This window comes from Phyllostomus discolor, chromosome 8 (genome assembly GCF_004126475.2).
Source record: "Phyllostomus discolor isolate MPI-MPIP mPhyDis1 chromosome 8, mPhyDis1.pri.v3, whole genome shotgun sequence".
In the NCBI taxonomy this organism is placed as follows: domain Eukaryota; kingdom Metazoa; phylum Chordata; class Mammalia; order Chiroptera; family Phyllostomidae; genus Phyllostomus; species Phyllostomus discolor.
The window spans coordinates 107,944,063-108,194,897 of NC_040910.2; the positions used below are offsets into that span (position 1 = coordinate 107,944,063).

Below are 250,835 nucleotides of genomic sequence, written 5' to 3' on the forward strand. Positions count from 1 at the left end.
CTTAGAAAAAATACATAAACAGATTAATAGTGTTTCAAATTGTTCTGGGTACTATGAGAGAGAGAGACAGGCGGCAGAGAAAACATAAGTTCTCAAGGAAACAAGAGGAAATGAGCTCCATGTCTGCAACTTGAAGGGTGAGGTAGGACAAATCACGTCACTAGGTCCACTTCCTAAAATCAAAACTGAGACCTGACATAACCATCAGGACAATATGGGCCAACAACCCTTGTCGCCCCTACCCTATTTCTAGTTTGTGCCTGAGTTAAAAGAACGTCTTCCACTTAACAGAGTGCTTCTCAAGTTTTTGTTTTATTTTCTTCTTTTTAGAGAGAGGGAAAGGAGAAGGAAGGAGGGAGGGGGGAGAGACAGACAGACAGACAGACAGACATCGATTTGCTGTTTCACCGCTTATTTACGCACTCGGTTGGTTGGTATATGCGCCCTGACCAGGGATGGAACCCACGACCTTGACATACGGGGACAATGTTCCAACCAACCGAGCGACCCAGCCAAATATAAACACCCTAAAGGTGTTTATCGTGTTTACTTTTATCATCTTCAATATTTCAACTCGCACAATTTTTTTTTCAGCATTATCTGGGGACAAAACGTTGCGTTTTTCTGAAATACCACATCCCCAAATGGGACTGCCAAAGTAAATGGCTTGTTCTGTGCAGATCAAAGCGAACTCTGTTGAAGAGTTACATTAACAGCCAAAAGCTTCACCCCCACTGCAGCCCGGGACCCACGACAGACGTCCCTCGGAAGAGGGTTTCCCAACACCACCCAACTCGACAAACGGGCATAGGTCTATTATTCTCCGGCAGGTTCCAAAGGGTTCTAGGAGTTGGGGAGGCCCAAGGGGCAAAAATAAAATGTCGGCACCAGGTGGGCAGCAGACACGTTTACAATCATAAAACAGTTGCTGCACAATTTTTCAAATCTTTCCACCACTTCCCTCGCTCGTCTCATCCAGCTAAAACCGCATTCCGGCTCCTCCGATGCTCCGCCCTTTTGCTGCCCTACTAGCCAATCCTGGGGCCGGTGCTTGCGGGTCCGGGCCAATCCTGAGCCCGTTTGCTCTGAGCGGGAAGGCTCAAAAGCTGCGAGAGAACGAGGGCGCTAACCGCCCCCTCCCGGCCCTGTCTCTGGGGGGTGGAGGGTAACAGGTTCAGGGGGCGGCTGCCCATTGGCTGGGTAGCGGGCCAATGAGGGGGTGCGAGGCGGGGGGCGGGTCTCACAGGAGGGGGCTAGCCGGGGCCGGCTGGTGCCGGGTCGCGAGCCGGGGTGGGCGATGTAACGGCCTCTGCCCCAGACCGCCCTCCCCGCTCCGACCCCCCCACCCACAGACCCGCTCCAGGCAGCGCCGGGGGCGGTGGTGGCGGCAGCAGCGGGTGCGGGCTGAGGGAGCCGGGCCTCGACGCCCCCCCTCGCCCCGGGGCCCCAGGAGCCGTGCCGAGTCCCGGAGGGGCTGGGGGGCCCATGGAGGTGAGAGGCGGGCCCCGCGGGCGGCCCCCTCAGCCCCCAGGCCGCGGGGAGGGACCCGAGGTGACCGGTGGGGACGGTCAGGGGCTGGGTGGCGGCCAGACGTGGAGGACGGCGGCGGGGAGGGGCGGCTGAGGGGCGGCCGGGGGCGCGGAGCCCCGACGGGACGGGCCGGGCGGGGGCTGGCGGCGTGGCTGAGGGGACGGGGGTGGCCGGTGGCGGGAGGCGGCCGCCCCGCTGCGGGCTTCGCGTCGGGCCGCGGCGGCGGCGGCGGGCCCGCGGGCGGCGGGGGCTGAGGGAATCCCGGGGGAACGCGCGCGCGGGGGGGCCCCCGCGTGGGTGTCGTCGGCGGGGCTTCGCCCTCAGGCGAGGCGAACGGCGGCGAGGGGCCGCCCGGGCTTCGCCCTGCGTGACGCCCCCGCCGCGTTTCCTGTCCCCTGCGTGCAGCCCAAGGTGGCGTTCCGCGGAGCTGCGAGCCGCTGCCTGAACCTGTGCGCCGACGCGGGCGGCCGACTAACGGATGTGTTCAACGGCGTGATGCTGCCCGGCGCCGCGGCCTTCTACGACTGCTGCAAACCGCAGGTGCTCCACGGCGGCGCCGCCGGGGCCGGGGCCGGGGCCGGGGCGGGGGCGGGCCGGGGGGCGGGGGGCGCCGGACGGGACCCGACGGGACGGTCGCCACGGCGCCTCCACGCCGCCCGCCCCGCGGGGTCCGCGCTGCGCTCCGGAGCCGCTCAGGGACGAGACGGGGCTCCGGGCAGGAGTAACGCCCGCGGGAGGGTGGTCGGTGGGGAACCGCGCGGGTGTCATAATTTATAGTCTTACCTAGTTTTTGTATAGTTTTAATCTGAACATTTTACCTAAAGTGCCCTGTGGTGTGCTCGACGCGATGTGCTGGTGGGTTTGTAATAAAAGCGTTTGTAATTTCAAAAGGGGGCGTTATTTGTGCCGCACCGTGTGTGTGTGTGTGTGTGTGTGTGTGTGTGTATTTTTAACTGATTCTTGTTTTCATCTTGTCTTCAATGATGTTGGAAATGTAAGAACATCCACACACACTTAGTGGCCTCAAATATTTTGTTTTTCCTTTAAACATGTAAGTCTGTACAAACATACTCTTGAGAATTTAAAGGTGAAATTATTCTCTGGCTTGAACGATGCCTTATGTTACGTGCTACCTTTTACCTCACCTAAAATATTTAATTTTGTTAGTCATGTTAGTCATGTTAGTCATTAAATTAGTCTTAAGGTAATGTAAGTTACTTTCATTTAAAATTATTTAAGCAGGACATCAGTGTTGATATTGTTGTATTTTTGATATAATAATATCCTGAAGTAAATTATTTAATCCCCACCACAGCCTCATAACATATTACGCTCACTGTGCTGACTGAGAGAGTGAGGCTGAAACTGAAGTTATGGAACAGGGAGCTTGATTTGTGCCCCAAATGACACAGCCCACGGGGAACCCAGGTCTCCTCACTGCCAAGACCAGCATTCCACCACTCTCTCTGATGTTTCCGTCCCTGCTAAAATTTGGATTTATTTTCAGTTGTTTTAAGTATGTCAAGGATATAAGTAGTCCGTTTTGCAATTAACCCAGGTCTAATTAATATGCCAACCCCAATCATTTGCATATTTAATGTCTGTAAATGTTTTAAGTGAAAAGGATCCAGAAATTTAAAGTATAATTATGTCTGAATCCACCACATTACTTTAATTGCTTATTTTATCCTGGAATATAAAATTTAAATCAATTTTTTAAAAAGACCTAATTTTCTAATACTCAAAACTTATTTAAAAATGTGAAGTAAAAATGAAAAAATAAGTAAATAAAATAAATAATACAAATGTGAAGTATACTTGAAAGTATATTCCCAAAATATATTTCGTTTCCAGTATCCTTTACCTTGTTTGATATTACATAATCTGAAAATGCTCCTTTTGTTTAAGCAATTGTTTTAAAAAGATGAACAATTGTTGATGTCAATTTGGATACTTCACATCTAAAAGAGAGTTAAGGTAGGCCTATAATAAAAACTTCAGAACTAAAAGAATAAAATTATGAAGGTCCTAAAGACAAAAGTCTTTATAAAAGTTACAAACATCTGGAAAGGTTGTTTTTAGTGGTACTCTTAGCAAATATTCTTCTGCGGGTTCTATTCTCTTTGGGTTCACAGGCAGCACTCAGTCCACTGAGCCACACCAGCCAGGGCTAATTTTCATATTTTATTGGTGTAGCATAAGCTCAGTATTGTATGTTTAAAATGTTTTACAATTATGTCTATGAATAAGAACAAAAATTGAGGAATACTTTGATTTAACTATGTCTTCTGTTTTGATTAAGAGAATAAAAGTAATTAGAAATTTTTTTAGCTAAGATTATATTCTCTATTTGTAAGTACAGGGTGGAGCAAAAGTAGGTTTACGGTTGTTTGCATGGAAAGTAATACAATAATAAATTGTAATACTACAAAAATAAACTGTGCTTAGTGTACTTACAACTGTAAACCTACTTTTGCTCCATGTTGTATACAAAAACACTTGTACAGTATTGTATCTGGATACTTGTAGTCATTACATCTCAGGTTTTAGTAGTTCCTTATTTGAAGAGTTAAAAATTCTGAACCTACACTTGCAGACTTCTTTAAAGAAGCATTTTCTAGAATAAAACACATCTAAATGTTTAATCTTTAATATTTATTAAATTCACTCTACTATTTCAAGTATTTCAAATTATTTTCACTGCTCCTCAGTCCTTTTTGCAAGGAGACAGGATTTTAAGTCATTAAAATCTTAAAATTCAAACTGTTTACCTTATTTAGTCAAAGTTCATTGTAGAAATGTTCACCAGAAAAAGAAAATTAACTGGTATTTTTCTTCTAATTATAATAATACCTTTTTTTCAGATTTTATTTATTTATTTTTTAGAGTGAGGAGAAGGAAGGGAGGAGAGGGAAAGAAACACCTATGTAACAGAGAAACACTGATCTGACCAGGGACTGAACCTGCAATCCAGGCATGCGCCCTGACTGGGAATCAAACTGGCGACCTTGCACTTTGTGGAACGATGCCAACCACCTAAGCCACACCAGTCAGGGCTAATTGTAGTAAAACCTTTAAAATGTCTGAAGAGACCATAATATTTTTATATCATCTCATTCTTATATTTCTTGAAAGTGGAAACAAGACTGAAAATTAAAGATACTGTTTGAAAAAGCCCTAGAATAAGAGTTAGAAGGCCTTCCGTTGGGTTTTAGTTTTGTCACCTGTGGGCTCAGTAACTTGTGGCCTTAGTTTTCTCATTTTTAAAATAGAATACCCAGTCCTGACCCATGTGGCTTAGCTGGTTAGGTATTGACCTGCAAAGCAAAAGGTCACAGGTTCAATTCCTGGTTAGGGCACATGCCTGGGTTGCAGGTTTGGTCCCCATTTGGGGCACGTAGGTGAAGCAGCTGATTGATGTTTCTTTCTCACATTGATTTTTCTCTCCTTCTCTCCCTCCCTTCTCTCTCAAAATAAATAAAATCTTTTAAAAAATAAAATAGAATATGTCACAAGATTAACTAAATACAATAATGTATTGAAATTTGTTTGAAACTACATAAATGTACATTCACTTTTTAAAAAAACAGATTCAGGGCATTAAGACTGAGTTTTGCAAATGTTTTATGAAAAATAACATTGCTAGTGTTCACATTACGTTCATCTGTTCAAAAAAATGAAAGCTGCAATAATGGTAGGTGTTTTTACTAGTTATAAGCAATAACTACTCCCAGGGGTTAGGTTAGATCTGCCAAATGCTTATTTTTGTAAAAAAAAAAATTATTGGAATGCAGCCACATCCATTTGTTTACATATCATCTATCTATGGTTTCTATAGGGACCCTAATAGTCAGCAAACCCTAGTATTTATTATCTGACCCTTTACAGAAAAAATATGCTAATCCCTAGTGTAAGGTAAGCTTAAATGGCTGTCTACATTTGATTTTGTCTCCCAAATGTTATGCATGTTATTTCCTCCCATTTCTTATGACCCCACTAATATTCTATAATAAATGTAGTTTTGATGTATCTGATCCACGAGCATTTCTTTAAAATTGCAGAGTGAAGACAATGTTGACCTAAGGCAGACCTATACTCCACTTTCTTCATCAACAGAATATGCAAGTTCTGTAGATTCTTCACTTTTCTATGCACCATGGTCTACTTATGGAGATGATGTTAAGCAGCCTTCTAATTCTCAGATTAATGTAAAGAACAGGTAAATTAATAAATTATATTTCTCAAGCTAAATGAAGTGTTAAGTTTGATTACACGGTAACCCAGTCGTATTAATTAGCTCTCTGTTCCTTATGTCAGCATTTTAATTTAATTCTGTTTTTAATTTTTGTTATGGCATAATTTTATGTTTACAATGTTTTTAGGAAACCCTAAATTTGGCATATGTATATAATTATATATAATTTTTAGCTTAGTACTGTTTTTTATTCATTAGAGACACCTTTAATGAGTAAATCTTAAGTTCCTGTTAGGAAAGATATATATGAGTTACAACTTTTAGATCTCTTTCTTCATTCAATTCTAAATTTTCAGTAATTTTTTCCTTCACCAAGTACACAATAAACATGATTTGTAAGATACTTTTAATTATTATTTTTCTGTGCAATTCTACAAGTAAGGGACTACTCTATACCAGATTCTCTCCTAGTGGAAATATTAGCATTAACATGGCAAATACTATCCCTGCCTTTATACATTTTACAATACTAATGATGATGACAACCTGCCAGGCACTGCAAGTATAGTAAAGTTGAAAAGAGGTAGTGTCCCAGGTTCGATTCCCAGCCAGGGTACATGCCTGGGTTGCAGGCCATAACCCCCAGCAACCGCACATTGATGTTTCTCTCTCTCTCTCTCTCTCTCTCTCTCTCTCTCTTCCTCTCTTCCCTCTCTAAAAATAAATAAATAAAATCTTTTTTAAAAAAAAGAGGTAAGATATTATGGAAGCCTATTACAAAGAAAAGCCTAGGGAGTGACATCTACCTTTATTTTAATTATATGTAAGGGAGCATTTGATAGAAGTTGATACATCTTTAGTTTAGGAAGAAAATAATTATTTAAAAAATCTTATTAAAAATTGTTAAAATTTGTGGTAAATTCTCTATAAAACAGCGATTTTATTAGAAAGATTATGTAATATATATTTCTATTAAAAAATTAAAAAATATTTTTTAACTTGTAGCTGTTCATTGAAAAAAACAAGGTTTTCCAGGTCCTGGCCAGATAGCTCAGTTGGTTAGGGCATCGTCCCCATACCCCAAGGTTGTGAGTTTTATCCCCTGTCAGGGCACATATAAGAATCAACCAAAGAATGCATAATTAAATAGAAAACAAATCAGTGTTTTTCTCTCTCTCTCTCCTCTCTAAATCAATAAATTTTTTTAAAGACTTTATAAAAATGTATAATGAAAAGCAGAAGTCCACCTTAAACCTGCTTTCCCACCTCCCAATAACAACTACTAACAGTTTAGTATATATAACAGCATATATACTAATATATAAAAACTTTATATTGAATATTTACGAAATAACATGATGTAGTGGGAAAAGACCATTTGTTTAGCAAGTAAAATTTTGGCAAATCATATATCCTTGCAAAATACAAGTTTCTTTTTTTTAAAGATTTATTTATTTTCAGAGAGAGGGAAAGGGAGGGAGAAGAGAGGAAGAGAAACATGTGTGGGAGAAGTATCAGTTGGTTGCCTCTCACATGTTCCCAACTGGGGACCTGGCCCACAACCCAGGCATGTGCCCTGACTAGGAATCGAACCAGCAGCCTTTTGGTTTGCAGGCCAGTGCTCAATCCACTGAGCCACACAAGCCAGGCACAAGTTTCTTAATATCTCAAATGATCAATCATTCAGCAGCTTAATATCTCAACTTGCCCATTCTATGTTATGAAGATCAATGAAATGTTTGAATGTTATGCAAATGTAAGGTACTTTTTATTTCTAAAATGTCCTAACACTATTAAAAGTTAAAAACAACATATGAGAAAACAAGAAGTTATAATTTAAAACAACATGTTAGTTCTAGGAACAAATTACCCAAACTCCATAGGAGGTAGAAAGGCACAAATTTTCCATCTCCTTATCATTTTTACATTTTGTATTATTTAGACAGTGTTAGTCACCAGGTTGAATATCAGGTACATGGAAATCCAGTCACCTTTTTGGCAAGGATTTAGAGAGCCCCTAGGTCTATTACATTTAAGGGGCAACTGCAGTATTGCTGGGGTATCTAGGATGATCACATCACATTTTACTTTCTAATCCAACAGTTAGTATAAAGAGACACAAAAATAGAACAACAGGTTCATATGATTTTCAAATCAAAAATCTGAGCAAGTGTTGATGGAAGGATGTAAAATGGGACTGGACTTCCTTTCAGGAGCAGCCATGGTACCAAGCATCATAGGTCAGAGATTTATATTTTGGTCACCTATAATAAATAGCATGTGTTTTGGAGAAATAAAAGGTAAGCATACATTGTGAACTAGACGTAGGACTTGAAATGAAGGAAAAATGTTTACGTAGCATAGACAATAAGCTAAAGTGAAAATTATTGAGTTCCTGTTCCCTTTTTATTTGAAATTATGGTGTATATTTAATCCAAATATTTTGTAGAAAACAATGGTAGCATAAGTCTGGAAACAGAAATCATTATGTTGTCTTTCAGTGTGAGTAAAATAACTTACATGTGATATTCATTTATTTTTAGGATTCAGACAGAAAGAAATGACTATGGCAGTGAAACAGACTTATATGGACTTGTATCTAACATTTTGGAAGAACAAGATAAGTCCCAGTCATATTTTGCTGATGGGTTAGTATATCATATAAGTTTCATAGTATATAGTAAGCTTTTAAATTCACATACAGAATGGGGTAAAAGTAGGTTTATAGTTATGAGTACACGAAGTTTATTCTTGTTATTATTTATTATTGTATTATTTTCCATACAAACAGCTGTAACCCTACTTTTGCCTCACCCTGTATACTAAGTTACCCTATTCATTAACTTTTATTTTTACTTAATAGAGGATCATCTGACAGTAGACATCTTAATTCAAATACTTGTTTTTAGGAGCCTAGATTTTGTTGAGGTCTATGCATATAGTTGAAAGTTTCACTCTAAGATTTATTTTTTTAAAAAGATTTTATTTATTTATTTTTAGAGAGTGAGGAAGGAAGAGAGGGAGAGAAACATCAATGTGTGGCTGCCTCTTGCATGCTCCTCACTGAGGGGGGGACTTGGCCTACAACCACCCAGGCATTTGCCCCAACTGGGAATCAAACCAGCAAACCCCTCGCTGAATCCACTGAGCCACACCAGCCAAGCTCTAGGGTTTAATTTGCTGTTAAGATCTTTCAATTGGAAAATTATTCTTTCATAATTTTGAGCTATTTCCTTTGAGTTCATAAGCTAAAATTTGGTGTAAAGAATATAAATTACAAGGAGGTTTTATACATATATCCCAAAGAATAAAACTGTAACTTCTGCTATGCAGAAATCCATGTGGATTTTATTCATTTGGTAAAAAACCATTTAAATGTACATTAATTGTTTTATTTGTGTGTGAAATCCATATTACCCAAATGTTCTATTTCATAAATAGGGAAGTATGCAGCACACATGTAACCAATGAAAAATATTTTAATTTCAGTAACAGTTTCAGCAAGACATCTTTTTCATTGAAAAAATTGTGGTCAACACCACTTGTATTATGTAGTGACTAATTAAAGGAAAAACTGACTTTGTTTTCTGCTTACTATAGATAAAATATTTATGTAAGACCATGTAGTCATCAGCCTCAGACCTTATTATTTAATGCCTCTTGGGAAAGTATAGTGAAGACATATTAAGATTAAAATACATATTTTATAGCATATATCACATTTCAAGCAATAGAGAATTTTTTTAATGTAATGGTAGCTTATAAGGCAAAGTTGGAAAGGATTAGAAAATGGTGAGGTGGGGCAAGATAAATGTTCTTGAAAACTTTTCCTACCTTCCCCACTGAGAATATAAAGTCTTAAAACCTAAATTGTAATTAAATATATTTACTTGTTCTAGGACCTGCTCCTCCAATTTAAAGTCAGTTTGGCCAATGAACACAAGATTTGCAGATCACCATGACCTGTTAACAGAAACCAAAAGGCCAGTAGATACAGCCATCTCTCAGCAAGCTTTTTATAGTGGTGAATCTGTGTCAGCAGTGGAAAAGCCATACCTGCATAATAGTAATTTCACGCCACAACAAAAAATAGATGAACTTTATCATGGATTTACTGGTTTAGACCTTGAAGACCAATGGATGTACTCCTCTCGAAATGATCATTCTAATTGTTACAATGTTCAGACAAATGATACAGCTAAAACAACATTCCAAGAATATCCATTTATCAAAAACTGTTTTACACCACAAGCTGGCCTGTCTGACATCATGAAAGAATCGGGACTTGATACTTACCCTTATGGAAGAGAGAAAATGTGTGTTAAAAGTCTTGAAGCACCATTACAGCAAAAAAGGGCAGAGATATTTCTTTCCCAGTTTAATAGATACAATGAAAATGCAGACTATTGTAGATACCCAGAATATGCTCATGCTAATAAGGCTAAGCTTAATAAGTGTTCAAATTTCAGTGTCCAAGATGGTAAAAAATTAGCCAGTGGCACACCTGAACCACCAACTGTAGAAGCAGACACCTACACAAAGTTATTTCAGGTTAAACCAGCAAATCAGAAAAAAATGGAAGAGAAAATACCTGACCAGCAGAATTTCACATTTCCAAAAACTACACCACATCTGACAGAAAAACAGTTTGTGAAGGAAGCAGCATTCACTGCTGATTTTGGCTTAAAATCAGAATATGGACTAAAACCTCATACAGTTTGTCCAGCTAATAATGATTTTGCTAACGTCACAGAAAAGCAACAGTTCGCTAAAGTTGACCCCTCAAATTCCGAATATTTTAAAACAGTGAATTTATTATCAAACTCAGCAACATCTTCAGGAGGTATCAACTTAAATAGGCCAAATTGGATGAATGTCCACACAAAAAATAACACTTCTATTCCTTATCGAAATCAAGGTAACTTGATGAAATTAAGTCATTTAAGTGCAGCTTCAAAAGGTTCTAACCATTCTTCAGATTTCCCCCAACTATCATCCACAAATTTAACTCCAAATGGCAATTTGTTTCAGAAGTATTGCCAAGAGAACCCTTCAGCATTTTCTAGTTTTGATTTCAATTATAATGGTGCAGAAAGAATTCAATCTGTCAATCACATGGAAGGACTGACAAAGACTGTGGAAGAAAATCTCTTTGAATTTGTTACCGATAAAAAAATAAAGCAGCCAAACGGATTTTGCGATAACTATTCAGCTCAGCAGTATGGGATCATTGAGAATGTAAACAAACATAATTTTCAAGCTAAGCCCCAGAGTGGACATTATGATCCTGAGGAGGTTCCAAAGCATTTAGATGGCTTACCTCAAAATACATACCAAGATCTGTTGGAGGCACAGAGTCATTTTAATAGCCACAGACAGGGGAGTGGAGACAACAATATTAATAGTCGTGCGAATCGCACACAGGCGTCATGCTTTTCTAATTATATGATGGGAGATTTAAGGCATAATCAGAGTTTTCAACAACTTGGTTCAAATGGGTTTCCCCTAAGGTCTACCCACCCATTTGGCCATTCAGTTGTTCCACTGTTGGATTCTTATGATTTGTTTTCTTATGATGACTTAAGCCATTTATACCCTTATTTTAATGATATGATGTATGGTGATAATTCCTTTTCTGGTTTTGTGCCAACTTTTGGATTTCAAAGACCAATTAAAACTCGTAGTGGACCAGCCAGTGAACTTCATATTCGTCTAGAAGAGTGCTATGAACAATGGAGAGCATTAGAAAAGGAGAGAAAAAAGGTAACACAAAGCTATCCATTTAAGAGTGACTTAGTATATCCCCTCTGCCTATCCTCATTTTGTTCACCTTAGTGTATTTTGAGTACCTGCCTTATTTCAAAGTTAATTCTTCTCTAATGGACAGTATTTGTTAAGTCCATGACTATAAGGAGTTAATTAGGTGACTTAAAGACTATAAAAGCTTGGGGTTTGGTGGGTAGGGATGGGTGGATGGGCCGGGATGGGAGTAAAAGAACTGTACTTGAACAATTAAAATAAAATTTAAAAAAAATTAAACTTGGGGTTAAAAAATTGTGGTACTTATGTAAAGTTTATTTTGCCAGTGAAGTAGACTTTTCCCTTAACAGGTTAAAAGTTAATTTCTTTGACTTTTTAAAGTATTAAACTGTGGAGTGCTCAGGTATTTTATTTGCATTAAGTATGACAGAAAAATACTATGGTTTGTATTTGCTGCCTTTTGATACCAAAACAATTATTATTTAAAGGAGTAATTTTTAATTTATTGCTTAGGCCTAAGAGAAATATTACAGTTGAATCATATTTGGAAAAATATGATTATATAATTGTATTTTTTACAGACTGAATTGGCCCTTGCCAAAAATTACCCAGGAAAAAAAGTGTCCAGTACTAACAATACTCCAATTCCAAGGCTGACTTCCAACCCATCTAGAGTTGATCGCTTAATTGTGGATGAACTTCGAGAACAAGCCAGAGTAAGCTGTAAAAAATTCCAATAGTGGACTTTTAAATTGCCCAACAGATTTTTTTTATCTTCACCTGAGGACATTATTATTTTTTTTCATTGCTTTTAGAGAGGAAAGGAGGGAGGGAGGGAGAGAGAAAACATATGGTAACACTCTGACCAGGGACTGAAGCAGCAGCTTTTCAGTTTAATGAACGAAGTTCCAACCAACTGAGCCGCACTGGCCAGTGCTAAATTTTTAAAACATTTCAGCAAGTTAGAATTCTAAAGGATTTTTAAGTCACATTTATGTATAACACTCTGAAGTATATATTCTTTTCCATGTTTGGTCCTAGAGCTATGATTCATATTTAGGAAAGAGAAAATGGCCCCATTCAATTACCTTAAAAATAGGTTTAGTAATTTAATAGGTTCCTGTTCAAACCCAAATTGGCTTTGGAGCTAATCCTCAATAGAAAAAATTTTTTTCAAAGCAAAAACCATTTTGAGTATTATTTATAGGGAAAGTCCCATTTCCTAGTCACAGACTTTGTTTTCTAGCTTGACGAGCAAGTCGTGCTTGCGTTATGCAGGATGGTAAATTAATAGGGAATTATAAATATTTCACTTTCTTAACACTGCACTGTTAAGTTACTCAACAAAAAGTATATGCAGCAGTATATTAAATATTGACAAACTGAAGTATGTAGGTAAGCATAATCTTATGAAATAGCTGTGTTTTGGGAAAGTAGTATATCACCGCAAATAAAATGCACAGATCCCTGACCGGTGTAGCTCAGTGGCTGAGTGCTGGCTTGTGAATACAGGGGTCTCCAATTTGATTCCCATTCTGGGGTGCATGCCTGGGTTGCAGGCCAGGTCCCCAGTGGAAGGCGATCACACATTAAAGGAAAAAAAGTGTACAGAATACTGATGTTAAGTCCTTTTGTAATTTAATAAATGATTATTCCTATTATCTCTCTTGTAATTTCAGGATTTTCTAACCAGCTTTAATAGAGTATGGTACATTTTTTTCTTTTTTGACCTTCCTCTCTTAAAAAGTTAGAATTTTCCAAGTAAAATTTGATGAGGATTCCTGAGAAAAAGCATGCAGTGAAATAGGTTGCTTCTATGATTGAATAAAAGCCATTTTAGGAATTAGACAAATCAACATAAGAGTAAGAGTCTATTTTATTGAATATCATCAGTTCCATACTTTTACCATGTTGTTTTTAAAATACAGATATGAATTATTTCAGGGGAAAAGATTTATTTTACCTAGCTTTCAGCCTTGGTCAGTTGAGATTCTTTTATCAAATTTGTACAATGGAATTTATCAATGGTGTAGTCAGATACAGACATGGATTACAGCTAGATGTTGTTAATAAAAACTTCAGGTTTTATTATGTTTTCTTAAAACTATTCCAAGTTAAAATTCCTTTTTCTCAGTTGTACACTTCTCAGCAATAAATCAAAGGATTGCAAGCTGAGTATTAAGAAATACACTTTACCAGCTTTGGAATGTGTCACATTAAATTAGAAGGTTATTTTTATAGCTGTCATAATAACTTTATATTTAGCGACATTAGATCAATAATACACAAAGGGCAAAAGTATTTTCACATGTACTCTTTTCTAGTTTGCTAGTTTATAGAATTCTGAAAAGAACTCTTTTAAAAAGTCTATTAAGCCCTGGCTGGTGTGGCTCAGTGGATTGAGCACTGGTCTGTAAACTGAAAGGTTGCCAGTTCAATCTCCAGTCAGGGGCACATGCCTGGGTTGTGGGGTTTGTAAGAGTCAACTGATTGATGTATTTCTCACTAATCTTTTTCTCTCTCCCTTCCCCTGTCTCTAAAAATAAATAAATAAAATCTTTTTTTTTAAGTTTATTAAAAAATCACCAGTGCAGCCCTGGCCACATGGCTGAGTTGGTTGGAGTGTCATCCCATACACTAAAAGATTAATGGTTAGATGCTGGTCAGGGCACATACCTAGGGTGCAGGTTCCATCCCCAGTTGGGGCACGTGTTGGGAGGCAACCGATCACGACAATTTTCTCTCCCCCAACCCATTTGTCTCTCTCTAAAATCAATAAGCATATCCGTGGTTGTTTCTCACTCACACCCATGTTTCTCTCTCTCCTTCTCTCTCCCTTAAATAAGTGGAATTTATTTATTTAAAAATATATTTACTCTTACATGTTTCAACTTCACTCACATTCAAAGTACTCTCCATTTGATGCAATACACCTATCAACGTTTTTTCCACTGCTCCAACCAGTTTTTGAACTTGTCAATTTTGATGACTTTTAGTGCTTCTGCTTTTTGTTTCACTTCTTCCACATTGGCAAAACGTTTCCTTTCAAGATTGGGTGAATAGGGAGGGTGGGACACGGGGGTCATCCCATTTTTTGGTCAGAAACTGCTGAACACTCAGCGTGGTGTGGGCAGGTGCACTGGTAAATCACCCCTCATAAAATGGGCAAACACGTTGAAAGAGTCTTCAGATAAATTCTCTGAAACGGAATGCAGTCTCTCACAATTCCAGCTGGTACACTGATACAGGTGGGTTCCTAGAGCACTAACCTAACCAGGAAAGCCTGTACTACAAGGGGCCTGCCCTCCCAAAGATAATTGTGTTTTTTTTCTTTCTGGGACCCCCCCTTCCACCTGATAGCTCAGTTGGTTAGAGAGAGCATCATCCCAATATGCCAAGGTTGCAGATTCAATCTGTCAGGGCACCTACAAGAAGCAACCAGTGAATGCATGAGTAAGTGAAAACAACAAAACTGATGTTTCTCTATTGCTACTTTCTCAAAAAAAAAAAAGAAAGGTACAATAGACTGACTTTCTATTTGCCCCTAACATGGTGTCAGGACACAATAAGCATTCAATTATTTGACTATTACTGCTTTCTACTTCATTGAAGATTTGTTTTTACGTAAATTGATGACAGGCAATGTGGTTACAAGCCTTATCAAATTTTAAAATCTTTCCCTCAGGTTGTAACTTTACTAGGCAAAATGGAACGGCTTCGAAGCTCTCCCCTTCATGCCAATATCTCTACCGCTCTTGATAGACACTTGGAATCCATTCACATTGTACAGTCACGCAGAAAGGATGAAATTGTTAATGCTTCAAATCGGCAAAAGCAAGGAGTTCCTAGATGCCAGGATGACAGAGGTACAAATATTAATGTGTATTTTTTAAATTTAATTTTTAGAGGGGAAGGGAGGAAGAAAGAGGGATAGCAACATCAATGTAAGAAACATCAGTTGGCTGCCTTCCATACTGGCTGCCTTCCCTATGTACCTCCATCTGGGGACCAAACCCGAAAACCAGGCATGTGCCCTGACCAGGAATTGAACTGGTGGCCCCTCATTTGCAGAATGACAGACACCCAACCAACTGAGCCACACAGGTCAGGTCTGCATATCCTTTTCATAAGGCAGTGAGTTAGTTTGAATGTTAATAAAATCAGATTCTAAAATTGAAAGGTTGGATTTCTAAGATTTACACTTTATCTAGAGAATAAATTGGTAAATGATGCCCACATAATCTACTCCAAAAGTACCTTGCTCTGTTTAATTATAATTCTATCAAAGTCTATGTTCTACCCAAAGCATAGAATATGGGTCAGAAATATAGTGTCAGTACTGTACTTTTAAATGTTAAGAACTTTGATTAGCTCAGTCAATACCTATCCTTCTTTTATAAAAATGTTTGATCATTTAGCAGCACAGCACTGGGCTCTAAGAGTTAAGGAAAATTTTAACGGTGTTTAATGCCAACTATTTCCTTTACAGATGTTTTTGCCCTTGCTTCAGCAATTAAAGAGATGTGCGTGGCTACTCGGAAGGCTCGCACTACTCTGTGGTGTGCACTGCAGATGACCTTGCCAAAAACAGCCAATACAGCTGGCCAAACAGATGTGGAAAAAGCTTTACAAGATATAGTCAACTATGAAGATAAAGTCCGCGAAAGCATAAATAGTAGCAATCCAATGAATCAGAGAGGTGATGCAAACAAACATTAAGAAAATGCCAGCAGAAAGAAAAAGCTGATAAGTAAATGTATCAAGACATGCTCAACAATTTTAATGAACTTGTCAAACTTGAAAATTCCAATGCATTTTCTTTCAGATTTAGAGTTAATACCTTAATGAAGTCTAACTTCTATTTAAAAATCTATTTAGAATGAATCAGATATAGTTTAAAGTGAACTCAGTTTAAGTTGCCTACTCTGGGAGTTGAGTAGTCAAAGATGAGTTTAAGTAAATTAAATATTTCCTAACAGCCAAGTATTGCTTAAACCCATTCTGCAGTGCAGGTAAATGCAAATGTGAAATTCTTCTAGAAGATGTTTCATTTAGGTCTGCCTTAGTAAGTATAATTCCAAATAATGAATCTAAATGACTGTGACCCAATTATGGCTACAGTCTAGTAACCAAGACAAGTTTTGATTGTGATATAAAAGTGTTTTCCTCACAAAACTGGATAATACCTAGGAAACAAAGGAAAACAAGAATGAACCCAATATTCATGTAAAATTTTAATATTTAAAACACTACCATATTTATAATTTGAAATTTTAGTGCCTAAGTTTGAGGAGGGAAATGCATCTGATTCTCCTAAATTAGTGATAAAAGTGCCAGTATAAAAACCATGCAAGTTACTGAATATAAAACCTGTTCAAATCATTTGTGTATATTCTTAAAATTTAATTATACTATCAATTATTAAATACTTCCAATTTTAAAGTATTTAAATTGAATTGAAACAAAACATTTCCTTTATCTGGATCTTTTAGATTTGATGCACAGTAACTAAAATAATGACTATTGTCTTAATACCCTTAGTTGGCTGCCTTTTATGAGGGTATCACGAAGTTTTAAAATGTATTTTTTAAGGTTAATCTTTAGTTTAGTTTGCAATTGGTTAGTGTATATTTTGTGTAGTTGTGTTCATTAGTTAGCTTCTGTATTTTTTTTAAAAAGTGCTCTTGAAAGCTAGGCTTTTTCTGTTTCTCATCACTTAATATCTTTGTATGGAACCCAAGTAATTTATTCATTAATATGAAATGTTGATATTATGTGACTCAGATCTTGGGTTTTTACATTTCTAGCATGAGTTAAACTATGATATAATGTACTTATGAAATTTAATTGAACTATCCTTGACTATAAACACTGATGTTTTAAATGTTGGTGTTTTTCCTAGTTTTAGAAATCCTGGTATAAAAAACGAGTGTAATCACACCACATAAATTTTCTTTAGATGATGTGCGGAAGAAACTGATTGAGAATTCAGGAGTAACTGTGGGGAGAAACATTTTGATCACTGATATGCCTTAGAACTACCAAATGAATTACATTGAAGGTAGTCAAATAAAATTGATCACCCCACCAGTCACTGCATAGAAAGTGGTTAAGTTTGACATAAGACATGTTGGATGTTATAAAAAACAAATATTGTACTAATTTAGTCTCTCAAAGCAAAATAAATTATTTTGTTGAAAATACCTGGTTTTGTTTTTTACATTTGTCAGGAAACCAATCAAATTTCATTTAACTGATAAAAACTGGTGCTAAGTTTTAAATTTCATTACTATTAATACATAATAATGTTGGTAGATAAACCAGGGCCATTCAGGTATCTTTGGACATAAACTTCCTCCTTCAAAAATGAAACTTTGCTCTGCCTTTATGCTAATCCAGGCAAGCTAGGGTAAAAATTCTGGGGAAGCTTTTACATGACAGTGGTCAGAAATGAAACATTAGTCCATTAACAAAAACCAAACACAAAACTTCTTTGAAATTTTGTGTGTCACCCTGTAGATAATTCTGCAATTAGTTGGTTGCCCCTTTCTATGGAGTATGCTCTAATGGATGGTTTCTTCTGTATTGCACTTCTGAATTACAACCTATGGAAACAATATAAACTTAACACCACACAAGACTTGCAGTGAAACTGGTAAAACTAATGCTCCCATCATTTCTAATCCAAAATAATTTGGCCTACTCAATTTTTAATTAAAAAGCATTTTATATAAAGGGGGTTGAAAACTACCTTGAATTATGTCAGTGTTCTTCCCATTTCAATAATCTGTTACTATAAATTTTAGGTTGAGAATTAATGTTATATCTGAAATCCCAAATCTGTCTTGAAGTGTCAATCATACCATACATGATATAGTTGTTCAAAAATTTCCCTTTGCAATACTGCACATTTTAGATATAAAGGATTTAGTAGCACCCAAGTTAAGTGAATAACCTTACTCAAAGCCAAATTAGCTGATTCTTTTTTTCTGTTTAAACATTAATTCAAGTGTATACTTAACATACATAATAGAGTCCCAGAAGAAAAAATTGACTGTTAGAGCAGATTAAAACAAGTAGCCTTGAGGGGGGCCATCGTTATAACCCAAATCTGCTTCAGAGACTCAAATCAAGGTGAGAATAAACCAAAAATCCAAAATAAGGATTTTACTAAATTAAAAGACTCATATGCTATCTGTAGACAGACTGTTGCTACAGCCACATAAAGCTCTAAGACTCCAATGGTACTTCAATGGACTTCAAAGCCAATTTACTGAATTTCCAAAAAACAAGGTGATCTTTCTAATACCCAACCTCACAGAAAGGAAAACTGAGGCAGACAATTCATGGATTTCAGGGAGAAGTTCTACTGGTAGAAGAGATTATTCGGGCTAAGCAAAACAAAGCATCAAGTAAAATTCAACACATTGCTAAGTGACTATCCACACCAAATCCATTTCCATGGGTAGCTGGAAGGAATCAAAATAAACCAGAAGACACTGATTTAAATAAAGTTTATTTCTTAAAAAGGTGGTTTTTAAAATTTTGCCAATGCCACAGTTATAGGAGTGTACAGAGGTAACACATTTTATCCTTAACCATGCTACTTTTTACCTTCTGCACAAAGGTTAAAACTTTTGTTCATCTCCGTGGTATAAAACAGAGGTCAGCAAACTTTCTCTTCAGAGGGCCGGGTACTAAATATTTTAGGCTTTACAAGCCACATAAGGTCTCTGGGTCACGATCTTTAACAATCCATTAAAAACGTAAAAGCCATTGTTCACTTGTACCGTACAAAAACGGACTGGGCCAAATTTGTCTTGCAGGCAGTAATTTGCTGACCGCTGGTATAAAATAGCTACTTTGTCTTGTCAGAGAAATTGCTCTCTTCGGGCTTCTTGACAGTCTGCTACCTGAAGAAGAGAAAGGCCTTATTTAAAAACTGAATGTAGCTTGTAACAAAGGTAGAAATGGAGAGTTCCTGCTCACTTTGGACTCTCGCAAGCCAATTTCCCACTCACTCATTCAATTAATTTGTTGAGCACCTACTATGTACACTCTTAAATACCTTTGTGTGAGCAGAGATTTCCAGTGTTTCTTCCTTAGAAGGTGGTTCCTCCACTTTCTCTAAACCTGTAATTATCAGGTCTTCATACTCAAACGTTTTCGGGCAAACCAGGATTAAAATCTCTACTAGCAATCAAGAGGAATCTAACAATGATATCCTTGCACACGATACTGATACATCCTTCTTAAAATCACAACCTAGATGAGGAAAAATGTAACTACCTCTACTTTAAAAAAGATACTTCCTTTCCTCCCATAGGCTGCACACTTTTTTAAAAAAAAGTTCTCAAATCTAGAATATCCCTCAAATAATCCCTTCTCTTTTTTCCTAGTTTGCTGCCATGTAACATATCTGGATCCCGGCAGGGCTCCTCATTAGCTTTCTGTTTGAGTCTGAAAACAATACATTTAGAGGTGAAGAGTACTTCCGGAGCAATTTATACTCCCACATTTCATCTCAGGGAAGGAGTGGTCAGTCACGAGTCCGTTCCTTCAGAATACTCCAGCTGTTTCTCCAAGGTGAGGGCAGACTTGAAAGTGGCCAAAAGCAGCGCAGGACTTCGGCACTAAAATACAAACGTCGCCCCCATTCCAGGTCTTTGGTACAGGTATCAACGACAACTACCCGATTACCCACACGACAGAGACATGGCACATTTTGTGATCAGCAGTGTTTGTGATTTTCCTTGTAATCACGTAAACAAAAGGGGAAACCCCTGGGGGAACCCCTTCGCAGTGTTCTCTCATTTCTCTTAAACACACGCGTGCACCACCAGCTCTCCCTCCGACCGTCAGTTCACGAGGAGACAGAGAGGAGTTGATGGTTATCGCTTTCGCTCCCCTCTTTGTGTCCTTTTCTTTTCCTTTTCCTTGCGCTCCTGCTTGGCTAGTTTGTCCCTCTCCCTCTGCAGCTTGTCCTGTTCCTTCTTCCTTTGGGACTCATCCCGAAGCAAGTCCCGCTCCAATTTGCGGGCATTGAGGACGTCTTCCACGTTGGTGTTCCGGAACAGAACTACAAGGAGTTAAGGAGTTAGGGTCGGGCTAAGTCACACAGGGCCGGCTACCGCTCGCTCTCTCCGTTCTCGCTGTCCTTTCTCTCCAGGCTGAGTATCTATTCCTAATTTTAAAAAGAATTCTTACGTTCATCTTTGGTCTAACGGGAAATCCTAAAACTACCATTACACGTTAATGTGTAATGGTAGAATAAATCTCGGAATAAAAATCTCATTCACACCTATCTAATTAGTTAATAAAAATAAAATTTCATTCTAGAATAAGTGTTTCTATCATTCAATGGCAGAATATTGTTGGAGTATCCACCCTAGTTTTAGTGGACAGAGTATTCATACAAATGGCAAAATTTTTAGGTGCTTGGCACTGGTAAAATGCTTGAAAGAGTAAAATAAATTGTTTAATCTTACTATATCAATTTGTTTTTCTAGACCACTAAAGCTTTAGTGAAACCATGTTCTAGTAACAACAAACTCTGAATTTATCAAATAGTAAATTTAGACAGAAAATACCCAGCCAAAAACTTTACCCCCCATTTCTTCTTATGACTTTGAAAACATAACCTGTTCCTACCCCACGAGCTCCTCTCCACCCTTAAAGCACAGCTTTCTGTGGCTTCCGTGCTTTCAAATGTCCTCCTGAAATAAGCCCCTCCCCCAGTAAGCCACCGTATTTCTCACCTTTATGAAGGGAGATTTCTAAATCCACTTTTTCTGGGAAGCTTCTCCTACGTGATTCTGTTGGTAGGGGCTTTCCTCAGCACCTATGTTTCAATCTGTCCATGCAGGGGTGGGCAAATGTAGGTTTACAGTTGTAATACAAATAATACAATAATAAATAATACAAGGATAAACTGTTTTGTATACTCACAACTGTAAACCTACTTTTGCCCACCCCTGCATTGTGAGCTTCGAAGTACTCTGTGTTCTCCTTCCAACAAATTGTAAGGTCTGGGAGGACAAAGAACAAGGCTTCAGTGCTATTGCAACTGCGTCCGCGGTGCTGGGAACCCCGGAGCTGCACGCAGAAAGCACGGATCTTTATTTTCCCTTCGAAACCCCTCCTCTAAGCTAACCCCTTTACAGTACACGTTAGCGTGTCTTCCCTGGGGAAAGCTCTGGCGCGGCTGACCACTTAGGGCTGTCCTCAACATGGGGCTCGCAGTGCTGGCCGGACAGGAGTCCGCGAGGCAAAAGGAGCCCACGGCAACGACAGCGACATGAAAACTGAGCCTCGAGAGGATTGTGCAGGGAAGCACAGGAGGACGGACACAGAGAAGGATACGTTTGTCAGAGCCAATGTTCATCGTGGTGGCACCTGAGTCACCCTTCTCATCCGCTTCGGTAAGCGATGTTAAGGAAAGCTGGATGGAAAGCAAAGTTGGCGCATCCAAACCCAACATCGGAAAACGGTCGATTAACGGGCGGGTAGGAGAGGCACAGTGAACAGGAAGACACTGTCAGGGACGCGGCGGCACACCCAGGCGAGTCATCCTCAGGAGTCTCAACTCGGGCGAGAGTGTTCAGAGGTTCCGTGAGATCCCCACCCCTTGGGGGCTACAATGAACCTGAAGCTGGTCCCGGGGAACTGCCAGGGGGGTGGTGAGGACCTCGAAAACAGCGGTTTAAGAAGGGAGGGTCCTGGAACACCCTGGGCACTTGTCAGACACGCACAGGCCCGGGCCCCATCCCGGATGCACGGAACCAGGGACTCTGGGAACCGGGGCCCAGCAGTCTGTGCTCTAACAAGGCGCCCAGAGAGTGACTGCTGAAAACACTCTTTTCTAGCCCAAGAAATGAGATTTCCTGATGGGAACCATAGCTCTGCCAACCCCGGCAAGAAAAACCACGAGGAAAACCTGCAAGAGAAGTTGGTCCGAAAGAGCCCAAGCATGCTTTTCTGAACTCCCCCGACAGCTGACATCTCTGGTGTGATGCCCAGTCCGTCCAACGGGGCGCAGTCAACTGAGCGTTTCCTAAACCAATGCCACAGTCGCGAGGACCCAACCTGCTCCCACCGGCAACATTTTCTGTCTAACCCAGGCCCCACTCAAGTGCCAGATTCATCCTGGTGTTATTTGGGGGTTCAGTCTCACTTTTAATTATGTGGTCCATGGAATATTTTTTTTAAAAGACTCAAACGAAACGGCTCCAAATTTGGGAATCCTTCCCCCGAACATATCCAGGTTCTAATCCCGGTTTTGCCACTGGTTATATGAATGTTTCTAATCACCGATTCATCTCGTAGTGTCTCAAGTTCCTTGTAAACTGGGACAGGATACAGAGATGCACGATACGCGACACAGTGCTGCACTAAAAGGTAAAGAACCACAGCTGCGTCTTATTTTCTAAAAACGCAACACACATGGTCCATTATTGAGGCACTGTTTGTTTCACACGGAAGTTTTCGGGAACATTCTTGATCACGTGTTGACAAATGTAAGTCCAGTACCAACTACTCCAACGGAATTCCTCACACCCCCAGAGCACTGCCATTTCAGAGCACATTAAGCTACGCCGGGGGAGTGGCGACTCCCCCAAGCTCGCCGTAAACCAGCCGATGCTTCTGGCTTGAGCCCCCGGAAACGGAGCGGAGGCTCTGAAAAGGATATTCCTCTTCATCTGTCACGTCGGCATACTGGGCCAGGAGGGCCGCTTTTCTCTGCTTCTCCTCTTCGGACACCAACCTGGGCTTCACCACAATCTGCGCCTGTTTCTCAATGAGGGTGGCAATGGCCTGCACTTCGTCTGGGCGGCGGTGGAAGGGGAGAGAGGGACAACAAGGCTGTATGTGAGGAAAAGCAAGCGCTCGGGACGGCTCGCCCACCCCGGAGCAGAGGCCACGGCATCCGCAGACTCCTCGGAGCCCTGGGCTTCAGAGGGGGTGCCAATGGCAAAGGCAAGGGCAGGCCACGTGGGCCGGGCTCTAGGCCTCATATTCGTCTTCACTCAGAGCAGCCCTGCTTTTACATGTTTTACGCATTGAAGTTCCGCTGCTTTCAAAAAGAGGGGTTGAAAAGCACTGCATTAGAACTGCAGAAAATTAAGCCTCCGAACGTACAACTTTCTCCCCTCTCAACCCAGAAAGCTAAGAAGGGCTCTAGAATCCACTTACATTGGTCCCTTTAGTGTTGATCATTATGCCAGGGGACATTCTTAGATTATTTATTTAAGATTTTATTTATTTATTTTTAGAAAGGGGAAGGGAAGGAGAGAGGGAGAGGAACATCAATGTGTGGTTGCCTCTTAGTAACCCCCTACCGGGAACTTGGCCCGCAACCCAGGCATGTGCCCTGGCCAGGAATGGAATTGGCGACCCTCTGGTTCATGGGCCAGCACTCAATGCACTGAGCCACACCAGCCAGGGCAAAATTCTTAGATTATTTTAAAATAAAACCAGCTATTGAGTTCTCCATTCTCAAACAAAAAGGCAATAGTGTCAAGTAGTGGTTCTCATGTCTGGCTACATATTTAGAATCATCTGGGGTAGGGTTTTTTTTTCCCAATTTCTGTTAGGCTATGTTTATTGACTTTAAAGAGAGAGGAAAGGACAGAAAGAGAGAGAAAAACATTGATCAGTTGCCTCCTGAATGCACCCTGACCAGGGATCGAACCCGCAACCTTTTGCGATATGGGATGATGCTCCAACTAACCGAGTCACCTGGGCCTTACCAATACCTGGGCCTCAACCCCAAAGATGTTTATATAACTGGCCCATGATGTAGTCCAGGCACTAACATTTTTAAAAGTAAATCAAATGATGCTAAAATGGACTCTATTTTAAGTCTGGCTTTAGTGAGTTGAGTTTTCTGCATCCCAGTGGTGAGTATATTCACTTACTTCTCTCTCATTTTAAAGGGTGAAGGGTTTAGTTGACCAAAGTAAAAAACCAATCACAATTTGTGTTATGAAATGAGAGCATAAAAAAAGCAGAAGGTGAGAAAGGACAGTTAACCCTAAACCTGCGATACAAGTCTACAAAGGGCAGTGGAAAGCGCATGAAAAAGAAAAAAGCAAAACCCACAATGGAGATAACTGTGGCCAGCTGAAGTGAAAGAGCCAAAAGGAAAAGGGAATCAACATTGAGTTAAAAAGTTAAAGCTGCTGGGTGTCTGCCAGCTTAAATCGTTTTAGGGAAAATGAACATTCAACAACGAAAACCAAAAACCCCCCGACAGCTGCACAGGAAAGGTTACTGGAAAAGGCAACGGAGGTTCAGCATCAGAACTCCAACTCTACCTTCTCTTTTCACTTTGGTGACCACATTCTGAGTTTCTGTCCATCGTTCCACAATCTCCTTGCAGATGTTAAGAAGGGAATCTTCTTCCTGGTTGGGAAAGTAGACCAATTACTTACTTTCCTGGAGAACCCTCAACGTGCACAAAGCCTTGTGCGGTGGGCGTGGGCAGCGATGAGAAGAAACCACAAGGAGGGTTGGGACAGTGTATGTTCCTCTTCTGGGGCTCTGGACACAGAAGTAATCCTGTGTGTGAGTCCCAGGATCCACACCTGCTAGGTCAAGGGCACCTACTCCATCCTGCCAAGATCCAGGGGAAAGAATTCCCGCCACCTCAGAGCCATTTTCCTCATCCTTTTGGAGCAAAAACCTGTTGCCTAAGTCAAGAACCCTTCTCCTCTGGGAAATCTCCTCTGGCCAATACACTCTACTCAGTGCGTCTCCTAAGGTTTATCACTTTCATGCCAAGAGACTGTTAACAGTCTAACTCAAATTCATGCCTGTGTTCAGCAACAGACATAGGGTTCCAAATGACGACACCATGCAGAAAACAGGTCAAGGAGTTGGTACCACCGGGGACCTAAGTTACTTCAACTTCTTTTTCAGAGTCTTTAGAAACTTCCCAGCTGAAAACAAAAACTAGCTTAAATTTCTGGCCCCCTACTCTTTCCCTCTACATCCTACAATGCCAGGGTCCAAGGGAAAAAAATCTGTTCCACTGGGTTGTTCCCACTGAACTTACGAGCTGCATCACAAGCTGTGGTAAGGCTTTCCCAAATATAGGTCAATCTCACCAGAGCCTGCTGGGGGGACCCTTGCCAGGAGGTCCTGCGACAGCTGCACTAGTGTTACATTTCAACCACGTGCCCAATGGATACACTACCCTTTCACCACGTAACTATTAGTGCAAATGAGGGCAGCAAAAAGGCGCAGGAAAAGGGGACAATTTGGTGACTTACGACTTAAACGCAGATTAAAGTACACATTTCTGAATTCTCGAATCTGGCTCTAGGAGGCTAAGTGCTAAGTTTATCTTCCTTCTTAAAAACTCTGATTTCTTATTTCTACTCCTACTCGACCCCCTTACACACACACACACACACACACACACACACAACAATGATTACTCCATTTCTAAATACTTATAAAGGGAAGAGCACAGTATTAGGTTCAGTTCTGCCCAGGCATGAAAAAACGTGTAGGGCGAGCTTCTACCTCCAAACTAGGAACGGACAGGCTTTTGTCATGGGACAGTCTGGGCACTGCCTCCTAAAGGACACAGACATCCCAGAGCACTTGATTCCCCCCTCTGAACACTGTCAACGGATGGGGATGAAACTGGTCGTTTGACCTTTATGATAGAATTCTCATTTAGACATTTCAGCGCCATCCACAGGCATCCGCGAGAGCCTCTTCCCCAAGAATAAGCGAAAGCCATTCCTCTCCATGCAACCTACGAACCTTTCTGGTTCCCCTTCCCCACGGCCCAGAGCTCAGAAGGGTATTCCTCTCCCAGCTGATACCACTAATCCTCTGGGACGCTGAGAAGGGGAACGGGGGTACAAAGTATTGACAGGAGCTGGCAAGAGGCTAAAGACATGAGTTCGGGCTTCTCACCAGGAAAGCAGAGAGAATACCCTGCAGAGCGTCCAGTTTCTCTTCTTCCTCCTCCTCCTGCAGAACACCCAGAATGTAGGCACCATAAACAGCTCGGTCGACTCCCAGCGCCTCCAACCGTCCATCTAGCCACGAGCCAAAGCCGCTGCCCTCGCCATCGCCTTCGCTGGAGGAAGGTGCATCCACTTCACTGGGCGCCGCCATCTTGGGGTCAGGGTCCTGCCAGCCCCGAGGGCGCCTACCGCAGTGCCTGACGGGCCGCGCCGCGGACCCACTGCGCAAGCTCAGAGAGGAAACTCACGCCCCGGCGCGGCGGACGTAGAACCCCGAAGACCTACGGCGACTTTCCAGGTGCTTTATACCTGCTGAGTTGAGCGCGTCTTGACGTCCGCTCGGTCACGTGGTCTCTCAGAATCCTGGCAGACCTTGTTTACAGTTGGGAAAGTTCAGAGAGCTTCAGCGACTTGGCCAAAGTCACGCGCCAAATGACTAAACAGGACTGGAACTCAACCTCGATCCTAGCAGTTCCGCCCCCGTCACTGAGCTGCCCTTCAGTGCACAGCCCGCACAGCTTTCAAGTGGGAACCTGTTGACTGTGCCTGGAGTACCCACTCGCCTTTCTGAGCTCCTTCCCTAACAGTACTCCAGTTTCAGGAAACTTTCCTTGATTCTCTGCCATCTGTGTTAAGACCACTTCATGTGTTGCGATTGCTTCTCTGCACTTAGCGTGATGTGTTTAACGCACGGCCCCACGCACAGTAGTAAGTGCTCAGTAAGTGAACAGGCAACCTCAAGTCATTCATTTTCAGTCACTCAACATTACACAGGAATATCTTTGAGAGCTGTCTTTATCCTTTGCCAGACACTGTACTAAGAGTGCTAAGAGTTTATACTCTGCTAAGAGTTTTTGATGCATTATCTCTTGTCATCTTTCCAACAACCCTGTAAGGAGATGCTTTTATTGTCCACCTGCCTACTGAATAAGGAACCTGAGGGACAATCGCACAACAGGGAACCTCACCAGAGGCAGGAGCTCGGGGATAGCAGCCAGAGCCTCTGCTAATTGCAAAACACCTGGATCTGGGCTGAAATGAATCACCCAAGCACTTGGGTTGGCTGTCCCTGAGCGACAGAGGAGGCTGGCAGGTCACTGGCGTGACTCCTTCATTCTCTAGGTATTTATTGATTATCCACAGCAGCTCATTGCCCTTAGGTACTGAAAAGACAAAAATAAGTATCACAGAATCTCTGCCCTCAAAGCTTCTGTTCAGTCCAGAACAGACATGTTTAAACTAACAATGACAATATAGTGAGATAAGTGTGTTAATGGAGCCTTTTCTACTGGAGGTTGCAGCAGGATACTTAGAAGCTGACGAAGATAAATTTGCCTCTGGGAGTGGGGTTGGAGGCTGTGAAAGTGAGGGACCCAGAAAGGCTTCCTGTTGGAGATGGGAGATGATGCTTACACTTTTTTGAAGAACAGGGAAGAGTTCTTTAAGCTGAAAGGCTGGAAGAGAATGGAAGCAGACCAGATGCCGGGAGCTGCGTGCAAAGGTTTTTCAGGGGGCCTCCGGAGACTCATAGTATCGTTGTAAAAATAGTTTTAACCTCAAGGAACCTTCTGAGAAGGCCGAGCCACATTTCGAGAACATTCAGCTAAATGATGACACAGTAACAAATGAAGCCAAAATCTGAGTAGCTTACAGGGTTTTTGTGTCGCTCATGCTACAGATCCACCGTGAGCTGCCAATGGTTGTGTTCCACGTCATCTTCAGTAAGGACCCGAGGTTGACAGGGCAGCCTCCAGCTAGGACATTGCCAGTCAGTGCGATAAGGGAAAAGAACTCGGTAAACCATCCTGACTTTTGAAACTTGTGTTTGGAAGTCACGTGTCATTTTTTTTTCATCAGCCAAAGCAAGTCACAAAGCCAAGCTTTAGTTCATCAGGGCTGAGATGTATAATGTTTTGCAGGGAGAGGCCCCACTGGAAGAAATACCAAGTATCTCCAACCAATAAACAGCCAAGAGAGAAAGCGGAGCGGAAAATGAAGGGGGTTGGGAAGGATTTACAGAGTAATATTGCCCTCCTAGGGCCACCGTAGTTCAATCTTGCAGCTACTATTATGTTGTTTTAGGGGCGGAGCCGAGAGGAAATTTAAACCGAAGCCGCGGCCGAGAGCGTTTGGAAAGTGAGTCTCTAGTTACAGAGGAGCTCCTGGGGCTCGGGATTCCTAAGGAGCTCATGGAGTCCGCGGATGCAATACGGCGGCTTTGAGGAAGGACTACGGAGACCAAGAAAAGAGCCTAGGATCTGGGGGAGCAGGGAAAAGGGTACGAATGCCGGGAAGGGGAGAAGGGGTAAGAAGGAAAGCAGAGAGGGGTCTAAGAGTTTAAGAGAGGATAACGGGGTCGGGAAGTGGACACAGGTATCGGGGAGCGAATAGATGCAGAAGCTGGGGACGGTAGAGGGACCAGGAGGAGTCACAGGAGTCGAGGGGACAGAGATCTGAAGGGGATGGAGGGACTAAGGACAATTGCCTGGAAGGTGGCGCGGAAGTCGAGATGGGGTACGGCTAGGGATGGAGTTGAGTCTTAGCTGTACTTGGTAGCCGCGTTGGGGATTGTGCAGGATTTGGGAGGCGGCGGGGAGAGGATGGTGGGAGGTCGGAGGCTAGTGAAGGTGATTCAGCTGTTTTGTCCTTTTTCAGGCGACGATTGCCCTGAGCTGGAGAGTTCAATGGCTGAGAGTGGTCTCCGGGCTCCGGACCCTGGTAGGTAGCGGGTCAGAACTAGGGATGGGAGGTGCAAGTTGCTACTCCTGCCCCAGAGCCTCTTGGGATGAGACGCCGAGAAATGTTAGCCCTGTTGGGGTTTTCTGGTTGTTAGTGGGTTTGTGTGTGAGTGTGGCGCGTGTTGATGGATGTCATGGATCATTTAGGAATTTGCGGTAGAGGTTCGAACAAGAGCTTTCAGTCTGATATTACGAATAAGATTGCCAAACAGATGGGAAGTCAGGGCTGTGTAACTGTATTAACTTTATGTTCATGGTTATATTTATTGTAAATTATTAAGTTTATGGATAGACACCCCCCCACCCAATTATATTAGAATTTTAGCACCTAGTTACTTCCCTCAGCGCTGTCCTCCCCTGACTTCTAGTATCTTCTAGATTTAGTCCTGAAATGCTCCAGACACGGTAATTGGTTGTTGCCTTTCAGAGAGTAAAATACTTGGCTGAGTTACTCGCTCTTCTTGCTGGTGTCTTGATGCTTTCTTCTGGATGCATCGCTCTTGTTTCTGGAGAACTTTCTCCAAGAGTGTTTTCGAAAGGGAGCTTTATGTGACAAACTTTCTGAGGCTTATTAAGATTCTTGAGTCAAAGTGTTTTTCCCTTAACACACTGAAAAATAACAGTAGTTCCTTCACACAAAAAGTAGATGCTGTTTAAAATTTTGTTTCCTTCACTTCAGCAAAACCACAAATTAAGTTCTTATAATAATGAAGATGTTCACATATTTTGTTTTCCCATTCGCCTCAGTGATCTGAGGACACGCTGCACCGGCCGGCTGTGTGTGGCGGCGGAACACTCGCAGTGCAGCCCGTCCAAGTTAAGATGGGCTGTGCGTGTGACTACACACTGATTCTAAGGCTTAATATGGAAGAAAGTGTAAACTATTTCACTAGTACTTCTTATAGTGATTCTATTTTGAAGTAATATTTTTTTAAGATTTTATTTATTTATTTTTAGAGAGGGAAGGGAGGGAGGGAGGGAGAGAGGGAGGGGGAGGGGGGAAGAGGGAGAGAGGGAGAGAGGGAGAGGGAGAGGGAAACATCAATGTGCGGTTGCTGGGGGTTATGGCCTGCAACCCAGGAATGTACCCTGGCTGGGAATCGAACCTGGGACACTTTGGTTCCCAGCCCGCGCTCAATCCACTGAGCTATGCCAGCCAGGGCTTTTGAAGTAATATTTTTAATGTGTTAAGTAAAATATATTATTAGAAGTAGTTTCATCTGTTTCTGATTTTGGGGGTTTTGTTTTTACTTTTTTTTTTTAAAGATTTTATTTATTTTTAGAGAGGGAAGGGAGGGAGAAAGAGAGAGAGAGAGAGAAACATCAATGTGAGGTTGCTGGGGGTTGTGGCGCACAATCCAGGCATGTGCCCTGACTGGGAATCGAACCTGCGATGCTTTGGTTCGCAGCCCACACTCAATCCACTGAGCTACGCCATCCAGGGCTGTTTTTACTTTTTAATGTGACTAGTAGAAAATTTAAAATTGCTGACGTGGCTCCTATTTGTGACTCATTTTATTAGCACTAATCGAAAGGATTATAAGATCAAATACATTATATTCAGTGTATACGAAGTATTAATATAGCATCATTAACATGTAATTTAATTAAATGTAAAATGTTTAATTGTGGAGATAGTTTTCCTGGGTTTTGAAGACCCGTTCCATCTTCTTTGAGCTTCCAGTGCACTGTGCAAAGTCTGACATTGTAAATGTTTCTAGCCTCCCCCACCCCCCACCCCCAACCCCACCCCACCCCAAAACACCGCAGGGCCAGACTGCTCTGTGGGAACCACCGGCCCCCATTGGGCATGACTGCTCTCCAGCAACAATATTATTAATGATAATGTTAGCAATATTAGTGCTCCTATTGTTATATTATTTCCTATCATTTTTGCTTCCAAATTAGTCATCATTATTATTGTTTTATACAATGATTATTTATATTTATACACACTTTCTACCAATTTGTTTAGCATTTCAGTCCCTCCTCTGGGTTAAGTTTCCTTCTTTCCAGTGTTCGCCTCTTCAGAGTCCTTCAGTAGTAACCGGTTGGCCATGAATTGTCTAGGGTATCGTCTGCTTTAAAAATGTCTTCATTTTACCCTCAATCTTGAATAATCCCTTAGTCAAGTCTAAAATTCTAAGCTGACATTTTTTCTTGCATTTTAAATAATTTAATAAAATGGAAGTATTTGCTAATTTCAATCCTTGGCGTCTCTATCTGGTCATCCGTTTTGGAGTTCTCAGGGGTCTCATTCTGCCGTCTCTTCCTTCCGCCGACTCTCATCCACGGCGGTTTGTTTCCTCCATGCGTCTTGTGGCGTGGGCGTGGGAGCTAATATCTGCCGATGCTTTATCAGAGGAAAGGCTGGGGCCCGTGGTCGGGGCTGTCTGTCTTCTAGAGCAGTTTTGCCTGTGATTCTCTGAGGTATGCCGAGTGCGACGAGCTGGGGTTCCTTTTCCCATTGATCTCTGTTCCGTGGCGGTGGCGGCGGCGGCGGTGGGTTCTCGGACCACATAAGTGGCGTGAATGTGAACTCCAGACTCCCGGGAGGCCTGTGGTTCCGAGTTCGCAGGAAGACTTGCCTCCTCCAGAGCCCAGGCTACGATGCACAGTGGTGTCCCCTCGGTCAGACGGATCGTTTTCTGGTTTATCTTTCCTCTAGATTCATGCAAGAGTCCTCCAGCCTTTTCTTGACCCACTGCTCCTATTTTTATGTTTCTAGGATCCTTCCTTGTCTTTCTGAGGGTGTTTGTTATGCTTTAAAATTATTGTTTCTGTCCAGTCCCTTACTTATGGCAGATAAATAACCTATATGAGAGGAAGCATCTTGCTTTCTTCAAGTGCATATTTTCTTCTCAGCTAATGTTCCCTCGAGACTATTAGTTGCTCTGATGGATACTGTCTGTGCTCCTGGAAGGAAGACACAGACGCTCAGGCCCTAACTTACGCCCCTCCATTGAGTTTAGGGACTGGGGGGTGGAGAGAAGGGGAAAACCACCCCAAGGCAGGAACACTGGTCTTGAATTCCTGTTTGTGCGCCCGGGCCCGTCCAGGCGGACCGCGCAGAGGCCGTGGGTGAAGGCGGCCGGACTTACAGGCCGCTGTCTTCCCGCAGACTGCTCACTCCGTTCCTCTTTGTTGTTGTCTTCCAGGGGCGCGGCGGCTAAGAGCGGCCAGTTGTCTGGGAAGATGCCGGAAGAGCCCACTAGACGCTGGGAGGCGGCGGCCCTTTTCCGGAAAGTCCTTTTACTTGGATCTGCCCGCTGGCAAGAACCTGCAGTTTCTGACCGGGGCCATCCAGCACCTGGGCGGGGTACGTGACCCGCGTCTCTCCTGCCACACCGCGCGCCTTCGCGGGTGGTAGGGCAGGAGCCGGACAGGGGTCACACCTGTGTCCTCCAGGTGTCCTCGGTGGTATCGCTGCCCTTTTCCAAAGCAATTTCGAGTGTGAACCGTATTTTAAAACACAGGTAGTTTTTTTTTTTTCTAATTAGAAAAATAATATCTGTTTATTCTAGAAATTTTAGAGAGCATGGAACTGCTGCAAGTGACAACCATCATTTTAATGTTTTTATTTTTGTCTGGACTCTTCTCTCTTCTTTCTTTTTGTTTTCTTTTTTTTTTCTAAATATTTTATTTATTTTTTTTTTATTTTTACTTTTTTTAAGGTTTTATTTATTTATTGAGAGGGGAAGGGAGGGAGAGAGGAAGAGAAACATCAATGTGTGGTTGCCTCTTGTGTGCCCCCTACTGGGGATCTGGCCTGCAACTAGCCATGTGCCCTGACTAAGAATCAAAACTGTGACCGTTTGGTTCTCAGCCTGCGCTCAGTCCACTGAGCTACACCAGCCAGGGCTATTTATTTATTTTTAGAGAGAGGGGAAGGGAGGGAGAAAGAGAGAGAAACATCAATGTGTGGATGCCTCTTGCACGCCCCCTACCGGGGACCTGGCCTACAACCCAGGCCTGTGCCCTGACTGGGAATTGACCCAGAGACCCCTTGGTTCACAGGCGGGCACGGCACTCAATCCACTGAGTCACACCAGCCAGGGCTGTTTTCTTTCACAGCTTTGTGGAGATACAATTCACACATTTAAAATGAACAATTCGGCACTAGCTGAGTGGCTCAGTTGGTTAGAGAGTCATCCTGATATGCCACGGTTTCAGGTTCGATCCCTGTCAGGGCACGTGCAAGAATCACCCAATAAATGCATCAGTGGGTAGAACAACAAATCAATGTTTCTCTCTCTCCTCCTCTGTCTCTAAAATCAATAAATAAAAGTTTAAAATAAAATGAAGTGAACAGTTCAATGATTTTGAGTATGTTCACAGAGATGTCCAAGTGTGATTACACAGTCAATGTTAGAGCATTTTCATTACCCCCCAGAAAGCAACTCGGACCCATGTCAGTCAGTCATTCTGGGTAAAGCATTCACCGTGTTTGAGTCCTTGAAAATATTTTTAAAGCGGTGTGTGTCATATGGCACTTCTAGTGAGGGTTGGTCTGGGCATCTCTTGTGGTTAGGAAATAGGTTAGGAAATAGGACGCTAGTGCCCAGCCCAGAGGAGGGGGGTCCCTGGGAAGCCGCTTGAGGCGGCTCAGGGTGCAGAAGCCCCCTTGCAGTCAGACAAACAAGAACCCCGGGGTGCAGAGACCCAGCCGTGGGGACCGGCCGAATGGCGGTCTGACACCCAGACTGGCCCCAAGATGCATTGGAACTTTTAGTTTTTTCTGTCCTTTAGCCTTTGCTGTATAAAAATCCACCACAGAATTGGGACTTAAGTCAAGCTGTTTCTCATGATTCTCTGGATTGGCTGGGGGGGCTTCCCTCACAGCCGCGTTTTGCTGGAGGGTCCTCTGGGCCGGGAGGACCAAGCTGACCTCGCTCTCAAATCTGGGGGATCTCCTACGTTCTGTGCGAACCTCCTGAACGCGCAGGGTCTGTGTGTACGCTGTCACGCGTGTACCCCGTGGTCTCAGGGCGGCTTCCCAGAGGCGAAAGGAGAAGCCGCAGGGCCTCTGGGGGCCTAGGCTGTAGGACTCAACACGCATTATTTTCGCCGTCCTGTTGCACAGACGGAACTGCATTCAAGGGGATGGAAGATTAGGTCTCCACCTCCTCACGGAGGAACAGCAGAGACATTGCCGATGAGTAGGTGTGCTGGGATGGGGGGGCATGCAGCCGTGAGACCACCTACCAGATTCACAGAGGACCGTCCCCACCCCACTCCCACGGCCTCTAGCATCTGCTTTCGCCACATTACAGGAGGTAGACAGAGGTACTCCTTTAAGCCACAACTTTAAAGATTCCTTTTAAATTGTGGTAAAATGTATGTAGCGTGAAATAGGCCGTTTGAACCATCGTTAAGTGTGCAGGTCACTGGCGTTAATTCCATTCACACTGTGGGGTGGCCATGAACATGTTTGTTTCCAGGACTTCTGTCCCCCAAAACAGAAACTCCATCGCCATCGAGCGATCGCGGCCCACGGCCCTGCCCTGCAGTCCCTGTGTCTCTGTGAGCCGGCCGACTCCGGACGCTGCAGGGCTGTGGGGTCACTGCCATTGTCCTTGGGTTTGCAGCTCGTTTCACTGAGCGCGTTTTTCAGGTTCGTCCACGTCGCAGCACGCAGTAAAACTTTGTTTGTTTTTGTGGCCGAATTGTATCCCATTATACAGACACACCACGTTTTGCTTACCTGTTTTTCTGCTGGTGGACACTCGGGGGGGGGTCCACGTTTTGGCTGTGGTGAATAATGCTGCATGCGGTGAGCGTCGGGGCACAGGTGTCTGTTCAGGTCCCTGTTTTTCACGCTTTTGGGGACATACACTTCAGTGCCAGGTGCCTCATCCAGTCACACGTGAGAGACGTCGTGCATCCTTATTTCCGGTGGTGTGCTCGGGCTGGCTAGGACCGGCTCACGGGAGCCAACTGTTGGCATCTGTTTCCAAGTCCACATTCGGTGACATCATGCTGGTGGCTTGAAATCAGCCGTCATGGGAGTCTTTACCCCACAGACGCCAGCAAATGCCACACAGCAGGGATTCGGCCCCCTCGCCCCCAACCCCAGAGAGTCCATCATTAAACGTTTGCCAGCTCACCACCGCTTGTTTCCGTCTTTTCCTCTTCCCACAAACGTGCATTGAGGGCCGCTGTGCCTCGGGCACTGTGCCGGGCGCGTGGGACACAAAGGGGAGCCAGACCCTCTCAGCGCCCGTGAGGGGCTCGCAGGCAAGGGAGCAGATAGCTCTGCGGCTGAGTCATCGCCAAGACCCTCTTTGGTTTCATAGTTTAGGCGCCTTGTAATAGCGTAGCCAGGGTCGCAGATGCGGGGTCTGGATGTCTCAGTGTATCTTCCCAGAAAAACCGTGGCTTCGCTCAGCTGCCCTTTCACCCTCTCCGGTCCCTTCAGTGTGCTCTGGCTCCGCGCAGACCCAAGCTGGTCAGATAAGGCAAAGCCTGTGGCCTTCTGCTGGGTCGGAGCGGCAGCCCTGGAGACAAGACCTGCGTTCACATATGTATGAACCCTATTATGTTTCAGGGTGATGTCTGCTCGGGGGCCCAGTGCAGAACTGCATTTGGTCTATTTAAAGACATTGATTCTGGAACTCTTGGCAGCCGAGATCTCCTTCTCCAGCCTCTTGGTATCGATGATTCTTCATCTGCCTTTTGGTGCTCAGCCACCCCTGTGGTCTGGTTTCAGGTAATTGAGGGCTTTCTGAGCAAAGAAGTGAGTTACATCGTGTCCGGCCGCCGGGAGGCCAAGGCAGAAAGCCGTGGGACGAGGCGCAGAGGCTGCTCCAGCCCCGGTGAGGTCGCCGGGGACGCGCCGTCCAGGGCCGGTACGCCGACCAGCCACACCGGGCCTCCACGGAAACCCACGGACTCGGTGAGAATCCCTTGGGGCAGGAAGGGTGCCTTCCCTGCACCAAGGAAGTGAGCCTCAAGCCGCCCTTCGAGGCGGCTCTGGTTTTAGTTTCATCTGGTTTCATTTCTTGTCAGAGTTCAGGGGCTGGAAGTATTTTTTCCCAGCTCCGGGTTTAAACATCTCACGGCGTGCTTCCCCCACGCAGTTCCTTTCATGATGCTCTGTCCCTCTGCGTGGGCCTGCAGAGTCAGAGGTGCAGAAACAGCAGGAGGGTCCTGTGTAAACCAGACAGGGCTCGTGGCATTGGCCTAGACGTACCTGCTGGGGGGTGCAGAGACTCACAAAGGGAGGTCTTAGAACATCTGTAACCCTTTGACCTCTGGTGAATTCAGAATGCCCTTCTCCACCGGGGCGCAGGCCGCAGCGACCTGCGGGTGACCTGAACTTGGGTGTGGCTTCACCTTTACCTCTGAAGGGCTCTGTAGGCTCCCATTGCAGCCGCTCCTGGGCTGTCCTTGCTCCCTGCTCTCCGAGACCTGACACCATCCTGGCCCACCCCGCTGTGAATACCTGTTTGTGCACAGGTGGTCTGCAAGCAGGCCTCATTGCTCCCCCCTTCCTGGCAGGTGCCGCTGAGCCGGGGCCAGGAGCTGCTGCAGAAGGCCATCAGAAACCAGGTGAGCTGCGGGTGCTGAGGGTCTTTGGAAGTACAAGGGACCCCCCAAACACCGCCGGGAGCTGTGCAGGTCCACTTCAACATGGACTTTTTTTTCAATAAATAACCTGTCCTGTTTTTGACTCACGGTTGGGAACCCATGGATGTGGAGAGCTGGCTATATTCATTGATCTATGCCATCTTTTTTTTTGTTTTAATTTTTAAAAAGGTTTTATTTATTTATTTTTAGAGAGCGGGAAGAGGAGGGAGGGTAAGAGTGAGAAACATCCATGTGCTAGAGAAACAGCCATCGGCTGCCTCTCGCACGTCCCCCACCAGGGACCTGGCCCACAACCCAGGCATGTGCCCTGACTGGGAATCGAGCCGGCGACCTTCCGGCCTGCAGGCTGGCGCTCAGTCCTCAGAGCCACACCGGCCAGGGCTGGTCTGTGCCACCTCATATAGGGACGTGAGCGTCTGCAGATGCTGGTATCCACAGGAGGTCCTGGAGAAGCTCCCTCATGGGTACCGAGGAACCACCAAGTTTTTGTAGAGCCAGAAGTCACCTGCGGATTTTCAACCGCACAGGGGTCGGCACCCCGAACCCCCGTGTTGTTCAGGGCCGGCTGCACTGACATAACACACAGCCGGTGAGGTGTATGGTCATTTCTGTCTCACGAATGAGGAGGCGGGCTTTGGAAGTTCAGTCACTTGTCCAGAGTCACCCAGGGCGTCAGTGGTAGGGCGAGGGCTTGACTCCCTGAGGTCTCCTCCCCAGGGCCTCGCGAGGGATCCTGGGGGGATGCTGTGGGACACGTCCGCTCCGCCCAAAGCCAGACTCTATGAGTCTTTCAAAGGTAGCCGTTCATCCCTTGTGTGAGAACCCGGAACCATTCAGGTTCAGCGGCAGGAGGAGGAACTGAGGCGATCCCGTGAGAGGACCCATTAAAGTGGCATCAAGCCCCAGCTGGTGTGGCTCAGTGGATTGAGCGTGGGCCTGCAAAGCAAAGGGTCGCCGGTTCGATTCCCAGTCAGGGCACATGTCTGGGTTGCAGGCCTGGTCCCCAACTGGGGTGAGAGCAACCACACATGGATGTTTCTCTCCCTCTCTTTCCCCTTCCCTTCCCCTCTCTCTAAAAATAAATAAAAACTAAAAAAAAAAAAAATAAAGTGGCCTCAAGACGGGTCCATTGGCTGTGATGAGGGAGGCGGGTGCCCGCAGGGCGGGAGCAGTCCGCGGCGGCATGGCTTCCTGCCGGGTGACGGTGACCGTCACTGGTGTTCACCACGCGCGGCGTGCTCAGAGCCTTCCTCCCGGAGGCCCTCCCGGCAGGCGGCTCTCGTACGAGCAGGTGGTCCTTCCGGGCACACGGCGGCCAGGACAGAGGGTACGGGTAGACCAGCAGTCCGTCCCCTCCGGATGTGGCCAGCCCACGTGGAGCATAGGGTCTTCCCGAGGGTTGGGGTAGACTCCCTCCGTGTGGGTGCCCCAGAGCTCCCAGAAGCCAGGACAGCCTGCCCGCTGGGTGTTCGGGCCTTGTGGGTGCCTCACGCTCCCCCCCGGCTCTGCTGCTTCTTTCCAGGGGAGCAGCAGCAGCAGCGTCCTGACCAACGCCCGCTCCTGGGGAGTGAGGATCCTGCGCGTGGACGGTACCGTTTCTGCCCGGGGCCCCCGTGGCGGGGGGAGGGAGAGCTGGTGCCTGACTGGGAATGCGCCCTTTTAGACGGGCAGTAGTGCGGGAGCTTGCTGGAGGCGGGCGCACGCGGTGGCCGTGCAGACCCCTGAAGGTGGGAGGGGTGCAGACCAGCACTCGGGGCAGCGGAGCGCGTGTGCCGGAAGGCGCTGTCCTGTCTAACGCATGCGCAGCCGCGCTCCTCAGGCGAGTGCGATGATCTCGTTGTGTAAATTAGGAAATTCCCCTCGTATCCATAACCACGTACCGGGCATTCACTCTGTTCTGGGACTTACCCCGGGTGATTCCCACTGCGGTCCTCTGCCTGTCGTACAGCGAGGGGACTGCGCCTCAGGGTGATTAAGTAAATTGTCCAGTCTCCCCGGGAGTGAGGAGCGTGACCCACATTCCAGCCTAGTTGGGCCCAACCAAACTCCATGTGAATTCTTTTCTATAGGGCTGCCTCACACGACTGCCACCTTTTTGCAGGCTGTGATAAATTTACACTGGAACAGCTGCCCCGGATAGGCCGCCGGTGAACGGCCCCCATACCTAGCTCCGCTTCCCGTTGGGTTTTCTCTGATCCTGGAGGGTGGCGGGTCCAGATCCGGTCTCGGATCTGCCAGGGGGACAGAGAACGGTGCATGGGAAGGTCCTCGTCGGGGAGGCGGGGGCTCCGTCGTCACCAGAAAGTTGGCTATTTCTGACTCGATCCAGTTCCCCGCCCTCCTGCGTGTTAGAGAAGCCGCAGCATTCACGGCCCCCGCTGGGGCTTCCCCGCCAAGGGTGCATCTGAGTAACTCTGGTGGCTGGGTCGCCCCCACGGAAGCACCTTCTCAGAAGGGCATGCAAGCCCTTCGTGAGCCAAAGCTACTCTGTGCTCAGGAGTCGTGTTCAGCGCCACCACAGAGCAGGAAGCCAGCTCAGGCCCTTTTCCAGGGATGCAGGACCCTGCCGCTTATTCGATTACCAGCAGGTGCAGAGGTGACGCACAGCCAGAAGGTGGCAGGCAAGGTTGGTGTGATCCAACGTGCCGTGCCTGGCGAGAGCCTTAGCGCCCCAGCCCCAGGCCGGGGCTGCGCCCGGGAAGTGAGGAGCGGGAGCCTTGAGCCCCAGCCCTCCGGTTTCTCCGCAGAAATGATGATGTGCGTGCAGCAGCTGTCATTGGATGTCTTGCGGCTGAAGACACGAGGGCCAGAGAAGCCCGAGGTAGGTCGTCCCGCCGAACCGAAGGGAAGCGGGCGGTTTGCAGACTGTGAAGTCTGTGGCAACGTTAGTAAATCTACGCACCACCCAAGCCTCCTGTTCCCGGCCGTCCTGGAACAAGTAAGTAAGAGAAGTGCAGCCTCTCAGTGAGCTCGTCCCTGGGCCTGCCCTCCCCTCCCGGTGCCACCTGCCATCTCCGAGGTGCGCCGAGGCATGCACTGCCACCCGGGCTGTGGACCGTCCCGGCCTGGATGAAACGTACATGTCCGTGGCCAGTGCCACGGGGACTGCCGTCCTTGGGATGTCTCTTGGCCCGGAAATGAGCCTGCAGAGTGAGGGGTGGGGCCTGCGGTGGGGGGGCGGGGTTTGAAATAGCTGCCGTATTCCAGATCCTGGTCTGGCTTTTCCTTCCGTTGCTGGAGTTAGTTAGCACTGCGCGTGTCGCCGCGAGAGGAGCCCGTGCTGATTTAAAGCCACGGTGCTCTCGCCCGGCCAGAGTCCGAGGAAGGGCCAAGCCCTGCGGGGTCCTCGCAGGAGCAGGACGCGGAGCGGCAGCAAACCGCCTGACGGCGCACTGGGCCTCAGCACCCCTCCCCAACACCCTCTAGTGCAGGGGTCTTTGGGGCTTTGCTGCTACAGCTGCTGCTAAATAGGTTTGCACTGTCACGATTAGAAAAGGTGCACGGTGACAGTCCCTCCGCCCCAGCCTCGGTTCCCCAGCCGCCGAGCTCCCTCCCTGAGATGAGCAGAGGGAGCGCGTCCTCAGGCAGCCTTCCAGGACTGCACGCACTCACAGCAGACGGTGTGAAAATTCCCCCTTTCGTGCACATGCGCGGTATCACTGCTTGACTTGGTTCACTTGATGATCTCTTCTCTAGATCCTTGGGGGTCTTCTGGAGTGAGTTCTGGGTACAGTGCCCGATATGCTCGGGGATGTCGGGGGCGTCTTTTGGGGGGTCTTTGCCCCGGAGCATGGCCTGGGGGAGGATCTGGGAGTTGTGGTTCACCGGCTCCTTCGTCTTGCCCCATCCTCCACCTCTGCTAAGGTCTTAATTCTTTCCATTTAGTTTTTAATACCAGCTTTGTTTGACCTTGGCCTACATGTTGGTTTTGACCAACAGTCGGGGTCCATGGGGTAGGGCACAGGGAAGCAAAAGGCGCTGCCCTCCCTGCTGTCCCGCACCCTGACCTGGAACGGCCTTGTGCCCCGACAGCCTCATATTGACCAGCTGCCCTTCCGGGAGCACCCGCTGTGTCAGGCCTGCGAGCTGCCCCCACCCACGGGTGCCACCTCCGAGCAGGTGGCGCAAGCTCCTTGCATCACAGGCGGCGAAGCGCCACTTCCCACCCACCCGGGCCCCTGGGGCTCTGTAGCTCTGGCCGCTGCTCCGGCCGCCCTCCCTCCACAGTCAGCCTGAGACTCACACACACAACGCTCACCCCTCGCTGCGTCCCCGGGGAGGCGGAGGGAGCCTCTGTGCTCAGGTCAGCTCTAGCTCGGGGCCGGCCGCCACCGGGAAGCAAAGTGGGGCAGACTCACAGCGGCGCGGCTCACCGGCCCGCTTCCCCGACCCCCCTGGCTCCCTCGCATCCTTAACCTATTTTCCCTTTCCATTTAGGGAACACGTCCAGCCGAGTCAAGAACGCGGAGAGGTCAGTGTGGTACCTTTTCTTCACCTAATTGCCATCCCTCCCTTCCTAAACGCTTCCCCGAGACTCCCTCTGTGCCAGCATCTGCTCGCTTTTCTGCGGCAGGAAGCAGGGCCAGGTTGTGTGATCCCGTCGTCGTGTTCCCAGGGCCTGGGCTCTGGGGAGGACAGTGGCGGGAGAGGGGCGGCCCTGGGCGAGTCTAGAGCTGCTGGGCCGGGGCTTCTGCGCACAGCCAGCACCCCAGGTGGCCCCGCTGGCTCCTGCGTCCTCAGGCCGTTCCTGGCCACCGACTGAAGTCCCGCATCCGTTTCCCTGTGACTCAGGAGCAGTTTGGAGTGGGCAGCGGAACAGCTGCCTACCACTTTGGGAAATGCCAGGCTCCCCGAAACTGACAAACAGGCAGATTGACAGGCCCGGCTCCCGGCTCCTCTTGGACGGCAGGAGAGTCTCTCCCCCTGGAGCTTCTCCCAAAGATGCTCTTTAGGTGGCATTTATCCCTGCACCAGCGGGAGCCAAGAAAAGTCACTTGGCACCGCCCGTGTTCGAAATGCAAGGAAACCTATGGGGGACTTGATTTAATGACTGTCTCAGTTAATTAGACAAAGGATGGCCCCAAAAAGTAATTAATGGGAGCTGCCTGTGTGCGAGAAGAAAGTCTGCTTTTTTTTTTTTTCCCCCGCTTGGGTCCTGATGACTCCCTTGAACGGGCCCAGAGCTGTGAGATGCCAGCCTCTTTGGAGACAGTGGCTGTCACTTCTGCCCAGGCCTGCAGCCCCTTTGGTGGGACCTCTGGCCACCATGGGAGGGTAGAAATGGTTCTTAAGGCCTAACCGATTTTGTACCCTGTGCCAGTAACTCTTTAGGGGACGAATCTCTTGATTAATTGACTCCAAGTTTGTCCTCCCAGAACCCCTTTGCCCTATTTTTTTGGGGGGGGGGGCACCAGATTTCACCTTGGATATTTTTTTACCATCCTTCTGCTAAGATCTCTAAACACCCTTTAGCTCTCTCCCTCTCTGCTCCACCCCCGTCCAAACAAAACAAAACAAACCCAGGGTCCTTGTGGAAAATTCTGCCCGGGCCCCTCAGCATTCTGAGACACCAGGAGTCAAGGTCTGGGAAGGAGCTCGTAGCCGAGACCAGCAGGGGCGGGGCTCCTTCCGCTCAGCGCCGTTTCTGCCCGTCAGTGGACAGCCTCCAGCGCCCGCGTGCAGGAGGGGCCCCGGCCCTAGGACCCCAGGCACCATGCAGCCTCTCCCCGCAACGGCGGAACCCTTTCTGGGTGACTTACCTCTGCCAAGCGCGCACCTGGGGACCGCGTGCGTCCCAGCTCTGAGAAGCTCTTAGGCCTTGGCAGGGCCTTGCCGCTCTGAGCGTTTCCCGGGTATGCCGTGCGGGCCCCGCGCCGCGCAGACGGGGAGCTGACAGTGCACGCTTCCTTTCCAGTGGCCAGACTGAAGGCACCGTTCCTCAAAATCGAAGACGAGAGCCGGTGAGTGGGGCCTCCTCCCTCTCCTCTCACCCCCACGGAGGAGAGGTCCTAAGCTGATGTGGGGTTCTGGAGCCCTCCAGCCCCGTAGCTTTGTTTCCCCAGAAGCTGCTTTCTCCCCCCGTGCTGGAGAAGCCTCGCACAGACCGGGAGGAGGCGCCCCTGAGGGCGGCGTGGCCTGCCTGGCACTGCCCGGGCCACGAGTCGGAGGCTGACGATCCCAGGTGTGATCGCCTCCCGTTAGCGCTCTGCTCTGATGAGCCCGTGAAGCCCCCGTGCGGGCTCGTTCTCGCCCCACGCTCGCTCCTCGCGGTGCGCTGCCAGGTGCTGTCGAGCCGCTGCTGGACCCGGAGCGGAGCCAGCGCAGCGGTCTTGGCTGCAGTGAGAGTGCTGGAGTGCTGCCGGGGCCCCCTTGCGCCCGGGGAAGCCCTCCTGTTGTGCCGGGCAGAACCCCCCCTCCGTACGTGTCCTCGTGGCAGCCCTCGGTGGGAAAGAGGCCACCCCCTTCCTTGTGAGGAGACTGAGGTCAGAGAAATTAGGAACTCGCACCTGCCGCCTCACTAAGGAAGCTTAGCCGGGGCTGGAACCCAGGTGCGGTCACCGTCCCGCCTGGCGCCCTCTCCGCTGTGCCCCGCGCACCCTTCGATCTGGAGCAGCAGGGAGGCCGTGCCTATGATCCCCTGGTGAGCTCTTAGCCACCTGGGTCACCACCGACTCTCCAGTGCGCACCAGATCAAAAGGCCACGTGAATCTATAATTATCTCAAAAGGTTTTTGAAAAGAGAAAAGGCCCCTGTGTACCCAGCAGGGAGCCCGGGGACCGGAGTGTTCTGGCCCCACGCCCTCACACGGGGCAGCCTAAGGACCCAGCCCCATGAGCCCGGCATTCTGCCCGCCCTCCAGGTGGCCCCGAGTTGCCTTCTCGGTCCCTGCACACAGTACAGAGTTGGCTTTGGTGGCCCAGAAATGAGCGTCAAGAGCACAGGGATGGCGACCAGGTGCTGCCCCCTCTAGTTCCGGTGGGATGGAGCACGAGTCCATCCTTCGCAGCCTCCTTCCATCCAGATAAATACACGCAGGCGTGACGCATGCGCACAGCGCGGCCGAGCGAGCCCGCCCGTGCCTCCAGGGCTCCCCCTGCAGGCGGCAGGCACAGGTGACGCCACTGTTACCGGAGCAGGGCACGCGTACTTGTGTGCCCGTAGCGTGAGAGGCAACAGAAGAGATTCGAGTGGCACTGGGGTTTCCGGTGATCTTTTTGCGCTGTGCCTTCCAAGCCTGATAGCCTTACCGCCCTCAACATTCCAGCCTCCTAAGCAGAAACAAAGAAACACTGAAGAGAAAGAAATGGGGTACCGGGGCTGTGGAGGGCACCCCGTTCTGTTCAGGGAGCCAAGAAATTTGTTAACTCATTCCTGAGGCCACAGGGCTCTCGCCGAGCCACCCAGGAACCCATGGCCCGCACCTTGGCCCGCCCCCCCCCACCCCACCCAGCTGGAGCACAGGCCATGGCACCAAACGCGGGGGGGGGGGGGGGGGGGGGGAGCCCACAGTGACATCACAGGGTGTGCCGAGTGTCTGCACATCCTCAGACCTGGCTCCGAGCTGACACATGAGCAAGCTGGGACCCACTACCCACCCCGCTCCGTCCGGGTCCAACTCTGCAGAGCCCTCACCGCGCGCCCTCCTCTGTTCAGGAGCCTTGGCTTGGGAGGGCTCCAGGGCGCACAGGAGCAGCCCTGGGCAAACTGGTGCTTCTCATGGAGCAGGACAAGCATTGCTCTGGTTTAAACGCCCTTCCATTTAGACTCCGCGAGGCTGGAGTCCTCAGAGGTCGTTTCAGGGTCAAGAAACAACATGGAAGTGTTGGGGGAACTAGATCAGGAGTCGGGAGATGGGGCTTCTGGTCTGGCCTCGGCCACAGACTGGCCGTGAGCCCTTGGGTGAGTTCCAGAACCCTTTAGGGCTTTCTTGACCCGTGTTTCAGTCTGCTCGGGGTGGTTTCAGGGCTCGGGCGAAGCAGTGAGTCCAAACAGGCTTGAGGAGCCCCAGAGAGCTTAAGTATGAGTTTCACCTCGTAGGGCTGATGGGAGTTTTGTGTCCGAACCCGGAAGGTGTGTGGGCGAGAGTCCACTGTCAGGGTTGGAACTCGAGGGGGTTGGGCTGGCCCCCCCTTCCTCCTCCTCTTCCTTCTGCACAATAGTCAAAGTGGAAGTTTTCTGTGTTTCAGGAAGTTTCGTCCTTTCCACCATCAGTTTAAATCCTTTCCAGAAATTTCTTTTCTGGGACCCAAAGACGCAAGTCCCTTTGAGGCCCCGACGACCCCGGGCAGCTCACACCGCACCAGGTGGGTCTTTCTGGTCCCTGCGTAAGAAGGGCTGGTCACAGGCCCGAGTCCTTGCCCCAGGGGCCTGCTGGTCGGATCGGGGATGGCCATGTGTCATCTCCGTATGCGAAGTCTGTTCTGGGAACTTAGCCCAGAGAAGAGGGGAGGAGTGTTCATCCGTTTCGTTTGCTGTTCTCCGTTCGCACTGAAGAATTTGACCCTTGTCCAGAGGACAGTCTTGTTTCTGGAACTCGGATTTATAGACCACGTTCAGCAGAGTCCCCTGGGGTCCCATTAAAAATGCAGGGCCCGGGCCAGGTGGCTCGGCTGGGGCCTCACCCACACGTACACCGAAAGGTTGCAGGTCCAGTCAGTCCCCTGCTGGGGCGCCCACAGGAGGCGGCCGATGCAAGTTTCTCTCTCACACTGATGTTTCTCTCCCATCGGCGTTTCTCTTTCTCCTTTATTCTCTCTTCAAGATCAATAGACATCCTTGGGTGAGGATTTTTCTTTAAATGCCAGTTCCTGGACCCCACGTCACAGGTACAGCATCACGGTCTCTGATGATGGAGCCCCAGAAGCTGCAGCTGCCCGAGCTCCCTGGGTGGCTCATGCACAGCGGCACTTGAGGCCTTCGGGCTAAAGACAGGGAGTAACTAAGGGGCAGGGGACCTTAGTTATCCGGGTGCCGTGTGGCCCGAAGTGGCTCGTGGGCTTGCTGGCGTTCCCACTCTGCAGACGTGTGACATGGGAACCTTCACTCACCCAAGTGCAGAAGGAACGCGGCTCAGCTGAGGGGCCAGACGCCTTCGCGGGCCCTTTCTAAGCTCCGGACCACACGGTTAGTTCACAGACCAGGAGCACAGGGCAGCGCAGACCCGGCCGGCGAGATTCCCGGCGGGTCCCCCTGGCAGAGGGTCAGGAAGTAGCGCGAATGGAAGGAAAACCAGCAGGGGGCGTGGCAACAGGGGGAGGGAAGGAAGGGGAGGATGAGAGAGATGGCCAGGGGTCCGCAGACTCGGGCTGCAGGCAGAGCTGCGCCTTGGATGGCCTAGGAGTCGCACAGGGGCCCCAGGGGGTAAGGGGAAGGTGGGGACGCAGTGAAGCCGGGGTGTCTGCATGAGAGGAGAATAGAGGATGTTGGCCAGGGTTCCGTGTGCGTGTATAATCAGTGGCAGGAGATGTTTAATTTTTTAACTTAAAAGTTATCACTTTGCCTCAAAATTCAAGCATTACAAAAGGGTTAAAGCCTCCCACGCCCGCCCTCTCATCTCCAGGCCACAGGCCTCCGTCCAGAGAGGGTTTCTGTGTCCCGAGCCCCGTCTTCTCACACAGAGAGAGCGCCGTGCGATCGGCCGGGCTGGGCCCTGCTCTCGCCGCTCACTGTATCTCAGATCCCTTTCCTGTTGGTACCTAGGAGCGTCCTGACGCCCTTGCGTGGCTGCAGGGCACTTGGTGGCATGGATTTCCCATATTCACCCAGTCTCCTACTGATGGATGGTGGAGATTATTTTCAGTCTTTTGTTGTTACAAAGAAAGCTGCAGTGAATAGTCTTGTTCAAGTGTGTTTGCGGAATAAATTCCTAAAAGTGAAAATACTGGGTCAAAGGGTGCCTGCATTTCTAATTTGGCAGCCAAATGGCTTTTCACGGAGGCAACGCCAGCAAACACCAGCCCACCCCCACCCCCGGGGTCCTGCTGAGAGCTGTGGGGCTCGCTGGCCTCGGCCGGCCTGCTAGACGGAAAGCCCTCTCTTGGTGTAATTGGCATCTTCGTTCTCTCTCACCGCGAACGAGGTTCCGGCTGCGTTGTCTGGTCATCTGAGTTTCTCCGTGCACCTCCTTTCTGCTCGTCATTCACCTGTTTCTCTCTTCAGGTGTCGGTCCCTTTCCTGGGGGCTCGTAAGGGGCCCGTCATGCAGGAGGGGATGAGCCTCTCTCTGTGTGTGTAGTTGTATATACCACCGCCCCCACCGCCATTGGTGGTTTCTCTTTTAACTTTGCTTGTTTTCTGTGAGGCGTACGTTTTAAAAAGCTGTGTGTAGTTTTCCCGTTTGGGGGGCGTTTTGTGCCCCACTTAGAAAGCAGACTGTGTTGGATGCGTTGAGTTTGCTTGGACGACCCAGGGGCCACGGTCCGCAGGCTGTTTGAAGTCCGGGACTGCAACTCAAATGAGGAGTCAGGTCTGAGAGAGAGATTCGCAAGTCCTCGGTGACGGTGACAGGGCAGCTCTGCAGGGGACACCTGAGCTTGGGGGAGGGGACAAGTGAGGTGGAGGGGGTCCAGGGAGGCACAGTCCCCCCACTGCTGTTGAGGCCTTTTCCCGTTCCTGGAACAGGTCAGACGAAGGTGGGTGTGGGTAGGAGCGCAGGGCTGGGACTGCCCTTCCAAGGAGTCCGGCCGCCACCCACTGCCACGCGTTCTCGCCTGTGGTTCGAGGTGTGTGGGCGGGGAAAGGACGGAGCTGGGACAGGGTGTCCGCGTGGGACGTCCCGTCTTGTTGCCTCTCCTGCGCCCTTGGACACGTGGTGCCGGGTGTGGGGGGGCCTGCCTGTGCCCGCCCAGCTCCGTGGGGGTTTCGGTCCGTCCCCTCCCCGGCCTGAGCTCCAGGCCCTAGAGCAGCAGTTCCGCTCGGAGGGCCCCAACAGTGACCGCTTTCTCCCACCCTGTTTTCCGCCCAGAGAGCCCAAGGGCCAGGAGGCAGGCCGGTGGCCCGCCGCCCGCGCCGCACGCAGGAGGAGGAAGGGGTACTGCGAGTGCTGCCGCCAGGCCTTCGAGGAGCTCCACGGGGTGAGCCCCTCCCGCCGAGCGCTCGCTGGGACTGCCCCAGAGGGCCTTTCCCTCGCAGGCTCTCCCTGGCGCCCTGCGCGGGCCTTGTCTAACGTCCTGTGCCCCCTCTCGCCCGGGCAGCATCTCCAGAGTGCCCAGCACCGGGGCTTTGCCCGGGAAGCCCACCCGTACGCAGAAGTCGATCGCATCATCGCCCACCTCAGCCACAGCTTCGTGGACATCCCCTTCCAGGCCAGCCTCCGCAGGTGAGCGCCGGGGCACCGCCCTGCCCAGGGTGGTGGGCGTGGCCACGCCTCCCTCCTCGCTGCCGCCCTCTCTAAGGGGGGGGGCGGGGCGGGGGCCCTTAGGTCCACCAGCACGAACTAGGCTGTGACATTTTTCTCACCTTTCTTTCCCGTCACCTTATATTTTGTTCACTTTAGAGATGTGGGGGGCGGGGCGGGGGCCTCCACTTGTGGCTTTAGCCAATTGGAACTGGACCCCGAGTGGGGCGCCCCTCCCTTCCTGACACTTGGGCGTGGCCACGGTTGTGGGGGCGGAGACAACCTTCCGCCCATTGTACTTACTCCTTGGTCCCGTGTCCGGTCATTGCTGCCTGTCTGGCCTTCCAGAAGTGTGCAGGGGGGGCTCCTGGGTCCCTTCCAGGCGGGGGAAGAGCCAGGTCTTTCTGCCCCTCTGGAAGTCGCCCCTGGGAAGCAGGGTTGTGGGTGCGTCGGTGGAATTCCAGGGCTCTGAGCTTCCATCAAGGCGCTGTGGCTTCACCTCTCGCCCGGTCTCCGCCGCGGGTCCCGCTTCCCCAGCCCAGCGTGGGCCGCCCGGCCCCGCTGCTTCCTCCGGCCGCCCAAGGGCACAGCCTCCTCCATGCAGTTATCAAATGGAACAGCCTCTAACCTGTCCCCCTGGCCAGCCCTGACCGCAGGCCGCAGAGCCGAGAGGCGCTGACGGCACTGGCCCCCGCCGCGGGGTCGGACCCGAAGAGCAGGCGTTTCATGGGGCCCCGGAGGCGGCGGGTCTCCTCAGCACCCGACGACCCGCAAGGGCAGCACCATGCGTGTCCCCGGGCCCACGCCGCCCTCTGCCCGGCCCAGCACACTCCCGGCTCCCTGTCTGCTTTGCGGTGGAGCCCTGCGGCCCAAAGGGTGTTTCTGTCCCCACAGGCAGCCAGGCTCCCCAGCTTCGGATCGTGACCTCCTGTGTCCTGAGACGCTGTCTCCCAGCCCGCCCGCCTGTGGCGGGGCAACATCTCCCAGGACAAGGGAGGAAGAGGACCACCAGGCCCCAGGCAGCCCGGGACAGGACGGGGTGGTGGGCCGCGCGAAGGCACCAGCTGACTGTGTGGGGGCTGGTGCGGGGCCTGGACCAGCAGCAAGCGGCCGAGACCTGGGGGCGTCGGCTGACACCACCGTGGACTCCCCAGGGACACTGGTGTCCGGGAGCCCGACTTGCCAGTGCCTTCCGACCAGCTGCGGTTTCGAGGACCTCTCCTCTGGCTCGGACCCAGCGCCTGTTGGCCACAAGCGGAAGGCTCAGTCCCCCGGTGGCAATGCCAAGAAGCGGCCAGGGGTCTCCTGGCCACAGGCCTTTGCCCCGAGAGCACTCAGCCCCTGTGGCACCTGGACAACCGATGGCAGGCAGCTCTTCTCCCTTCCCCTTCCAGGCCAGGAGTCCAGCCCTCTGGCCTCCGTCCTGCCTTTGTGCCCCCCACAGACCAGCCTTTCCCTCCCAGACTCCTTTTCCTGGCAGCGCACAGACAGGCCGGCCGAGCCCTGGGCCACACCGGCCCCCTGGCCTGGGGGAGGGTGCTCCCCGGGTTCTGAAGATTCTGAGTGCACAGCCCCTAGCCCTGTCTCTCAGCAGACTGACCGGCCTCCCAGCTGCTCTGCAGCTGCAGGCCAGCTGGCAGCCCACCTGCACTCAGCTGCTGCGGGCACGTAGCCCCCGGGGGGCCTGCAGAGAGCCAGGCTACCCCTCTCCCCAGCCCTCTGCCAGCCGGTGGGGGAGCCAGCCTCTCCCGGCCCCCTGCCTCCCCATCGCCCGGCACCAGCAGCAAACTGCTCTCGTGCGTCACTCAGGGCACGAAGCTCTTCTTGGGGCCAGAGCTCTGGCTGGAGGGCCAGGTGTGGAGATACCAGTTATACCTGGCCCAGTGCTGCACACCAAAGGCCAGGGCGGAACAGACACAGAGGAGGTGAGGCGCAGCACCCCAGGGCCTCTCCAGCATAGCCAGAAGGAGCCTGAGGCCAGGCCTTTGAAGTTCAAGTGAACAGCTGTGGCCACGGCCAAGCTCTGGGCTGGCCAGACCCGGTCCTCCCGCCCACCCGGGCTTCAGGTGAGACCCAGGGAGCGTGGGCGTAGGGACCGCCCTCTCCTACCCCTGCCTCCAGCCGAGTTCCTGGCTGGGCAGGGATCTGCGATGGGCTTGTCCAGCCATGGCCAGCCGCCTGCTTGCCAGGAGGCAGAGGCAAGCTTGGCACAGGAAGTGATTACAGAGAAGCTGGAGCCGCGGGAACCCTGGCCTGGCTTCCTGTCCCTCCGCAGGCACTTGCCTCTCTGCAGAGCCCAGGGTTGGTTAGCGCTCCCCACCCCCACCCCAGCCTCCTTTCGCACAAGCATGTGGCTCTCCCCTGCCTTCTGCGATGCCTGTGTGCGTCCCCTCCCCCAGCCCCCCACGCTGCGCACACAGATCCTTGGGAACATATGAAGCAGAGGAGGGGCTCGGTGGCTGCACTCACAGGGCTCCCTCCCCCCGCACTCAGTGGGCGCCCAGCACTGACCTTGCCCCTGAGCCCAAGATGTGGCCAGGTCCCCGTCTGGGGACAGGCCCCTCTCTGCTCTTCCCTGCATCTGGGCCGCCCACCTGGGGCTCTGTTCCAGGGTCAGCAGCTCCCCAGCCAACTCCTCCATCATCCTCTTCGCTCCCCCCTCCCTCCCTCCCTCCCTCCCTGAGGACCTCCCCCCATTTCCCTCCGCCGAGCCATTAATCCGGAGACAGAGATGGGTTTGCTATCGATTCTTGAGCCACTTTTTTTTCTTTATTACATTTTGTACTGTGGTTCTTCTCACCCTTCCCTGCCTCTGTGTGTTTGTCTCTTTAAATGTGGAAGCCACCAGAAAGGCTGGTGCTATTCTGTTCCCGTTTTGGAGGCAGAAAGGGGGGCCTGGCTGCGGGTGAGGACCTGAGCTGTTAGTTTGGAAATAGAGCAACTGTGCGCACAGCCCTCGCGGAGGTCGTGTTTGGCCTTTTTATGCTATTCCTGTTAAACTTCGCAATTAATCTTGCTTCGGGAACTGTAAATAAATTTGTTAATAACAAATAGCAAAGAGATGGGGCTGGGAAACAGAGGGCCAGGCCTTCCCCTGCCCCCCCCCCCGGTGACCCAAGGCCGCGCTGAGGGCCCAGAGGACATGGATGGAACAGCTGTCCAGCAGGACAGAACCTCCTGCGAGCGAGGGAACCTGTGTGGGTGCACCCCACCCGGAGGCCTGGCCCCTGAGGGCTGAGGGCAGCTGGGGCTGCATCTGTCCAGTCTCGGAGCACTCGCCTGGCGCTGCCATCCGCGGAGCGGTCTGCCGTGGAGGACGCGCTCACCACCCACTGCCTGGGAAGCGCCTTTGCCCTTATTCAGACCCCGAGGAGGGCCCTGTCCCCTCCCCCAGGGCCCAGACAGTGGCTTCCTTCTGGTCCCTGGTGTGACACATGGGGATGCCTCATCCCCAGGGCCTTCCCCACAATGCTGCTCTGGATGAGACGTTGCCCCACCTCTGTCTCAGACCTCATCTCCCATGCCCTTGCGTGCCGCCAACTCCGACCCACGCCAGGTTCTGACACCCTGGTCGCCATCTGCCCAGGACCTCACATGCAACTCTGTGGCCTTCCCCTCCCATCTCAATGATTTTGACCTTGAACGTCGTATCTCAGCCAGGTCTCAATTCCAGCCTCCAGGACACAAATTTAGAGGGGACCCAGGGCAGAGGGGTGCTACTTGACATACTGGGCCCCTCGGTGGCTCCTTGACATGAGGACTGTCCTTGTACTCCCTCATTCTCAGCCAATGACCTTGACCCAGACTCAGCAAGCACCGCCTCACCCTGCTCTCAGTCCCTCTCCCACACCCAACTCAGAGGAAGCAGTGTCCTTCCCCCTCCCCCCAGCCAGGCTGCACCTGTGCGAGCCAGCCCACCCCGGGCACTCGGGCCAGCCCTGCCGACCTCAGGGTCACCACCCCAGCCCTGCCGACCTCAGGGTCGCCACCCTGTCTTCGCTCTGCCGACAGCTCCAGCCTGGAAGACGCTCGCATCGATCCGGGAGCTTGAGGAATGCTCCCTCCTGTCCTCGGCTGCGTCTTGGTCTGTGGCCACGGCCTCCTCATTCTGCACGGCCTTCCCCCCACACCTCCATCGTGGAAACTGCCGGGCTTGGCCATCCCAGGGTCCCTGGCTAACCTGCTCGTTTCCAAAGTCAGGTTCCTCTTCTCCTTTCCTACCTCCTTGAAACCTGGCTCCCACTCCCAGTGGCCCCAGATCAGCCTGGTCCCCCTTGTCCTTACCAAGTGCACGTGCTCGTGCGGCAGGGGCCTGAGGTGGCCGCCCCAGGTCGCTCCCAGGGCTCTAATGAGCCCCCCCCCCCCCCCCCCCCCCCCCCCCCGCCTTCATTGCTTCCCCAGAGGAGGGTCTGGGCCCCTCAGCCCCCACCCCCCACCCCCCACCCCCCACCCCCCACCGGACCCTGGCTCTTTCACTTCTCCGAGTTTGACCTGGATCGGTGGCTCCACCCCCGGCCTCCTGCTGAGTCCTCATCTTCACCAGTGCTGGCAGGAAGGCGGGAGATCTGGCCACCACCCCAACCCACACTGGGACTCCGGGCCAGTCCCTTCACCACTCTGAGCCTCGGTTTCCCTGCCTAAGTGAGGGGCTTGGGCAAGATGACCCCAAAGGTCCTTCTTCCCAATAATAACATGCCGTGACCTCCCACAAAGTCCCTGTGCCCTTCCTGTCCCACTGTCACCACCAGCCAGCTACCGAGGACCTCACGCCTGGTCTGAGACTGGCTCCCGCTCCATCACGTCCTTCCCGCAGTCTCCAGCTCCCGCCCCTTCAGCCGCTCCAAGCAGTCCCAGGTCCCCCCATCACGCTCCCTGCTGACTGTCCTCCCTGTACACACACCCGGCTCCCTGGTGGTCTGTGCCGTGCCCCCCCGCCGTGCCCCCTTCAGCCAGGCTGACCCCTTTGTCTCTGGCCACCATGAGTCCTGCTGCCGGTCCCTGACCTGGAATGCCCCTGGACAAGAACAAGAATGCCCACTCTTCGGGTTTATGTCCCATAGTCTCCATGAACCCTGCAGTGCAAGCCTTTGGGCCGGAGAGGCCTGAGTTCAAATCTGAGCCCTGCCACTTTGTGATCCCAGGCAAACCCCTGAAACTCGGTTGTCTCGCCTCGGTTCCGCACCAACCCAGCCCGAACCCCGGGCAGGACCCTGGGGGGAAAGACAGACTGAGAGGCAGGAAGAACTGGGGGGACGGCAGGCCCCAGGCCTCCTGGTGGCAGGAACTCCTCGGGGGGACTGGGGACCAGAGCCTAACGGCTCCCTCAGCAGCAGTGACCCTGCAGGTGACAGCATGACAGAAACAGGGGCCACCAGCCTCTACATAGAGTTCTCGGGCCTCTTCTTGGGGGAAACAAGCAGGGGGGTCAGAGGGGCCAAAGGAGCCCCCTGTCACAGTGGGGTTGGGGGGATTCCCCCCAGGGACCCCTGGTTTGGGGAGAGGCAGTCCCCACAGCCCCCAACCTCAGGAGGGAAGGTGGGTGAAGGAATCGGGCTTCCAGCTTGGGGGGCTCGTGCAGCTTGGAGCAGGGGTGACGTGGAAGCCAAGATGGGGGCCTGGGGTGGGGGGGGGGGGTGGCCGGAGGAGGGCCAAGATGCCTGGTTGGGCCTGCTCAGAACTGGGGAGCCTGGGAGCCCAGGAAAATAAGCAGCTCTTGGGGGCCATGGGCCACAAGATTGAGCCTCCCCCAGAGCCGGCCCAGAATGCCACCAGAGGAAAGTCACTCTGGGGGGTCCACGAAGGTCTCCCCAACAAGGAGCCCGAGGAGCCAGGGCCACGGAAGTGGTAGGAACGTGCCTCGGCCTTGGAGGCCCAGAGCACAGTGGGCTTGCTGTGTGGCCCTGGGCCTATGGGAGGAGGGCACCTGGACTGTCCCAGGCCCAGGGGCCTCCTCTGTGAAGTGACAACTCCACCTATCCCTCTGGGAGGCACATGGGGTCAGGGCTCAGTGGCCTGGCCCTGGAACAAGGCACACCCCTCGCCCTGGCGGTGTATGCGCAGGGAGGGGGTGGGCTCAATGGACCAGTCTCCTCTAGGTCCAAGACAGAAGGCAGAGGCAGGGACGGGGGTGGCCAGAGAGGAAGAGACCCTGGAGTGTGAAACTCTCACTGACCAGCTGGCTGTGTGACCTTGGGGAGCTAGAGCGGCCTCTCAGAGCCTCAGTTTCCCCACCTGTAAAACGAGAAGCGCGATCTCTCCCTCCTGGGTGATTGTGGATTACCAGGGAATGTCACACAGTAGGTCCTCGTCCCTGAGAGCTCCCTTATCCCTAAAAGGTTTCCAAGAAGTTTCCAGAGCGAAGGGACAATGGGCTCAGCCTTGCTGGGCATCTGGGTCTGAAGTGGCAGGTGGTTGGAAGGGGGACGTCACCGTTCCCAGCTCTGATGTCAGCGTCACCTGGGCCTAAAATAGGGCGGAGGCGGCACCACCAGCTGCAGGCAGCCTCCCCGTTCCTGGTGGTGGAGGCCCTGGGTTCCCAGAGTAGAGGACCCTGGAAGGGGTTCCCTTCCTCTGCTCCTGTTCCTCAGTGACCTGTGTCTCCCAGGGTGCGTTCAAGGAGTCTCCGGCTTTGGGTACAAGGTCGGGGTGGGGGCCTTCCCAGTGGTGCCCGCTCTCTGCCACCTCCCCACCCCATCTCCGGTCTCTGGATCCTGGGGTCCCTTGCAGGGATCAGAGATCCAAGCCCCTAGTCTGGGCATCCATGCTGCCCGGGGACCCGGTAGCTGGGCTGCGGTGCAGGGGCAGCTCCAGAGGCAGCTGGGAGGCAGGTGGTTTGCGGGCAGGGCAACCTGTTCGGCCCACAGAGGGAAATCTAGGGGGCTCCACAGGTATCCGCTGCTCCTCAAAGATTTGGGCTGACGGGGGAGGGGCAGAAATGGAGCATGCTGACACCGCGTACCTGACCCGGCTAGTTAACGTTATGTTCAGGGGAGAGGACTGCAATGCCCTGGTGAGGGACCAAGGCGCCCAGAGAGGGGAGGCCACGCCGTCCTGGTGGCTCCGTGACCGCAAGCCCTGCATCCCTGCTCTGGAGGCGGCGGCAGCTGCGGCCAGGTAGAGCCCGTGGGACGGAAAGGGAACTGGCCCTGGGGGGGTATGGGAGGGCTCCGCAGTGCCCTGCTCTGCAAGGAGGTGGAGAGATCCCACAGGCGCCCGGCGGGATTTTAGCCAAATGAGCCTCTGCCCTCAGTCCAGTCCCTGACTTTCCTGGCTCCAAAAGCCTTCGGTTAACAGAGGATTAGCGGGGTTCCCCGGCTATGTCCGCGGGAAGCCGCCTCCTGGGTACAACGCGCTAGGGGTGAACCTGGTCCGGGGCAGCCACGCCCCCGCACCTCGATCCCGCGGGTGCCCAGACTGGCAGTCACCGGGTCAGAGCTCGGGGGTCCCTGTGTGCCCTGCTTCCCTGCCCCCTACAACTCCGCTGGACCCCCGAGCAAGGGGTGGCCGAGGAGGGGGCCACGGGATGGGGACCGGGCGCGACCGGCCCGCACCTGCCGAGGAAGGCCGAGGAGGTGCGAGAAGGCCGGCCCCGGGGCGGTGCCTCTTTTGTCCTCCCGTCTCGGCGGCCCGGGCCCAGCCCGGCTGGGGAGGCCCCGGGGGGCGGGGGCGGGCCCTCGGCTCACGTGCTCGCCGCTCCGCTCTTAACCCGGCCCGCCGCCCCGCCGGGATGGCCGCGGCCGGAGCGCGCTGAGCCGGGCGCCCTCCCCGCCGCCGCCGCCGCCGCCAGCCTCGCCCCGCGCCGGGCCGGCGCCCCCGCCCGCGGCTCCGCAGCCCGCGCCCCCGCCCGCGTCCCGCCTCCGCCCGCGCCGAGCCGCTCAGCCGCAGCCCCCGGACCCGGAGGATTATGAACGAGCCATGAGGCGGCTGCGGCGCTGGGCGGTCGCGGCGCTGCTGCTGCTGCTGCCGCTGCTCCCCGCGCCCGGTGAGTGACCCCCGCCCGCCCGCAGCCCCTTCCCCGCCCCCGCCCCGGGGTTTTGCGGCGGTTTCTGCTGCAGCCACATTTTCCTGCAGTGCTCGGGGTGACAGCCGGTCTAGGGTGCAGGAGGGTGGGGGCGGGGGAGGAGGGAGGGTGCGGACACCCACCTGTCCCCATCTGGCCCGCCGCACCTCGGCCATCCCCCTGCCGCTGGCCGGCGGACTCTGCAGGTCTCTGCGGTTTGGGGGGGCAGTCGTGACAGTTGGGCAGGAGTGAAGCAAGCTCCCGGCCCCCTCCCCATCCCATCGGACGCTTCCCCCTGCAAGGCACCGTCTCTTTCCCCTCAAAACCCCCAGGGCCCCAAGAGCCGCGCCAGAGTGGGGGGTGGGAGTGCCCATTCCATTCCCAAGTCTCCAGCCCAACGGTGGGCACCTGCCTACAGCTATGGCCTTGTCTTCCCAGGTCTTGGGACCCGGGGTCCTGCTGGAGCCCTGCGTTGGAGGGTCTCACCCCAGCTGTGGGGCCCGGAGGCCCCTGAGGTCACAGAGCCCAGCCGTCTGGTCGGGGAGAGCTCCGGGGGAGAGGTCCGAAAGCAGCAGCTGGACACCAGGGTCCGCCAGGAGCCCCCCCGGGGCCCGGTGAGTGGAGCTCGGTGGGGAGGCCAGGGGGCTGGAGCAGGCCTCCGAGGAGCCCGTGGCAGGCCAGGGGCAGCCAGGGTCTGGGCACCTCCCGGGCAGCTGGCTCCCGGTGCTTCCCCTTTTGTACCATGGGCTACCCAGTGGGTGCTGGAGCCCACCGGTGGGAGCACCCACCTGCCCTGCCCAGGGCCCCTGCATCATCGCGGGGATCCCCTGCCCTCAGCAGGCTGAAACGCCCAAGGCTCAGTCCAGTCTCCGTCAGCCTTCTGCCGGCCCCCACTCCCGTCCTGCCAAAGCCGTGGTTTTACCCGAGACAGGGCTGGGGTAGGGCAGTGAGGGGAGGGAGAAGCGGCTGAGCGCCCAGCCAGGGGCTAGGGTCCCTGGGTCCCTGCCACAGCCACCCACAGTGGGCCTTTGTGGAACAGCTCAGTGCTTGCTCCTGCCTCAGTTTCCCCCTTGCACTGATCAGCTTGTTCTGCTTCCTGTCCCCGCTGAGGATGGGGCCTTGGGAAAAGGTTCCAGGCCCCCAGTGTACCCACAAATGCCACCACCCCTGTCCCTTTCAGGTGCCAGGCCCCTCCCACCTCCCAGAGGAAGGTTGGGAATGAAGGAGATTAATTGCAATTAATAATTAATTAATATCATGTGAATAATAATCACCCAGATGGAATATTCATTCAGCACGCCTCAGCTCTCCAGGAGCTGGAAGTTGAAAGTTAGCCAGGCCAACGGGGGCGGCGCAGGGCGGGATGGGGAGGGCCTGGCAGGGGGAGGTGGGAGGCGCGGAGCAGGGACTGGGAGGAGGAGGCTGGGAAGTTTGGGCCGGGGAGGACTTGGAGCGGTGGGGGGTCCTGGGCTGGGCAGAGGAGGGAAGGAGGGAAACAGAGGCCAGCGCTGTGGACATCTGTCAGACTGGCATCTGGCCCTGCCTAATGTACTTGGTTAAAAGCCCTGGGGGGGGGCAGGGGCTGTGGTGGGGGGGGGGACTCGGGAAATGGGATGGAGCAGGAAGGCAGCATGCATAATAGATGGACCGTCACTCAGGGCAGTGCAGGGGGAGGGGAGGCTAATGGTCCTGAGCAGGCAGGCCTGGGGGCGGTGCGGGCGGAGGGAACCGTGCGGAGGCTGCTCAGCACCTGCCCAGGCTGCCTGGGAGATGGGAGGTGGGCACTGGGGATGGTCCCAGGGCCAGGCAGGAGGTGTCCTGGTCTGGTCGGGTGTGGTGCCCGTTAGTCTGACTCTCTTCCCTACTGTCCCCCTTCCTGTGAACTGTGCACCCCAAGGCTGCGTTGGCTGGGAGTTGACTTTGGGGCCTGACTGCCAGGACCCCTGTCTGGTGCGTTAGGGGGTGTCCAGTAGGATGGTGGAGCCGTGCTGCCGATGGGGTCAGAGGCCAGAGGGCAGGGGGTGCCAAGGGCCAGGCAAGAAGGAAAGGTGGGCGCCCTTTCATTGTAGCCCACCTGAAAGGGGGCTGCTCTGGGGTGCGGTGGTGCCTGGGGCAGTGCGGTGGGAGCTGCGTGGGTGCAGCTGGGCTGGGTGGGCTGACCCCCCACAGAGGAGGGGGAGTCTTGTTTGGTGTCGTTCTGCTGGGTGAGTGGGTGGCACGTGTGCGTGTGATGAGTGTGAGTGACCGAGTCCGAATGTGCCAGAGGGGGTGTCTGAGGAGGTGGGGGCGGAGGGGTCCGTGGGTCTGTGAGGCGGTGGTCCCCTCCAGGGTGGGGGTCTCTCCGGGATTGAGCCTCCCCGGTTACTCCACTGCAGCCCCCCCCCCCCCGGGACTCACTCATAGGCTGGCCTTATCCGCACCTCAGTTTCCCCTCAGGTGGGATTCCCACAACTCTGTAAAGCAGGGGACTTTCGTGTGCCCATTTTGCAGGTGAGCAGACTGTGGCTCAGAGAAGTTAAGTAACTCTCTCAAAGTCAGGTCAGACCTTAAGCAGGGGAATCACTGTTTCCAAGACCAGGTTCTTCCCGCTGCCTCCAGGGACTCTGGATTCTGGGGCAGGGGGCAGGTCCCCAGCCTCACCCAGTGCGAGGTGGAAGGGCAAGGGAGACAGAAAGGCGTGTCCAGAATGTTCCCCCGACCAGGGGACCAGAAGGAGACGGTGCCACCCTCTACCTCCCCTTGGCCCTTCTCCCTGGGGCGCTGCGGGCTCACACCCTCAGGGCTGACGGCGGAGACAGCACAGACGATGCCCCCCGCCCCCCGCCTTGGCGCTGCGGGGCTTTGTCTGAAGTTATTGCTCTGGTGTAGGACCTCGAGCCAAGCCAGGCGGTGGGTCAGCCGCAGGACGCCCCTCTGCTGTGGGCCACGCGGCGAGGCCGGGGCACATGCTGACTGGCGGGGCGGCATGGTGAGGCCCGGGGGTGTTGGCCCGCTCTGGCCTTGGGCCGGTCAGGGCGCCCTTCTGAGCCCGTCCTAAAATCAGGATGATGATAACCATCTCAGGCCACCCACTGCCAGGAGGTGGTGACACGGAAGGGCTCGGCCCATGAGGACCCCTGGCCCTTGTGAGAGGGGGACCGAGAGGGAAGGCGGCCAGGGAGGAGAAGACGCCGGAGAGGCGACAGTGCGCTGGGGGACCCGCTGGGGCAGGCGCTGCTCCGCCTCTCCGTGTGTGAGTTCATTTCACGCTCATCACAGCCGCAGCAGGTGGGGCTGCTGCTGCTCCCGTTTCACAGGTGGGGAAACAGGCACAGAGAGGGGAAGCAACTGCCCCAGGCCACACAGCACTTAAGTAGCAGAGCGAAGAGTGATACCCGGAGAAGCATCCTCAACCAGGCCCAGGAGACAGACCCTCAGCTGAGCAGGCTAGGGGCGGGGACCTCGGCCACTGGGCTGAGCTCCTGGGAGAGCCGCCCAGACCGGCACTCCCTGGAGACGCGACCCTGGAAGCCCCCTGTTGAAGACGTGCGCTTGTGTCTTCATCCTGCAGAGGGGTGGGGACACTTGGGTGAGACTCGGTCCCCAACCCTTGCAAGATGGCAGTCGGGGCAGGGAGCCACAGGCTCTTTGCCGGGAACCCTAGTACCCCACTAGGGCCAAGGCCATGCTGTGGTCTCTACAGCCAAGGTCACGGCGCTGTCCCGAGACTGGAGGCAGGAGGGTGTCCTAGGAGGGGCCGATGGCTGGGCGCCAGGGCCAGGGCTTGCGCTGGGCTCAGCTGGGGTGGGCGAGGGCTGTGAGCCCAGCCCTGCCGTGAGGCGGGGCAGAGGGAGAGCGCGTGCCCGAGGCCGAAACCCTTCTGTGTGAAAGTCCGTGTGTGCGGCTTTGCGGCGGGACAGCCTCAGGGGGTCCCAGCTCCACTGCTTCTGGAGGAGGAGTGGCCTGGGCAAGCCTTGGGTGCCTCCGAACCCCACCTTCCCCACCCGTAAAATGGGGATAATAGCATCTCCGCTCTGCCGGCTGCTGTGAGGGCCAGAGGAACGGACGGGCGCACAGATGCCTCACCTGGGGCCTGGCGAGAGCAGGTGTTCGGCGTGTGTGAGGCCCGCACCCCCACCTGACTGGGGGGCCAGGTGCCCGAGTGAGGGCCGGTGTCAGAAACAGGAGCCAGGGTGTCCGGGGGTTACCTGTCAGGCTCTGGGCGGAGTTCAGCGGGGCCACGGGGGCAGGAGTCTTGCTTCCCCAGCCAGACCCCATCCAGCCTGTGGCCTTGACCTTCGTGAGCACCCCTGCTGGCAGCCTGGAGGGAACCAGCTGCCCAGCGTCAGTCTGCAGAGGGACTCATGACCCGATCAAAAGTGTGACCGCCCTCAAAAACTGAACTCAAATCCAGTATCAGAAATTCAGCCACAGCCCAGGCCGGGTAGCTCAGCTGGTTAGAGCGCTGTCCCGATACACCGGGCTTGTGGGTTCGAGCCCCGGTCAGGCAGGGCCCACAGAAGAATCAACAAATGAGCCGCATCAGTAAGCGGAACAACCAGTCAGTTTCTCTTTCTGTCCGTCTCTCCTCCCCTCTCTCTTTAAAACCAATAAAGAAGGAGTGACAGCAGGAAAAAAAGAGAAAGCAGAAATCCATCTAGTTCTTCTCTCTGGGACCCCCAGCACCCTGACAGTGAGCGGGGGCCTCACTGCACCTTGGGGGGCGTAGCTGCCGTTCTCCCAGGTGGGCTTCTCCGGTGACTCCCCACCTGCCGCCTCCCAGCTCACGCGGTTCGCCCGGGTCCTCAAAGCCCTGTTCAGCTGGACCGCTGGACCGCTTATACACTTTCTCCCTCCCGTTTGTTATTATCACTAATCCTTGCGAGAATAACACATTAGAAAGGGCTGTCATGTAATCCTCGCAACAACCCTAGGTCACAGATGGGGAAACTGAGGCTCGGAGAGCTTGAGCAGCTCACTGAGGCCTTCGGACGCCTCTGCTTTCAACACGAGCATGGAGCCCGGGCAGCGAAAAGGCCAGTGTAGCCGGGTTCTGGGAGACCCGCCCGTGGCTGCCCGCAGGAGAAGCAGAATCAGGGTGTGGGGAACAGGCTGGTGGCCGGGCATGGGGGGGCCGCAGCCCCTGCGGGTTGGCAGGTGGGGGGGCAGGCTTTACGGAAGAGGGTGGGGAGGCGGAGGCCCTGGCAGGAGATGGAGGCCCGGAGGAAGGGTTCAGGGTGACTCTCTGGGGACGGCGCCTGGGTGTTTGGGTTGTCTAGGGCACTGGGGACCCTCAGCGCCTCTGTCTCCCTCTCCCCAGGGCTGGTTCTGTCGGTCTGGGGTGGGGCCTGGCCTCTGTGTTTGTTCCCTTAGAACTTCAGCAGGACCTCTGCCCCCGTCCCTCTGCGCCCTGTATCTGGTGAGGTCGGACACAGGACGCCGAGAGGTGCCTGGGGAGGGGATGAGCCAGCGACAGGGACGCCTCGGGGAGGGCGTGGTCCCTCCAGCCAGGTGGCCGCAGCGGCCGTGGGAGATGCCGACTGCAGCCCACGAGGGAGGCGTGGCGCTGCCCCTCCCCACATGGCCCTGGGCCGGTCACCTCCAAGTGTCTGTCCCCGCGCCTCCGCCTGGCACTGGTAAAATGAGCGCCAGACGTCTCAGGCAGGGCGAGATCAAATGAGCCGGGGGCACGTGAAGGCCGGATGGCCCGGGAACAGGAGAGCGAGGAGCAAGAGCAGGGCACGGGGTCGGGGCCCAGCCGGCCAGTCGCCAGCTGCGCTGAGCTGGGTGCGGAGGAGGGCGGGTGACAGGGGACGGGAGGGGCTCCCAAGGGACGGGCTGAGAGGTAATGGGAGAAGTCAGGGGCAGGTCAGGGGCAGGAACAGTTTGGCTTTGCTGAAACCTGGGCCTGGAGCTCGGCCGGGGAGTCTCAGGACCCTGGTGCCCACAGGAGCCCCCTGCCCAGGTACTGGGAGTGGCACATAGAGATCCTGGGGACTGAGGCGGGCCTGCCTGGTCCTTCCCATCCTTCAGACAGGGGACATTCCCCTCTGTGCCCTCCCCCCCCCACCGTCCTCCTACTTGGGCCTGGCCGGGCAAACCCCCCCAGCGATTTTGTCTTCCTCCGCTTCCTCCTACCACCTCTGGTGGGGGCAGGCAGCGATGAGGCCAGAGAGGACCTGGTGTTCGCCCCCCATCCGTTTGGGCCTCCCTCAGAGGGGAGAGGCTGGATGGGTGAGCTCACTCCCTTCCGAGTGGAGAAGACCCTGCCAGTGCCAGGGCCAGCCAGGCCAGAACTCCCCAGGCCCCGGACGACCCCCGCCCCATGCACCAGCCTCACCGCCTTGCACCTGGGCTCAGCTTGTCGTTTCCCCGGGACAGTCTGCGGCGCCAGCGAGGTTGCTGGGCCATCCCTGCGGCCGCCCGGCCTGGGAGGGAAACCAGGGCAAGGAGCCTGGACAGGCGGCTCCTCCGGGTGGCCAGCGTGGGGGCGGGTTCAAGGTTTGCCACTGGGGGGTGGGAAGAGCAAGCAGGATCCGACCTGAGAGTGGGGAGCACAGAGGTGGGCGAGGCAGAGAGCTCAAACCCAGCAGGAATGGAGGGGAGCGGGATGGTCCAGGCCAGTGGGGAGCAGGGGGAAGCAGAGACTTGTCCCTGACGTTCTGTTGCAAGCCTGATCCGTGCTCTAGGGGCTGAGCACGGAGCTCGGAACCTCCATCCGCCTGGGGGGTTGGAGGGGGTGGCGAGTCAGTGTTCTCGAGGCGCGGAGGGCTGCTGACCCAGGCTCGGGCCCTTTGCCCCTCTCCTGGGGCCTCGCAGGGACACCTGGCCATTTCCACCTTCCCTCACCTTTGGGGGAGGAAGGCCCTGGAAGCTAATCTGCTAGGCTTGAATCCCAGCTCTTCCACTTCTTAGCTGTGTGGCCTCGGGCAGGTTCGTAGCTCTGTGCCTCAGTTTCCCATCTGTCTACAAGGATCACAGCAGCAGCCACCCCACTAGGTTGTTGTGAAGGTCAATGTGACGAACCTGTGAAGCGTGAGAGCAGTGCCGGGCCCGTACAAGCGCTCGGGGGAAACCCAGGTGGCGCTGAGGAAGCCGGCAAGCACAGGGCTGTGGGATCCCGTGACCTCGGGTCTCCCTTCCTCTCTGCCACCTGCTCCCCCCAAAGGAAAGGCACAGACTCTTGCATCCGTACGGCCCAGCAGCGGGACCCTCACGGAGGGGCCTGGATTCCGTCTTCTCAAACGGAGTGAAAGACGCTCCAGTGCCTGCCAGGCCGTTGCCGACCTTTTGCAGGAGTGGAGGCTTGGGGTGGGGATGTGGTTGCCGAGAAGGACAACACCCCCTTGACCCAAACTCTCCTGCCCCTTCTTCTCTTGGGTGGCTTTCCCCAGAGGTGCGCTAGCTTCAGGTCCGGAGTCCCTATGTCCCCCGCACAGCAGCTGGGTGCCCAGGCCGTGGAGGGCGGCCATCTTGCTCAGCCCGGTGCGTTGTCATGACAACTCGGAGCCTCCCAGCCCCACTGCAAAGGCCCCCTCTGAAAAATTTATCAGGAAAACTTCCGTGTTTAAAAATTAACCACAGGATTGAAATATTAAAGATGAGCTACTTTGGGCGAGGCAGAGGGCAATGGACTTGGGGATAGAGGAGCCAAGTTCTTTCATCCTGACCAGATGTCATCTGCCCATCACCCCGGCTCCCAGGCCCCCGTCAACTCCAGCCCACCCCACCCCTGTCTGCTGAGTCTGGGGTCTCCTCCTCCCGTGGAGGCTGGGGCCTCAGGGAAGGGGGGGAGGGAGACAGGGAGGAAGGCCCCTACTTGGCAGGTTCCCAGGGTCACGCTGCACCCAGCCCCTGTCTACCCCTTTCCCCTGATGCCTCTGAGGGCCTCCCTGCAGCCCACCTGAGGGTGCGCTGGCCCTGCCTGCAGCGGGAGGGCCTGGCCTGAGCAGTGGGCAGGCCAAGCTGCCCCCCTCCATCCTGGAGGCTCCCGGAGGCCGCCCCAGAGGGGGTGGTGGGCTGGCATCTGCCCCCTGCGCTGCTCACCGTGCCCGCACCCAGAGGGCAGAGCGGGCTGTGCCCCGGTGGGCGCACTCCTGCCCCTACTCCCGGGAAAGGAACAGGGTCTCGCACGAAGCATCTTCCCCGCTAATCCATGGTCCTCACAGCAGCTGGACTGTGCCCTCCCTCCCTTCCCCGGGCTACTCTCTGTTCTGGGGTTCCCCGATTCCCCAGGTCCCACCTTCAGGCTTCCCCAGGTTGACTGACCCTCCCTCTGCCCTCTCCCCACCCCCAGCCCGTCCACCTGGCCCAGGTGAGTTTCGTCATCCCAGCCTTCAACTCCAACTTCACTCTGGACCTGGAGCTGAACCAGTGAGTGTGGCCTTGAGCCCGGAGGGAAGGGCGGCTAGCGGTGGGCGAGGCAGGGCCTGGGCTGGGCTGCTGGGGGAGGGGGGGACTGCAGGGGCGGGGGGGGGGGGGGCAGAGGGTCTGCCTCTCGGCCCAGGGGACCCAAGCGTGACCCAGTCCCACGACTGGCCCGTCCTGCTGCTGCCCGCTCTGTTTCAGTCACCTCCTGTCCTCGAAGTACGTGGAGCGCCATTTCAGCCGGGAGGGGACCACACAGCACAGCACCGTGAGTGCCCCTGGGAGGGGCCCGGGAGGTGGGGCCTGGGGTGTCCCTTACACTTGGGGTGGGCCTGCCCTGCAGGACCCTCCCTCTCTCCCCACCTCGGAGGGTTTGGGGGTCGGAGTTGGAGCGGCATGTCAGAGAGGGTGCGGTGCCCTGAGCTCCCTTGTCCACCTCCAGGGCCCTGACCCCAGCCAGCTCCCTGCTGGGCACGGAGGCAGCCAAGCACCGTGACCGCTCCTCTGGGAGGGGGCAGTCGGGGAAACACCCTCTCACTCAGCAGAAGACCCTGGGCATCCCTGGCCGCCTGGGACAGCAGGGTCCCAGCCCTAGAGGCCCAGCGGCCCAGCAAGGATGAATGAGTGTCTATAAATAGCCGCACCCCTCCCCCAGGCTGTTCAGTAACTGGAGCACAAGTAATTCTGCAGGAAGCAGGGGGAGGGGCTGCCGGTCCCCTGCGACCCAGGAGCGGGGGCCAGGAGGACACACAGCGCGTGTCCAGGGGCGGTCGGCGGAGGCAGTGGTGTCTGTGAACACATTGCCTGTGACGCTGTGTGTGCGTGTTGGGGGTGCGTCCGCAGCATTCATCTAATTAAGTGAGATCATCCGTGGTTAAGTGCTTAGAACAGTGCACAACACATAGTAGGTGCTACATGAATGCTAGTTATTCTTCTCAGAGGAGTCTGGGGCCCCTGCATCAGCCCCAACAAATGGCTAAGAACCGCTGATGGAGTCCAACTTCTTGCCTTCGGAGGTGAGGGGAAGGAGGCCGGCGGAGGGCCAGGAGATGGCCCCGGGGTGAGACCGCGGGCTGGGGGCACGCCCCCGCGTAGAGCCCGGCTGTAGAGACCCCGGGCGCGCCCAGGACCGCAGCCCCCGCGCTCGGGCACCTCCAGCGGCCCGCATCCGTCTTCCCGCCTCCACGCCAGCGCAGGGGGCACGCCCACTTATATTCCGCTCCTCCAGGGGGCTGGAGACCACTGCTACTACCAGGGGAAGCTCCGAGGGAACCCCCGCTCCTTTGCCGCTCTCTCCACCTGCCAGGGGCTGCAGTGAGTATGGGCGGGGCTGGGCAGCCTGAAAAAGCCTCGGACCCCGGGGCCTGGGTACGGTGGGGAGCCGCGCCTCTCTCTCCGCAGCGGGGTCTTCTCCGATGGGGACTTCACCTACATCGTGGAGCCCAGGGAGATGGCTGAGCCTCGGGAAGCCCCCCAGGTGAGCCCCCACTGTTCCCTCTGACAGTGCCATCACAGTCGTCCGGGTGGCTGTCCCCGCCCCCTCCTTCTGCCTTGGTAACCTCAGCCTCACTGCCCTCAGTGACCCCAGCTCTGGTTCCCTCCCCCTGTGCCCCCCAGCTCCCGTGTCCCCCAGGTGACCTCCCCCTGGGCTCCAGTGTCCTTGGCTCCTGTCCCCCAGGGTGCCCCCAGGTCTTGACCCCGGAATCTGAGCATCTGGGAGATCGGATCCGACATGGGAGCTCTGGCCAGTTCTGGGTCACTCCGAGGTGGGGTTGGGAACGGGCTGGGGAGGTCTCCCACCCCCCACCTGGGCTCGGTGCAGACCTGTCAGCCATGCAAGAACTACGTTTTCCTCGTTGCAGGGACCCCTTCCCCACCTCGTTTACCGGACCTCTCTGCTCCCAGCCCCCGCCAGATGCAGGGAACCAGGTAAACGAGGAAGAGCAGGGCTGGGGAGGGGCCTGGCTGTGCCTCCCCTCACCTGTCCCTCCCTCCAGACTGCCTGTTCGCTGCCCCTGCCCGCTCTGCTCCTCCGAACCGGCCGAGGCTGAGAAGGAAAAGGCAGGTACGGGGCCCGCACAGACCTCGGGCTGCAGGGACCTCAGGCTGTGGTCCAGAGCAGGAGGACACCCCTGCCCCTGGCTAGGGCAAAGGAGAGCTCAGGCTGATGTGGCTGGGGACCGGGGAACCATCTCTGGGAGGAAGCCCCCCACCCCGCTCTCTAATGCCAGTGTCCACACATGTCCCCGTGGTGGGCTAACAGGGGCTGCCTGCCCTTATTAAACCCAGGATGGGGACGGGTATCCCCACCAGTAGGGTCTGGCATTCTCCCTGGCTGGAGTCCAGCCCCCTAAGTCTGTGCATGGCTTGACCATGACACCAGGCACGGAGGGGACTGATTCCAGGTGCCCACCCCCTGCCAGGTCCGCCGGGGCCACCCCACGGTGCACAGTGAGACCAAGTATGTGGAGCTGATCGTGATCAATGACCACCAGCTGGTAAGTGCCCTGGGGCTGGGGTGACTCCGGGAGGCGGGGCCGGAGGCAGCCACACCCCCAACCCACTCTTCCTGCAGTTTGAGCAGATGCGGCAGTCGGTGGTCCTCACCAGCAACTTTGCCAAGTCTGTGGTGAACCTGGCAGATGTGGTGAGCAAGCCTCCCCCTCCTGTTCCCTGTCGCCCCACACTCCCCGCCTGGCTGCGCACATCCTTGGGGTGACCCCCCCACTTCCTGGAGGCACAGACCGGAGCCCGTCTCCCACCCTATCCCCCCACACCCACTCCCACCCTCCAGCTTTCTCCCCACCTTCTCCCGTCTGGGCTCAGATGTACAAGGAGCAGCTCAATACCCGGATAGTGCTTGTTGCCATGGAAACGTGGGCAGATGGGGACAAGATCCAGGTGCAGGATGACCTCCTGGAGACCCTGGCCCGGCTCATGGTCTATAGGCGGGAAGGCCTGCCTGAGCCCAGCGATGCCACCCACCTCTTCTCGTGAGTCCCCTACCCCACGCGTCCCGCCAGCCTGTGCTGGTGGCCGCGGTGCTCAGGGGTCCGGAGCACCTGCTCTGCACCAGGTGCCCTCGCAGGGTTCAGGGCTGGTGGGGCTCGTCTTGCACCTGCCCCAGCCACTTGCGACAAGCTGGGCATCCTCCCCTGTGTCTTAGGCTGATGCCCCTTTTCCCCACCTCCGGTCCCCTGTGCCTTCAGCTCTGCCCATCACCTCCGCCTCGCTCCCTCTTCCCTTTTCCGACTGCCCCAGCACCCCTTCCTGGCAGGACAAAAAGTCCAACAGTAGGTCCCTGCAATTAGAGATGATCTAGTAGGGACCTCTTATGTGGTTTGCAGGCAAACAAACCCAAAGAGGGGAAGGGGCTGGCCTGAGATCACACAGGCTGACATGAAGTGGGGGCTCCTTCCTACTCACCTCCCCAAGGAAGGACTCCGGTAGGGGAGGCTCCTCATCTCCCTGGGGAGGGGAGCCACCATGGGTAGGGCAGGAGGTTTTCCTGATAGCCCTCTCCCCGTCCAGGGGCAGGACTTTCCAGAGCACCAGCAGCGGGGCTGCCTACGTGGGAGGCATCTGCTCCCTGTCCAGGGGCGGGGGCGTGAATGAGGTGAGCAGTGTGGGGACACAGCTGGGGTGGGGGTGGGGGGAGGGGCTCCTCAGAGCACCAGCCCTGTGCCTTTTGGAGGGATGTAGACATCCTTGTGCTCTGTCTTCCTCACCCCAAGTACGACAACATGGGTGCCATGGCGGTGACCCTGGCCCAGACGCTGGGGCAGAACCTGGGCATGATGTGGAACAAACACCGGAGCTCAGCAGGTATCCGCGGTGATCCCACGTGGCCCCGCAACCAGCCTAGACCCACACCCAGCAGCTCCAGGAGGGAAGAGGGTGTCCGTGGGGGCGGGGGGCAGTCGCCCATCCTCTCTTACGTACACCTGGCTCACCTCTCAGGGGACTGCAAGTGTCCGGACAGCTGGCTGGGCTGCATCATGGAGGACACGGGGTGAGTTTGGGCAGACAAACCAGAGGACAGCCTTGTGCAAGGAGAGTCCAAGAGTGAGTACTGGTGACAGGCTGGACCTGGTGGCCTCAAGAGGTCCAGCTGTCGGAACCACTCAGGATTCCAAGAAACCCCGTTTTCTGCAGTACACTGACTGCGCAGGGAGACCCAGATTCCTCCGCTCAGCACCAAAACTGAGCAGGCTGTAGTGCACATTGCCGCCGCTGGGCGCCGCCAAAGCCTCGTTTGGAGGCACCTTTGCTCTTGGTCACTCCAACCTCTCGCTCCCGGAGTCCTGAGGTTGCAGAAAAGGGACAGGAGCGACCTCCCCCGCCCACTCAGGCGGGAGGATCGTTGTGCAGTCTCCGAACACATAGATCCTCAGCCTCCCCCAGAGGGTGAGCGAGTCCCCGGTGCGGCCTATCCTCAATCTTTAGAAGGGACCTAGAAAGTGGGCTGGCGGGGAGGGCGCGGCTGGGGCCCAGCGGCATCGCCTCCTTATCCCTGCCCAGGTTCTACCTGCCCCGCAAGTTCTCGCGCTGCAGCATCGACGAGTACAATCAGTTTCTGCAGGAGGGCGGCGGGAGCTGCCTCTTCAACAAGCCCCTCAAGGTACCAGCCCAAGGGCGGGTAACGTGGGAACGAGGCTTGGGTCGCGACCCGGTCAGACTCCCGACACCCCTTCCCCGTCCAGCTCCTGGACCCCCCTGAGTGTGGAAACGGCTTCGTGGAGGCGGGGGAGGAGTGCGACTGCGGCTCTGTGCAGGTGAGCTACCAGCGCCGGGTGCGAGGCCAGGGACGCGGGGGTGGGTGAGGGGGCGGGCCTACGTGGGAGGGTCCGGGCTCCCCCGCCTCCCTCCCCGTCTCGCCGCGTCTCTCAGGAGTGCAACCGAGCGGGCGGGAACTGCTGCAAGAAATGCACCCTGACTCACGACGCCATGTGCAGCGACGGGCTGTGCTGTCGCCGTTGCAAGGTGAGGGGGAGGAACCTAGGTGCTGACCATCTGATAAAGAGCGGGGTTTGGAAAGGAGCAGCAGCTGGAGCCAGAGCAAATTTGGAGGGGCGGGGCTTGGCGCGAAAGCACCAATGGGGGAGGAAAGGGCGGGACGTGCGGGGCCTATTGAGGGCGGGGCCGGGAGGAGCGGGGCGGGGCACCTGCGGGGAAGCGGTGGGCGGGGCGGAACAGTGAGCGAGCCGGGGGGCGCGGCCGAGGGGACCGGAGAGCGCCGGGTCCGAGGTCCCTGGCTGAGCCCTGAAATGCATCCTTTCCTCAGTACGAACCGCGGGGTGTGTCCTGTCGAGAGGCCGTGAACGAGTGCGACATCGCGGAGACCTGCACCGGCGACTCAAGTCAGGTCCGTCCCGCCTGGCCGCTCTGCAGAACCCCGGGCGGGGCAACCCCCGTCCCTACCGTTTTGGCTGTGCTGGGTGACCACTGTTCTTAGCGCCCCTCCGCTCTGCTGCCGGCGTCGCTGCCGCTGACTAGCCCGTTTCCTCACCTGAGAAAGGGGTTGTTCGTGCCTCCTGGCTCTGCTCCTTCACTCTTGTTTGTAGTCTCGTCGGTGTTCCCAGCACCTGGCATGGTCCCGGTGCGTGCTAGGAATGGGAGAAGATGATAATAGTTAACATCTTTCAAGTCCTTCTTACGTGCCAGGCATTTAATTTTCCCAGCCCTGTGAAGTCAGTGCCAGTGCAGGGAGGCTGGAGAGAGAGGCTTTGGGCCTGGCGGACCTGTGTGGTCCGAGTTCCAAGGCAGGTCTTTGCTCCTGACATGGAGGAGCCCTGAACGCTAGCCCCCACTTGGGGGGCGTTAGGCCACCCCTTCTTCCCTCCTTGGGGCCAGCCTCACGTCTCAGGGCCGGGGCCACTCTGCTCAGCCTGCCCCTCTCTCTGCAGTGCCCCCCAAACCTGCATAAGCTGGATGGCTACTACTGTGATCAGGAGCAGGTATGGCTGTGTTGGGGGCGCCCCCCTCTTCTGGCTCAGTGCAGTGTGTGGTCTCCACCCTGACCACTGGTGTGCCGGTCCCTTTTGTGCCTTAGGGCCGCTGCTATGGGGGTCGCTGCAAAACCCGGGACCGGCAGTGCCAAGCCCTTTGGGGCCATGGTGAGTCTGGCTGGGAGTGGAAGAAGGGGCTCTGGAGGACCCGGAATCTACCATCTGGGGAGGGGGCAGGTTCTGGCTAAATGTGCAGCTCTCCAGCCTCTCAGGGACCCAGCGGGCCTGGGGGTCAGCCGGAATGCTGGAGGTGCAGGCTTAAGGTCCTGGGGTGGGGTCTGGGGTGACGCCTCACATCACCTTTCTACAGCGGCTGCCGATCGCTTCTGCTACGAGAAGCTGAACGTGGAGGGGACAGAGCGTGGGAACTGCGGGCGCAAGGGGTCGGGTTGGATCCAGTGCAATAAGCAGTGAGTGCCAAGGCTCCTGGTTGAGCCTCCCCAGCCCTGGGGTCTGGGTTTTTGTTTTTGTTTTTGTTTTTTCGGAGATGGAGCTGTAATTTCTTCTAGGATGTGCCTGTGAGTCTCAATGGGAGAATATGTAAAAAAAAAAATTCAGAGTGTGAGGAGAAGGCAAATTCAAGTTTACTAGTTGGGTCAGAGGTCAGACTCAGGGCCCACTGTCTCCATTCCGCCCCAACAGGGACGTGCTCTGTGGCTTCCTCCTCTGTGTCAATATCTCTGGAGCTCCTCGGCTGGGGGACCTGGGAGGGGACATCAGCAGCGTCACATTCTACCACCAGGGCAAGGAGCTGGACTGCAGGTGTTGGCTGGGACCATGGCGGGGGAAGGGGAGGTGGCAACTGTGATGGGGTGGGGGGCATGGGCGGAGGCTGGCTTTGCCGTCTTCCCAGGGGTGGCCACGTGCAGCTGGCCGACGGCTCAGACCTGAGCTACGTGGAGGATGGCACGGCCTGTGGGCCCAACATGCTGTGCCTGGACCATCGCTGCCTGCCAGCCTCCGCCTTCAACTTCAGCACCTGCCCTGGCAGCGGGGAGCGCCGCATCTGCTCCCACCACGGGGTGGGTGCCTGGAGCCCAGGGATGGCGGGAGGGGCTTACAAGAGGGGCCAGAGCCCTGCTTACCTTGACCGTCCCCGCCCCTCCCCCCACCACCTCCAGGTCTGCAGCAACGAAGGGAAGTGCATCTGTCAGCCAGACTGGACGGGCAAAGACTGTGGCATCCACAACCCCCTGCCCACGTCTCCGCCCACCGGGGAGACGGAGAAGTACAAGGGTGAGGCCGCTGCTGCCTGGGGAGGGGGTCTGTCTTCTTGCCTCGCCCTGCCTGTCCCAGCCAACCAAGCCCCGCCCTCCTCCCCAGGTCCCAGTGGCACCAACATCATCATCGGCTCCATTGCCGGGGCCGTCCTGGTTGCAGCCATCGTCCTGGGCGGCACGGGCTGGGGATTTAAGTAAGAGGCACTCACGCCATGCCCCCTCCTCCCCCCACCACCCGTGTCCTGGGGCTTCTCAGAACCAGGCCGTTGGAGCTGAGGGGCTTTTCTGAGAGGTTAGCTAAATCGCAGCTCGCAGGTCACGGGCCAGGCCAGCCATGCCACGGACCTTGTTTCAACAATTTTTTAAAAGATTTTATTTATTTATTTTTAGAGGGGGAATGGGAGGGAGATAGAGAGAGAGAGAGAAACATCAATGTGCAGTTGCTGGGTGTCATGGCCTGCAACCCAGACATGTACCCTGACTGGGAATTGAACCTGCGACGCTTTGGTTTGCAGCCTGCGCTCGATCCACTGAGCTATGCCGGCCAGGGCCTGTTTTAACATTTTTTAAAAATTACTTGCTTACACTTTAAAAACCCAGAAACTTTACATTAACAATGCTGATTTCCTGCGTCTCGTAAAGTGAGACAGCTGGGCTCCGTGGTGCCTCATTATGATCCAGACAGAGGGGGGTGAGCAGGGCGGTTTGCCCTCTCTAGCCCCACCCAGCCCGTGGTGCTCCCGGTGCCCAAGTCTCCAGCTCTGGAGTTGGTCTAAACCCTCGGTGTGCTAAGGAGGGACCCAAGGCCCCGGGTCACACAGTGAGTTAGCTACAGAGTCCCAGGTATCTGTCCCTGGGCCTGGCATCCGTGTCCAGACCCAGGGCCCCTGGTCCGTCTCTGGGGCAAGGGGTCTCACAGGAGCTCGCGGCCCCTCCCGGAGAGCAGGTCACAAATGGTTTCTTGTTCTCTCTCTGCCCACCCTCTCCTTGGCTCCTGAAGAAACATCAGGCGAGGAAGGTATGACCCGACCCAGCAGGGGGCAGTATGACGCCTGCCACCTCATCCCTCCCACTGTCCGTCTCCATCTCATTTGTCATCTCGCATTCTGTGGATGGGACCCAAGGGCTGGCTCCCCTGCACCGCGGTGCTGATGTCGCTACAGGGGTGGGAGGATCCACTCCCGGAGGGAAGTCCTCAGCCACTGCCTCTGGCCCACCCATCCGCTCAGGCCGTGGTCTGTTTGATCCCGTCCCTCCTACACCCACATCAGTCCTGGCCCTCCCCGGGCCCCCCAGCCCCCTCCCCCACCCCGGGGAAGGGAGCCTCCCTCTGCATCCTATTTGTTTTGTCTGTCACGCCCCTGCTGTCTGACCTTCCACCAGCTCCCCTCCCTGGCCAGCCTGTGACTGGCTGTCTCCAGGGCGCCGCAGTCACCTGGGGCCCATCTTGGAGGGGTCTTCCTCTGGGCCCTGCCTCGTGTGCTGCCCCGATGCCCCTTCTCCCTTCCAGGTCTGGAGGGGCCTAAGCGCCACACCCCTCCCTCCAAGCCTGGCACCCACGTCTCAGCCCGGCACCGGGAAGCTGCCCCCGCCCAGCCGTGGAGGGAGGCACCATTGCACTGTCTTCCAGGCCCAAGCCTTCCCACTCCCGGCCCCACAGGGGTTTGGGTGGGGGCTGCGGCCCTGCCCTTCACACCACCAGGGTGGACCAGGCCTGGGGCATCTCCCTCACGGGCCCCCACCCGACCTCACGCGGCTTTGGCCTTGCACACCAACTCTCTTCTGTGTGAATGTAGCGTCCATCATCACAGTGGTGGGGGGAGGGGGGAGGGGTGCCCCCGGGGGCGTGGCCTAGAGGGGCTCTTCCTCGAAACCAGCAGCTGGGACAGGGTTCCGGCTCTCTGGGCCTTCGGGAGAGGGGGCTGAGATCAAACTTTTTAAAAAAACTGAATCTTAACCTATGAATGTAACTCTGGGGGTGCCGGGCCCGGCAGTCTGGGATGTTTTGGCCATTCGTGGGCGGGGCTGGAGGAACGGAGGCGTGGCCCTCCCCTGGGAGGACTACACCTGGATGGAAGCTTCTCTCGGAACACTGACGCCCCCAGCTGGGCGGGGCCGCGCCCTCCCGGCCCTGCTGAGGCCCGGGAGCAGCGTGAGCGCGGATCCAAACCAAAGCTGCCTGCTCCGCGCCGAGCCCGGATTACGGGCGCGGTGACCCCACGTCCCAGATTGTCTTCAATTCAAAGTGACCATCCTGCCGTCCCTGCCAGGACGCATGCATTTGGGGGCCTAGAAAATGCAGCCCCTTAAATAAAGTGGCACCTCCCCCCTTTCAAGAAGGGCGATTCTGGGGCCGACTCAGGGTTTAGGTGCCCCCTGGCGCGGCCTAGCGGTCCCAGGCTGGGCCACCTTTTCCTGGGAGGACTTTCCCACGTAGGGGAGGCCTGAGGTGGCCCAGTGCCTGGAGGGTCAGGAGTTCTGCCTGTGATGTGCATGAGGAGGTAGGAAAAGGCGGGTCTCATGGGTGGTCTTCAGCTTCTAGAAAAGTCCTCAAGGCCCCGTCAAACCCACTCCGCCCCTTACCCCCACCCCAGGGCCGAGTAGCAAGTTTACAGTTGTTTCCCCCTCGTGTCCGCGGGTCCCCGCTGCAGCGGAGGCCGAGGGACGGGTGGAGGCCGGGCGCACTTCCTCAGTCCTCCGGCAAACAGCCCTGCCCGCGGCCTTCCCCCGATCCCCGACCCCTGCTCGGGACAGGGGGCTCTGGCTCCTTGACTGCTGAAGACCAGCTGGCAGGGGCACGATGGGGGTCTAGCTACCTATGGATGAAAGCCACAAACGGAGCCCCCTCCCTGGGGACCCCCACCCATACTCAGCAGGGATTTCTGAATACCCCAGGGGCTTCTGAGTGGCCTGTGTTAGTCCCCCTGCTCCTGGGACAACTTCGAGGAGGAATCATGGAGGAGGAGGCTCCCCGTTTATCTGCACCCCCCCTCAGGGCAAACTGGGGACTGCAACCCATTGACACCCTCTAGGGTGACTGGATATGCTACAGTGGGGTCCTCAGGACTGAGCTTCAGCTGGCACTGCCCTAGCGAGGGGGTGGGTGGAGTACCCCTCTGGCCAGCCCTGCTCCACCAGCACCCTGAGCTGGGGCAGGGGCAGGAGGGCGAGGGCTGGGTTTTGAACTATCGCTGTGATACCTTAAGGCACCCTCCGAGGGTGCACACGTGCGCACAGGTGGCGACGCGTCTGGCACAAGCATTTGGATCCACACCTCTGCACAAGTGTGAATACCTCTGCACACACGGACGTGGCTGTGTGTGCACACGTGGGGTGGGGTGGGGTATGGAGAACTTAAGATGTCACGTGACCAGTCCACGTGGCTCCCAGCCACCCGTGTCCTCCTGCCCAGACCCTGGCAGTGCCCGGGGGCAACTGGAGGCTGCACCGGCCTGGGCCTGGAACTGGCTCCATATTGCATCCTGTACATATGTCATCGAGGCTCGGGGTGGGGAGGCAGGGACAGACCATCAATTAAAGATCAAGTCTGGGGGCTCACGCCAGCCTGTGCCTCTCCTTTCTGTCAGTGGCCGCACTGTGATAGGGCAGGGGGACGCTTCCGTGTCCTCCCTGGCCCTGGAAGGTGCGTGGTGATGGATGATGATGGGCAAGGGGGGGAGGGTGGGCCCTGAAGGCAGGAAGTGAGCCCCTGGGTGCTGGGAGGCTCAGAGGCAGGGCGGAGTTTTCCATTCACAGCCAGGAAACAGACGCGGGCTGGGTGGAGGGTCTGGCTCTTCTGCTTCCTCCCCTCTCCCAACGAAGATCACTGCCCTCCGGGTTCAAAGCAGAGCGGAGGGAGGGGGAGCGCATTGGAAAGCGTCTAACCCCAGGCAGGAAACTCCACTTCCCTTTTATGGCTGAAGCGGGAGAGGCCTGTGCTCACCTAAACCCCCGAATCTGGTCCTCATGGCAGAGCCCTCTTGGGCCCCTGGGAGTTTGTTCTCGCCCCACCACCTCGGCTGTCTGCTGCGGCCCCTGCGAGGCCGAGAGCCCCCCCACCCACTGGGGCCCTGTCTGAGCCAGATAGGTATGATTCTTTCTTATTTCAATTTTTTTGAGTGGCTGACAAGCTCACTTTTGAGTTTTGCACAGTACACACTGGAAATAGCAATGTGCAAGCAGTGCTGAGGTGGGCAGAAGCCCAGCACCCCGCCACGTCCAGGTCACCGCAGGGCAGGACCGGCCAGGCCAGGCTGGCTCCCCAGTCGCTGAGGCAGGACCCTGCCAGGTGTGACGATGGGCAGCCAGTGTCGCTGGTCACTGCTGCCCTGCAGGGCCAGGCTGTGATGGGACAGCACTGGAGCCCCAACCGACCTCAGGACTCCTTTCCACCCCCAGCATGGAAGCGCCCTAGAGGGCTGGCTGGGAACTCCTGGGTTCACGGAGGGCCGCCCACAGGGAGTCACTGCCGCGTGGCTGTGGATCAGCTCCACTGGTCCTGAACCTCAGGGCCACACAGCATCCCTGTCACTTGCAGAACCTGGCCCCACTGAGACTGCTGGGTGTGACACCAGTGACCATCATCAGGACAGGGTCCTTCCAAAGGGAAGTCCGAGTCCACGCGAGCCCCTCGGGCCTCTCCTGCCACAGCACTGACACACCCAGCTCCGGCCGTGCGCCCCACTGCCCGGGTGGGGACAGGCCCGCTGCGGGCGTCCTGGCACCTGCAGGCCTGGGGCTGCTCCAGCACTCTCCACGCTCAGCACACGCTCACGGCAGACTTGAGAGCACCCAGCAGAGAAGGCAGGCCCGGCGCTCAGGCCCGGCACTGCGCCAGGCGCGCCCCCACCTCTTGGAGTGGCCTCCAATGGGGCCTCGCCGTCCCCACTCCCTTAGTGGCCTTATTCCAGTGGCAGAAATGCATGGAAAACCAAATCTGTCACTGCCCTTAAAGTCCCCAGAGGCTGGTCCTGGAGGCTTCAGTCACACCTGCCCTCAGCTTGGCACCCGGGATCAGCTGTTTATAAGGGGACAAGGTGCCCTCAGTCCACCCCCGGAAGCCTGTCCCAGCCACACCGCCCCACCTGGCACCCCGACACACACAGGGGAAAAGGGTTCCCTCCCAGAGGTCACCCGGTCCAACCCGACCCCTCTCACGTGGAGGGCAGCGAAGCCTTCTCCATGTCTCTGTGTCCTTTCTCTCTCTGCCCCACCCCCAGGTGTCTGCTGGGTGCAGAGAGGCAGACTGTCCTGCAGGGGCGCCCTGCCCCCCAGCTCGGCACGCGCCGTCTGACCGGGCATGGCCTCTCCCTGGCCGGACAGAGCAGGGTCACCGAGGGGCCGGGGTGGTGGTGCTGTCCAGGAGCAGACAGACATGTACCGGTCTTATCTTTTCCTCCAGACCACTTTGGGCCGGGGGCCGTGTGGCTCTGGGAGTCCTGCTAGCTCCAGGGGGAGACAAGTGAGAGAGGCGAGGACAGGGAATGAGGGACGGAAGGGTGGGGAGGAGATACCAGGAGCAAGAAATAGCAGCGGCGGGCAAGGCGCTGGGGAGAGTGAGCCACTGGGAGCTCCGGGGTCACAGCCACGTCCCCCATGGCCAGGACCGCACTTCAAGTGCCCATGGCCACGTGCAGCTGGTGGCTGCCGTATCGGAGAGCGAGGTCAAGACGGCAACGATGCTGTTAAGTGGCAACCCTTAAACCCGAGACACGGAAACGGGGCAGAAGAAAGGAAACAAACTCCAGCAAAAAAGCACTTGGATCCGCTACAGCGGACAAGACTGGCTAAAGGCAGAGGGGATCTGCGTGCAGGTTTCTGGAGGGTCAGCGAGGAGCTAGGATGGCTCGGGCGGTCACCACACTCACTCTCCACGTCAGTCGGCGTTGTGACTCGAGCTATCGCCATCGTGTCCCTGAGGGTCCTAAGATGTGGTTCCAGCCTGGAGGCCACTCTTGGAGGCGACTCCGGGGACGCGCACTGGCGGTCCTCGGGAAGGGCAGAGGTGCTCCGAGGGCCCGCGGCCGCCTGCACCTTTGGGAGGGAAGCGTCTCCCGGCTTCGTGAGGTCGAGCCCACGGAGTCATGGGTAACGACATCCCCCAGGCAGAGCCCTGGCGAGAGCCTTCCACCCGGTCCCACTCTGCATCCCGGGTCAGCTGTTTATAAGGGGACACGGTGCCCTCAGTCCACCCCCGGCACACTGACACATCGCTGTGCTTGACCACCCTTTGCCCTCTGTGCAAAGCTCTTCATGCCGTCTGTCTGACCGTGCACAGAGACCCGCCCCCCGGGTGAAGGGACAAGGCAGCAGTGTCCAGGATACTCACTGGCTCCGTGCTGTCTCAGGGACAGCCCGGGCCGCTGGGCTCCACTGTGGAGTCCCCGCTGCCTTCCCTTTTTTTTTTCTAAATTAACTTGAGAGAGACATCGATTCGTTGATCCATTCATTTATGCATTCATTGTTTTCTGCACGTGCTTTGAACGGGGATAGAACCCACAACCTTGAGGTGTTGAGATGACACTGGATTCAACGGAGCTGCCCAGCCAGGGCCCCGCTGACTTCTTGGGCAATGCTTCGGTTGGGCTCTGAAGTCCTAGCTGCCCCGCCTCCACCCCGGCCCCTCGTGCACAGTCCTGGCCTCCAGCCACCTGAACCCCTGCCCACTTGGCAGCCTACAGCCGCCCTGACAAGTGTCTAACCAGCTGCCAATCTCTATTCTCCTCAGGAACCGTCTGCTTCTCCCTGGCAGCTGTAGTGCCCACTTGGGTTTAAAAATAAACTCACTGTCTGCCTTTCTCCAGCCTGACCCCGTAACTCCCCCCCGGGTCGAGCCTGACCCTGGCTGCCTCTGAAAATAAGATGCCACCGTCACTCCAGAGGCCACTGCCGGGAACGTATCCCCGCATTTCCACTGAGGACAGCCTGTCGGGAGCTCATCCCAGGGAACTTTGTTTTGTCACGAGGCACCGGTCACCTCTGTAACCTGAGGGTCAGTCCTCGGTGGAGGATTTAAGCCCAGGAGTGGGGCAGTGGGAGGCGGGGCCTGTCTTAGGGAGAGAGAGAGGCTCCCAGGGTCACCCAGACTGATGTCATTACAAAATCGTAGTCTCCAACCCTAACTCACAGCAACCCCGTTGCTCATAGCAACGGTGCAGGCGCACCTGCCACCTGCATCTACCTGGTGGGCGTGCCTCCTGCTCCTGCCATTTAAGTCTGCCTCCACCCAGACACCCAGACACCCAGACACCCAGACACCCCTCCGACATCACACGCAGTCTGAAACTCTACTGTTAAGGCCACACTGGGCCCCGCCTTCATTCTCACCGTGCTCTTGGGTCCTCCTCCCGACTCTGTCCACCTTCTGAGGACATCATCTTGCCACTCACCAGTCCCCTCCCCTGCTACCTTCACCTTCCCATAACCCAAGGCCTTTCCAGCCTTAAACACAAACACAAACACCACCCTCTGGCCAGCAGCCCACAGGTCTTTACAGCCACCTTTCTTGGTAGAATCGCCTGCTCCCTCCATTGCATCCCATCCCGCATCCCGTTCGTGGAGCGAACGCCCAGGATGGCCCCCTCCAAAGCCACCTGCTTTTCCTCCGCATCCCCTGGTTCCTGGTCAGCCCCGCTCCTCCTGGAGCTCCTGTCCAGTCCCCCCTCAAGCCTGGAGCTCTGGCTCACCCGTCTGACCCCCACTTGGCCTCCGGGTCACTCCAGGCCCATCTTCCCCTTTTGGTCCCAACCTTGGGAAAGTCATTCAGTTCCTTGAAGGCTCTCGTCCTTGGACCTCCCGCCCATTTACGAGTTCACCCCGCACTTTATCTGGCCAACATCCTCGAGGGCTCGATGTCTGTCGCTTTGTTCCAGAGAGCCAGCCTGGAGGACTCTCCAACCCCATAGGCTGCGACAGCACCAGGAAGGGGGGCCGAGGCTGCCTTTTCCAGGGTCGTGTTCCCAGCCAGTCGTCTGGCGCCTGCGACGTTCGTGGTGCTTCATACACGCTTGTTGGAGGGACAGGGGCAGTGCCAGCCGCCGACTCAAGCAGGCTGAACGGGTGTGTGCTGTGCTGGGGGAGTGAAACGGAACGTTAAAACCGCACCTGAAAATCCAGACTGGCCCACAGCTGTTCCTTGTGCCTAAGGTGGAAGCCGGAATCCGAGTGATATTCTGGGTGTGGGCGCGGAAGCTTCATTTGGGACACACCCCGTGTCCCGCGGCCCAGCAGGAGTCACGGGCTTGGTGCGGGAAGGAAGGAACGGAGACGGCACGCTTCCAGCACCAGGCACCCCCGCCGCTGAGGCCGTGGAACGCAGGGCCCCTGGTCACGGCGAGCTTCCCACGGCCCGGCACGGACCAAAACCAGCCGCGTGGGCGATCCTCAGGCTCGCCAAATGCGCCAGGGCCATAACCAGCGCCTTCACCGGTAAGGAAAGCCAGCCTCACAGGACGCGTCTCCTTGAACTACGTTGCTTCTAACACTCATCTGCCACTTTTATGTAAAGGTCGTTTTTGCAACTAGATGTCACCTGGGGTCTTGCTTTCTATGGGTTTGCATCTTCTGCGGAGCCTTGCCGTAGAACCTTTGCGCAGGACCATCCAACGCGCCCTAACCACCGAACACGGGTGAGGGCGCCCACGCACCGCCGGTCCCGCGGCCCAGAGAGGAGAGGGCAGAGCTCGGAGACAGAACAGGCCTGCTGCTCCCAACACGAGAGCCAGCCACCCTTCAAAGGACTTTTATGGGTTCTTCCCTTTTCAGAGTATTTCATAAATGTCAACTATTTATAGTGTTTATTTACTGAAATACGTGCCCAGAATCCCGGGCACTTACGAAAGAATAAGAGGTAAAGAGACAGTCCTGATGATCAGTGTTGCTGAAAGCGGGTGGAGACCAGACCCCTGTTTACCCAGACGGGACTGCAGAATCCAAGAGAAGGTCCTAAGAAAGTATCAACTTCTCATTTGGTTCCTCCTGCAAAGCCCCCAGTCCATGTGGCTTCTGTGGAAATGCCTACAATGATGGGAACCACACTAGCTCAAAAAGCAACAGATCCATCAGAAAACTTAAAACCGTAACCAAGCCCCACCTCCCGACAGGTCCTCGAGCAGGTGTGTGACGACCACCGCTATTTCTCAGAGCGAGTCTTCGCTTGCTCGGCTGCACGGGCCCTCACAAACCATTCCCCTTGGAGGTGCCCGAGCCTACCCACGTTCCTCCTAAATCACGCCGCCCAGACACCGGGAGGACAGCCCGTATGCCGAGCCCTGCACAGCGGGAGCCCAGCACCTTCCCCAGTGAGGAAACCTTGTTTCTATGGGAACAAAACTGCGCTTTGATCAGACCTCATCAGGAATGTGTATTTCGTTGGCCTTCCTCTTGCCATGATTTGGCTTAAATGTATAGATATTAAATCTGAGAATATTTTTTGAAAGCTAGGTTTAACGTAGTTTTTAGTTTTTAGGAAGGCGCCAAACCTACACGTCAATCCTTGTTCAGAGCATTTATTACATGAAAATACTAGCTATGACCACCAAGGCGAGACTGCCTAAGACCCACCATTAAGCATCTGCATGGTCTTTTCCTTTTGTATGTGAGGCAGATTCACTTCTGTGCAGCGAGCTCTCTTGTTCTCTCAGGAATGTGAGGCCGTGGCGAGGCCACCGTGTTACCAGCAGCTGGAAGCGTGACACTGAAGGTGTCTAACAGCTGTGCCGTCTGCTAAAGTGGTCACTGAAGTGATCATTACGAAGCAAAAGTGGTGGCAGGAAGACCACCCCAAGATGCAGTAAGTGAAAAACAGGGTGTAGGAGTGTTTATAGAGTGAGCTGTGATAGAATCCACAGAAATGAGTGTCGCAGGTTCGATTCCCAGTCAGGGCACATGCCTGGGTTGCAGGCCATGGCCCCCAGCAACTGCACATTGATGTTTCTCTCTCTCTCTCTCTTTCTCCCTCGCTTCCCTCTCTAAAAATAAAAAAATAAAAAAATAAAATCTTTAAAAAAAATAGGAGAATCATTTAAAAAAAAAAAAGAATCCACAGAAATGGACCGACCGTTACACTTGGGGAGAAAAATTGTTGGGAAGGGGTATTTACTTTTTATCCACTTAATATATATCAGTGGTTTTAGTTCTTAAGATGTGCATGTGTATTCCTTTTTAAAGTATCAACGAGAATTATCTAAGTGTGGAAGTTGCAGACCATTTTTATTTCCTGCTTACTCTTCTGGGTTTAACAATGAATACATGCATGTGTGCTTTTAAGGAGACAACGGTAACAATGACTTTCTAGGGACCGGGCAATTGTTGATGTAGTTTGTTTTCTATTTCCTGAGTTATCCAGGTTTTTTATAAGGAGCATGTAATAATACCTTTATACCCAGAAAAAGTCATTAAAATAAAATAGGCAAAAAAAACACAAAAACCCAAAACCAAACCCAGCAGGCAGTGGTAACTGTGTTTACAAAGAGGCACCAGAGTCATTGACTTACATTCTGAAAAAGGGCACATTTGTTGCCCATAAACTATGCCCCATAAAGTTAAGAACTTAGAAAAAGCTTTAGAGCGCTTACATTTCATTGTTTGTGGTCTGTGTTATAATGGATCAGCTGTGCTCATGGAAAGTTATTTCATGTGCACTAGCAGTAGGCATTCCCATCAAGCCTCTGCGTTTCCTGAGAACAATTAAGTTTAAGTAAGTTCTCTCCTTTTGGTGCCTCTGATTTTGGATTTGGGGTCCTGCAGCCTGCTATTACTAAAGATAACTGTAATTCTGTTACATAAATGCTTTGCTAAGCAAAACCAGACACCGATATGCTTGTATGTACATACATACTTCTAAAAATAAATGTTAAACAGTGATTACCTCTGAGGAATAGAAATAGGAATATGAGGATTTTCACTTTTTTTTAAAGATTTTATTTATTTTTTTAGAGAGGGAAGGGAGGGAGAAAGAGAGAGAGAGAGAGAAACATCAATGTGAGGTTGCTGGGGGCCATGGCCTGCAACCCAGGCATGTACCCTGACTGGGAATCAAACCTGTGACACTTTGGTTCGCAGCCCGCGCTCGATCCACTGAGCTATGCCAGCCAGGGCTGGATTTTCACTTTTTAATATCCTTTAGTATTGACAAAAATTCTTTATTTTGTTTTAGTAAGTTTATACAAGTTCATTGTGCTAAACAAAACTTACCCTTTTAATGATGTTTAGGTGTTCAGTTCAATAGTGTTATCTTCACATTTATATTACAGATTTCCAGAACTTTTCCATCTTGCAAAACAGAAACTCTACATCCATCAACAACTCCTTTCCCTAGCTCCCGGCAATCACCATTCTACTCTCCGTTCTATGATTTTTCACGATGGTAAATATCGTGTGTAAGTGGAACCCTGCAGCCTTTGTCCTTTTGTGACTGGCCTGTTTCATTTAGTGCAATGTCCTCCAGACTCGTCCCTGGGACAGGCCTTTCTTCGTAAGGCCGAATACAGCCCACTGTATGTATGTAATCTATCTTCTTTATCCACTCACCTGCCCGCGGACAGGTGAACTGCTTCCACTTCTTCTTGGCTACGGTGTATTCCCTGTGCTGTAATACACACAGGTGTGGAAACGCCTCCGTGAGATTCTGCGTTGGGTCATTTTGGATACATACCCAGAAGTGGAACTGATAGATTAATAAGATTTTTAGAAAGTAGTTTGGCTGCTCACCTGAGTTTGGGCTGGCAGGGCTATTAAATGGCTACTGATGAAATTACAGAACCAGAGAACTGCCACAGACAGGGCAGACCGAAAGGCATTCCTCCTTGCACGACTTCTTACTCTTCTTGCAGCAACACAGAGACGCTGCATGTAGTTTCTGCTCATCGTTTTCCTCGTAACCGACCGAAGCCTCTTCCCTCCTCTGTCACAAGGACTCCAGACACAGGTCCGAGTTGAACCAACTGTTTATTTGCTAAAATAAACAACCGGGTAGGGTTGCCGATGTTAGCAAATACAAGTGCAGGAGGCTCAGTTAAATTTGAGTTTTGGATAAACAACGTATTTCCAAAATATCAGTATGCTCCATGCAATATATAACAAGTATTCCCTGGCATTCCAGTTTAATCAGGCGGTCTGTGTCTTATCTGGCAACCCCAAGTCAAGGGCTGTGGGCCCCTGCCCAGGACATCTATTCCAGGCCAGCCTAGGTGGACCTGTTCACAGCCTCCTCCAGCAGTGCCTAGCTGTGCTGCCGTATTTCTCATGCCCCCTCACTGCCCAGAAGCAGCCCCCAACCCCGCCCTGACGCATACCCTTAGCTTGCATCTACCCTTCCTTCTCCCTGCAATTCCCCAGGATCTCAGCCCCCTCCTCAGAAGGGCTGGCCCAAATGGCCACTCACTACCTAAGGGCAATAAGTCCCCACCCCACACTGTCTTTTAAATCAACAAGCCTCAGAAGCACACCACTGGGACGGAAGGGCACCATTACAAGCGGGTGGATCTATAACCATCACGGGCTCCAGCGCTGCAGACCCTTGCTCCATCATTTCCCTCTCTGAACGTGAAGTAAGCAATCCACTGGCAACTGGCACTTACCCTGTCCCCAGGGCTTTTTGCCATTAAAAGCGTCTTAAGAAGCCCAATCCCCGTGCAGACCACTCTGCGGTCACAGCCTGTCACCACTCTCAGCAGCACCTGGGGCCAGGTCTAACGGGTCTCTGCCTGCTGGGCAGACAGCGCAGCTGCAGCAGGCTTCAAAAAAAAAAGGGGGGGGGCGGGGGGACGACAAGCCAAAAGAGCTCCCTGTCAGTGTTCTTCAATGTCCCCAGTGGAAAGATACATTTTCACTTCCACAGGACTACACACACTAAAAATAAAACCAGAGAGAGCTACCCAGCTCTGTGTCAGTTTTCCCCACGGTCAGGTCCCATTCGGGTCACTGGTTCTGCTCGAGAACCGGTGATGAACAGTCGCTCCGTTCCGCTGTGCCCGGAGCTGCAGGCTGCCGGCCAGCCCGTGCCCTCTGCGCGGGGCCGCGGGCGGAGCAGACAGGGTGCTGGGGGAGGCGCAGCCCCGGGTGCAGGAGAAACCCGGTCAGCTCCTCCTCGGGGCGCCGGCCGGCAGTGGGCTTCCTCTTCTCTGACAGCATGTCAAGGGCAGGGCAAGGAAATGCGGCGACGCTTGCTCAGGACTGAGAGGGCAGGAGAGGAGACCAGCTGACAGCCAACTCTGTCATCATGTCATCATCTCTTTTCCCGATTCTGAGTCACTTCCCAGTTCCTCAAACGAGACATTTCTAAGGAATGACACGGACACGTTCACGTACAAGGTGTGTGGTTCCTTTTGCATGGGCTCAGTCTCGGTCATAAACCGGACGTCCTGACCCTCCCGAAGTCCTGGGGACTCCAGGCAGCCACCAGTCATCCCGAGCCAGCAGAGAGGGTGACATCCCTGCGCCACGTCAGTCTAGCCCCACTGGAAACACAGGAAATCGCCACCTCCCGGCCTTTTATTCCGGCTCACGTTTCCTGTGATTCCCAAACCGTAACCTACGGAAGAATGACCGAGAGAGAACATTTGGGCGGTACGCTTGCTCGCTACCTTCCGGTGATGCTTACTCAACTAGACACTAAAAAAGGGTGCATTTCACTGCATGTAAATTATAATAAAAACTTTTTAAAAAATCACCTAGAGAACTCGTTAGCTCTGACTATGTAGGCCTGAGATGGGCCCAATGAACCTACATTGTGATGGGCACTCCCTGCTGTTCCTTACACGGGGGGTCCAGCGGTCTCCTTCAGAGAAAATGCCGTGGGACCAGCGAGGCCCACCCAGCAGAGACCCACCTCGCCCTCCACGGGAAAGCCGCACGAACAGGTGCACCTGCACCCTCGTCTCAGAGAGAGCAGAGGACGCTGGACTGAGCCACTGGGCAATGGCTGCGCACACCTGGACTCTGCTCTGAGCTCCGCTTCAACCTCCAGTTCTGCACGCCGCCCCCCCCGCGCCCCGTGCAACAGGCTTCCGGTCTAATGCAAGCTGGCAAACCCTGTACTGTTCATTAACGTAAGCCATTAAAACATAGAAATACTGTTTGAAATTCTATGTAGCAAAGAAAACATTTTATCTTTGATGCCAACACCTACTCGAGGTATTGATAATCCGTTTTGATGGCAAATCTGACCAAGAGTGCACTTTTAGAACTAGCAGTGGTGTAACTGCTCCCACAGCTTTCAAGCAGCTCAGTTTACTACCAAATATGGATGGCTACCCGGCTTACCACCCGTGCTGAGCTGCTGAGGGTGGGCCCTCTGCGTGACCTTCAGTCCGCTGTTCCGGCCTGGGGGAACAGGGGGAACCGTTGCAGTAAATGTGACCCTTTCCCACACCCGTCTCTGCTCAGAAGGTAGATGAGAGTGACCAAGACTGGCCTATGGCAGTGGGGAGCACCCCTCCCGGAAGGCACTCCTCTCGAGAACCAAAGGGAGCCAGACCCGGGTGTGTTACCAGTTTCTGTGCTTAGGCCTCAGACACCCCCTCCTCCCGAGAAGGCCACTGACCCTCTCCAGATCATGATGCCATAAATACACGGACCCACTGGGCCACAGCAACCCCAGAATTCTAACCCAGCTGTGAAAAAAAAGGCATCTTGTCCTAGCTGGTGTGGCTCAGTGGATGGAATGCCAGCCTGTAAAACCAAAAGATCACCGGTTCGATTCCCAGTCAGGGTGCATTTCTGGGTTGTGGGCCAGGTGCCTGGTTGGGGGTGTTGGAGAGGCAATGGATCTATGTTTCTCTCCCTCTTTCTTTGTCCCTCCCTTCCCCACTCTCTAAAAATAAATAAAATCTTACCAAAAAAAAGGATTCTCAAGCTCAAACCTCTACTCAGTTTTCCTGCTCATACATTTGCAGCGACATCAACTTACAGGTGAATGAACGTACAGGAACAGGGTTTTGTTTCAGGTTTTCTGGGTAAACCACTAAGGTCTTGGATACCATTTTATACAAAGAATAGGGTAATATCCTCAATGTGACATTCCCTGGCAACGGAGTTTTCAAGCTTGGGAAAAGATGCACGGACCACAGATGAATCTTCTAAACTGTATTTGGAACTGACAAAAACATTTGGAACTGACAGAAGAAATCTTTCTGGAGACAAAGCCCTGAGCACAGAGTCTGTCTCCAGCCACAGCGTTCAACATCAACTGTACAGACAAAAGTAGCGACGAGGGATCTTTGGCACTGGAAGAGGTAACCCTTAGCTGCTCATACAACACCCAAACTGTACAGCAGGTATTAGATTGATTGCTGGTTAATAGTTGAATTTCACATTTAAATTACCTTAAAACGTTGGAAGGCCTAGCTAAGTTTTTTGGTATCAATATCCTAACCACACGTAACACTTAGCACCCAAAGCAGAGACTTCTGTAAGAGATTTAAAGAAAACATAACAAGAGTACAATAAAGAGAAAGATTTCCAATCTTGAAAGCATGTAGCCAAGTGTTTTTGTTGATTGGGCAAGCCCACGCTGAAATGCACAACTCTTACTGCTGTAATTTCTGCAGAGATTTTGCACAGGGGGAGGACTTTCTTCTGTCTGAACTCCTGGATTTTGGAATACTATGGATCGCACAAAACCCAAACTGATCCGACATGGTCATTCAAAACCACAACTGCATTGGTGACAACGTATAAAATCTTCTAAATGCTCTATGATGTGTGGCCAGAATGAGTGACAAACATGTAATTCAACTTAATGATGCTAATATCTGATGGTGACTGTGAACCGTTCCAGGTTCATGATCTGTAGGTGAGTTGCAATTTTGTTCCCAAACTCTGAACAGTATAGGTGCAGGACTTTACTATTTTCAGGTGTTAAAGCTCTTCATGAGATTACATGATTTTATTTTTTTTAAAGATTTTATTTTTAGAGGGGAAGGAAGGAAGAAAGAGGGAGGAAAACATCAATGTGCGGTTGCCTCTTGCACACCCCACACTGGAGACCTGGCCTGCAACCCAGGCATGTGCCCTGACTGGGAATCGACCCTGCGACCCTTTGATTCGCAGGCCGATGCTCAATCCACTGAGCCACACCAGCCAGGGCTACATGATTTTATAAAGACAAAATTAGTCTAATACCGGGACCTTTCTATTAAAATGAACAGCAACAGTTTATCTTCGACTTCAGGTACTTTTCTTCAGGAAAGACCTTCCCTTTAGAAAAAGGCATTTCTTGAATTAAGTTCAAGTATAACATATTTGCCTTTTACTGAATGCTGCCTGGCCAAAAGTTATCCTGAACTGCATGTTATTTTTAGAAGTGTCCTGTCCCTTAGAGGAGACAGAAAGCACAGAGACAGATACTCATAAGCTTAAGGATAAAGCACAGGTATGGCCAATAGGAGTAACATTTAACTCCCTTCTCGGTACAAACCGCTCAGAGCAAGTGGGTTGCTCTGAACCATCACGGACCCCTGTGACCATGAGCACTGAAGGACACCTCGCTACCAACCATCCCAGTTCTTCCACCTTCGTTTTCCGAAGCTCCAAGCTCAAGACAAACGACCAGCAGTAGTTCGTGTTTTAATACCTTTTACCACGGGCCCGGTCTCACTGCTTCCTACCACTTCTGAGAGGTAAGTGGCTCCCGAGGCCTGGAAAAGTAAACTGCCTGACTTCATACCAAGAAGAAATGACAGAATTAAGGTACCTAATGATGTTTCTTTTCCCCCCTTTAAAGATACAGGTGTCCTTCTAAACGACATGTACGAGTTCTGATATTCAGAAACATTTTAGAAGGCGAAGTTCATTTTTATCAAAATAATCTATAGACAGAAATGATTCATCAAGGAAAATCCCCAGAAAAGCTGACTTCAAATGAAGCAACATACTTGTGGTTTTAAAGGAAATATCGAAACAGGCAAAACTAAGTCACTGAGCAAACTCCAAGCCACAAAACGTACATTTCTTTAGGAGGAAATGTTATCTAATTTTCCCCTGAAATTTGAACTAAAAAAAAAAAAAAAAAAAAAGGTCTGCTCATTTTACAACTTTCTCTGAATAACAGATTTTAAGGAAGAGGAGCAAAGCACACACCACAGCTAAATAAACCCACCAGCGCACTAAAGTGTATAAACACGGTATCAGCGCCCTGGTTCTAGTGTGTGAAGAACTGAACACTCGGCTTCTGGTCAGAGACGTAAATGCCACATGACACAGCACGGCTGTCTTACACAGCAACTCACAGCAATAGGATTTTGACAGGAAAAAAAAAATTGCTGGGAGGCTTTTTATCCAAGTATCTGCCAGTTCCAGAACAAAAGCTGGAATATTTTTTATAGATTCAATGTAGACCCAATCAAAGGGTTAAGCTAGACACTGACAAGGCCATTTTCTTTTTAAAATATTTTATTTCTTTTCAGAGAGAGAGGAAGAGATAGAGAAAGAGAGGGAGAGAGAGAAACATCGATGTGTGGTTGCCTCTCATATGCCCCCTACTAGGGACCCGGCCTACAACCCAGGCATGTGCCCTGACCGGGAATCAAACCTGTGACCCTTTGGTTCACAGGCCGGTGCTCAATCCACTGAGCTACACCAGCCAGGGCTGACAGGGCCATTTTCTTAATATAGGTTCACAGATGTCATTAGGTGAAAATCTGGCAGACTCTCACGTTCCAAGGCTGAAGGAAATATACTAAGAAAGCAGTGAGAATTGCAAAACCCATGTCACAGTGAAAACTTCAGTGAGAGAATAAGAAGATTTTTGAATGTGTGTGCACTTGTGACGTGATTTAGGACATCTTTCCACGGACTCTCAGAAGGTGAACAATCATCCGGACACCAAGGACAACACTGGCATCAGAACCCGCCGAGGCGGAACGCCAGGGGCACTGCGTGTGAAACCGAGGGGACGCTTCTGGCGCCGAGCGTCTGCCTGGAATTTCTGCCGCACTCCCTCCTTCTCCACCACTCCCAAGTCCCCACCTTGCCCCAGGCAAAGCCACACTGGCCGCCTCCAGGCTCTGACGACATGGATGTGAGTGTATGTGCATTTCCTGTCTTTCCATGAACAAATCTGCTTGAAGCTCTAGTGACATAAGAACTAACAGGCAGTTCTTTAGCTTAGCTAGGCCTCCATGTTTAAAATCTTGCCTGTATTCTTAGAATTGTGTAATTTCTTTTTTTTTTTGTGGGAGATTTTTTTTTAAAGATTTTATTTATTTTTAGAGAGGGAAGGAGGGGGGGAGAGAGAGAGAGAAGAGGGAGAGAAACATCAATGTGCGGTTGCTGGGGGTTCTGGCCTGCAACCCAGGAATGTACCCTGGCTGGGAATCGAACCTGGGACACTTTGGTTCCCAGCCCGAGCTCAATCCACTGAGCTACGCCAGCCAGGGCTAGAATTGTGTAATTTCTTTATTCAACGTTTGGTTTGAAGGAAACAGTGTATATCTGTTAATTATGCAGGATACATACAAACTTCCCAAAATTTCCCCTGCAGTCTCATCTGAGCTTAGTTTTTTGCTTAGTTTAGAGATGCTGAGGAACTTCTCTAGGTCAAAATTGACAGATTAAAAAAAAAAGCAACAGCAGCAAAATAAAGGTAAACGCATGGCTAGAAAAATAAGCTTAAATTTTCCTGAGTTTCTTTTGTTTGAAGGTGGGAGTGAGAGAAACGCAATGGAGAACAACAAAGAAACGAAGAAAAACAACTCCACAAAGGTGCTGTTCTACGATTCTCCTAGATAATGGACAACTGGCGCTTTAAAATTAAGACAGAACGAAAAAGTATTTTTGGAATTTCCAAGTCAGAAGAGGCCTGAGATAGTTCCCACTGGAAAAGAGTGGGACGCCCAGAATGAACGCTCCCTGGGGAGGCAGGAGCCCCGCCCCCTCGGCCCCTACCAAGCTCTGCCCGGCAGCGGCTCATAAACTGCAAGACAAATGATGTGAGCGTGGAGGGCAGGGCTCTCCGACACAATACAGGATTAAAAAAGGCAATAAAATATCGCAAAGTGTGAGTGTTATTGAACATTAATGTTTGTCACTGACAAAGAGATATGCTTACGAATATATTTGTGAGGAATAAACACTGAAATTCTCTTTAGGTCTATTTATAGGAAAAAAAAAAATCCCTGGTCTGACTGGTCTTCCAGGCAGAAACCTACATTGGCAGAAGTATGAAAATTGTAACAATCCCATAGTCAATTATAAAAAAGAAGGAATTTGAACTCAAGCCTTCTGCCACACACAGCACAAGAAGCTCTGGGCATTCTTAGCTTACGAGGAAATGTTTGTATTTCTTTTTTTTTTAAAAGATTTTATTTATTTATTTATTTATTTATTTATTTATTTATTTATTTATTTATTTAGAGAGGGAAGGGAGAAAGAAAGAGAGAGAGAGAGAGAGAGAGAGAAACATCAATGTGCAGTTGCTGGGGACCGTGGCCTGCAACCCAGGTATGTGGCCTGACTGGGAATCGAACCTGCGACACTTTGGTTCGCAGCCTGCGCTCAATCCACTGAGCTACGCCAGCCAGGGCTGAAATGTTTGTATTTCTAACGTCAACATATAAAGGAAATACCATCGCCAGTTTCTTAAGAAACTAGAGAGACGCAGGTTTCTTCCAGATAGAGATTTAAGGCAGATCAAGCAGGTCCACGACTAAACATCCTATCATGGCTCTTTCCAAGCGCGGCTTTGCTTTGTGATAGAGGAATCTTAGTAATTCTCAACAAGGTCTCCACAGTGCTAGAGCACTTACATCATACACACACCATCAAAACAGGTACTGGCGATGCTTGATATTTAAGGGAAATCCTCAGTGAAGAATTTGTCTCCTTTGAAAATACAAACAGGTTTTCAAAGACCCGATACAACTCTGGGCACGTGAATGAGATGCAAAGATTCCTCAGGTAAAGAAGGCAAGGTCTCAAGCCCCTACTGTGGAGTTACTTTCTGAGGCTGGAAACGGAGTTTCTCCTCCTCACGTATTTGAAACCACCCCTGCAACACAAGAGGCACTTTCATCAGGTGTCGCATCTGCTAAAGCTTGAAACCCAGAGTAGAATTTGTTGAACAAAGTAAGAACACTGGCCTAATAGGCATTACCTTGGGACTTTTTTCCCCTTTAATATAAAAGTATAACTACAGTGGTCCAATGTACACGTACAAAAAAAAGTTCTCATACTAAAAAAAAAAAAAATACCGTAATACTGTACATACAAAAACCGTTCAACAAGAATGATTTAAATATATCTGTTCCTTTCCGGATCTGGAAGACACAAAGGTGAGGTTCTGTCACCGTGTTATTGCCGGAACACGCCTGGAGCACGCGCCCAGGAGCACTGTGCTTCCCTTCTTTTTCCCCCGGCCCAGCCCTGCCTTCAGGGTCCCCTGAGCTCACGCCACAAGCCAACAGCATCCCTGAAGATGACCAGAGCCAAATGTTTACTCAATGGAAGTCATTATTCAGTGAGCCGCTGCTTACTATCAACTGTGAAAAGCACAAGTTTCAAGCCCAGCCAAGATTAAATCCAGACGGAGGTCTTCCCATTCCCTGATTTGCTACTTGCGCTGCTTTTGTTGGACCCGGCTTTAGACCCCGCTTTGGCTTTTTTTTCCCGGGCAACGTGGGGGTTGTTTTGGTGGCTGTAGGCCTGGATCGCGAGGTCCAAGCGTTCCTGAGCCATTCTGATCTCCCGCTGCAGGGTCTCCAGGTCAGCCGGGAGGTGCTCCTCATGGCTGCCGTACTGTTGTTCCTGGGCGATGTTGGCTTTGTTTTGCTTGTAGGCGATCTTCGCGTTGGACAGTTCAGTGTACTGGATCTGATCCGGTTTGACAGCGATGTTATAGCCAGGGGGAGCAGATGGCGTATTCCAAGTGAAAGGATAATTATAAACACCCGGGTCTTCCAGTTCCCTCCTTTTACTGTTTAGTGAGTCTCGGATTGTCCCAAATCCCAAATGGAGCATCTCCCAAATGTTAAGCAACAGGCAAAGGCCTGTAACACCGTACATTATCAGAAGGAAGATGGTCTTTTCAGTGGGTCTGGAGATAAAGCAGTCTATCTTGTGAGGGCAAGGGATTCTGCTGCACACGTAGGACGGGTGGACTTGGAAGCCATAGAGAAAATACTGCCCTATCAGAAAGCCCACCTCAAACACGGTCCTCGCCAGCAGCTGCAGCACGTAGATCTTCATGAGGCCGTCCTCCCGGATTCGCCGCCGGCCGTCATGCTTGGGTTTAGGCTGGTTCTGCTCTTTATTTTCCTTCTCACTTTCTAACTCCATTTCCGGGTACATCATGGGATCCTCTTCGTGGTCCTCTTCTGTCTCTTCCAGAGCCCGGTGCTGCTTCCAACGCATCGCGTAGGGCTTGCTCCGGGCTGCCTTCTTGTCCGCTTCCCCATGCTCCATCTTGGCGATCTTATGAATGGCGTAGCCCAGGTACATCACCGAGGGCGTGGCCACCAGGATGATCTGGAACACCCAGAAGCGCACGTGGGAGAGAGGCGCGAAGGCGTCGTAGCAGACGTTCTCGCAGCCCGGCTGCTCCGTGTTGCACACGAACTTGCTTTGCTCGTCGTAGTAGATGGACTCCCCGCCCACGGCTGTGAGGACGATCCGGAAGACGATCAGGACGGTGAGCCAGATCTTCCCCACGAACGTGGAGTGGTTGTGGATCTCCTCGAGCAGGCGGGTCAGGAAGCTCCAGCTCATGGTGACGGAACTGGCGCGCCCTGATAAACGTGGAAAGATACCAAAGGAAACATCAACGAATATGAAGATTTTAACAATTAAATGTTTTACTGATCTCTCTAGGAACTTTTTTTCTGCATACTTGAAATCTAACTTCAAGGCTCATGCTAGAATGATTGTGAAAATAAATAGCGTCTCACTTTACTACCCTTGGGTAGGACAATTCACCTCAGTCCATTAGCACTTGTCTGGGCGACCAAATTAGAAAGTCGAGTTTGCTCTGATGTTCACCCTAGTTTAAAAGGTAAAACTGTAGCTATCACTTTAGATATATTTTTCAGACACAGTATACTGGATTCTTTATACAAACAATTATTTGATAATGCCTTCAAAACTTTGTGAGACAGATAAAAAATAGGAAAATATTTGGTCCAGCCTCAGCAGGTGTGGCTCAGTGGACTGAGTGCCAGCCTGCTAACCAAAGGGTCACCAGTTCGATTCCCAGTCAGGCAGACTGGGCATGCCTGGGACTTCCCAGTCAGGGCACATCCTGGGTTGCAGGCCAGGTCCCCAGTGTGGGGTTCACAAAAGGCAACCACACACTGATACTTCTTCTTCCCTCTTTCACTCTTCCTTCCTCCCACTCTAAAAATAAATAAAATCTCAAAAAAAAAAAAGAAAGAAAAAGAAAAAAAAGTAAGTAAATAGTCCAATCATGATAAGACTACCACATAATGGAGACACTTAGGCTAGACTCCACTGTGAAGAAGTACCTTATTAGGAAACTTAAATTTTAGACTTAGTGACAAAGTATTAAAAATAATTAAAAAGGTCCTGACTGGTGTGGCTCAGTGGATTGGGGTGTTGCCCCACAAACCAAAAGGTTGCCCATTCAATTCCCAGTCAGGGCACACACCTGGGTTTTGGGTCAGGTCTTCAATTCGGAGCATGCGAGAAGCAACTACACATTGATGTTTCTTCCCCACCCCTCTAAAAATAAATAAAATATTTAAAAATAATAAAAAAGGCCCTGGCCAAGTGGCTTAGTTGTCTGGAGCACTGTCCCATACACCAAAAGGTCAAGGGTTCAATCCCCATGCGGGGTGTGTACAGGGGGCAACTGATCGAGGATGTTTCTCTCTCACATTGTTTCTCTCTCTAAAAATCAATAAAAACATATCCTCAAGTGAGGACTTAAAAAAAAAGCGCCCTGGCCAGGTACCTCAGTTGGTTAGAGAATTATCCCAATACACAAAGGTTGAAGGTTTGATCCCCGGTCAGGGCACATACAAGAATCAATCAATAAATACACAAATAAGTGGAACAACAAACTAATGTCTGCCTCTTTCTCGCCCCTTTCTCTCTCTAAAAACACTCAATTAACAAAATAATAATTTAAAAGATTCTGTATTACATTTAGAGTGAATGTTAAAAAATATCTGCAAATTGAACTGTGAGGACACTAAATCCAATCAACAGGCAAATACATTTAAAATAGCACATTTTGAAGGATAGTTTTATTCTGAGGTTCTCAGAACTATGTCCAGAATCCTGGTAAAAACCATCTAAATAAGGCAGCTTTTACAAAATCCCTAATGTCACCCGTGACATTAAGGACACCTAGCTTTTCTCCTTTCTCCCAATTTGCTTCTGCAGATTGTAGGCGGTTATCAGCACCATCAAAGAAGTTTAAACACACTTTACCTGTTGTCCGGAACTTCTGCTATCCAAAATTCTCTTACAGAAATGATGTCTTGCTTACAACTTTTCCAGATTCCCTCTGGAAAGGGGGGAAAAAAAAAGAGACAGCATAAGCTTCCTCCCACAGAAAACAATGGATCACTAACATGTCATTTTCAGGAAGAAACAAAGTTTTCTGTGTACCACAGAAATCAATCAGCATGAGACAGAAACAGGCTTGAGCTTGAATATCACTGTCTTCTCCCCCCGGACACATGTGGCGGGAGGAACTTCACAGCAGAGACCCAAAGAATCTTAAGACACTGTAGTCTAAGACAATATGACAGGAAGATGAGTCACTCATGAAAATCGAAGCAGATGAACTCATGCATCTATAGGAAAAAGCCAAAGCGGAAAAAATGTCAACAAATTTAAACTGGGTCACCAAAGGCCTTGCGAAAGGGCTCACCCCATGCACTCTGTTCCCGCTCTGTCCCTGGAGCAGCCAACACTTCTTGCTGGGGAGTGAGCGGCCAACAAGGAGCAGGCTGTTGAGTTAAAACACCCAACAGCTGCTTCTCAGTCACTGGGACACCCATGTCCCACAGGAGGTAGGAGGTGATTCCATGTTCAACTGCTCACAGAAAGAAAACAGCTGCATCTGTATTGTAGTAAAAAAAACAAAAAAAAACAAAAAAAAAACACCTCAGCCCTGGCTGGCGTGGCCCAGTGGATTGAGTGCCAGCCTACGAACCAAAGGGTCACCGGTTCAATTCCCAGTCAGGGCACAGGCCTAGGCTGCGGGCCGGCTCTCCAGCAGGGGATGCTCGAGAGGCAACCACACATTGATGTTTCTCTTCCCTCTTTTTCTCTCCCTTCACCTCTCTAAAAATACATTTTTAAAAAATTTTTTTAAAAAAAATCCAAGACAGCCCTGGCTGGCGTAGCTCAGTGGATTGAGCTCGGGCTGGGAACCAAAGTGTCCCAGGTTCGATTCCCAGCCAGGGTACATGCCTGGGTTGCAGGCCATAACCCCTAGCAACCGCACACTGATGTTTCTCTCTCTCTCTCTCTCCCCTTCCTCTCTAAAAATAAATAAATAAAATCTTTAAAAAAAAAAAAAAATCCAAGACAAATTATTGCTCATTATCAAGTTCTGCCAGTTTTGCAAAGCTATGGCCAAGATCCACCATTCGATGCTGACTTTGTTCATTTATTAACTTAATAAAATTTAAACAATTCCTAAGTGTTATATGCTCACAGTAATGTAAAAATATTTTGGGTGGGGCAAGGGGAAGGAAAAAACCCAAAACAATGTTCAAAAGGCCAATGGAAAAAAAAAACAGAAAGAAAGAAGTGCAGCACCTACATCACGTGTCAAGACTCACAAACCATCCTGACCACACAGATTTCATCACGGGACTTCAGCCACCCCCATCTGCGGCCCGCTGTCCGGCTGAGCTCCCCACTCCCCACTCACTGACTACACACACGTTACACACCACGAAACAAGGTGTAACATGCAACCATTAAATGGTGATCGTAAATCAGGCTTCCCTTTCGAAACCCCATCATTCTTCTGACAGTCCCAAGTTCAGACTGAGCTTTGCCCCACACGCCACATCTACGGCACTTCCCGAGCCTGCAACTCGATTCGCTCCAGAGCGCCATGGAAGTGCGACCATCACCTGCCTAGAAAAGTCATCTATCTCTGTACCTCCATCCATACCACAGATATCTTTTAAAATAATTATTGCTATGCAAGAATTTCTCAACGGTCCAGCATCTCATTTGTGGGGAGGAGAAATGGGCAACAAGCCCTTCAAGGCTTATGCACGTTATAAAGTAGCCATTTAAACACATCCAAAAACACACACCATGTACCGGTTATGCTGTAAGCCTGGAAAGTGCTAACCCCTAGAGCCTGGTTTTCCACGGGCACTCCTGAGAGCCGCAGCACCCTCCATCCGTATCTGGGGCACAAAGGATGTGTTCTGGAACTCAGCGCCAGCATAAAACAGGGGATGGACAACTTTCTTTCTAAGATAACCATGGACTTCCTAAACTCAGCGGCATGGCCACCGCTGCTTCTCTCTCCTGAGCAATCAGTGGGTTTTCCTTTCACACTCTTCTTTTTTCCCTCTTTGCAAGCATTGAGAGAATGGCTTACACATCACAGAGTGTATTTCCAACAGGATGGTGGGGGAGAATGGGGCAGTGAAAAGAAGAGGATGCAAGGGAGGGGGGGATTGAGAATGGTGGGTTCTGGAATTAATATTTCTAAGCAGAACTTGTCACTGCCAAGTGTGGTCTCTGTGTTCTTGCTCCACTAATGCACCAAACTTTTTTTTTGGCACTCGGCTATCAGAAGCCTTATGATTCAGGACATATTTTTCCCTGGCTTCCAAACAAACTTGGTAATAGAGCAGGGAGAGAAGAATGTGCGATTAACCTGTAAGTGGCTCTTATGAAAAAAACTAGAAACCAGTTCCATACTCCATCCATGAACAGAAAATGACGTGGGAACATGTGACAGGTGCTGGCCAGAGATGGGGGAATGAATGCCACACACCCCACTATTTAGGAACACCCCAACTGATTTATGTGTACTTTTATACTTAAAATTTTCTTGAATATATCCTTTAAGCTTTGACTGAATTTATCTACAAATTCTAGTTAAGTGACATTATTAAGTCCAAGAAATGCAAACCTGCATGGTTCTTGTATTGTACTGTTAGCTGACTTTCTAAGAGGGTCCTAGCCATTGACAATGCCTGGCAACATATTATTACGATTTCACTTCAAACTCATCAGCAGTCTGATATACTACTAGTATTTCAAAATTATGTCAATTTGTATTTTTTTTTAAAAAGAGGTATTTATTTTTTAGAGAGAGGGGAAGGGAGGGAGAGAGAGGAAGAGAACATCGATGTGCAAGAGGAACACGGGTCAACCGCCTCTCACACGCCCGCAGCCAGGTACCTGGCCCACGACGCAGGCCTGTGCCCTGACCAGGAACCGAAATGGTTTGTGGGACCACGCCCAACCCACTAAGCCACACCAGCCGGGGTTCCATTTGTTATGTTTTTAATACAAGAGGATACACATCCTCCATATTTCCCCCTCACCGTGGACTAGGTTCTATCCCTTTGCTCATTTATCTGCACAATGTAATCTTAATATAATAAAGACATTAACCATTTGACATTTAATATAAACACCTCATTTTATTGTCTTCCTTCAGATTTTATTATTTTTATATAGTCATATCAATTTCTTGAATAAGTTTAACATGGGGAAAGTTACTCTTTCAAGAATAGCTTTTAAAAATCTTTATCATAAATATATATTTTTTTAATTTAAATTTTCAATTGCAGTTTACATCCAATATTATATTAGTTTCAGGGGTACGGTATGGTTGTTAGACAGTTCTATAAAGTGATCTCCCTGATAATTTAAGTAGGATGGCTTTTTAAGTAAGGAATACTGCAATTCATTGTAGCCCATAATTCAAACGGACTCTCTCTCTCTCTCTCACACGCGCGCACACACACACACACAAACACACACAACAAATATTGGAGAAAATCGTGTTTCCTTAAATAACATTTACTGGACAGAAATCAAATGTGTTACTTTTTGTCAATTTTCCTAACAACTAAATTTACAAATCTTGTTTGTCTTGAACTAGAAAACAAAATTAAAAGTTAGTTGGCAGTGGGGAGGGGGTCTGGGGGAGGGTACAGGGACTGAGCGAAAAAGAAAGAGCTCACGGACATGGAGGACAGCGTGCAGAGTGCTGAGGGGAGGGAGCGCAGAGGAGAGTGCGGCGGGATAAATGGGGATGGGCGGACACTTGACCTGGGGGGGTGAGATACAGTGTGCAGATGAGGTGTTGCAGAACTGTGTGCCTGAAACCTGTATTTTTTTTTAAGATTTTATTTATTTTTAGAGAGATGGGAAGGGAGGGAGAAAGAGAGGGAGAGAAACACTGGTGTGTGACAGATACATCGATGGGTTGCCTCTCACGCACTCCCTACTGGGGACTTGGCCTGCAACCCAGGCACGTGCCCCGACTCGGAATCAAACCGGAGACCCTTTGGTTCGCGCAGGCTGGCACTCGATCCTCTGAGCCACACCAGCCAGGGCTGAAATCTCTGTAATTTTGCTAGCCAGTGTTACCTCAGTAAATTCAATTTTAAAAAGGGGGGGATTAGCTGGCATCAACATGGTGATAAATTATGTAATCCCCTCCCAAATTCCTTATATCTGAGGAGTTTTCTATCAGTTACGCTCTAACAGGACCAGGTCAAAGTCACTGCATTTTTCTGTAAAACGGAACTCACTGGATTTTGAAGATTAAGTGTACATTATTTGGATTCTCTCAGGAGGTAGATTATATAATTAGGTCGATTTTTAAATTAAAGACATGAGGTCCAGAAAGCTTATAAAATTTGCCTAAGGTTATCCCATTATTAAGTGATTAAGCCAGAATCTGAAATGAGCCAGTCTTGCTCCAGGATCTGGGCTCTGGACCACTAGTAAGGAATTACATTACAGATGGAACCATGTATCGGTTCCAGATGAACACAGAAGAGGGGCCTCATGCCTTTTTTGGGATAAAAACTAAATGACAAAATAAGCTTGCAAAGATCAAAGGGAGAAATTTCAGAGTTTAAGGTCTTATCATGCAAAATTAGAGTTGGAAAAACAAACCACTCAAAACCAAACACTGTAGAACTCCAAGGTTTCCTGGTAGCCAGGAGGGAAGAATAAAAGTAGAAAAATGGCATCTTGAGGCAAAAATGACTCAGTGAAGAAGAATAACTCATTTAGCACCGGGAACAGGGACCAGAGCACTCTGTGAACGCAGTTCAGGGGACGCCGAGGCTGGGATGTCAGTGCTCGTTAGCAGGGGGATGCGGATGGTGCACACACGAGGCGCCCAGAGCTCTGCCCGGCCCCCAGGCAGACTCCGCTGTTCCCCTTATGCCAATGCTGCTGCCGCTTCGAAAGACGTAGGAAAGCTAGAAGTCATCCTCAGCAAGCCAGCACTACAAGAAACGTTGAAAGAAGTATTTCAGGCAGAAGAAAAGTGACATCAGATGGAAATGTTAATCCATACAAATGAATAAAAAACAACGTAACTAGAAAAGACATGATATATTCTTATTTTAAAATATTTCCTGAAAGATAACTGGCCGTTTAAAGAAAAAAAAGGTGACAGTTTGTGGGGTTCAGATCCCATTTTTAATGTATACTTCTTGGAGGCAGAGGTAAAAGCGTGAACCAGCACCACAGAGGCCGAGGGTGAGGAAGTGGAAATATACCGCGGTCATCGCACTGCACAAGGAGTGGTCTATGCTCTCACACAGCCTGGTGAGATGAACACAGTAAGCCCTAAATCAACCACTAAATTAACAAAACAATGGCACAGCTACTACACTAACAAAGAGGGTAACATGGAATCATAGAAACAGACGAGGCAAAGACAAAGCAAACAGGAAGATGGCGAACTTAAACCCAACCACATCGACAACCACATTACCTGTAAATGGTCTGAACACTCCAATTAAGAGGCAGATATTGAGCCCTGGCTGGCGTAGCTCAGTGGATTGAGCGCGGGCTGGGAACCAAAGTGTCCCAGGTTCGATTCCTAGCCAGGGCACATGTCTGGGTCGCAAGCCATAACCCCCAGCAACCGCACATTGATCTGTCTCTGCCTCTCTCTCTCTCTCATCAGAAACCCTGCTGTCTATCAGACACCCACTTGACTGTAAATATAGAGCCAGAAAGAGAATAAAAGCAAAAATGAGGAAAGATGTAACATGCTAACAATAATCAAAAGAGAGCTGGAGGCCCTGGCTGGTGTGGCTCAGTAGACTGAGCACCGGCCTGTGAACCAAAGGGTCACAGGTTTGATTCCCAGTCAGGGCACAAGCCTGGATTGCAGGCCAGGCCCCCAGTGGGGGTTGAGTGAGAGGCAACACCACATTGATGTTTCTTTCCCTCTGTAATAGGAAGGAAGGAAGGAAGGAGGAATAACTGTATTATTATCAGACAGAACTGATTTTAGAGCAAGGAATATTACCTGAAATAAAGAAGGTCCTTTTATTATGATAACTCTTCAACAGGACATAAAATTCCTAAATGTTTATATACATATTAACAGAGCTTCAAAAGAGATTAAGCAAAAACTGATTGAACTAAGAGAATAGACAAACCCACAATTAACTACTGGAAATTTCAATACCCCTCACGCAATAATGCATAGAATAGAGAAAAAACAGTAAACATATAAAAGACAAACAATCTTATCAACTTCTTCAAGTAAACTGACCTTTACAGTGCACTCCACCCAAGAGCAGAACTCAGTTTTTTCAAGGATACAGAGAACACTTACTGAGCTACACTATATTCTGGGCCAAGTCTTTTATATTTAAAATGATTCAGATCATACAAAATATGTGCTTTGATTACAATGGAATTAAATTTAAAAATCATAAAATTTAGCGATCTTCCCTTAGGCTTTCTTATCACGGAAAAAAGTCATCTCCATATGGATCTCCTTATGGAACGTGTCCCCAAGAGAACCCATCTTCTTCTCTGCTGTCCCACCCCCAAACCTGCCTCCTATTAATTAACATCATCAATCAACAGCACTGGCTCTTTAAAGAAGGCAATCCCTACTTTCCCTATAAACAGACAATGAAAATGAGCACTACGTCGGGTGCTCATTTATTTTAATCCTCACAAAAGCTTATCTTTTAAATGAGAAACAGGCTCAGAAAAGTTAAGTAACTTGGTCCAAGTCAGAGCTGCTGGCACAGGTTGGTCCACCAGGTTGAACTCCAATGTCTTCTGTTTTTGCTCTGCTACATTCCCTTAACTCAAAGGCCCACAAGCCCGCAACCTGCATGCATGAAGGCTTCACGATGCTCTTACACACACACATTGTGTGCATCTGAATCTGGGTATCTGTCATGTCTGAGGAACTGAAAACTAACTAAGTGACTAATCATCGATGACGAGTGGAGAGTCAACTATGATACATCCTCCTGATGCAACAGTACACGTACCATGCCAACACGCCTTCATCCCAAACTACCCCGCCACTGATAACTTCTACACCGCTAAATTCAACGGTCAATTCTCCTGGTTAACCTTTTAGGCCATATTTAATACAACTAATTACTCCTTCCTCCTTGAAACACTTCTTTTTTTCACTCGGCCTCCCTGATACTATACTCTCTGTTGGCTGTTACTGATCCGTTTCTATTTCAGTCTCATTCATCCTTTTCTGAACTTAGAAATACACACATTGACTTTTATCCTAGTTTACCTACCTTCCTTTTCAGTGTTCTTTGCTGGTTCCTCCACCAGAATTCCAGCTGTAAAAGATATCCCATTTACTCCAACATTTCCCTTGAACTTCAGACCTAAAATTCAACTGCGACTCTATCTTCTCTTGGATGTTTGTTAGGCATCTGAAATTAGCACACCCCAAAGCAACCCTCCCACCCTCCGAAGACCTGGATCTTCAGCAGGCCCAATCTCAGTAAGTGGTTCCGCCACTTAATGCAGTTTCTCCGAGCAGCCCTTGGAGTCAGACTCACTCCTTGGCCAAACTACCAGCAACTCCTGTTCGCTCTGTGTTCCAAATACACCCACAGTCCAACCACCTCTCAGCACCTCCACCGCTACCGTCCGGATCCGGGCCACCTTGCCCTCTAACCAAGATTAATGGAAAAGCAGTAATCTAACCAGTCCTCTAGGTTATATCTCCTCCTTCTCAAGTCTATTATCCTCCAACAAGCAACCAGTGTAAAGCTTCTAGAAAGTTAAGTCAGATCATGTCCCTTTTCTGCTCAAACCTTTCTGGGAATAAAACCTAAAATCTTTCTTCCCACAATCTATCTACAATGCCCTTTATCATACAGCCACCAGTGGCTTTCTGGTCTCATCTCCTTCCCTTCTCCCTCTTGCATCCTCCCTCTTCTTCTGACCATACCACCTACGCTATGCTTTTACACCAGGATATCTGCACGTGCTATTTTCACTGCTTTGAGTACTTTTTTTTCCTCCATGTACTGGCAGGACTCTCTCCTCCATTCAAGCCTCTGCTCAAAAGTCACTTTCTTATTGAGATTTTCGCCAAGCTCACTTCCCTCTAAATTAACATATGTCATTATCTAGGTGCTCACTCAGCTTAACATTTCTTTATAGCACACTTAACCCTCACATATATAATTTTTATTTTATGACTTTCTTTATAGAACATAAGACCTTTGAGGACAGTTTTGTTTTTGTATCCCCAGTATCTAAAACCACAGCCTGACAAATGGTGGTAGGTTTTCAAGAGTATTTGTTCAATAAATAAATTCAAAAGTTTAGAAAAAAATGTTCATGACCTATTAACTAATATAGGATACAAAACAGAATTATCCTAATTTTGTGAAAATAAAACTTACACATTTAAGAACCCTACCAGAAAAACAAAAAGTTTAAAAAAAAAAACCCTTAAAGGCTATAAACCAATACTGACTCTCCTTTCTCCCTTCTTAGCTGATCTCCTACATCTCCTGCCAACAGAATCCTCTCCCTAAATGATCAGTGTTACTCCTTTGCCTCTAGTGCAGAAAGCAAGAAAGCAAGCAAGCAAGCAAGCAAGCCAGCCACTAGTGGGACGTGAATCTTCAAAGCAGTGGGGCAAAAATGGACTTTTTAATTAAGTGTTTTTGAGCAACAGGATAACTAGCTGGAAAAAAAAAGGATAAAAGGGGAGCCCTGACCAGTGTGGCTCAGTTAGTTGGTTATACCATTGTCCCATAAAACAAAGGTCACAGGTTCAATTCTGGGGTCAGGGCACATGCCTAGATTGCGGGTTTGGTCCCTGTTTGGGGTCCGCATATGAGAGGCAACCAATCAATGTTTCTACCTCACATCACTGTTTCTCTCCCTCTCTCCAAAATCAATAAACATGTCCTTGGGTGAGGATAAAAAAAAGATAAAAGGAGAATTCATATCTCACATTAGATATCTGGATAATCCCCATATAAACTATTTAAACATAGAAACTAAAACCATAAAATTATTAGAACAAAACATAGCTGACATCTGCTATAACTCTGGAAATGGGAGGAAAAAATAAATCTGAGTACCAAAAAAGTGTCTCTGTGGTTAAAACAAAAAATATATCATAAGTAATTATTGAAAAATAATGGATTGGAGGGAAGGTTTTTGATAATTATTTTACAGGCAAAGAACTAATCCCCCAAATAGAAAGAATAAAAAAACCCACAAAAACAAAAAAACTAGCCGTGGCTGGTGTGGCTCAGTGGACTGAGTGCCAGCCTGCAAACTGAAAGGTTGCTGGTTCGATTCCCAGTTAGGGCACGTGCCTGGGTTGTGGGCCAGGTCCCCAACTGGGGCCGTGCGAGAGGCAACCGACTGATGTATCTATCACACATCAATGTTTCTCCCCTCTTTCTAAAAATAAATAAGTAAAATCTTTAGACATAAAAAGTTCTAGAATTAGACAGCGGTGACAGTCACACAACCTTGTAAAATATACTACATACCACTGAATTATACGCTTTAAAAAGATAAATTTTAATTGTGAATTATATCTCAATAATAAAACAAACTACTATGAGATACAAGGCTCTCCAATCACACTGGCAAAAACCTGTGAGCTGGGGAGGCTGTGGAGAAACAAACACTCTCACACAATGCTAACGGAGTGGTTCCAGCTCTGATGGCAATCTGGTACCAGCTCACAAAACTACAAATGCATCTGTCCCCGGACCTAGCAGGCCCGCTTTTGGGACTAATCACACGATAGCACTGTCTCTAGGAACAACACAAGCGTCCCCATCGAAGGAATGGCTAAATGCACTATCATCTACTTAAACAGAATTTCATATGGCAGTAAAAAAAAAAAAAGAGGAACATTCTAAGATACTCAAAACACTTAAGTGGTAAAAATAGGAAGGTATGTAAATGTATATGGTTATGTGCCTTTTATATAAGGAGGAAAAAGTCTGTAGTTTTGCACGGACTTCTATAACAAGGATACATTTAAAAAATGAAAGCAAGTAATGGAGGTGACTAAGGAGGATGGGGTAGGACCAAGACTTGATTACGTATCTTTTTACATTGTCATTTTTTTAAATCAAATGAATATATTATCTTTTCAAAGAAAATACCCCTAAAGACATTCCATGCCCCATAAAGTCTGCTTGAAATTTATAAAAACTCTGCCCTGGCTGGTGTGGCTCAGTGGACTGAGTGCTGGCCTGCAAACCAAAGGGTCACCAGTTCAATTCCCAGTCAGGGCACGTGCCTGGGTTTTGGGCCAGGTCCTCAGCAGCAGCTTGAGAGAGGCAACCACACACTGATGTCGCTCTCCCTCTCTTTCTCCCTCCTTTCCCCTCTCTAAAAGTAATAGAATCTTAAAAAAAAGAAAAAAGAAAGAAATTTGTAAAAACTCTTTTTGTGCCCTGACTGGTGTAGCTCAGTTGTCTGGGCCCTGTCTCACAGACAAAAAGGTCACAAGTTCAATTCCTGGGTTGCGGGGCCAGGTCCCTGGTTTGAGGTATTTGAAAGGCAACCAAGTGATCTTTCTCTCTCACATCAATGTTTCTCTTCCTCTCTTTCCCATTCTCTAAAAAATAAATAACATCTAAAAAAAAATCCTTTTGTGCCCAGCCAGCATGGCTCAGTTGGTTGGAGCATTGTCCCATAAACTAAAAGATCATGGGTTCAATTCCTGGTGAGGGCACACCTCCAGGCTGCGGATTCCATCCCCCATGGGGTGCACACAAGAGGCAACTGATTAATGTTTCTCTCTCACACTGATGTTTCTCTCCCTCTCTCTCTTTCCCACTCCCCCCCACTAAAATCAGTAAGCGTGTCCTCAGTGAGATTTTAAAAAAAGATTTTATTTACTTATTTTTCTAGAGAGGGAAAGAGAGGGTGACAGAAAGGGAAAGAAACACCAATGTGTGGTTGCCTCTCATGCACCCCCTACTGGCGACTTGGTCCACAACCCAGGCACGTGCCCTGACTGTGAATCAAACTGGTGACCCTTTGCTTCACAGTCTGGTGCTCAATCCACTAAGCCACACCAGCCAGGGCCTTGGTGAGAATTTTTTTAAAAAATCCTTTTGTGAACTTTTTAAAATTAATATAACTTAAATTTTATTTATAAAAAAATATTTTATTAAAAATGTTCGTCTTTGGCCCTGGCTGGCGTATCTTAGTTGGATTGAGCTCAGGCTGCGAACCAGGCATCGCAGGTTCGATTCCCAGCCAGAGCACATGCCTAGGTTGCAGGCCATGGCCCCCAGCAGCTGCACATTGACGTTTCTCTCTACTTCCCTTCCCTCTCTAAAAATAAATAAATAAAATCTTAAAAAAAATGTTCATCTTCACTTTACTTCAAAATTTAAAAAATGTATTTACATCAATTTACACATACATTTTCACACATGCAATTGCTGTTTCCCTCCATTCACTGCAGCTCCCCTGCACGTCCTGACGGTTTGCTCCCTCACTTCATTCATGCGTCTGCTCAGATGTCACCTCCTGCAGTGAGCCTTCCCTGCCACCTCCCTGCCACCCACCCACAATGCTGTCCCTCCATCACTCTGCACCCTTACCCTGCCTTTTGCTTTAAGAGCACTTAACATTACTGAACACATTTTTTACTTGTTAATGTGTCCATTATCTGTCACCCAATAAAATTTAAGCAAGGACTTTGTTCCTGAATCCCTGGCACTCAGAACAACTATTCACTGAGTGGTTTAATACATTTGAATCTCTGCTCATTGATTTTTTCCTACTTTAAATCATCTTTCCACTACTTCCTACCTGGGAAAACTTTCATCCTTTAAAATCGAGCCCAAAGGTCAGCTCAAGTGTCCCTGACCTCCTCAATTAATCTCCTCCCCAGAAAGTCCATAGTAATGCTTCATTCCACCAATATCAGGCCTTCCTTGACAGAATCAAGGTTAGTGGCACTGGTTTCTCCTGCTGGGATACGAGTTCCATGTTTTTCAGGATTCTCTGAGCCCCTAGCACTCAGCGTGCTGCCCAGGACACAGCACAGCACTCAGTGAGTGTGCGCTATATTGCACAGCAGACCTGAGTGAATCTGTAGGGAGTCAAAAATACAAAACATGCATGTTCACTAATACTTCATACTTTAGGACAAAGTACAACGAACAGGATAAAAGTACAAAATGTGAAAATGCTCAGAGAAGGGAAAGAGACGAATTCCTATGAATTAAAAAAGCACAAGCTGTCAATGACACCTCCACAAAGCTGGGGGGAGTACAAGCTTACTGCAGAAGACATGTGGGTCTCTGATGCATGGGCATGGCTTCTGCAGGCAGAGCGGGGGCGGGGAGAAGCAAGGCAGACGGAGAAAATGGGATGAGGAAAAGCTGCACAGGAAGGCTCTCAGACTGGGACATGATGGAGGGTACTGGGCAGTAGTTGAAGAGAAGGCTGAACAGGGGAGCCAGGGACCAGTTTGCAGAGAGCCTTAGCACGCCATGGGACCTCAAATTAAAGTATGTAACACATGGACAAAACCAAAGGGGAGCGTGGAAGCAAGGGAGGGAGGTGGGTTTGGCCAGGGGGAAAATGCAGACAATTGTAATTGAACAACAATAAAATAATTTTAAAAAATAAAATAAAAAATAAAGCATGTAAAGTGATGGTGAGTAGATCTTCCTCAGATGTGCTCCACAGACCACGTTCATCAGAATTACCCAGAATGCATGCTGAATGCCAATTCCCAGGTCCTACTCACCCAGCTCCCACCCCGCAGGCCGCTGAACCAGAATTTAACCCACATGTGATTAGACGCTACAGCTGTTTATAATGATTTGCTAGAATAGTTATAACTTTGTACACATCCCTAAGTATAGATTTAGGAAAAATTCCTAAAGGATTGCTGGGTCAAGTTATATGAATTGTGAAAAAAAATTGTATGTGTTAAGAAAAGGCTGACTATTTATCCATCATCTCTAAAAATTCTAAGCCTGTGGATATGTATTACCAATTACCCCTCCAAACAGCTATGAACTGTTTATATCTCCACCATCAGAGGATGAGTATGGAGATTTCCTCACTTCCACGCCAATGGCTTTAATATATTTTTTAAGAAACAAAGCTTGGGATAATCTGAATTTAAATTCTAAGAAATTTTAGACTATTACTGATCATTAGGAAAATATTTAAACTCTAAGAAGTTTTAGACTATGACTAATCATTAGGAAAATGCCAAAAAAAATACAAAACAAAACAAAACCCACATTAATATTTTAAAAAGAACAAAGAAAATAAATGCTGACAAAATTATCAAAAAAATTGGAATCCCTGCTGTGCATTGCTGGTGGGAATGTAAAATGGTGCAGCCACTGTAGAAAATGGTATGGTTACAATTTCCTCAAAATATCAAATATAGACTTAGCATATGGTCCAGCAGTTCTACTTCTGGATATATACCTGAAAGAAACAAAAGCAGGGACACAACATATATTCACACACCCATGCTCACAGCAACATTACTCACAACAGCTAAAAGACCGAAGTAACTTTTCAATCTTTTGTCCAGTGCCAGATGAACAGATAAATGTGGTATACACCTATGAGGTCTGTGCAGAAACAGTCCAGCCATCGTTAATGTAACAGTTTGTGTGACATCGATGTAACCTGGCAGCCAAGGAGAGTGGACTGGAATGCACATGTGTGAACAATGATGACTTCACTGTACTAGCTGGTGGGGGCGGTGGACACCATTGAGTGAGCATGTGAACTGTGTGGCTGTCACATTCAAGATGACCAAGTATGGCAATGAAAATGCATCAAATTTTGCATTAAGCTTGAACATTCCTCCAAAGAAACAATCTGGATGAGTCAGAAGCCTGCAGCTATGGGCCACTGGTGACTGGCAGCTTCATCACATGCCCACTCATGCATTACATCTCATGCAGAGATTTTCTGGTGAAACACCAAATCACCCAGGTGACTCAGCCCCCCTATAGCCCAGATTTGGTGCCCTGTGACTTCTAGCTTTAGTTCCGAAAACTAAAATCACCTTGGAAAGAGAAGAGATTTCAGATCTTCGATGAGATTCAGGAAAATCCAGCAGGGCAGGGGTTGGCGACTAGGAGAACTGTGTGAGGTGCCCACTTTGAAGGGAACTGAGGTGTCATTGTTCTATGTACAGTGTTTCTTGTTTCTTCAATGAATGTCTCTATTTTTCATATTACATGGCTGGATACCTTCTGGACAGACCTCATACAATGGATTATTACTCAGCCTTTTAAGGAAGAAAATGCTGGCACATGCTTCAACATGGGTGAATCTTGAAGTGAAGACATTATGCTAACTGAAAGCAGGTAATAATAAATATATGATTCCACCCACACGAAGCTCGGAGGAAGGGGGAGTTAGTGTTTAATGGGCAGTTTCAGTTGGGAGGATAAAAAAGCTCTGGAGACCAATGGTGGTGACGGCTGCACAACAACGTAATGTACTTGGTGCCAGTAAACTAAATACTTGAAAATGGTAAATTTTGTTATGTGTATTTTACCACAATAAAAAAGTTTTAGGCTAAAATTCATTCATGCAATTAGTATTTACCTCCCATTAAGAAGGCTGCAATCTAGAAGTTTGTAAGAAATTTTACTTTATAAAAACAACAGTTGTATTCCAGAGGTATTCAATGTCCAATTATACGTGGTATGCAACGGAAGACTAGAGAAAGGTAACTGAATTCATCTGTTAAACACATGTTATACTGTAGTGACCCTACAGGGAAATACTTTACTTTCCAGTTTATCTGATTCATTTTTTCCAATCCAGAAATACTGCTTTCACACACGTGTTTGGAAAAGTCTAACAGACTCATGTAAATAACAAAAAACAAAATAAAACAACAAAAACACCCTCTCCAACGGTTTCAGATCAACAACTAAAAAACCCAGAACTTGCCTCCCATCACATTTTAAAGCCCACTAAACTATAATAATCAGGAAATTAAAAATTTCAAAATAAGTAGTGCTATTCCAAATGTTTTGCAAATGCAACAATCAAATCCAAATGGGTCAGATCCAAGTTTAAAGTTCCTTCTAATTAAAAAAACAACAACAAACCTAAAACCTACAACAGGCAGACCATATATTTAAACCATATTTTAAAATCTTGATTTCTCTTATTAAAGAAAATCCAGGATGAACTAAATTAAGCTTCCAAAAGAGTGGTCCCTAATCTTGAGTTCTGTGAAACCGCCAGAGCAGGCACTGAAGTAGGAGCCAGAAGATTCCGAACAGGGGCTTCGGGACTAAGTCATGCCCATTTCTCATTTGGGAAATAACCTGCAGGGGTGTCCAACCCGCAGCCCGTGGGCCAGATACAGCCCAGGGCGGCCATGAATGTGGCCCGACACAAAACCATAAATTTACTTAGAAATTATGAGATTTTTTGTTTTTGTTGGTGTTTGTGTATTTAATGTGTGGCCCAAGACAACTCTTCTTCCAGGGTGGCCCAGAGACGCCAAAAGGTTGGCCACCCCTCAATCGTATTAGATGATTTCTAAGGTCCCTTCTATTAACATTTGATGAAAATCACTTCCTGCAGAGTATGATTCATCAGACAACCAACAGATTTTGTGCAAATAGGCAACGTAACGGCAGTGAAATTAAATAACAGTAAGACATCAAATTTTCAAGAAGGCATTTCCCAGTCATCCCAGAAAAGCAGCAGTCAGACTAAAAAGTCTCAATAGTGACTTCCCACGATTCCAAAGTACTAACTCCCTGGACCTCCCAGATCATGAGCTGAGCAATCGCTAAGAATGGTGCTAGTGACTCACTCTCCTGAATAAGACTGCTTTATGTGCAGAGACAAGGAATCAATTAAAGGGTTTACAATGAAGTTTTGTTTAACTGGAACATTTTAAGTGGAAGTTAATTCTGCATGAGCGATAATAGATGTTTAATAACTAGCTAGTGACAATTTCTAAGCAAAGCATTATGGCAGCTAACTAGCAAACAGTAATTTATGTATTACAAACACAAAAACAACTTGTTTTTCCAAAGAGCTCTTGGCTATGGACAATATTTGAGAAACACAAAATATACTTCATTGTGAATCAAATATAAAACCTAGTGGAAAGAAAGTAGTTTGAAATCTGGGCTCTATTAAACAAAAAGGAAACAGAATATGGTATATTGTGGGTTGAAGTGCCAATTTGTGCTGGCAAAAAGCCATTCCGTTTGAACACAAGCACCACCAGAAACCAGCTGGGGAAGCGTGGGGAACCTGGGATACTGCGTTCACTCACAACGCAGCACCAGCGGCGCTGTGCTCATGCGCAAGAACAGTGCCGGCACACCTGTCCAACCCTAAGCCTAGGCCCAACCGACCGTCCGAACACTCATCAGTGTAGGAAAGCAAGTACACTAAGACAATATAAGACAAATGTATAATAATGCCGGTATGACGAGGCTCACGCTACAAAACTTGCACCGAACGCTGTCACACACGGGTAGCAGGGGTGGTCTGCTGTAATCTTTCTGGAAGGCACTGTGGTCACAGTTACCAAGGACCTCGGGACGTTTATATGCTTTGAAAGTAATTCCTCATCTAGTAATTCATCCCAAATAAATGCCCCCCAAAATAGTTGTACATAATTTATTATATAACCTGTATAATTAAGTTGTACAACAATTACAAATCTTGTTTTGGAACAGAGATCACAAAATTCGGGTGACATCCATAATTATTAATAATGTCCATAATTATGTAGAGACAAAAGGCAGATTAGTGGCTGCCTAGAGATGTGGGGGGGTGGAGGGATAGGGAATGATTCCTAATGGGTATTAAATCTCTTTTTGGGGTAACAAAAATATTCTAAAATTAGATTGTAGTGATGGCTTCGTAACACTGTGGATATACCAGAAACATTGAACTGTCTTCTTTAAATAAACAGGTGACCTGTATGGTAGGAATTAAATCTCAATAAAGCTGTTTAAGACATCTGTAAAACGTCCAGACAGCAGTGAGGTAATGCAAGTAACTGAAACAGGAAAACGGGGCCTGGAGGACACAAGCACCAACTAAAGGACGGGGGCGGCGGGGGCACTGCTTAGGGGCTGCAGCTTAGGGACTACAGCTGTGGGAGTCACCATACCGTCATAGCTTTCAAAAGAAGTCTTCAATCTGGACTTTTATGTGAAGTGTGACTTTTTTTTTTGGCAAATTTTTTGCCAAAGTCTAAAATATGTACAGAGCCCTGGCCACATAGCTCATTTGGTTAGAACGTTGTCCTAATCAAACGCAAAGGTTGCAGGTTTGACCCTAGGGCAGGGCACATAAAACAGGCAACTAATGAGTGCATAAATGAGCAGAACAACCACGTCCCCCTCCCCATCAATCAATAAAATTTAATTTTTAAATTAAAACAAATTATTTATTATCTGTTTTATTTTTAGACAGAGGGGAAGGGAGGGAGAAAGAGAGGGAGAGAAACCTCAATGTGTGGTTGCCTCTTATGCACCCTCCAGCAGGGACCTGGCCTGCAACCCAGGCATGTGCCCTGACTGGGAATCAAACCACGGACCCTGTGGTTGGCAGGCTGGTGCTCAATCCACTGAGCCATACTAGTCAGGGAGGAATGGCTTTTTTAAATCCTCACCTGGGGACATGCCTGTGGATTTTAAAGGGAGAAAGGAAGGAAGGGAGAGGGAGGCAGGGAGGAGGGGGAGGGAGGGAGAAGGGAGCTAGAGGGAGGGGGAGAGAAAGATGAGAAACATGGATCAGTTGGTTGCCTCTTGCACCCACCACAATTTGGGACCGAACCCTCGGCCCCTTGGTGAATGGGTCGATGATGCTCTAATCAACTGAGCCATACCTGTCAGGTCTAAAATAAAACTAAAAAAATAAAATAAAATACCAGAAATGTACACAAATCTAAATGTACAGTTCAATGAATTTTCACAAGCTGAACACGCCCATGCAACCAGCACTGAAACCAAGAACAAAATACCACCGGCCATCCAGAGCCACAATCATGCCCTTTAGACCCAAAAGACACCACCACCCACACTTCTAACAGCACAGACTAGTTCAGCCCAGGGCTAGACTTTCCTGACAATGCTTTGTTGTGGGAGACTGTCCTACGTACTGCAGGTTGTTCTGCAGCAACCCTGGTCTCTTCCAGTTGTGACAACCAAACATGTATCCCGACATTGCCAAATGTCCCTGGGGAACAACATTACACCCCACTGGCACCCACTGATACATACAACCTGTATTTGAACTTTATATAAATGGAATCATACAGAACAGACTCTCTTATACTGGAATCATAAAGAATGTACAATTTTGTGTCTGACTTCTTTTGTTCAACATTGACTGAGTCACCATCTCCGTTACATTTAGTTCTGCTCTGTTCATTTGCTTTATTGTACTGCCATTCTGTGAATATATCACAATTTATCCATTCACTATCGACTGGCATTTGAGCAGTTTCCAGTTTGGGGCAATTATGAATAATGCGACTATGAACATTCCACATATGCCTTCTGGTGAACATATGCATGCATTTCTGCTGTATACCTAAAGGCAGAATTGCTAGCAACAGGGTGTGCTGTCTCAGCTTGAGCAGATTAGTACTTTTCCAAAGGGGGTTGTATCAACTTATACTCCTACCTTTAATTTTCATGTTGACAACTAATAGAAAAAATGCATTTTAATAACACTGAGCTGAAGACCTTACTGGCTGAATAAAACCTGCCAACTTCTAACTCATTTTAAAAGAATAGTGTGTTACATGGAAAAATGCTTATTGTAGTAAAAAGACAAAAACAAGCAAGCAAACAATAAAATTTTGTGCCTGAGTAGAAATACACCAATATTAACCAACAATGGCTTACGGGCAATTTCTCTGTTACTTGCTTTTCAGTATATTCTACAATGCAATAACTCTGTAATAATGGAGTTGGCAAAGCTTTACTGTGCAGCAAAAGCCCCGAGAGAAATGTAAAAGTAGGTCAGGGTACAAATTTCATAATGTTTGCATACATTTCTAAAGACCTAAGTAAGTAATGGATACATCACGAAAAAGTGTTAACTGTCTCACAGAACCTTTGGTACAGTTACTGCACACACCCCCGCCCCCGCGTGAGGGAGGCCAAGAGACAACTTCCCTATACAATTTCCAGATTAAAGTACAGATGGTGAGTCTAGAGGGTAATTCTTAATTTGTAAGGACACAGCCAAAAGACCGCGCTCTTGACACGATGTCTCATGCAGCAGCTCAGTGTCACAGTGCTGCTCGCCTCATTTCTTAGAGACTCACTGTAACACGGTCCAAAAGCAACGCAGAAAACTGATATACCCAGTATTTCCTTCAAATAGATAACTGTTCCCATCACTACCTGCTGGTCAGCAGGTGTTTGACATTCAGTATTTTGGAAAGAGTTACCTTTATTTTATAAACTGGTTATTAAAACAGCCACCAGAAACTTCCGATTCTCCACTACAAGTGAGTTCTAGTAAACGTTTCCCGGACATGTGAAAATGTTACAAAACTCATACTCCTTCCCTAACCACTCCACTTCCTTTTCTCTCCTTCGTATCAAGGACTCTTCTGTTGGCATAGGAATATGTGGTTCCTTCAAATTTCTCACTGAACTAGTAACTACAATTAACTCATAATCAAAATAAATCTATTCAGTAGAATGCTTTGCAAGCTATAAATTTTCCTCCCAGGACTTATTTCAAATCATAAATACACTTTCCCATCTTCTTTTCTAAGTTCAAGTAGAATAGGGTACACATGCACCAAAAGAACTGAGACACTCCCCCCAACTCCTAATCATTTTCCCAAACTCACAGGAAACCTTTCCTTCGAAGCGAATCTGAGAAGGGCACGTGCCTGCGCTGCCCCACCTGTAACACAAAGGTGTCACAGGGAGCGACGTGAACCTGGACTACTGGGCTGGAATGGGAGGTCAAAGCAAGCTACTTGATTTAGACGCCTCAACAGCAAACTCCCTTTCAGAAAGCACTACATTGCCACTCTCACTAAAACGTTTCCTATATAAATCTAAACAGGCTAGTCTATCTGGTCTTTTGAAAAGAGAATCCAAGAACTAACATCTCTGACATTATAAGCTTAAAAACTCCTCTATTAAGGAAAAAAACACCTTTACCATCCAAATCTTCCACAAACAGACTTAGTTTCAAAGGTTCACACGCTATTAGTTGTAAAAGAAACATTAGAGACTGCCCAGGCTAGTAGTCCCCAACTTTTAGAGCCTAAGAACCTTTATGTAAATTGCAAAAGACTTCTGGAACCCTATATAATAGCAGTTATATGTTTAACTCACAAAGATAAAACTCTACCATAAACTGGTAAAGTTTTAAAATAAATCTATAGTTTATCATAAACTACATATACGTTTGAAAAGGTCACACACATTAGTAAGAAATTACTTATAGCTCATAGATAAAACCTGCGTGGATTTTAAAGTTACCTTTCAACTACTCGGCCGCAGTGGCTCACTGTCTGTGACCAGTGTGAGACTGACATCCCTATTCTACTGAAGAGCATATCGGACACCATGACTATTTCCCTTCAACTAATTTGCTGCAGAGCCTAGAATACAACCTAAAGACCTAATGATATTTTTGCTATACTGTGTGTATTCAGGGTTTTATTATAAGACCACACAGAAAGTCACTGAAGAAGTTGGCAGTGATGTACAAGCAATATAAATACAACTGAAGAAAAGAAAAATAATAGACGAAATACTCAAGAAGGAGCCTAACAAGAAATGCACAAAATTTAAACGAAGAATACTTAAAAACAGCACCAAAGAACACAAAAGACTTAAAATGCCTGTTCTTGGATACAGCAGTCATCGCAAGGTATTAGTTCTCCCTAAATTCATCTACAATGTAATGCAATCTTGGTTTCTCAAAATGCCAGTAGGATTTCTTTGGAATCAGACAAACTGATTCTAAATTGAATGTGAAAAAACAAATACTAAGAATGGTTGGAAATTTTCTGAAAGAGTAACAAGGTCATACAATCTCCTCTGCATGTATCATAAAAGCTATACAAATTATAAAAGGTGGAACTGGCAAAAGGTTTACAGATCCATGGAATGGAACAGAAAAGAAAGTCCCGAAGATCCAAATATATCCGGGAACTTCACATAATGATAAAGATGGCATTGCAAACCAATGGAAAAAAGATGGAATATTCAATAAGTGATATTGAACTACTACTATGGGTAGCCATCTGGGAAAAATTAAAAATAAAGTTGGAGCCCTGACCAGTGTGGCTCAGTGGGTTGAGTGCCGGCCTGTGATTCCCAGTCAGGGCACACGCCTGGGTCTTGGGCCAGGTCCCCACTTGGGGGCGTGCTAGAGGCAACCAATCGATCTATCAATCACACATCAATGTTTCTCCCTCCCTTCCCCCCTCTCTAAAATAAAAAATAAATAAAATCTAAAAAGCACCCTAAAATAGGGTACAATGAAGAAGGTCTAGGTTTGGAGCCAAGATCAAAAGCTCAGTCTGGGCAACTCAATTCAAAGCACCGAGTATGTAAGGTGGAGATGATGGACAGACAGCCGGGGAAAATTGGGGAGCATTCCAAATACATGTGGTACCTGAAGCCACAGCACAGATAAGACTAGAGTGGGAAAGAGAGGAAGACTCAGAACCAAGACTTCAGGAAGAACAATGAAAGAGCTATCAGAAGAGCAGCACGTTGGAGAAGCCTGAGGGACACCCAGAGCACAAGGAGGGAAATTAGAACCCAGAAGAACAGAGTACTTCAGGGAGGACATTTTTGAAACTAAATAAACATCCACCCTTGATGCACAATTAGGAAACAAAGGTCCAAGAATGAATCAAAGAGAATTCCCTAAAAACAGACAGAGTCCGGATCTACTTCTACTCTGAACGTTCCTGAAAGAAAGAACTCAGGTAAGTAACACTAAATTCAGTCGAAATGGATAAATCCTACAAAAATGTAGATAAAAAATACATCTTTGTTTAGAGATTAGAAGATACGGACAGGGATGTGTGAACTGTATTCCATTTTGTAGAGAGAAAACATCAATACTTTGAAATCCTACAGTTTTTTTAATCTCAAAGATGTTAGATTATTTCCAGGTTGCTAAACCTTTTTTTTTTAAGATTTTATTTATTTATTTTTAGAGAGGGAAGAGAGGAAGATAGAGAGAGAGAAACATCAACATGCGGTTGGCTGGGGGTTATGGCCTGCAACCCAGGCATGTACCCTGGCTGGGAATCGAACCTGGGAATCGAACACTTTGGTTCCCAGCCCGTGCTCAATCCACTGAGCTACGCCAGCCAGGGCGCTAAACCTTTTTTAGCATGTTAAACTGTAGCACTTTCAGAGCAAAAATCAAATAGTATTCATCTCTGAACCTTTAGCATCTAGTTCAGTGCCTAAAATAAGTACTCAACTGAAAGAGAACCATAAAGAAAGGTTCGCCGAATGAAAACTGTGGGCACCAGAACACTTTTGTCCAAAGTGTGCTGGTGCTACAGCAACACGGCCTCAAAAAACAACACTCACTCCACAGAACACTTCATTTCTTTAGAAATAGAATGCTATGTGCAGAGATCTCATCCTTGTCTTGGGGGGGGGGGGGGCGTTGGGAGGACCTCTGGGCAACACATTCCACAGGTCTGAATGATAAACCCAAGTGCTGTCGGCCAGCGCAGTATCTGCAAAACTCAAGGACGTACTCCAGTGTGCCAGCCAGTATTGAATGTCTGCTCATTCATTCCCGAGAGATGTAGAAAATAGCAATGCTGAGATTTAACAGACTAGGTCCTTCCTTCCACACAAACTCAGCTAATTAAACTCATCAGTGGCGGCAGGATGACTGAAACACAACTGCTGGCACTCAGCTGATATTAAGTTCAGACGTGTTTTCTAACTTTCAGGTTAATGTTATCAGCTAAAATCTACCTACTCATATGTGTTCTCAAAAGAATGGTCTACAAAAGCAAACAAACAAACAAACAAACAAAAACCCCAAAAAGTAATCCCATCCTTTCTTTGACTAACTTTATATCAGATATTTTGGAGGGAAGCCACACATTTCTATGCGGCAAGAAAAGCATGAGTTTGGAAATAAGAATCATACCTCCAGTTGCACTGAACTATCCAGATGAATAATAACGATGATGATGAAAGGAACCCATCAAACTTATTTTGAAGCGTGAGCTTCAAATAAAAAAGTTGGAACTTGTTACTTTGCACTCAGGGATGCAGCAAACTGAGTATTTATGGAGGAAACGAAGCTCTGGATTTTAACGACATATTCTGTATTCTAGGACCCCAGTTTGAATTGATTGGTGAGCCTAGGGGTGGGGGAGGGGAGGCTAATCAGATGCAGCCTCTGTATCTCTTCCTTTGGCTAATTTATTCAAACATGAAATATGAATACAAATAATTATTACAGGGTAATAGCATTTATAAGTGGGGTTGTTATGTTCAAGATATGGTAACTTTTAAACCCTTTGGATTAAAGGCTAAAACTCAATTCTACCTCCGTGAACTGAATAGTAGAAAGCTACCTAGCTCCTTTTAAAGAAAACTGGTGGAGGCTACCTAGCCCAAGCAGAAAAGCAATTCTCAAGTCACACAACCCCCCAAAAAACTAAAGGTATTGACTTTTAGAAAGGATGTTTATAATGCTTTGGAGAAGTGCACAACAGTTTACAAGACAAATAGCAAATAATATTAAACAGCAACAAATCAGGACAGAAAATAAACGAACTTTCATACAACTTGCCTGTCTTCTCTCCAAAATGTCTTTTGCCCACAGCACTGGTCACAAGAGATCTGGCCAACACTAAGACACAGATTTGCTTAGCAGAGCTTTTCACCTTTTACCCGGAATAGTTATTTTGCGTTTTTTTAAATCCTGCCATTACATAGCACTTAAGAAATCCAAAGCAACTACAACTCTATGCTAAATGCCAAAAAATACAACCAGAAACTCCAGCAAACAGGAAGACAATTCAAAATATTTTTAGCCAAGAGCCCTGTAATGAAGTTTTTGTTGTTGTTTTTTTTAACATTCTTAATCTGAATAGTAATACCTAAACACTCTCTGGGGGTGAGGGTGGGAGATAAAGGATTTGACCCCTAAATTACATTACTAATCCCCCTTTCTACAGATATTAATGTGCTCCAGATACGCTGTTCTCCGTTTATCAAGGAATTAAAATTCATTTGCAGTTTGATTTTTTTTGCAGCGCTCTCCCATGTACTCACTTGAACGTATACACAACACGAAGGTGTGACGATGTCAGACTTACCAGGCACACAACATAACGCCCACCCAGAACTTACTCTGACTTGATTTATCCGACTACGCAAGGCATCGTCTTGATGCTAGCAAAACAAAGCGTCTGCACCACTGCCACTTCTCAATGACCAGAAATTCCTGCAAACGGTAACACCAAACTCACCCATTTCTCAAAAGAGAAACCCCCATCTTAGAAACAATCGCAAAAAAAAAAAAGGAAAAAAAACCCCACAACAACTTCTAAACCGCACATTCACGTAAATGTTTTCAAACTCAAAGCTCCAAACGCTGCGGCCAACCACACAACCGCCCACAATCACAGCGTTAGCGCCTTCTCTTCGATTTTGAAATCTGGAGCCGGAAGGGGGAAAACAAAACCCAGAAGAGTCGTCCAAACTTTCACGAAATGGGAGGAAATCATTTGAAGTTAAGGAAATGTGTTCGTCGAGAGTCAACTGTCCCATTTCCCCCGCCCCTTCCAGCGCCTGCACCGAGTCCTCCCTGCAACACTGGCGGGAGGCGGGCGTGCTGGCGGCGAGATGCTCCAGGCGAGCCCAACGTACCCCGGCCGCCGGAAGAAATGTCAGGGGCCGGGCGTCGGAGACAAAGACCAGCCCGCCCAGCGCCCGGCGCGGTCCTGCGCCCCTAACCGCCCGGCGGAGTTGGGAGCACGGCCAAAGCGCCGCCGAAGTGCGCGCCCGGGGTCCCCCCGGCCCCCCTCCCGCCGCCGCAGCGCTGGCCCACCCCCGAGCCGTTTCCCTCCCAATTTGGAAACCGCGCGCCCGGGACAAAGCGGGAGGGCGCGCCGGACGCGACGGCGGGCCGCGGGCTGCGATGCCCCTCCGTGCCCGGCGGGGACCGCTCGGCGGCGCCCCCCGTCCCTCCTCCCCCAAGCCCTCCTGTTCCCCGGCGCCCCGTCCCTCGCGGCCCCCCGCCCGCCTCCCACAAGTTCTCCCGTCCCCACCCGGAGCCCGCCCCTCGCCCGCGTTTCTTCAGCCGGCCCAGCGGTCGCCCCTCACCGGGCGGCGGGGTCCCCCGGAGCCGCCTCCTCCGCCGGGCCTCAGCCCGTCCCGCCGGCCGCCGCCTCATGTGCCCCGCGCTGCCATCGCCTTCGCCACCACCCTCGCTTCTCCTCCTCTTCGGCTTCGGCTTCGGCTTCGGCCGCCGCCGCAGCCTTCGCCTCAGTCTCCTGCCGAGGCCGGAGCCGCTCCCGCCGCCGCCCGGACCCGCGGGGAGGCGCCTGCGCACTACGCGCCGCGATGGGGGCGGGGGCGTCCCGCCGCGGCCTGGGAGCGGGGGGCGTGCGGCACGTGGCGCTCGGGTGGGAGGGGGCGTCCCAGAGCGCGCCCGCGGGGGCGCGAGCGCCTAACTTTACGCGGTCGGGGCTGCGCGCGCTCCCGGGCGATCCGGGGCACGGTGGAGGCGCGGCGCGCGTGGAGCTCCCACCCGCGTGAGTTCTGCACGGTGGACGCAGATTTCTCTGAGTCAATACATTCCAACAGCTTGACTCCCAAGACCGGGGTGCCCCGTGGCAGGGCCGCCCTCGGAGCGGGCGGCTAACGGCGCAGTGAGGACACGCCCTTACCTGGATACTCTTGGTGGGTCCAGCTAGTCCCGGAGTCGTCCTCGGCGCTCCGCTAGGGCCCTGGTCCGGTGTACCTCGAGATGCTGATGTCCCTTTCTGGGTTCTGCTCTGAAGTTATTCGAGAATCCTACGAGCCCTTGGTAGGCTTACCATTCTAGCTCCTTTGGTTAGTGGCTTCTAGAGGCGTTTCTAGATACGTTTGAAGTCCTAGACCTCTCGGATTAACGAGACCCTAATAGGCCATTTCCTCTTAACTCCTTGCATCCCAGCAGTCTGAAGACTTCTAAAAGTTCCTATGCATAGGAATCTCCCGTCTTGAACAGCCTGGTGAGAATCTGAAAATTCCTTAAATACTTGAAGTAGCATGAGTCAGTGCACAACAAGAAGACGTACCGAGGAGATGATGGGGAAGTACTCTGCACGGTGTCTGCCAGCTCTCATCCTCCCGAGTCATCTCATTTGACCGTCACTATACGAGAGGATAAGCTTTTATTTCACCCGTTTAACCAGAGAGGAGATTAAGCTCTAACGAGTGAGGTTCAACTCCCACCCCCCCCACCCCACCCCCGTGCAACCTGCACCCAGAAAGCAGGGTCCAGCCCTGACAGCTAGCCCAGAGGTTGAAAAACTTAAGGGCTAGGCACCTGGCCCACTAACAAAGTTTTGTTTGGCCAGTACGGTGTTTTCCAAAAATATGAATAAATTGACAAATTTTTAAAAAAACTATTTCTGGCTTCTCACTAAAATGTTCAAAACATGTGTTCACTTTGAGCCCCTATATTCGAGTGGCAGCTACTTCCGAGTAACATCCGTTTATCCAGGGCAGGCGCTGTCCCCATTCAGCTGCTTGGGCTCTGTGCTTAAGTTCTCTTCCCGCTCCCCACTCCCCGCACCTCCCTTCTTGCCATGCCCCAGTCCTGTCCCCAATCATCACATTTCCTCTACAGATGTATTCAAAATGACAAGTTATGAAGACTGAATTTATGAAAATTTAAATAAAGAACACGTTAAAGTAGCACAGGTGACACATTATACATGCTGATTGAAACGTTAAACCTCTCACATATATATATATTGCTAAAAGCAAGTACAAATTGGTACAAATCGCTTTGGAAAACGGGCACTATCTACTAACGCTGAATCTGCGGAAGGATACACTATGACTCCATGGAATTTCCACAGAAATGTGTATAAATGTTCACCAAAATACTTGTACTCAAGTATTTTTTTTCTTTTTTCTTTTTGGAAGCCCCACCCCCTAGGAGTATTAATAGCAGCACTATTTGTAGAAGCCAAAAAAAAAAACTGGAAACCACAAAACCCACCAACCATAGAAAGGATAGATAAATTGCATTATATTCACACAATGGTACATTACGCAGCAATGAGAATGAACAATCACAATGACACACAGTAAGACAGGTGAATCTCACAAAACCTTCCATTTATGTAAGTTCAAAAACAGGCAAAACGAATGTGAGCTGTTAGAAGCAAGGGTAGTAGTTAACCCAATGGAAGAATAGTTACTGGAAAGGAGCGTGAGAACTGCTTAGGGGCTGGTCCTGTTCTGTTAATCCGGATGCTGAATACACAGGCGTGTTCAGCTGCCACATCTGAGCTACGCGCTTTTGTGGGCATATTAGGACTTCAGTAAAAGTCTTTAGCCCTGGCTGGTGTATCTCAGTGGATTGAGCGCGGGCTGCGAACCAAAGTGTCGCAGGTTCAATTCCCAGTCAGGGTACATGCCTGGGTTGCAGGCCATGACCCCCAGCAACCACACATTGATGTTTCTCTCTCTCTATCTCCCTCCCTTCCCTCTCTAAAAATAAATAAATAAAATCTTTTAAAAAAATCTTTAATGTGGTGTTAAAGCATTTGATTATGTATGTGTGTATATAGCATATATGTATATAAAGAATATAAACAAATGTACAGGGTTTACAGTTGTATGTGAAACTGTTTATTTTTGTATTATGAATTATTGTCTTATTTTCCATACAAACAGTGGTAAATCTACTTTTGCCCCACCCTGTAGCATGTATTATTTATGTGCATAATTAATATATAATTAATGTTTATTAAAGATTTTCTCATGTATTCATAGATAAATCTGCGGGGGGAAGGCTTCCCATCTTTTAGCACTGGCCACTGGTCATGGAGGTTGAGAACACCACACTTTTTGCTCCTGTTACTTACTACCAAAGGGATTCAGAACGAGCCTCTGCAAGGTGCGTCACTCTGACACGTGAATCCTTTTGAACTGATGGCAGTTGAGATCCTGGGGGCTCAAAAAATGTCCACCTGTCCCTTGAAGAATTTAAGTCATGGGCCTTGCTCATAATGAGCGTTATCACCACAAATAAATATTTATGACCTATCTATAAGGCAGGGCAAACTTTTAATTACTGAATATCTGCTTTTCTTATCGCCCCATAAATGACCTCCCCCCTGCTTTACCTCATCCATAGCTCAGAATGCCATATACACCTCGTTTTCCCTTTTGGTCTGTACAGGTGGGGTCTCTGACTCACCCATCGGGGGGGGGTTTCCTCACATAGGTACATCATGAAATCTGGCCACTTCCTTCATCTGCCTCGTGTCTATTTGATTTTCAGACCAGCGGAAAGAACCTAGAAGGGTGGAGGAAAGTTTCTTCCTCCCCCACACTCCGAGTTTGCGGTCCCGTCTCTCTTCTGGTAGAGCAAACTTTTAAAGGGGGCGATAATGAGACCCAAGGCAGTTAAGCTGTTGTACCTGCAGACAGTTTAAAAACCAGAAATATAACCAAAGGCCATTGTCTCCTACGTGAGACTCTTCTTTCTCTCCTCGGTCACACTGCCAGCTATTGACATCCTTTCATCTAATTGTTGACGGGAGAGACCTGGCTCTTCGTGCTGACACATGTCAAGAATTACATATCAGCAAATCTAGTAGTATGTAATCAGTTTATTAGTGGTCCGCTTCCATGGAAGAGAACAGGACCGGGTAGAGTAGGGGGTAAAAGGCAAAGTTTCAGAGCAAAGCAGGGTGAGAAAAACAAGAGAGGCTGGAGACCAGGGTGGCAAGCCCCTGGGCAGCCTGAGGCCGGGTGGCCAGAGGCCCTGTGGCCCGAGAGCCAAGAGCCAGAGAACCCCTGAGCCCCCAAGAGCGGGAGAGCATCCTGAGCCAGAGAGAGAGAGAGAGAGAGATCTTTGTTCTCAGCACTTATATAGTTGTTGGGACAGGAGAGAAAAAGTTACATATTGATTAACGAGTAAATGTGGCGCCAGCTTTCCTGGGGGAATGTGACTACCCAAATTTGGGGATGAATGGGGGTCTGTCCACCCGAATTCTTATCTTGCTCCAGACCTCATTTGGTCATCCTGTTGTAAAACAAATACGTGACAGGAGGCAGTTAATTAAAATTGGGGCAATTTCCAAAGTTATTTATGGGCTTTTTCTGTAAGCATCAGGGACTCCCTCCTAAAATAGATAGTGACCAGAGGTAGGCAATTCACCAAAGTTGTTTTATGGGCTCTTTCTTTAGGCACCAGGGACCCTCTCCCACATTCAGGCCTTGGGATGAAAGCACAGTTTCAAGGCTTTCTTTCTTGTTAATATAGTGTTTCTTGTGATATTGAAACACCTGGCAATATTATCAAAACAGGCTTAGGACTGCTGAGTTAGCATGTGAGACTCGTCTCCTTCCTCCTCCCTGCCTCGGTTTACTATTTATTCTACCTAATTGGTAAAAGGTGTTTCCTGGCAACCAGGGTGCTAAATGCTGGCCAGTGACAGTACTGCAGTCTCAGAGTTCTTCCTATGCTGTCTCCTGCTTCATAATTACAGGCGGGAAACCAAGGCCAGAAACCTGAGCCAGAGGATCTCCAGACTGGGCAGTCACCAGGGGCCAGAGCAGACCAGGGTGGCTGCTAGAGTGGGCGCCCCCGGAAGGGAGGGCCACAGCACACAGCCCGGCTTCCAGAGCAGGGCCCAGCACAGCGTAGCTGCTTAGAAAATAGGTGCAGAATGAACGAGCGAAGGGAGGCTCGCTCTTCCCAGCACAAAGAGGCTACGAGGGGGAAGAAAAAGAAAAGCCTCAAGTTTCACACAGGGAAATGGGGCTGGTTTCCAGCCCCTGGCAGGGAGGAGCGGAGCCCAGTGCTGTGAGAACATCACTGTATTCACATGGGGCCCAGGCAGAAAAAGATCAAAACCCAATTTGAGAACTTTGAGAGTCGCCCTGGGGCTCTGCGGTTTGGGAACGGTAAGGTCAACTTGAAGACTGCAGTGTGTCACTATTTCCATGACACATTTTCCAGGGTCTCCACTTGGCTGGTAAACTCAGAACAAATTCTTCTGTGCTGGGGGATGGGCGCAGAGGCCCAGAGAGGTGGGATTCGAGAAAGCTCCCTGTAGGCCGCCGGAAGCAGCCCTGCCTGCCCCCAGACAGGCCGATCATAAGGATTGTTAAAGAAGCTCTTGCCGACCCTACTAACAGCAGGGCGTGGGTATTAGTAACGCAACTCCTCCCCCATAATCCCCGGCAGTTTCAGCTAACCTGGCGGGACACATTGTACTGCTTCTCCCTGCCACAGGATGTTGACTGAAGCAGATTTTTTTTGTTGTAAATTTTTTTTTGAATAGGTAACACAAGAAGGAGCGGTAAGGTGAGCCCCCACCAGCGTTTCCCAGAGCCTGGTTAGCACTTTCTTGTACGTTAACGTTGAATTTTAAACTACGATCAATCCACTTGCAAATGAGGAACAGGTGAAGTCCGTGCCGGAGTTGGGGGTGAGAATAAGACAGGAGAGTGAGAAGCCAGGAAAAATCCCTTGGGGAGTGGAATCGGGAAACAGAGACGGATGGCTGAGCACACTGGCTTTGCGATGTGCAGCCAGGTGCACACGGTCACGGGGCAGAAGGCCTGGCAGGGGCACAACTGGGAGAACAAGGACCTCACCCCCAGGGCAACCTTTCCTCCCTGGAGACGACATCCAGGCCTCAGGGCGTTTCAGCTCCAGGCCCGGAAGAGCAGCAAAACCAGGTGGGCTACGCCAGAAGCAGGTGCAATGACTAAGGACCCCCTGCCTGTCACTGACCAATCAGGGGAGACCACGACCCTGAAAGGGCGCACCTGGGGATCTGATGACTATTCTACTGGAACCCTCCCCTGAGCCCTCCCCTGAGATTCCCGAAAGAAAAAGATAAAAGCCTTGAGACAAAGGACCCAGGGTGCACATCCTCTCCCTCTGGGGAGCAGCCCGAGCCATTTCCTTTCCCTTCTTCTTCCCCCACAAGCACGAGTCTCCTAAACTCTAAGGCAATGGCAGCTGGCAGCTTGTCCCGGGCTCATCCCCTGAACCTGCCCCCTGAGGCCTCTTTTCTCTGCCTTCCCAGCGAGCTAAGGCAGCCCCCGACCTACGCCCTCCTGTTATTTCTCCCGTGCTCAGCCCTTCCTGGTGTCGCTGTCCCTAGCTTTAGTAAATGCATCCGCACAGCTACCTGGACTCCTGCTGCGAAGTCTCTCCTACACGAAGTCAAGAACCCACCCACTACAGCTGGCCCTAGGCAGGCCGGCTCAGGCCCCCTGCCCGGTAACAGGAAGAAAGGTGCAGGAGGGGGACGAAGAGACCTGCTCTGGTACTCCCACCCGGCAAGGACATCTGGACAGGCCCACACACCGTGCCCTGGCCCGGGACCCACTCTACCTCGGGGGCAGGCAGGGGAGCAGGTGCACGGTCCCGGAACGGCTGGAAGCCCTGGGTTTAGAAGTTTGCTCTGCCCGGCTGTTTGTACTTGTCTACCAGAATTTCTAAGACAATGTGAGCAAGAGATGATGAAATGCACGTGAAATCGCATTATTAGTAGTTAGGGTTAATTTTCTACTGTCCCGTGGTAGGTCGTGGTCATCATCATTGGTTGGATAACTGGGCTGTTTCCTTGTGGGATCTGGCTAAACAATTAAACTCGCTGAGCCTTGCTTTCCTCATCCGTAAGATGGGCGTGATGACATCTAAGGGTCGGGGCTGCTGTGAGGGTTAAATAAGATATGCAAAGTGCCTGAACCTCATACACTGTCAAGGCAACAGTCCCTTTCCCTAGTGTGCTGCAGAGGAAGCTGGGTGTGTGTGGATGTTCCAAAGCCCCCAACACGAGGACCTTAGCAAAACATTACAAATCCCCGCATCACACACGTGTCATCTGAGACTGGTTTCTACTGCTGTCCTTCTGCAGCTCGGAACCATTCCTTCACAAGACAGGGTTCTATACCATCGGAATCGCTGCAGTCTGATTCGGCCTTCTAATTCCCACTATCAACACCCGCTTAGAAGTTTTCCAAATATGTGGCAGTCTCCCCAGAAAGATTAGTGGGTCCCAACAGCATTTTTCTGGCCTCAGGCCGGTGGCTCTTGGGGCTGTCCTTGGACAATTGCCGTAAGGTCCTTGGAACTCTGTGCCTGTTTTCAGAAGGAGGGGTTGTTAAACCCTCCCCAACTCAGGCGCCTACTAGGGGCTGCCTCAGCCCGGCCACATTGTCTGGAAACTTCCATTGCCTCTGCCTGTTCCTGGTACCCCACTCTCTGCCTCTCTGGGCCCGAGACACTACTAAGGGGCTTGATGTTTTCTTCTCTGGGACACCCCCAACCCTTTAGCCTGGGTCCTTCCCACTCCAGCCCAACTCAGAGCACCCCCTGTTCCTCGTCCAATTCACCCTCCACCATCCCCTCACTCACAGCCCTCCACAGCTCGAGGGAAAGGCTGCAGGTCCCTCCCTTCCATTTCGTTCCCTCAATTCCCTTGGGCTTATATATAGCACAGCTGCGCCTTAGATTGTGCGGAGCTTCAAGTCCTAGCCCCCCCTCCCCTCCCCTTTTCCTCCCCCAACACACCAGGGAGCCTGAAGCTGCTGGCTAAGGTAGGGAAGCCCAGCAAGAGGAGGCAGTAGGGGGCGTTTCAGAGGGACAGGAAAGGGTGGGCTGCACTGGGGACCACCCGGAATCTGTCGTCAGGGACTTTCCACTTCTCCCCCAGCCTGCTAACCGTGCCCTGCCACTTGCTCTTTCTGAAGAAAGAGGAACAGGCGGAGTGTGCTGGGAATTCTCACCATCATCTTACTTAACCATTAAGATGATCCTGCGGGTGCCTGCTGTCTCCAGTTCACCGACGGCGTAGACTCGAAGGGGTCGAGCGGTAGAAGGGCGAGCATGTAGAGGGTGGGTGGTCAAGCAGCTAAGTGACCCACGTCTGGCGCCAGCCCGCACCCTGGACCCCCAGCCCGTCAGCCTCATTCGGTCAAAGCCTGCAAACTAGAATTTCTGTTCATGGGATCTGACCTGGAAGAAAGAAGTTTACTAAGCAAATTACTCCCGTAGAAGTGCTGCAAACAAAATAATTATTAAAGACTTGGCACATTAACAAAAATGTTATCATAATTTTATCTTACATGCTGACTAAAGCAAGACTCTCTGGAAGTCTGTTCCTTAAAAGATCTGTGTGTCTTCTAAATGTTTTTTTGGAAATAAAAAGCAATTTTCTCCCATTTCAGGACTTCCCCTGCACTATACAGTCCGTAATAGTGAGACTGGATTTCAGGAAAGGCGAGCAGTCTGGACCGTTTTCTCTACGTCCCTCCCTGGGACCTGGGGCGAGACATCTAACCCAAGCCTCAGTGTTTCATCAGTGACATGGGAAGAGCAATAGTAACAGTGCTGTCTTCATAGCTATTGTAAGGATTATTCAGTGAATAAAATATAATCTACTGAATGCAACGAGCACACTTTCAGCTCTTAGGTGCTCCGTAAATCATAGCAACTATTATTCTTTTCTCAGTTCAGCGCTGGGTTGCTGTGGAGCCTCGGCATGATCTCAGCAGGGAGATGCTGAACTTCACCCTCCGGCAGGGGTGCCCAGCCTGTGGCCTGTGGGCTGCGTGCAGCCCAGGGTGGCTGTGAATGCAGCCCAGCACAAAACCGTAAATTTACTTAAAACATTAGGAGATTTCGTGTGTGTGTGATTATGTGCCGCAATGTACTTAATGTGTGGCCCAAGACAGCTCTTCCTCCAGTGTGACGCAGAGACGCCAAAAGGTTGGACACCCCTGCCGGAGCTTAGTTCCTGTTTTCTAAAGGGCTTGGAGTTGATCTGGATTCTTGCCCTGTCTCATCCAGACATTTCTACTCCCCCCGAACCCCCGCCACCTCTGGGCTAGATCATCCATCTCCCGAGAATTCAGGCCACTGTTGGGACCGGGAGAGGCAGCAGGGGAGAGTGTGTGAATGGCTGGGAGGAGAGTTCCCAGGGACACTGGGGACACGTGAAGGCCTTGGGGAGTTGCTGTGACCCTGGGTCTCTTCCTGGAGCAGTGAGTGCTGGGGAGAGAAAAGAGAGACATCAGCTGCTGGACGAGTTTCCAGCGCTGAAAAGCCCCTTCTGGACCGACGCATGGGGCTGAGGGTAATTGAGGGAAGGAGCAAAGGCCTGGGACGGAGTGGGACTCTCCAGAGTGCATCGCAATCTTTCTCCACTTGCTCGGCCAGAAGATACTTTTCCTAATTGAGTGGCATGATCGATTGGCATTCCTAAGCTTCAGTATCAATCTGGCGAGGCTTTCAGCCTGGCCAGCCTCCCGGAAAGCGGCTCAGGAGCACAGACTTTGGCGCCAGCCAGACCCGGGTTCAGCTCAGGCACTGCTGTTTCCTAGGTGTGTATCCTTGGACAAATCCGATAGCCTCTCGGAAGCTCAGTTCCCTCATCTATAAACAAACAACTGCTCGCCCTGGCTGGTGTGGCTCAGTGGATTGAGTGTTGGCCTGCGAACCAAAGGGTCGGTGGTTCGATTCCCAGTCAGGGCACACCCCCAGCGGGGGTACACACGAGAGGCAACTGCACATGGATGTTTCTCTCCCTCTCTTTCTCCTTCCCTTCCCCTCTCTCTGAAAATAAATAAAATCTTTAAACAAACAAACAAACAAACAGCTGCTTACCATGGAGCATAGTACAGAGGTCGCAGTGCAAGTGTCTAGAACAGAATAGGCACTAACACTGGTCACTGTCACCTCTGTAACCTGAGTGGCATTACCCGCAGGCGGTGTGAAGAGCCCCAGAGATGTGAGGGAAGTCCCGGTTGTTCCAAACTCCTGAACAAATCTCCTCGGTCCAGAAAGCATCCTTGAAGGCATCAAGACCAGACCAGAGAGCCTGCCTCCCACAGTTGGAACATTTTCTTTCCAGCCCGCATTGTTCATAAGAGTATTTGAGGCACTATACTTCACGGGAGAACCCCGGATCCCTGCCCATCCTTGCCTCTATGTTCCCATCTCGGTTCTCCAGACCGAGCCCACCGTTGACCCAGCCATTCATGTCCATGCGAATTAAAAGATTAAACCTGCGTCAGGGCTCCTTTCCATGTGGTTTTTCCTTGCTCTCCAGTGCCTGCAGGCCAGCCTGAAACTCAGCAGACGTGGGGTTAAGACCAATGCCCTGACCTATCTCCTCCCCTCTCCATTCCCGACTTCAAAGTCTCCATAAAGCCGGCTGCTGCTTCTCCCACCCCAGAGGGGCAGCTTCATCATCGGCTCTTGGCCGGTTCAACGGACGCTGAGCCCTGGCCCGGCCGTGCGCAGTCCACTTCCTAGCCATCTCCCACGGTAAGCACCAGCGTGCTGAGGGCCCGTAGGGAAAGGAGGGGCAAGCAGGTATCAAAGTTGCCTCAAGCGGGGAGTTTGTTTCGCGGTTAGATTTAGAAGGCAGCTCACAGGCGAGAACCCCGGGGCTGGGATGCTGTCTAGTTTGCAATCAGAGCAGACATTTGCAGGGGTCAGCAAGTAGAGCAATAGGGGTCACCAGCCCAGGGATGGCGGCAGGGGGTTGCTATATGCAAAGACACTGGCAAGACATGGACCTGGAAATGGGAACAGCTCAGGGACCAGAGTTTGTTCCGTGAGCATTCATGTGCAAAACCCAAGCTAAAAGCATACACAAATCCGTGTCTGATTGCTTTGCTCGCTGGCTCTGGTGATTGGGCAGCCACCTCTGAGCCTGGGATGGCTCTGGCTCCCTGGGGCCAGATCCTGCTCTGTAGCTCCCTCAGGAGCAACTGTCACCAACTCAAGGCCAGTTGGGGGTGGGGGGGTCCCAAGGTTCAAAGCCTTTTCCTCCCAACCCTCGCCTGTGGATTTTTCCAGCTGCTTTTTTTTGGCCCAAGGATGATACTCACAGGGGTGCAGACTGGGGAGGGGGAAGCAGGGAAAACGGTGAAGTCAGAACAGGCTGGGGGAAGAGGCCGATGTTCAGGAGACTGGGAAACGGCACCAGAGGTCCAGCGTCTGCGACGGGACACCTGGGCTACCATTTCAGGCAGCAGCATGGTGAGGGTCTCGGAGGGAGGGCAGCCTTCTCTTTTCCACCCCCCACTGAGGAACGCTGCAGTTCTGATCGTGGGGCACCTCCTTCCAGGGCTGGGCTGAAGCCTAGGCACCCCAGCTGCTGGCCTCGGGGTGGGGGGGCAGGATCATGTCTGCTGACAAAGGCTGGCCGGTGCCCCCCGAAGGTGAGGACAGCGTGTCTGAGAAGCTCCTGAGGAAGACCAGGGAGTCTCCCCTGGTGCCTATAGGTGAGTGGGACAGGAAGGAACAGGGAGGGGCGTGGAGGGGGGCCTTCTTTGAGAGAACACCCCTCCAAGTCCTTCCAAAGAGTGGAGCAGAGCACTCAAGGGGTCCCACACACTGAACAGTCAATAGCCAGGAGTGAGCCAACAGCAGAGGTGTCCAGGGGACAAAGGGACACCCCTCCACAATGAAATGAGGAGGTCTGGTTGGGTGGAGGTGGCGGCCGAGTGGGTGCCTGGGATTTGGGGAAACGTGGGGCACCAACACCAGTGTCGGGGGGCGGGGGGAGGAAGGGGCAGTTCGGGACCCCCCAGGGCTTTCTTCCTGAAGGCCTGGGGAAGCAGGAAAACGGCTGCACCAGGATGCCCAGAGCAGAGCTGACGGGGGGTGGGAGTCATGATGATGGGCTATTTGTGTATGGGAGAGGGGCACCACCAGCGGGGGCAGCCACTTTGAAAATGCCCCCCAGAGGAACCAAATAACCGCCCCAACAACCCTTGAAGCTGCACCAAAGCGGCTGTTCATCCAGACGCCCGGTCTGCCTAGTGAGGTGTATCTCTCATCAAGAGTGATGCGCTTCGTGGATGAGGCCCAGGTCACGTTCTCCGACTACAGGCCTAGGAGGCTGCCTGGTGGTGGCGGCCTACAGGATTTACCGGCTGAAGGCTCGCGGCACCACCAGGATGTCCATACACCTGATTCACACCCGCGTGGCGGCGCAGGCCTGCGCGGTGGGCGCCATCATGCTGGGTGAGTGGGGCCCCGGGAGGGTGAACGGGAGCGGAGTTCTGACAGTCAAGGGACCGTGATTTCAGTCCATGCTCCCCGTGCGAGGCTCCGTGTCGAGTCCTTGGTGACACCGCCATGCCGAGACACTTTCAGGGGTCCCTGGTTAATCTCCTGTCCCAGGCCTGTGGGCACAGTGTGCAGTCTGGGTCACGGCAAGTGTGTCCCAGAGGTGAGAAAAAATGTGCAGCAGAACCCAGGCCGAATCTCTCTTCCTCTGTGGATCACCAGAGCCAGAGATGAAAATAACTAGACAGCTGAGTGACAGGGGACAAACCCTTTTCTCCCATCCTTGGTTTCCCCGCGTGTAACGTGATCACCATCCCCGGCTTGCCTACCGCCCAGGTTGCTCAGATAGAAATGCACTTGACATGCTTTGTGAGCTGTCGGATGGGTTGCTTCCCCAGGCTGTGCGGTCAGGCGCTTACAGCAGCCGGGGAGCCCTGGGGTACAAAGACAGGCGGGCAGGCTGGACTCTCCAGGGGCCAGCTGGAGCCAGAGCATGGGGACTCTGCTCTGCTGTCACTCCTCCCTGGGACACCTGGGAGGGTCAGGGGGTGGGTGAAACTCGCAACGCCAAGGGGCATTTTCCCGTCTCCCTCACGCAGGTGCCGTGTACACCATGTACAGAGACTACATCAAGAGAACAGCGCAGGATGCGGGGGGAAAGTAGGTTCCCACGGCCCAGGGCGGACAGACCCTCCCAAGGACCCCTGCCACGTTCCTAATAAAGGAGTTTCGCAGACAATCGACAAGTCTCTTGTTCACCTGGGGGAGGGCAGAGTAAGGGGTCGGCAGTGGCTGGAAGGGGAAACTTGGAGCAAAGGGTTGGAAGTCAGAGAGTTCTGGCCTCTGCGTCCAGGGCGACAGAGACTCTCGGGGCGGGAAGGCAGGTGCAGCAGACCTCCCAGGCCGGCTCAGGTCCCACCCCGGGAAGCCTGGCAGAGGGCACGAGCTGCCGGAAGTGGGAGCAGGGCAGCGAACAGGCCTCCGTGCTCACGGGGACACTGCACCAAGAGGCAGGAGCGCCGCTTGGCACGCTCGCCACGAGGCCGCCTCCCCGGGGACCCGGCAGGAAGAGGCTGCAGCTGGGAGCAGAGGCAGGGAAACCTCGGGGGAGATGGCAGGGCTTCAGAGCCCCAGCGCCAGGACGAGGCTGCGTGGGGACGAGGATGCGCTGGGGGCGGAGGGCAGGATGAAAGGAACAGGGAGAGGCAGAGGTCAGAATGTTCTGTTTACTTATAAACCATGGCTGAGGTCAAACTTGTAAAAAAAAAAAAATTCCATGTAAATGCCGAGGGAAGGGCCTCTTGGGGTTAAACACCGTACGTTCCCTTCTCCTTCCCGGAGCCCGAGCTCCTCTCTGCTCCCTGGGCACGGAGCCAGGCAGACGCCAGAGAGAGGACCAGGAGGCACCTTCCGCCTCCCTCACTGGGCCCTGGGTTCGAGGATCCTGGGTGTTCCAAGACGGCCACAGCAGCTCCCGACACTCCGACAACACGCACCCCAGTCGCTCGAGGTCCCAGCTTCCAGTCCAGGAGGCGGCGCCTGCAGGGAGCAGGGGCTGCTGGGAGCCCGGCCCTCACATGGGGTAATTGAGCACAACATCCTGCTTGGCGAGCTCCAGCAACATGGGGTCGTCGAAGAACTTGCTGATGCTCACGTCCTCACTCAGGCCCTGCGGAGGGTGGGGCGGGTATGAGGGTGAGCCCCGTGGTGTGTGGACGCGCTGGGGGCCCCTGGGAGCTGCGGCTGGGCGGGAGGATGGTTGGGAGTGGAATGCCGGGCGAGCTGTTTCAGGGGCCCTGCTTAATTTCGGGCACTGTCACTGGGGAACCAGTCCTCCCTCCCCAGACAGCCCGGGTCCCAGGCCTGTACAGAATGCACCCCTACGGTCCACAGTGAGTTGCTCCTCGTCTTCGGGAGAAGCGCCCGAAAGGCAGCAGCGAAGAGAGGGAAAGCGCGTGCTGGAAGCCCCTGGGGTGGGGGGCGGGGGGCCAGGGGCCTGAGGGCACACACCTTCCGGCGCCGGGTTTTGATCATGAATTCTCGGGCCAGGTGAGGGGCCGGCTGTGGCTCCAAGGGGCGAATGACGATGCTCTTGTCCAGGGGATCGCCAGGAACAATCTGAAAGGCAAAGGGGTTTCAGAGCGCCCAGGCAGGCCGCCTGCAGGGCATTCATTCGGGCCCGGAAGCAGGACTATTCTCCAGGAGGCTGCAAAGTCTCGGTCGGGACTTGGGAGGGGAGCAGATCAGCGGGGCCGGTCTCGCACAGCGGGGAGGCCAGGTCGGCCAGCCTGCAGCACCGTCTTACCTGCCAGTGGTGGAAGACGGACAGGGAAAAGGCCTGCCCCTGGGTGTGAGTCCGCAGGTCAGTCTCGAAGCCGAAGGAGTCGATGGCTGGGATGAAAGCTTTGATGGTGTAGAGAGGGGAGCCCGGGATGGGCGCGTCCTGGGTCACGTGTCCCCTGAGACAGAACAACAAAGGCTGAGTCCCTAGTCCCACAGAGGTGAAGGCAGAGCAGCCATCTGCCCCCAAACGAGAATCACCATCAGAGGCAGTGTAACTGTGGATGCACCACGGGAGGCAGGAAAGGCTGGGCCTCCTGGTCTAGCTCCTTATGGAGGTCCCAGGGGCAGCAACCTCTGGCTGGATGGGAACACCAAGGGGCAAAGGGCAAGGTTTCACGGGCGTTCTCACCACTGACCCCCTGCAGTACTCCCCCCAGGAGCTCTTTCAGGGTGGTTGCCCAATAAGGAATCTCAAATTTTAATCCACAGGAAATCTGGGGATTTCCTCATTCCTATTCCACTTTCTTCTGAAAACAGCTCGTCAGGTTTCAGGAGCAAAGAGAGTGGGAGGCAGGTCCCTGCAGGGTAGCCGCGTGACTTCCCGCTCCGCGCTTCCTGTCCGTGCGCTCCCCGGCGCGCCTGGGGCTGCTCACCTGCGCCTGGCCAGGACGGTATACACGGCGGAGACGCAGTCTGCAGGGGCCTGGACCTCCACAAAGTAGTAAGGCTCCATCAGGCGAGGGGTGGCCTGAAACAGCAGCGAGAGCGCGTCCCTCAGCTGGGGGAAGGCTGCGGACCCAGTGGCCCGAGGCCGCGGAGCCCTCCCTGCTCACGCACCATGAGGAAGGCAGAGTAGACCACTCTCCGGGCCGTGGGGATGATCTGGCCCCCGCCCCGGTGCAGCGGCTCCTGGGCGACCACGGCGTCTAGGATCTTAAACTTGACGTTTCGAATCACTGAAAAGGAGAAGGGGCGGCCGATTTAAGGGGTGGTTCTGGGTTCTGGTGCTAATCGAGGGCCCATGGCCAGAGCAGCAGGAGCCTCTTGAAGCTCTAAAGCTGTCTCTCAGCCACGAAAGGGAAGGCACCCAAGCGCCCTGCAGACAGGCGCTCCATTGGGGTGCATGAGGCCCGTGGCGAAGAGGACCGAGGCCAGGCGTGCGCGCACTCCTCTCAGGCCGTGCTCGGACACGCAGAGCCTTCCAGAGGTTTACGGGCTTCCTTTACAGACATCCGATTATTTCGGGATGCAGAGTAAGTTCCAGGAATTGCGTTATTTTGTTCCAATGAGTCCAGTTCTGCCCTATGAACTGCTCCAATCCCATCCTCCTCTCCACCCACCTCCTCAAACACGTTCCTTCTCAGGAATGAGGAACAAACGTCACTCTAGAAATGACTTCGTTAAGTCATGCTAAGGACGTGCTAAGTGGCAGCAGCAGGCTTGGGAGGGACAGAGGGAGGAAGCTGGCAGGGGCCCCGTGTGCCCTGAGCTGCTTCTCCCGCCGGGTCCCAGAGAGGGGCCCACCCACCCAGCCCCTGCCCCTGGGCGCAAGGGCCCCAGAGGACGAAGGCACGGTGGGGAGAGGCTGGCAGACTCACACTCATCACAGAGGGGTCCTTCCCTGGTTCCCCACTGGAAGCCCTGGACAATGCTGTCCTTCACCGAGCCAAGAAGAGCCTTGTCCACCTGCACAGAACACAAGGGTCCTTCAGTAGTGACCCTGGCGACAGCCAAGGAGTTTAGAGGGAGGGGAAGGCAGGCACACTGGGAAGAGGACATTCTCCTCTACCAGAGGACACGAAACACTTTCAGGGGAAAGAAAGAACCCTCCGTAGCCTCTCCACTGGAGCCACGAGACCCCCGTGGCGCCCATCGGCTCCGCTGTACCTCGGAGGGCAGGGTGTCGTCCACCAGGATGTTGGGCCCCGTGGCGTCAGGGCCGAAGGCCCAGATGGAACGGGCAGCCAGCAGATCCCAGTCGTACTTGGTCTGGAAGAACTCTCCCAGCTTCTTCCTGGGGGAGGAGGAGACGACAGGGGGGCTCGGCCAGCTCTGTGACTGCGGGCACCGGGGCCTCGGGCCCCACCTTCCTGGAGGCAGTCGCCGGGGCCCGCCCACCCCGCGCCCAGGGCAAGAGCAGTGCTACTTTCTCTGGGGGAAGCGTGGCATCGGGGACCCCGTGGGTACTTGGTGGCGCCCTGCCCCGCCCCGGCGCCCGAGCTGTGTTCTCGCCTGTTCCATGTGATCTGGACCACCTCGTTCTCGATGTCTTCGGCCAGGCCCTTCTCCAGAGGCTCGGCTATCATGGTGATCTTGTTTCTGGTCAGAAAGAAAACGAGTCATGAGCCGGGCGGGTGGGATGAACAGAAGGGCCGTTCCTAAGAAAAGGGGGACGACGGGAACACAGCTAAGGCAGTGTGACATTAGCGGAAGCCACAGGGGCCGGATCCAGCCAGAAGGGCTGACCTTCCGTCTTCCGTCACTCGCACCTACCACTGCATAAAAAGTAAGGTTTGGGGCGGTATTCCAGATGGTCGTGCTGCAGAGGAAGGAGGAGGGACAGCTGCAAGGCATCCCGAAGGAGAAAGCCTGGCACAGGGTCTCCCAGGATCATGCCCACGGGCACACGGACCAGAGGCCGGGGCTGTGCCTCAAGCCCCCTGAACACCCGCACCCCAAGGCTGCGGGGTCTTTGTCTCCACAGAGCCCGCGATGGTGGTGGGGTTGGTGGGGAGGGGAGGGTGTCTCCTGGCAGTCCAAGGGGCACCGTGACCCCAGCTTACTTCCTTTTCTAAAAGTTATTTTTTAAATCCTCACCTGAGGATACGTTTCTTGATTTTAGACAGAAAAGAAGGGACAGAGAGAAGGAGAAAGGTTGATGCGAGAGAAACACATCGGTTGCCCACCGTCTGCGCCCCAACTGGGGACTGAACCCAGGACTCAGGTACGTGCCCTGGCGGGGAACTGAGCCCGCAACCTTTCAGAGTACGGCACGACGCACCACCCACGCTGCCCGGCCAGGCTCCAAGCTTACTTCTTATTGGGCGTTTCGGCAAAGCACTTGAGGGAGGATGTTTCCACCACCGTCTCACAGAAGGTAACAACGGGATCAGCCACCTGGGAAACCAGACAAGGTGTTGGGCGAGGTCCTGTTTTGGGCGAGAAGGACGACCTTCTGCCAGCGGGCATTCCGGGGGCCCCCTGCCACCGTCTCCGTGAGCCCCCCTAGTCTTAATCGGCACCAATGACACATGAAATCGCAAGCTGACAGTCCCTGAAAGTCACCATCAACTAAGAAACCTGAGAAAATGTCGTGTGGTGCAGCACTTGTGTTCTGGAGCCAAGAGTGTATGAGGGTCGAGTTCGGACTCAAACACAGTTCCCCAAGGTGTCTCTCAGCATCCATGCAGCCCGGCCACCGCCGTTCACGGAACACCTCCGTGGTCCGTCAGAGGTGGCGCCAGAGACGGGCCGGGGAGGGGCCGTGCTGCTCTCAGCCCGAGGCGTCTGGGCAGCACGGCCCCGCCCTGAAGCTCCCACGTGGGCCATGCCCGGAGAGCCTGGCTTCTCCTGCAGTGCCAGTCTGGGCACATTCATGGGCGAGTCCGGGAGGGGTGCCCGAGGGTGCTCGTTCCCACCACCAAAGGGCCTTGGAGAAAGTGTGAGTCTCCACCGGGAGGCTGAGGCCACGCGCACGGGCAGTTGAACTGAGGGGCTATGTCAGGACCTGACGGCGAACCCAGGAGGGCCGGCCCCACTCTCTCCTCGAAACCGTCTTCCCTGAGCCCCAGTCACCACAGATGGGTTAACTGTCCAACTTTTCCTTTTTTAAACAAATGACCGAGAATAACTTTGGCTTGGGAGCCCTGACTTTAAATATACAACACTGAGAAGAACCTCGCAGAAGGGGGCAAACCAGACCTCAAATACCTTCCCATTTAGGGAGCAACAGATCACGCTTTTCCGAAACAGATGCGCGGCAGCGGGACGCCCCTCTGCCCCGGGGCCCTGCGGGGGAGTCCAGGTTTTGGGTGCTTGTGGAATCGCGTCTGGAGCCGGGAGCCCGGCCCCTGGCCAGGCTGTCACTCAGAGGGGGGCCACCGCTTTACCTTGATGTCGATCTCTGAGTACATCTTCCGCAGATCATGCATCACGCAGTCCAGGTACAGCTCCCCGGTCCCCAGAATCACGTGCTCGCCAGACTCTTCCACCTGCAACACAGCGGCCCTGGGGTCACGGCCTGGATCCTCCTGTGCCCGCGGCAGCAGAGCTGAACGGAATCAAGGCTGGAGTCCGGGAGGAGGGGCCTGAGTCCGCTGTCTGGTCCAGCCTCTTCAACAAGGATCAGTGGAGGGTTTGCCCTCGAGACATCCGGGTCACTGAGCACGGTGCTACTGGGTATGAGGTCACCGCTTTTGACAATAATAATTTATTTTTGGAGAGGGAAGAGAGAGAAAGAGAGGGACGGAAACATCAACGTATGGTTGCCTCTCTCACTCCCTCAACTGGGGACCTGGCCCGCAACCCAGGCACGTGCCCTGACTGGGAATCAAACTGGCAACTTTTGGGTCCACAGGCCCATGCTCAGTCCACTGAGCCACACCAGGCAGGGGAATCACCAATTTTTTAAAAAAAGATTTTATCTAAACATTGGTGTGAGAAACACTGACCCATGGCTACTGACAGGGGTCTGACCCCGCAACCCAGGCTGGTGCCCTGACTGGTGATCGAGCCAGGGACCTTCTGCCTCAGGGGAAGAGGCTCAACCACCTAAGCCACATCGGTCAGGGCGTGAGGTCACTGACTTTATTCCCACCTTAGCCATTCAGGGAACCCCCTGCCCTGTGTCTGCAGACACAAGCTGACCCTTGAGCCCCGGCCAACTCCTCGAAGGAGTGCTCGTGGGCGAGAGAGTAGAAGGGACAGAGCGACTCACTCCCCCTCCGTATTTTCTGGAAAATTAGTTCGAAGCATACTCTCGAAGAGACATCCCTTTCCTGTCTAGGCACTGGTGAAAGAGGCACACACGCGTGTGTGCCAGCCCCGCCCCCGCTCATCCACATGACGGTGACAGGCGTCAGTCCTGGTGCAGGCTGCTGGAGGCAGCGGTCAGACGCCCGATGGACACGAAGACCACTGAGTGGGGGCAAGCGGGGGCGGCAGCGTTGCAGGCCGCGGGCCCACCTTGGTGGTGAGGGACGGGTAGCTCTTGTTGACTTTGCGCAGCCCGTCCAGCATCTTGGGCAGCTCGGAGGGGTTGACCGGCTCCACGGCGATCTTGATGACAGACGTGGTGTTGAACTTCAGGGGCCGGAAAATCTGAGCCTGAGATGGGAAGGGCACAGGAGTGAGAACCCCCAGCCCGGCAGGCACACGGGTACAGAGGCAAGAGAGACGCTGAGGGCCTGCTCAGGGGCAGAGTCCCTTCTACCCAGGGCCACGGGGCTGCCCGGAGACAAGCCAAAGGGCCCCTCGTTCCCACGTGTTTCGGCAGAACAAAGGGAGAGGGGAAAGAACAAAAGGCACCCCTCCTGACCCCCGGCACCCGAGCAGAGCACGGGGCGGCTCCACAGGGTCAGATCCAGAAAGTTGAGCCTGTGCTGAGGTCGGGAGCCAGGGAGTGGCAGCGACTCCAGCCAGGTCCCCGGCCAGGCCAGCTGCTGCTCACTGCTCACGTGTGACGTGGTTCCTGAGACCCTCTCTCTGGCTTAGGCCAGTTCAGCTGCCTCTTCGGAAACTCTACCTCCTCGTTCCCTCGGGGTTCAGTGATGGTCGCCGTCTTCACGATCGGTTGATCGACACCTTCGATCAGCACCCAGTTGCCGGCAGGAACTCGGTTCACCTCGATGTGGTACCTGGAGCAACAGCCAACGAGCAGCACTGACACGGGGGCAGAGGGTTCATTCCAGAAAAATGTCCTTGGCACATGCTGTGTGCCAGGCCTGGGGCCGGAAGCAGGGGCCAGCCCAACAGATTCGTTCTAGCAGGGAAGGGGTGCTATGAACAGTCAGTCCCATGACCACACCCCCATACAGCCACAGAGTGCTAAGCGTCACGAAAGGGAGTGCGAAGGGTCAGAGGACAGGATGGGAAAACCTAGTTCCGGCTGGCCGTCGGTGGGAAGCAAGCTGCTCCCAAAGGCGTGGAGCTCACGGTGATGCCGGAGGCATCCCAGAGCGCACTGCGGCCCTCCCGGCTCTGCCTCTCCTGCCTTCCAGCGACCGGGGCGGGTCTGCAGGAGGGAGGGGGGCCTTCGGCGGGGCCCAGCAGCCGCGTGAGGGACAGGACGGCCCGGTTCTGTTTCCCGGAGGAGATGCCGCACTTGGGAGCTGACAAGCAGCCCCGAGGCCCAAGCTACGTATTTTTCTGCAGATGGGATTGCTGCAGGGACCCAGCAGTCTCCCCGGCTGGTCAGAGAATAGTTGGTGGAGACTGGGAAACAATTTCTTTTGGGGCAAAACCATGACAGTTGTGACTTAGGGAGCACAGAAGAGGAAGAGGGGATCGGGGCGAGGAGCAGCAGAAAAGCCGCCACAGACGTGCGCATGCGCCGTCCACGTGCAGAGCCCGGTGCTCCGCCGCGTCCCCACAGCCGCGGGCCTGCGGCCCTCGCCGCGCGGGTGGTGAGAGCTGCAAGCCAACAGCTCTGCTGGGGGGGGGGTCCCCTCCGCCCCAGTGGAGGGAGCCAGGCAGCTGCCGTGTTCCCAGGGAGAACCGCCCCTTCCAGCCGCGTGGGGCAGCTCCAGCACAGAGGACAAGTCAGGCCCTCAGAGGCCCCGGGAGCAGTACCTGGCCACAGACACCCAGAGGCGGCCCACGGTGCATATCTGCGAGTCCTCCTCGTCCTCCAGGGTGTAGTTCTCCCCCAGCACCTTCACAGGCTGCCCGGCATGGATGGTGCCGCTCAGCACCCGGCCGAAGGCGTGAAACTGAACTCCATCGTCTGTGCTGTACATCTTGGTCGTGTGGCACATCAGGGGGCCCTGGGGGAGGGGACAGAAAGCAGCCTCGACCACACACACTCTGCAGGCAGGTCCCACTGTTCCCGCCCCGCCTCAGGGCAATGACATGCGCTCCGTGAGGAGGCAGCCCCGACCTCGAGGAAGAGGGGGTGATCTCCGAGAAACTTCCAATCACGCTCTCCCCCTGCTACTAAATAGATGTCCAAGGAATACATAACAAAAAACAAAACCAACAAAAAAACCCCCTATTTTTTGTGTGTGTGTGTGTGTGGTGGTGGGGGGGGATGAGGGCAATAGGGAAGAAAAGCAGGTTTAAGATAGCAGGTTGAAATTGTTAATTTGCAAGTTTACAAGACTGACTTGCCCCCACAATTTGCTCCAAAGACGTAACTCACAATTCTCACCCGGCTGTGTGCTTGTGCAAGGCAGACCACTAAAGGAACGGCTGGGAGGGTTTTTTAAAAGCCAGGACTGACCAGATCAGCAATCATTTGCTGAACCTTTACTACCTGGCAGGCACCATAATACTTTCTTAACTGTATTTAATCCCCATAATGACCACACACATACTATTACCCTCCCTTTATGGACCAAGACCCTGAGGCTCAGAAGGACTGAAGAAGGTCCCCAGGACCACACCACTAGTGGTGGCACCATCTGGCTCCGGATCTGGGTCTGCCTGATGGCTCAGGGGGAGGGGCATGCACGGAAGGGGCGGGACCGTGTTACTCCTGGGACCAGAAAAAGGTATTCCTGCCCAGGAGGGGAGAACTCGGAGAGCCGGGGAGCCACGTTCCCTTACGTCAGGGTCGCAGTCGCTCATGGCCTCGCCGAGGTCGGAGTCCACGCCGCCAGTGTAGGTGTGCTCGATCTTGGGCTTGGCGCCCACCTTGGGGGAAGGGATGTGCTGCACACACATGTCCACGAAGCCTGGGGAGGATGAGAAAGCCGTTAACCTCCGCCCTCGCAGGGTGGGGTGCGAGCGCTGACTTCCCCATCCACTCACGAGGGCCAGAGAGCAGAAAGTGAGAGGCCTGACTTCCTGCTCTAAAAGCCACAACACGGCGACTCCAGGGGGAAGTGATACCCTGTTTCCTGGGAGTATGCTGCTGCTGAAAGGCCGGAGTCGCACCGATGCCAGGAAGGACAAGAAGCTAGTCTCAGTGGCTCCTTGGAACCCAGCACAAACTTTCAAGCATCTCTACCAACCCGTGACCTTTCACTGAACGTAAGCACTTGCTGGGCACTCACGTGAAACTAAGTAAGTGCCCCATGTCCTCTCTAGATCTGCTGAGAACAATCCTGGAAGGGACTCCTCCCTGCCTAGGAGCCGATAAGCCGGACAAGAGCAAACCTCCCTTAGCACCTCGGGGTAGGTGTGTCTGTTTCAGTGGTGCCTCCCACGTCAGGCTGACAGCCAGCCCGGAAGGAAGTGCTGACGTTACGCACTTTGGAGACGCAGATGCCTACAACCCCCTCGACTCCTGAGTAAGAGACTGCTGAGGGGGTCCTTGGCCGACGCCTTGTCCTCTCCTTCATGTCGCAGACGAGACATTAGAGCACGGAAGAACTGGGTGGCCGGCCCAGGGGCAGCCCAGGGAAAGGCCAGGACTGAGACTCCGGCCTTTTCCCCACCAGGCCAGGGCTCGTTCTCCTGTGTCACCTGCCTCCTGTGCAACTAAAATACGGGAGGGACAAGCTCAGGAGAAAGAGAAACCTGAGTCTACAACCCGTCTCCCAAGTGCTGGCCTGGTGCTTTTCCCACTGATTCAAACCACCCGTGAGTCCGCCTTCCTGACTGCCCCTGGCAGAAACACAGAACCTCAGAATCTGCTCCCCCATTGCCTCTACTTGCATGCTCCTCCTGGTAGGGGAATTTAATTGCCTTTGTTTCCCAAGACAGGATTCTTGGTACCATCCACCAAGGAAAGCAGCTAGGAAAAAACCCAGGTGCTCTGTGCCCTGACCTGTGGTTTATTCACAGTCGACTTCCACCAAAGAGCCTCAGACCTCTGGCCACCACCGGGGGTCAGGAAGAAGCCCCTCACCATGTGTGGCAGGGAGTAATGACAGGGGGCTGTGAGCTCTGTGTTACCTGTGAACTCGCCGAAGAACTTTTTGCAGACCAGTCTGAGCAGGGGACGGATGTTCAGCTTCAGCTCCTCCTTGGTCAGATGGATGCCAAGCTCATCCAGGGTCCGCGGGAGGCTGGTGTCCACGTCGCCCACAACCTGTGACGGCACCAGACATCACATCAGCTGCAGTGACAGCTACGGAGGACGAGGGAAGGCCAATGGGCAGTCGGAAAGTTCACTGCACTAGGCTCTCATCTATGGGGAGAGCTTCTGGCAAGGACAACTCAGTTCCAAGGAGATCTTGGGTCCCTACCCTGCAAACCAAGCCTGGGCGAAGCAGGCTTGGTAAATGCCCACACCCGACAATAAACCTGGCACTCGCAGATGGCCTGCCGTCAGTGCTGCCCCCTAGTGTCTGAAAAGCGGTATCTCATCCCACTCAGGCAATCCCTTAGCCTTCCCTATTTAGAGACTCCTCGGATTTAGAGGATCACTGACTGCACTGGAGGGAACCAAAAAAGGTCACCTGGCAGCCCATCCACTGTCAGGGCAGGGCCGAGCCAAATCGCCCTCGGCAGACTCCAGGTCTCTGCCGAGACAGATTCTGTAAATTTCTTTTATTACTCCGTTCCAGTCCGGCACAAGATACTAAGTAGTTTTTAGCACTAATAAATTTTAACACGTTATTTTATCTTGCTGCTATGGTTTCCCATTTTAAAGTTGGACTAGCCACACGCATTGCGTGTATATGTGTGTATTCAAGGGGCACAGTCCTTAGTCAACACTTGCATATTTTACAACTGTCTTAAGAGAAAAGTCCGTATGAAAATTCTTGTACAGCCCTGGCTGGTGTGGCTCAGTGGACTGTGTGCCGGCCTGCGAACCAAAGGGTCACCAGTTCAATTCCCAGTCAGGGCACATGCCTGGGCTGCGGGCCAGGTCCCTAGTGTGAGGCGGGTGCATGAGAGGCAACCACACATTGATGTTTCTCTTCCTCTTTCTCCCTCCCCTCTCCCCCGTCTAAAAATAAATAAATAAAATCTTTAAAAAAATTCTGGTACAACATCATTACTCTCGGGTCTGCCTTTTAGGGAGCACAAATTCATGCAGGTACAACACGATGTGCTTCTCTTGGGAGCAACCCCTCTGTATGGACCACATCCGTGCCACCGTCTGATGCACCTTGTTGGATCCACAACCATCATGTACCGACGTGCCCAGAGTAGTCATCGAAACCAAGGTCACTCTGCCATTCTTTTAACGGCTACAAAACACTGCATTGTATGAGATGCACCGTAATTCCTTCAGTCAGAGTCTCACCGATGAACACTTCCTTTCACATGCCCCGCCCCCCTCAGTTCAACAGCACTTAGAGGACGGCAGTGTTCCAGATCCAGAGGACCGGCGACCAACCATCTCCACTCTCACAACACAAACCGAGCAGGTCTAGGGGCAGGGGGCCGGCCAAGTTCCTCCTGTGCTTGTCAGAAGGGCAGACTTACACCGGGCGGCCCAACACCCTTACCTGAGCGAGGATCTTGTAAAGGGGCTCCAGGATGAACTCCACGAAGCTCCTCTGGGAGCTGCTGGTGGGGGCCTTTTTGGTGAACTTCCGCCTGAAGAGAAACAGGAGAGTTGTGGGCGATCCAGGAGGAGGAAGGCCGTGTCACCGACCTCCCGGGTGGACTTGCAGGGCCAAGGGGAAGAAGCATGCGTGTGAGAGCCTAACACCCCGACTCCTGCGAGGGCACGTGGTCCCGCTTCCCACGGACGCCTGCCCTGGGCTGTGGAAACCTCGGGAGAAGCAGCCGCTCGCCCTGTCAGAGGCTGCTCACTTGGAGGAGGAGGGATGATAATTCACGACCAAGAAAAAAGGTTTCAATCTTCAGAACTCTCCCCTCCTTGTCCTCCCTTACTGGGCCACTGGATGGCCCCTCAAGCGTCACTTCCCACACCCGACTTACGTCTTGGGGTTGAAGTAGATATCACCCCAGAGTCTTTTAGCAAACTCCTGGTAGTTAATGTCACCTGTAAGAGAAGCCCAACAATCATAAGCTACTGGGCAGACTACTGTTCAACGGTCTCTTTCAGGTGCCACAAGGGGTTTGCAGCTGAGGGATTCTAGCACCTTTCTTTCCGAGGCCCGGACGTTTCCTGCCACCCAGGCAGGCAGGCAGGCAGGCGAGGACAGAGACGCAAAGGGCAAGGCTGGCCGCAAGCTGCCAAGGCTGTGCTGGAGCCACAATGAGCCCTAGGAGCACCCCCAGTCCAGTGAGCTCAGGCCGGGGCCAAGGATGAAGGAGTCACTTTCATTGCTCCTTTGCCAGAACAGGCTCAGCCGCCTGCACGCTGTCCTCTGCCTGCACCCGAACCCCGCCCCCCCGGAAGTGGAACCTAAGGGCTCCCTCCCTCTTTCCCGACCCACTGAAGCGCTACGCAGCGGCCAGTGTGGGCGACCTCCCAGCCGCAGTGTCACGCTAAGGCTCTGTCCAGCCCCAAGCTTCCAGAAGGCAGACACCTAGCCTTCTGGACAGAAAACACCACAGCCAACCTTTGTCTCATCTTTGACTAATTAGTATTTCTAGTGTCACTGCAGCTGTGAATCCTGGTCCGACTGAACCAAGCAATTGTGGCTTTTAAAGTTCAAGACCTTCCGAGCCAAGAACTCCTGTAGCATTCAAACAGATCACTGATGACACCAACTATCTCGTGGGTATCTCTGCCCAGAGCACAGACCGGTCTCTCCCACTCGAGATGACATCGGGGGGATCCATCACCTCCTCCCTGAAGCCCCACCACCCTTCAGACTCTCCTCTCTCCTTCAGTGGGGCTGCCGCGGGCACTTCATCCGGGCACTTCATCCGGGCTCACCATCTTTCTCTTCCCGCTTCGTGAATCTGGAAACTGTCCCTCCCCTGTGACCTGCCCGCCCTGTCTCCTACACACCTGCTACTGCACTCCTATAACACGCAGGCTGTGTTACAGTCACTGGACGGAGCTGCCTGAGCCCTCTCGAGGACCAGGCCAATAGGAGGACGTCCAACAGGAGGAATGAAGGCTTCCTGAAACAATGAGCGACCCCCTCTCCACTTCACTTCCTCCTCCCCAGCCTCACAGGGGACACTGATCCCATATCCACGGTCCTGGGCCTGAACCCTGTCCTGAGTGTCTGAACAGGTGCCCCTTCCTTCATGTCTTCCTGCCTCCCATTTCCCATCAGGTCTGCACTACTAGCCCACCCCAATACTTGATATTTAATAGCTCCGAAGTGCTGACAGGTAAAGTCTAAGGTCCTTCATCCGGCACTCCAAACCCTCCTCAGTGTGGTCCCAGCCCAGCCTGCCGGAACTCTTCTCCTTGGCGGGACTTCCCACTGCCACTGAGCGGGCTGGGCCACGGGCCAATACCACCTGCCTCCGCGCCTCCTGCCCAACCCCGTGGGCCTGCAACCCCCGCTTCCCTCCTCTCCACCTGTTTCGGCCCCACGTCCTTCCGGCAGTCCTGGGCCACTGGAGTGGACTCCCCCTTCTGAACCCCTCAGCCCCAGCTGTGTCCTTACAGCAGCTCCCTGGAACGCAGCCCGCACGGCCGTCCACTGCTCTGGGGACCGTGTACCCACTGGACCAAGTGCCTAGAAGGCAGAGGAACTGCCTTCTTTCCACCAGGCTTGGTTGCATTTCTAGTACGAGGACGTGGTATCAGGTTTGGCAGTGTGCTGTGATGGAGAGGAAAAGCACCGAAGTAGATTCTAGTTCCAGCCCCATCAGTGACCTCTGGGCATGGTTCTCCCACTGGTAAAACGAAGGGGAAAACTCAATGGTCTCGGAGACGCCCCCCAGAGCTGACTTCAGGAGTCCGTGCATGGCTTTTCGTGACGGTAATGCTGGCGCCTGCGGACGGCTCCCCGGAACAGCGGGTTGAGAGGAGTCCCAGTCCCCCTTGAGGTGCAGGGCCACTTTCAATCAGAGATCATGAATACGTTGTCATTACAGAAAAGGTCTTGGATTTTGCCTTATGTGCCAATACAAAAAAACATTCAGAAACCTATAAACTGGAAACCAAGATGAGTTCACTTGTCCACCTACCTATTTTTTTAAAGAATCATCTGGAAACAATGAAACTATATGTCTAATGATGAGAAAATGGTTAAATTATAGAACAAGTATACGGTGGACCACTGTCATTACATAAAACAATTGTTATAAATTTTAATAAAACAGGCAAATTGTTATGCTCCAATGCTGTATGATTATTTATCCTGTTATTATATATTTATACGTGTTCATAAAATGTGATCTCATTTACATCAAACACTAAACAGAGAAAGAAAGAAATTTAACAAAACGTTTGTGCCCTGGCTAGGTGGCTCAACTGCTTGGAGGGTTGCACACTGAAATGTTGCAGGTTTGATTCCTGGTCAGGGCGCACACCTAGGTTGTGGGTTCAATCCCTGGCCAGGGTGTGTACGGGAGGCAACCGATAGATGTTTCTCTCTCCCTCTTCCTCTCTCTCTGAAATCAATACACATATCCTCGAGCGAGGATTTAAAAAAGATGTTTGAAATGGTTATGGATAATGAGGTTATGGGTGAATTCTGCTTTCTAGACTAGATTTTACTTCGTTTTCCACTTTCCAGCAATAAGAATGCAGTAAATATATATATATGCATGTATTCCAAAAATGAAATAAAAGACCAAGTTTCATCTGCCCGTCTTTTCCACGGCAGCGCACACACGTGCCCGCCCCGGGCACGAGGCAGGGCAGCTGACCGGTGGGACGGAAGCCCCGGGGCCCCAGTGCCCAGCAGCCCTGAGGCTCCTCACAGAGCCTGTCTCTCAGCTCCAGAAACGGGGTGACAACGACCCCTCTAATGAAGTGCGGTGCCTGACACACGACGTGTAGGACACGGATCTTAAGGAGCTGAAGGACCTGGGGAGGCACAGCGGTGGAGCGGAGTGCGGGAGCCTCCGAGACGGGAAGGGGCCCCGGCACGCGATGCCCAGGCTCCGGGGACCTGCGCCGCCACCCGCCCGGGCGCCCCGGCGGAGGCCCGTCGGCACGGACTGCCGACCCAACCCGGGGTCCTCAGGCGGGCCCTAGAAGTTCCTGCCGGCCTCAAGACGGCGGAAAGGACAGCCAGGGTGCTGCTGAGGAGGGAGACGCCATCCCTGAGGAGGAGATCTGGAGGGGCTGTGTGAGCACGGGCAACTCGCTTTTGACAGAATTTATTGTGCTCTAGGCGAGAGCCTAGTTCCTCAAACGAGCTCTTGCTTCGTCTTTTTCCTCCGTGTCACCTTGACTGTTCTGGTCGTTAGAAACCTCTCAGCCTGAAGAGAGGGTCCAGGGCCCAAAGAGAGCCCCCAGGTGTGAGACAAATAGCTGATAAAATGCCCCTCCCCAACGGGGGACTCTGGCAAGGCGCCGACTGCTCAGGCGTCGGCAGGAAGGACACCGTGACTCCGGGGAAGCTGGCGAGGCAGACCGCCAGCCAGAGCTTACCGAACGTGTCGGCGTAGATCTTGGCGAAGGAGCCCAGCGTGAAGCAGATGCTGTACTGGGAGCTGGAGAAGCAGACGTTGCCCAGGAGCGGGGACAGGACCAGGTTCTCGTCGGTGGAGTACATGCTGAAACGGAGACGGGCGTGAGCAGTGCGCGGCTGGGCGGGCGCGCCGCCGCCGAGGGCCGAGGGCAGGGGCGCGACATCGCAGCCTCGCTCCAGCCCTCGGCCTCGGCCGGGGCTTACGTAACACAGCCAGCTCTGCCAACAGCCTGGTCCAGGAAAGTGACATGATGAAGTCGCTCCCCGGCTCCCAGTAACAAGCTGACTTCCCAGAGCTGGGAGCAGCCCACACGACCTTGGAGAAGTTAACTGCACTGGACAGACAAGGGGCAACTTGGGGGACAGAGACAAAGCTTTGTCTCAGAACACAGGAAGCGCATCTAATGTGATCGGAGAGAAACACGTTCTGGAGAAATCTCAATTTTACAAACACAAACAGACATAAAACATCAGTATAAGTGATTAAATAAATGAGTTAAAGAGCCCTGGCTGGTGTGGCTCAGTGGATTGAGCACCAGCCTGTGAACCAAAGGGTTGCCAGTTCGATTCCCAGTCAGGGCACACACCAGGTCCCCAGTAGGGGGCATGCAAGAGACAACCACACATTGATGTTTCTCTCCCTCTCTTTCTCCCTCCCTTCCCGTCTAAACATAAATAAAATCTTAAAAAAAAATACATACTTAATCTGTTCTTTAAAGCCACCTTAATACTGTATTCTAAAGTCTCCCACGACCGTCACTCACACTTATTAATGTAAGCTCTTGTAAACCTATCTTGTAAAGGAACCATATCCAGAAACAACAGCCAAGAACAGTTCCCCCATTTCCTTAGTGCTAATAAGGTAACAGCAGCTAGCATTATCCAATGATCAGTTACTGCCAGGCACTCTAAGTGTGTTACAGCAGATACCTATTTAATTTGTTGTTAACACCTCACTATGCAAATATTATTATCATTCCCTTTTTACAGAGGCAGAAACTGAGGCTCTACAAGCTTAAGTAATCTGCTCACCTTCACGTGGTCGCTGTGAGGTGAACCTGAGACTTGATTCCGGAGCCCCCGGCACTGACCACAGCACTAACGTGAAGACATGTGCACAGCCGGTTAAGGCAGAAAGCGAAGGAGGTCAAGGCTGCAAAGTCAGTCCCGGAAGAGCCATGGAAGGAGCCTCTAGCCCTGCCCAGCAAGCCCATCAATGCATGCCAAGGGATCAGAGTTGCCCCCAGAGTTCAAGGTCAAGACTTATAAAAACTAGAGTCCCTGAGGACACTGCCAGGTTTCTTATACCTTATCAGTCCGTTGACCTCATCCACAATGTGACGCAGCTTGTAGTAAGCATCAGTCGGCGGCAGCTTCAGCTCCAGGATCAGCCGGTCAATCTTGTTGATGCACACGGTGACCGCCAGCCTCTCCTGCACCGCGTGCTTGATCAGCCGCTCCGTGTTCAGCATCACCTGAGACGCAAAGGTGGTGCCAGCAGGGAGGGTGGAAGGAACCAGAGCAAAGTCAACGAGGGCGCTGCTTGAAAATGCAAGGTCTGAGGAAAGGAGGACCTGGGGGAGTGGACTGTCGGGTGGCCACGGAGGGTGTCCTGCCCGAAGGCAGATTCGGGAACTTTACGAGGGCACCTCACAGGACTGAGGAACAAGTAGGCACAGTGCCGACGTGGGGAGCCAGGCTCCTCCGCGACAGAGAGGGGACAGAGGGGAACTAGGAAGAACCTACGGCGCCAAAATGGAATAGCAGGAACCAGGAGACACTAATGGTTTCTTCCGCGCGAGTGTGTGTGTATTAACGGTTTTTAAATGTACGTGAATAAAAACAGTTGTGGATGTGTGGGTATATATTGCCTGTATTCAGTGAAAGGACCCAGCAGCAACGAACGTATCCTAATCGTTTCTGAATACCAGTCCCTACTACAAGGAGCCAGAGCTCCTTGGAGAAATGGCTGATTCCAGGATTGGGGCAGGGAAGGTACAAGATGAGTCGAGAACATCTTTTTGTGCCTAAGAGTAAGGAAGTAATAAAAAAAAAAATAGGCCCTGGCTGGTGTGGCTCAGTGGATTGAGTGCTAGCCTGAGAGCCCAAGGATGGCTGGGTTGATTCCCAGTCAGGGCACATGCCTGGGCTGCAGGCCAGGTCCCCCGTTGGGGAAGCGTGAGAGACAACTACACACTGATGTTTCTCTCCCCCTTTCTCCAAAAATAAATAAATAAATAAAATCTTAAAAAAATATATTGTATCAGTGTTAAATTCCCCGAGTTTGGTAGCTATATGATGGTTATGTACACGAATGCCTTTGTTCTTAGGAAATACATTAAAAAATATTTTACTTTCAAATCGTTCAAGAGGAGAATACACACATGTGTTACATGCACAGAAAGAACTACAAAGCAGCCTTGGCTGGTGTGGCTCAGGGGATTGAGTGCTGGCCTGTGAAACAAAAGGTCGCCGGTTCGATTCCCAGTCAAGACACATGCCTGGGTTATAGGCCAGTTCCCCAGTACCAGGTGTGTGAGAGGCAACCATACATTGGTGGTTCTCTCTCTCCCTTCCTGTGTCTCTAAAAATAAATAAATAAAATCTAAAAAAATTATTACAAAGCAAGTGAAGATGAGTTCTTTTTACTTACAACTTTTCAGTAAGTCTGAAATTATTCCAAACCAGTCAATTTTAAAAAGGCAACTCTGGCTCCCTCTGCTGGCTATCTCACTAATGACAACACGAATTAGGTTAGCCAAATTACCTAACATAAAAGACAACATGGCCTTTTAACTCCAATCTCTCTTGACATTAGAAAAACTCATTAACATTTCAAATCCATTTATATGAATATACTCTCCTCCTTTCCTTTTATTTACATTTGTCATCCTGTCTTTGTGTTTTCTGAACGGCAATGGGTCCTATCATTCACTTTGAGCTTCACTGGGCAGGGAGGGAGGAACTCATATTCAGAATTAATTTTGAACTTCATTTGCGACCTTAATTTTCCATCAGATGGGAGCCCGAATCCCACAGATTTTCACGCTCTCTGGCTCCCAGCCTGCTCAGTGCTGTGGGCAATGTGTGGGGCAAACAGGACAAGGAGGAGGGGGGAATTCTGACTCACGCCCTCCGCAGCATCGATGAAAAGGACCACTCCGTCCGAGATGCGCAAGCCAGCCGTGACCTCGTCAGAAAAATTCACATGTCCTGCAAAGCAAGTATCAACCAAGTCACCATTTGCATGGTGGCAACAACTGGCCGGTGGTCTGCGGCGTACGCACAGCAGGTGAGCCCCCAGTAGCCCTTTCCCACCCCCCACGGCTCACTGTGGTGCATGAACTTCCACCACTGGTCACACTCTTAGATTAGACTTTTACTCAGGAGGTCCCCAGACATAAAAAAGAAGGACGTTTCTACCTAGGAGGGCATAACATATTCACGCTCAGAGACCAGCTTAGTCTAATCAGGAGGAAGCAGGGTTCCGGGGGACGGGAGGCAATGTGGAGGCAGGAGAAAAAGGCAGAGGTGGGGCCGGAGCACGGGAGAGGGCGCCTGGCCACGTGCTGCCGGCGGGGGCAGGGCTGACGGGTAGGAGGGCACCGGGAAGGCAGGCTGATCCGTCAGAACCCAAATTTCCCGACTTAAACCTCTGCCCCACTCGGTCTTCTCCAACAGATAAAGAGGCCGCCACAGGGCAAGGCACTCCGCTCCCACGGGACACCGAGTGTCGCCGGCAGCTGGTGTGCTGTCCCCAACATCTCCTTCGAAAGACTGAGTGCCCGAGGCAGGGGGCCACATCTGACCCACCTTTGTTACCATACATCTAGCCAGGGGCCTGTCACGGGCACGAGGGAACGAGTGAGTCAAGATTCCCTGCAATGTAAGTATTGCGGAGCAGAGAGGGGAGCAACACGGGAGGCCTGGAGCACCACGGTGCTTGCTGACGCACTAGTCAGAGGCAGAGGAGACAGGGCCGAGGAATGTCCTACCCGGGGTGTCCATTATGTTGAAGAGGTAAGATTTCCCTTTGGTGTCTGGCAAAACCACTGTCACCGGAGTGCTTTTGATGCCAACGCCTCTCTGAAAGGCACAAAGAGACAGAGGTCAAGGCTCCTCCCCGTGCGAGAGGGGTCTGTTCTGCTCTTGGAGCTTGCCAGCTGCTAGGGAATCACACTGACGCCTCTCCTTGCAGTGGGTGGGGTCTGCAGCTGGGCCTCTACCCGGAAGGACCTTGAAGACAAAATACCTTAAACAGCATTTTGGGGGGGGACTGGTTCAAATATAAAAAAGTAAAAGTGAACAAGCAAGTAAAGCGGTATTAAACTTTAATGAGGATCAAGGGTCCTAAAGTCTCGTCCTTCTCACACACTGGAAACAAAAACAGTAACCAAGCATCATGTAGGCAAAAAGAAAAAATCTGGGGACACTTGGGGATAAAAAAGTTATTAAAGCTATAACAGGGAGTAATTACGAAACTCTAGTCAAACAACTCTATTAAGAAACAACAGAAGCTAATGTTTGTTGATTGTTTATCTTATGCTGGCACCATTCAAAGCCTCCTTAGTTCACCACATTTACATTTATTTACTTGGGCTGAGACAGAAATAAAGAGGGGGCCCTGACTGGTGTGGCTCAGTGGGTTGGGCGCTGTCCCGCAAACGAAAGGTTGCCGGTTTGATCCCCAGTCAGAGCACATGCCTGGGCTGCGGGCCAGGCCCCCATTTGGAGGCGTGTGACAGGCAACTGATCGGTGTTTCAGAGGGGCAAAGAGAAAGGTTTAGAGGAGAGGAATAAAGACCCAGATGGAAACAAAGAGAGACCCACCGGCAGGAAGGGGAAAAGCAGAGGTGTAGGCTCACTGCTCCACGCAGAAAGAGGAGCACAGGCAGTCGAACCCGTCTGAAAGGCAAGCGACTCCTGGAAAGTGACTGTCTTATGAGGCCATCTTACAGATTCTAAGCGCGGTGTCATTTAAGAAATCATGCGGAGCTTCTTAGAGTATTTGCCCTCCTGGGCCACATTCAGTTCAGTTGAGGACAGGGGGTCCTCCCTTTACCCTACAGCTTGCCTCCCCAGCTCCCGCCCGAGTCACAGATCATGGGGTGACGGGCAGAAGCAGGGAGACAGAAAGGCGGGAGTGAGAGGGGGATGCGGCACGGACCAGAGAGCTCTCATAAAGGCTCGCTACGCTCCCAGCCAAACCGCTACCGCCGGGCCTGCTGCGGTCACCGCTGGGTTTCCCAGGCACACTCACCTCCTGTTCCGTGAAGAGGATGTCAGTGTAGCACAGCTAAGGAAAGAAAGGACCGTTGTTAGCGCCTGGATTCAGACTTCCCTCCCACACAACCATCAATCACTTTCCCCCGCCGCCTCCCGACTCAAGGGTTTCTGCCTCAGGAGGAGAACAGATTGAAGAGCTCGGGGGTCCCCACAGAAATTCCAGACAATGAGACTGGGGCCTTCCCGGATGGAAAATGCTCCTGGCTGTGCGTTTTTGGGGGCAGGGGCGGTCACCGAGGACCAGGAGCGGCTGGAGCGCTAAATTACATCCAACGCGCCCCGCTCTCAGAGAGGTAAAGGGAGACGGATGCGGCCTCCAGCGAGGCCCCACGTGTCAAAACAGTCAATCCGGCGGAGACGGAACAATTATTGCGCTGAGACTTGCAGCCACTCTTGGCCTCATTCACAGGCATTTAGATTTATCACGGAAACAACAAGGGCCAATTGTGTTACATTTATAGAGGAAGCTTTTAATACTGTGACAGGAAAGAACAGGCTATAAAAGTCGAGACGCATCAGAACGGAGGGAGGATCCCAAGTGCATACAAGACCACACAAAAACACGGCAGGTTAACATTCTTCACGCCCCTGAGAAAGTTGTAATTATTTTCTCAAAGGCTATTAATAAAGATTACAATTGCAAAGCAGCACTCTGTAGGTGTCATTATTTATGACGACTAAGGAAAGCTGAAGGAAGGGGTGGACGAGAGGCACGCCCCTGCATATTCGGAACGAATGGTTCCTAAACGCTCAACCCCATTTCTACTTACATCCTGGTCGTAGCGCTTTCTGATTTCCGGGTGGGTCTGCTCTATTAAACAATCGACAAAACACGTCTGAAAGGAAACGGGAGGTTAAGACCTGCCAACCACAGAGGAAAATCTATTCCGCCCTCCCCCCAGCTCCCAACCCACCACATCGTTTAGGAGCACGGAGAGCAGGGAGAGAATGGGGAGGGCTACGGGTCAGCAAAAAATAAATAAATAAATAAATAAAAATAACACTGAAGCCACAGGATTATTTTCAAATGAAAGATGCAGTCTTTCTTCGACGAGCACCCCCGGGGAAATGAAAACATATAAAATCGCAGTAAAGCTCAATTTTCCCTCGTCTGTCCGGCTGCCGGCACAAGGCTCAGGCGCGCAAGCGGCTTACTAACAGGCTCCCCTCGCTGCTGAGGACAAGCTAGAGTTCCACAGCAAGGTTGCACGACAGGCATGGAGGTCCCCAGAGTCCGCAGGTCTAGCCTCCCGGGCTCAAACCCCAACCTGTGACTCCGAGGGCCGGAGAAAAGGGCAGGAACAAGGAGAGGCCCCGTTCCGAGTACCAAAGGTCCTCTCACCTTGCCGTGATGGAGATGGCCGCAGAGCGTCACGTTTCTGATGAGCTCCGAGTTATCCATCAGATCCGCCAAGAAACTGAGAGGAGAAAGGAAACGAGAAAAGGGACTTTGGCAAAAGTTTTCGCACGGGCAGCGGCGTAGAAGTGTTGCGGGTATCTTTAGTTGTCCAGGAACAACTTCCAGACCCGCGAGAGAACGCTCAGAGGCAGGCATGGGTTTCTGCGTCTGTGCAGTTCTGGGAATGGGACAGACTTATCCACGACGGTGACGCAACCTGTGAAATGGCACGAGGATTTCAACAGTAAAAGGATGAAATTGAAAAAGCAAGTAGGAAAAAACCCCCCAAAAACCAAATACCAGAACTAACACACATACATGCATACTGTCCCTCTCAAAGTCTTCAGGTTAGATGTCATCTATTTATTCCACTGATGTGGAGGGGACTTAAAATAACTTTGGGATCTTCTCTTTTGAAACTGCCCTCAGAGCTAGTTAACAAAAGCGTCATCTCATTTACAATGCTGTCCTGGCCGGTGTGGCTCAGTGGATGGAGCACCGGCCCACGAACCCAAAGGTTGTTGGTTTGATTCCTGGTCAGGGCACATGCCTGGGTTGCAGGCTAGGCCCTCAGTTAGGGTGTGCGAAAGGCAACCAATGGATGTTTCTCTCACACATTAATGTTTCTCTCCCTCTCTCCTTCCCGTCCCCCTCTCTCTAAAAATAAACACATAAAATTAAAAAAAAGAAAGAAAACCAATGCTAAGCAGAGGACTTCCATCTTGATCAAAACCAGCCCTGTCTTTCTTGATTATCACCCACATTACTTATGACAAGTAGCCTTCAGATGACTTTGACTCTTCCAAAAAAAAAAAAATCTAGTCAGCTTTCACAGATTGGAGATTTTTTAAAAAAATCACCATTGAGAACAGAAAGGAAATAAAGCAAGTTCTGAAGATAACTGAAAAGCTGTTTCAAAAATGCCTGTCTGGGTAGCTCAACTGGCCAGAGTGTCGTCCCAATACACCAAGGCTGCGGGTACAGGGTCACTCCCCGGGCGGGGCACACACAGGCAGCAACCGGTGCATGCATCAACGAGGCCAACAACAAATCGCCATCTCTCCCTCGTCCTTTCTCTCTCTAAAACCAATGAATAAAACGTTTGTTTACAACAAACAAACCAAATGTGTCTACAGGATGGCGGATGAGCTCAGAGTGAGACAAGGACATACTTGTCTTTCGAGCACACACACTAACAACGTGGCTGGGAAAAGTTCCATCATCCAATAGTAGGTCAGAAGCACTTGAACTCATGAGGGCCCTACAAATGCATTTCATCGGTTTCGGTATTTCCCCAAACAGTGGGAAGGGTCTAGACCATTCTACACACACAGAATTGGGCAAACGCAAGTTAATAGTTGTTTCTATGGGAACACAGTAAGTAATCAACAATAGCACAAGAATAAACTCTGTTTCGCGTACTCGTGACTGTGAACTTGCTCTTGCCCCACCCTGTGCATCTTCCTACTCGTGCACTCCTTCTCAACACGGAATTGTTACGTTCCCAAACTACTTAGCAGTTCTGTTCAAAATGGGCTCTGGCGGTCCAATACTGACAACTGCAACACTTGGCACTCTGTCCGAAAGGCTGGCTGTCAATCCAAGCTGAAGGTTCGGAAGAAGAGGAAACAGCCGAGAGCTGGAGGCGAGTGAAGAGGTCACCACCGAAACCAAAATGTCCTGGCAGCCACATAAACTGAAGGGAAATCTTGGCAAATTGTAGGGAGAGATTTTGCTTATGCACTTCACTGGCTACTTCGACCACAAACCACCTCCGACACCCCCATAAAAATAATGAACCCACACTATTTATGAAGGGAGGCCGAGAGACGTTATAACTTACTCCATTTCGTACACGGTGACAGGTAACGTCTGCTCCATCAGAGTGAACTTCTTGGTTTTCACCGGCTTAATGATAGGTTCTGGGGGGGGGGGGGGGGGGGAAGATTACTGATGTGCAGGTAGGCAGAAAACATAAAAAAATACAGAGCTCTATCCCCTCAGGCTGGGCTTTCAGAATGCGTGATACACGACACCAGTTTACGTTCTCCTCAAGGGTCACTCGGGTGCGGAGAAAGCCCCGGGAGTGCTGGCTCGTAGGAGACACTCAAGGACCTTGAACCGTGCACTGAGCTGGACTTTGTTTCGTGGGAGAAAGGGAGGGGGACTGGATGTGGGTTGAGGTCAATGTCAGTTCCGAACTTCTCCTCGTATTTACAAAATGCAACGACTCAGAAGATAGACACCGTGAGGACCGGGTAAAGGGGCCGGGGTTATTTGGAACAGTCCTGGAGCACCTCCCCTGACGTCAGATACATAAGGAAGTAACTCTGCTTCCCTCAGAACAATGCCATGCGTCTCGCTGCCCATGAAAACAGGGTTGCCTGACCCTCACACCAGAAACAGCACCGACAAACCGGTCAGTTCATTCCCTGAACGCTCCACTCTGCCCCCGGCTGTGACACGGAGCGTCCCGGTTTCCCTGTCGCCTCGCATGACCCCGGGCCCCCCGGCTGACCTGTGAGGGGCTGAGTGTCCTCCTCCTGGACGATGGTCTCCACCTCGGGGCCATACACCTCCTCGGCCGTGGGGTAGTACTTCTTGTCCTCGTGCAGCACCACCTCCATGCCCGGGGGGTCCTCGTCGTGCTCGCCGGCGTCATCATCGTCATCGTCGTCGTCCATCTGGGAGCGAGGGAGGGAGGGAGGCTCCGTAAGGGGCGTCACACGAGTTAAGAGCGGTTACTTCGCACGTGTGACAGCCTCTGCTTTGGAGCTCCGTGCCAGATCAGCAGGCCGGGGCCCACTCTCGCGCGATCCTGCACGGAGAGGAGACTGCACGCTGCGGCCCCGGGGGCTCTCCTCATTCAAACTCGCCCCTTGCTAAATGCGGGCCACGGGTCACGAGTGAATCGAGACCGGACAAATGGCTTATCACAACACACCCTCTCAAGGGAAAAAATAACTCCTTCCACGAGCAGAAACCAGGAAGCAGAGGGAGAAACTGGGAATAAGTCCAGGCCCTTAAGTTTTTCACTTAGAGTCACAGAATTGTTTCCAAAAAATACTTTTCTGACAAAAATAACAGGTGTCAGGGAGGATGTGGAGAAACCGAAACCCTCACATGCTGCTGGAGGGAATGTAAAATGGTGCGGGCACTTTGTTAAACACCACCCTAGCTGGTGTAGCTCAGTGGATTGAGTGCAGACCTGTGAACCAAAGGGTTGCTGGTTCGATTCCCAGTCAGGGCACATGCCTGGGTTGCAGGCCAGGTCCCCAGTGGGAAGCGCATGAGAGGCAACCACACACTGATGTTTCCCTGTCATTCTTCCTCCCTTCCCCTCTTTCTAAAAATAAATAAATAAAATCTTTAAATGTTAAACACCGAGTTGCCATGTGACCCAGCAATTCCATTCCTAGGCACACAAATGAAAACTCACGTTCACACAAAAACATGTAAACAAATGCTCACAGCGGCCCTATTTGCGATGGCCAAAAGTGCAAACAACCCAAACGTCCGTCAGCTGATGACCAGATAAACGACACGAGGTGCCTCCGCAGGATGGAACGCTATCTGCAGTAAAAAGAAACAGCCACACAGGCTGCAATGCTGGTGCATCTTGAAGACATTTCACTGAGTGAAAGGAGCCAGACACAAGGGCGCCCGACACCAATGGTGCCGAGGCTGAGAAACGGCCCCACTGGCTCTGGGCAGAGGAGTCATGTGACCACCAGACTTGTTTTAAAAAGATTCCCTCTGGTTCCCGGACGAGAATATACTGGACGGAGGGAGACTGGCTAGCCATCAGGCCAGTTTCCTCCCGCTCCATGCTGCTGAGTGTATTTGGAATCTAAGTGTAGGATTTCAGGTAGTAGTTTCCAACTACCTGTAATTATTTCTATCTGAGTGTCCTGACAGTAGCTCGAGCCTGACAAGTCTAAAACTAGACCAGCATCTCTTTATCGCCTCCCTCCGTCTGCCACAACCAGTGTTCACCGGGGCGTCCAGCTCCCCCCATCCAAACCGGGGGCCAGACCTGCACCTCTGCACTCCTCCGCTGCGGTGGGTTCTGTAGGCCCCCCGGCCCTCCCTGCACTAACAGGAGGGCCCCAGCACCTCACTCGGATCGTGTCACGCCTCATATCCAGTTCTCCGTTCAAGGCCTTCTCAGTCTGCCCCCTGCACCCCGCTTTGCACCCACAGCCATCCTGCAGCGACGGTGCATCCGCGGTCAGAGCAGAAATCCTTTCCTCTTTGCACCCTCCTCGGGGCCCCTGCTCACTGCACTCCTTTCTGGCCTCCAGTAAAACCCTATGTATCTCTCCACTGTTACATGCCTCCAGTAAAGAATGTTTTCAAGTATCTATGCGTCTCCTGTGGACTAGGAGGCCACAGGAGCTCTTATCCTGCTAGCAGGAGTACGAACCAGCGCAGCCACGCCGAAGGGTAAACTGACGGGACTTAGTCCAGACAGACGAACAAAGTACATGCACACGAAGCATGCACACACATATGTATACATGCAACGCACACGTGTGTGTGTTGCATGTATATGATCCTATGATCAGCAACTCTGCCCTTGGGAATCTAACCCAGAGAAATGTCCACACGGTGCAGAAAAGCGGGAGCACCCACTGCGGCATTATCTGTGTCACGGGAGGGCTGATGGCAGGTTCCCCAGGTGCCCGTCACTAAGGAACACACACACCAGAGAGATCGGATGCCTCAGACGGAGACATCTACCCGGCAACAGAGGTGGATCCCAAAACGCATCACTTGTCCCACGCTGAGAGGGCAAAAGCAGGAAACAGAACGATGCAGACAGTATGACTCCATTTATCTTAACACGCATACACAATGCAACTATACAAACAAAAACATACATACATTAGATCAATTACTATGGCAACAGGTATGAGAACGAGGTAAAGAGGAACAGGTTCACTGAACAAGAGCAGAGCCTTGCACAAGCAACAATGTGGTGCGTGAGCTCGAGAGCAATGAACTTGACCTTCTGCACCGAGGTAGAAGCATCTGTACACGGCCCAACCATTCTGTCTCGTTGTTGTTAATGGCGTTTGTGAGATGCAATTCACGTTCCATGTAATTCACCAACTTTACGTGCACAATTCAATGGTTGTTAGGATACTCAGAGTTGTGCAGCCATCATCACAATCAATTTTAGATCATATTTATCACCTGAAAAGAAACTCGGTACCCTTCAGCCACCACTCCCCAACTCCACACCCTGACCTAGACAATCAATCGCTAATGATTCTACCTTCTGTCTCTACAGACGCCTCCCATTTTTCAGGTTCGCTGTGAATGCGGCTTACTCAGCTACCTTTCTGGGTTTTCCCAGCCAGGACCAATCCCTCCTCAGATCCCATTACCACGGATATCAGTTAATATGCCTTAAATGGCACTCATCCTTTGCTGCCCCCTATCACGGGCACTGCTGGGTGCACTTCATCTCCCCCGGCAAGCACTAGGCACCTGGGGGCAGGGACAGTGCCCTGCCTCTCTCTGCATCACGATTCCTTGCAAATAGTAAGAGCTCTATAGATATTTAATGAACACATTGTTGGGCTTTATTTAGCCTGGAATTCAAGTTTGTTGCGATCATTTTGAATTTAGATTCCATTACCCAATATATTAGCTTATGTGATGTGCAAATTTTATAAACTTCTCTATCTTCACTTAAGTCATTGACAAAAAGGTCGACCCTGGCTGGTGTGGCTCAGTGGACTGAGCGCAGGCCTGCAAACCAAAGCATCGTCGGTTCGATTCCCAGTCAAGGCACATGCCTGGGTTGCAGGCCATGGCCCCCAGCAACCGCACATTGATGTTTCATTCTCTTTCTCCCTCCCTTCCTTCTCTAAAAATAAATAAATAAAATCTTTAAAAATTTTTTTAAAAATATTTTTACAAAGAAAATAATTGGTTTATAAGAAAAAATAAGACGCAAGATACATGATATCCACAGCATACCCTTAACTTGTACCTCAATCTCGTCACTGTAAAAAGGAAAATTAAAACAAAAAACACTCATACGAGCTTCCTGAGTGTTCACTGTCCTGTTTTAAAAATCCCTTCCATAATTTTCACCATAGCTGCATATCACACCAGCTGTAGTTTCTGAAATGCTGTGCCTCACCTACGTCTTTGAAAAGTAGGACGAGTCACCTGATTAACCTCCTAGTGCCACAGCCAGTGTCCAGTTCCTTAAAGATGACTTCGGTGGCTTTCAGCTAACCTCTGCAAGGCCCCCCACCGGCCCACCCAGGACCGACGCACCTGGGCCTGGAGGCCTGGATGCAGCTAAGGCTGCAAAATGCTCTCTCCACTCCACCTCCGTGGCTTCAGTGTTCTTTCTCCAGCGTCTATTCTACTTTCTCTAGTTTGAAGGACATTTTCCCTGCTGGAGAAGACCGATGGCAGCCGGGACATTTGTTCTGCTTCCCTGATGTTTGGTCACTGTCCCACCCCCACTGATGAGCAGGGGGCCTGTTGACTTCTTGCTCTGAACATGGCTAAAGCATACAAGCCACCTTTGGTGTCTCTGAAAGCCTCTGACCGTTCTGGACTTCATCCCCCACAGCCCTCCCGAAGGGGAGTCGCAGGCGTCTGCGCCTTCGCTTTCTATTGCTTTTATTCATCTTTCAAAATCTGAGCTTATGGGAAAGTTCCCGGTGCAGCTGCGGCTGGAAAAGGTCAGTGTCTCTTATTTCCTTTTGGAACTTCAGTGGCTAAGGTCCTAGGTTAGGTGCAGTATAAGGCCCCAGTAAGTCACATTACATTTTATTTATCCCCTCCTGAGGGCATTTTTTTCACAGCTTCTAGAGAGAAAGGAAGGGTGAGGGAGAGGGAGAGAGGGAAGGAGGGAAGGGGGGAGAGGGGGAGAGAGAAGGAGGAGGGGAGAGAGGGAAGGGGTAGAGAGGGGGAGGGGGGAGAGAGAGAGAGAGAGAAACATCGACTTGGTTGCCTTTTCATATGTGCTCCAACCGGGGATCAAACCTGCAACCTGGGTATGTGCCCTGACCAGGAATCGAACCAGTGGCCCTTCTGTCTACAGGATGACGCTCCAACCAACTGAGCTGCACCGATCAGGGCAATGAGTCATATTATAAACAGGGCGAAGTTAGAGATGTACACAGGTTTCATGGGAACACGGAGGAATCAGTACTTTATCGCTTTTTTAAAAAAAAAGAAAGAGAAGAAAAAAGCAATAATTTGTCTTACCTCATCAAGATCTTTGGTCTCTCTGCCCAATTCATCATCATCTTCATCAGAATCTAGCTCCGGTCCAATGTAATTCCCAAACTCATCATACAAGTCAGTATCCATGGTGCTGGAATTCAAGAGGAAGAGTCAGGTTCTGGCATGGTCATAGGGCCCCCGTGACACGGCCCCACCTGTCCAGGCCGACAGTCGGACAGACCCCTTCCCACGTCGCCTCTGCAATCACCCCGACCTACTGGCCGCTCCCCACAGTCCTGTGCTCTCCCCTCCCCTCTCCCCTACTCACTGTCTCTGTTGACGCACCCTTCTTTTTGTAATGCCGAAGAAATGTGAAATACCTTCATACCAGAAGGTCTCAAGATCAGTACAAATAGCTTTCTTTTTCCTAAATCATCTGAACACACACTGCGGACACCAGGCCTCGTCAGCACCCAAGACTTCAGCGCGGGGACCGGCACACTGCGGCCTGATGGCACACGGCCCTCCAGCTAAGAAAGCCTTTCACACTTTCAAAGAGTAGAAAACGCGAAAGGATGCTATTTGATGATCTAGGAAAATTACATGAAACTCAAATTTCAACGTCTACAAAAACAGCCACATGGGAACACAGCCCTGCTCATTCATTCATATCGTCTATGGCTGCTTTCACACTGCATCAGCAGGGCTTGCGTAGCTGCCACTGGGCCCATATGGCCCAGAAAGCCGAAGATATTTTACTACAGTGAAGGCCTGCCAACGGTTGTTAGTGTGTGTGGTTCCGACAAACAGGGACATCCCCCTACATAACTGTCACACGACCATCAAAATTGGAGAACTGGACACATTACTACCACCTAATGGTGAGACCCTGAGTTTCACGAACTGTCCTGATGGTGTCTGGCAGAGCCAAGGACCCAGCCCGGGGCTGCATGATGGCATTCCCCATCACGTCTTTAGTCTCTTTCCCTCTGGAGCAGTTCCTCGGTCTTTCCCCGACGTTCAGGACGTGACACTTTTGAAGGTTACAGGCTAGCGAGTTCGTAGAATGTCCCTTAACTTGGGTGTGTCTGGTGTTCCCCCATGATTAGGTTAAGGTTATGCATTTCTGACAGGAATATCACAGAAGTGATGCTGTGTTCTTTCTAGTACATCTCCTATCAGGCGGTACATAATTTTATTTTTTTATTTTTTTTAAAGAGAGAGGAACGGAGAAAGTGAAACATTGATGTAAGAGAGAAACACCAATTGGTTGCCTCCTTTATGCTTGTACGCACCCAGACCGGGGATCAAACCCGCAACCTAGGTATGCACCCTGACCGGGAATTGAACCTGCAACTACTTTGGTTACAGGATAATGCTCCAATGAAGCCACACTGACGAGGGCAATACATGATTTTAATTTGTCCCCTCAGTGGGGATGTTACCTTAATCACTTGATTACACTGGTGGCTGCCAGGCTTTTCTACTGTAAAGTTACTTGTGTTCTCTTTGTAATTGGTACTTATTTTGTGGGTTTTCTCTATTGCAATTACTGAAATTCTATTTGAACTACAGTTTAAATGCCGCCTCTTTCAAGCCTTCCTAGATCCCCAGTTCCCCATTCCCCTATGCTGCTGCAGCCTTCTGCACCTTTATCAGCATGTAATTGTTCTGCACGGCAGTTAACTGTGCTAATCACCATCACCAACAACTCTACAGCTCACCAGTCATCAATGACACAGCAGAGCATGGGCTAGGGGCCTGGGCTCTGGAGCTGGAAAACTTGGGCATGAATCCTAACTTTGTCACTTCGTAACTGTGCAACTTCAGGTACATTGTGTCTCCTCTCTACACCTGTTTCCGCAGCTGGAAAATGGAGCGAACAATTTGCACTGCATGAAAGATTGTGAGTGTTAAATAAAATAGTCTGTGCAAAGAATTTATCAAGCCCTGGCTGGCGTAGCTCAGTGGATTGAGCGCTGGCTGAGAACCAAAGTGTCACAGGTTCAATTCCCAGTCAGGGTACATGCCTGGGTTGCAGGCCATGACCCCCAGCAACCGCACATTGATGTTTCTCTCTCTCTCTCTTTCTCCCTTCCTTCCTTCTCTAAAAATAAATAAATAAAATCTTAAAAAAAAAAGAATCAACCAATGAACGCATAGATAAGTGGAACAACAAATCAGTCTTTACTAAAAATAAATAAATAAAATCTTAAAGAATTTATCAGAGTCCTAGGCTCAATAAATGTTAGCTAATGTTATTTTTTGGCCACTCTTGACCCCCAGGACCCTGTGTGCCATGTGCATCAATAGGCACTGTTAAATATAAGTGAATGGGATGTTTAATTTTGAGAGACTGTTATTTTTTGCCCTAGGTTAATCCTTCTGCCTCCCTTGATGCAACCCCTTGAGTGCTGATTGTAGATAAAAGACAGAATTACCAGCTCCACGGACTAGTAACTAATGAGAGACAGACACACCAATTGGGTGCAATTGGTTACCTTTTTGTACATACCCCAAACAGGGAACAAACCTGCAACCTGGGTATGTTCAGTGACCAGGACTTGAACCTGAGACTCTTTTAGTCTGAGACAACCCTCCAACCAACTGAGCCACACCAGCCAGGGTGCTGTAACTCTCAACATGCACAGAGATTCTTTTCACTTCCAAAGAGCTGTCACATTTCACTCCCCCAAGATCTATGAACTGACTGCAGACATTTTTATATAAGGCTGTTCACGGGACAAACTAAGGTAGTTTCTGCTTCAGGGTCTTTGTACTCGCTATTCTCCTCTAAAATGCTCTTCTTTTGGATTATTTATACCCCGTTCTTTCGTTTCACTCAGGTCTCTATAGAAATGTCATGTTTTCTGAGGAACCTTCACCCGTCACTCTAAAAAAGTCGCCCCACACTCTCCAACCCCACGTTCGCTGTTTCACCGTTATTAACATTTACCACTAGCTGAAGTACATCGATCAATGTGTTTACTGTCATCTCCCCCAACCACAATTTAAACAAGGACTCTATCCCCCCCCCCCCCCCAACACACACACTTAGAACAGCGCCTGGCATAATGCAGGGCCTCAATAAGTATTTGTTGAATGGATGAATGAATGACTCCAACAAGGCACAGAGAAGACAGCTGACTCGCCCACAGTCTCACAGACCTTTCGGTACCGCACCTCACTGCAACTCCCCGCTGTAAGGCGGGCTCTCCAAGGAATACAGAATAAGGATTGAGGAAGCTTAGCAGAACAGTGAAAGAATAACCCCAGCCCCAGGAAAGGATTTTACGGATGGACAGCAATAAAGGAATCTCGGAATCCTGGAATGGGGGGGGGGGGGGGGGCGGGTCTTTCATTCCCTTTCCCGCTCCACACCTCAATTTACCCACGTGCAAAGTGAAAAAGGCAAATAGTATAGAAAGCCTCTCCCAGATCTGACATTACTTAATTGCCCATCCCACCGGAGCAACTTTCCCATGCCTGCCGTGGGCCCGCGTCAGCCCAGCTCACCTCGCTCCCGCTCAGCCCAGAGCTCCAGGTAGGCCAACGGAGACCGCCTTCCGCCCCACGCAGCCGCACCGCCTGCGCCCGGTGTCCGGAAGGACCCCGCAGACGCCGCAGTCGCGTTTCTGCCGCGGAGGACAGCCCTCTGCCGGAGGACCAGCTCGGAGCAATGGCGGCCGCGGACACAAGCACGGGCGAGGTGGAGTTGTGGGCCCCCAACTGAAGCGTGGGCTGCTCCAAAGACAGTGAGGCCTGACGAGGATCGAGTCTGATCAGGCGCCTCCGGGCCACACTGCAAGGGGGCCTTCGGGCCGATCACGTGGGCAGGGTGGTAGTTGCTAGGCAACCAAAGCCGCTGGCCGTGGTCTACGGTGAGCGGTTCTGTAGCCGAGTTATCGGGCAATCCCGGAAGAAAGCAAGGGAACCAAGGGCAGGGCTGTTGGGGCGACGGTCGCGGGGGCAAGAGGGTTAGTTCTGTTTATTCAGAACAGGACAGAAACCAGAACATCTCAGTTCAATTCCTGGTCAGTCCAGCCCCCTTCTTGGTGTTCAGCTTACGCACGTCGGGGTGGCGGGGGTAGGGCTACAGGCTTGCTGGCAGACACCCTGCTGACCTGCCTGTTGATGATGACTCCGCCGCAGCATCTAGTTCGCTGCACGGGCATCTGAGGTTCCAAGGGGTCTCACGGCGGGTAAAAGCCAGAGCCAAGACTGGACCCACACAGATGATCTCCCTGTCGAACAGGTCCCTTAGCGTCAGATACGCGCAGGCTGCAGAACTAAAGAGGTCGCCCAAGCACAGCTCGCTGTGCGGAAAAGTGACGGGACTGAATCCTGAGATCCAAATGTTTTCTCATCTAAAAGCACTGATGTTAAAATATTTCTAGAGACAGAGAAAAAAAATAAAGACATGGCTCCATACGGAAAGTCAGGACTCATATTTTATTTTCAGTGACAATGAATCTTAAGCGAATCCTCACTGTGTAACTCTATAGAGAACTAGGTTTTGGTAAACCACTCCCCCCCCAAGATGAGTGACAAGTTATCCCGAGTGTTTTGGGTCATTTTGTGGGCTAGCAAAGAATCCAGGCGCCCTCTCCTTCCTCTGTTATTGACCTTCCACTTGGGTCCATTCCTTTTGTCTTCCCAGGCACAGGCCATGGAGAGGAATGACATCATTGACTTCAAGGCTTTGGAGAAAGAGCTGCAGGCTGCACTCACCGCTGATGAGAAGTACCAGCGGGAGAACGCTGCCAAGCTACGGGCAATGGAGCAGAGGGTGGCTTCCTATGAGGAGTTCAGGTTGGCTTCATGTCATTTTTCTCAGGCTCTCCAATTATGGTGGACTGTGGCGGATAAGAGCCCGTGCTTTAGAGCCGGACAATTCTGGGTTCAGTCCTGGTCCTGCCCTCTGCGACCCGTGTGATCTAATGCAAGTCATTGAATCTCTCTGAGCCTCCGTTCCTCATCTGTAAAAGAGAGTAGCCACTGCTGTGATTGAATGAGTTATTACATGGAAGACTTCTGAGCACAATGTCTGGGGCATGGGGAGCGCTTAAAAGCCACCAGCTATTGTTGCTGCTGTTAATTATTTTTATTATTGTCCCACTGACCGGCCAACGGGCTCGGCCTGTATCATGCTAAGTCCAGCTACCCCACAGTTGCAGACAGCATTGGGTCCATCCCTTAATCCCTGCCCTTTGCCCACAGGGGTATTGTCCTGGCATCACATCTGAGGCCACTGGAGCGGAAAGACAAGATAGGAGGAAAGAGGACGGCGCCCTGGAACTGTCACACTACTCAGGGAACATCCTTCCAGGATGAAACCACTGCCATCTCCCTGGTAGGTGAGGCCCAGCAGGACACCACCCTAAACCGCCAGTCCCGTTTTCTTACGACACAAACCATTTCCTCATTTCTCATGTTAAGCCAACAGAGGCAAGTTTCTGCCTCCGTCCCAGAAAGAAGAGCAACATCCGATGGTGAGGGTGAGTGCAATCGCACAGAACCAACAGGAAGCTGTGCGAGGCAGGTGCCTGGCTGTCAGCCCTTTGACTTGCATTCACAGACAGAGTTGGGTTGCTCCGGGTTCTCTGGTTTATAGTACAATGGCCCTGAGCCGGTGCTGGGAGGGAGACCCAGCCTTTCGGATCCTTAACACTCACCTTGAGTTCTTTCTTTCTTCCCAAGATTTTCAGTCGCCCCTTCTGCCCTGCTTAGAGCAAACCCTGACTTCCTCTCACGTTCACAATCCTGACACAACTGAAAAGCTCAAATCATGACCTGGGTTCTTTAGGACCCTCTCCCACCTGAACATGAGACCCACACGGACCAGAGCCTTCCCAGTGCTCAGAGAGCAGTAGCAGCTGAGCCAAGATAAAATCCCACAGCCTCCCCCCACTCTCGCAGTCACAGAGCAGCTGGAAGAGCTCTGGATTCCCTTTTCCTCTTTTGTGGCCTAGGAGAAAACACCGTTCCAGCCGGAGACCTCAGCAGAGTTCTGCCGGGACTGGCGGCGATACTTGCGGAGTGGGCCGGAGCGCTATCAGGCCCTGCTGCAGCTTGGAGGTCCCAAGCTGGGCCAGCTCTTCCAGACAGACGTGGGGTTTGGACTTCTCGGGGAGCTGCTGGTGGCACTGGCTGATCACGTGAGGCCGGCTGACCAGCTGGCAGTGCTGGGGATCCTGCGCGGCCTGGCCAGCACCGGGCGCTTTGCCCTGAACCTGAGCCTGATGAGCTGCGCAGAGAGAGCGAGCTGCAAAGACTTGTTTCAGAAGCTGCAGGCCATGGGCACCCCCGCACCCGAGAAGGAGGGTCTCAGCCAGGGGGAGCAGGGTCTGGAGGGGCAGCCTGGTGGGCTCCAGGAGGGGGAGAGGCTCCTACGAGAGCTGCTAGAGCTGTACCAAGTGGATTTTTAGGACCAGTTATCTTTAGAGCGCCCCCCAGTGGTCACTGGAGACTTGGGTTGATGGCCCTGGGGACTCTGCAGGACTGGAATAAGAGACCACACCCACTTCCCTTCTCAACTTAGAATCTTCAGAGCAAAAGCTGGAACCGAATCTTCCCCTCTTCTCCATCCCCTCATTGGCTCGATATTCTGAACTGTGTAGATCCACAGGGTGGCCAGGGGCCCAGGAAGTCAAAAGAGCTTTGCGTCCCGCCCTTAGGGTCTGCCAAGCCTGTGGCTCATCACCCTTGGAGATGGGCATGTGCCCAACCAAATGCCAGCTACTCTAGTGACAGTCTCCGCCCAAAAAAGGGAAAAAACAAAATCATTCCTCCTCCACGGTAAACAAATACTGGCTATCTCCATAGCTCTTAACAAGAATATTTACAACACAACACCAATGAGTGGCCATTTAATGAATATTTAAAAGGGTCAAATGTTACCTTATTTGAGGGGCAATATTTCCCATGGGGACTGAGTTCCTGGGCAGGCTGGGTGTGGGAAAGCCCCGGGCCATCAGGGTGGGTCTGGGTGGCCTCCCAGGCTCCTTCCAGTGACCAGATGGGGAAGGCGGCGGGCTTCCGTCGACCCCTGGCTGACCAAAAGGGGGACCTCTCCGCTCGGCAGGCGGGGCGAGGCCCGGAGCCTGGAGGAAGGGTGTCCCTGTCCAGCTGCTAGGCCCTTGCTTCCGGTTCCAGTTCCTCCTGGCCCATTCTTGGGGGAGCACCAGTGTTCTAGAAAGGGGAGGGAGGGCCAGGTTCTAGAATGGCTTTTTCCTGGAGATCACATCTGTCACCTGAGAAGGGCATCTTGTGTGTCAGCTGGGAATAAACAGCCTTGCCTTTGGCTGTTGTCCCTGCAGATTGTTGCTTCTCTTCTTGGCTGCGTAATCCTTTCCTCATAAAGATGCCGCTCCTGGCCGTGATTTCTAGAAGTTCCATGGGCCTTTAGTGTCCTGGTTTCCCCTTGGCCCTTTCGGCCCTTCCCTGCTTCTGGCATGAACCTGGCCCGCGCCGCTGTGCTCCTGTGGGCGTGGGGGAGCCTGCAGGCCTTTGAAATCGTGGAGAAGGAGGACATTTTCCAGAGGACCCCCTGCCCCGCTTTCCTGATGTTCGACAACGCGGCCTACCTGGCCGACATGAGCTTCGAGCTGCCCTGCCACTGTAAGCCCGAGGAGGTCCCGGCCGTGGTCTGGTACTACCAGAAGCACCTGGGCAGCAGCCACACCACCGTCCTGACGGACTTCGACGGGCGCGTGCTGACCGAGGCCGCCCACGTGCGGGCGGGCAGCGCCCTGCTGGCCCGCTTCAGCATCCGCATGTTCAGCCTGTTGGTCTTCCGGGCCCAGCCCGAGGACTCGGGCTTGTACTTCTGCGGCACGAGCAAGGGGGACTACTTCTACGCCTACGACGTGGACGTCCAGGGCAGTGAGGGCATGGTGGCCACCTTCAGGGACCTGGGCCAGGAGCCCTTTGCAGACGAGTACCGCGGGAGCCTCCATGTCTTCACCACCTTCTGGGAGTGGACCCCCTGTGACCGCTGCGGGGTGCGGGGGGAGCAGTGGCGCATCGGCCTCTGCTACCTGCAGAGCCCGGGCCTCTCCCCGCGCTTCCGCAAGACTCTGCCGGACGTGGTGTCCTGCGGCTCGCGGGCCGTGCCAAGGAAGCTGCAGGCCCGGGCCCAGGCCCACACGCCCGAGCTGCTGGTTCAGAGCTGCACGGTGCCCTGCCAGAACGCGACGACGGCCCGCAGGGGCGTGATGGCCATTTTCAGCTACCTGTCCAAAGCGGGCAGCCGGCCCTGGGTGCCCCAGGTGCCCATTCAGTACCACCAGCAGAGGCTGGGCCACGGACTCATCGTGTCCTGTCCGGGCGCCCGGCCGGAGCACGCCGTGGCCTGGGACAAGGACCGCCAGGGCTTGTATCGCACGCAGTACCTGAAGGGCGTCAACAGGTCCATGAGGGTGTTCATCGACCACGGCAACCACCTGCACATCCGCTTCACCCAGCTGGACGACAGGGGCACCTACTACTGCTGGCGGCAAGGCGTGCGGGTCGCCGGGTTCCGACTGGGCGTGACCTCGCGGGGCCACTACAAGGTCTCGTTCTCAGACCCCGAGGTCCGCTCCGCCGTGGAGCTCACCTTAATAGGGTACCTGCTCATCACGGGGGTCTTCGTCGCCATTCACCTTTGTCGTGGCTGCCGCTACTTGTTTCGCTCCTGGCCCAGCTTCTCTCCCTAGGCGCTCTCTCTCCCCCACCCCTCATCCCTGAAGACCCGTGTGCTCAAGTGTGTTTGTTCAATGATTCCAGATGATGCCTCTGGGCAGGCACCCTGGGCTGGGACGTGGGGCAAGGACGTGGGGACACATTTGTTAGTTACAACCTGCTCCCCCGTGTTCTGGGGCACATCTGGGACCTGACCTGGGAAGTGGGGAAGCCTGAGGCGGGTGGGAGATGGGGATGGAGGCTGGGATGGACGCAGCCCAGGGGCACGTCCTCCGACTTCAGCAGCTCACAGAAGGAAGGAGGGAGCCTAATGTGTATCAAATGGCCTATTTGGTATTAAACCGTGTTTGAGGTGCTTTATTTTCTCATCTTCGAGGATTGCCAAGCAGGCGCTGGTTGAATGGGGGGTGGCAGGGGGAGCAAGAAAAAGAGTGGGGGGTGCTCACAGGCGCTCTCTCTGCCCTCCTCCCAGTCTCGTCCTTGGACTGGCTGGTAGAAACGGCAGGTGTGGGAGGAAAGGCAGGCTAGAATAGGGGAAATGGGTGAGGAAGACGGAAGTCAGATTCAGGGACTTCCTGAGAAACTGTATGTGTGCTGGGAGCTGGGGGTGAGAAGAGGGGCTTGGAACAAATGTGGGGGCCCTAGGACTGTCACGGAGGAGCAAGGTCGGAGGTGGGATTTGTCATATGGCTGCTACTGGCATGGGGGGCGGGTTGAGCTCTGGAGAGAGTCCGCGGCAGGAAACAAGTTGGGTCTCCTCCCAGGCAACTTGCTGCCCCCTTCCGCCAGCCCCAGCTTCTCCTGAACAGACCAGAGTCCACTCCGGGGAGACACGGCAGGTGGTTTTATTAACCTCAGTACCTACAGGCAGCAGTGGGGCCCCGAGCGTTAGCGTCAGCAGGTGGCAGGGGGGCGTCAGGGAAAGGGCACTAAGCCTTGGGAAGAGGGAGGGATTCCCACTTCTCCCTCCCTGCGGCCTTAGAGGGAAGAGGGGGACCCTGGAGTGAGGCCTTTCAGTCCCATTTCTGGGTGCAGATAATCCCATGCTCCCCCCCTCCCCCACAGTCCTCCCGTGGGAAGCAGAGCAGACGCTCAGGGTGAAAGTGTCTCCCACCCCCGCCCCCCACCAGGCTGTAGGAACACGGACTAGGGGCTTCACTCTGCTTATGCCTCAGTCTCCAGAATTACAGAATGGAGTGCTACCTAAAATGCTGGGGTACACTTTGTATTTGAGTAAGAGGGGACACAGGGTCCTTGGCTTAGGGAAAAGCGTTAGGCCACTGTGGGGTGCACGGAGGCACAGCTAGGAGGCCGGCTTCCCCCAGCGGGCTCTGCTGGGGGTGGGAGGCAGCAGCAGCAGCAGGGGCTCAGAGGCTTGGGTGGACAGGGATCGGGCAGCAAGGAAGGGGCCTTCAGAACTGGGACAGAGTGTGCCCTGCCCCTGGGGACAGCGGCCCCTTTCTCTCCTGTTTCAGTATCTTCAAGAGGACGAGTCACATCCTGGGCTCCCATGACCCAGAGGCCAAGTGTGAGTGGTCACCCACAACCCCAACTCTGATGTCTGGCATCGTCCCACTGCCACCCACTGCCACCTCCACCATCTCTACCTACTGTCCTCCCCCCCCCCCCCCCGCCACCGCAGCCACATACGGGAAGTCCTCCTGGGTTTCACCTCTCTGTACTGACACCTAGGGGCCAGGCAGTGCCCCCGCCGCACTCCTTCCCAGCACCTCTTCCCTCTTCACTTCTACTGAGATCCCCTAGTGCTGAGAATTGAGCTCCCACCTGCCCACATGGCAGCTCTGTGGGGCTGAGACTTTGAGTCATCGCTCAGGAGGCCCCTCTGGAATCTGGGCAGGCCGGGAATTCTGTCTGCTGAGGACTCCAGGTGGCAGGTTACCCCTGCCGACTCTCACACTGGCCAGGGTCCCTCTAGATTAAGATGAGCCTCTGGCCAGGGCTGCCTCGCCTGCGGGGACTTCCTCTTCCTGTCTCAGAGTGTCAGTTTTCTCCCAGCAGCCCGAGGAAACTCAAAGACCCACTTCCCAGATAGCCCAGAGACCTCCAGCGCTGGCAACAGTTGCCATGGCAACTGGGATTAGGATATGGAGGGTGATTTATTAGGTCTCCAGGCCCTCCCCAACTTCTCTCTTCCCTCCTCATTCTAGCGCGAGCTCTGGCCATGCCCCTCCAGGCTGCCCCTGTGGGGTGAGTGCCCTCTTAGGTGGAGTGGCTGGGAGTGGGCTGGGTGCCGTCTTGTCAGGCCTAGTGCTGATGGATCCTAGGGCAAAAGCTGTCAGTGAGCCGTAGTGGGGGAGGGGGCAGCTGCGGCGAGGGGGCGGGGCTCAGGTCTGGGGGAGTTAGCTATCAGAGGAGGGGCAAGTATCCAGTCTCCTACTGAAGGCTCCTCCCACTTTGGGGCAGGGGCCAAGTGGTTCCCGCCTCACATCACATCCTTGTGCTCCTGCTTGGACTCCTTAATGACCTGCAAGGGGCAGAGAAGTTGCACAGTGCCACCGTTCGGAGCTCACACCGACCCTGGGGCCACAGCTGCCAGGCTCTGGGACCTTGGGCAAGCCCCCAGCCTCCCTGGGCCTTTGTTTCCGAAGAAAGCAACCAGAACTCTCTGCTGCCGAGGGAAAATTAGCCAGTGCTGTGGCTGGTGTGGTGGGGAATGGGTTATGCCGAATGTGCTTTTCCCATTCCTCTGGCGGTTCCCGTAACCAAGCTGCTGGGTGTGGGAAGTTGGGAGCGAAAACTTCTAACTTTACATTTCCCCTCCCCCCGCCCAGGCCTGGCACTGGGGCTACCTAAGCCAAGATAGAAAGGGGGACAGCCCACGTCAGGACCCTGTCCAGTGGCCCGGGCACCCAGGCTCCCCTTAAACTGTCGGTGGAGGGGCCGAGGAACTGACTTACATCCAGGTTCCTTCCCCTCTTCCAGAGCCTCCCCCGGGAGCTATCAAGAACCTTCTATGTGCCAGTTCAGGCTTTATGCCAGAGCCTGGCCCCGGGAATTCCCGGGGGCAGCCAGAGCCCGAGGGGGCGGGAGTCTCGGGACTCCTCTCCTCACCTCTCCATCCCGCATCTCCACCGTCTTCACCACGATGTTCCTTTTGAGGTGGCCCTCGGACGTGGACTTGGTGTCCAGGCTAGTTTCTGCGGGCGCGAGGAGAGGAGGCCTTCTGTGGGCTCTGGGGGTGCTAGGCGTCCTCTGCCACCCTGGCTCCCTGTCACACCCAGGTCATGAGTGGGAACGCCCACGCGACCGGGCAGGGAGGGCCTCGGCTCCTTCAGAGGGACTGGCAAGACCCCAAGTCCCCCCTGTGCTGGGCACGTCCTGTGGCTACTCTGCCCACCGCCCTGCTGCTCTCCTGGCCTGGCTGCATTTCGGTCCCTCTGCAAGCCCTTGCCTGGCGCCTAGCTGTCTGACAACCCAGCGCTACGCCGAGGGGGGGGGGGCCCTGAGCTTTGAAATCGGGCAGGCCAGAATCCGAGTCCCAGCGCAGCCACTAACCAGCCCCGTGACTGTGGGCAAGTCAGTTTGCCTCTCTCAGCCTCAGTTTCCTCATCTGCAAAATGGGGGTGCTGGAACCTACGACTCTAGGTGGGAGTGAGGAGTTAGTTAACTGAAATAACATATGTGAAATGATTGCCTCAGTACATGTGGGTCCCTTTCCTGTCCCCCTTCCCCTTTCCTACTTCTCCCTGCCGCTTTAGTGATACTTTGCTTTAGTGATACTTTGCTGTCTGGGACTTGGCAGCATCGCCTCTGGCCAGCCCCCCTGGTTAACCCATGTGATGCTGAACTCAGCCCCGGGACACACACACACATCTAATACCCCTGAACTTCTAGGCCAGCAGAAGAGCTGATAATCATCTCAGGGCCACATACAAGTAAGCAGTAATTTAGTTTATCCCCCCCTCAGAGAGAAAAATATAACACGTCAACCTCACTAATATTTAAAATTAACAGCAGGGAATGCAAACGTTTATTCACTATGAGAGCAGCAGTCTGAGGGGAAATAATCCTCTGGGCTGAATCAGCATCAAGCCGAGCCTCGGAGCCTCGGGGACAGACGGAGCCAGAGAGAGCCTGGCCGCTGGGCACAGCGGGACCTCAGGGGGCCTCTCAGTGACGGGGAAGAGGCGAGGCCGAGGCTGGCACTCGCCTGAGGCCCCGCAGCATCGCCTCTGAGCACCGGAGGACGTAACACCCCGGACGCCGGCCAGCTCGGCTCCTTGAACCTACATCCGCCCCTGCACCAGGTTCCAGGCGGGGCACTGAGGGTGCTAGGGAGAAGACCTGTCAGGGACACCCGGGAGGACAGAGCCCAGGAGGATGGGGGACGGGGATCTGGGGGGGCTCCCTCCCTGCCGAGGGGAGAAAAGCACCGTGTCTACGAGGCAGGCGGCTAACCGAGAGCCGGCGGGGCTCCGTTTACAATCTGGTGAGCCTGAATGGGTATAACTTGTACTGTGAGGCTTTTGAGATGTCTTGTGACCTTGTGACCTTCCCCTTCTTTGGTGCTTTTGCCCCCTGCAGTGACAAGCAGTTAAAAAACAAACAAACATAAAACACTCAGATGAGCAGAGCTTGCTCAGGGATCTGTGGACAGGTTGAGACCCTCATCCAATTCTGTGGCGGAATGGGGTACAGGGACAGAAGAGGGCCACAGGGCAGAGCAGGGCAGGGGTGGCTGCGAGGCCACCTGAAATGGCCTGGGATGGTGTCGTCTGGCCAGAAGCTCTGCGGTGAATCAGGAAAGCCCTCAGGGAGAGCCCCAGACCCTTTTGGCCCAGAGCAGCAGCCCCCAGGCCTGGGGGAGAGGCAGTAACCCAGCACCCCCGGCACACGGCCCCCCCTCTACTGACCTCGGATCTGCAGGTTGGAGAAGGTCTGCACGGGAATGGTGATGCTGAAAGACAGCAGAGGGAGAGGGTGACCGGGCTGCCCGGGGACACCCCAGGCCAGGTCCCCGCACGGGCTTGTCGTGAGGAGCACGCTTCCTAACTTTCCACGGCAGCCAGCAAGCCGGGGCTCCAGGAGCACGCAAGGGGCTTGGGCGTTACCAGCGAACATGCCCATCAGATGGGAAGTCTGGGCTTGGAAGACGGCCGAAGGGAGGGGAGAGCGGTAAAGAAAGTTCTAAGGAGGCGGGAAAAAGAGGTCTGGGGGAAAGAAGTCCAATTTTGTCAGGATGGTGGGGGATGAGGCTTTCGGGATAGGGGAGGTGACCCAAGTCCTTGCCCTGGGACCTAATCAGCATTGGTTGAATTGAATCCAGCATTGGTTGAATTGAATCGTTTGTTCATTTGTTCATTCATTCATTCATCAAACATTCATTGAATACCTACTGTGCGTTAGGCAGCACTGTGCTGGGCCCTGGGAAAACAGGGAGCTGGACACAGGCTGAATAAGTCCCTTAAGGGAACCAAGCGACCCTAGGGAGGAGCCTCAGGGCGGATTCCCTAGCACCGTGGTCAGGGCTCACCGGTTCTCCTCGCCCTCCAGTAGCTTCCTGTAGGTGGCGATCTCGATGTCCAGCGCCAGCTTGATGTTGAGCAGGTCCTGGTACTCTTGCAGGTGATGCGCCATCTCGTCCTTGAGGGTCTGCCCCTCCTCCTCCAGCCGGGCCAGGGCCTCCTGATAACTCGCGGCCTCCCGCGCATGGCGCTCCTCCTGCTCCCGCATCTGCCTCTCCAGGGACTCGTTCTGTAGGGTGGAGCGAGTCTGTCCCTGGAGGCGCCTTCACGCCCCGGGACCGGACCTATTTGAGGGTGCTTGGAGGCCCCGCCCCCAGTCTGGCCTCGCCTTGGCCCTTCTCCTGCAGCATTCCCTGTGACGGCCTGTCCCCCCTCCTCCCGCTGGCCATACCCAGCCTACCACCCCGACCACCCGCCTCCGGCTCTGCTCCGCTCACCGTGCCCCGCAGGGACTCCAGGTCGCAGGTCAGAGCCTGCAGCTGGCGCCGGTAGTCATTGGCCTCGTGCTTGGCCTGGCGGAGCAGCTCCGCGTTGCGGGCAGCGGCATCTGTCAGGTCCGCAAACTGTTAACAAATGGGGAGGAGGCCCTAAGCTGAGGGGCGGGCGCAGCCGCACCTGGGGCACTGCGTGGGAAGGGGCGGCCTCTGGGAAGTCAGCGGGGTGGGCAGGACACCAGGGTTGGGGTCCAGGTCACCCGAGACAGTGGCTCTGGGTGGGATTATTCCCAGCAACAGTGACCCATGGATAGGGGACACAGAAGCCACTGCTGTGTCTTCAGACACCATATTTGGGTGCCCATCCCATCTCCCCGGTCAGACAGGTGTCTGTCGCCTGGGCAGTGCCTGGCACACAGTAGATGCCTAATAACCCGGAACACGGGTGGCAGAGGCAGCAAGAGGCAGGCTGCCCGGTGAGGTGGCTAGGGTTGGAAATCTAGCTCGACCGCTGAGAAGCTGTGTGACTTTGAGCAAATTAGTTAACCTCTCTGGACTTCAGTTCTCTCATCTGTCAAAGAACAGCGCCTGCTTCACAGTAAGAAAACCTATGCAGAGCACGAGGCCCGGCACACAACAGTGCTGTCTAGTAGTAGTAGTAGTAATGATAATAATAATAATAATAATAATAATATAGCAATAAGTTCTTGTTGGAAGTAATGTTGTCTGTGTTTCTCTGGGCAAGTCACCTCACTGCACTCGTGGGTGTCAGCCACCCAGAGAGGATCCTCTCCCAGCTTCCTTCCCACTCCTTTCCTGATTCTCTTGTATGGAGCCGGGAGGGCTGCCTGGAGGAGGCAGGCTGGCCCACAAGGCTACCTTGGACCGGTACCACTCCTCTGCCTCATGCATGTTGCTGGATGCCACTGCCTCATACTGGGTGCGGATCTCTCGCAGGGCCGCTGTGAGGTCCGGCTTGGCCACGTCCAGCTCCACATGGACCTGCTGCCGGGCCAGCTGCTCCTGGAGCTCCCGCACCTCCTGCCAGGGTGTGAAAGGGAATAGCAGGGCTCAGAGCCACGGCCGCAGTGGGGGGGTTGCCCATAGCATCATGCCCTCTTCCGCCTGGCTGTCGGACACGGACGCTGACTAAGGGGAGCAAGACCGTCCCTAGCTGGTGGAACTGCATGGCCCAGGCTGGGGAGGTAGTGGAGAGTTTGGGGGCCTCATGGCGTCCTCCCCGGCTTGGATGTGCAGGGGCACTGAATGTGTGCCCGTGTCCTTATGAGGGGGCGTCTGAGTCCCTGTGTGTGCGTGTGCCCGCGGGTTCTATGGGGTCACATATGCTGGGTCCATGATCTGAGGTCAGAGCTCATGGGATCTTCCTCGTTATGAGTGGTTCTCAGTGAAGTGGAGACAGAAGGCAGAAGGAACGGGGTCAGGGAGACTGAGTGTGTGACTTGGGCAAGTTCTCGGACCTCTCCGGGCGTCAGCAGCCTCTGTGAACGGGGGTGATGCTGAAAGCTTTCCCATCTCACAGGGCCATCTCGAGGAAAAAGGAGGCGACAAGGTTTCGTGGCTCTCATTACGTGACGTCTCTCTGCCTCTCTCTCACTCAGTTTCTCTCTCTCTCTCCCTCTCTGTTCCAGTCTCTGCGCGGCCTTCCCTCCTTCTGTCCTGGCTTTACCTCCTCGTGGACCTTCCTCAGGAACCGGATTTCCTCCTCCAGAGACTCGATCTTCCTCTCCAGGTCCAGCCGGGCCAGGGTGGCCTCATCTGCCTCCTATGGCGGGAAGGAAGCAAGGGGTCACTCCGACACCAGGCTCTTCCTCTCCCCAGCCTTTTCTGGTCCCCCCCTTCTAGGGCTGGGGGAGCAGCACATCACTTGGGAGGGCTGGTCTTGGGGTCTGTGTTTGGGTGGGCTGCCATCAACCCTTCCCCCTGTCCCCTGCCGACCCCTCCATCCCCCTGACCTGTCGATAGGTGGCGAGGTTGTTCTCGGCCTCCAGCCTCAGGTTGGTTTCATCCTGGAGCCTGGGGTGGGGGGAGCACACACTTCTGTGCCTGTGCTCTTCTCAGGACCCGTGGAGCCCTGTCCCAGTCTCTCTGGAAGTGGCTGCTGGAGAGACTCCTCCCACTGGGACCCCGGGACTAACAGACAGGAGGGGTGGGAGGAGAGACCTGGCCCCAGGGCGATGGGGCCTTTGTTTTGACTCTTACTAAGCTGCCTTATCAGGGTCGCTGTGGCCTCCTGCTCACACAGGTGCTTCCACCAACGTGTGCATTCACTGCTACATACGCACACACACACCCTCCTGCACCTGAGGGCGCGTGCCCAGCTGGCTCAGCAAAGCACCAGGCCCCCCGGGATTCCCTCTGGCCTTTGGAAATGGGTTTTATTAAGATCTCGGCTTCACAGCTGTGCAAGCTGACGTGCCGTGACTGGGAGCATAAGCTGGTGGTAGACAGAGTCACCTGTGCTCTGAAACCAGGACGCCCTGCTCTTCCCCCCACTCCCCAGGCCTCCCAGTGCACACCAAACTCCCCTTCCAATCCCTCCGTTATACAGACCTAGGCTCAGGGTAGGTGAGCTCCCTGCCCACGGTCACAGGGCCCCACAGTGAATAAAACACACAGACCCTCTCTGCTGGGGTCCCTGGCTGCTCTGGCCCAGACTTCCCCAGTGGGGAGGTGCGGAGGGTACCCTTTCCTCCTGGCAGGAGGTCTTTGGAGCACAGATCCCTGAGACTCTGGGCCTTCTCCCAGCCCCTCCCAACATTTGGGGGGGGCCAGGGACAGCCCTCCCTTCCCATGGGTGTGGAAACCAGTGAGCAGGGAGGCAGGGTCCCCCCAGCCCGATTCCCTGCAGGCCTGTGGGCACTTCCTCTTGGGGGCTCAGCCCTCCCTGCTCCGGAGGCCCCTCTCCCAGGCCCTTACTTCTGCCTCAGGGTGCCCAGGTCCTGTGCCAGATTGTCCCTCTCCACCTCGAGCCGCGCGCTGCCGGCGGTGAGGTGATCGAGCTGCAGCCGCAGCTCCCGCAGCTCAGCCTGGTAGACGTCGGCCAGCTTGGTGGGCTCCTTGGCCCGCAGCTGGTTCAGCTCCGCGGCCAGGGCCTTGTTCTGCTGCTCCAGGAAGCGCACCTTCTCGATGTAGCTGGCGAAGCGGTCGTTGAGCTCCATCATCTCTGCCCGCTCACTGGCCCGCGTCTCCTTGAAGCCAGCATTGAGGGCCCCGGCGAGGGAGAAGTCCACCCTGGCTGGGAGTGGGGGTGGCATTCGAGCCAGGGAGAGGCGGAAGCCGGGACCCAGGCCCAGCCGGCGGCCGGGACTCAGGCCCCCCGCCCCCGTCTCGAAGGAGGAGACATAGGAGCGGCGGGCAGCTGAGGTGACCCTTTTCCTCTCCATCCTGGCTGGGCTCTGCTCGCTCCTGGGATGCGAGGGCTTTATGGAGGAGTGGGCCGGCCCGCACTGCCCGGAGTGTCCCTGGAAACACCCCCTGGCATAGCCTGAGGGGGTGGGACCGGGCTGCAGCCCAGCCACGGGGAGAGCGCCTCTCACCCCACTGAGGTCATTGTGCCCAGAGGCAGGGCCTCCTCCGGTGCCAGCGCCAGTCTGGCCACAGACGGAGGTGCTGGTGGGCAGCGCCCGGGGCCGGATGCTGGGGCCGAGGCCCGATCACTGGCCCCGGAGACCCTCTCTCTAGGAAGGTGGGTCCAGAAAGGGAGGTGAGCCCTGACTGGTGTGGCTCAGTTGGTCGGGAATCGTCTGACAAAGCCAAAGGTTGCTAGTTCGACTCCCGGTCAGGGCACATGCCTGGGCTGCCGGTTCAGTCCCTGGTCAGGAAGCATGCGAGAGGCAACCGATGATGTTTCTCTCTCACATTGATGCTTCCCTCTTTCTGTCCCTTCCTCCCCTCCCTTCTCTTCTCTCTAAAATAATATAAATCAATAAATATTTTTATTTTATTTTATTTATTTATTTTTAGAGAGGGAAGGGAGGGAGAAAGAGAGAGAGAGAAACATCAATGTGCGGTTGCTGGGGGCCGTGGCCTGCAACCCAGGCATGTGCCCTGACTGGGAATCGAACCTGCGATGCTTTGGTTAGCAGCCTGTGCTCAATCCACTGAGCTATGCCAGCCAGACCTCAATAAATATTTTAAAAAATATTTTATTTATTTATTTTTAGAGAGGGAAGGGAGGGAGAAAGAGAGAGAGAAACATCGATGTGCGGTTGCTGGGGGTCATGGCCTGCAACCCAAGCATGTGCCCTGACTGGGAATTGAACCTGCAACACTTTGGTTCGCAGCCCGAGCTCAATCCACTGAACTATGCCAGCCAGGGCTCTTAATAAATATTTTTAATAAAAGAAAGAAAGGGCTGGACCAGGTGACCTGTGACCTGCCTTCTAACTGTTAGGTCCCATAACCCAGGCCTCCCATCAGTCGGCCCTCGTCCTGCAGGTGCTGGGCATTGGACAGAGAACAAAACGGTCTCAGAGCCTTGAGGAACAGCCTACGCTGTAGCTTCCTGCCGAGCCCACATCCCAGTAGATTGCTGGAGTCCTCCCCTCTGAACACAGCACCCGATTCCTGCTCTCTCCTCGTCCCTGGGGTTCTGGGGCTGCAGGCTGGACTGAACGCTAGCCCTTCGTCTGCTGGGTGGATCGAGGCCTTTAGCAGCGAGGAGATGACTAAAGGAACTTGGTAGTGCGAGAGGGGGCAGGCCCTGCACTCCGTGGCGCTGTCCCTGAACCACTCTGAGGCCCCTGCCTCAGCCGCACCGGGCTCCCCCTTGCATGCCCAGCCTCCCTGCACCCCTCCCAGAGCCCGGGGCCTGACAGCTCCACAAAGCAGTTATGAATGAGCTGGCTGTCCCTTCTCCCAATTTTGTTTCTGCAGTACCCTGTTTCCCTGGCCACCCCTCACCTCATTCTCACCCTGGAGATTTATCTCCTCCGAGTTCCCACACAGTAGGTTGAGAAGACGGGAAAGGCCTCTGGGGATGGGTGGGTGTGGGAACCCATGAACCTTGCTTCCAAACTGGGAACCTGGGGCCTGTACCCTGTTGCTCCTTGAGACTTCAAAGCCATCCGCTCCTTTCACTCTGGCCCTGAAGGGCCAGCGCCCTGACCAGGACCCCCGGCCATCTGTGTCCATGGACTTCTGGGAAGGGGCAGCCTTCCTCTCCCCACCCCTACTCTGCCCCCTGCCCGTGCCTGGGCCTCCGGTCCCTTTTCCCGGGCACTGGCTGAATGGACCCTTGTTCTCCTCCGCCGGTGAGGGCGCCACACAGTGGGGGCAGCCCCCAGGGGGCTGTGCTGTTTTCGTTCCAGGGTGTCAGGCTGTTAAGAGGGGCACGGCCCAAGCCCCCCCTGCTCAAAGAGCTTCTCAGAAAGCATCTGATGGGGGCTGGAGTGCAGCGGGGAGCAGGCTTGGTGCCCACGCCCGGCCATTGTATCCATGCCAAGGTGAGTCATTCAGTGGGCACGAGGGGAAGGCCCTGGGGGGCGGCCAGCCCAGCACTGCCCGGTCTCCAGCCTGCAGACGAGGCCTGGCCGCTCCCCGCTCCCCAGCTCTCCCAGGAGGCTCAGGCCCCTGCGCTCCAGCCCAGGCAATGCCCTTACCCCGTGCTGGAGACGGTGCTTTTCACCTGGGCACGTTCTGCGGTTGCCCCTGTAAGTCCCAGCACAGAGAGAGGAGGGAAGAGTCCGTCTTAGCCACTTCTGACCCCAGAGCCTAAGCCATTTCGTGGGGAGGGAACCCTGAAGATGGGGTGCTCAGTGACTGTTGGCCTTGTTGTGGGTGGGGTGTCTGGGGAAGGACAAAGCTCATGAAAAGAAGACCGAGACCGAGGACAAAACCTTGTCCCAGCTCTCCTCTCCCTGGCCAGCAGTGACCGCTTTCCAGCTTCCAGGCAAGTCCCAGTGCGAGGTCTCCGATTCTTGCTCAAGAGAAGTCTGGTCGAGGCACTATGTAGCCCTGAGGGGAACAGACCTAACGATTGCTCACCCGTCAGTGACGCCCAGTGACTTGTACCTGCGTGTGTGCGTGAGGTGCAGGCGCGTTTCAGCAGCAGCAGGTGGAGGCTCCACCTTCCCTCCCTCCAGTCCCCTCCCAGGGCCCCCGTCACAGACCCAGGCCTCTTGCTCCACCTTTGACGCCCCCGTGGCTCTCAGACCCATCCCCACACCCAGGCCGTCCCCAGGTCGCCCACACAGAGAACCAGCACGGGAGACGGGCTCGGTCGTGGTTGTGCGCCCAACTCACGGCGTTTGTGTTGTGCCGTCCTTGTAGAAAGAGCAGGAAACCCAGATACGCGCATACGCAAAACTGAATTAGCCCTAATGTGGCCACCTGGAGATTCCCCCCCTCCCCCCGCCACCACCACGTACAAATTCATGTTTTCACAAGGGAGCTCATGCTGCACAAATTATTTTGTAATTTGCTTTTTTTTTTACTCAACAATATGTTGTGAACATCTTTCCATATCAATAAATATTTGTTTACATCATCATTTTAACAGCTACATGGTTTTCCTCTGTATGCATTGATTTTACCCAGCCCTCCTGTTAATTATGTTCTCTCTGCCTCTCTCTCTCTTTCTCTGTTCTAGGTTACATTGTGATGCATGTCTGCCCCAGGCAGACAGAGCTCTCAGCCTCCACTGCTACCTGCACCCCCTGGCCTGGCTCAGGCCCCATCCACACGGCGCTTCCTCTCCTGCTACCCTGACCATCGGGCCTCAGTGTCTGCAGCCTCAGGCCAACCCCCAGGCCCACTTCTTCACTAGACAGCAGAACGCTGTGGGCCGGGGAGGGGATGCCAGGGTGCCCCTCCTCGGGGCCTACCGCCAAGCCATGCCCGCTTCAAGTCGAGGTAGAGATAAGATGACCTCCTGCCCTGGCTGGCGTAGTTCAGTGGATTGAGGGTGGGCCAAGAACCAAAGCATCCCAGGTTCGATTCCCAGTCAGGGCACATGCCTGGGTTGCAAGCCATGACCCCCAGCAACCACACATTGATGTTTCTCTCTCTCTCTCCTTCCCTTCCCTCTCTAAAAATAAATAAATAAAGTCTTCAAAAAAACAACAATGATGATCTCCTACCCCAGGTGCCCCCTCCCCCGAGTCAGAACCCGCCGGGGTGCCCATCTGCCGACAGGCCCAAGCGCCTCTCCGGACAGACCGACACCGCATCTGGCCTCGGCCCACCCATGAGGTGCCTAGCGTTCTCTAGGTTTGCCAGCCTCCAGTTCAAGGGGCTGGTTCGTGTCCAACTGCTGCCCGCTGGCTCTGCCTGAACCCCCGCCCCTCTCCCCGTGCCTGGCACAGCCTGGTGGGCAGCAGGCGTGGGTGGGATGAAGAGAACATGGCTTTCCCTGGGGGACTCCTTGTGTACCCCTCAGCCTGCCCATCCCCTGACCCCGTCCTGAGGAAGGGAGCCAGGCCATCGTGGCCACTAGATGGCAGTGCTCAACTGCCCGGGCTCTGTCTGCCATGGGGGGGCCACAGCCCTTGGGAGGCAGGGAGAACACCAGACTCAGCTGTAGGCAGTCTTATCCAAACCCAAACTGGTATCACCCCGAGGCCTCACCCCTTTATTTTCTGGGGTTGCCTCTGACCACCACAGCCATGCCCGCTGGGGGAAAGAGAGAGGCTGTGGCCCCTCAATAGCTGTATGACCTTGGCCGACTTCAGGAACCTTCTCTTGAGTCTCCATTTCCACATTTATAGAATGCGGGCAAGTGATACTTTACAAGGTAGCTATGAGGATTAAATCAGTGGACACCGGATGTGGCAGGTGCTTGATGTCTCGTAGCTCCCATTTAATGACACTCACTGTGCGTTTCCTGTCCCCGAGTTAGCTGGCACATTGGAGTGGGCGCTGGGTCCCCTGGGGGGTGGGGGTGGGGTGTAGGCCACACGTCCTGTAGGCAGTTACCTGGCATTGTGGACGGGACGCAGGGGGCAGCAGCAGGGAGGAGAGGGTGGGGGATCGCACCATGTGTCCCTAGACCACTGGTTGGTTGTTCGTGGCTCAGGCCTTGCGAGGGGCCACATGTGAGTCATCTCCAACTGCTCCGGAGGAACTCAGCGTAGAGGCTGGTCCCAGCCTGCTTTCTCGCCGCTCCGCCCCCTCCACCCCTGCCCTTCCCCAGCCCCAGACCAGAGGCCCCAACTCCCTCCAGTTTGAGGAGCTCTTGGGGTATCATCTCCCTCCGCTGTGGGTCCGTCTCTCCGATACCTCATCCTGTGGACAGGGGCTTCCCGGTGCTGGGACCTGTGTTTCACCAGACTGGGACCACCCTAAGGATAAGGTCTGCTTGCCCCTTCAGACTAAGGCCCCCCCAGGACAGGGGCCACCGCTTCCCCTCGGAGGGAACTCCCTGATGAGAGAGCCCGTGGGTCGCACTGTCAGTGGGATGCCCCCTGGGGGCAGGGATTGTCTCCTTCCAGCAGGAGGGCAGCTGCCCCAGGCGGGTGCGCACCGTCTGCCCCAGCCCGTGCCCGGCCAGCCAGCCTCTGCCGGCTAGAAGTGCCAAACTTCTATGGCTGCAAAAGGGTTCCTGGCTGAACCCCCAGTTTCCTCCCCCTTCCGCTTCCCTGTCCCGTCCCGGCACGTAGTTACCTCCACAGGCCCGTGTGCCAGACTGCCTCGCTGGGGCCGATAAGCTCGGGCCCTTTCCTTCCCCTCTTCTTCCCCCACCAGCCCGGGCCCCGCTCCAGCCTCCCCCCACCCCCCACCTCTCAGCCTCTCGCCCTGAGACCCGCTTTTTAATTGCTTTCCCAGATCTGCTCTGCTCCCCGCTCCCCTCCATCTCCCTGCCTGACTGCGTCCCTCCGGGAGGGTGAGAGGCGGGGACCAGATGTGTCCCTGGCGGGAGGACGGGGCTGGCGGGCAGCCTGTTATTTCCAATTCAGTGGTCCTCCGCATGGACAGGCTGAGCCAGGAAATGGCGGTGGGAGGGCTGGCAAACACAGCTAGTCTCCAGGGCCCCCACCCGGGGTGACTTTGGCCCTCCGAGCCCCCAAACCTCCATCTCAAACGCTCCTGGGGCCTCTCCACAAAAAAACCACAGAAGAGGGAAAGACAGCCATGAACTAGATTTTGTCCGGGAACCAGGATCCTCCCAAACTTAGCCAAGAGCCAGAGGGACATTCCTGGGGACAAAGGGGCGGAGGTCCAGGAGGCAGGACTCCTGAGTTAGCAGCTGCTAAGGAGGCTCCCCGTGTGGTGATGAGGTCCCGTGTTGGGGGCTATGCTGATGACTGGGGGTGAGGACGCCCAGAGGAGAAAGCCCAGTCCCCTCCCCTTGACAGGCCCCAACACTGATGGGGGGTTGACCTACACTCAGGTGACAGGGGCAGGTGCTATTCTGACAGGCTGCACGAAGGGACCGTGTCATGTTCTCTGGGCCTGAAACCCCCGGCACTGAGCCTGGCTCTGTGAGGGGGGCAGGAGTCTGGACCCTACAGCGGAGTCCGGACCTGAGCTGTGGGCCTGAGGTGGGTGCGAAGGGCCTGGAAGACAGTACTTCTAAACCCCTGGAAGCAGAGTTAGGGGCTCGGCCCAGACCACCCAGGTGGAAGAGGCAGGGTGAAGCGGGGAGAGGTGTCTGAGGGAGCCATCGATTTGCCCGCTCTTACAGACGGCTCTCCCTCTGTGAGAACAGTCCCATCTCAGACTCCCGTCCCCGCCCACAGAGGTCAGCTGAGAGCTGTCAGCTCACGCCCGCCTCGGGCCCTGCCAGCTCCCATGGGACGGGGGCCAGCCAGGCTGCCTTCTGGCCAGCGGGCACTCTCAACGCGACCTCCCGTGATTGAGGGCGGGAGCCACACACGCTTAACTCCATCGGCAGAATCTCCGTGCACTTAATGGGTCACCTGAGAGCACATGGTGCACCACGGAGCCACGAATGTTTGCTGAGTGAATGCCCATCTGCAGAACATGCTTGTCTGGATTGACCTCTTCTTCCCCTTACACGAGCTGCCCCCGGCTCAAGTGAATTCTGTTGCATGTAGCGGACCCTCTTGCGCGAAGCTTGCCCCCTGGCCCTAGTTGCCAGCTGCCTTGCCCTGTGCCTGCTGCCTCTGCACTTGCAGGGGCAATGGTGATGATCAAATGAGGTAATATATGTGAGGGCCCTGGGAAAGGGGAAGTTATTTAATTTGAACCCAACCGACACTCGGCAAGGCCTCCTGAGGTCACAGTAGCACGCCAAGCTGCTGGGGGCCACAGATGTGAAGCTGTGACTGCTTCCGTGGGCATCACGGGACACAGGGGGGGAAAAAAACCTCATTAAGACTAATTGGAGAGGAGTAAACCCCAGGCGTGCAGGAAGAAAGGATGTCTGTTCCCTTCTTAAGGGAAGCACCTGGGTGCCGTGCAGAAGACGAGACCTCGGTTCGAGTCCCGACCCTGCCGCTCGCTGTCTAACCCTGGGCATGTTTTGTTTGACGGCTTGAGTCTGCTTCCTCGTTAGACCTCACAGGATCGCGAACTTCTGGGAGGGCGCCCGCAGCTGGTGAGAGCTCAGGGTTCTGTTTTGCGTCCTCCCCACGCCTCTGAAGAGCCGTCAGAACCGAGCGGGGAGAGGCTGCTCCTGCGGAACAGCGAAGCCTCACCTGAAACCAGCAGCACTATTCACACACCTCGCCTTTTGGCACGTTTGCCTTCAGGAGCGAGTCGCCGCGGACTCCTGTCATTTGGTCTGCGCCGTTCACGCACTCAGGCGGCCACATCTTCCTGGACACAGGTAACCTCGTGCTGCGCTGTCACCACCACCCAAGGGAGTGGAGAGGAAAGCCACCTACGGAGGTGGCAAGCGGGGCCTTGTGGGGGCAAGCAGGAGGAAGGTCGCCCATGGTTCAAGCCTGTCGGGGCTGAGCCGGGAGCCTCACCCGGGACCTGGGGACCACTGACCCTAAACCCGACGGACTGCAGGACTCTAACCCACGCCCACACTGAGGGAGGACAGATCCAAGGCTGCAGGAGAGGCAGAGGGAAATGTGTTCTGGCCTCAGCAGGGTCCCGAGGTCTTCAAGAGTGTGCAGGTGAGACAGGGAAGGCGCACGGCCATCCCACCTGGGTGCACGGGGAGAAACACACACCGAGGACAGAGACGGGCTACCAGTTATTGTAATAAAAATATATATCCATATCTACATGTACAGATGCGGACATAAAGGATCAGAGGATATAAACCCACGTATTCACAGCTTTTTGATCTAGGTGGGACTATTAAGGCTGAGTTTCCCTTTCTTCTTTACACTTCTTTTTACACTGAGTGTGCAGCCTGTTCACAATAGAGCACAAACAATGAAGCCCTCTCCGTTTGGACATCAAGGCACCACCATCATCTGCATCACCACCAGGGCTGCGGCCTCTGCTCCAGGCTGGGGGGGTGGGGCTGAAGATGTCCCCGTCTCAGAAACCAGTGGGGGGCGAGCTGGGGCTCCCCAGCAGGCCCTCTCCTCACCCTCACCCTCCTCCACGATCATCCCTGTGCACAGAGCCCTTTGTTAGACTGGGGGCTGGGAACAGAGCCCCCAGCCAGCTGCCTGTAGGGAGGTGTTATAAGCTGGGCGGGGGGGGGACGATGGACGGCAGCACCCTTTAAAACAGCAACACATTAACACTCTCCAGTGTATATATACACGCTGAGAAGCTGCGTGTAACAAGAGGTTAGCAAAGAGGGCGAGAGGCGGAGGAATGAATACCCGGCAGGCAAGTGTTACAAAGGGAGAGGGTGTTGGCACTAATTGCTCCCCGCGTCGAGGAGGGCAGGCCGGGGCTCCCGATGCAGGCAGCTCCGGGAGCCAAGAGGGGACAGCAGTCAGGACACCTTGGTGATGCAGTTCCCGGCCGACAGCACTCCTCTGACCCTTGTCTGTTCCCTCTGGCTCCTCAGGTTGCTGGAGCCGGAGCCAGAGCCCTGGGCACTGAAGGGCAGCTCTGCGGGCCAGTTGCAGGGGGCGGGGAGGGGGGAGAACGGTGAGGCTCCGTCCCGCCGTTCTCCTCCATCCCAACTCCCATGTCTCTCATCAGGGCCCCTGAGATGCTTGCAAACACCCCCAGGCCCTCGGGCCTCAGCCCACCTTGTCCCTTCCTACTTCCTTTTTCACCTGTCACGGTGGCCCAGACCATCCCTGTCCCCAGTGCCAGTCACCTGGGGTTGCAAGGGCCTCCGCTGGCCTCTTCAAGGTGCTGCTGGGGAGGCGGGCGATGCGGCTGCGGCGGGACACTGAGGAACTGAGGAGAGGCAGGAGGAAGGTGGCGAGGTCACAGCCGTGCCCCTGGGCTGCAGGTGGGCGTGGGTGGGTGGACCCAGACCCCTGGCCTCCAGCACCAACAAGTACTTCGAGGCCAGATCTGAGGGTGGGAGGGGTGGGGGCAGGGAGTTTCGTGGGGTTTGAGAGGGAAGGGGGGTGAGGGGTGGGTAGGTCCTTCCCTGGATTAACCAGTGGACACTGACTGTCCCCCTCCTGAAGAGGGTCCCTTGGCCTTGAACCAAAGAAGGGAGACACCCTTCACCCCTAGCGCAATTCTCTACTCGCAAGGACCGGGGGAACCTCAGCCAGACCACCGGCGCTGGCCTTGCTCATGGGGCTCGAGCCCCCTACTGGCTCCTAGGGGTCCAGAGACATTGGGGGGCCCGCCATGGGCCCAGGCGTCCACTCCCCCCTGCAGCCCCCCAGCCTCACCTCACGACATGCCTCTTCTTGCAGGCTGAGGTCTTCGGGAAGGAGGACGCCGGCCTGGGGCCCTTCACGGCGAACAGGGGCGCAGGGCCACTGGGGGAGGAAGAAGGACGGAGGGGGGCAGGTCAGGAGGGAACCGGAAAAGGGTGCCAGCGCGTCCTCCCTCCATCTCTGGCTCGGGCGGTGGGAGGTTCGCCAGGAAGGCCTCTGGGGCTTCCTCCTGCTAAGGGGTGATTCTCCTCCTGCCTCGCTTGGCCCGAGCGGACAGCCGAGGGACAGGCCTGTTCTGGGAGAACGTCCAGGTGTCCGTTTCTGGTGTGTCCAGGGAGCCGGGGTTCAAACAGCATCCCCCATCCACCTGCCCGCCTGGCGCTGGTTACTGAGAGGTGGTTCGGGCCACGGGAGAAGTGGGGGTGTGGTGGGCAGCCTGCCGCCCGTGGCCTCCCAAGTCCAGGTCAGTCTGCCCCTTGTTCTTGGCCTTGGACTTTCCTGAGATGGTTGCTGTTCCCCTGACCTGACACGTGGGTGGAAGGTGGGGGAAGAGCTTCATCTTCTCACTGAGAAATGCCGAATAGAGTTTTCTGAGCATCCCCCCATCCCAGTTCCGGATGCTAGGCCAGAGGGCGATGTCTGGGGGCAGCCATGGCGGATAGAGCTTTCTCACTGGGACACAGAACCTTAATTGGAGCAAAGGACCCGAGCGACGCAGAGGAACAGGGAGGGCTGGACGGCCCTCCTGAATTCCTGCTCCCTGCTGACCCTTCCCCAAGTGAGGGTCCCATTTGCAGCTCCTCATGGGCCTGCCACAAACCAGCCCAGCGCTAACGGCCTGGAGCTAGCGAGGCAAGGCAGGACCCCCAAGAGCAGCATGCCCGGCCCTCCCAGGCCTGGGGAGCAGCCTGATCAGACTGATGCGAAAGAGACGGCTCATGTCTAGCTGGGCTCCAAGAGCTGGGCTGTCTTCCACTCCTCCGGGCAGCATCTCTGTCCCTCCCTGACCCTTGACCCCCTGCTGGGAGGGCTGGGAGGAAGGCAGGAAGGGGGCCCACCTGGGGATGAAGGGCTGGTCCAGCCTGTTCGGGGGGACGTTTTCCCAGCCAGCGCACTCGTGGAAACCCAGCTTTGAGAGGGGCTCCTCGGACAGATCAGACAGATCGAAGGTGGTGTTGAGGTCCCGAGCAGGCAGGGCCAGAGGGGTGGAGCAGTTCTGCAGAGCAGAGGAGCCCAGAGGCACCCGCCTTTTGATGACTGTGGCTGGGCAGAAGCGAGGGGAGGGGCCGGGAGAGGAGGCCCTCCCTGCCTTGGGGGGGGTGGGTCCGAAGGAAGGCTGAGCCTCGGGCAGGGACCCCCTCCTCAAGCAGGGCAGGAAGGACTGGCGCTGGGTCCCAGGCTTTGGGGCCGGGGCACCGTCTTGCTCCGAGGGGCTCAGCCTCTTCCTTCTCTTCTTCTGCTTGGGCTGCAGAGATGCCTGGGCTGCGGTGCCGTCAGGCCCCAGGGAGACCCCCAGGCTGTGCAGGAGGCCACTCTGTTGCCTTGCCATGGTCCGGGTCACAGGGCCAGAGTATCCTGGAGACCCTGGGTATGGAGAAGGAGGGTGCTGAAGGAAGATCAGGGACTGAGCAGAAGGAAGGAACGTTTCTAGAATGTGGGGAGAGGGACACGCAGGAGTCCTCAGCTCCCCAGTTCTGTGGTGACTCCCGGGGTCCCTCGGCATGCCCCACAATCCCAGGGGTCCTGTTCCAGCATCGAGGACCCAGCGAACCCTGGGCACCAGCTGGGCTTTGGAGTCAGCGCCAGCAGGCACAGGCAGAGGCAGGGCAGGGGCGAGACTCACTTGACTCTGAACACAGCTCCTGAGCCAGAGGTGCCCCCCCAGCTGGGCCCTTGGGAGCTCCCGAGGCCTCCGTTCCCGGCCCCGTTTTCTCCTCCCCGTGCGCCAGCTGCTGCAGGGTCTGAAACTCGGCGATCATGTCGGGGGTCAGGAGGTTGGCTGCCTGGAGCAGAGAGTACTGCCGCTGGGCCAGGCGCAGCACCTTCAGCACCAGCCTGGAACAGAGGGAAGGAAGGCGTTCCCGGTCCTACCCAGCCCCGCTGGCTGGGGTCCTCTCTGTGACGCCTGGGGCCCCGCTGCCCCAGGTGCGGCGAGGAGCACTCGTGGGCTGGCCTGTCTGCCCGCCTTCCCGCCACGGCTCCCGCTCTGCGGCGCCCTTGCTCAATGAAGACCCGGCTGGCAGAGATGGCCACTGGCCGAGGGGGGGTGGGGGGCGGTTTCCCCAATAAATGTGCCTCCCAACCACGACAGTGACCAGGCAAGTAGGGACAGAGCTCCAAGTGGCCTCGGACGCAGAAGGTCCGAGTGTCCTCTCAGCGCCACCACCTGTTAGTGCTGCGATCTTGGCAATGACAGGCTCAAGTCTGACGGCCAGCCCGCCAGCTCGAACGCCCGTTCCGACACTTCCCGACCGCTGAGCCTGGATCGCCGCCCACCCTCAGTCTCCACGTCCTTTAAATGGGGTGACAAGTGCACCCACCTCGCCGGGCGGCTGGGCAGGTGGAATGAGTTATTTTACAGAGAGCGTGCAAACAGTGTACCCGGCACACCGCGAGCGCTATCAGGTTAGCTGACTGTCGCTTTCTGTAAAACGGAAATAAGGCCGTCCACCCGGTGAGGATGAGAGGAGATTGAGTAAGACGGGCTGCAGGCCCTCGGTTCCGAGAGGACCCTCAGAAACGCCGTCTGGCGCGTGGCGGGGATCCTGAAAGAGCCCGTGTGAGTCAGCGCACCCTGCACAGGCAGGGGGAGCGGCTCTTTCAGGGAAATTATGAGGATAATGTGATTATCGATGCTGTAAATTTAGATTCTAATAAAGCAAATTTCCTTCCTGTCAGGAACACCTACGATAAAGGGAAAAACACAATCATCTCGGTGGGGATTATTCACGACCGCTAATCTGTCCTCAGGTAGCACACTCGCCTACCTGCCCGACACCTCGGAGCCCCCTCCTCTGCCCTCCCTGGGCGCACAGGGAGCCTGGGCTCATTTTCTAAAGCGGCCTCCGGGCCTTTTCAAAAGACGACAGGGTATAAATGAAAAAGGACACAGCAGAAACTCATTTCACATTGGCCGAGCCACACTCCGAAAGATCAGACCGAGAGGGAGGGTGGACGTTAAAGATAAAGGCCGCTGGCCTGGAGGTCAGGGGCCGGGTGTGGCCCTGCCTCCCTCCCATGGTCACATGGCCCTGGGCAATGGCCCTAGGACCCATCTGACAAAAGGAGACTCGGTCCACACCAGGGATTTTCAGACTGAGTTTGGAGAAACCCATCCGCGGACATTTTCAGTGGAGCAGCCCTGCCTTATCTGTTCTCCACGTTAGACTGCAGCCTAAGTTCATTGGAAGAAAGGAGTTGGCAGAAAAAAATTTTTTTTCTGAAAACGACTGAACTGGAAAAATCTAAGATTGCCTCAGTACCCTGGTGGTCTCGGATTTTTGAAGTCTAAAGCCAAAGAAATTATTTTCCATCAGCTGGTTGTTAGGGTGTTTCCAAGGATGGAGATGATCTAGAATGTTCTGTGTCCCCTAATACTTAGGGTTTTCGGCCGGATTTCATTAGCGCTTCAGCTCAAAGAAGCAGGGAGAATAATTAGGGTTGTGATCCCTCAGATCACAGCCAAGACGGAAGCACCTTATCAGAGGCCACAAGACGAGAAGCACAGCAGAAACGAGAACGCTGGTGTCCCCCGTCCTTGCAACAGAGGACACCGGGCAGGGAGCCCCTGACTCATGAGGGGGAGCCCGTGGCTGTTCCCTGGGCTCCGAGGGGACACCCTGCCAGCGCATCCCCGCCACAGCTGGGCCCCAGGGAGTCGGCAGCAGGAGACAGATAATCAGCCGCTGATTATTCAGGCTGCAGCCTTTTTGCTGAGTTGGGGCCAGACACTCTCCAGCAAGAAATAAAATTAAACAGGCCCTTCTGTCCAGAAGCTTTAAATACACCGCCTCGTGCGAAGCGTGCTGGGGAGGGCGGCGCGGGGTCGGCAGCCGCAGAGCTAAGTGGCCGGGGATTTATGTGCTGGGGACCACGGGAAAGAATGCCAGCAGCACCTCTCCGGAGAGCACAGAAAGAATGGCCCAAAATCCATTTCTCTCTGGCCGCGGGGGGTGGTGTGTGTTTACTTCGGAGGAGGAACAGCTACGGTTGATCTGTCGTTGAAGACACAGTGAACACCAGACTCAGGAGGTCTGTCCCTTCCTCGGCCCCCTGCTACCACTTCTCCGGGCTGCCCCCCCCCCCGCCCCAGGATGTGCAGCTCGTCCCTCGGACTGGAAAGGGAAGCGCCAGCCCAGACAGCCCGCTTTGCCTCCCTTCTGCTGGGCTGCCGGCTATGTGGAGGAGTCAATGGAGAGAGGATAAATAACTAGAGTGGGCGATAATATCAAGCTGTTAAAAGCAGAAAATGGCCCTGGCTGGGTGGCTCAGTTGGTTGGAGCCTCGTCCCATACACCGAAATGTTACAGGTTCGATCCCTAGTCACGGCATGTACAGAAGGCAACTGATCAATGTTTCTCTCTCACATCGATGCTTCCTCCTCTCTCTCTCTCTCTTTCTCCCTCTCTCTCTTCCTTCCTCTCTCTCTCAAATCAAGTAAAAAGAAAAATATCCTCAGGTAAGGATTAAAAAAAAAAAAGAAGCAGATAATGGACGATGATGAGAAAGACTTGATTCTTTTTTTTTTTTAGATAAGTATATCTTTTTTTTTTTTAAGATTTTATTTATTTATTTTTAGAGAGGGAAGGGAGGGGAGGAGAGAGAGAGAGAAACATCAATGTGCGGTTGCTGGGGGTTCTGGCCTGCAACCCAGGAATGTACCCTGGCTGGGAATCGAACCTGCAGCACTTTGGTTCCCAGCCCACGCTCAATCCACTGAGCTATGCCAGCCAGGGCTCAAGACTTGATTCTTAACCAGAACAGAACCAGAACTTTTGCAACTGGGTACCAACTCCCGCCCCAGGAGGCAGGAACCTATCACCTCCCTTCTTGGACCCCAGAGAAGAGTAAGACACCTACTGCTTGAAATGGTCCTCCTCCAGGTTCTGTGGTGACAGGCGGCCCCCGACGCCAGGGGATGCCGGCAGTGACCGTCGGAGGCTCTGCTCTGGCACCTGGACTGGAACCTGAAAAGGAAGGACGTCACAGGTAGGAGGCCCAGGATGACCTGCCTCCCTGTGTAAGCGGCTTCTAAAATCCTTCCCTCCTCCGAGAGTGGGCATCACAGTGCCTGGATGGCCAGGCCCTTGTAGGGGTTCTTCCTGCAGTCCCATCCTCCCTCCCCGAGCCCCCGTGGTAACACGCCCCCCACTCCCAGACACTCAGGGCCTGACAGAGTAGCTCTCCTTCCTGCACGGCATCTGAAAGCCTCCCAGTGGCTAGGACTCGACATCCGGTAGAGAACCTGGGACTGCAGGGACCCCATGAGTTGGAAAGGATACTTCTAACATTCCACCAGCTCTAAGTCCTACCTCCACAGCTGGGCCTTTGTCCTTGTCCTCCAGGGGCAGCTCCTGGTCCGAAGAGTTCCCTTCCTCGACCCTGCCCTCCTGGGCCTCTGGCCCCGGGCTCTCCTCTGCAGGGACTGCAGGCTCTGGGCAGAGCTCTGGGGTGCAGGGCTGGCTGGGGAGGAGGGATGGTGGGGAAGAGCTGGAAAGGCTAAGGGGGGAAACGAGGGGTTTTAGGGGCGGGAAGTCGGGGCAGGTGGGGAAAGCAGGGAGGGGGCAGGTGCGACAGAGCCCACAAGGATGGCTGCTTGGGTAACAAGTGGGCAGTGGCTGGGGGTGGGGGCAGGGAGGAGGAGCCGGAAATCTTCTGGTTTAGGGAACAACGACGCCCATCTCTGAACTGTACCTCCTTTTGAATAGCAGATGATGCTTACATGGGCTGGGGCATCATTTGCTCATTTGACACAGGGTATTCTCAGTGCCAGTCAGTGTGCTGGGCACTGGGTGGGGACCCTAGCCCTAGGTGTCAGGACAGAAGCAAGGAGTCCTGCCTGGCTCTCCAGAAGCTGGAGAGGGGGGCGTCCCTGGCTGAGCTGGAGTGGGGTAGGTGTGGGCCACAGAACTCACAGTTGTTGCGGAGGGCTCGATGTGGGGGGCTGTGGGAGGTCCTGGGCCCCCGCCTCATACACGCGGAGCTTCTCCCTCAGGGTGGCCACCTGGAACCGAAACAGCCGGTTCTTTGGAGCCCCAGGTGAGCACAGGAGGGGGGAGCTGCCCCAGCCCCAGGCCCAGAACCCTGGCCACACTCACCCCACCGAGCCAGGGTGCCCTGCCCCCCAGCCACGCTCCGCAGGTGGGCTCCTCACCTCAGCCTGGAGCTGTTGGCAGATGGTGGCGTACTGGCTGATGTGACAATCCAGGCTGACCACATTGCTCTTCAGCTGCGATGGGGACACGGGGGAGAGATGTCTCTTCACTCAGAGTGGCTTTAAGCACCCTCGTCCAAGGGCCGGGCATTGCGCTAGGCACCTCACACATGTTCTCCTGAGTCAGGCTCACGACTGGGGACAGCCCTGGGAGGGCCGGTGCCTTGCCTGAGGCCACAGCAGAGGCAGAGGTCGCCTTTGAACCCAAGACCCCCGACTCTGCCTAATACACTCCCTCTAGGCCGGGGGCTTTCCCGCCGCAGCCGGCTCCCGGGAGGAGGCAGAGGCAGGGAAAGCAGAGCAGCCCTGCCCTGGTCTGGGTTCCATGCTGCTGTTCCCACCGCTTTGCTGCTGAACACGAGTCTGAAAGGGATCGCTGGAAGAGATCACTCCGCCACGCCCTCCTGCCGCCTCCCTCTGGAGGCGATTCTGCCTCAGTGTGAGCCAGTGCTGTATTTTACTCTTTTTCCGAGTCTTGGAGACCACCCTGCCCCTCCCCCATCCACAGTCTCCCCAAGCACAGGCGCCCTGCCACTGCCACCACAATTCCCCTGAGGACAGAGGCTGGGGAATGCCTTCCCTCCGCCCGTGGGAACACGCGCTCCAGGCACCCGGGCACGTCCGTGGGTCCTGCCCCTCCCCCTCCCAGCCTGCGGCCCCCCACGCCAGGCGGGCACACACCGAGAGCTTGATCTCCTTGGCGCGGTCGGCATACTTGAGGGTGTTGTAGGTGTCCTCGTACGTCAGGCCGGAGGGGCTGACGGCAGCGATCATCACCGTGCGGCAGTTGCCCCCGAGGGAGTCCTTGAGCAGGCGGGTCAGTTTGCTGTCCCGGTAAGGCACGTGAGACTTGCGACCCTGCGGGGGGAGGGTGGGCAGCGAGCAGGCCGGGGGTGAGGTGGCTGGACCAGACAGACCCGTGCTGGAACCTGGCAGCCTCGGGCCCCGGGCTGCAAGGAGGGACCGGTAGCTTCGGGCGCTCGGTGGCCGTCCCATGGGCACCCTGAGCCTGTGCGGCCTTACCTTCGCGTCAGCCAGCGCGTTGAGGACGTTGATGAGGGCCAGCAGAGAGCGGTTGATGTTGGCGCCCTCCCGCAGCCGCTCCCCCTTGGCGTGGGTGCTGGATGCCCGCTCCGAGCCAGCCAGGTCGATCAGGCTCATCTTGGCCACCCGGAGGGCCTGGGTCAGACCCGGCAGCCGGTCCTGCTGCTTCACGAAGATCTGCGGGCGGAGGAGGGCGGGGGTGAGCCAGCACCAGGCATCAGCAGCCCCCTCTGCAGGCTCCGAGCCCCCACCCCCTCACCTGGAAGATGGCATGGGAGCGGGAGGACGTGGCATTGGCGTCGGTGGGGTGCTGCGTGCGGTTGCGGTTCCCCCTGGTCAGCATCTCCAGCAACTGCTCCGCCGAGGCTGGCTACAGAGGAGAGGACGGGGAAGGGAGCTGTGGCTTCCCCAGCCCGGATCCCCCCAACAGCAGGGCTGCTCCGCAGAACCCACGTCACCGGCGATGCCATGGGACTCGGGTGTCCCCGACCTGCCCGGTGAGGGACCCTGGAGGACCAATGAGGCGGCTCACGCCACCCACCCCAGCCACACACCTGGTGGAAGGAAAGGCCTTGCACTACCACCCCCTTGTCGGGGTCCTCACGGATGGCGAGGGGTCCCTTGGGCTCCAGGAGGTCGTGGATCTGCTCATTGTACACCTGAGGATAACGGAAGCCAGGGAGAGAGATCTGAGGAGCAGACCCCACTGGGAAACCTCAGCCCGAGGGGCTGGGAAGGCTGAGCTGCTGGGCTGCTGGGCGGGGTAAACGTGACCAGATACCACCACATGAGTGGCACTTTGCAGGATGATGTTAAGTGACAAGAGCAGGTTTACTTCACCTGCAGTGAAGTGTCTCTCTGAGCTGTTTCTGTCCTCTGGGCTCTTGCTGGGCCCCCACCTGCCCCCTTCCTACCACCCTCGCCCACTACTTGCTCCCCGCCCCTCCCTTTGGAGGTGCTCGTGAGAATGAGGGGTGGGGCCGCCCAGGCCCAGGAGGGGACAGCCTACCTCCTGGTAGCTGATGAGCACCTCGAATCGCTTCTCCTCCTGGCAGGCCTCCAGCCGCCTGTACAGTTCCACAGTGGTCAGGTACATGATGCCGGGGTCCCCCTCTGTTCCCAGCATGGTGTGCGTCTTCCCTGCCCCGGTGGCCCCGTAGGCAAACACTGCAGGGGACAGAATGGGGTATAGGGTGGTGGCAGGGCCAGACCCTCCTTGTCTAGTGATTCCCCCTGCGCGCTTCCAACCAGCTTGCCCTTCTCTCCCCAGGCCCCTTCCAGTGCCACAGTCCCACTGCTCCAACCACCCGCATCCCTGCATTTGCCCTGCAGCCTGAGTTCTCCACGTCTGTGTCCCGGCTTTCCCACTGGTCTTCGGGTTCTCGGGCAAGGGGGTCTCCATGGAGGCCGAGGCATCTCCCTTCCTCCGGGATGCCTTCTCCTGCCTAGGTAGCCCCTCTGTTGAGGGCCCATGGCTCTTCCCCCTCATCCCTCACCTCAGCCTATGAGCACACACCTGTGGGTGTGATTTCAACTACTGTCTCCCCCCCGCAGACTGTAAGCATCAGGAGGACGGAGACCACGTCTGTCTGATCTGCTGCTGTATCCTGAGACCCGGGAGAGTGCCTCCCACCCAGGAGGGGAATGAATGGGGGACCCACAGAGGATGCAAGGGCCAGAGGCCTCCTCAACAAGTGCCCAGCCGAGGGGACGGTGGGCACCTGTCAGGGGACACGTAATAGCGTGAGAAGAAGCTGTTGTCCAGAGCCTCACCCGAGCAGTTGTAGCCCTGGAGGAAGCTGTCCAGGATGCTGTGGGTGGTGTGCTGAAACACGTCCTGCTGGGTGGCCGTCTCCCCGAAGACCCGGTCGAAGACAAACGTCAGGTCTTTGCCCTTCTTCTTGGGGCCGTCGTGGACGCTGCCCCACTTCAGGCCAAGGAAGGCCCCTTCGGGCTCCTCGGGGTCAAACACCAGCACCCGCTCGTCCACCACCTGAATCACAGGCCGCCGCTGGCTCTCCAGCTCCCGTGGGGTGGGGGGCCGCACCCGAACCACAACCTGCACCTTGCTGTCCTCCACCGCCGTCACCATGGCAACACCTGGGCAGAGGCACAGTGGATGTGAGGACCAGCCTGACCCTGGGACTGCGCAGGGGCCCCTGCAGCCGAACACTCAAGACCTCCTCCCACCCCTACCCTGACAGCCAATCTCTGTTTTATACCGTAAGAGAGTAAGGATATTGGTGCCAGCACCAATTATTAATAAATATCTCTTTCTCGCTTGAAATACCACGTTTGTCATGTCCAACTGACTATTTTTTTTCAGAGGCCTATTACCGGGCTCTCTGTTATGTCCCACTAATCTGTCTACTCCTGCGCTAATGCCACGCTATTTCCATCCCATCCTTTACCATGTGCTTTCCCTCTAGTAAGGCAAGACCCCTCCCCCCAACTAGTCTTTTTTTTGTGTGATTTTCTTGGTTATTCTCAGACATTTATTATACTATTCAACTCTTAAGAAAATATTTTTTAAAAGATTTTATTTATTTATTTTTAGAGAGGGAAGGGAGGGAGACAGAGAGAGAGAGAGAAACATCAATGTGTGGTTGCTGGGGGTCATGGCCTGCAACCCAGGCATGTACCCTGACTGGGAATCGAACCTGTGACACTTTGGTTCGCAGCCCGCGCTCAATCCACTGAGCTATGCCAGCCAGGGCAAGAAAATATTTAAAAAATATATTTTATTTCTTTGTAGAGGGAGGGGAAGGGTCGGAGAGAAACATCAATGTGTGGTTGCCTCTCATGAGCCCCCTACTGGGGACCTGGCCCGAAACCCAGGCATGTGCCCTGACTGGGAATGGAACCGGTGACCCTTTGGTTTGCAGGCTGGTGCTCAATCCACTGAGCCACACCAGCCAGGGCAGACTCTAAGAAAATTTTTTACCAATTCCATTCCCAATCCAGAACATCTCTATCTCTTCCTACAAAACCTTTATTGGAATTATAATTGGAATTGTATTACATGTACATATTTATTTTATATTAAACCTTTTCATGCAAAAACATGGCTATTGCCTTTTTATTTGTTCAGATTTTTTTATGTTCTTCAATAAGATTTTTATAGTTTTCTTTTTCTTCAGATAGGTTCTGCACCTGCCCTTTTAATATAATTCCCACGTACTTTATAGATTTAATCACTCTTATGAATGCAACGGCTTCCCCCATCTCTGTTTCCAGGTGGTAATTGCTAGCAGAGAAACACTGCCGCCCTCAAACTCTCTTATTAACTCCAATTTTTTAATTTAACTTATTTTTTAAATATTTTATTTGTTTATTTTTACAGAGAAGAGAAGAGAGAGAGAGAAATATCAATGTGTGGTTGCCTCTCACGTGGCCCCCACTGGGGGACCTGGCCCACAAACCACGCATGTGTCCTAGACTGGGAATCGAACTGCAGACCCTTTGGTTCTCAGCCCATTCCCAATCCATTGAGCTACACCAGCCAGGACCCAATTTTTTTTTTTAAATTAGGGCTTATCGGGTCGTCTCAGTATGCAATTATATATCAGAAAAGAAAAATAATTTTTTACCTTTTTTCTCTATATTTATACCAAATATTTTATTTCTTGTCTGTTGCAATCTCTAGAATGAGTTTGAATAATAATGATGACAATGGGCATCCTGTCCTGTTCTCGATTTGAAAGGAAAGGGCTTTGGTGCTTCACCATCGAGGAACTAGTTTGGCATCTGCAGTCACCATCACACTATTAATTCCTTCTATTCTTATTTTACTTCAAGTTGTTACTAGGAAGGTCTAAAATTTTACCTAATGCTCTTTCAGCGCCTCCTGACATGTGTTTCTTCCCCTTTATTTTGTTGATGTGGTTAATTATTTGATATTATTCCTGGTATTAAACCAACCATGCATTCTTAGAAAAAATCCTACCCTGACCATATTGACATTTTTAATTTTCAAATGGTCAAATGTGTCAGGTTTTCTCTTATGGTTTTTACATCATATTTGAGAAGACATTCCTTCCCCAAGGTAGTATACACTTTTATATTTTTGCCTGTTACTCGTTCTTTTTTCAATTTAGGTCTCTATACAGATAGAATCTATTTTATCATGAATGATGTGAGGTTTTGAAATTTCCAAAAGGTAAGCAATCATCTCAAGATCATTTATTAAATCGTATATCCTTTCTCCACCCATTTCAAATGCCTCATTTAATAGAACCCCTATCCCCTGACTGGTGTGGCTCAGTGGGTGGTGTTGTCCCATAAACTTAAAAGTCACCGGTTCGATTCCCAGTCACGGTATGTGCCTGGGTTGCCATGTTGGGGGCCAGGTCCCCAGCTGGAGGCGTGTTAGAGGCAACCAGTCAATTTTTTTTTCTCATGCATCGATGTTTCCCTCTCTTCTCCTCTCTCTAAAATAAATAAATAAAATCTTTAAATTGTCCTATAAACATGAATTTGTTTTTAGGTTCTCCATTCTGTTCTGCTGATGTGCCTGTTCCTTTTGCAGGAACTCACTGTTGGAATTGCTGTGATTCTATCACCTCGCCTCATTTTTCTTTTTCATAGTTATTCTTGGGCATCTTGTCTGGCATAAGATTTTTAGAATCAGTTTACAGAATTCTATGAAAAATCCTGCAAAGGTTTTAACTGGGAGTACTTTGAATTATAGATCGACATGAGGAGAATTGGCATCTTTATAATATCAAGTCTTCCCATCTAGTATCTCTTTTCATTATTCACAACTTTACAATCCTCAGTAAAATTTTATAGTTTTCTTCACTTGAGTTTTGTATATTTCTTGATAGGCTTATTACTAGTTATTGTATAGTCTTTATTATATTGTGAATAGGCTCTTTTTATTTATTTATTTTTTTAAGATCTTATTTTTTTAAAATTTTTAGAGAGAGGGGAACGGAGGGAGAAAGAGAGGGAGAGAAACATTGATGGGCGCTCTCGCCCAACACATCGATTGGTTGCCTCTTGCACGCCCCCAAGGGGACCTGACCGCAACTCAGGCATGTGCCCTGACTGGGAATCGAACCAGCAACCTTTTGGTTCACAGGCCGGCACTCAATCCACTGAGACACACCAGTCAGGGCAAATAGGCTCTTTTAAAAATTGCATTGTCTACTTCATTTTTGCCAGCGCATGGGAAAGCTACTGATTTCTGCATGCAGATCTTGTATCTGGCCACATTACTGAACTCCCTTATTACTTCCAATAGACTGTCATTGATTCTCGTAGATTTTTCAATTAAATGATGGGATAGTTCGCAAATAATGACAGTTCCTTTCCATTTTTAGCTCTTCTATATTTAGTTCCTTCCCCTGCCCTATCCATCAGGAATGGGCATTAAATTTTATCAGATGCTTTTTTGGCACTGGCTGGGATGAGCACACAGCGCTTCTCCTTTAACACATTTGTGCAGAGGGTGAGCTGGGCGGGTTTCCTGGCGTTGACCTGGCGATGACTGCAAACACTGATTTGCTCATTCCTGCTTGCAGTGCCCTCGGACCTCTGTCCTTGCTTTTTCCATTTCTCCTGCAAGCCAGCCTCCCAAGGCTAGAGATGGAATTTTTGGAATGCAGGCGTCACAGACCTCCTGGAAAAGTGCACCCCAATCCCAGGGATAGATTAACAGAGGTCAGGGACAGAGGCTGCTCCTGGGGGGCAGGAACAGGCAAGTGCTTTCTCAGGCAAGACCAAGTCCCGCTGACAGGACCAAGGTCATTCAGCAACAACAGCAACAACAACAACAACAACAACAACAAAAGTAGAATTTCTACCTAATACTTCAGCAAACAACTCATGTTTTGTTTTGGGAATGAAGTAGCATTCAGCTGATTTGACACTCCTGTCCCCCACGTCCAAACTGAACTTCTCCCTACACAAAACAAGATCTCAACCAATAATAATCTTTTTACACGTGTATAGTTTTTGTCTTGTTCCAGCAACCGGGCTGCAACTGCGTGCCCCCCCTATGAGGGGCTGCTTCAAGCACCTGGCGAACATGATCTCCTTCCGTTTCCGTCACAACCCCGTAAGACAGACGCTATTATCGCGCTCATTTTTCAATGGGGAACTGGAGACGGAGAGGGTTCAGCAACTTGCCCGAGACCCCAGTGCTGGCGATGAAGCCTGGTTCCAGCCCAGGCAGCCCGACTGCGGAGCCCGTGCACTGCCTTACACTGAATGACACCATGTATTATGCTTTCATGCTCACATTGCTGTAATAGTCCCGTATGTGTTCTAATAATCATCATCTCTTTTATGTAACTGGCATAATGTAGCCTGCAAACACTTTCAGATGTATGGACTGCACCTAATTTTCAGCACACAGAAGGCTCCTGTCTCCCACCCGCGCTCCACGCCCCCCCCCCCCCATCCCCAGGGAACCAGGCTCTTGTGGGGCCCGGCACCCTCTGGGGGACGGCGGAGGGTGCCGGCCCCGCAGTCTGGGCCCACACTGGCTGACTTTGATGGCAGTCCCAGCTCCCAAAGGGGAAGATTTCAGCTGAGGAGGAGCGACAGAGCCGCCTACCATTCTGAGCAGGAAATTAAAAAGGGCACTGGCAAGCGGCGTCTGTGTAACCTTTACAGTCCTCTCCTCTCCACTTCCTGAGGGCCAGTGAGGCAGACTGTTTGCCTAATGAGATGTTTTCCTTCTTCCTGAAACGGCTCAGGGGGCACGGGGTGGGGGCAGGGGGTGACACGTGGCACGGCTGCAGCTAGGATGCCTGGGTCCTGGTCCCTGCTCTGTATCTGACTGGCAGGAGCTCTTCCCACCAGCCACATCACATCGGTGCGCCAGCTCGCCTGCTCGGAGAGCCGGAGAGAACAGCTACAGATCTGCTCCCCACCCCAGGGGGATGGGGAGATTAATGAGAGAACGTTTGTCAAGTTTGCTTTGATCCTCAGCTGGAAAGAGCATTTTAGCCCAAAGTACGAGGGAGATGATTCTTTAATAAGATCTTCAGGGTTCTGAGCCAGCCACAGTCACGTCCCGTTTCTGACCCAGGGCAGCTCATTAAAACCCAGAGGCTAGTTCGCTGCTGAGCTGGGGCTGGGGAGCCAAGATTGGGTTGTTTTCAGGAGAGCCTCTTCTGCCCATCCTCAGAGGACAGGTGGCAGAAGACCAAGTGCTTTGGAAGCTCCTGGAGCAGAATTTCTGAGGACTTGAGGAGATCTGCCTGCAGACATTGGGAGCTGGGAAGGCAGGAAGGGCCTAGACCTCGGAGGTGCTGTTTTTGTAGGGATTGCTGTAGTCCCCTGTGTCACTCCTTCACAGCCCTCACACACCTGTGTCTCTCGTCTTTAGGCTCCAAGAGAGCAGGACCCTCTTCTGATACAGGCTGTGCACCCTGGATGCCCAGGCACCAGATGCAGCATGAGTAAAGGCTGCATGGTATTTGTCCTACGGCTGAGTAATGGTCAGAGAAGAGCAGTCTGAATCCAAAAGCCTAAAAGTAATTACTACTACAGCTAACATTTATCGAGTGCTTACTATGTATCAGGCCCTAGGCTAAGAGCCTTACAAATGGCGTCATTTAACTTTCACATGAGATTTACAATCTCATTCCATGGTTACATCCCTACTCTACAAGGAAAACTGAAGCCCAGGAAGGAACTCGTCACTTGGATGGTAACTAACAAGGCCAGAACTTGACCTTGTCCAGACTGTAAGCAGAGGCATTGCTGTTGGTATTAAGCTATTCTGCCCTGTAGCTGGGGTTTTGTGGCTCCTACCTCTCCTTACCCTGGTACCTACAGGGCATCGCCCAAACACTGCCTCTGTCTATGGTTGGTCGCTCAGAGGAGAGAGTTGTGTTTTTTAAATAGACAATCATAAGGCTGTAGCTGATGACAGTTTTGCTTACTACTAATTTTATCTTTTTTATACCTCTTGTCTTATAGTTATGGCCAGGACCTCTGGTACAATATCAAATAAGGGCAGCAACAGCGAGCAACCTCATTTCTTTGTTTATTTTACAAGGAATGCTCCTATTTTTTGCTTGTGGTTGGTTTAAGAAAATTTATCTCTATTTCTAGTTTACCAAATTTTTCAAAAATCATGAATGGGTATTGAATTTTATTGAAATGTATTTCTGTGCCCAGTGGGACATGCTTTCTCCTCTAAACTGCGATTATGCAAATTGTATTAGTAGATTTTCTAATGTTAAGTCATTCTCATATTCCTGGGATAAACCCAATTTGGTCATAATGTATTCTTTAAATATACATTGCTGGCTTCTGATTGTTCATATATATTTTTAAAGATTTTATTTATTTATTTTTAGAGAGGGGAAGGGAGGGAGAAAGAGAGGGAGAGAAACATCAATATGTGGTCACTTCTCATATGCCCCCCACCAGGGACCCGGCCCGCAACCCAGGCATATGCCCTGACTGGGAATCGAACCAGTGACCCTTTGATTCACAGGCCAGTGCTCAATTCCCTGAGCCACATCAGCTAAGGTTGATTATTCATATTTTACTTAAGACTTTTACAACTACATTTATAGAAGAGATTAGATGGGCTTATAATTTTCTTTGTCTCATTTTTGGTATCACAAAATAAACAGGACATTTTTAAAAGGGAAGATTTGCATAAGATTAGAATAATTTCTTCCAATTGCTTATAAATTTCTGGTAGAGTTCAGTGGGGTTTTTTGGTGGGTGTGACAGTACATTTTAAACTAATTCAATTTCTTCAATGGTCTAAGATAGGCCTGTTAAAAATTTCCAGAACTTCGATTACCCAGTCAGGGTACATGCCTGGGTTGCAGGCCATGACCCCCAGCAACCGCACATTGATGTTTCTCTCTCTCTCTTTCTCCCTCCCTTCCCTCTCTAAAGATAAATAAATAAATAAAATATTTTTTTTAAATTCCAGAACTTCTTCTTTTTTAAAAAACAATTTTTTATTTATTTTATTTTTAGAGAGGGAAGGGAGGGAGGAAGAGAGAGAGAGAGAAACATCAATGTGCGGTTGCTGGGGGTTATGGCCTGCAACGCAGGCATGTGCCCTGACTGGGAATCGAACCTGCGACACTAGAACTTCTTAAATCAGATTTGGTAAGTTGTTTTTTCCTAGAAAATTGTCCAAAAGCGTTGTTAAAAAGTGTGTTCCACTGGAGTCTTTCTCTCTCTCTTTTACTTTCTCAGTGACTAAAGTTATGTCTCTATTTTCATGTTTGAGGGCATTTTCTACGTTTTTTTTTTCTTTATTGCTAGGGATTTGGCTTTTTTATTAGTCTTTTTAAAGTTATAGATTTTGGCTAAGTTAATCCACAATTATGTGGTAAAATTCTACTTCATTAATTTCTGCTCTTAATGCCTTTTTATAGTCTACACATTTATTCTGTTGTTCTATCTTATTAAAGTAGTATATTTGCCTCACTAACTTTCAGCTTTTTTAAAAAAAAGTTAAAATGTAAGCAGTTAAGACTATAAGTTACCCTCGAAATATTGCTTTGCCTGCATCCTACAAGTTTCATAAATGGCATTATCACTGTTCCATACTAATTATCTTTTAATTACAATTATGATATCCTATTTAACTGAGTTAAGCAGGTTTTTAAAAAAGATCTATGTCAGTCAGAGAGACAAATACCACATGATCTCACTTGTCTGCAGAATCTAATGAACAAAACAGAAACAGAGGCATAATGGACACATGGAACAGACTGTCAGCTGTCAGAAGGGGGGGGGGGTCAAGGGGCTAGATGAAAGAAAGTAAAGGGATTAAGAATAAAAATTTAAAAATATATAGGTAAAAAACACAGACACACACGATAGTTATGGTGATAGCAAGAGGGAAAGGGAGGTGGGGGGAGGTGGAGTTGGGCAAAGGAGGGGGGACTAAGACGGAAACAGACTTTGCTTGGGACAATGTGCACATAATGCAGCGTGCAGACAATGTTTTGTTGAGTTGTACACTTGAAATGTGTATGATTTTGTAAACCAATGTCACCACAGTAAATTCAATTTAAAAAAAAAGATCTAGCCCTGGCTGGTGTGGCTCAATGGACTGAGTGTCAGCCTGTGCACCTAAGGGTCACCGGTTCGATTCCCAGTCAGGGCACATGCCTGGGTTGTGGGCCAGGTCCCCAGTAGGGGGTGCATGAGAGGCAACCACACATTAATATTTCTCTCCCTCTCTTTCTTCCTCCTTTCTCCTCTCTAACAATAAATAAATAAAATCTTTTTAAAAAGATCTAAAATATGGGTCTATTTTAATTTCTTTTCATTTGCTATTTTTAACTTCATTGTTTGTGGAAAGAGAATCTAGTTTGATATCTGATCATTGTTTTGATTTGCTTTGTGGTAAGATAGAGAAAAATCTTATAAATACTTCTAAAAATATGCTACTTGTATACTTTTTAAAAAATCCTCACCCAAGGATATGTTTATCGATTTTAGAGAGAGTGGAAGGGAGAGAGAGAGAGAGAGAGAGAGAGAGAGAGAGGAAACATCCATGTGAGAGAGAAACATGGACCAGGAATCAAACCCCACAACCTTTTGGTGTAAAAGCCGATGGTCTGACAAACTGAGCCACCTGGTCAGGGCTATTTGTACACTTAAAAAAAAAGGTATAAATAGAGGTGGGTTGGATAATATAAAGACCAACGAATTGAGGCACCTTAAACTATCTGAGGGTGGAGTAAGTTAATCATGAAGTGGGCAGAGGTGGACTGGCAGTGCTGGCAGCTGAAGCACGGGATGTGGTGAGGGAGAGGAAATAGAACAGGAACAAGATTGAAGAAGCAGTGTAACGCTGAGGAGAAGCTCATTCAGAAAAACTCTGTAGGCTTTCTCCTTTTAGGTAGTGATTCCCAATCTGTAAAATGTAAACATGAGTATCTATCCCATAGGATTGTTGTGGGGATTAAACATGGTAGGTGCTCAAAAATGTTAGCTATCATTACGGGATTAATATGACAAACATTTTCCCATGATGCCAGATTGTTGTATTTTGCTGTATATAATGCGTACTTTCTGCCCAAATTTTTTGAGGGAAAAATAAGGATGTGCATTATACACTGGTAATACTAAGGATGCACATTATACATGGGAGCGCATTATACACGGCAAAATAGGCAATGTCTTCAGTAAAACCCCCTATGTTTCCCATGTCAGAGTCCGGGCAGTAGCTTTTCCAAGTTACTTGCTACCTTAAAGGGTCAAAGCTAAGAGGAGGCATCCTAGGAGCTGTAGCAGAAGGCATGTTTTTCTGCCATACAGGTATTCTTTCATTCCTTCCTTTATTCAATCAAATATTGACGCAGCGCCCAGTAACTAAGTTCATTCTGACACAGCTCTGCCATCAGTTCTGCATGGATGTGTGGAGAGGGTCTTAGCTACTCCACACAGATGCGCAGGGGGTCCCAGGTCTCCAGACCTAGCGTCCAGGAAGACCCAATGCTTCCTTACACCCAAGCAGGAGGGTCTTTCACAGACCGGATGCGCAGAAGGCCCGGCCCAGTGCAGGGTGCGGACGCACTCCAGATCCGTTACGAACGAGCAGAGGGGTCGCGATCTCCCGCGCAGATGTGTAAGGAAGCGCCCTGATGCCCACACCTCCCCTGCCTGTTCCAAGGAGACCACGCAGAACCTAGGTGGTCTCCACGTTGCACTTTATTGTCTCGCACTACAGAGGTCGGGCTGGCACTGCCACCTTCAGCGTTTGGGACTGAGAGTCCTAGACTTGAGCGTAGGAGCCCGCAAGAGCGCTTACCCTTCGTCGATTCCAGCCGCTGGTGTCGCCGCTCGCAGCCGGGTCCCTCCGCCGCAGACAGGAGCCCGGGGCCACGGGAGAGACTGCCCCACACCCTCCCTTCACCACGCCAACCTCCGCCCGCGCCACGCTTTCAAATTTGCCGGATTGACTCATCCGCGCTTCTCATTGGTCGCCGCCTGGATCGCTGATTGGCTGTTTCCTAAGTAACAAAGCACAGCCCTGACGTTGTAGGCACTGGCAACAGTGCGCTTGCGCATTTCCTTTAACTGCTAAGTGGTGGTTTTGAAGCTGCTTTCAAGGCTGGGCGGACCGGACTGATTGGCAGAAACAAGCACGGGATTGGGGTCCGGGGGTGCCACGGCCCGTCGCTGTTGTCCCTGGGATTGGACTCATCACCAATTGCAGCAACCAGACATCAAACCCGTCTTCAAACCTGCTTTTTCTGTGGGCATCCGCTTATCTGAGAAGGGATTTTTAGCCACTGGCCAGGGTCTGTTCTCTGCATGCGACCATCCCAAGAATGAATTTCGAGAGTAGCCTTGATGTGGAAAAGCCAGCAGGGCAGAGAATGACGACTCCACCGTTTGGCTTTGAGCGTGTCCGGAATACCAGGGACAGAGTGTTGAATATGAGGGCTGGTCCCTTAGGGCATCACTAGGCAGCCCTGTGTCCGTCCTCACAGCTGCTCGGCTCTTGGATTCTGGTGGGCCAACCACATGCTGATTTCCGACATCAAGGTTGTGAGCGTCGAAGAGAATCCTGGGGCCAGCTTCCACTCACTAGCGACCGAGTCAGTAATTAATGTTGAGATTGTGGAAGTCACTTCTGCCCTCTGAGTGTTCAGTTTACTCATCTATAAAATAGGGCAAATATCCTGCCCTTCCTACTCACCCAGAGGAGCATGGATAAGACAGTCCTCCAACCCCCCCCCCCCCCCCGGCACATGTAAAGGGACAGCTCTCTATGAATCGGATTGGGATGACATAGGTGATGGCTGCCGGCGGCCAGGTGCCCACCACGTTCATGATATTGATCTGTCCCCACACACGAGCAGGTCTGAGGCATGCAAGAAAGAGTAGGAGGCGAAATTCCTTTGGAGGACCTGCCATCAAGATAGTAGAGTCACTATTTAATACCTGGTTCATTTGGCCCGATCTCTTCATTCACCCACCTGCACCTCGGTTACCCTCTCTGTACAATGGGCTAACACTGCAGGTTGGGTGAGAATAAAAGGAGAAAACTATGCAAAGATCTATTATTGTAAAGCTACAAGAAAACCAAGGTGTTCTTGCCTTCTCCATCACTCAAGGGAAATGAAACTAATAAAGAATGGCTTCCAGAGGTTTGGGAGTGTAGTGGAGGGCTTGGGGTCCCCAGGAACCTCCAGGGGAACAGGTGCCTCTTGTGTCCTCATGCAAGCCAGGCCTTGCCCTGGTCCGCTTCTGGTTCCGACAGTTAGCTGGAGGAGGTAGGTGAGTCAGGGTGAGGCAGTGAGCAGAGACCGACTCTGCTCTTGGGGCGAAGTGACAGGCAAGTTGAGGTCTGAAGGAGGCGTGGAGCTCTTTTGGCAAAGGGAGCTATTTCTTGGCTCTCAGAAGCCCAGGGGAAAGACTTTTGCAAGTGAGTCAGCTGAGCCCAGGATGCTGAGATGCCTCGGGAGGGCCTGGCTGGGCCCACTTTAAACTGATAAGAACGGATACTACACTTGATCTTAGCCAAAAGGCCGGGAAGCGACTGGGCCCGCTTTAGTAGACACAAAGGGAAAAGCCTTGGGTTCCACACTCCAGGTGTTGATAAGAGGAGATTGATCTGGCACTGGCCTGACAAGAATGCCAAGGTTTAAAACCCAGACATGAGGGCCAGGCGCAGAGTTTTTGCCTTGTTTGGTGGCAAAAGATGTTTCTAGGCCGATATGAGTGGGAGTGGGAAAGGCAACAGTCTCTGTGCTCTCGTGAGCTGTGTGGATGTCTCACTGTTTCTAACAGACGAGACCACCAACCCCAAATGCTCAAAGGAGGCAGAGGGAGGCACATTCTTTCCCCTGCACCCTCATCACTGCACACGCTTTGCACCTAGGTATGGCATTAGCTGTTCTACATAAAGACTAATTTTAAAAGGACCTTGAACCACATCCAAGACTTCATTCTTGTCATCATTAAATGTGAGCCAGACTTTAAGATCTGGCCTAGCACAAGCCAAGCACTATGAAGATGGAAAAGTTTGCACTGAGTTTATCAATAAGAAGGTCACAGGTGGCCTTGGCAGGAGCAGTTTCAGAGGAGTGGCAACAGCCAGAGTGAAACCAGCCAGGGTAAAAAAAAGAGTAGGAGAGATTTACATGATGATGGGAAGGAGCTGATCCAGAATGAGCAGTTGAAGATTAATAGAGGGGTGTGGTTATCAGTTAAATGAAGTCCCCAAAGAAGGCGAGAGGTGAGTGGTCAACCATCTCCCTTTGCCCAGCGGGGACTGATGGGTTTAACAGAATATGGGACTTTCAGTTTGAAAACCAGTCCCAGCCCTGGTTGGTGTGGTTCAGTGGACTGAGTGCTGGCCTTTGAATTGAAGTGGTTTGATTCCCAGCCAAGGCACATGCCTGGGTTGCGGGCCAGGTCCCCAGTTGGGGGCGTGTGAGAGGCAACCGACAGATGTACCTCTTGCACATCGATGTTTCTCTCCCTCTTTCTCCCTCCTTCCCTCTTTCTCTAGAAATAAACAGTCCTGCCCTGGCTGCTGTAGCTCAGCGGACTGAGTGCAGGCCTGCAAACCAAAGCATCACCGGTTTGATTCCCACTCAGGGCACATGCTTGGGTTGCAGGCCATATCCCCAGTATAGGGTGTGCTAGAGACAACCATACATTGATGTTTCACCCCCTCTCTTTCTCCCTCCCTTCCCCATCTCTCTAAAATAAATAAATAAAATCTTTAAAAAAATAAATAAACAGTCTTGGGCAAACAAGGATAGATTTGATTGGTCATTCTGGTGAGAGAGCATGGATGAGCAGTACAGTATCAGTCTGGACTCTGGAAGGGGACCCAGCTCCTCCAAGGAGGCAAAGAAAGAGGAGAGGGGCACAGATGCAGGGAAGTCTGTGGATTTTACAGTGGAAGTTGAAGAAATCTCCTTTTTGTAGCGTCTCATTTCCCCGGGAGGTAGGAGATAGAATCACCCGCTGAAGAGTCAGCTTCACACTCCATCTGCTGCCTTTGCTGCTGGGCCAGAACACAATAGGTACTCACTAGAATCAGCCAAAGGAGTCAATAAATGAATGGGATGAGCGATAGATGTTGCAGGGTTGGGGCACTCATAGGAGCAGACCCTGAGATGGAAGTAAGCGTGCAGGAAGTTTACTGGAGAATGCTCTTAGAATTAACACCCGTGGAAGAGAAGAAAAGGAAGTGCGATTGGGCGTGGCTGGGAGCTCTGAAGCGGGAAGGTTTTCCAGAGTTATCCTGAGTTTAAGCCCCATGCCGATCAGTCATTGGAAACAGGCATCCTGAGAAAGGGGCGGGACGTCTGGCTCGCAGAGGCGATCCCTGGAGGGGGCCGGTAGCCGAGAGCCATCTGCTGGCAGCACTCCCAGCGGCTGGGAGAATAGTTCCTTAGTCCTGGCGGAGACCTGGCCAGGGCATCGCAGCATCCACCACAGGATGTGGACGTTTATGGAGAGTGTGAGAAGCCTGAAATAGCTGCCATTGGGGTAGTACAATGGTGATTGTATGGCGGGCGCATTAGGTACTGAGTGAGCCATTGTCCTGCTTGGAGGAAGCACTCAGGGTGGCCTTGGAGACAGCAAGTTGGTGACTGCTGGGGGAGTCCAGGAAGGCTTCATGGAAGAGCAGGCAAGGAACCTGAGCTTTTAATAATGAGCAGGTGCTCTGCAGGCAGCTGAAGTAGCCTAGGGCCTAGCACACCCACCCCTGGTTCTGAACAGGCAGGGAGAGGTCTGTAACTCTCCTGGTTTAGGCAGCTGTCTTAGTCCGGGGTGGGGTTCCTCACTCAGGGAACAAAGGGACCTGTGTCCCGGGGTGGGGGGGGTTGGGGGGGCGGTTGGAGAGGAACCCTTGAATTTGCTCTTCACCATTTCACAAAAGGCAGGAGCCCCACCCCTGCACCAGCTGCCCAGGGAGCAGCCTTTGTAGGAAGGGGTGTGTCTGGAGACTTAGGGGAGGAAAGACTGATTTGGCTGGGAGCCAGTGAGATTTGACAACTTCCCCTGCTCTAGAGCGTGGCCAGTCAAAAGGGCTGTTCCCAGTAAGGGTAAGCCCTGCCATCTTGGGTAAGTTAATTCGGCTCTCCGTATCTCAGTTTTTCTCATCCAAAAGATGGGCATGGCAATAACAACTGCCTTGTGGGATCATTGTGAGGTTTCAATGGAATAGTACATGGTACATCAGCTGCTGTTGTAACTTAGCTGTTGATATGAGATGGGAGCACACGGTGTTCCTCCATCTCCACTGTTCCCTAAGCCCTCGGACAAAAACAGAGAAAACCCTTGGCTGCCAGGGTGTTGTAGAACCTTTCCAAACATGATAGAAGTAAAAAATGTAAGTGTCCACTTAGTCCAGCTCCCTCAGAGATAACCAGCTCCTCTCGGCAGTCTGGGAAGCCTTCCCTGCCCCTCTGACAGCACCGTGTCCTCAATGTACCTGTATGATCACTGTGGGCACCTGGAAGCTCTGGGGGGTTTCTTACCACCTCGGGATCCCCCACGCCAAGCCAGAGCCTGGTGTGTGTGCTGCAGGAGTTCATTAACACTGACGTGAAGCCAAGCAAACAGAGGCAGGATCAGATGGGTGGGCCAGGGTCTTGGGCGCACCCCGTGATCTCACTCTGGACTGGAGGCCACAGAGCAGAATGGTGGGGGAATCCACACTGGAGACTGGACCCAGGTACTCCATTCTTAATACTTAGCTCCACATCCTGGGTACCCCAAACCAGCCCCTCTCCTGCTGCCTGGCATTCTCTGTGGGGTCACCGGGGCGGGAGAACAACCAGGTGTCATCATCTTCTGTGATGATCATTATCACCATCCCAGGCATCAATGTGCAGCCAAAAAATTTTAAAGATTTTATTTATTTACTTTTAGAGACAGGGGGAGGGAGGGAGAAAGAGAGGAGAGAAACATCAATGTGTGGGAGATACACCGATTGGTTGCCTCCTGCACGCCCCCAACTGGGGACCTGGCCTGAAACCCAGGCATGTGCCCTGACTGGGAATCGAACAGGCGACCTTTCGGTTCTCAGGCTGGCGTTCAGTCTACTGAGCCACACCTGCCAGGGCGCCAAAAGAATTTTAAATCGTGGAACTCAGGCGACCTGGGTTGTAATAATAAAAACGCATTTGCATTTTGCTTTATAATTTACAAACAGGTCCTCACCCACTGCCTCACCACAGCCTTCAAGTAAATATACTTTTATTATCTGGCTCCACTTTATAGATGGAGAAACAGGGGCTCAGAGAGGTGTCTTTTCCTGAAACCACGAGCTCGGCCAGGACCTGCGTGCTTCCGTCTCAGCTCCTTGCGCGTCTAGCGGGCCCTGCTGTCTCTCGTTCTAGGCATCCTGCCGCCTCTCTGTGTCCCGTTCTTCCGGCTGTGCAATGGGAGTTCCCTCTTTGTGGTTCTGGTGGATGGGACAGATGGGTCGCATGTGGAGAGTATCGGGGGGCAGGCGGCCCTCTGGCCCTTTTTCGTCCAGCCCTCCCAGCTTCCGCCTCTCTGTAACCCTGCCACCTCTCCCGGCTCCAAACACGTGCAGGCAGTTCACTCTCACTCCATTTATCACCTCATTTGTAGTATTTTAAGGCTTCTTACCTGGAAAGGAGTGAGGAGCTCGCACTTCCAGTTCCGGTTTTTCAAATATACCGTCATTGCTTGTGAAAATCACCTTATTAACTGCATCTAACCTGCTACAGCCTATGGGGCCACCGAGATAAATAAATGCAGAAGGAACCAGGGCAGGGGAGACAGCGCTGTAGACCCTGGCGATTTTCTGCCGGCCCTGGGCGATCCTGGGACTGCTGTCAGTGTCAGTAGAACTTGCGTGAAGCCCAGAGTAGCCCTGAGCAATTGGCCGCCTTCTCTGGAGGCTCGCTTCCTGCCTCTCCCTCTGCTGCACCGAGATCCTCCCAGAAACGGCCCCCGTGCCTCCGCAGCTCCCCTGTCTCCTGGATGCTTGTCCGGGATTGATTCTCTGGGCAGCTCCCCCTCCGAGCAGTAAATGAAATATTGGTTACCAGGAGTGAGGCAGGAGGCAATTAACCCCTAGACCTCACCATGGTAGATGTGTTTGTAGCAAGCTGAAGTGGCGAGAGCCCGGCGCACCTGCCTGGCTTTCCTGCAAAGTCATCCAATTAGGGCCGTCCCCAGCGGTGGGCTCTTCTACCCCTCTGGTCCCCCTGACCCCAGAAACCAGGGCAGCATCAGCACCTAGGGCTGGCAACAGCCCCGGGCACCGGGTGGCCCGCCTTTCGCTGTTCTTTGTGTGGGCGAGCTCCAGGGGCTCCTCCATCCTCACACCCCCTGGCGGGGACATTATTCATTAATTAATCACGCATCTTCCTAAAACGGAGGTGGCCTGGGGAGGTTTCTTCCTTCCTTCCTCCAGAGTAGGGTCACCATTCTACCTGTGCAGTCTCCTTTCTGCTACCCAGCCGGCTCTGTGCTCTGGAATGTTCCTGTGCCAGAAAGACCCCTGAGGAGGAGCGGGGGACACATTCCCTACTTTCAGGGAACTTCCAGTCTGAGAGGAACACAGCGCCCGTGCTCAGAGAGCCCCCGGTTGGATTAGGGGGCACAGTCTATTCTTTGGGGAACCCCCAGTTCCAGGGTCTGGCCTCCGAAAGCCCTAGTTTCATAGAAAAAGTATAATGTCTACCCTCAGAGCCACTAAGAGAAAAGCCACGATCTGCATCCAGGAACCCCACCCCCCAATCCCCATTCTCAGTGGAGATACTCACATTACCCTCAACTCACTCAAAAGACACTGCTTTGAGGGCCCCCCACTCTGATGGAGGACGCAGAGACCTTGCCTTCAAGAAGCTTCCCGTTCTGATGGTGGAAACACAGTCCTTGACCTTGGGTGTCCCAAGTCTGAGGGGGGAAAGAAAAGCAGACTTGGCCCTGGGAGAGCCCCTGTCTGATGGAGAAGACGTGTCCCCAACAGGTCTCCTTGCAGCTAGGATGCTGCTCAAGTGACAGGCAGCTGACAACGGGCACTGCTGGATACTTCCGGTGTCCTGCACAGAAAGAGACCGTCCTTGGCTTCAGTCCAGCCCCAGCTGTGCCACCAACTTGCTGCATGACCATGGGCAAGTCACGAATTTTCTTCAGACCACGATGCCCTCATCTGCAAAACAGACACTTCTGGCTCATCTCTCAAAATGACAGAAGGATCGTCCAGTCACCAGAAAGAAAAGAAAGCCAGCCAGCCAGCCAAGCCAGCCAGGCACTCCCTACAGAAATGATTAACACGCTCTCTGTCGTAGCAGAGGTCCTAGCCCAGTGCCTGTGGTTCCTGGGGAGGACCGGGGTGCCCCCAGGTGTGGTGGCCGGGTAATTCTGGACTAATGTGGCCATTAAAAAACCACAGGGAGCTGTGGGCAGCACCGGGGGGCCGGGGGTGGGGGAGTGCTGTCTAATCTAATCATTCTTTGCAGGAAAATTCTCGTTCCAGCCCGATCCGCCAGGGGTTTTATTGGGTTTGTGGGGACCTGCGGATTTCAATCTCCAGACCCCACAGGGAAGGAACAAGTATTAAGCTAATTTTATTAAATGGCCACAGCTGGCAGTAGGGGGAAGCAGGGGAGAGAAGGGAGGATAAAGAAAGTCATTCAAGTCTACCGGCCATGACAAGGGCCCATACATGGAGCCCGACTGGAAGGGAGGCCGCCCCTCTGTCCTGTCTCTCCAGCTGAGCCGGCGGGATGGGGGGTGGGGGAGGCCAGATGGCACCTTTCCCTCAATGTAGAGCCTTGGGATTCTCCAAAAGGCTTACCCCACGGCCGCCTCCCGGGGCAAATGCTTGTGTAGACTCCAAGCTGCCGCAGGGCAGGGGTGGGGGGCAAAGGGCTGAATGTGAGGGGGAGGGCGACCGAGCTCGCTCCCCTCCTTCCTCAGTTTTGTTTGGGAGCCCCCAGATCCTTATGAAATACCGTGTACCAGGTGAGAGCATGGTCTTTGGTTCAAATACTGGCATTTGCCTCTTCCTAGCTCTGCAGCCTCGGCAAATGGTTTAACCTCTCCAAGCCTTAGTTTCCTCATCGTTTCAGATAAAGTAACTGTGTCCATTAAAGGGCACGAGAGCATGTCCTCACAATCCCTCCCCTACCACGCATGCACACACACACACACACACCCATGAGGCATTTATACAATTCCTGCATGGTGTCTCATACAGAGTGGGTGCTCTCTAGATATCAGCAAGTGCTATTTAGAAACGCCCTAACTGTGTGATTGTCACAGCCCCAGTTACAGGAAGCGAGGGAGGCAGCGGCAGGGTGACGAGGGTTAGTGTGTCATCTCCAAGGAGCAGGGCTTCTCGGATCCAAGTGCACCCCCAGGACTCAGGGACCGTCGCGATGAGCAAGTATTTAACTGCCGGAAGAAGGGTGCAATCTCCTCATCCAGCCTCCCAGGGCTCTGGGGAGACTCGAGGTGACATACCTGAAAGCGTTTCTGCAAACTTTAAAGTGCCGTATAAATAATAAAAGCTGTTTTTATGGAGCACATACGTGTGTATCTCTTTAATCCTCCGTCAGGTCGGGTAGGTCACCTGTATTTTATAGATGAGGCCCAGAGGTGAAGCGCTTGGATCAAAGTCAACCGGCTTTCGGTGAGCCTGTCACTAACCCAGAACTGAGTCGGAGAGGAGCGACTTGCCCAGGATCACAGATGGTGGCACAGTGGCTGAGAACCTGCGCCTCTCAGCCTACACTTTGCTGTGCCTTTGGAGTGCTGGCGCCACTTTCGAAGATGAGAAAATGGAACTTATCAACCATGGAGGGGGAGGGTGTCATTGGGCGCCCCCCCACCCCCCGCGTTCCAGCTGCCCAGGTTCGTTTAGGCTGTGGTGGGCACTGGGACCCTTGGACCCTGGAGCAGCTCTGACTGGGGGGCCCCCGGGCTTCCCCCAGGTTCTTGGGTAGCTCCCGGCAGACGCCTTCCTACCCACCGGGTGGAGGAGGGCGAAGTCATGTTCCCCTCCCGCAACTCCTTCTCACGGCACAGACCGAAATCCAGCGGGGTGGAGGTGTTTTTATTAGAGCTTTGGTCAGACAGGGCGCGACTGGGGACCGGCTTTAGGGGGTGCTGAGGAGCTGTCCAGCTCCCATCCCACCCCTTCCCCAGGCAGCGCCACCCCAGAGCCGGAGCGAGAGGAAGCCTGCGCATCCGAGCCCGGGAAGCTTTGCTCGGGCCGTCCGCAGGCTCGGACGGGCTGGCGGGAAGGGTGGGCAGTCAACAGTCCTATTGTACAAATGCACAGCGCAGGCCGGGGAGGAGCGGTGGACGCCGCCTGCCTCCTCGGGACCACCAGGACGGAGCACGTGGGGCCGGGCTCTGCAGCCCGGGCGGTAGTGAGGACGGGCCGGGGCATCTTATCCGGGGAGGGCCGGCAGCAGGGCCAGGCAGCGAAGAGGTGGGCGGGGGTGGATGATCCTCTGCCCGGCAGGATGGACGGGGAGCCCCGGGGGGGTGGTCGGGACGCGGGGAGCTCAGTCGGAGTAGATGATGAAGCCGGAGAACGTGCTGTATTTGTTGCTGTTGCCGCCATGCGCTTTTCCTCCGTCGAGCTTGATGAAGACCTCGTCGCCCGCGTCCAGGTGCAGGATCACGCTGTTGCTGGCGTAGTCGTAGTTCTGGTCTGCGTCCTGCGCGATGGCGCTGGCCCGCACCTGAGGGGGGTGGGGGAGGGGGAGGAGGGATGTGTGCCAGGGGTCGGGGAAGAGGGAGGGAGGTGGGGTCACAGAGGGAGGGGAGCCGTCAGGGGTGAGGCAACGACAGGGGAGGCCCTGGAGGCTCCAAAAGCCCCACCTCCAGCCCCATCAGGGCTCCCGGCCTGCTTCTTTCCCATCACCCCCGCCCCCCTTTTCCAATCCTAACGTGCGTTTCAGGTGATTACAGGGGAGCCCTGGATTTCTAGGGCTGCTGCCATCTAAACTGGGGGTCAAGGCGGGGTCTGCTTCCTGGACTTCTCTGGGTCTCAGCATCCGGCCCGCTGAGAACCTCGGCAGTGCCTCCAGGACGGCCCCACCTGGACCCTCTCCTTGCAGAGAGGAGCTCTCTGCATCCCCAAGGGTGGAGGGCCCTTCTTGCTCATCACTCCTTCCTCTCTGCACTCACTGTAAGGACACCTTGCCTTCCAGCCACAGCCACCTGCTCTCACGTCCGAGGACAGACACAGGGCACACACCTTGGCCCCATTTGTCAGGGGACTGGACCGCTGTCAGGCTGCTGGTAAGCAACCACCTTGCTACCGTGGCCTAAAATTTGGACTCCTTGTCTGGAGTTCATTCTGGAGTCTGTCACACCAGAGCAGCGAGACGGAAGGCCTGGTCATTATCCCCCCTCTGAAGGCTCAGACTGGGCCTGGCACTCACCTCCGAGGAGCTGCAGCCGCCCTACCTGTGACCACTACCCCACTCTAAGAGGAGTTTTGACTCCTGTCTCAGCCAGCGGTGGCGCAAAGAAAGTGCACGGGAAGAAGGGAATCCTTACATCCCTCTGTGGCCCTCAGTCTGGTCTGATATCCTTGCTGGTCCTTGTTTTGATGGCGGAGGGGAGGGTTAGGTAGAACAATGGGGCAAGGGGGCACCAGCGTTTGGGTCTGAAGCTGGCCACCCGCACTTGTGTAGGCTCTGACTGTAATCAAAAGATATCGAAGGCGGGCCGTAGTTGACAAATTCCCTCCAGGCATTCCATTTCCACGGCTGAGGCAGCGGCAAGGCCTCCACCCCAGAACCTGGGGGGGGGGGGGGTTTCTCCAGGATATCCTGGGTGGTCCGTGGGACGACTGGGGCCATCTCCAAGGTTCTGGCTCGTGTTGTGGGGAGGCTGCACTGCGTGGGGCTCACTCAGCCAGGCTCCTCAACAGCCCCACTCCCTCTCACCGCATTCCTAAAAACAGCTACCCCGAGGGCTGACAGTCTGGGCTGTACCAATCCAAATTAGGGGAGGGGCCCACCTTGCCCGGCTGGAGGTAGAACTGCAGGTCAGCTGTGCGGAAGCTGCTGACTCAGCGGCCGTGCTGCAACAGGAGGACCCCATGTATTCACGTGCGGACTGCCACTTGGAGCCCGGATCCCTCCAGCCGTCTTCTCTCCCCTCAGCCTCGTCTTCCCCAACCCGGGGAGGCACTGTCTGGGGGCACTTGGCTGGGAAAACTCAGGGTCCACGTGAAGGTGGGGGAGACAGCAAAACGAGGGGGAGACCTCGTTTGTCAAGATGTTCAGTTTCGCTGTTTAGAAAATGGATGGAGAAGATCCTGCCTCACCACTGCCACCTTTAAAACGCCTTTTGATGGCGGAGAGAATTTTTAATCTTGTTGGGGCTTTGAGCTACTAGGAAGGAGCTCGAAGCCAGCAGCCAACTTCTGGATTGTTCCCTGGGCCCTAATCACGGTGGTGTTTATTATTACGCATGCATTTCATTATCTTCGCTAATAAATTACTACTAATAACAATTATTTTTATTACCCAGATTAATTTAGCCTTAACTCATTAAAACAGTGTGCTTGTTAATAGCGAAACCCATTAGAATACAGTCATCTGTCATCGGGAATCTCCTGGTGATGTGACAGGCATCAGAACTGTTATGGTTATGTTTATTATTTATTCATCACCATGATCGTTGCTGTGATTATCCTAATTATCCATGGAGGCAGGGGGAATTTATGCCCTTCCGTGCTTAGATGCGGAGGGATCCAGGAATGGAACCCAGGGGTTCTGCTTCTCTGCCCCAGACTGGGAACGGCTGAGGCACCGGCTCCTCCTGAGGACCAGGGGACAGTTTGGGGAATTGAGGTTGCTATGGAAGCTGGAAAGCAAGTCTGGGACTTGCCAGGAGGGGGCGCTGTAGAATCACCTCTTTAAGGGCTACTAGGAAGGGAAACTGAGGCAGTGGTCTGACCAGGGGCCTGGAAGGGGTGAGGGAGAACCCAGGAAATGCGTCCTTGCCCCCAGGTCATCGCTGGGGTCTTGGAAGTTCAGGTGTGCCTCCCAAAGGCAGCTAGCCTCATCTGCAGGGGACACACATTCACTGGGTCCCCACTGGGCCAGGCGCTGTGCCCTGTGCCATCTGAAAGGCATCAGAGGCCCGAGAGGAGAGCTGCTGGCCCCTCTTCCACTATCGGGCGAGAAGCTGATCTCCAGTTAGGTCTTAATACCACAGCCCTCAACGTATACACCCCACCACCTCTCATCTCACTCAGACTCACCTCTAAGCTCCTGCCCATTTGCTACACTCACCTTCCCGTAGGCCCCAGCCTGTCCCCACACAGCCCCCATCCCCCAGCCCAATTTATCCATTTCATGTTCTCCTCGACCCATCTGTGTATCTTAGAGGCAGCTGCGGGGGCTCACCCCACCCAGCGTACCAGCCCCAACGAAGAGCTACTTCCCCTGGCTCCTCAGGTCCCCATGTCCTAGTAACTAGGGCTTGGTGCCATCAGGCTGTGCGGTGGTGACTCAGAGCTACCCCTGGGGAGAGGGGCCTGTGGGACTCAGACAAGGACACACAGGGGCCGCAGCACCAGGCCGGAAGGTGGTGGCTTCCCTCCTCTCCATCCTGTCCAAGGAAGGGCCAGAGCACAGATGCACCTCTGCCTTCCTGAAGAAATCCTGGAGGCCTCTCTGCAGGAAGGGAGCCAGGAAGAAAAGCACAGAGCCCACGGCTGCCCCTGGTCTTGAACGCACGGAAGGTGCAAGCTCCCCTCTCCTGTTCCCATCCATTGCCCAGCCCTGTCGCCTTTTCCTCAGCTCCCTTGAATGTCCTCTTCTGCCTCTGAGCCAATCGTTCCCTACCTTGACCTTTTTTTTTCTCTCTAGCCATGCCCCTTCAACTTGGGGGCCCAGGTTCACCATCCTCTTCCCCGACCAGGTTGGTCTGAGCCGGGGCAGGTTCCACCGTTATCACTCCCTCTGGCCAAGGCACTGGGGGACAAGAGCTGCCACTTGGGCCTCCAGCCCTCCTCTAACGCAGTAATCGCTGGGGTACTTTACTGCGCAGTCACGTCTGTCTCCCCTGCACAGACCACGGGGTCCTGGAGGGCAAGCATGCCGAACCCCTGGAGCCAAGCCCCAAACCTAGCTCCTAGTGGGGGCTCAACACGAATAGGTGGAATGATTAGGGAGATGAAACGATTCTCTTAGATAATCTGGAAGGAGAAGTCACCGAGGATGTGGGAGAGGGGGACATCCACCACACTATTTGTCTTTTTTGGGGGGAGGGGAGGGAGTGGTCCGAGTAACTGTTACAATGCTGGGTTTTGAAACCCCCAGTTAAAGCCACCTCCTTTCTTCCACTGGCCTGTATGGTTCTGCCTCCTGGTCAGGCTCCTGCCAAAGCCCTGCCCCTGCTGTGAGGGACAGAAGAGGCTTTTGAGTCTGTCTCACCTCCCAGTGACTTACGCAGATGCCCCTGCCCTAAGCACACACCGTGTGTGGGGCCTCCTCTCGCCTCACCTGGGTGGCCCTGCTGCAACCTCCTGAGGTGACACGGGGTCCAGAGCCCACTGGTGGTCTGGTGACCACTTACCTCCCTCTCCAGACAAGCGAAGCCCCCAGCCCTCTGAAATCTCAGCTTGGTGCCAGGCCAAACTTTTTGGGGGAAAGAAAGAAATTCCATTGATGAAGGTGACATTGCTGCATCCCTTATTTGTGATTAATAAGGGGAATCGTGGAGCTGTCTGCAGAATGAACCCTGGCAGGATACTGGGGCCTTCCTTTTGGTCAGGAACCAAGGACAAAGAGGAGAGATACGGGAAGCCTGACAGACACAGGTGGGAGAGAGACACCCGAAGAACAGGGGGTGGGGGGGGGAGTGGAGTTAAACCCAGCAGAGGGACACCAAAAACCCAGGGAGAGACAGATAGGACTGGTGGACACAAGAAAGAGACAGGCACAAGAGACAGAGAGATAGAGAAAAGAGGCAGGGGAGGGGCGGAAACCAGAGAAAGAAGCAGGCGGTGGGGAGAGAAGGGGGGCACTACTTACAAGCCCCTGGTGGGCCAGCTTTTTGCTGACTCCCACCCCCAAGCCAGGGTCTGCCTCAGGGCAATGCTGTTGTGGGAAGGGTTCCATCGGAGCCTTGGGTCTCAGTTGCAGGAGGTTCCCTCCAAACTCCCACCAGCCTAGCTTTCCTTATGGCCTGAGCAGGTCCCCTCTTCCCACAGAAATTCTGGGCCTGAGGACCTCCCCCAGAGTCCCCCAGGCCACAGTGATCTGGAAGCACTGGGGAGGGAGGGCTTGCCAAAAGGGAAGGGAGATGGACAAAACTGTAGCCGTGGGGCAGGGCTGGGACGAGATTGGTCCTGGGGTAGCAGTTCCAAGAAGAGCACCTCGCGCGTGCACTGCAGGTCCTTGTACCAAAGACCCTGCATGCTTGACACCTTCCAGCTGTGATCTCTGGGGTGGGGACAGGGAACTAAGAGCGTTCCCCCCACACTCCAGGAGTCAGGAGTTGCTGCTGGGAAACCCAGGGGAGAGGGAGTTTTCACCTCTTTGCCCAGCCTCAGGAGGAAAAACTTTGCTCCGCCCCCAGGCCACATTCTTGCTCCGGGGTTCTTACACAGTGACCAGGGGCCCCCCCGCAGTCCTGGGTTTTGAAAAGGGCGTCAGATCGGCCCAGTGATCCCTTTCCAAGGGAGGGGGGTGGATTGCAGCTAAGGCTTTGCGCTCCAGGCTCCCTTTGCCTTAGTGACCAAAACATCTACAGTTCGCCTTCTCCGCTGGCTGGCGAGCACAGCCATGCACCTGGGAGCCCACAGGCGCTGGAGCTGCCTTCTCGAATCTCGCTCCCCCCCCCGTTCCCTCCCCCCACCCCATGCCCCGCTGGTGTCATCCAGACCCCCAGCTCTCAGCTGCCTTTTCCCCAGGGCCGAGCCCCCAAGGGCCAGTCTGCGCTCCCGGGAGTCCTCCGCTCCCCACTAGTTCGATTTATCTCCCGCATTTCCATGCCGCGCGGGTGCCCAGCAGCAGCGTCTGCCTTGGAGTCGGCGCCCAGGAATCGAGGAGCCAGCCCGGACCGTCCCCCGCATGCGATGCCCGAAGCGCGGCTGCTGTAGTGTTTTCGCCTGCGCTGGCCGACTCCGACCGGGTACCCATATGCCTCAGGCTCCTTGCGCTCCCTGCCCCAAGGCCAACCCCGTGCCCCCGCTGGGCCCACCTGGCCGTTCTTGCAGAGGTCAGCCCACATACTGGTGCCGTCGCCGCCGCGCATGAGGACGTGGTAGGTGAAAAAGTAGGTGCCGGGAATGTTGCACGTAAACTTGCCGCTGGTCGCGTCGTAGTTGTTGCCTAGGTTGGTGACCACGTCGTCAAACTTGAGCACCTCGTAACCCTCGTGAGGGTTCTTGAGGCCAGCGTAGAAGGCCACACGCGGCACCGTGGTGTAGGTGGCGGTGCTGATGGCGCCACTGCCCCCGGCTCCCGGCAACCCGGGAGGGCCGGTCTTGCCCGGCTCACCCTTCTCCCCTGGCGGCCCTACAGGGCCTGGAGGACCCGGGTCCCCGGGGGGTCCGGGGGGTCCAGGTTTGCCTGTGCGGCCCGGCTTCCCCTGGGGGCCCTGCACCAGCGTGGAGGGCGGGGGCGCGCCGCTCTGCTCGCTCAGGGCGTCGCCGCCGTCGGGCCGCACGCCGGCGCCGGGGCCCCGCGCGGGGTAGGGGTCGCACACCATGCGGCAGGTGCCTAGCATCTCATAGTGGCCGTCCGGTCCGCCCGAGCTCACCAGCACGGGAATGAGCACCACCAGCACCAGCAGCATCACCACGCCCGCGGCGGCCGCCAGCAGAGTCTTCCGGCCGGCGCGGAGCCTGGGGAGAGCCGGGCCACCCGGCCGCGCCGTCGGGGCAATGGTGCCGGCGGGCGGGAGGCGCGGGCGGGGAGCCCGCGCTCAAGGGCGGTCCGGCGGGGCTGCGGGCATGGGGCCGGACCCGGGGCGCCGCGCTGCGCTGGATGCGCTGCCGAGGCCGGCCGCCGGGTCCTGCCTCGCGCCTCCCTCCCGCTGCGCGGCCGGACTGAGCGCGGCAGCCGCAGCCTCCCGCCTAGCTCCTCCCGCCTCCCAGCGTGGGGGCCACCGCCCCCTCCTTCCCGCCCCGCCCCTCCCGCCCGCTTCGCTCGACTCAGCGCCCGCGATGGGTGGGGCTGAAGGCGGAGCCAGCGTCTAATTGGGCCGCGGGCGGTAGGGCCACGCCCACCCGGAGGGGGCGGGGGCTAAGGGGCGGTACCGCGGAGGGGAGGACCAGAGGCTGGAGAGGCAGGGAGAGTGAGGGAGCGAGCTGAGGAGGGGGCGTGAGTCTGAGAAGAGGTTCCCTTAGGGAAGGGGAGAGGAGGGACCAGAGAGCGCATGGAAGAGAGGGCCCCCGGGACAGTTAGAGCCGAGGGAGACTGGGAGAGGAGAGGCCTCGAGGGTCGGTTACAAGAAAAACCAAGAGAGACAGAAAGACGCGAAAGGGGCCCCGGTCTGCAGGAGGCGGAGGCGAGGGGGGCACAAAGAAAGAGATTGAGGGGAGGACGGAGAGGGGAACAGAAGGGACGAGAAAGAGGGTTACGAGGGGGGACCAGAGGAGGAGGCAAAAGGAGGGCGGGGAGGGGGCCATTCCGCACTCAGGACTCGAAGAGCGCCATCCGGGAGACCCAGGGGAGAGCCTGCCTGTCGGGGTAACCAGCGGGCCCCGAATACTAACAGCAGCCGCCCCCTCCTCTTTTCTGGCTCCTGGCTGTTCCCGGACCCGCCTTCCCCGCCGAGAGGGGCAGAATCTTCTCCCCTCCTCCCCTCCTTTGACCCTTCCTCACCGAGCTCCAGGCGAGACCAGGCTGCTTTATCCTGGGGGGCGGGGGCGGGGGCGGCGCGCCTCCATCCTCCTCTGATCATTTTTCCTTATCTTTTTTTTAGACAGGGAGAACTGGGGGCGCTAAGAAAGTGGGCACCTCACATTATTTCTTCATTCCGACCAGTACCAATATGTCCAGCCTCTCAATGGGAAGGTTGAGCAACACCCAGCTCCTCCTCCCCAGCCCAGCCTTCTCAGCACGCCCCTAATTCTTTTCCCCATCAGGTTGTAGGAGACAATTTTCCTCCTCAAGTGCAGGAAAGTGTTTAGGTTGCATAAACTGAAATGTGTCGGCTTCCATAAAAATATTTGTCACATTATTTGAGGCCCAGCTCACGCTGCTTCGCTGCTCCTCCTTGGCCCTCCTTTATCCAGCCCACCCAGGCGGGCTCTGCCTTTTTGGAGGTCTCTGGTCACTACTAAAGGATCATCCTCCGGCCTCTTTCCTTTCTCCTGAGAGGTGCCCTCCCAGTTCACACTCCACCCCTGCTGACCTGACACCGGGTCCTTCTGATGCCCTGGCTCCTGCTACTCGAGGCTGAGATGGCTCAACCTCACCCGGAGCTGGGTGGGCAAAAGGGACAGCAGGATACCAAGTGGGGGGGCTGTGATTGAGGACCTCCCAAGCACTGATGGCTGATCCCAGGTTACAGTGACACCCACGGCCAAGGAGGGAGCTAAAACAATCCAGCAGGTAGCATTCATTCAGGCCTTACTATGTGTGTGCCAGGCCCCGTGTTGAATGCCATAGACATTGCGGTCACACTGGATCCTCACACCAATCCGTAGAAATGAAATCCATCATTTTTCTCATTTTACAGGAGCTCTGGCAAATCAAGAGATTGCCGTGAGTCACACAACTAGTAAGGGGTAGAGTCGGGATTCAAACCCTCAGCCTGGCTCCGTGCTCTTCCAGTCTCCACCTCTTCACGTCTCCAGGCGCTGTTCACTGCCCGAAGGGAGGAAGGTGTCAAGTGCAGGGGGCGGGGCGCTCCGGGCAGCTAGCGCTCCCCAGGCTCGGGAATGATAGTCCTCAGGTCTCGGCTGCCAGTCGGGCGCCCTGTCCCCCACCGCGGCCTCCCCCAATAGGAGTCGCCGAAGAGCGACAGCGCTGGTGACCCGAGGGACAAGTGCGCGCGGTTGTTCGCATATGATTTGTATACCCCGCACCCCCTTGGTTCGCACGCAAACAGGTCCCTCCTCCGTTTTGCCGCCGGGGCTCGTCCGCCCTCCCCCGCCCCGCGAAGCCCTCCCGGAGTCCGCTTGAGAAACCCCGGCGGGCCGCCCGAGGCCGAGGAGGGGCGGGAGCACCCACCGCCCGCGCCCGCCCGGGCGTCCAAGGCGGCCCGCCCCCGGCCCAGGAAGGATGCCTGCTCCCCTGGCGCGGCGTGGCGTCTCTGTCAGCCCAGCCGGATTCTCCCCGCTTCGCTGGAGTGGAAAATAACGGCTTCAAACTTTGCAGAGAGGAGCTGGTGCCAGCACTTTAATTAACAGCCATCTTGGCCTGTGAGCCTGGGCCAGTGGCCCGCGTCTCCCGGGCTCGCGGGGCCCTGCCCGGGTCCCACCCAGGTCCCGAAGGCCGCGCACCCTCGCCGCGGCGTCGGGCGCCTCTTTCCGAGGGAGATGAGGGTCTGGCTGATGGGGGCGGGTGCTACCTGGCGGCAGAGGGGGGGGCGGGGGAAGGGGGGAGGGGACTGTTCTCAGCTTAATACCTAAGGACCCCCAGCACTCTCAGAAACCAACCCACCCCCCAAACTCTCTCAGCCTGGCGGTTGAAGATCCTAGAATCAGAGACCAGCGGGGCGTACCCATCCCAGCTGCTGGTTTTTACGCTAGTCGTTAACCTGCAGCGCCTCGAGTGTTGTGCTCTGGAAAAAGGGTTGCGAGGATTAAATGAGATATAACGAATGGAAAGCTTGGGGCTCGGTGTCTGACCCTTGTAATGTACCCAGTAAATGGTGGCTAAGAACATTATTCCACCTCAAGGCTAAGAAGCCCATCCAGCACTTCAGGCCTCGGGTCTTCTCGGATCTTCTGGTCCTGCCTTCTTCCCACAGACTGCTGTGCTTGGCGCTAGCAGGAGAGGACAATGGCCTCTCCTTCAAGGTGCAGAGGCAGGACCGGATGAGTGAGGAAGGGACCTTGGAATTCCGGCTCCCAAGCCTTTTCCTCAAGAGAGAGAAATATCAATGTGTGGTTGCTGGGGGCCGTGGCCTGCAACCCAGGCATGTACCCTGACTGGGGATCGAATCAGCGACACTTTGGTTCACAGCCTGCGCTCAGTTCACTGAGCTATGCCAGCCAGGGCTAGGGAATCCAGGTTTTCAGAAAGGGGAAAAGGTGAGCCAGGAGGGAGGGCAGAGCAGCACTCTCTGTAGCGAGGATGTGTGAGTGCTGGGGGCTGAAGGTGCAGCTCTGCTTCTCCCCTGGTGAGTGGGAACCCCCCCCACTCCTAAAGCCCCATTGCTCCAGGGGTGGGGAGAGGGCGCGGGTCATTTAGGGGGTGTGGAGGGGGCACGAAAGTCGGTAAGTTCTGCCTTTATGTATCCCTGACTTCAGGAAGCTGGGCAGCTCTCCTGTGGTGCCCTGGGGTTCTTTGCACAAATGTGAGTGGGTGTGAATGTGTCAGACTGTGTTCGTGTTCGTGTGTGTCTGGGCTGGCGAGTGGTGAAAGGGCGTGCTGTGCCCTGAGTCATCCGCTGGCAAATCCGTATTCATCTGTTCACTCAGTAAACATTTACTGAAAACACCTAGTGAGGCTTTGCCAGGTGGTGGCGGCGGCCGAGTGTCCAAAAATAAGTTAGACGTAAGCAGTACCCCCCCAGGAGCTCACTCTTTGGCAGGGATCACAGAAAGGAAGGAATGTTAGATGCTCTGATCATTATTGCAGCTAATATTATTTTTTTAACGCTTACTAAGTGCAAGATCTAGTTCTAAAGTATTTGATGTGGATTATCTCATTTAAACTGACCAACCTGTTATTAGCATGGACTTGAAACTATTACACGGCTTATGCCATTTAACATGAGTAACCCCAAGAGGGAGGCACTCTTGCTTTCCCATTGTACAGCTGAGGAAACTGAGTCTTTTTTTTAAGATTTTGTTTATTTATTTTTAGAGAGGGAAGGGAGGGGGATAGAGAGAGAGAGAAACATCAACGTGCGGTTGCTTGGGGTCATGGCCTGCAACCCAGGCGTGTACCCTGACTGGGAATCAAACCTGCGACACTTTGGTTCACAGCCCGCGCTCAATCCACTGAGCTACGCCAGCCAGGTGAAACTAAGTCTTGGGTAGAGGTTTGTCGTGGGTGTAATGAAGCACAGCTGGAAAACGCCCTGCTCAAAGGATTCCAGGAAGGCTTTATAGGGAAGGCGTCACCTTCCCACTTATCTATCCATTCATCCATCCGCCTTCCATCCATTCTATAAACCAGTAGTAAGTGACCGTCCACCATGTTGTTAGTATCACAGGACACAGTGTTGATCATGAAGAGACTTCTGACCTCATGTGGTTTTCAGGTGATGGCCGGAACCTGGGCGATTGAACAAGCAGCCGCTGTCTAGATTGACAAGTAAGCTGCTTGGGAATGCGTGGGGTGCTGGGGTAGCACGCAGCTGTGTTGCTTGAATTCATCTGGAGGCAGGGAATCGCGGGGAGCTTCCCAGAGGAGGTGATATTTAAGTTAAACCCTGATGGAAGGATGACACGGTGAAGAGGCTGGCCAGCAGAGGTGGAGGAGAGAGGGAAGGAGGGAGGGCAGATTATTTCCGGCAGAGGGAACAGCATGTGCTAAGAACAAGTTTGCGGTGCCTTATGGGCTGTGACAAAGAATGTATAATTTATCCTGAAGGCAATTAGAAACTACTGAAGGGTGTGGAGTGAGTGATACAATCAGATTTTTCAGATTAGAAAGATCACTCTGGCGACGGTGGGGAGCAGGGATTAAAATCGAGTAAGAGCGTCATAAGGAGAAGAGGCTGGAGGCGGCTGCAGTGGTCCAGGCAGGAGCTGATAGTCTCCTGATCTGGATGGGGTGAGGGTGGGCGGGGGGCTTCCAGGTTTCTGGAAAGATCTTGAAACGTTTATGAAATGAATTAAGGATGAAGGAACGTTGTTGCTTTTTCCTGGGTACCGATATGTGCCAGGCACGTGACATGCTCCATTTCATTTAATCCTCACTGGACGTCTAAGAAATAAGCGTGTTGGAGACGAGGAGGCTGAGGCTCAGAGAGGTTAAGTAACTCGCCCAGATGGCACAGCTGGTGAGAAGGAGAGTCAGGATTAAACACCAGGCCTGTCGGACCTCAGATTAGGGGCTCTTTACCACGTGGCCCAGCAGGCACATACCCAGCTCGGAAAGCGAGGGAAGGGAGAAAAAACAGCTTGAGTCAAGGCCAGAAGTATAAAAGACATTTTTATTTTTTGGTTTTCGGTTTTGACAGTGGTCTACAGCTCTGGCTTGGGCGGGATGGAGAGCTGGGTACCAAGAGGCAGAGGCTGGCCCTCAAGCCCCCGTTAGGCTACCAACTCTCCGTGTGTGTTTGGGGAAGTCTCGTCACACCGAAGGGCTTCTGTTTCTTCCTCTGGGCTGGAGAACTGTCCAGGGCGGCTCTGAAAGGCTGTGATTTCGTGTTAAAGAAAACTCTCCATTGACATCCATTCACATATCTTAAATCCCTTGATGACATTTAAATCCAGGCACTTCTCAGTACTCCAAGGGAAAAAGCCTCCGTAATTTCAGCCCCCTTCAGGGTGGGGGGAGGGGCATTTGGGCAGAAAGAGTGGGAGAACGGAAGTTGCGTTGTGGTTTGGCAGGGGGGGCGGGGACACACCACAGTGAGCCCAACCGGGCTGGGACTCAGAACCCCTGAGTCTGGCCAGGTCTCAGTTCAGAGGTTAGTGAGGAACCCTCTTCAAAAGCCCCTCCCCCGGCACCCCGTAGCCTAAGGTTGAGAGTGGGGTTAGGAGGCGGAGCCCAAGTACCCAGGTCATAAGCAGATTTTCTCATGCTCCCTCACCACAAAACTCTGGGCCTTGTGCCTGGGGGTCCCAGAGTGATGCCCGGCTCTGGGCCGCCTCCTCCCCACCCTCTCTGACCTGCCGCTGTCGGCCACCCATCCCAAATTCAGCTCTAGGGAGGCAGCCCCATAAAGGCCCCTGCTGTGGGAGGGGAGACCTCATGGAAGGGGCCTTCTCCCCTCAGCCAAGCCTGCATCTCCCGGCTGCATGTATAAGTAATGAGGCTCCGCAGTCCCAACAGGAACCAATATAATGGAGGGTGCATGGGGTCAGCCTGTGAGACAGATAGCGGGACGCGGGAGTGACAGGCAGTGCAATTATGCTGAGCCTCCTGCAAAGGCGCAAAGAGAGGAGCCCGCCCGGCCAGCAAGCTCTCCAGCCCCCTCCCACAGGCCTTGACTCTTCCAGAGACCCTAGCCCCCAGCCCCAACTTCCGGGCAAGATGGGGGAAGGCAGGGAGGAGCAATGGGAAGAGGGGGGTATGGAGGAGGGACTGGGGCTGGCCGGCAGCAGCTGGTTTTCCTGGGTTCTGGGGAATGCACCCCCACCCGCATCTGCAGATGGGGGCACCCGGGAGAAAGCCACCTTTCCTCCAGGATAACCAGGAAGGCTTTGTTCTTTGTTGGAAGACCCGTCCTCCCTAGGAAAAAAAAAATCTTTTCTTACATTCCCACCCCAGGAGAACTACAACTTAGGGTCTAGAAAGGTCTTAGCATCCCCTCCTTCAACAGACGGGGAGACCAAGGCTCAGAGAGGGCAACTGGCTTGTCCAAGGCCATAGTCCTGTCTGAGGCAGAGCCAGATGGGAGTCCTGGGGGTTCTTGTCAGGCCCCCACTGGTGGGGGTCAGGGGGCAAGGGGAAGACCAGCTGATTGCTCGCCCCAGTGCTAGGTGGTCCCCACAGACCCTCTGAAGTGGTAGCAGAGTGAGAGGGGGCTCAGGGAGTTCTCACAGCCAGGTGTGGGGGTTACCACTCCAGCAGCCGCAGTATTATGGGAGAGCTCAGGTCAGCCGGGGTTGTGGGCGGCCCCGCCCTCCATTCTGTGTTCAGAGAGAGGCCTTTCAGCACTTTAGCTCCGTGCCTTTGAGGACAGCAGTGACTGAGAGATACCTCGGAGGTGACAGAGCAGAGGTGCTTAGTAATTGTTCATTGAAGCAACCCCCTGAACAGGGCCAGCTTCACGGAGGCGCAGCCTGGGCAGTGGCAAAGGCCCCGTGCTCAGAAGGGATCTGTGCTTGGTGTAACACTCTGCTCTCCCGGCCTTGAAATCCTTAACAATTTTAGAACAAAGGTTTTCATTTCACGGGGGGCCCCATAAATGGTGTAGCCGGTCCTGTCCTGGAACGAGAGATATGGTTTGTTCTCGGAGGGGCTCTCCTGGTCCCACCGTGCCCCAAGCTCACCCCAAGATGCCCCCAGAGGACGGGAGCACAGAGCTGGGAGATGCTGGACTCGAATGGGCTTCCCTGGGGGGTCCCCATCCTGCAATGGCTGACTACATGTGTGGGCATGGGGGAACTTGGCTGCTCCTTCCTGTCAACCTGGATCTCAGCCCCAGGCCTGCCCTTTGCCTCTCTGTCCATCTGGGTGCTTACCGCCAACCTAGGCCAGGGGTGTGTCTGCAGGGGGTGCCGGGCCGCAGGACTCCCGATCTCAGCTGGACTGCCCCATCACTGGAGAGCCGTCACTGGCCCCTCTGCCTACTCTCCCCCCCTCCCCTGCTAGGGGCAGGAGGGGCTGGCGCAGGGGTGGGGTGGAAGGCTTAATTAGCAGCCCCAGCCAGGCAGCAGGCGGTGGGCACAGAGCAGGCTGACTTTTCCTGCTATAGATCTGCTCTCCGGGAGAGGTCCTAGCCGGCTGGCTTAGGCTTTGGCTGGGCTATTTTAGGAATATTCTTAACTCTTCCTGCACCGCTGCGGTGACTGGACCTCTCTTCCCGAGCACACGCCAGCTTCGGGCTGCGCTCCTGATCCCTCCTCCCAGCCCCTGCTCTTCCTCTCTGGCAGCTGAGAAGGTCACAGTTTTCTCGGGAGTGGGGCCAGTTGCCTGTCACGAAGGCAAGTTCCCATCTCAGGTCTTCTGAGCCCCTTTTTTTTGGCCCTGTCCTGTGCCCCCTCCCCGCCCCACATCAGAGCTCTGGACTGAGATGAGCAGATTTGAGCATCGCCCCAGCCCCTTCCTTCCAGCTTATGAAGTTGGGGAGTTAGCCCTTACCCCTCGCAGTGAAAGCAGCTAGCCCAGGCCCCCAGAAGGAAATGGAAAACCACAGCCCTGCCCCCCACCCTCTGGCAGAGCAGCGGGCCCCCATCTGCCTGACTTGGATGCCCCCGTTAGGGTGTCCACCCAAGTAGCCAGAGCCCCACAACGTCATGGGGTTCCCTCTCCCTGTTTTAGGCAGAGGGAACCCCATCTTCTCAGACAAATCTAGGCCAGGACAGAGGCATCACATGTACAAGGCCAAGGGGTGTCCCACTGGGGGCTGGGAGGGTCCAACATGAATAAATCTGAAATCCTAGGCAGGATAGGGGAAAAGATGTCCGTTGGCTTGGTGTCCGGGGTTTCTGTGTGCAAGCTGGGCCTGCCTGAGCTGGGAGGCCCAGGACCGCAGGACCCCAGGACCCCAGGACCCCAGGACCCTGGTGCCATCCCTCAGGCACACGCCTTTTGGAACTGGGAGTTGGAAGCTGCCACCAAGTGCTACTGGAAAACTTAACCAATGACTCCACAGAAATGCCCAGCTGCTGGAGGTGTGCTTGACACCAAGGCAGGCACTCAGTACAGCGGATCAATAATCAATAATTAATCTCTGTCTGAGAAGGTTCACCAGGTGGCCTGGGCCACGGTGTTGATGGACCAGGACAAGGGAGCCCTTCCCCCAGGTCCCACCTAACTCCCCCTCCTCCAGGTTGCCCCAACCAGCCCAGCTCCAGCAGCGACAGGGCCGGCTGGGGGAGGAGGGAGGAGCCAGGTGAAAATGCTTTAGTTCCCTCGGGGACTACAGAGGGGGCTCTTGCAACAGAGGTCCCTGGGCTGCAAGTCCTCCAGTCTCTAGTTTAAGAAGACTCAGAGGGACTTAGCAAGGTGTCCTGGGGAAGATTTTGCATTCAGAGAGACAGTACCCTCTAGGGACTGAGGGAGAATTCTCAGTGTCTTTTAAAAAGTAAGAAGACCCCTCCCCGCACCCCTAATTGAGAGACATGCTCAGGGGCAAGAGGTTGGCTAGGAAGGGCGTCCGTCCCCATCGGGCGGGGACGCGGCAGGTTTCCCGGGCAGAGGCAGGGATGAGGGGCTTTCTGGCTCCACGGTTTCCATGAGGGCATGCTGGGGCACACAGGCCAACCTTGGGCCACACGAGGTGCCGAACCCAGGCATCCTGGCCCCTGCCTCTTGGGTGAAGCCTCGCTTTTGTTCCCTCCCCTGCTCCCCCGCCTTCCCTCCCGTTAGCTTCCCGGCCTGGAGCCCCAGCTGGCGGAGGGTGTCTTGCTCCTCAGCAGCTGGGATTTGTAAATATTTATAGGAACACGGAACACATCAGTAGCTGACAGGCCCGAGGAGCGGACGGGGCCCTGCCCAGAGCTCAGCAGCTTCGTTCTCCCTTCCCCACAAGCTGACCTGATTTGGGGAGCCCAGGATGACAGAGACGGGGGTAATCACGCATGGTGTGGGGCTGGCGGGCCCCACATTCAGAAACTCGAGCTCCAAGGATGCGTGTGTCTCTCTGCTCCGCCTCCACCCTGAGTCACGCGCATCCTTCCACCCCCAACCACCTCACACCCCGGTGCCACACTGACCCTGCCCTCACACACATTCTTTCAACACTCGTGTACACTCACTGTCACACTCGTGCATGTCTGCACACGTTTTCTAACTTCCACATCCATGTCGATGCTCCCTCTCATGCTCACACCCTTTGCACACACGCCGGTTCACTCGCAAACCCACTGGAGCCCCAGGTCCCTGCCACACTCCCCACAGGTCCTAATCACAGGTCTGGGAGGGAGCCTCCCGTGTCCTGTCTGAGGTGGTGTGTGTGTTGGGGGGCAGGGAGCAGGAGGGAGTCCACACTGAGGTCAGGGGGTAAGGAAGGGAGGGAGGAAAGAGTGGACGGAGGGGTGGACCAAGAGCCGTTCGGAGCTTACAGCAGCCCTGGACAGAAGCGAAGCAGAGACAAAGGAAAGGCAAGAAAATGGAGACTGACAAGAGTCAAGGCAGATGGAGCAGGAGCTGGGGACCGAGGGACCCCCCCCCTGACACTGAAAAGCTGTCACGTTGCTGCTCCAGTGGCCTGGGAGACCAGCAGCAACCCCGCAGATGGAGCCTCTCCCCTCTGGATCTTGTCACTGCGGCTTTGCTCTGCCGCTTGGGCAGCCGGGAGTGGTGACAAGCAGGGAAGACAGTGCCCAGGGCAGCTGGCTGTTGGGCCCTGGCCCCGCTGACGACTCACCCATCAGTGCCCATCTTGTCACCCACAGGGGCCCAGATGAGACCAGTGGCCAGCCTGGCAGCCCATAGCTCCCAGAGACACAGCGGGGGCAGAGGCAACTGAACCGTGCTATGCTCACCGAGCAGTGCTCACCAGACCTGGCCCAGACCCCTGGCCTTGGAGCTGGCCTTGGGAACCATGGGCTCCCTCCTTGCTCCCAGACACCCGGGACCCACCAGGCATGGCCCGGAACCAGCGCGTGTGGCAGGGCTCTAGGAGGGGGTTGGGGAAGAAAGCCGCTGTGAGAAACCAAACACGTTTTGGCATAAACTTTTAATTTCATCTCCTTTACTATGCACAAGAATGAGGTCCCCGCACCCTCTCTCCCCGGATGCTGAGTTAAGGAGTCGTTCTCCTCCCCTGAGCTCTGGCTCAGGGTGTTGGTCCGGGAGTGCCAATCAGTCTGTGCTCGGCAATCTGGGAACAGCCATTTCTATGAAATCGGAAAGGCAAACAAATAGCAATGATCACAAGCAGGGCAAATTGCACCGACTGCTGTTTTCCTGTTCGCTTGTTTGTTGTAAGTCAGTGCGGCTTTCCACCCGTGTCCTGATTGATTCATGCTCTCACAGGTCCATTCATGAATTTACTCAACAGCCCTCACTCAGCCAGGTGCCGGCCCCGTGCCGCGTCCTGGGGGCCGGTGCAAAAGCCAGACGAGGTTCTCACCTGCACAGTGGTAAGAGTGGATGGAACCTGGCTGGTGTAGCTCAGTGGATTGAGCGCAGGCTGCGAACCAAAGGGTCGCCAGTTTGATTCCCAGTCAGGGCACATGCCTGGGCTGTGGGCCAGGTTCCCAGTGGTGGGCCACATGAGAGGCAACCACACACTGATGTTTCTGTCTCTCTCTCCCCCTGGGGCACAGGGAAGCTCCATGTGGGTGCCCTGCTGGGGACCCGGATGTCCTGCTCCTGCAGCTGGATGCTGGAAACTGGCACGGACGCCCTCTCCTGTCCCAGGACCGACATTTCCTGTCCCCCCCCCCATCTTCTGCCTCTGCAGGTCTGCCCTCCCAGGCAACCAGGCGCTCTGAGAGTGGTGGGAAGCGTGTGAGTGTGAAACTGGAATCTCAGCTTGGATGCTCACTGGCTGGTGACCTCCAGCAAATCATTCATCTTTCCAAGTCATAGTTTCCTTCTCTGTTAAAGAGCAGTAACTGGCCCTGGCTGGTGTGGCTCAGTGGCTTGGATGCCAGCCTACACACTGAAAGGTCGCTGGTTCAATTCCCAGTCAGGGCACACGCCTGGGTTGTGGGCCAGGTTCCCAGTTGGGGGTGTGTGAGAGGCAACCACACATTGATGTTTCTCTCCCTCTCTTTCTCCCTTCTCTTTAAAAATAAATAAATAAAATCCTTAAATTAAAAAAAAGAAAAACGCAGTAACTAATACCCATCACAGCAGTACCATCAGCATCAAATAGGGTTAAGTATGTAAAGATGGTGCCTAGCACATAGTAGGGCCTCAACTCATGCCAGCCCCTTCCCTGCCCCTTTGCCCATGGTATACACTGAATCTCTCCTCCCTGGCAGGCGGAGAAAGCTTGGGGGCAATTTGGGGGTGCAGGAGGACCCAGCATTCCATACACCATGAATCTGCTTCATGTCGTCCTCCCAAGAAGCCTGGTTTTGCTCTGTGGGGAGCCTCTTATTGGGGAGGCAGAGGGTGGCAAGGTCTGGCTTTGCCTCCTGGACCACCTGGACATTCCAGAGGAACATGCCCTTTCTTTACTGTTTCGTTACCCCGTCCATGGCTCTCAAGTTTAGAAAAACACTAGAGTGTGTGTGTGTGTGTGTGTGTGTGTGGTGGTTGTGAGGTGGTGATGATGGTGATTAGGATGGAGATGATAGCGGTGGTGATGGAGGTGATGGTGATGGTGGAGGTGGTGATGGTGGAGGTGACGGTGATGGTGCTGGTGCTAGCGGAGGTGGCTGCGATGGCGGAGCTGACGATGGTATTGGTGGTAGTGGAGGTGGGAATGGTGGCAGGAACTCATTTCAGAACCCAGAGCTCACGTTTTGGGCGCTGGAAGAGAACCCGGTTCCAAGTAATCCCCCAGGGGCCTCCTACGTGGTGGGCCCTGCGAGGCTTGCTTTATTTCCACGGCAACCCACGGGGACCATTGTCTCCTCTTGCAGATGAGGACACTGAGTGCAGAGATGACAAGGGACCTGGCTCAAGCTCATAAGACATGGGGGGCACTTCACCCCAGGTCCTTTGACTCCAGCCCCGTGTTTCTTCTCTGTGCCGTGAAGCCACCCACATGTCACAGCAGGGGGCAGGGCGGCCCGTGGAGGTTCATGGATCTGCCCGCGTCGTGCAGCGGTTCGAAGCAGAGCCTGGGCATTTTCTCTGCACTTCTAGGTCTCGGCAGCGCCCCCATCCCCGGGGCTGGGTCTCGCTGGGGGGAACACCAGTGCGTGGCCCCTCGCAGCCCTTCCGGAAGCCTGGAGCCCAGGCCTTTTCAGGCCCCTGCGGCAGGCTCTGTATCTGCTGTCCTGACCCTGCACACTGTCAACTCCAGTCTCCTCCTCCAGCCTCAGAGTGAGAGTGACAGACACCCAGCTGCCGCCTGACCCATTGCACTTGGCGTCCCCGCCCCCAGGTCCCTGGGCATGCGCACCACGCTGCAGCAGCTCGGACTGGCGCCTGGGCGGGGAGGCAGGGGCTGGCACCCTCTACCCTCATCCCCGTCTGAGCGCCGAGATGGTGAGAAGGGAGTCTCGTCATCTTGGTCTCGTCATCCTTTTCTGGTCCCCATCTTAGTCTCTCACTCAAAACGATGATGAGCTCCACCTTGAACCCCCTACCCCTGCCAGGAGTGAGTGAAGAAGGGGAGAGCAGAGAAAGAATTGTGCGCGGCCGCGTGTTGCCTACAGACTTCCTCTGCCAGGAAGGCTCCCAGACTCATCCCACATGGCTCCACCCGCTTTGACCCCTCCCACCGTCCCTTCATCTCCAACCACGTGCCTGCCTCTGAGTCTGAGTGGAGTCCTGGTGACGCTGTGGAGGTGGTAATGGTGTAACAGGGTGCAGCCAAGAGGGTAGCCTCAAATAGGGATCTGTAATAAGATCCAGAAGAGCCTGGAGATAATTGGCTCCACACCACAGGGCCACACCTGCCCGGAATCTGGCAGCTGTAGCCAATTGTGAGAGTGTAACAGGGTGCAGCCAAGAGGGGAGCCTCAAATAGGGATCTGTAATAAGATCCAGAAGAGCCTGGAGATAATTGGCTCCACACCACAGGGCCACACCTGCCCAGAATCTGGCAGCTGTAGCCAATTGTGAGAGGAGCCGGAAATGGGGCTTCAGAGGAAGATTGGCGCCGGGATTTAAACCGAGACGCAGCAGCCATTGGAGGGGGAGAGTCATGCGCAGCCCTGCAAGAGAGAACCCCACAGCTTTGGCAGAGTGAAGACTCCCTTGGCCCTGAGAGGAGAAGGAGAAGCACGCGGACTTGACGGAGTGTAGACTCCTGCAGCCCTGAGAAGAGAACCACGAGGCCTGGCAGAGTGGGGCCCCCACAGCTTTAGAAGGGGGAACCACCACCTGGTTTTAGCAGAGATCCCGGCGACTCAGCCGAGGGTGCCAGGAACCCAGGGAGGTCTCCCAGTCGAGAGGGAGTACTAACTGGGAAGAACCAGAGGACTGCCTAAGCCATGGACTTCTATTTCCTTCCCTGAGATACGGTACTCTGGACTGGGCAAAGGGGGAAGGAAGGAAGGACTGTGTGTTTGTGGGTGTTTTAAGGGACTTTGGGAATTTGGTAAAGACATTAGGTCACTACTTTAAGTTTGTATATAGCATTAAATAAACGTTTTCTTTCCTTTTCACAAATCTCTGGCATTGAGAGACGTCTTTCCTCTGGCGGCGGACATAACGGACCCGGGGCCTTCTTTCAATAATAGTATATCGTCCCAGGCCCCCCTTGTTGTGTGTTCTGTAACAATGGTACTCGGTGATAGAAATGGTGGTGATGGTAGTGACGGGTGGAGGTGGGCAAGACGAAGCAGTAGTAATGAGCCCTGGCCGGGTGGCTCGGTTGGTTGGAGCATCATCCCACACACCAAAAGGCTGTGGGTTCAATTCCTGATCAGGGCACACACTTAGGTTGTGGGTTTGATCCCTGGTTGGGGCGTATATGGGAGGCAACCAATAGACGTTTCTCTCTTGCATCGATGTTTCTGTCTCTCCCCCTTTGTCTCTCTCTCTCTCTTCTTCTCCCAAAAGTCAATAATAGAAGATAATCCTAGGGTGAAGATGAGTAGTACTGGAGGTGATGGTGATGTCGGTGATGGTGGAGGTGGCAGTGATGGTGGTGGGGACCGTATCTGTTGGATGATCAGAGTAAGGCAGGGCCCCCCGGAGGGAGGAAGGTTGACTGGTCACTCCCTTCCTCTACAGCTTCTCTTGTCTCTTTACTTACAGCGACTGTGTATTGAGTGCCACCCATAACTCAGGTGTGTGCTCAGCACTTTGTAGGTGATAACTCACGTGACCCTCCCCGCAATCCTATGAGGCAGATACTGATGTTTTAGAGATGAGACAGCTGAGGCACAGAGAGGTTAAGTCACTTGCCCAAGGTCACACAGCTAGCAAATAGCAAAGGCAAGACTCAGCTACATCCCCACACCACAGTCCTGACGCCTGCCCTCTACTTCTGCCACCTGCACAGAGCTCTACGCAGGAAGGAGAGCTGTCCCATAAATGTGTGTGTGTGTGTGTGTGTGAGTGTGTGTGTGTGTGAGCATGTGTGCACATGCACGTGGGGGGTGTCTTTAGGGGACCCCTCTATCATGGGGTTTCCATGGCCAGGCCCGGCCACTCGGACTGTCTTCCTGCCTCCACCTCTCTCAGGAGCTCTGACGAGGAAGATGAGGACTGTGGGTGTGGGGAATGGGCTCGATTCCACCAGGTGAAGGTCACAGAATTTGGGGGTGGGGGGGTGCTCTGCCTGACCCTGCGGGGCCCTCACCCCCGTGCCTGGCCAGGGCTCCTGCCCTTGGGAGTTCCTTTCCGCCAGCCGCCCCCCCTCCCAGGATCTCATTATACCCCTAAGAGAAACTGACAGCCTCAATATCTTACTTTGCAAATATAGTTTATTCCTTCAATAAAGCCGCCTGCACAGGGGAATGTTTAAGTCTGCTCTCCCCCGAGATCCACATTTGAATTTCTAAAGTCTTTAGTCGGCTCCTCCAATGGGGCAGCTGGGTAATGAAAACGCAGCGGCTTATAGCAGGGGATTCATTTCCTGTCCTGCCCGATCTCAGCGGCCAGCGCCAGCGCCAGCGGGCCAGCCGCTGGAAGAACCGCCGGCTACCTGGCTGCCGGGGAGCAGAGGGGCAAGGAAGCCTTGACCTGGGCCTGAGCACCCAGAGACCCACAGGCTCTCCATGCCCAGGGGCCCCGAGACACCCTCCCTGGGGCCAGGTGCTCCCCCAGAGGCCCAGCCCACCACCCCCTGGGGGTGCAGCCACCTCCCAGGCTGGACCCTCTCACTCCAGGGCAGCCCCTATCCCAGGACCCCATGAGAGCCTCTAATTAAAGGACTGGCACGCCCCTCAGGGACTCATTAGGCCCGCTGTGCAGAGAACATTTAATCATTGCTCAGAGCATCGATTGGAAAATCAATTTCTTTGTCTCTGCGAACGCGCACGCGGCGCTGGCGGAGTGGGGGGAGCCCTGACCTCCTTCTGCTGCCATGTAAAGTGCTGCACATTTAATCAGGGAACAGAAATCAATTAGCCACTTACGAGGCTGGCTTTAGTTACCGAGTCGGCAGGGCCCGCGCCCCAGCTCAGCCACTCACTGACGGGTGAGTCTCCTCGCACTCCGCGTGGCAGGCCGCTCCCAGTCGTCCCACCCGCTCTCCGGGGGCCCCCTCCCCGTGCCGGGCGCCTGTCACCCGGACAGGACCCTCAGAACCTCAGTGAAGTCCTGGGAAGGCCTCCCAAGCCCTAAGTTCACAGTCGCAGCCTCCCTGGATGACCCCCTGCCCCAGACTCTGAGCAGCCACGTGGGACTCAGCAGAGGCCCATGCAAACCTCCGCTGTGCTTCCTGCTGGTTTCCGGGAGGTCCGGGAGGCTCTTAGTCCCAAAATGGGAATAACGATAGTACCCACCTTGCCAGAGTGGGGTGGAAACTCAGTGGCAACATCTAAAGTGCCTACGAAAGAGTTGAAGCTGAAGGCAGAGAACTCGGCGCTCATGCAGGCCGGGTAGTCCTTCCTCCTGGCTCCATGGTCAGCCAGGTCAGACAAGGGACAGTGTGGGTGTGAGCTGGGGGCTCCAGCGTCTTGCTCCCCTCCCCTTCACGACAGGGAAGGTGGGCCCAGCGCCCCCCATCACCTGCCCCATTTCCCCATGACCTTCTGGGGGCTTGACTCAGAGTTACCTCTGCGCCCATCCCCCCCTACCAATCTGTGCGCGCCTGCCTAGCCACACCTTCTGGCTGCTCCTTCACCTGTGAGGATGCGCCCCCTGTGCCCCCAGGCCCACCCCACACAGCTCCAGGGGTGCAGGCTACCCAGTGACGTGTCACGCACCTAGAGTTACACACACCCGATTACACAGAGTTGTGCACAGTCTGCACGCCCCGTCACACACGCCTCGCAGACTCTCCCCCTCAGTTACAGTCTCGGGGCTCCCGGCCCTCCCGGCACTAGCGCACAGCCCCCACTGCGGCTCAGAGGCGCCCGCACCCGAGCCCGGTGTCCCACTTGGGGGCTCATCCAGGGTCGCCCGTGGCCCCCGCCGCCGCCGCCGAGCTGCACACCGGTGGCACATGCACTCACACGCGCACACATGCGCACGCACGCCCGCTCTGTAATAATATTAGACATGCCATTTCTTCTGCGTGACAGTTCCAGTGGAGACGCTCAGAGCTGTCACTCGGATGAAAAATAATGCATAATCCTCGTCTTCCTTCCTTCCCTTCCCTTTCTTTCTTCCCTGTTTAATGAGCTCCTAAAAATATTCCTTGCTGTCTCGCCGAGGCTGTGGGCTAAGTGTGAGTCAAGCCTCCCTACCCCCTCCCGCCCCCGTTCCTTCCCTCGGCCCCCGAGTGGGCCGCCGGATGAGGGGTCACAGCCGGTCTCGGGCTCGGCTGGGCAGAAGCAGGGCTCTTCCCCAGGCCTAGAAGATATCTGGTTGCTGCTCCTCCTCTACCCTGGCTGGCCCACCTGAGCTGGGGATGAAGGAGGCAGGTGAGGGCCTGGTGGGAGCAGGAAGAAGGGTGGAGGCCCTTCTCGGGTTCCTGACCACCCGCAGCAATCCCCTCCACTCCTGATTGGCCCCGCAAGAGCCGCCCCATGCATCGTCCTCCCACCGCAGGAGGGGGTCAGCCCCGGTCCCTTCCTCACCTCCGTGCACACCTGTCTGTGCTTCCTGCTGCCTCCCAGGCTCAGAGAAGGAGGGCCTTCCTAGCCCGCCGGCTTTTACTAGACGGCTCTGCTGGGGGAACCGCAATGGTCACAGACAGCTTCCTCCAATTCATCCTGCAAGCCCCAGATCAGGGTCACCTCCTCCCTGAAGCCTCCCTGATTCACACAGAAGTAGCTGTTTATTCACCGTACATATGGGCACACTTTAATATTAAATTTCCTGAGGAGAGGCAATCACATGTCACGCCTGGCGGGACTTTTGTCTCTCTGTGGGACTCTCCACCCTGTGTTTTGTTTCCTTACTTACATGTGTCACTCCCACTGTATCCGAGCTCCTTAGGCTGGGAAACCAGCTTGCCTCCTTGGACGGATGGATGGATGGGTGGGTGGATGGGTGGGTGGATGGATGGGTGGGTGGGTGGACGGATGGATGGATGGGTGGGTGGATGGGTGGGTGGATGGATGGGTGGGTAGATGGATGGATGGGTGGATGGGTGGATGGTTGGGTGGATGGATGGGTGGATGGGAGGTGATACAGAGGGAAGAGCTCAGGGTCATGAGTCAGAGGCCTAAATGTTCACCAGTTTCCGTGACATTCATTGTGACTCTGGGCAGCCAAGAGCCCCTCACTGGGCCCTCGCTTCCCCATCTGCAAGGCGGGAGGGCTGGGCCAGGTGGTGCCTGAGGTCTGCTGCGGCCCCCTCCGGCAGTCCTCTCTCTGCCGTTCTCCACCCCGTCGAGGGAATAAACTCGCCTGCGGCCTCTAGCGTCCCGTCCTACCGTGCGTGAGGAGGGGCCGGGGTACGGAGATGAACTCGGCACAGCGACCGGGGGCTTTATTTTCCCAGCCTTTCCTCTGCCTCCCACCTGTCCCATATCTATTTCTTTGCTCCGTTCTCCTTGATGCCTCTCCCCTGCTTTCCTTTTGTCCTGTGTGTCTTCTCTTGCTTTTGCTGCCTGGCATCCTACCCGTCAGTAGCTCAGAGCAAGTGCCCTCCCTGCCTCCCTCCCTCAGCCTTCCCTCCCCCCACCCCACCAGCTTCGGGACCCCCCCTCTCCGCGGGCCTCCCCATCTCCTCCCAGCAGCTCCAGTCCCGAAAGGTTAAGCTAATAGCAACTCCTTCCCCATCAGCTGCTCTTGTTTGCTCTACATAATTGCAGGAAAGTGGGCTGGGAGGTGGGTTCACTGAATGATAGCGGGTGTGTAGGGAGGGGGCTGCACAGCCTCGTCCCCGGGAGGGGGGCTGGGGAGGGTGGCACAGAGGTGGGGTGGTAGGCTGCGTGGGGGCTGGCCCCATGGGAATTGGGCAGAAGGCCCAGCTGTGGTGCAGTTGCCTGGAGAAGGGGGAGTAGGGTCCAGAGGAGAACTGTCAGAGACATTCCTACTCCTGGGAAGAAAGTAGCAATAATGGCCCTCAGTGACAATTGTCAAGCATGTAGCCTGTGCCAGGTCCTGTCCCAAGCACTTGACTGGCTTTATCTCATGATCTTCACACTAGCCCCAGGATGCAGGTTTAGGGCTTATGCCCATTTTACGGAAAACTGAGGCTTCAGGAGGTAAAATCACTTCCTGAGGTCACACGTTGTTCAACGGCGGGGCTTCAGAGGGAATCTGCTCTTATTCACTCCTTGTGCTCAGAGGTCAGCGTTTGCAAGGACCCGGGAGGCTGTGAGGTCCAACCACCTGGTTGCCCAGAGGAACAGGGGGAAAGGGGTTTGTCCAAAGTCCCAGAGAGCACATTAGTGCCACAGCCGGGCCGAGGGTTCGGGTCTGATGCGGAGAGAGGGCTTTGCTCCCTCAGAGACTCCCCGTGTCTGGGGTGCTTGGGTGGGGGGCGGCGAGGTAGACACGACAGGCCGTCGGGGTGGGGGGCACAGAGCCCAGCAGGCAGGTGGTCACGGTGAGGGGGAACCCCTCTTTTCTCTGCTCGGGAGCGGCAGCTCTGGGCTCCTGCCGGTGTGAGTGTCTTCAATAATTCATCGGGGACAGAGCGGAGCCCGGAGCAGCGAGGGGAGGTAGGGTGGGGAATGTCACAGCCGGTGGCAGTGAATTCAGGCCAGCATCAGCACCAGCACCAGCACGGCGGAGGCAGGAAGTCAGCATGCCTGTGCCCTCAGGCCGAGCCCTCTCAGCTGCAGACCTGGGGCCTGAGCTGGCCTCCACGTCCCTGCCTCCCGTCTCCGGTCTGGGGCACCCGGGTGTCTGCTCCAGTCGGGACAACCTGCCCCTTGGTTTCCTCCCAAGGGGTGGATACTCTTGGGGAAGGTGCTCTTTCCCCCTGTAGACCTGGGGGCTCCACAAAGCAGAGGCTGTGTCTGTACCCCCAGACCGGGGCACCCAGGGCAGAGACGGAGCTTCTCCCATCAGATCATCCCTCTTCCAGCCCCCGCCACCCCCAGCCCATGATCACAGGGTCCCAGAAGCTCTGACTTGGGCTCCATCCGGAGCCATCCCCGGCCCCACCTCACAGCAGTCCGTAAGACCGGCCCTTCCTGGCTTCCGCCTGGGTGCCCACCAGCCTCCCCTCTCCGTGGCCTGCTGGGACAGACGGACAGACGCAGCTCTGCCCCCGTTTCCGCTCTTCCCTCTGCTGGCCCCTTAGTGACGATCGGCACGGCAGCCAGTCCCCGCCCCTGCCCTGTGTGCTGAGCATCCGCGTGCCCCTGGCTGGTCACGGCCATTTCCCACCATTCACACCACTATCAGGGTCCCTGATGACAGTCCAGGAGCGGGGTGGTGAGAGGGGGTGACTGAGAGGCCGCCTTTCTCGAGAGAGGGGTCTTCCAAACTGCGTGGACACTCCCCATCCAGGGAACTCGGCGTCCCTGGAAGTAGGGAAGCTCTCGTGGAAAAGGGCACGCTTTCTGGAGAAACCGTCCTCGCTGGAAGCCAAAATTCATCTCCTGTGACTGCCTCGTGCAAGCCTGATGCTTTCCTGGCCGGCGGGTCTCCGGCTGTCCCCGAGCGAGGAGGCTCCGGTCCAGAGCGGCAGCCCGCAGCCGGCAGCCCCCAGCCCACCACGGGCCCCCGACACCCACACCTGCAGCTTGTTGCTCGCCTTGGCACTCGCTCCCACCTCTCATCAGCACTGGGGGGGGGGGGGGCTGCCGGGCTGGGCGCGGTGAGCAGATGGTCTCGTTTGTATTCTGAGTGGCCAAGCGGAACCGTGGCTTTCTCCGAGAGAACCCCGTCCTCTCCCCCAATTCCATCTTTATCACAACTCCCCCAAGCAGTGTCAACAATGGGGATGGATCGGTCAATGCACATCCTCCCCTTGGGGCCCACAGTCCCTGTGGGGCTTTGCTGCACCCCAAGGATTTCAGCTCCCTGCCCACCCCCGCCCCATGCCCCATGCATCACTGCTAGGGACCTGGCCCTGCCTCCCCATCTGCCACCGCACCCCAAAAGGCCAAGCCCTAGGGCAGCTACGAGTTGGCTGGATGTAGCCTGGGAGCAGAGGAAGCCCTGGGGCAGGACACCGAGGCCTGTTTCTGAGCTCAGAATTGCTTTTAAAAAAAATTTATTTATTTTTTTAGAGAGAGGGGAAGGGAAGGGAGGGAGAAAGAGAGGAAGAGAAACATCAAGGTGTGGTTGCCTTGAGTGTGCCCCCTACTGGGGAACCTGGCTCACAACCCGGGCATGTGCCCTGACTGGGAGTCGAACCGATGACCCTTTGGTTCGCAGGCCAGCACTCAGTCCACTGAGCCACACCTGCCAGGGCTGCTTGAGTCTTATGAGGCACCACGCAGAGTGGGAGAAAGGTTGCCACGCTTTCAGGGTGTGGGAACTGATCACTTTATCCCAGCCTCCAAATACTGACTACTCAACCTCTTCCTCTTAGCGCTGACTAGCCAAGTGACCATGCGCAGCGGTACTGACCGCCCACCACTCCAGCTCCAACCTCCCAGCACTGATGGCCCGTGCCCAGCCATCAAATGTCAACGACCTATCACTGACCAGCACCCCGATAGCACAATGGCAATACGCTAATACACCCTCTCAATACTGCTCACCCGTCACCAGCATCTCTACGCCAGCATACAGAAATGACCCTCAGTACAGATCTTCCCAAGCTGGCCACCCCGAATGAATCACCCCCAAACCACCCTCCGCTGGCCATCTGAGATTCCACCCACCCAGGAGCCCCCTCCCCAGTCACAGTCACCTGTCGCTGTCTGCCGGGCCCTGTGCAACCCCTCAGCTGTCTGCTGGCCACAGCTGGACTGCCCTGACCCCACCCGGGCACTAACCTGGACCTCCACCGGCTCCTGGGACCTGTCTGCTCAGCCAGCGGAGGAGCCGCTGGCTCCCCAGCCTCCCTCCTCTCCACCTGACCAGATGGAGGACTCGTGCGGCCGGTACCGCCCCCTGGAGTGGGGTTTGGCTGGGGAGGGCCTTCCTCACCGTCCCAGGGCTGTTCTGAGAGAAGCCCAGCTGCTGCTCGCTGGCCGCCTCCATCAGCCCCTCCCCCCACCCAGACCGGGGTGTTAGTTACTAGCAGTGACGGTTGTGAAGGGTCTGGGCTCCCGGCTGGGTTGGTCCCACAGGGAGGCCTCAAGACTGCTGCCTTTGATGTGGCAGTGGGTGGAAGGCGGTGCCTCTCCCTGCCCAGTCCCCTAGGGAGCCAGGGTTCAAGGTGAAGTCGTCAAGGAGAGGCTCCGAGAGGGGGCAGGGGATAGGGTGGACTGGGACTACCAGCCCAGTGACGGGAGAACACTCTTTGTCCCTGCGCGCTCTGGCCCAGCCCCCCTGGCCTAAGGGGCGGGAGGCACTGTGCCCACCCACACTCTCTGTGGGACCCGCCCGGGGACCTGCATGGGCCGGCTGGAGCCGGGGGCCGGCAACCCCACACTCCAGGTGGGAAGCTGGCTCCTGGATTTGACCCTGCCATGTGTGTCCATGATCAAGTTTCCCCATAATTCCAACGGGGGGCGCTGCTGCTCCAGCTGCCCTGGGTGGGGAATCTCCAGGCCCCTCCCCTCCTTGCAGGGGCCCTGCCACAGCCCCTGTAACTTGTCCTGAGTTTGTTGGCCAAGGCTTCCAGATTCTGGACCCTTTTCTGCTCTCTAGCCCCACCTTGGGGATCCAAGGAGAGTTACCGTCTGTCCAGGGGGTGGTCGGGAGGACCCTCACACCGGGGCACCAGGGGAGAATGGGCTCAGGGGCTGGAAGGCTGTCCAGGGCCCTCTGGCTCGGACAGAGGACAGATTGGGGGAAGCACAGGGCTCTGGGAGGTGAAGGGATTGGAGGTGAAAGGGATGGGAGGCAACCTGGAAGCTGGGACACCTTTCATCCCTCCTACCTGCCACCCCCAGAGCACAGGGCAGAAACTCTCAGAGTGATGGTGTAAGGACGGCCCGTCCTCACTAGAACGTCCTGAGCCGGTGGGAAGGAGACAAGATTCTGCTGAGGTTCCTTGTGGTGGCAGGAGCCTCGGAGGCCACGAGTATAAGGCTGACCCGGTGGCAGCCACAAGGCCGTGAAGTCTATGGCAGCGGCGAGGATGACGGGGATGGTTAAGCCAGGGCTCCTGGTAGCTGGGCCCTTGCTGTCCAGTGGAGTAGGTGGGACTATCACCCAAGAAACCACAGGACACCTGGAGCATTAACGGAGCCTTCCCTTGTGGACATTCACACGCATTCACACACATGCGCACACACACACTCAAGGAGATGGCTCGAGTGTGCGGTGGCTGCATGGGACAGACCACAGGAGGTCACGCCCAGAAGGCTGTCGACAGCCGGGAGGGAGTTAGTCTGGATCTCAGCATCGCACAGGGTGTGGGTTCATGGAGAGGAGGTGGAGAAGGCATTCCACGCAGAGGGAACCGCCTGTGGGAAACACGGAGGGGAGAGTGTGGGGGCCCGGGAGACAGGTGCCAGCCCCGAGGAGCCGAGAGCGCAGGTGGGATGGGGAGGAGGCTGAAGAGGGGGTGGTCAGCGACCTCTCTTTCAGAGCATGAGGGGTGCGCTCTGATCCCCAGATCTGAGTGTACAGTGTGATTGGCTGTGCGTGCTTAAGCGCCTGATGGGGCAGGGTGCTTTAGATCCGGGTCACCTTGGGAAAGCAGGTGTTTTGAGTATCTGAGCCTTTTCCTCTCGTGTTTTTCCCAGTTGCAGGCCAATCAGTTAGATTCTGGGGTCATCCTCCAGGAACCTGCCTCCCTAGGGGCAGAAGGATTGAGGGCACCACTTCCCCGGGACCTTGGTCTAGCCCCTGGCGCCCCTGAGGCACGGCTGCCCTGGTCTCCTGCCTCCTGATTTTGCCCTCCTGCCCTAGGCTCTAGTTAAAACCCAGCCCCATTCCTGCTGGTCCCGGGGCTGCCCCCAGCAGGACAGAAATCAATGTGCAATTTGCTGCTATTTGTAGTTTCCTTTCCCTGCCGGTCCCCGACACCAGAGGGTCCTGACCAAGGGCCCTGCCTCTGTCCTCAGTCAGAGGACCTGGCACTCTGCCCAGCCACGGGGTGGGGGGGGAGCCTGGCAGTGGGGCGGGGGCGGGGCAGAGGGAAGGCACGTGTCACAGCCCAGAGGACCCTGCAGAGGCCAGAGCTGACCCTCTACCTGGATAAGATCTTCTTTAAAAAAAAAAAAAAAAGAAAGAAAGAAAAGCCCTGGCTGGCGTAGCTCAGTGGATTGGGCTCGGGTGCAAACCAAAGTGTCACAGGTTCGATTCCCAGTCAGGGTACACCTGGGTTGCAGGCCATGACCCCCAGCAACCGTACATTGATGTTTCTCTCTCTCTCTTTCTCCCTCCCTTCCTTCTCTAAAAATAAATAAATAAAATCTTTAAAAAATAAAAAAAAGATTTTATTTATTTATTTTTGGAGAGGGAGAGAAGCATCAACCTGTGGTTGCCTCTCACGCGCCCCCTACTGGGCAGGCCGGCACTCAACCCACTGAGCCGCACCAGCGGGGTCAGGAATGTGTATTTTCAAGAAAGCCCTCCAAGGAATTCAAAGAGCATTGGTGCAAGTATTGCTGGGAATTCACAGCATTAGCGGCTGTCAGCCTCCCTTCCACCCGTGTGGCCTTATTTACCTTTTCTTTGCCTCAGTAGCCTCATCTGTGAAATGAAGGCAATAATAGCTTTGGCCTCCTACGGGAGGATTAACAGAGCATGGGGTTTGAGTCGAAGCCTAGCATCAGATAGGCACTCCATAAGTGATTGCTGATCACAGTAGCTGAGTAAGCGAGCCCCAGAGCACTGTCCT

The 250,835-nt window shown here is 53.3% G+C and overlaps 12 protein-coding genes and 1 pseudogene across 22 annotated transcripts; 6 read left to right on the forward strand and 7 right to left on the reverse strand.

Annotated features, from left to right (window-relative positions):
- Window positions 1-1,485: 1,485 nt before the first annotated feature.
- On the forward strand, window positions 1,486-18,767 carry MEIOC (meiosis specific with coiled-coil domain). Its single transcript, XM_036009066.1, has 8 exons — window positions 1,486-1,491; window positions 1,855-2,070; window positions 5,592-5,749; window positions 8,269-8,373; window positions 9,625-11,488; window positions 12,067-12,201; window positions 15,171-15,351; window positions 15,975-18,767. The coding sequence occupies exons 1-8, from the start codon at window positions 1,486-1,488 to the stop codon at window positions 16,202-16,204; spliced, it is 2,895 nt and encodes a 964-aa protein (XP_035864959.1). The 3' UTR covers window positions 16,205-18,767.
- Window positions 18,768-18,984: 217 nt separating this feature from the next.
- On the reverse strand, window positions 18,985-26,765 carry CCDC43 (coiled-coil domain containing 43). Of its 2 annotated transcripts, XM_028520010.2 has the most exons (5): window positions 26,417-26,728; window positions 24,802-24,889; window positions 23,175-23,310; window positions 21,848-21,906; window positions 18,985-20,564 (listed from the first exon to the last, which is right to left on the reverse strand). In XM_028520010.2, exons 1-5 carry the CDS (start codon window positions 26,618-26,620, stop codon window positions 20,377-20,379), a joined length of 675 nt encoding a protein of 224 aa, XP_028375811.1. In that variant the 5' UTR covers window positions 26,621-26,728; the 3' UTR covers window positions 18,985-20,376. The 2 variants fall into 2 exon arrangements, with proteins under 2 accessions (XP_028375811.1, XP_035889911.1); XM_036034018.1 differs by lacking the exon at window positions 18,985-20,564 and having other exon boundaries at window positions 21,470-21,906; window positions 26,417-26,765.
- Window positions 26,766-28,462: 1,697 nt separating this feature from the next.
- On the forward strand, window positions 28,463-50,930 carry DBF4B (DBF4 zinc finger B). The gene is given in 14 exon segments (XM_028521710.2): window positions 28,463-28,747; window positions 29,125-29,187; window positions 32,366-32,526; window positions 35,917-36,102; window positions 36,708-36,758; window positions 38,320-38,386; window positions 39,545-39,618; window positions 41,235-41,268; window positions 42,712-42,757; window positions 44,984-45,100; window positions 47,760-47,868; window positions 47,989-48,113; window positions 49,026-49,794; window positions 49,797-50,930. Coding segments are annotated over 14 exon segments (2,142 nt in total). The 5' UTR covers window positions 28,463-28,671; the 3' UTR covers window positions 50,061-50,930.
- A 5,053-nt stretch (window positions 50,931-55,983) lies between these two features.
- Window positions 55,984-75,262, forward strand: ADAM11 (ADAM metallopeptidase domain 11). Of its 3 annotated transcripts, XM_028519770.2 has the most exons (27): window positions 55,984-56,112; window positions 56,569-56,744; window positions 64,406-64,482; window positions 64,678-64,744; window positions 65,705-65,790; window positions 65,878-65,953; window positions 66,339-66,405; window positions 66,474-66,541; window positions 66,900-66,974; window positions 67,052-67,123; window positions 67,303-67,469; window positions 68,008-68,092; window positions 68,211-68,301; window positions 68,437-68,488; window positions 68,998-69,097; window positions 69,180-69,251; window positions 69,367-69,459; window positions 69,761-69,841; window positions 70,383-70,433; window positions 70,529-70,592; window positions 70,795-70,894; window positions 71,127-71,246; window positions 71,338-71,506; window positions 71,606-71,720; window positions 71,808-71,898; window positions 72,705-72,722; window positions 73,215-75,262. In XM_028519770.2, exons 1-27 carry the CDS (start codon window positions 56,046-56,048, stop codon window positions 73,228-73,230), a joined length of 2,316 nt encoding a protein of 771 aa, XP_028375571.1. In that variant the 5' UTR covers window positions 55,984-56,045; the 3' UTR covers window positions 73,231-75,262. The 3 variants fall into 3 exon arrangements, with proteins under 3 accessions (XP_028375571.1, XP_028375570.1, XP_035889912.1); XM_028519769.2 differs by having other exon boundaries at window positions 72,705-75,262; XM_036034019.1 differs by lacking the exons at window positions 55,984-56,112; window positions 56,569-56,744; window positions 64,406-64,482; window positions 64,678-64,744; window positions 65,705-65,790 and having other exon boundaries at window positions 66,474-66,537; window positions 72,705-75,262.
- A 16,521-nt stretch (window positions 75,263-91,783) lies between these two features.
- GJC1 (gap junction protein gamma 1) lies at window positions 91,784-121,255 on the reverse strand. Of its 3 annotated transcripts, none has more exons than XM_036034020.1 (3): window positions 121,038-121,255; window positions 95,090-95,165; window positions 91,784-93,426 (listed from the first exon to the last, which is right to left on the reverse strand). In XM_036034020.1, exon 3 carries the CDS (start codon window positions 93,404-93,406, stop codon window positions 92,216-92,218), a length of 1,191 nt encoding a protein of 396 aa, XP_035889913.1. In that variant the 5' UTR covers window positions 93,407-93,426; window positions 95,090-95,165; window positions 121,038-121,255; the 3' UTR covers window positions 91,784-92,215. The 3 variants fall into 3 exon arrangements, with proteins under 3 accessions (XP_035889913.1, XP_028375963.1, XP_035889914.1); XM_028520162.2 differs by lacking the exon at window positions 121,038-121,255 and adding an exon at window positions 120,472-120,669; XM_036034021.1 differs by lacking the exon at window positions 121,038-121,255 and adding an exon at window positions 120,016-120,039.
- Window positions 121,256-130,459: 9,204 nt separating this feature from the next.
- HIGD1B (HIG1 hypoxia inducible domain family member 1B) lies at window positions 130,460-133,157 on the forward strand. 2 transcript variants are annotated; one of them, XM_036034022.1, is made up of 4 exons: window positions 130,460-130,666; window positions 131,475-131,631; window positions 132,242-132,357; window positions 133,021-133,157. In XM_036034022.1, the coding sequence occupies exons 2-4, from the start codon at window positions 131,532-131,534 to the stop codon at window positions 133,138-133,140; spliced, it is 336 nt and encodes a 111-aa protein (XP_035889915.1). In that variant the 5' UTR covers window positions 130,460-130,666; window positions 131,475-131,531; the 3' UTR covers window positions 133,141-133,157. The 2 variants fall into 2 exon arrangements, with proteins under 2 accessions (XP_035889915.1, XP_028377954.1); XM_028522153.2 differs by lacking the exon at window positions 130,460-130,666 and having other exon boundaries at window positions 131,241-131,631; window positions 132,242-132,376.
- Window positions 133,158-133,629: 472 nt separating this feature from the next.
- EFTUD2 (elongation factor Tu GTP binding domain containing 2) lies at window positions 133,630-166,967 on the reverse strand. Its single transcript, XM_028520372.2, has 28 exons — window positions 166,682-166,967; window positions 163,208-163,316; window positions 158,484-158,649; window positions 157,809-157,887; window positions 155,909-155,984; window positions 155,337-155,402; window positions 154,541-154,576; window positions 153,276-153,366; window positions 152,411-152,493; window positions 150,589-150,755; window positions 149,241-149,365; window positions 145,706-145,769; window positions 145,267-145,357; window positions 143,762-143,897; window positions 142,469-142,596; window positions 141,494-141,687; window positions 140,448-140,559; window positions 139,889-140,029; window positions 138,814-138,915; window positions 137,739-137,821; window positions 136,937-137,023; window positions 136,592-136,718; window positions 136,303-136,390; window positions 135,542-135,660; window positions 135,358-135,452; window positions 134,727-134,880; window positions 134,432-134,539; window positions 133,630-134,090 (listed from the first exon to the last, which is right to left on the reverse strand). The coding sequence occupies exons 2-28, from the start codon at window positions 163,310-163,312 to the stop codon at window positions 133,995-133,997; spliced, it is 2,919 nt and encodes a 972-aa protein (XP_028376173.1). The 5' UTR covers window positions 163,313-163,316; window positions 166,682-166,967; the 3' UTR covers window positions 133,630-133,994.
- Window positions 166,968-167,017: 50 nt separating this feature from the next.
- CCDC103 (coiled-coil domain containing 103) lies at window positions 167,018-169,933 on the forward strand. Of its 3 annotated transcripts, none has more exons than XM_036034025.1 (4): window positions 167,018-167,199; window positions 167,826-167,977; window positions 168,386-168,518; window positions 169,138-169,933. In XM_036034025.1, exons 2-4 carry the CDS (start codon window positions 167,835-167,837, stop codon window positions 169,591-169,593), a joined length of 732 nt encoding a protein of 243 aa, XP_035889918.1. In that variant the 5' UTR covers window positions 167,018-167,199; window positions 167,826-167,834; the 3' UTR covers window positions 169,594-169,933. The 3 variants fall into 3 exon arrangements, with proteins under 3 accessions (XP_035889918.1, XP_035889917.1, XP_035889916.1); XM_036034024.1 differs by having other exon boundaries at window positions 167,046-167,142; XM_036034023.1 differs by lacking the exon at window positions 167,018-167,199 and having other exon boundaries at window positions 167,226-167,977.
- Window positions 167,825-172,597, forward strand: FAM187A (family with sequence similarity 187 member A). The gene is made up of 3 exons (XM_028521664.2): window positions 167,825-167,977; window positions 168,386-168,518; window positions 169,138-172,597. Exon 3 carries the CDS (start codon window positions 170,620-170,622, stop codon window positions 171,862-171,864), a length of 1,245 nt encoding a protein of 414 aa, XP_028377465.1. The 5' UTR covers window positions 167,825-167,977; window positions 168,386-168,518; window positions 169,138-170,619; the 3' UTR covers window positions 171,865-172,597.
- An 82-nt stretch (window positions 172,598-172,679) lies between these two features.
- LOC114503017 (glial fibrillary acidic protein) lies at window positions 172,680-181,239 on the reverse strand. Of its 2 annotated transcripts, XM_028520361.2 has the most exons (10): window positions 180,708-181,236; window positions 179,744-179,804; window positions 179,458-179,553; window positions 178,650-178,811; window positions 177,774-177,899; window positions 177,345-177,565; window positions 176,725-176,768; window positions 176,270-176,389; window positions 174,923-175,008; window positions 172,680-174,335 (listed from the first exon to the last, which is right to left on the reverse strand). In XM_028520361.2, exons 1-10 carry the CDS (start codon window positions 181,172-181,174, stop codon window positions 174,294-174,296), a joined length of 1,425 nt encoding a protein of 474 aa, XP_028376162.1. In that variant the 5' UTR covers window positions 181,175-181,236; the 3' UTR covers window positions 172,680-174,293. The 2 variants fall into 2 exon arrangements, with proteins under 2 accessions (XP_028376162.1, XP_028376163.1); XM_028520362.2 differs by lacking the exon at window positions 176,270-176,389 and having other exon boundaries at window positions 180,708-181,239.
- A 7,646-nt stretch (window positions 181,240-188,885) lies between these two features.
- On the reverse strand, window positions 188,886-209,826 carry KIF18B (kinesin family member 18B). 2 transcript variants are annotated; one of them, XM_036034026.1, is made up of 16 exons: window positions 209,689-209,826; window positions 199,707-200,033; window positions 198,943-199,100; window positions 198,488-198,592; window positions 198,193-198,303; window positions 197,913-198,110; window positions 197,571-197,747; window positions 196,830-196,904; window positions 196,591-196,679; window positions 195,988-196,174; window positions 195,536-195,642; window positions 192,300-192,511; window positions 191,515-192,040; window positions 190,469-190,558; window positions 189,934-189,995; window positions 188,886-189,719 (listed from the first exon to the last, which is right to left on the reverse strand). In XM_036034026.1, the coding sequence occupies exons 2-16, from the start codon at window positions 200,023-200,025 to the stop codon at window positions 189,601-189,603; spliced, it is 2,535 nt and encodes an 844-aa protein (XP_035889919.1). In that variant the 5' UTR covers window positions 200,026-200,033; window positions 209,689-209,826; the 3' UTR covers window positions 188,886-189,600. The 2 variants fall into 2 exon arrangements, with proteins under 2 accessions (XP_035889919.1, XP_028376064.1); XM_028520263.2 differs by having other exon boundaries at window positions 189,934-190,016; window positions 209,689-209,800.
- Window positions 209,827-211,260: 1,434 nt separating this feature from the next.
- Window positions 211,261-211,426, reverse strand: LOC114504471 (annotated as a pseudogene).
- Window positions 211,427-218,928: 7,502 nt separating this feature from the next.
- C1QL1 (complement C1q like 1) lies at window positions 218,929-225,917 on the reverse strand. Its single transcript, XM_028520845.2, has 2 exons — window positions 225,075-225,917; window positions 218,929-219,586 (listed from the first exon to the last, which is right to left on the reverse strand). The coding sequence occupies exons 1-2, from the start codon at window positions 225,669-225,671 to the stop codon at window positions 219,407-219,409; spliced, it is 777 nt and encodes a 258-aa protein (XP_028376646.1). The 5' UTR covers window positions 225,672-225,917; the 3' UTR covers window positions 218,929-219,406.
- Between the last annotated feature and the right edge of the window lie 24,918 nt (window positions 225,918-250,835).

Excerpts from the sequence above, each read along its gene's own strand:
- MEIOC (XM_036009066.1), top strand. Across the intron at positions 2,071-5,591 it reads ACGACTGCTGCAAACCGCAG|AGTGAAGACAATGTTGACCT; the intron begins GTGCTCCACGGC and ends TTAAAATTGCAG. Across the intron at positions 12,202-15,170 it reads AACTTCGAGAACAAGCCAGA|GTTGTAACTTTACTAGGCAA; the intron begins GTAAGCTGTAAA and ends TCTTTCCCTCAG.
- CCDC43 (XM_036034018.1), bottom strand. The coding sequence starts at position 26,620 with ATGGCGGCGCCCAGTGAAGTGGATGCACCTTCCTCCAGCGAAGGCGAT. Across the intron at positions 23,311-24,801 it reads CACCAAAGTGAAAAGAGAAG|ACGAAGTGCAGGCCATTGCC; the intron begins GTAGAGTTGGAG and ends ACCGCCGCCCAG. Across the intron at positions 21,907-23,174 it reads GACGTGACAGATGAAGAGGA|CGAAGCGGATGAGAAGGGTG; the intron begins ATATCCTTTTCA and ends AACATCGCTTAC.
- ADAM11 (XM_028519769.2), top strand. The coding sequence starts at position 56,046 with ATGAGGCGGCTGCGGCGCTGGGCGGTCGCGGCGCTGCTGCTGCTGCTG. Across the intron at positions 56,113-56,568 it reads GCCGCTGCTCCCCGCGCCCG|GTCTTGGGACCCGGGGTCCT; the intron begins GTGAGTGACCCC and ends TTGTCTTCCCAG. Across the intron at positions 71,721-71,807 it reads GGAGACGGAGAAGTACAAGG|GTCCCAGTGGCACCAACATC; the intron begins GTGAGGCCGCTG and ends CCTCCTCCCCAG.
- GJC1 (XM_036034020.1), bottom strand. The coding sequence starts at position 93,406 with ATGAGCTGGAGCTTCCTGACCCGCCTGCTCGAGGAGATCCACAACCAC.
- HIGD1B (XM_036034022.1), top strand. The coding sequence starts at position 131,532 with ATGTCTGCTGACAAAGGCTGGCCGGTGCCCCCCGAAGGTGAGGACAGC. Across the intron at positions 131,632-132,241 it reads GTCTCCCCTGGTGCCTATAG|GCCTAGGAGGCTGCCTGGTG; the intron begins GTGAGTGGGACA and ends CTCCGACTACAG. Across the intron at positions 132,358-133,020 it reads TGGCGGCGCAGGCCTGCGCG|GTGCCGTGTACACCATGTAC; the intron begins GTGGGCGCCATC and ends TCCCTCACGCAG.
- EFTUD2 (XM_028520372.2), bottom strand. The coding sequence starts at position 163,312 with ATGGATACTGACTTGTATGATGAGTTTGGGAATTACATTGGACCGGAG. Across the intron at positions 137,822-138,813 it reads ACTCAGAGATCGACATCAAG|GTGGCTGATCCCGTTGTTAC; the intron begins GTAAAGCGGTGG and ends CTGGTTTCCCAG. Across the intron at positions 134,540-134,726 it reads CCGTCTTCCACCACTGGCAG|ATTGTTCCTGGCGATCCCCT; the intron begins GTAAGACGGTGC and ends TTTGCCTTTCAG.
- CCDC103 (XM_036034023.1), top strand. The coding sequence starts at position 167,706 with ATGAGTGACAAGTTATCCCGAGTGTTTTGGGTCATTTTGTGGGCTAGC. Across the intron at positions 167,978-168,385 it reads GCTTCCTATGAGGAGTTCAG|GGGTATTGTCCTGGCATCAC; the intron begins GTTGGCTTCATG and ends CTTTGCCCACAG. Across the intron at positions 168,519-169,137 it reads AAACCACTGCCATCTCCCTG|GAGAAAACACCGTTCCAGCC; the intron begins GTAGGTGAGGCC and ends TTTGTGGCCTAG.
- FAM187A (XM_028521664.2), top strand. The coding sequence starts at position 170,620 with ATGAACCTGGCCCGCGCCGCTGTGCTCCTGTGGGCGTGGGGGAGCCTG.
- LOC114503017 (XM_028520361.2), bottom strand. The coding sequence starts at position 181,174 with ATGGAGAGGAAAAGGGTCACCTCAGCTGCCCGCCGCTCCTATGTCTCC. Across the intron at positions 178,812-179,457 it reads TGAGGAAGGTCCACGAGGAG|GAGGTGCGGGAGCTCCAGGA; the intron begins GTAAAGCCAGGA and ends ACACCCTGGCAG. Across the intron at positions 176,769-177,344 it reads CTGGAGGGCGAGGAGAACCG|CATCACCATTCCCGTGCAGA; the intron begins GTGAGCCCTGAC and ends GCTGTCTTTCAG.
- KIF18B (XM_028520263.2), bottom strand. The coding sequence starts at position 200,025 with ATGGTGACGGCGGTGGAGGACAGCAAGGTGCAGGTTGTGGTTCGGGTG. Across the intron at positions 197,748-197,912 it reads ACGCGCTGGCTGACGCGAAG|GGTCGCAAGTCTCACGTGCC; the intron begins GTAAGGCCGCAC and ends CTCCCCCCGCAG. Across the intron at positions 190,017-190,468 it reads AAGAAGAGGCATGTCGTGAG|TTCCTCAGTGTCCCGCCGCA; the intron begins GTGAGGCTGGGG and ends GCCTCTCCTCAG.
- C1QL1 (XM_028520845.2), bottom strand. The coding sequence starts at position 225,671 with ATGCTGCTGGTGCTGGTGGTGCTCATTCCCGTGCTGGTGAGCTCGGGC. Across the intron at positions 219,587-225,074 it reads ACCTCTGCAAGAACGGCCAG|GTGCGGGCCAGCGCCATCGC; the intron begins GTGGGCCCAGCG and ends CACCCCCCTCAG.